The sequence below is a fragment of the Cupressus sempervirens genome, chromosome 11 (genome assembly GCF_028749045.1).
Source record: "Cupressus sempervirens isolate cs-2001-9-10 chromosome 11, ASM2874904v1, whole genome shotgun sequence".
Classification (NCBI taxonomy): Eukaryota; Viridiplantae; Streptophyta; class Pinopsida; order Cupressales; family Cupressaceae; genus Cupressus; species Cupressus sempervirens.
Window position 1 is genome coordinate 118,682,063 of NC_143128.1, and position 273,905 is coordinate 118,955,967.

The 273,905-nt window shown below is 32.8% G+C and overlaps 1 pseudogene; it reads left to right on the plus strand.

Annotated features, from left to right (window-relative positions):
* Nucleotides 1-41,999: 41,999 nt before the first annotated feature.
* Nucleotides 42,000-222,481, plus strand: LOC149528509 (nicotinamidase 1-like; annotated as a pseudogene).
* The last annotated feature ends 51,424 nt before the right edge of the window (nucleotides 222,482-273,905 follow it).

The window sequence follows — 273,905 nt, forward strand, 5'->3', positions numbered from 1 at the left end:
AGAACAAATAGGTATTGTAGATTTAGATACAACACTATGGCACAAAAGAATTGGGCACATGAGTGAGAAAAGTATGAAATTACTTCATCCAAAGAAAGAATTACCAGGTCTAAAATGTGTTAATATTGATTTCTATGAAAGTTGTGTGTATGAAAAACAAAAGAGAGCGAGTTTTGTGAAGACTGGGAAGGAAAATAAAAGTGAAAAATTAGAGCTTGTGCATACAGATGTATGGGGACTAGATCAAGTGTATTCCCTCAGTGGTTCTCATTATTATATCACATTTATTGATGATACAACTAGAAAAGCATGAGTTTATTTCCTTAGACAAAATTTGATGTATTTCAAATTTTTAAGAAATGGAAATGTTTGGTTGAAAATGAGACTAGTAAGAAATTAAAATGTCTCAAACATGATAATGGTGATGAGTATTACAGTCACGGATTTGAAGATTATTGCTCCACTAAAAATATTTGTAGATAGAAAATTGTTCCAAGGACTCCTTAGGAAAATGGAGTGGTTGAACACATGAATGAGACTATAATGGAGCATGAAAGGAGCATGAGGTTGTATGTGGGTAGAGGATATCAATATAGATGTATATTTGAATATGCCTCTCTACTCTTTTATGCGATGGTATTTCAAAGGAAGCATGGATTGGTAAGAAGGTGAGTTATTCTTTTCTCAAAACCTGTGGTTGTGAAGAATTGTCTCATATAGATTCTAAAAATAGAACCAAGCTAGAAGATAAGTAAAATAAATGTGTATTTGTTGGATATGGCATTGATGAATTTGGTTATAGGCTTTGGGTTTTTGAAAATCGTAAAATTGTAAGAAGCAGGGATGTCATATTCAATGAGAAAGTATTGTACAAAGATCTGTTGGAGCAACATGTGAATAAAGGAGATGATTATATAGTGCTTTACAATACTATAAAATATGATATTCTAGTAATTCCTCATGATGTACAACAACTGCAACAACACATACCATACACAGCAATGAATTTTAGATGGTCATCAAGGATAAGTATACCTCTAGAAATATTTTCTTCTTTTGTGTACTCTATTTTATTTATTGATACTAGTGAACTTGAATGTTATGATGAAGCTATGCAGGTGAATACTAAGATTCAATGGAAGTCTATAATGAAAGACGAAATGGACTCTTTGTTGAAAAATAAGACACACGATTTATGCAAGTTACCTATAGATAAAAGGGCTTTATAGAATAAGTGGGTTTATAGGTTAAAAGAAGAGGATGGAGGTAATAAAATATTTAAATCTAGGTTAGTTGTAAAAGAATTTTCATGGAAAAAGGGCATTGATTTTGATGAGATATTCTCTAATGTTGTTAAAATGACTTATATCCTTATTATTTTCAATATTTTGGCTACCAAAGATTTATATTTGGAGCAGCTTTATTGGTGCAGGAGTACTCCAAATATTCAAGCCAAAGTTGAAGATTATGAAGACCACAAAGACCCTCAAAGAAAATTGGAGGGATGGAATACATAGACAAAGTTTTCAAATCAATTGGCAAGTACTGAAGCCTATAATGGCTTTTGATTATACAAATTTTAGAAATGGTTAAAAGTCCTAAATAGATCAAAATTTTCTTTGTATGGAGGACCAATAGAGTCCTTCGGTTAAATTGGAGTGTTTAGAGTCTAGTAAAGGTGTAGGAAAGTTTAATAATAATAACAGATCAAAATTAGTGAGTTTAGTGGTCTTTGGTTTTAAAGAATTCAATAAATTCTAAGTTAGAATTTTGAATTTTCAAAATCCAATAGTTAGTTAACAATGGAGGGAATTTGAGTTTTAATGTCTAAAACCTTATTTAACCAATGAAGTAGGTTATGGAAGTTATAAGAGATTTATAAAATGTATGAGGGAGTCATGGTACAAAAATCCCTAGAGATGTATGGAGGATAATAAGGAAAAAGAGAGAGCAATAAAAATTCTTCATTCTCTACAACAATCTATGTTTTTACTTTGTTTTTGATGGATTATTTTATTTTATTTTATTTAAAGGACCATATAATGCATTGAAAGTCTTATTACAACAAGTTGCAGGTCAGTTTTGAATGAGTTTGTTTTTATATTGAATCACTATCGTTAATTATGAGTTTTTTGTTGCACTTTTTGGTTCTAAATTACTGTACAGTAGGGCTTCAATAAAATGATGTGAATTCCATGAATATAAAGGAATAATATTCATAGGATGTTGATATCTAATATTATATTATATATATTTAACAAGTGATGTGCAGAAACAATAAGAAGGATTGATCACTTTTATGAGAAAGGGTAAAAGTTCATAAATAAAAGTTGCAAAAAATGCACTCTGATGTTGGGAAAATATCTTTCTATTGAAGAATTGAATTTTAATGTTCTTTTAACAAAATGAAGATAACCTAATTACTCCAAAATCAATGGAGGGATTGAAAAAATTTGGTCTAGATTAAAAGTTATTAAGACTGTCCACAGATCTATCTAGACGACAACAGGGTGGTGTATTTTGGCTTATTTATTTTTTGAGATTGAATTAATGAATGAAAAGGAAATGAAAGGTTGTAGGTTGATATGATTGGGTGTTCAAAAGGTTTTCCTTGATAATTTTATTGGGATGACAAGTTTTTGTGGTTGATCTGAGTAAAGAATAAGAGTTTCAGGAAGATTGCTCAAGATTGGAGTGTTGGGTGTTCTTATAAACCCAATATCCATTTGAATCCTTTTTAGTCTAGTGTTAGTAGATATATTTTTCCATTTGTTTCCTTTGGGAAGGGTGTATTCATGAATTGAGTCTTTTGAAGCATAGTTGAAGTGTAGAAACTTTGAAGTTGAATCATTCATTTACTGAAATCTTGCCCATCACCCTTACCTCTACATCATTTATGTTAAAAAAACCTTCCTTCATGGTGATTTAGAAGAGAAGATATATATAGCATAGTCACAGATATTTAAGGTCAAAGGTAAGGAGATCCTACTGTGCATATTGAAGAAAAATTTATATGGCTTGAAGCAAGCACCTTGATAATGATATTTGAAATTTGATATTTTTATCCATGAGCATAGATATAGTAGGTGTCATTTAGATCATTATGTTTATTTTAAGATGTTTGATGATGAAAACTATATTATTTTATGTTTATATGTTGATGATATGCTTGTAGCTAGGTCTAACATGGATCACATTAAGGGGTTTAAATGCTAGTTAGCACATGCATTTTCTATGAAGGATTTGGAGGTAGAAAAAATCCTTGGTATAAAGATTTATAGAGATAGGAAGAATAGGAAATTGACATTATCTCAAGATGATAATATTGCAAAGGTGTTGCAATGTTTCTCTATGGAGAATTATAAAGCTATCAACACACCTTTACCTGGTCATTTGAAGTTGACTAAGGAGATGCAAAGGCACAAGAAGGGGAGGAAAAGATGTCTAAGGTATGTTATGCTTCAGCTATAGGAAGTTTGATTTATGTTATGGTATGTAATAGGACATATATTGTACATGTAGTCAGAGTCGTTAGTAGGTATATGAGTCATCTAGGAATTTAGCATTGGAATGCAGTCAAATGGATTCTCAATTTTTTTGAGAGGAACATCTAGTAAGTGTTTACACTTTGGGGGATCTAATACTAATTTATAGGGATATGTTGACTCCAATTTGGTAGGGGATATTGATACTAGGTGGATTACTATAGGTTATGTCTTAACTATTGGTGGGGCAACTATAAGATAGGTTTCTAAATTACAAAAGGTTAATCCTTTATCCAATACAAATGCAAAGTATGTTGCTGCTATAGAGGCAGCCAAGGAGATGATATTTCTTGGAAGAATTGGGACACCCTCATAAGGATAATTATTTGTTTATGGTTAGTTAAATTGCTATTCATCTTGAAAAGAATTTGGCTCTTGATTCAAAGAAAAAATACATTGAATTGAAATTCTTTTTCATTTAGTCAATTTTTTGATGATGGCCAGTTAAAGCTAGACAAGATACATTAAGATGAAATTCCAACAGATATGTTTGCAAAGGTAGTAACAAGGGAGAAGTTGAACTCATCTTCAACTTTGATTCATCTTCTAGACTAAACAGGAACAAAAGAATAATATACTCTAGGATGGTTTGATCTAGTGGGAGCCTAATCGAGTAGCGACATAGCTACAGGACCAATATCCAAGTGGGAGATTGTTGTTTAGTGTGGATGCCGATTAATCCCCAAGTGGGAGATTGTTAGATTGTGGTGACCAATGAGACAATTACTATACATACTCCATAATTCTTCTATAGGGTTTGGGGCCAAGTCAAGCCCCGAGTGGGGGTTTGGGAGTAGTAGCCCCCAATACAGCCAGTGTTGTTAGGCCATGGCTGATAGGGGTTAGTCAGTGGAGCCCCTAGGAAAATTTATTTTTGGGCTATTTTATCAGCATTTTATGGCCAACATGTTGTAACTAATCTTAACTCTAAAGTGACAAAAATACTTGTATAAAATGGCTTAGGGTTAGGGATTATTTCACTATGATAATGTGACAATTACTTCTTGTGGCAGTATTGAGTTGTAAAGGATTATGGATTTTAATAAGGTTGTAATCACTAGATCTTAATAATATTGGACTTGGTGTTTAGTGGATATAACCCAAGGATTTGGTGAACCATGTTAAATCTCGATGTCTTGTGTTCTCTTCTGTGTGATCTATTATTTTTTGTTATTATTTATATTTGCATGTAATTGTTATTTCTACCTAAGCTTTAATCCTTATATTTCCCTTCGAAGAAGCAAGTAATTGGAGTGAAATGGGTATAAAAGACCAAGTGTAATGCTAAAGGAAAAATATATTACATTTCCCTTCAAAGAAGCCAGTAATTGGAGTGAAATGGGTATAAAAAACCAAGTGTAATGCTAAAGTAAAAATATATAGGCATAAGACATGTTTATTGATCAAGGGGTACAAGTAGTAGTATGATAGAAATTATAATGAGACATATGATCAATTGTAAGAATGGATACCTTGTGTACCTTTATAGTAATTGCAGCCCAACATAAGTGGAAGGTATATCAAATGGATGTAAAGTCTATGTTCTTGAATGATGTATTGACAGAAGAAGTATATGTGCAGAAGCCACCTAGTTATGAAGTTGTAGGTAAAGAAAACAAGGTGTATAGATTGAAGAGGGCTCTATATGGGCTCAAGCAAGATCCATGAGCATGGTATAGAAGGATTGACTCAAATATTTGGTAAAAGTGATGGTGAGCCCACTCTTTACATAAAGAAAATAAATTAAAATATATCGATTGTTGTTTTGAATGTAGAAGACTTAATCATTACTCGAAATGATAATTTCCAAATTAGGGAGTTCAAAGAGGCCATGGGAATAAAGTTGAAATGAAAAAACTAGATCTCTTGAAGAACTTTCTAGGTATAGAGTAAAACAAATAAATGATGGTATATTAACCTCTCAAGAAAAGTATGCAAATAAAATCATGGAGAGATTCAAAATGTAGAAAAGAAAGGCATCACCAACACCAATATCAATAGGTTTAAAGTTGAGCAAGGAAGATTACAACATGAATGTGAATCCATTATTATACAAGAGTATGATTGAAATTATGATGTATTTGATAGAAACTTAGCCTGACATGATGCATGTAGAAAGTTTGATTTCATGATTTACTAGAAACAACAAATGATTCCCATTGGTAGGCGGTAAAGAGGATCTTAAGGCATACATGTGAATGGTACCAAGGGATTTGGGATTTTTTATACTATAGATAATGATTTCAAGTTGGTTGGTTACAAGGATAGTGATTGGGCTACAAGTCTAGATGATAGAAAGAGCACTTCGAGATACATGTTTCATATGGGATTAGGTGCAATTTCATGGGCACCCAAGAAGTAACCTATTGCTGCTTAATCTAAATCAGAGGCTGAATACATAGAAATGAATGCAACAACATGTCAAGCTATTTAGTTAAGGATAATCTTGACATATTTGAATGAAAGGCAAGAGGATTGACCTACAATATTTTGTGACAAAATCTCCTCAATTGCACTATCTAAGAATCCAATCTTCCATGGAAGAAGAAAACACATTGTAATCAAATATCACTTTATCAAAGAGTTAGTGGAGAATGGATATATCAAAGTGGAATTTTGCAAGTCTAAGCAGTAGCTAGTAGACATTTTTGTTAAGCCCTTTGGCATAGGACCCTTTTTGCACCTAAGAAGGAGTCTTGGTATATTAAATTTGGATCAGGAGTGATACCTATTTTTTTTGGCTTAGGATAAAGGGGGAGTGTTAAAAATTTAATGTGACTAGTCAATTTCTCCTCAAGCCAAATGCCCACTTACCCAATTGATGCTCATCAACTCAGTAGGTGTGTTTAAAATTTGAATTGAGGGGGAATTTTTTTGAAGAAAAAAATAGGAATGAAACCCTCATTCATTTATTTAGTCAATAGATCTAAATAGAGGAGAAGGAGAAGAGCAGAGAGAAGAAAAGAAAGAGGATCAATAGATCAGAGAAACTATAGAAAGTTTAGAAGATAGAAGGAAGATTTAGTTTCAATGTTTCTAGTAGCACATGTTGAATCCTTTTTTTATTATGTAAGTGTGTAGTTGTTTGTCCTATGAAGAAATGATTAATCCATGCATTATTTTATGCAGCCATTAGTGTTGTAAGTTTAAGCTTAAGGTTTATTAGTTGAATTTTTAATTTGTTTTCTACTTGAAGCCAAATGCTCTTAGTTTTTGTAATATTTTTAACCTAGTTGAATAGAAAGTAAGCAAGTAATCATAACAATATTTGTTGTCTCCTTTCTATTTTCTATTGCATTCTCAGTATATAAGAAATTGATACTTGCAAGTTTTAGCATTATCCTCTTTGCATTTTAATGGTTGAAATGTTCTGATAGAAAGTCTCTTAATAGATCACTAAGTTTGTGTAAGTTGTGTTGTCTTTACCAAGTCCATCAAGCTTCTATCTGTAATCTTTACCGAGCTCGCTCGATCCCTTTGCTAACCAATCTCACTCGACATCCTATGTGCCAAACTCCTCCTTTCTTAAGGAACTGAGCTCCTCCTTGTTAGATTGAGCTCACTTGACATCCACACTACAAAGCTCCCTCGACATACACTATGTCAAGTTGCTCTTTGTTGTCAAGTTCAATTGGCTTCTTTGTGTGCCAAGTTACTTAGCACCATCTACCCATCACCCAACACCGTTTTGTGCCAAAGAAACTATCACTTAGTACCTTTGGTTGCCGAGAAATTTTTTATAGTTGTGATTTATTTTCGCATAGATTATTCCTAGGTGTCAATTGATCATGGACATGGCTATCCTCCAGACAAAATGTATAGTTGATCAATTTTTAAAAATAAAAAACATAATGGATATTTCTAGAAATTTTAACATTCAATCTTTATGATTTGCATAGTTTGTAGTGGAAAAGAACAAAAAAATGCTGCATTTTGTGAATCTAGAAAAAAATAAGTTTGACTTTGTTTTGTCTTATGTATAGTTTGTATGGAGATTTTCTTGGTCCGTTGATCACCACTTTGACTTCACCATAATTTATGTTGTTACAGTATTTATTTTTCCTTTTTTTTCATGCAAATTTATGTTTGTCATAGCTTCATAGGCAAGCCTTGTTTGATAGTGGCAACTTTACATTGTTAGTCCATAGACAAGGAACTAATGTTACGAGTGATGTTCAAAATTAAGTTTTATGATTAAAATTTAGAGAAGTTTTAAATTCAAAATTCAGATTATTTTAAAATTATTTTTTAGTTACAAATTTCTACTTCATGATTGGCTATATTGATTTTTTTTCAGGGGCATTCCTTAATTTTTAATTCAAAAAATTATCTAAAAAGATATCTATGTATTCATTGTCCTACCACACCTAGTCAAATCCACTTCAAGGACATCTAGATAATTGAATATTTATAATTTTTAAGGGATGCAATAGGCATAGAAATGAGCTAAAGCTATTTGTACATGCTAATAAAGTAAATATTTTCAAGCATAAAATTTATCGTAAATAGTGATTATAAGAAGTGCTTATTTATTCTTCTCATTATTTTATATGATTAAATACAAATAAATAAATTATGGAATGAAAATTATTTACTATAAATTTGGAATAACAACACTTTTATTCATATTGTATATTCTACGAATTGCTTTTTAGGGAGAACAAATAGAAAAGAAAAATTAAGTAAATTCAACAATTTTAGAGTAAATTCTCATTAAATACTAATAGTTATAATATCTAAATTTTATAAAAAAACTTATAAAATTTTATAAAATTTATATATAAATTTTGAAAATAATAAATAATTATAAATGTCTAAAAAGTTTAAATTTTGATTTTTAAAAACACATATAAAATCATAATATTAATAGGTTAAAATTTGTGTGTGTATGTATATATAAAATATATATGGAAAATAATATATATTTTAAAAATCTAATTTAAACTATTTAATTAATTTGAATAGCTCATGAACTTTAATCTTATTGCTAATTGAATTATTTGTATCTTTCAAAATTAATATTTTAGGTAGTCATGATGTCTTCTAGGTAGTTGTAATGTATTTTGTATGCTATTGTGATTTTGATTCTTATGCATGAGTTCATTCTTTCTTTGATATGGTAAAATGTCTTGTCAAATTTGAAAATCTATTCTTGTAACTCTTGTAAGCCAATTTTTTATGTACAAAGGTGGTGTAAATTTATATTTTTAGTATATTTTACTTTGCACATATATCTCTTTTTTTAGATTAGACATTCTTATAATTTTATTCCTTCTCCTTGCCACAATAAAAAAAGACTTATGCTCTAATAGAGCTCTTGTATTAATAATTCATAGTTTCCTACATATTTGAATGAGAAGAATATGAAATTCTAGTTTTCATTCCAGGAATAATTATGTTTTCTATCTATCTATTAATGTGCAAGTTATACTTCTTTCTTAACTTGATCTAGTTGAAAATTTTGTAATCTCTCTCTCTTTTCTTTTTATTCATCACCAACTAATGTTATGTATGCTAAATGATGAATATTATGAAAAGAAACTAGTTAACTATAATGTCTAACTTGTTGACTTTCCTTGTTGGTTTCTTATGTGTTGATTGAGTTCATCTTGACCGGTCAACCCTTTTTGTTTTAACAATAATTAAGAATAATTAATTTAATGTTTTTAGTTTTGTAGGTCAATCAATAATTAATTAATGCATAGATGGACATATGTTATGAGATGAGACATTTAATATCTTATGTTATTTTGTTATATGATTCATGTTATGTCATTCATGAGCATATTTAATGTCTTCCATCTAATCGTATTAATGGGATTACTAAATTTTCTCTTGTTATGAGTGTCTAAGAAGATGCAATATTGACCAGAAAAGAGCGTGGATGAGCTAGAGGGGTTAGCCTCTCGATAGTGGATGAATTGGATGGTCTTGTAGCCACTCACACACACCACTTAGGATTCAAAGTTATTTATTGTCACAGTTTGTGTAACTTAATCTTGCATGCTCAAAACAAAATTTATATGATAGCTATGGATGTTTCCTTATAGAAAGATGAATTTTTAGTAGGTTTATTATATCATTAAAATGATGAGTGGTTTTATTAGAATGGAAAAAATAAATAAATCTTCACATCTTTAATATATATTATGACTATTTCTTAACACCATGCTATTTATTTTGTCTCCTTCTAACTTGTTAAAAATGATAGTGTGCTCTTAGACTTATTCACCAAACTCAGATTCATTTTTGCATGAAAAGAAGAATGATTAGGTCAATTATTTTGGTAGAATATATATAAAGAAAAAGAGAGGCTCACTAGAAAACATGATGGCTAGAATTGGGAAGAAGGGTAGTGGTGGTTGTAGAGGACATATGAGGAAGCAGAAGAGATTATATAAAATCACAAGGACAATAATTACTAGGTTTTTAAATGTTTACCACTAAAATGTTGGCATCCTTGAATTTTTTTGTGGAATATACTATGAACTAAATTTAAAATTGTTAGTCAATTCATATTATTTTGTTCTTTTCCTTGCCCCCTATATAGTATTTCATCACGCTTGTAGAAAATACTATAACCCTTGGGGATGATGAAAATGATAGAATCTACCATCTATAATGCTAGGGAATCCTTATTTACTATTAAACATAAACATTATCATGTTTTTCCAATGATGGATTCCAACATTCTTATCTTATTTTCCATTGTTACAATACAATCATGAGCCAAATATGTGTAGCGGTTGGGTAATCAAATGATAGGTTTAGAACCAACCCCCAACCCCTCATTTTCCTCCTTGTGATTGATGAAATTATGGTTAAACATATTAATTAAAAAATCAAACTCAAGATTAACAGTTGTCTAGCCTTGAAACATTGAGAACATTCATTGATTCTCGTGTCAATATTTTAAAATGTTTTGTGGGAAAAGAAAACCTAGTTCAATGTAATAAAGGTAGACTTAGAAACCCATTTGAAAATTCCATTTCATGGTGGGATGTGAGTAATATTAATTTGATTTCTCTAGAGACATATAGAATGATTGAAATCAGCACAAATGAACATCGTTCAGACCACCCAATGAGGTACACTGTTTACTTGTAGATTGTTAATTAAGACTTACCAGCATGCTTGCCTTGTTCAAACTTTCTTCACTTTCTGATCAAAATCCAAATCTCTGAATTTGCTAGGTAGCTTGTGACCAGCTTGAATTTAGTATAATAACTTATGGATTTGATGAAAGGTGCACCCTTTAATACCACAAACACATAATAGAAAGGAAAGAAACAACAATAATTTTTGAAAACAAAATGTGGGCTTTCTATTATCACCAAAAATGCAAAATTACAAAATTATGGAATACTATATGCTAACCCACATGGGCTCCTTCATTATAGAAATCTTCAAGACAACTTTGAACTATCACCCAGAGCTACCTAGATCTGCTCTAAACAATCCTATGGGCCTTTCTTAAATAGGCAATTTTATGCAGCTCGAGAATGTTCTAGAAAATAACCATTGAGGTAGAGAAACCCTAGATTACATAAATTGTACTTATTACATTAGATTCATCTCAAATAATTACAAACTTTATTTTATGACCATGAGTAAGGTAACCAAAAACTTCTCGAGACCATAACTCACAAATTGTAGCTATAATTGGCTATTATAGCCCCTTTTTGGAAAGGGTAGATCTTGAACTATAATGCTTTGGACACAAAGCTTCTCTTAGCCAAGGTTTGACCCATTTTGGAGCCTTTAAAGACCTAAAAATTGAGTTCAAAGATATTTCTACAAAATTTTGCACTAAAAATCTACAATAACTTCTCTCATATAGAAGTTGGAGCCATGAACTTTTAATGGCAGGCTATAATTCTTAAATGAACCTTCCTATAGAAAATTAGAATATTTTGATCTCGTATGAAAAAATTACTAAAAATTATAACCCCCATCTATGAGTCCTTATTAAAATAGAAAAGCATGAAACTAAAAAGATACAAACTGAATGTAAAAATATTTTTGGGTGATGCAAGATTTCCCTCACACGTCAGATGCTTCTGTATTAGACACCCAAGTTAATTTGAGAAGTGAATCTGTCATGTCTTAGATGTTCAAATGAAAACCAAGGTGACCAACCTCCTCCCTTGCTAGACATGATGAATCTTTGATTGGTCATCCTTTCCATTTCAGTACGTACTCTTCATAGGTTTTTTTCCTTGTACTTTTTTTAGTACAACTATCCAATATCTCCTCAATATCCTTTGCATATGAAGTAGTTGCTAGAATAATCCATTGTTCTTCTATAAATGCATCTCTATCACCTCTTTCATAAAACTCTATCTAATATGAATTGTTAAATATTGGAAAAATATTTAGTTCAATAGAAACTCTACTTCATAGGCATTTCTAGAATCATGCTTTTTCAGTATCTTGCACTATCCAAACTTCTTCATTTTGATCTTATTATATGTACCCACTGGAAAATGCTCCTTCCTCAAATCAGCCATGACTTCATCCCCAATTTGAAATTCCTTATATGTATTTTTCACATTAGCCTTAGCTTTGCACTATGTAGTCATCTTTATAATGCACTTCTTCACATCTTCATGGATCTTCTTCAAATAGTCAGAAAATTATTTTACTTCAGCTCTACTTATGTCTCCTTTACCCAACTATCACAATTTAGAAGCATTTCTAGGACTACTCCCATATACAATCTAAAATGGTGATTTATTGCTGCTCCTATTGACTGAATTATTATATACAAATTCTCTCCATGGTAAAATCATATCCCATTTTTTTGGCTTGTCTTCAACCAAACATCTTAGAAAATTTCCCAAACTCTAGTTGGTGTAGGTGCACCTATTAATTGAATGTTTCATGGATAAAGTGATATTTTGCATTGTATTTAATATAGTTTTAATGTTATGTAAAGAAATAAGTACCATTTGGAGTTCATTCAAATGATTTTGTAAGGCTATAAAAGCCATTAAAAGCATAGTGATCTATGATGTCCTGAAAAAGTTAAGTCTGGTAAAACCACTCAAATATATCAAAATAGAGTAGAAATAGTTTAATTGGAGTCTTAAATCCATATTTATCAAATTTCAAGGTTTTAGATTTTTTTTTAAGTCATTTGGATAATTATTGTAAAAGTTGTTCAAAAGTTGCCAAAATTGTAATGACAAGTTTTACAACTTGGTGACAACTTTTTAAAAGTTAGTTTAACTATATTATTGGGTAGTTATAGGTTAGTTGGAGAGTTTAATGTTAATTCCAAATAATATATATTTTGTCTCCAAAACACAAAACTATAATTTGGAGAAGTTGGTGGAAGGAGTTGGAATCAAAAATTCCTTATTTTGATGTTGTATATTTCAGTTTTTAAATTATTTTTTCCCATAATTTCTCTAATGTTTTGATTGGTTTTAACTCAATTTGAATGATATAGACCCAAAACTTATATTTTTGGAAATTTATATGAGTTATATTTGATTTGGTTTTGGTTTGGATTATTTTCATTATAGTTGGAAGAAGTTATGGCCATTTTGGTGAAGACTAGTCATATTCTACCATAATACAAATAGTTTTGAGGAAATTGTAATAACTTTTATCTCCGTGCTTATATTTGACTCTAACTTGGAGAAAATGTTGGTAACTCATTATTATTGACTCTCAAAAAAATTATTGGTTTAATTTTTTCATTTATGGTAGTTACTAATGATTGATTAAGGGTTTTAAATTCTGCCCTAGTTGAGAAATTGTTCTTAAAAGATGGAACATTCTTGCATTCATTTGACTAGTTGAAAAAAGATTATAAATGTAAATCCATACCTATAATTTTAGATTTTTGTGGAAGGCCCAAATAGCACACTTTTTTTGTGTTCTCTTCATCAAGTGGTATTTGATCCCAAAAGGTCTAGGCAAAAGGTATTTTGTGGTTTTTTGTTTGTCTTTTATAGGTTAGAGAGAGAATTGGATATCGAGAGACTAGGCCAAGAGAGAAAAGAGGAGAAAGGCCTAAGGAGAGGTATCAAAGACAAGAGGAAGAAGGTAAAAGAGTCTTTCTTGAAAATTTATCTATTTATGAAATTGATGAATGGTAATTTTCAGGTTATGGATTCACAAAACAAGAAGGAAGAAAAAAAACAAAAGACAAGAGAAGATAGAAAGATTTGAAAAAGAAGAAAATGAGCATACCAAGAAGTTTGAAGCACTTCTTAAAATCCTAGAGTAGAGAATTGCAAATGATGAGGGAGATGAAGAATTTATTTTTTTAGAGGTTCAATAAGTTGAAAAAGAGCTGCAAAAAGTGAATGAACCTAAGGAAGAGAAAAGAGAAACAAGTATAGAAGAAACAAAAGAGGAAGAGTTAATCGAATCTAATATGGAACTTGAACCAATCAAAGACTCTTTAAAGATGGAAATTATTGAAAATGGTTGAAGTATTTTCAGATATAAAGGATAATAATGAACAAATATTAGAGAGTGATCAGATTTATGATGAGAATGGTGGTAAAAGAGAAGATTTTCTGAGAAGATTTGAGAAGAAAGATGCAAATTTTTGGATTGATTTTGATACTAATCAATTGATTTTTTCCCATGAATTTTTTCTTATACTCATTTCAATGTAGGTAATGAAGAAATCATATTGGAGAGGACATAAATTTTTCCTTAAAAGGTTCATATTCTCAAGAAAAATAAGTGGAAGACCAAAAGTGAAGATGAAGAGATCTTTGAAACTCCATTTCCAAGAGGACTTGGAAAACTTTCAAAGTTGGGGAGTATGATGCAGGAGCATTTATTCATTGGATGTTTCATGAATGAAATAATATATTACATTGTCTTTAATATGTATTTAATATTATGTAAGGAACTAAATACCATTTGGAGTTCATTCAAATTATTTTGTAAGGCTATAAAAGCCATTAAAAGCATAGTGATCTATGAGGTCCTCAAAAATTTAAGTATGGTATAACCACTCAAATATATAAAAATAAAGTGGAAATAGTTTAATGGGATTCTTAAATCCATATTTAAAATATTTCAAAGTTTTAGGAATTTTTTTATGTCACATAGATTAATATTGTAAAAGTTGTTCAAAAGTTGCCAAAATTGTAATGACAACTTTTACAACTTGGTGACAACTTTTTAAAAGTTGGTTAAAATATGTTACTAAGTAGTTATAGGTTAGTTGGAGAGTTTAATGTGATTCCAAATTATATATATATTTGGTCTCTAAAACATGAAATTGTAATTTGGAGAAGTTGGAGGAAGGATTTGGAATGGAAGAAAACTTATTTTGATGTTGTATATTTCAGTTTTTTGATTATTTTTTCCTATAATTTCTCTCATGTTTTGATTGGTTCAAACTGAATTTGAATGATATAGGCCTGAAACTTATATTTTTGAAAATTTATATGCATTATGTTTGATTTGGATTTGGTTTAGATTATTTTCGTTATGTTTGGAAGAAGTTATGGCCATTTTGGTGAAGATTGGTCAGATTCTGTCATAATATGAATAGTTTTGATGAAATTGCAATCACTTTCATTTCCTTGCTTATATTTGGCTCTAACTTGGAGAAAATTCTGATAACTCACTATTATTGAATCTCAGAAAAAAGGATTGGTTTCATTCTTTCATTTATGGAAGTTACTAATGATTGATTAAGGGTTTTAAATTTTTCCCCAGTTGAGAAATTGTTCTTAAAAGATGGAACATTCTTGAATTCATTTGACTAGTTGAAAATAGATTATAAAGTAAATCCATATCTATAATTTTAGAGTTTTATGGAAGGTCCATATATCACACTTTTTTTGTGCTTTCTTCATCACTAATTCATAACTTCCATCTTTCCATTAGTCTGTTGATGATGGGATAAACTGAACTTCAAATCTATCTTTAATATCTTCCACAATGTATGCCACAAATACCTAATGAATTTCGTATCTCAATATGAAACTATAATCTTTGGTAGACCATGTATTTTCACCACTTCTTTATAAAAAAAATCCACCACATGAGGGTAAAAGCACAAACTTGTGTTACCCTTTTACAAAGGAAAAGGCTAACAAAAGTGTAGTTGTTCACATTCAATGACATAAAACTAGTATTATTATTTAAAATTTTAAAATGAAGTAAACTAATGAAATGTGTAGAAATGGATTAATTTTAGGATCATAATTTTTATTAATTATTTAGAATAAGAAATTATATATTTTCCTTTTTTTTAAAGATAAATTTTAGCTGGTAAAAAATGTTGGAAATTAGGGGTCTAGTTCCCATCACAAAACAATATGGAAATAAATATATTTCCTTTTGATCTTAGATTATGTTATTGATAATATATGTAGCTAGAAAAATAAAAAATAAAAATGAGCTTTAGACCTATATTTTTTCTTTTATAATGATTCAAATTCTAACTTACCCAAATCAATAATTTTCATCTCCCACCACATTTTTAAAAATAAATCTATTCCAACCAATTTTTTTATATAGATTCTAGAAGAGGAATCTCTTCTCTAGAACACCATATAATTTTTTATTTTATTTAATTTGATTTAATATTTTTTCCTTTCTTAAATTTAACATCTTCTTGAGTGTTAAAATACATAATTGTATACTTTTTTAATTACAATATACTATATCTAATTAAAACACTATGAACTCTATATAAGAATATTCTTGACTTTGAGAACTATAAAATGGTGTCTATATTTTATTAAAAAAATATCATAATAAATAGGAGTTATTGAAATGTTATCTTTTTTAAATAACTTTACTTTTTTAGTAATTGGATACTAACTAGTATAAAACATGCATTTAATAGACATTCCCAATTGGAAAAGTGTAAGACCATATATATCTTAGCTAGAATAATCTTATCAAGATCATATGTTTTAAAAAATATATATTTTTAGATAGAAATACTCAAATTTAGTCATTCTGATAAGTCAACCTGAAAGATGACACAACTTTGTACTTTTACCCATGAACAACATCACTAGGCTTCTTGCTGGGAATGAAAATTTCCATCTTTGGAAACCTATCAACCACAAAAAAAATAGAATCATGTCCTCATTGAATCCTTAGTAATGTCATAACAAAATCCATGCTAACATCATCCCATGATTTCTCTCGTATAGGTAATGGTTGATACAACCCCGCATTCTACTTAACTCCTATTAGCATCTGACATACTCTCCACAAAATTCTTCACATCTTGCTACAATTGTGGCTAGTAATAATTCATAGCAAGCATAAGTGGTTTTATCTTGACCAAAATGTCTAGCCAGTCCTCCACTATGCTTCCCCTTGATGTGATTCTCCCTCATAAAACTTCATGGAATGCACACTAACTCCCTTTGAACAACATACCATACTATATTATGAAATCTAACCATTTCATCATATAAAGTTTAAAAGGTACCACACAAGATTTCCAAGCTTCACCAAAATTAGGATCATGTAGACACAAATTCTTGATTTCCTTGAATCAAAATACCTCAATCAATATTTCTATTAGCAAAAGGCATCTTCTACTAAGAACATCTACAACTCTATTTGAACTCCTACTCCTATGTTTCAATAAAAATATATAACTTTGTAAAAACTCAACCCATTTCAAATGCCTTTGGTTTAATTTTCCTTGACTATTCAAATACTGCAAAGTTTGATGATAAGTATACAAAACAGACTTCTTAGGAAGAAGATAGTGTCTCTACTTCTTCAATTCGTGAACTATAGCATAAAATTCCTAATGATAAAAAATTATTTCCTTTTGGCATAATTCAATTTCTCATTGAAATAAATAGTAGGTCTACCTTCTTGGCTTAACATAGCTCCTATTGAAATACCATAGCCATCATAGTTTACTGGAAACATGTTCTTAAAATCTGGAAGTGCTAAAATAGGTTTCTTAGTAACTTTATGTTTCAAGAAATTAAAACTCTTATGTTCTCCTACAATCCACTTAAATTCTTTCCTATCCTCTCCCATTTTTTTTGTCAAAGGCCCACAAATGTTGCTAAAACCACTAATAAACTTTCTATAAAAACTAGCTAGTCCATAAAAATACCTTACCTCATTCACACCCTTGGATTAGGTCATTCAAGGATAGTCTTTACTTTCTCAAGGTCCATTTTCAGACCTTCTTCTGATACTACAAATCCCAAATACACCAACTCCTTCATAAAACTAAACTTCTTTAGGTTTATCAACAACTTTTCTTCTCTCAACTTTTCAAACACATTTTGAATATGAATCAAATGCTCCTCTAATGTCTTACTAAAAAAAACAATGACAAATTTACCTAGAAACCCCTCCAATATGTCATTCATAAGCCACATGAAAGTGCTTGGTGCATTGGTTAGCCTAAAAGCCATGACTAACCACTTGTATAGTCTTCCACTCTTTATATCTATCTTTGTGAAATACTCAACCCCACTCAAACAATCCATAATATCATCCATCCATGATAATGAAAATTTGTACTTGATTATGATCTTGTTGATATCACATAAATATATGCACATCCTTCATTCTCCATTCTTATTTCATGCTAATACTATTGGTATAACACATCAACTTAGACTCTCTTGAATAAACCCCTTCTATAACAACTCATGCACTTGTTTGTTGAACTCCTCACTTTCTACTAGTGTCATTCTATTTGTTTCCTTATTCGACAAATTGCTCCTAGAATCAAGTTCATTTGATGAATTATCTTCCTTACTAGTTGTAATCCATTAGGTTAATTATTGAGTAGCTCTCTAAACATATCTACAACTTCTATAGGCACCACTTCTACTTCTTCTTCACCATCTTTTGGAATTACAACAAAACACACATGCTCATGCTTTATACCTTTGAGAAACTCCTTTCCATCAACAAAACATATTTTGGTAGCACTACATAGCTTTTCTTTTATCTCCTTCAATGGCTTCAACTTATTTTTTACTCCATCCTTTGTTGGAGTATAGGTATTTGCACGTCCATCATGTGCAACGTTCCTATCAAACTACCATGACCTACCCAATAACATATGGCATATGTCCATAGGTATGATATAACACAACAGTTCATCCTAGCAGCTTCCAATCTTCAACTTTAAAAAGTGCTGCTCATTGACCATCTTTGTGACACCAGATTGTCAGTACTTCTACCATTAACAATCACATCACAATACTTATCTTCACATTTGCACCTTATGTGAAACAAGCTCTTCCTTTGATTAGGTTCATTCTCACCACTTTGTAGGACTCCTCTATTGACTAGGACTTCTCCTCTTCCAACATCTTTAGAATGTGATAATTGGACATCTTCATTGACATGCGTTACTCTAGGTTGTACTTTAGTTATTTGATCTATCCTTCCTTGAAATTGGGTAAATTCAAATGTTCTATGACCTTCTTCTTCACAATGAAAGCATTTCTCACGGAAGCCTCCTCTTCCAGATCCTTGTCCTCTACCCCTTCCTCTCTGATCCATATTGTTCTAACCATGGAAATTATTGGAATTGTTTTCCCTTTGGTTTTGAATGCTACTTCTAGCCTCATCCTTATTCTTGTCATGCCCTAATTTTACTAGGAAAAACACAACCAAATTTTTTTTTTTGAAAGGAAAAACTAAATATAATGTGTAAAGAACTATACTTCCTATGAATGTTTTGTCGATCTATGGAGTGATAGGATACCATTTATGTTTCCTTGAGGATGTCAGAAGATACTAATTTGATCATCAAACTTGGAGATGATAAAGTTAATTGGTGGGAAGGATTTTTTTTTCATTTGATATCATGTAGTTCAGGTTCTACATGGTGCCAATTTATTTCCTAACATTAATTGACCATAATAGATAGGCGAAGTTATCATATTAGATTTCCATCCTATCCTTGAGGTGGGACATTATGAATGTAATTATGAATCACAGTTTATACATTGATGTGTTAAAATGGTTACATATTTCCTTTTGTGAAGTATGTTTATAATTTCCCCATGTAAAAGACTATTTCTTGTTATATCCCATATCCCAATTGGCTCTTAAATTATCATTTTATTCTATTATTTCATCTTTTTCTTTATCATCTTCTTTTATTTAGGTATACCAAATTTGATGATTATCTTGCACATGGTCATTTCATTAACTCCTAATTTATTAACCTAATCCTATACCATTACTTGACCATGAAACTATATATATATATGTACTATTCATTTTAACTCCACTACTTCTAAAATCCTATTATTAAATAACATTTTAAAGCATTGATTAACCTCTAAGTTAGATTGTAAAATAAGATCATTAAGTTCATAACTTCTACTATACCATTAATGCAACTTTTGACCACATATTTATATACTTACTACTTTATTATTATTATTATTATTATTTCCTCTAAGGCCTGATTATTGATTGTCAAAATATTAGTGTTGATTAATACCTTGATTTTACGGAGGTCGACACATTAAGTTTATATCTTGACTAGGGATCGTACCATTTTCAAATAATTTCCATCTAACTTCATTTAAACCTCCAGCACTTTACTACTTGTTTCCTAACTTTATTCTCTAAATGAACTACCACCAAAGCTTACTTGTAACCTTGAGTAGTTACTAGGTATTTTCCATACTTATCTTTTTACTAATTATTAACTTTTAGTTCTCACTAGCAATTATATTTACTAATACCTGAATATTATACTAACTACACAATATATCTACTAGCTACTTCATCAATTTCATGCTAGAAGAGTTCATCTTGTTAACCTTACATTTCCAAAATTACACCTTCGCATCCATACCCTCTTAAGTTCACACACACACACACACACACACACACACACACACACACACACACACACACACACACACACACACACACACACACACACACACACACACATTAATCGGCTTAATTTAATTAATTAATTGATTGATTAATTTATTATTATTAAAATGATTTCTTTTACATTACCTAAGATTTAAGTTGCATGTACTTGATGAGGTAGCTTCATAAGCTATACTAAGTTGATGTAATTACTGTATCTACTAATAATACAAAATATTCATGCATATAGATAAGCAACAAATAACTACATAATAATATATTTACAAACTCATTTAATATTAAATTATTTTATTTTAATTTTATTTTCAATTATTTAAACATCAATTAATATTTATATTAAGAAACCCAAAGCTTAAATTATGTCTCATAATTTTCATTACTTCTCACTTACTAATCTAACCCATAATTGTTTATTTACTAACTATATTATTACTAACTATAATCTATCCCATACTCCTTTAACTACTAACTACCTCTTAAATAAGACAATTATTTAGCCTTAACTAGGTGCCAAAATCCATGATTTAATAGCACTACACATCTTACCTAACCCATCCTACATGTCTTTGCTCATTCCCCTAGACATCTACATTCCCTATGTTAATGTGTTCCCTTCCTCCCAAGGTGGAGGCATCCAAGAAATGGAGAGGTCTAACATTCTTGCTTAGTAATGAAGAAAAGGTCTTAAAACTTCAAAGGAAGTAGAGGCCCATTTATCCAAGGTGTCAAAAGAGAAGTCACTATCAATATTGTTACCAACACCTTGCTACTCCCCACACGATGGTGGTTGTTGGGATGGGGACCACTATCCTCTAACCAAGTTTGGAGACCTTTAACTTTCTCATTCATAAAGAAAATGGTTGTCTATAAAAGGGAAAGGGGGCTCTAACTTATGTTACAATAAAAGTCTTCAAAATACTTAGTTCACATGCCCCAAAGTGTATACAAATAAAAGGTGAGGATTCCTAGGGATGATTTCATTAATTTAGCATTTAAATTTTAAAAAAAAAATTTTGCTTGTTTGTTTTGTTCAATGTCATAGGAAGATGGAACATTAACTCTCATGGGACTATTTCAAGGTAATGTGTTTAATTTTAATTTTAGTATTATTATATATATTTTTATCCCAAGGTGATTAGACATAGTTGTTCATTAAGAAATTTACCTATTTTAAATTTGTTTCTTGCTTCATACTCAAGAATGACTATTTTATTAGTTCCCTATTGAGAACAACGTAGGTATATTCCTACTTAATACTATATTTCTCTGTAATTGGGAGTGGGATATTTTATCACTTCCCATACAAATTCTAGAGAGTGAAATACTTTCCCTCAGCCTATAATATAATTGGCATAGTATTTTCCCTTAGGTTGTTTTTTTCCTAGTATTATTTCAATTATTTTCTCTATGCAATCAAGTTGTTGTGAGTCTTGGCTTGAAATTAGTTTGATGTTATTTTGATACTTAAATGTAAAACCAAATGTTATGTATCTATTAGAAATCACTAGAAAATGACTTAGCACATGAATTTTCTATGTAACCTGGATCAAATATGAAACAAATAAGTAAATCTATTCTACTAGTAATGGAACTCGAAATCATATTACTAAGGCATCATGAGATTTCTTTATATGGGCAATATTTTTGAAATATATTCATTCATGATTCCAAAATGAGTGGGATACAACAATGTAGATTCATTACTTCAACCAATGCTATATCTTATAAAATGGATTTCTTCTACACTCCATTTATGACTATATATATTGTTAGCCTTTCCATTTCATTGCAACTAAATACATGACCTTGAATTTTCCAATAGAATTACATAGGACAATATCCAAATTTCTTCATTTCTTTCATGGATGCATCTCTCACAAAACTAAACCTAAAATGAAGACTCCACTTTTTGCAATACAATACACAAAAGAAAAAATTGAAGGTTTCATCTTTACAATGCAATATTATAAAAAATAGAGAAGAATCCATCCTTTCTAATGCATTATGATCTAACACATCCCTTCCTTGCTACTATGCAATCCATTCCTTTCAACAATATGGAAAAGATGGAGAGAGATTCTCCATAACATGCACAATGCACAAAGAGAAGTTTCCTCCTTCAAGCACGCCTAAAAATGACCATTCCAATCTTGTTTCCATTGCTCCATTGAGCTCAAAATTTTCAAATGCAAACAAAAAAAATGACAAGAACCATGGGTGCATTCCATCCAACCATAGGCCTCCAAAGAGGCCACCCCCATGCTAGGGGAATAAGGCTCAAACTAGGTTTCACATACAATTTTGTAAATGCATATACATTACATTTCAAAATTGAACCATTTCACCCCAAGAATGTTTACAATGTTTCACCAATGGAACCATAAACATAGGGTGAAGACATGCTTTCCAAATGGAGAATTTCCATATCATCCAATACCTATAATAAATAATTTTCAAGCCCTTTTGGGGCTTTTCACCAAACACCAATTGCATGCCCTTTTAGGGCTTTCACAATCATCCTCCAAATATACTACCATCAGCTATAACTATTCTTGAAGCCAATTCTCCATAAACTTCATTTATACAACATACTCCCCTTATCACCCCTAGCAAGATATGAAAGTTTATGAATACAATGGAGCCTATACTCCAAGGTTCTCAATACATTTTTTAGGCCCAACCAACCCCTTCACCTTGGACTTCTCTTCCCCTTCCAAACAGTGAGTGAATCCCTCATATCCATAACAAGAATCATGCAAAAACTCATCGAAATTCAAGCAAAAAAAAAAGAAACAATTAAAAAACCAAACTTCATACTCATCGAAACACAAAAAGGTACAAGATGATATCGCATACTACCTCTTAAAATGGTATTTTCCCTACCCACATACTCATAAATGCAATACTAAGATTCAATTTCAAAATGGAAGAAAACTAACTACATAGCAAGAACACCAACCTTGAATCCCTTTGTAAAATAAAAATGAAAAGTTGTAGAAGAGTTCCCTTCAAGCTTCCAAACCCTAAATCTCTCTAAAGTTAGAGAGTGGGTAGAAAACCCACTAATTTCATCCCCAACCCTCTAGAAAGGGATCCCCAAACACCCATTCTCTAAAAATGTTCATAACATAAGCTTCCTATTCTTACACCCTTGTCTCCTTCAAAAAAATGTAGCCTTTACCAATTCATAGAGTGTAAAGAGTCATGTGAAACTCAAATTTTTGAATTGCTTTGTAAGTGACTTGTTTGGAGGATTCCCAAGGTTATCTAGCCCTAATAAGGGTTAGAGTTAGACCCCTAACCCTTACTACTATCATGTGAGAACTTACTTTTCACCATGGTAACCCCCTAGGACCACTTTTTGATCCCTAAGAGTTAATGGAAGCTTGGAATTTGAAATTTAATGGATAGGGACTTATCCTAACACTTTTTAATTTGAATTTAACTTGAGTTATATGCTAGGGTTATGTTTAGGTTAAGCTACTTTCCCAAAACCCTCAATTCCAAGTCATTTCCACATGTACAAAACAAGTGTCAAGTGAAACAAACAGAACATATTACATTTAAAATGACCTTTCTCCAATAATACATGCATTCAACTATCACCCTCATACCATTTACATTACAAAATAAAACACACTACAAAGAGGTTTGAATCCTTCCACAAATCCAACCTCAGCCATGTCATGTTTCACATGGGCTTGAGCCTTGGTCCCTATTAAATCCCATGGTCAAATTCCTAGATGCTAAACTCAAGAATCAATAGTCCAAGAAAATCATATAAGCAATATGTAAATAAGTGCGATAAATCACTTTCACATTCAACATTAGGCTTGCATATTTCATCATTTCCAATTAATTTTCCCTCTTCCAATCATTTTCATATAAAACTTTCAAAACATTAAAATAACAATCCTTTTATATCAAAATTGATTCTCAAGTGACATGATCAAACCAACATTCTAAAAAAGATCATAATCTATTTTCTGTCATAGTGATGAAATATTGAATTCATAGCTATTAAGTTACAAGGCCTATGAGTTGGGTTTGTTTGCATATCAAAATCTATCCTTTAGTTGTAATTTTCACTTGAACCTTACAATTTGACATTTCAAAAATTTCTACAATCTAGTTTCCATTAAGGAAAATTGAAATAGTTTAGAACATGAAATGAAATCACTAAATATAGCAACTAGGTCCTAATATGCAGACATAAATGTGGATCATCAAAATGCAGATATTAAAGTGACATAATCCTATAGCCTCAAAGATGCATCAAAACATAAAATTAGAAGTATCCTAATGCAATTATGTAATCTATGCCATAATGGTTCAGGTGAGGCCTCGTAGTCCTTTTGATCATCATTTTAGCCATCATAAGATAATCTACTAGATCTTCCCCCATGACCTCTTCCATTATTCTTGTTGTCAAAATTATTGTTCTATTTCTTCTATACTCTTAGACAAAACTAATATGCCTCCTCAATACTGGTCATTTGAAATACAATCATCTCATCCTAGATACCTGGCCTTAACCCATTAATATAATGAGCTACTTTCTCCTTATTAGCTTTTGCATGGCCAGTTCTAATGAGAACTTGATAGAACTCTTAAATATACTCTTGAATTTTCTTTCATGGATCAAGCTCATAATCAATTGGAATGAACTATTGCTTCATTTTATCTATCATTCAATCCCATCTAGTGATTCTGTCTTTCCCTCTTCTATTTTTCTCCAACTAGACCTCCTACCAACAAATCTTGTCATGACCCTTCAATTTGGCCTTTGTAAACTTGAATTGATTCATATCTTCAATATTTTCATATTCTAAGTACTCTTCCAATTCATTGATCCGATTGATTAATTTATTTTGGTTAATATTTTCCAAAAATGTGGGAAATTCAAACTTAGGTCTTTTTTCCAATCTTAGAAATGACTTTCAAAAGATTTCCTCCTTCAGGTTCAAAACATTTTCTTCTACTACTTGATCAACATTTCCTTATTCTCATTCATCCTCACTTTCATCACTACCTATGAAAAGATTCATTTTCCTGTGTATTTTTTATTGTAATGCTTGTGTTTTCCTCTAAAGGGATCTAAAAACCTTAGCTGTAACACCTATAACTCTCCCTCTATGTTCTATTTGTGGAAACATTTTTGCATTTCTACTGTAACCCTAATGAAAAATACCTTACAATCGGTGATCTACCTACATATGCAAGCCAAACCATAGTCCTAGTGTGAACTTCTTCACAACTAGTGATTTGTCCACATACTTTGTAACTCTAGATTTGATACCACTTGATGAAGAGTGGCCCCTTAATACCACAAATGCATAACAAAAAGAAAAAAAACCAAAAATTTATGAGAAAAAAATATGGGCTTTCTATTATGACTGCAAATGCAAAATTATAGAATTTAGAATTTTAGTATGCTAACCCACATGGGCACCTTCATTATAGAAATCTACAACACAACTCCAAACTATCACCTAGAGCTACCCATAACTTCCCTAAATAATCCTATGGGCCTTTCTTAAATAGGTAATTTTATGCCACTTGAGAAGGTTCTAGAAATTAACCATTCAGACCAACAAACTCCAAATTTCATAAATTGCATTTATTACATTAGAGTTAGCTCAAATAATTACAAAATTTATTTTATGACCATAAGTAAGGTAACCAAACTATCAGAGACCATAACTCACAAATTGTAAATCTGATTGTCTAGTATAACCACTTTCTGGAAAGGGTAGATCTTGAACTCCAATGCCTTAGATGCAAACTACCTCTATACCAAGGTTTTACCCCATTTTAGAGCCTCTAAAGATTCAAAACTAAGTTAAAAGATATTTTTGAAAAAGTTTCCACTAAAAGTATGCAATAAGTTCGCCAATATAGATGTTGGAGCCAGGAGCTTTTTATGGCAGGCTTATAATTCTAAAGTGAGCCTTCCTATAGAAAATTAGAACATTTTGATTTCATATAACAAACTTACTAAAAATAGCAAGTTCCTAAAAATAGTAACCCCTTGTCTACTGGTCCTTATTAAAATAGAAAAACCTAAAACTAATAAGATAAAAGCTAAAAGTAAAAATATTTTTGGGTGAGGCAAGATTTCCCTCACACCAAGGATGATCCAACCTTAGGATTGGTAGTCATGCACATTTTAAACAATATGATTAAACATGGAACCTATGGGGTGTTGAATTGAAACAATAATAAAAAAAAAAAAGTCTATGAAGATATATGTGATATGTCAGTATAAATCAGTAAATATTTTTATGTAGTTACAAGCTCTATTTTTAATCTCAATGAAAACATAATCTCTAAGTTCCATACTATTATACAATTGAAGTCATTAATGCAACTTGGTCTTTAATGCATGTATATTTATATGGTTTTTGTTTCTAAAGTTTTAGATATACTGCTTAGAATTCAACAATTTTGATGAAACCTTAAAAATAATAGATCTTTGTTTATGACTAATTTTTTCCACTAAACCTTAGGAGATGAGGAAACTTCAAAACTAAAAGTTTTATTAGAATGGTTGAGCATCATTGAGGTCATTCAGTTGTAAAAGTTAAACTTTGATCTTTTATCTACTAGTTAATGCAGATCGAGTTCCTTTAGTTGTACATAAATGCAACTTGTACTTGAATTTATAATATTCGATATGTTGATTGGGCTTCTCCATTTTAGTTGAATGCAACTTGTACTCTATCTTTTGTAAAACTGATCAAATTTTACTCTAAGATAGTTGTAAATTTTTTAATCTTATTCTAATTTTTTGAGGTTTATCTCCTTTGTGGTTGGGTGTAATGTGGCAAGTGGGAGGGTGGGGATGGATGCATTACATTTTTCTTCTCTCAACCTATCAGATTTTGAAGATAGGATTCATTATGTTTTGTCTCTATCTCAGTAATATTGAAAAAATTAGTACTTGACCAAGCCATTTATTTATTTCATTTAGGTATGATATTTCTGATTTGTAGCTTATGTGTGTGTGGCTATGCTTATTTTATCATGCATATGAGTAGATATGATTTAATTAAAAGAAATGTATATGTGGTTAGACATGTTATAATTTTTCTTTTACTCTATATGAGTAGGTTTGTAGTGCTCTTTTATTTTCCCTATCACATTCATTGAGTAGGCCACTAGAAATACGGACATATGTAGTATGTTTAATAGTTGTAGCAAATCCATCTGATCTATTGTATTCTAGGTAGCTAGAATTCTAGTGCCAGGGTTAGGGTATTCTTCATGTCAAGAATAATCTTAGGGGAGTAAACACTGCATGGTAGGTAAGGAAAAATTTCTTGGGTAAGATTCCCCTCTTAGATAGCAGAGGGATGTCATTTGATGGCTTTGGAGACAGATCACACGAGAGGACTTATGCAAAGGTTTAGTAACTATCTCATGGTTTTGTACTTGAATCCTTGACATGAGATATTTTATGTAATTTTTTAAGATGGGAAATGTAATTTCAACAACTAATGTTTATGTAATATTCTTGAAAACATGCACTAGCTGGTGAAAACATAGATCAACATCTTTTTCTACTATTGTAGTTGGTGTATTCCACTAATATCTATTCTAAACCTTGAGATAGTAACTAATCATATTTTTTAATGGATAATGGATTTGTATGATGGTTCAACATTATATCATTTAAAAAGAAAAAAATTGATTGGTTGTTTAATCAAATCATTCATACTATATGATATTGTTAAGTTAACTAATAAATAGTATTGGTTCTTCAGACTTTTCCAACTAAGATGTTATTGGCTCTTTTTCTAAAATTCTTATATTGTGTAGTGTGGCTTTTATTTTATAGGACATGGTTCTTACATATGGTATCAAAGTTGTGTTTAAACCCTAGGTCTTTGGGATACTATGCTAATTTACAACCATATGTGTCAAGTGTTTGAATTATCACCATGGTCATGAGAGCTAACCATAGAGGTGGGTCGAGTAGTGGTGCTCAAGCTAAAGAACCTAATGAGAGGTTAGATCATATATTGACACTATTGACCCAACAAGGGGGATTTTTTACAAGAACAAGGCCAAAGGATGGATACCTTAGAGCATGAGGGTCAAGGTCACAAATTAAAGAAGAGACAAGGAAGCATGATGAAGATCAACACTCCGAAGCCCTGGGAGAGCAGGAGTAATTGAGAAAGAAATTTTAGGATGAGTAGTTTGTAGAGGCCCTTAGGAGATCTAAGATAGAGTAGAAGGTGGAAGTTGACCATCATATTGCTCTCATTAATACTAACAAGGTAGAGATAGAAATTGACTTGAGCAAGGATCTCAAGAAAATCACTCCACCCATGTTCCATGGTAAATATTTTGGGGAAGATTTTGAGGCATGAATTACTACCATGGAGAAGTATTTCATAGTAAGAAACTATATAGGAAAATCCAGAGTAGTTTGGGCCACATTTCAGCTGATGGGTGATACATCTACATGGTAAAAAAAGATAATGGCTGAAAAGAAATTTTAGCATTGGGAGGTAAAATTGGAAGAACTTTCATAGAATTTCCACAAGAGATGGTTAGCATAGTTGTTCTATGAGAATAAATCATCAAATTTCTACAAGCTATTTTAGGGGAACATGAAAGTTACACATTACCATGGATATTTTTGTCATTTGGTGAACTATATTCTATAGTACCAACATGATGAACTATGAAGGATTTGGGAAATAAACAATACAAATCCACAAAGCATGAAGAATACATGCATGTAAAATCATATCACAAAGAAGAAAAATACAAGAGGAGGCAAGGGATTTCTATAAAAAATATGCAAATTGTATTCTCAAAAAATGAAAAAGATGAGAGATAATTACAAAAGATAAATCCTTATAGAAGAAGATTGAAACTTGAAGAAGGGTAATCTAAATGGACAAAGCCATTTAATCATTACTAATTATTTGTTAAATGTGAATTCAAAAGTGCACAAAGGTGAAATATTAAGAATGAAGAAAAGGTAATTTAATAAATGAGGTTAAATTAGGAAATGAAAATATAGATGCAATATGACACTTTATCTAATTTTTTTTGAAAGAATGTATAGAAATGATGTCTAAATAGATGAAAATAAATATAAGACTTGTGTAATAGATAGTACAAGTCACGATGAATCATCTAAAGTAATGAAAGTGGTCCTCAGACTATAAACAACCAAGATATCCACAAGATTTCTATAATCACAAGTGAATGAATAAATTACAAAGAAGATCTCCCTTAAAAAGGAGATCAAAACCCTATCAAGTAAATATCCTAGGTTGAGTAACTAGATTTAAGTAAAGAATATCTAATTAATCTAATACCCCCCTCTTGATATATTAAAGGAGTAGCTAAAAACATAGAAACTACCATAGATTGTTGATTTGGGTCTTGACAAACAAGGCCTAATGAGGTACCCAAGCACAACCAATCTATGAAAATAGGAGAAATAGTGAAAACAACATGGGAAAAACCCTACTCCAAAAAGAGATGGAAAACATGTTGAAAGAAACTAGTGAAGGACTGAAGAAGCATCCAAACTAGAGAATGTCCCAGAAGATAGGAACAAAAGATGATAATGAAGAACAAAAATAAAGCATGTACAAGTTGCAAAGCACTATCAAAAGTAAATGTGATATGAAGAATCTCCATTGAAATAGAATTTGACCAAGCATAGAAGACTATAATCTACACCAAATCAGGAGGCACACAAAGATTAAAAAATGAACTAAAAGATATAGATCACATGTGTAATCACCTAAGAATGGTCATTTATAGTATTATCCCCCTTTTGAACATTTTTGGTTAATTTAATTAATCATTTAGCTAGAGAAAATTGCTAATAATTAATTAATTTGGTTATAACCTATACTTTGACTATGATATCCTAAGTTCATTATTTGATTAAAAGTAAATATCCCTTTTTAATTAAATAAAAGATCCTTTCTTCTAGTCATTCAATGTGAACACATGAAGTCTTATTTCTAATTTTCAAATTAAAAGAAAAGGCTTTGTGACTTTTGTCTTATATGGGAAGTTAACTTCTATTTTATTGGTTGACTTTCTTATGTATATGGACATGCCTATTTTCGAACTCCACCATTGATCTTCCATCATCTTGGCCTTGATCTCTACTATTCCTACGACTTCAAAAGAAAGATCTCTCCTCTTGTCAAAGGATCCATCAACCTTTTGAATAATATTATGCTGTAAGTTTTCTAATAGTTTCTTTGAAGCTTTGTGTAGAATTTCTCATACCTTGTCTCATTCTCTCATCCATCACATACTAGCTTAAGGTCATATGGTATTTTATTATAGTTGCATCTTAGTTTATTTTCTTTGCAATACCTTAAATCACTTAGTAATTAGCTTGTATCTTCTAAGACTCATTTTGTTTAGCATAGCTGAATTTTGCATTTCATTTTAGCTTACTTCATATTTGCATTATATCCTTGAGGAACTCCTTGTGAAATTTTGTATTCTTGCACCTTGTCTTTGCAACCTCCCATTGCATGGTTTACTAGTAAGAAGAGTGTCTCTTAGCCTAAGCTAAGATCCTTCATATTTGAATCATACTCTCTTACGCTCCATGGATAGGGAGCTCTATACTAACATCCAAGCATTCTGAACTCAAAGAATCACTTAGGTAGAAGGGTTTAGAATGTGACACAAATCAAGTGTATGTTTTTGGCACTCACTTTGGGGTAGAATGACTTGGTTTTTCTCTTTAGCTCACTACATTTTTTGCGTTTTTAGTATTTTTGTTCACATTTTTTTTTTTAACAGTCACAACTTTCAAGTGATACTTTTCTAGCATAGTGTGATATTTTTTGTACTAAAGTGCAATACTTTTTTGATAAAAATAACTCACTCTCTTAGTAACTCTATTACCTTTGTATTATAAGTTCTATCACATGATTGAAGAAGAAATATTATCTAAGAGAAAAATTTTACATGTGTATAGTGAGAAGTATCATGCAACAATCCTCCAACATAAACTATTGCATGACTTGAATTTACTTTTTTATTGAGTGATTTGATCATTTTGTTTGGTTGTTGCTTGCTATTTTTTGGACTATACAAGTCTTTAATTGTTTGACAATAGGCTATTTATAGATTTCATGTTATTTTTTAGACTAACTTGTGGGGATAACTATTGTGGTTGTAGGTTTTTTCCTTCAGATGCTTTCATAATCACCTAAAAAAATGCATGTCAAAGCTTCAAATGCACAAGGTCTACTAACAACTGTGTGCAGGGCTGCCCAAAGCATAAAAATTGAAACTTTCTTGTATTTCCTTTATTTCATGTGCAGAAATAGTACTAGTTGTTTCATTTTCATTGGCACATTAAAATTACAATTAAGGTCCTTTGGTGATAGGAGAGTATGCTCTTCAACCTTATGATGAATTAGAAATGTTGACTTGCCTTTGGATTTTGAAAGTAGGGGGATAATTAGATCTTCGTGGCATGTTTGGGGGAACCGATCAAGATAGGAAAATATGCTCTTCACCCTTGTGGTGAATCATAAATCTTGACTCTTGAAGGTGGATACAATCTGTGGTAGTAAGAATCATCTAGAGGGCCTGCTGTTTGGAAACCAAGAGGAATTACTCAAGTGGGGACAAGGGAGCTCAACTATTCCAAACCACTATAAACTCAAGGCTATCAAGGACAAAAAACCTTTGTAGACTTATTCTCTATCTTCACTCAGTGTAATTTCTTGTGGGATTGCAACCATGAGGAGATCACTAAGCAATAATGGTTAAGGTACTCTTGTGACCACAAGGTTTATTACCCACCACAAGGTGTGTGTGGCATAATTGGGTACAAGAGGAACATTACAAATAGAAGCCCTTTCTAAACACTCTAAGTTAGTAGCTACCCTATTTTGTCACTCAACTTTTTGTTACAAGGATCAATCCTAGTGAATCACCTAGATCACCCCAAGATTTTACACTCAAAATTTGTGTTCCCTTGGTTGTACATATTGGACTTCCATGATAAATCCAATATCTCTTATGAGAAACCACTTGGTGTTAGGCAAAGGAGCAGTTAGCATGGGCCATGTTGTTGAGCAATGAACCATGACTCTAAGATAGATTATTTAGTTAATATTTTCAAATGTGTTAACCTATGAAAACATTCTTACAAATCAAATATCTCGATAAAATTGGTAGGTAGGTTATTTAGATAACACAAATCCATATTGGAAAGGTTTTTTTGACCCTTGTTCAATTGTTTGAGACATGCTATAAACCCCTACTATTTGCAAACCTTATTTTTAGTTGACATGAACTAAAATATAAAAATTTCTGGTCCGAAAACTATTTGACTCTCAAACCAAAATACAACAAATTGGAGTCCAAACTTATCTTTTTAAACACAAAAATAACAATTTATCAAACACTCTTTGGATAAATATCATGTGATATTTTTCTTCACAAATTGTGTCACCCTACTATTATAAACTATACTGAAATATTTCATCTTGCCTTGTGCATACTATCGTCCACGTGAAAAGTGTCACATGTGTATTATAAACTATGTTGTACTACTGTCACTTGGGTTTTGAAAGAGTATTATCTATATATTTTTTCTGTCAAAATAGAGTTTGTGTTCCACTTTATCTGATCTAGGCTCTTGTCACTTCAGTCTTTCCTAGTCTTGGTCATGCATTCGTATGTGACATTGAAAAGATGAGTTTAGTCCATCAGATGTAAGGCTCAAAATTTCATTGATGACCACTTGTAAAAAATTTTTTAACATTGTATGCTAGCTATTCACTATTGAGCTTCTTTCTCACTTTCTTGGCTTTAGTCACTAGTGCTATATAGTCTTGAGAGCCTTTGAGAAGCCATCTATTCTACTTTGACAAGTGATTACTCTTGATTGTAAGAGCTTCAAATCTAAAATACTTCTCTCATCGTATTAAGAAAAGACATCTTCTTACATGCTAGTCCTAACTATGTTCCAAGTTGGTAATGATACACATTCCCCTTTCATTTTCACATAGTTAGAGTCTCCACCTAGGTTCTAGTCAAACACAAACAACAATTGTCTAACACAATCTAATTTACAATTATGAGAACCCATTTAGAACACCCTTTGACATACTCATGTTGACCAACATTCATACTGACAAAATCAAATGCCTCTCAGAAGAGAAAGCACATGAAAATGAAAGGCTTTTGGAAATTATCCATGCTAGGGAAAGAGAAAATCAAAGATGAAGCTAACCCCATACACATAATGAGGAAACTAGAGGAAACTATTATCACAATCCTTTTGAACACATTCCCATCGGTGGAAGCAATGACAATCATTCCCTTCTAAGGACTCCTAGGGTCCAAATGATAGCATGACCAACACCACCTAGACAATCGAAATAACATCACAAAAGTGAGGATGAGATCACTAGTAAAGATGTTGTAAGATTTCAACAAGACAAGCTCATTCAAAAATTGATGCTAAAAGAATTAGAGAAAAATGGGGATCAATACTACCAGTATATGACAATGAAAGGATAGAAATTCCCCCAAGATTTTGACGTACAAAAAATAATTAAAAAATGAGACCCTAAACAGGTTGAAATCTTGAGAGAATAAATGCAAGAACTAAGGAATCAACTTACATAGTTACAAACTTCCAAAGGGCAACCTAAAATTTCCTTTATTGAATCAATATGTGCTCTTCCATTTGATAGGATTTTATAAATGTCTCTATTTTCTAAGGATATAGAGTCTCCTAAGTATGAAAAATACAAAGGAAATGGTGATATTCCTGATCATGTGAGACATTTCTATTCTATTAGCATGGATTTCATGCTTGAAGATTCCTATCTTATACATTTATTTCATAGAAGTCTAAGAGGGCAAGCTATGCATGAAGAATTTTGATAGCTTGCACAATGCTTTATCTAACAATACTCTTATAACATTAAAAATCCCATAACTATGTTGGACTTATGCCTAATCAAACAAAAATAGGGAGAACGTTTTGCAACATACCTTCAATGATGGAGATCCCTATACTATAAGTACCCTCTGAAAGTTCCTAGATCTAAGAAAATTGACATTTTTGTCATCATGCTTGTACCTGAACTATACTTTGACATAAGAAAATATTTTTTCACATCCCTAAATGCAATGGTTTAGAGTGCATATCACATTGAGGATGTTCCTATAAAAAGGGTGACATTGTCGTGAACAAAGACAAAAATAATAATGGAAATGGAAAAGACAAGGGCAAACCTTGGAATAAAAACAAATATGTTTCCAATGATGGAGTAGTGGACACATCTAAGACCAAGGAACCTCTATTTAAACTTTCCAATTCTATCTAGGCTACAAAACAACAAGAATTTTTGAAACCAAAAAAATCAAGAGTTCTCAATTTACCAAAAAATCATCATGTTTAATATGCACCAATGGTTGAGCCTTACAAATTGGTCTTGAAGACCTTAATTATAAATAATCTGGTTACACTAGAAGATTATTCCCTTCCCTAAAACCAACTTTTTTTAACACATTGGTGGTGAGAGGATCATGTTTGTAGTTATCACAGAAGCAAAGTATGCAACATTGAAAACTATTTTAAGCTTAAAGATGTTATCCAAGATCTCATCAAGGCTAGTAAAGTTTTCATAGATAGTCTTGTTAAAATAGTTGAGGATAAAGCTTTGAAACAACCTTTTCCCAAATATGAGAAAGGTGAAACTTCCAAGGCTCCTAAGAAAAATCATGATGGTAAGATCAATTATGCCTATGCTAACACAGATAACATTGTAGGCATGCTTGAGCCCATTGAGTATCTACACATGGCAAGTTCTGATGATGAAAACTAACATGAGGATGAAAGAACAAAAGTTTTTCTAAAACTATGAAATGCTCCCCAATAAGAAATATCACTATAAAAGTCTATGATGAGGTAGAAATACCTTCCAAAAGTCAAATTGTGCTTCTAATCATATTTGGTCTAGTTGAGAAAGATATTAGTTCCAAGTCTTGGACATACCACTTGCATACAATTTTTTGTTGGGATGACCATGGATTCATGATATGCTAGTAGTACCTTTTATTTACCATCAGTGCATCAAGTTCCCTTTTAGTGGTATTGAGATAGTTATCCCTAGTGACAACTCAATGTCTATCAATACATTATCTACTGTAGAAAACTAGTTCCACATAATCACTCTTCTCATGATCTGACACCATCCTTTATAGAGTGTGAATATAAATTAATAGTGATGAGCCTTGAAATGGGAAAATACTCTCTGGAACCTATTACTTCTTTACCTATTTCCACTCGATCTTATGGGAAAATTTCTACCAAAAAGAAGCCTTCTACTTTTGCAATGCCTTTAAGTAATCATTAGTTCCCCTAGAAGAAGAAAAAAAAGAACAAGAAATCAAAGATTGGATCTTTAGGTAAGAGGAAGAAGAGGAGGAAGTCATAGTCACTACTCCCATTTCTCCTAAACATAATGGAAAAGGATATAAATTTCTTGAAAAAATGGGCTATTAGGGCCACATATCCTTAACTGGTAATAAAAATGCTCTAGTTGTATCTTTAAGTTATATTCAGGGTCATGATAATTGAGATACTGTTGGTTTATGTTTTGAGATAGAAGATCAAATACCCAAATTTGATCAAAGAGAACATATGTCTAGCAAATAAAAGGATGATGATCCTCCCTCTATTGTTGCTACTTCACAAGATGAAGAATTTTTGCCTCTCACTTCTTTCCTTTAGGGGTTAAAAAGACTAACTACTAATAATGATGCTAAAGCTTCCACTGTTTGATAGCTAAAACAAGATGAATCCAACTATGAAGACATGAATAGAGGAGAAATTAGACAAAATATTTCTCGTCTAATTACTCGAGATCAAAATACAGAATCTCATAAGTATTAATGGGAAAGCCAATCAGATGCATCTTGTGGACTAGGAGTGGATGTCAATCACACCTATGTGACCCAACTAAATGTAGTCAAAGAGTCTAGGATAGGGTTAGACAAGTTCTACTTGCAAAATGCTTTAGTTTATCAAACTAGTCCCCTTAGTCTATTCACAATTTGGATTACTTTGCAATTTTCATTGTATGATCATATTTCAATGTCACCAGAGATGACTCATTTTGTATTGACAACCTTGAAGCTTGAAAATAAAACTCATTGATTCACCTTGATCTCATAGATTGGTCAATTAAAAATCTAAGACCGAAAATAGAATCAATGGTTAGATGGTGAAAACCACATTGTGGTGGTATCTAAACCTAAAAGAATAAAAAATAAAGATGTATCTACTGGTAAAGACCTTTTTAAGGAACCTATGGATGAGGTACTTGGTAGTCTACCAAGCTATTGTTAGGATAGATCTTTGGTTCTCATCGAACCTACACAATCTATCAACTTCAAGATAGAAGAATTCCCTAAAATTATCGATGTGGCTCAATCACTGTAATGTCCCCATTTTTGGCTGACCTCGTATAGCGTGCCAAATTTTCCTATCCTCGACTCTCGTAGGCAAATGGTGTGGAGAGAGAGTCAATTCTGCGGATCAGATGGTCATATTTTGCTCTTGAAGAAGTGTTAAGAGGTTATATTTCATTATTATGTGTGATCGGGGCCTACATGTTATAAGTTTAAGTTGAGTTGCACTTTTTATTTTATAAAATTACTTTATTATAAAAAGTGCATTATAATGAGATTTTATAAAGGATGTTTCTAGAAGTTCTAGCAGCTTCTTAGAAAAAGTGAATAAATAGAGGGCTGGGCCTCTCATTTGGACATGCTTGGATTTGAGATTTCTTCTACTTCTTCCATTGTGGAGCAATTTGTAGTCTCTTGGGTTTGCAAATACTATTCAATCTTTGGGAACGAATCACTCCCCTAGATTGGCATAACTGAGGTAGTGAAATATCTACTGAAGGGTTGCATAATTGGAGTTGGTATTCAGCCATCTCATTGGAACTTCATTGAGAAATTATTTGAAGGGTTTATTTTGGTTGGAATAAGGGTTTCAGATTTACCCTAGCATTGGTGAAGCGTTTGGCAGGGGTTTGAAGACAAAATTTGTGCATTTTCAGAATTGTCAAATCAGGGTTTGGAACCACATAATTGCTCATATCTTCTCAACCCCTTGGAGTTATTTTTTATGGTTTGGTAGGGTTACTACCTAACCCTAGGCACCCATATTCCTTGCATTTGGGGGTCCCAAAACCCCAGCATTATTTTTATATAGGGGCCGTACATGCTGGCCTGGGTACGGCCTTGCCGGTAGAATCAGCAGCAGCAATTTGGGGGTTCGTTTGGGGGCAGTTTGTGGAGGATTTAGTGTCTTTGGCAGCGGTTTACATCAGACATCTCCAGCAGCAATACCAGGTGCACATATTGAGGTTTTTGATTGTCAAAGGTGTTGCATACAAATAGTTGAACAGTTAGCACTATCATTGCATTGTTGGTTATCTTCAGTTATTAGTTGCTGTTGTAAACCAATCATCTATCATATAATCTGAACTGGGTTATTGTCATGTCATAGCATTGCATTGTCAAGGGTTTGATGTATTAGAAGTGCATAGTTGTGACAGTCCCGTAAATCTGAGATTGTAAAATCAGTCATTAATGTAGATGCACAACTCAGTCCATTATAATCAGTTGTAATCAGATTTGCATGCATTGATAGGATTGAATATGAAGGTTTATATGTTGTCATCAATCTATATTCATATGCATATGTATTAGACACCACAGTCCTTATATTCTGAAAGTATCAAATTTGAGAGTTTCCATATTCTGAATATTGTTATTGGTACTGTTATTGTTCATTACATTACATTTCGATATTGGCATTGTACTTTGTGGTTTCGTTGCACAACAATTAGCCCTATTCGCAGCTCTATTCAGTTACATGCCAAGTGTTTGACAAATTGTCTTAGTTTAGTTTGAGGGTTTTAGTGGCCTTAATAGTAAGGGTCATTACAGTGGTATCAGAGCTATAAGTCTTGCCATCCTGTGGAGGTCTTATAGGGATTTTGGAACAGCCAGATAGAGAGAAAAATGTTTGACAAAATGAAGGCCGGTCCAGATCAGGGAAAGGAAAGATTCTTACAGTTATTAAACACCTTAGCATAGGGACAGTGATCAGCAGAGTAGAGGACACAGGAACAGAGTCAGAGATTGGAGCTTATGATGCAGATGATGGCTCGTCAAATGGGGTTGAACGCTAACATAGGTGGAGGAAATAATCAGAATGGTAATAATCAAAATGGTAACAATCAGAATGGGAATAATCAAGATGGGACACATAATGGAGGTGAACAAGTTGGGAACAATTTTGGTCATGCATCCCAGCAAGCTAGGACAGTGAGTTCGAGGCCCATGATTCCCACATTTCCTCCTAGAGCTCCAGAGCAGCCTGTACCTGAGCCCCACCTCACTGATATACAGGACCAGTTGAGGAGAGACTGGGAAGCCGGAGGTCCAGATTTTACTACTACAATTACCTTTAGGGAGTATATGGATGTGCGGATGAAGCATATGCCACATGGACATGATAGGAACCAGAGCTATGAGCTACGGAAGAAAGTAGGGAAACTTCAGTTACCATATTATGATGGCTCGGGGAAGTCTACAGCAAGAGCTTGGGTTCAAAAGCTTGACACATACTTTCAATTGCACCCTATGTCTGAGGAAGAAGCTATTAAGTATGCAGCAATTCATCTGGATGGGTTAGCACACAAGTGGTGGCATCATGGTATGGTTACTATGGGTCATGCACACATTACCTCATATGTGGAGTTTAAGGAGAGACTGATTGAACATTTTGATAGGCCTAAGGATCATACCTTCCCTATGATAGGCAGAAACTTGTATGAGGAGTTTAACAGACATACTGATTCGATATAGGGAGACATTAGCACATCTTCAGGTAATGGTTTATCTGCATAATCTTCACAGGTAGAAGGGGTTACAGATGTTGTGCAGGCTGAGCCAGTAGTATTAGAAGGTGATATCACAAGTACACCAGATTGTGTGATTGACACAGATAGTGATTCCAGTACAGTTGGGCTAGATGAAGTTACAGCAGTTGAGGATACTGTCATGTTTGAGGATAGTACAGTTGATCAGATAGTGAGCATTCAGGACTTTGCAGAACATGAGTATCAAGCACAGTTGGATGCTTCTTCACATGAGATAGAGGCTAGTAGCTCTTCACTTGGTTTGGCAAGCCAGCTGAAGACAAGGGACAAGGATATTGTCGCAGCTTTATCTCATTATGACAGGATGCGTGGATTGATTGAGAATCACATTTGGATGATTCAACTACAGGAGAAACAGAAAGGAGTCACAACAGGTTCTTCTTGTGATGACTTACAGCAGATCAACGAAGGCATGGAGGCAATGAAGGTAAGTTACATACACCTACTGTCAGATCGTGATCATCTCCTTAATCTTGCAGGCATCTATTTAGATGCATTGAAGAAGAAGGAGGAGGAGGTTGACCAGTTTTCTCATGAGCTGGAGGATACTCGAAATTCCTTGGTGTGTATTCAGTTGGCTCTCCAAGATTTTGAGAGACATGTGGACGAGCTTTGTCTTGAGGTGAGCTCAGTTCGGGAGTTAGCGCATATAACAGGGACTTAGATTCCTTTTACACTCAGATCACATGTTGATGATTTCTCAGAGATGATAGAGTTTACAGGAGAGTCCCAGGATCTGATTATTACAGATGATAGCTATTCTAAGGCTACTCCCTTGGACAATGTACCAGGGATAGAGTATAGGAGTTTGACCAGTCAACACAATCATGTGTCTAGTCAGCTGAGAGTTGGCAAATGAGACATTTCTATCACTTGCGAGCATTTTGATGCTGCTCGTCAGTTGTTAGCAGTTTATGGATGGGGTTCTCCTAGTAGTGATGAGCAGGGAGGTAGTTATCTTTCTTTGACAGAAATCCACTCTTTATGGGAGGCTATCCAGATTTTGAGACAGGATTATATGCAGTTGGTAGCTGAAAGAGATCATCTTATAGAGTGGGGCAGTACAGCATACGAGGCATTAGTAGTCAAGGAAGAGGAGGTGAGTGAGCTTACTCGGCAGCTCGAGGTGACTTCTGAGATCCTTGAGAGAACACAGTTGGCTTTCAAGGAGTCACAGTCTTGTTTGGTTGAGGTAACCATGGAGTTAGGGTGACTGCAGTCTTTACCAATTTCTATACAGTCCCAGACTATGGTGTCTAGTGATCCGAGGATGTCCACGGTTGAGATTGCCAGAGACAATGGAGATGGGAATGCATCCATCCTAGATACTAGTAATGGCATATCTTGTTCCCTTCCACTAGAGTCAAGCTCGGTTGAATTGGGTGTTGCAATTGAGCATTGTAGTCCGCTCGACATGATGGTGATCTCTACTACTGATGGCGTGGAGACTTGTGATATTGTACCAGAGATCATGTTTGATGCTGAGGAGTTGATAGTTGGCATGGTTCCTATCAGTAGTACTACTACTTTGGAGGTGTCTTCGGAGGTAGCGACGAGTTCGGGCGTGGTTAGTGATCAGTTGCAATTAGTTTCATCGGGATTGCAGTCTGAGCCACTGACTGAGGTTGGTGCATTTTATTGGCCTTACACTGTGAAGTATACTCATCAGTTTACCTTTGATGACCATGTTGATGAGATGATGATACATAGATCTACTTTGGTTTCTAGTGTTGGTCATCAGTTTTGGAATGGTTTGACTCCACCGGTAGAGAGTTGTGAGGCATATGACATGGTGTTGGGTTTGGCGAGTGAGAGCTGGATGGTTCATGATCAGGAGATTGGGGGTGATACTGCTGTTGTTGATGATTCAGCCGTAGTTCTTGTTTTCAATCCCTTGGCTATGCCATCTTCTCACTTAGCTAATGACCAGTCACAGTTGGTTGCATTATGTTTGCAGGATGAGTTGGTTGGTTCTTTTTACTGGCATTATATTTCAGAGTATATTCATCAGATTGCTTTTGATTCATGTATTCAGGAGTTGTTGGCAAATAGATTTGGTTTGAGTGATTGCTATCTATTGTGTGATGCCTATTGGCCGTCAACGGGGCATGTGAGTTATGGTGATGCCAGCATGGCTGGTGATCTGCAGAGACATGTTGACTCTAGTTGGTGTACAGTGTGTGGATTCTCTGCTCTTGGTGCAGTTTCATTTCAGAGTGTTCACCATTATTGCAGAGATGGATTGTGCGCTCTATGTAGGCCAGTGGGATGTGTTGATGACATTTGCTATGTTGATAGTTTCAGTTGTCCTCTCTACTTGGGTTTTGATATTTTCAGAGTTAATGTTTCATGGGTTCCTAACTGTGGCAGTTATGGAGTTAGAGTTCAATTGATCAGTGGTTCACGATTCATTCATGGATTCCTCTTGGTTATTTTGCAAAGGATTTTGTAGGAGCTTGCGTTGGTTGACTGCAGTACAGTTCATGACTTCATTTGGGATCCAGGTGGATTGTCTGGGTTGTTGTTCAGCCATTGCTTGGGGACAAGCAATTTCAGGAAGGGCGGATTGTAATGTCTCCATTTTTGGCTGACCTCGTATAGCATGCCAGATTTGCCTATCCTCGACTCTCGTAGGTAAATGGTGTGGAGAGAGAGTCAATTATGCGGATCAGATGGTCATATTTTGCTCTTGAAGAAGTGTTAAGAGGTTATATTTCATTACTATGTGTTATCGGGGCCTACATGTTATAATTTTAAGTTGAGTTGCACTTTTTATTTTATAAAATTACTTTATTATAAAAAGTGCATTATAATGAGATTTTATAAAGGATGTTTCTAGAAGTTCTAGCAGCTTCTTAGAAAAAGTGAATAAATAGAGGGCTGGGCCTCTCATTTGGACATGCTTGGATTTGAGATTTCTTCTACTTCTTCCATTGTGGAGCAATTTGTAGTCTCTTGGGTCTGCAAATACTATTCAATCTTTGGGAACAAATCACTCCCCTAGATTGGCATAACTGAGGTAGTGAAATATCTACTGAAGGGTTGCATAATTGGAGTTGGTATTCAACCATCTCATTGGAACTTCATTGAGAAATTGTTTGAAGGGTTTATTTTGGTTGGAATAAGGGTTTCAGATTTACCCTAGCATTGGTGAAGCGTTTGGCAGGGGTTTGAAGACAAAATTTGTGCATTTTCAGAATTGTCAAATCAGGGTTTGGAACCACATAATTGCTCATATCTTCTCAACCCCTTGGAGTTATTTTTTATCGTTTGGTAGGGTTACTACCTAACCCTAGGCACCCATATTCCTTGCATTTGGGGGTCCCAAAACCCCAGCATTATTTTTATATAGGGGCCGTACATGCTGGCCTGGGTACGGCCTTGCCAGTAGAATCAGTAGCAGCAATTTGGGGGTTCGTTTGGGGGTAGTTTGTGGAGGATTTAGTGTCTTTGGCAGCGGTTTACATCAGACATCTCCAGCAGCAATACCAGGTGCACATATTGAGGTTTTTGATTGTCAAAGGTGTTGCATACAAATAGTTGAACAGTCAGCACTGTCATTGCATTGTTGGTTATCTCCAGTTATTAGTTGCTGTTGTAAACCAATCATCTATCATATAATCTGAATTGGGTTATTGTCATGTCATAGCATTGCATTGTCAAGGGTTTGATGTATTAGAAGTGCATAGTTGTGACAGTCCCCTAAATATGAGATTGTAAAATCAGTCATTAATGTAGATGCACAGCTCAGTCCATTATAATCAGTTATAATCAGATTTGCATGCATTGATAGGATTGAATATGAAGGTTTATATGTTGTCATCAATCTATATTCATATGCATATGTATTAGACACCACAGTCCTTATATTCTGAAAGTATCGAATCTGAGAGTTTCCATATTCTGAATATTGTTATTGGTACTGTTATTGTTCATTACATTACATTTCGATATTGGTATTGTACTTTGTGGTTTCATTGCACAACAATTAGCCCTATTCGCAGCTCTATTCAGTTACATGCCAAGTGTTTGACAAATTGTCTCAGTTCAGTTTGAGGGTTTTAGTGGCCTTAATAGTAAGGGTCATTACAATCACTATCAACTGAGTAAAAGTAGAATTTTTCCAAATTCTTTCAAGAAAAGAAGATCAATTTATGGATGTACTTAGATATGCTAGGGCTTGATACAAATCTTATCATACATCATTTATCTTTCTCTCCTAGTATAAAACTTGTTAAACAAAAATTGAGAAAGATGGATCTGCATGTAGCCCTATTGGTCAAAGTAGAGTTGGAAAAAGTCCTAAGTGCAAAATTTAACAGAGCTATTGACTATTTAGAGTGGATTTCCAACATTATATCAGTGTCAAAACATGGTAAATCCATTTGAGTTTGTACTAATTTTAGAGATCTAAACAAGGCATACCCCAAGAATGACTTTCCAGTACTAAACATTGAAAGGATAGTGGACTTGACGACGGGTTATGAAATGTCTCCCAAATGGATGGATTTTTTGGGTATAACCAAATTAAGATCGCTCTAGCTGATCAAGAGAAGACAAATTTTATAGGTGCCTTGTGTACTTTCTATTGGAATGTTATGTCCTTTGGGCTCAAAAATGCTGGTGCTACCTATCAAAGAGAAATGACCAACATCTTCTATGATATGATGCATAAAAATATGGAAGAATATGTTGATGACACACTAGCAAAATCTAGAAAATGAGGCACAGATCTTGAAGACCTTAGTTTGATATTGGACTATATGGAACAATTTCAACATAGGCTGATCCCAAAAATGTGTGCCTTTAGTGTCACATTGGAAAAAAATTGTAGGCTATATTATATCAGCAAAAGGTACTGAGTTTGATCTTGAAAAGTTCAAAAGTATCATGGAAATGCCTACTCCAAGAAATGTCCATGAACTTAGGACTCTGCAAGGGTGTCTCCAATCCATTAGAAGATTCGTTTCTCAATTGTCTAATAAAGCTCAATTTTTAACAAGAATTTGCATAAAGCCTCTACTGATATCTAGAATGAATATTGTCAACAAAGTCTAAATGAAATCAAAGAATACTTGGCTAAATCTCCATTTTTTATGCCACCCATTCTAGGAAGACCTTTGATGTTGTACATCTTAGCTATAACTTCTTCTCTAGGAGCATTATTAAAACAAAGTGATGAGACTAGTAAATAATGGGCTATATATTACATTAGTCAAACTTTGGTAGATTATAAAATGAACTACACCAGTATTGAGAAAGCTTTCCTTGCAATGGTCTTTTCTTCTCAAAAACTCTAGCATTACATGTGGGCACATATAGTTCACCTAATTTCTGAAATTGATCTTCTAAAATATTTATTGAGAAAAGTTATGCTTACCAGTCATCTAATTAAATCAATGATGATCCTTTCTAAATTTGAAATTTAGTATGTTGAACATAAAGCCATCAAGGGGTAGGCCATAGCTAGATAAATGGTTGATTTTCCACTAGAGGATACAACACCCATGCACATTGAGTTTCCAGATGACTCAATTATATATTTCACTAAGAGAACTTAGAAAACACTCTTTGATAGTTCTTGTACATAGAGTGGGGCTGGAGTAGGTGTCTTGTTTATTTTCCCTCATGGTTATATGATCCCAAAATCTTGTAAACTCATATTCTCTTACACAAACAACATTGTAGAATATGTGGCATTAACAAATGGGATAAAAATGGCTCTCAAATGGAGAGTTACTAAATTGTACATCTATGGATATTTACAACTTCTTATAAACCAAATGAACAATGAATATCAAAAAATGGATGACAAGTTGATACCTTACAAGAAGGTGATAGACTCTTTAATGAACTATTTCAATTTTTTTAAATTCCAAAAAATTCCTAGAGTAGAAAATAAGGCTATTGATGCTATGGTCGCTCTAGCATCTATCCTCTAACTACAAGTACATGAATCATGATTTGAGTTGCTAGTGGAAGAACTACATTATCTCACTTATGATTCCTCAAATAACCATGCTATCTACATTATTGTAGGTGATGATTCCTCCTATTATGTGGCTATCTTCTCTTACATACATTATCAAGTTATTCCTAAAATCCTCATGGGCAACCAAAGCTGTGAACTCCTTCACAATGCTTCACATTACACTTTGGTCTCTGGTGATGTGTATAGGAATAGTCTAGATGGAATGTTTCTTATGTGTTTAAATCGATAAGAGTGTGATAAGGCACTCACTGAAGTTCATGATGACACTCATAGGGCACATTATAATGGGCTTGCACTTGCTCAAAAACTACTTAGGGTAGGATATTATTGGCTATCCATGCAAGCTGATGTCATTCATTATGAAAATTCATTTTAGAAATGCCAATTTCATGGAAACTTAATTCATACTTCTAGAAGTGAGTTGATTCCTTCTGTGACATATTGGCCTTTTTAGGAACGAGCCTTTGACTTGTTAGGAAAAAATCATCCAAGTTCATTTAGTGGTCACAAATTAATCATTACAACAATTGACTATTTCACCAAATGGGTTGAAGTTGTACCACTATTTTCTACTATAGGAAAATTTATTGAGCCTATCAATGTCCTACATTTGAAGAAATTCTATGCTTAGAGGCTCGTATCTTAGCTATCTTGTACATACTTATTAATCCTAAAAAAATCCTCCAAATTGAAAAAACATCCTAAAGAAATGAGCCTCTTAGTCAAAGCTTATTCCTGAATAATTTGATGTCTCACCAAAAATAATAGAAATTTTCCATTCACCTATGTCTATCAAGCTTATTGCATGTTCATTTCCTACCTACTTTACTATTCTATCTTGCCTTGTCTAGCTTGGAATTAACACTTGTCATAGTCTAGGGGGCATCATTTTTATGGCTTATCAAGGATCTTCTTGTGCAAGGTGATTTTTTTCTTTGTAAATATTTTCCAAAATTGTGTTTCTCTACACTCATCCCACCTAACATCAATTATTTCTCAACACTTTTCATATAGTTTACATTCAATCTTCAATGTCATAGTATTTTTCACTATCAGAATCAAGTCTTGGAGAAATTGGCAAGTGACTTACACACATAGTCTTAAACATTCAAATGATTGAGCTATGATGAACTGTAGCTACTTTTTTTGTTTTCTATGAAAAATTATTTTCTATATGTTCCCTCCCTAATAGTCTTTCAAGGATGTCATGGACTAGAAGACTAGGGGCACATGGCATTTTTTCTTGATTTCTTCTTGTGGGTATACTTTGTTTTTTTGTAGTGTTTAAAGAATTCACGCTTGTCCTATTTGACACTTTGAATCACAAAATTATCATCCTTGATTGTTTTCACAAGAAAAAACATGGGTGTTATCTTGGCACTTATGCCTTGATATATGTGTAATCTTGCTATATCAAACCTAGGGAATCTAATCATATAGCCATCTCGACTTACATTTCTTTGATGTTTAGATTGGATTTCCATATTCCTATCTAATATCGATGGTATTCATATCTTCATAGCTATACTAGTGATGGTTGTATGATCTCATGATGTCCCTAAAAAATTATGAATGATGAAATAAGAGTCTAAATGTTATGCTTTTCTTGTTGGTAAATCACTTTGCATATTAGTTTACATTATAGGTTCACTCTTGCATATTTTTCATATAGGGAGAGCTCTATCTTCATATTTTCATGGAACTATTAGCTAACTACTTTCATGTCTTTATTTTCTTTCTTTTGGATCATGTATTTTCATCTTTTGGATCTTTCACTTCACCTTTTTGCTATAAGTAGATCATCCAACTCTATCAACTAAGGATTGGATGCCTCTACCTCTCATACATTTATGTTGGGTCCAATCCTACACTTGTGTGTTGATCAAATGAATAGTCTTGATAATTGAGGGTCAACACACTTAGCCATTTTCACTATGTATGCCGAGTACACAATGTTTGTCGAGTCAGAATTTCAATAAGTGTCAAGCCACAGTTGGTGCCAAGTGATCCAAAATTATTCATGTGATCCAGGAACATATATATGCCAAGCAATATAGTGCTTGACAGGTAGTGAGAAAACAAAAAAAAGTAATAGGTACCGAGGAAACTACAAATGTAGTAGATGCCAAGCAATCTAGAAACAGTTTGTGCCAAAAATCAGTAATATAATATGTGATGAGTAACATAGGATCAACATAAGAGTTTGTGCCATCACAAACTAAGATGTAAAATATTTTTTTCATGACTCACAAAAGGATAAAAAGTTATTACTTTTGATTCACCCCTCCTCTTAGAAGTACTCTTCCCATTTGAACATTCCAACAATTGATATCAGAGCTAAATTCTCTCAAGGAGAAGCCTAACATCTTGGAGAAAAAGATAAGAAGATGGAAGTTTTCAAGCTTGGAAAGATTATTGACAATCAAATGATTGATGTGCACCTCACTCTACACAAGGTTGAGGAAGCTAGAGAGGAACTGAGAAAATCCTTAAAAAGAAGGAAGGACATAGCCATAGCTGAGAATGATATACACTACAAGGAGATTGACACCACACAAGTGTTTTCTAATGGATATTCTAAGGAGTTTGATGCAGCAATAGAAAAATTAATGGAGAAAAATAGGACTCAAGCAGAAGAGATAAGATCTCTTAAGATGGAACAAGAATTACAAGCCATGATGCTATGTGAGATTACTAAACAAAAGAAAAGAGAAATTGAGGATAGAGTCATGCTTGAGGATGACAAGAGAAACCTTACAAACAGACTTGAGGAGAAGTCCACAGAGTGTACAAAAATTAAGATGATGAATGCTCATCATGAGCCAAACATGAAAGAAATTAAGATCTCTACTCTAAAAATGTAGAATGAACAATTATAGAATGAGTTGAAAAGAGAAACAGAGATAGCAGAAAGCTTCAATAAGTCAAGTGAAGCCATCAAGCACTTTGAGCAGTTACTGAAATCACCAAGATCAAGTAACACTTTAGGACTAGGATTCACCAATACTAAAGAAGGTGAAAAATCAAAGAGTGCTGAGCAAAGGAGTGAAAAAGGTAAGAACTTCAAACCCACTTGTCATTTCTATAATAAAAGGGGACATAATGCTAATGTTTGCAAGAGTAGAAAGATAAATTAGTAGAGCATACCTAAAAATAAAGGTTATTCTCACAAGTGCAACATGTAAGGACACGTAATACAAGATTGGAGGAGAAAAGTCACAAGGAGACAAAGATTTGATGGTCACTACTACAATTGTGAAAAGTATGGACACAAAGATTTTGAGTGCAGATCAAAGCCTATGTGGACACCTAATCAGCCAACAAGGACAAACAATTACACACACCACTATAATTGGGATTACAATACAAGTCAAAGCTATAAATACTATGAAGAATATGGTCATGTACCTCAGAATTGTATAAGAACACACTTCAAAGTGAATTACATCAGGAGGTTGAATCAAACCAGATGTTTCAGTTGCTTGAAGACTAGACATGTTAATAGGAACTTTCCAGCAAAGGTCAAGGCACCCAAGACTTAAGTTAACAAGGGAAAAGAAAACTTTGATGTGGAACACATCAGGGCAGATATGAGGAAGACATGGAAAGAGAGAGATGGACCAGGCACATCCAATGGAGAGATCACGTCACCCAAGAGGTCAAGTGATCACACCTCATCCAATTAAGGACAAGAAAGGCACATGGAGCTGATACATATAAATATGTATCATACATCAACCAAAAATAACCAAGAAGAACTACAAAGAAGAAATTTGCATGAGATAAGATGCCAAGTTAAAAGCTAAAAGATGATGCCAAGCTACTTTTGGTTTTTGAGTAAAACCTCAGTACATGTCGAGTTGAATCGTCTAGTGGATGCTGAGTAAGACATGTTAGCGCTACTGAGCAATTGAAAAGATCAGTTGATGCTGAGTGAAATAAGATAGTAGCTGCCAAGTTGATGAAATTAGTGGAAGCTAATTTTATAAATCCTTTGGAAGCTGAGTGTATAGCTATAAGCACAAATGCAATAAATGCTAGGTTTTTAAACCTACAAAAGGTGAAAATCGTTCATTTTTTAATCATTCAAACATAGATCGAAGTAAATCAGAGTGAATAGGCACTCACACAATGACCTGGCAATGATTTGCAGTGATTCCAATCATGATTGAACTTTAGCTCATTGATTCATGGGTATTTCACTCAAGTGCCAAGCTATGCAACTTGAAAAGTTTATTTAAATAATAAACCCTAGTTCAGTAGATGATGGCATTTGGGTCCAAATTTGCAAAAGGGAAGGAAGGACTTGAAATTCAACTAGCCAGTAATGAAGTTAAATAGCCCAAATTTAAACCAATCCCTAAAGTTACCTACAAGAATGATCTCACTGGTGCCCTATCTGTAATAATTGACAAAGTTGTTATGGTTCAAGACGTTTGAAAATTCTATAACTGTAAAGTGGGAGCCATAGGAGATTTGGATATTTCTAATGCGTTTGACAAGTTATGTGATAATGAGAAGCTAAAAGATGAGTTCTCCATAGTTGAGAAGAAGGGTTTGATCAAAGCCCTAGTTTTTCCTACCATGTTTAAGACATAATGGATTAGAATAGTATCAAGAAAAATCCATGATGGAGCCTTCTGGTTCAAAATAGGACCAATGAAGTTCACCAAGAAAAAACTATCAATACAATTACTAGTTTTCAAATGCTAGATTGGCCAAAGACCTTTAGAAATGATAAAAGGGAGGCCATAGAGAAGAATACTAGTGCAAAGTGGAATAACAAGGGAATGACAATAGATACCATCAAAAAACCCCTACTAGACTTTGTTGTGAGGGTCATATCCCACAAATTCTACAAGTCTAGTAGGTTGAACATTGTGCCTTGTATAGTAGTGGATGTAACATACAAGTTGGTGAAAAAGGATCATACTTATGACCTTGTAGAGCTCATGTTACAGAAAATCAATGAAAATTTGGGAGCCATAAGGAAGTCAAAAGGGGCTGAATGTAAATTTTGTTCAGTTTTAGTATGTATGTTTTTCTATGTTATTAAAGAATTCCCTTTAGTAGGTAAAGTGAATTGGGACTAGAACAAAAAAATCATTGAACAAATAAATGATTTCATCAAGAATATGTGTGAGAACTTTGATTCACAAATAATTATTTATTTTGAATGCTTTAAGAAGTCTGTGAAACAAAGGATGAGGATACTAGTCTCACTGGTTGAGCATCATGAAAAGGATTTTTTTTTTTCTAGTGGATATAGACTACACATACATACAAGTAGTCATCCCTAGAGTTAGATGGCTTATGCCATTGGGTTATGAACTTGATGTTGATCAATCTTTAGCAGCATTAATAGACCTATTTGCAAAGGAAATTGATAAAGCTACAAAAAAAATTGGAACTTATGATGTTGTTAAATCAAGGGTAGTTACAGACCTCAAAATAGCCATAATAGTGAAGAAAAAGGATAAGCTTATAAAGAATCTTAAGAAAAGATTTGGGATAGACATTGGAGAAGTAGGAACTATAGAGGAAGAGGAAGTAGGTGAGGAAGAAGAAGATGACATTGAAAAGGAAGAAGAAGAGCGAGAGCAAGGACCACTACATCTGACTCAAGGTCAAGGTGAAGATCAAGAGGAAGGTGTAGAGGAAGAAGAAGCTGAGGAAGAACCTATCATAACCAAAGCCACAAAGAGAAAGACCAAAGCTCAACCTGCTCCTCAACCCAAGGCAAAGAAAGTGAAAAAACTTGTAGCAAAGAAGACTACTATTGGGCCACTACCAGAGCTACAACACAAAAGGATAAAGAAGAGGTGTAAAAGAAGAAGAAAGCCATCAAGAAGACTATATATGAGCCAAAAATGAGAAAAAAATATGTGGCTCAACTTGACTTAGGTGAAGAGAAGATAGAGTCAAATGACAACAGACAGTTTAAAATGGTAAGTCATCCACCTAAGTCTTCAATTGATAAATTATGTGCAAAGATTAGGAATGGAGACTTAAAATATTTGAAGAATTTAGATTTCAATAAGCTCACAAAGGAAGAGAAAAATAAAATAGAGGAATCTTTGTATGCAATGATGGTCGAGTACAAGAACACACCTCTAGAGCTAGATGGCTCAATTCCCAAGGAGTTGTACAAAATAGTAGAAGACAAATGGTATCTTTTCTTTCAAATGGAAAAGGAAATAAAGGAGTCTACTTTAGCTAGATTGTTCCATGATTTGACTACGAGTCAAATAAATAATGCAGTCAAGAGGCACAATAGTAGATTTACTCCAAAGCATGGGGCATTTTTTATTTTGAAAAATAAATTTGAGGATGTAGTCAAAAAATCCACAAAGTTGTGGAAGATAATATATAAGAAAATTGATGACATTTTTGATGAGGAATTTGATGAGGAATACAAGGAAAAATTTCAAGCCAAGAGAAAAGAAATGAAAGAATCAGGAATGAAAGGTGAAGAGAGGAAAGTGGAAGAGGAAAAGAAGAAAGAAGAGAAGAAAGGAGAAGAAGAAAAGAAAGATGAAGAGGAAAATAAGGAGGAGAAAGAGGAGGAATTGAACAAAGGAGAAGAAAAGGGTATATATGAGAAGCAAGAGAAAAGTGTGCAAGACACACAACTACCACCTCCTAGCCCTCCTCTTGCTACCATCGCACCTGTAGAGAGCATCAAGATAAATGATGTTATTGACACTGCTTGTCAAAATATCAATCCATTGACTACAAAGGATCTCACAAAAATCCTTGACCAATCAACTCAACAAGCTAGTCGATGCACGAGTCCCATACTTGTCAGTGTTGATGAGTTGTAAAAATCAGTAGTAAAATCAAAGGAAGTCAGGGTGAAAACACAAGAACCACCTTTGACCACTCAAACTACTGGACTCATATTCCTTCCACCACCATTTCCACCTAAAGCAGTAACATAAGCACTTTAGGAGCCGAGTTCAGTAGTAGGGAAAGACACTGGGAAATAAGTATGGTTAGTAGGTACACTCACAACCAGAGTGATGGGTGAAGAGAAAAAAATAGAAGAGAAAGAAGAGAGAAGAGATGATGAGGAATCTACAATAGAAACTTTGGTTGAACTACCCAAAATAGGTACTCCCACTCAAAATCTTCAGAAGCCAAGCACTGACATGCTAGCCTTACAAGTGTAAACACCAGGCTCAAGCTCAACAAGGGTAGCCAAGAAACTTCATTATGGAATTCATGAGCTAGATGAAGAAATTAAGATACCCTAATATGAATCTAGCACTCTCATAGAAGAAAAGATTAATGAAATACAAAGTGCATTGGATAGAGGAGACAAGAAGTACTGAGGAAAGAATATAAATATAGGTAAGCACTAAATGAAATAAAGGACATACTCATGGATGCCTTCAGCTTGTAGTCTCTAGATGAATCAAGACCAATAGTAGAGAGACTATTTGATATAGTTCACTAGGTGACAAATGAAGACCATGGTACAAATACAAAATTAATGGAATGGTTAGAGAGGAAGTTCCAAGAAAAAGATAATGGCACAAGTTGCTCTGGCAAAGAAACTAGATAGAGTAAAACTTGTACTTGGGAACATATTTTTCATGTACAACAAGTTGTGTGATTTTTCCAATTTCACACAAGAAACTAGCTAGAGAATAATGAGCTTGGAGAGAAATCTAAATATTCCTAGTATGCAACCCCCCACAAATCTAGCTCAAAGTGAGAAGCATTTTTCTCAGATGATGTACACTCAAAGAGAATTAGTTGTATTAATAGTAGAGGAGGCTAACACTAAAGAAAATTTGATGCAAATCTACTCCTCTATAACCCCTCACTTAGAGGTACTCCATAAGGAGAAAATGTATGCAGAAATAGTCCTCAAGAAAGACTCCAACCTTTCTACACATGATGGACTTGTACATCTAGCAGCAGAGATTACTATCCAGCATAAGTCATTGGAAATTGCACTAGCAAATTAGGATGCATCTCGGGAGATACTCCTGGAGATCAACACCACATTTTTGGCTAAGCATGGTATTACTCTATATAACCCTTTGACATCAGTGTCAAAAAGGGGGAGAAATATGTATAGGGGGAGAAATATACAATAAGGAGGAGATATATAAATTAGGGGGAGATATGTATATATGTAGATACTATGGTTAAATACCAAATTTTGATAATTTTTCTCATTTTTTATTACATTCTTTCATTCATTTTGAGAATAAAGTGGAAATATTTTAAATAGCCAAAAAGGGGGAGACAAGTAATAAAAATAAAAGGGGAGATGCAAAATTTTGAACTTCACATAGATCAAATACAACATATAGGCTCAACATGTAGAAACAAGACAAAGGACAGAGAGGATCAAGCACTTAAGCACCTAATTTCAATTTCAAGAATGGACAAGGCATAATCAACTCAAGGGGAGTCACAAGGTATATTTTTACTCACAATATTTTTGAAATTTTGCATGTATGCCAAGAAAATAAAGAATGTACTCAATAAGGTTAGATCATAAATGCTTAGTTAAGTGTTTTTGACACTCATGTCAAAGGGGGAGATTGTTGGTCAAATTAATAGTCTTGACAATTGAGTGTCAACACACTTAACCATTTTCACTATGTATGCTAAGTACACAATGTATGCTGAGTCAAAATTTCAATAGGTGCCAAGCCACAGTTGGTGCTGAGGGATCTAGAATTGTTCATGTGCCGAGTAATCTAGGAACATATATGTGCTGAGCTATATAGTGTATGACAAGTTCCAACCAAACTAGAAAGTAATAGGTGCTAAGCAAACTAGGAATGTAGTAGATGCCAAGAAATCCAAAAATAGTTTGTGCTGAACATTAGTAATACAATATGTGCCAAGTAACACAAGATAAACATAAGAGTTTGTGCCATCACAAACTAAGATGTAAATTTTTCTTTTCCATGACTTATGAAAGGGAAAAAAGTTATTACTTTTGATTAAGCCCCCCTCTCAGAAGTACTCTTCCCATTTGAACATTCCAACACTGCGAAATCTGGTCAACAATCCCAAGGTGTCTACTCTAAGGCTTCTATCTCCAAGATGGTTGTCTGGTTGTCTACATGGGCAGCCAACCTCATGCCTAATTTGAGTGGAATTGAGCATAGGTAATTATTGAGACTACCTATCATTGTGCAAACTATTACCATACCTATCTAATCACAAAATGCTATATTATCTTAGAGTGCCTGCCAACCAGTGGTCTGCTATAATTCATTCGATCTAGATCCCAAAATTTAGACCATCTATGGCACTCTTGATATGGCTACCACTCAAATGTTGTTATTTCATCAAAATTATACTGATAATATGTAAAATCCCCACTATGGGTCAGTGTTACAAATCCTTTGTATCCAAAAATGTAGGGCTAGCTATGCAATCGTGGCTAAACCCATGGTTGGATGACAATAATGTGCTCCCACACCCATATCTACACTGGCATAGATTTTCATGCCCAAGAGTGACCATCATGGTTTACTATCTCATGTAGCTCATGGTACATATCAACAAGCATATCTAGTCCCCATGCCATCCTCTAAGGCCGCTAATCAAATCTACCACCTATCTACCCCATCCTAGTAAGAAACCCTTTTAGCTCCAATTAGTTACCAAGGCCTGAGCAACTAGTGAACATAACAAACTTGGTAGTGGGTAATCAATGAGTTGCTCCCAACTTAGTTGGTAGTTTAGGATGGTAACATCTTGAAACATCTCCTCCATCACTATCATCCCCTCTGTTAGGGTATGATCATAGCATACCTCTAACATATAACCAAACCTATATCAACATACCTCACATGGATATCAAAAAAATGAAAGTGTAAAACCAAAATTCAAACTTATAACTCACCAGATCATTATGGCAAGGTACTTGAACAATGTAGTACACATCGTCCAAACTAATGGTCACCTCTCCAATAGGCAAGTGTAAGGTGTTATGCTCACTATGCCATCGCTTGGATAGTGCAGTCAACAACTTGTGATTCACCCATAAATGGGACATCTGTGTTGCATCTTAATCCCATACATGCAATGGACACCCTCTCACCATCATCAAGATTCTATACAACATGTAATCCCACAACTTTGGAGGCTCTGATGAGAAGGGCTGGAAATACTAATTGTAATTCAAAACAAGAAAACATTAGCACAAGTCAATAAACATGAAAAATCCAAATAAAAATGCAAAAAATAGTCTGGGTTACTTTTTTTCCTACAATTGGGTTCAATACAATTCGTTGATTAAATATTGTGCAACATTTCTTGAAATACCCAAGTGATACTTTATTCTCAAGCAACATTTCACACCAATTCATGTGACAATTGGGCATGTCTCATATGATAAAACCTAAACAAACTGTGCAATACAATTTTTCATATGAAGTACTGCATGATATTTTTTAACATATCTATGTGATATTTTTTAAAATATCATGTGATATTTTTTAAGATATCATGTGATGTTGTATATAAAAACCACTAAAATGTATGAAAAGAGCTCATAAATGCTCAAAAAAGTGACAAAATGTTGAAAACATATTGACGCCTCATAATGAGTTGGCCAGTTGTGCAACCAAGTGTGCCTAAAATGGTGTCTATGAGTCATCATGTTAACCAAAGCCATGATGACCTCTCCACCACTCACAAGCTCTCAAAAATCACAACAGACAAAAGATATGAAAATGACACATGGACCCCTTCTATAGCCTTCTGACCTACTTTTGACCCATTTTAAAAACTCCTTGGAATTCCACAGAAATTACACCCTTAGCTAATTTTGATGTTTTGGATCCATTTTTAGGATCAAAATTAAAATTTGAGTTCATCTTGATAGTCAAAATTGCCTTTTAAAATTATACCTTCTTCTATGTAGTAACCTAATCTTTTGAGGTCTAATCTTCAACTCATTGAACAGGCATCTCCATTTCTTCATTTCTTTATCATTTCTATAGTTCATTTCTTCATCTATTCACATTTTCATATCTAAAATCATCTTTCTAGTAGATTTTACCTAACTTTTATCCTTTATCCTTTGTGGTCAACTATGGTCAAACTAGGGCATTCTATTATTTTTGTATAGTCAATGATTGGTCCTAATCATCTATCTACTATCCTGCATACTGACATATCTTGATTTACTCATATCTAGCTCATTTTTACATTTCCCTTAAGGTCTTATTTCAATTTTGATCTTTAGGGGGCAGAAATACTCTATCATCAGTTGCTGCAACCATCTATTCACTAGGAGCATATGTCTAATCTTTTCATTTTCTCTCAATCTATCTACTTTTCTTGGTCTTAAGATTCTTCGTGAGTCTTGACATCATCCCTTTCCTAAGTGTTCAGTACTACCGCTATTAGATTGTAAATTCAAGATTTGCTATCTCTTTATGCATTTCATTCTTCAAAATTAGATATCTATATCTATTGTTGCCTACTTGGCTTCTATTTTCTTTGACATAATGTGGTCCTAGGTTGATCATGAATTAGTCAAAAAGTTGAAAATGTAATATCTAAAAATGGTCATTTAGAATATTATCCCCCTTCTAGACATTTTGGATGATTTAATTAATCATTTTTCTAGACCAAATTTCTAATAATCAATTAATTCGATTATAACCTATAGTTTAACTATGCTATCCTAAGTTCATTATTTGACTAAAAGAACATGTCCCTTTTTAATTAAATAAAATCCCCCTTTCTTCTAAGCCACTCAATGTGAACATGTAATGCTTTATTTCTAATTTGAAAATTAACAGAAAATGCATTGTGACATTTTTCTTATATGGGAAGTCAACTCCTATTTCATTGGTTGACTTTCTTATGCACTTGGATTACTCCTATTTTTAAACTCCACTATTGATCTTGATCTCTACTATTCATATGTCTTTAAAATAAATATTTCTTCCCTTGTCAAAGGATCCATTGACCTTTTGAATATTGTTATACTACAGGTTTTCTAGCTTAATATCATATGGAATTTTAGTATAGTTGCATGTTAGTTTAGTTTCTTTGCAATAGCTTAAATCACTTAGTAATTAGCTTTGATCTTGTAACACTCTCATCTTGTTTATCATAGCTTCATTTTGCATTTCATCTTAGCTTACTTCATATTTGCATTGCATCCTTGAGGAACTCCTTGTGAACATTTGCATTCTTGCATGTTGTCTTTGGAACCTGTCAATGGATGGCTTACTAGCAAGAAGAGTATCTCTAATTCTGAGCTAAGAGCCTTCATATTTGAATCTTACTCCCTTAAACTCAATGGATAGGGAGCTCTAAGCTAGCATGCAAGAATTCTAAACTCATGGAATCACTTGGATAGAAGGGTTTAGAGTGTGACACAAATCAAATGTACAACATGAAACACTAAAGCATGAAGAGTTGATCAATAAAAAATTGAAGGCTACAACTAAAGTAGAAATGAAAAGAATAGTATCTGTATGGTGAATTATCCATCTCACTGAAATGCATAGGTCCCTAGAAACTACATCCTCCTAATACATAGGAACAAAAATTAAATACATAGCTTACTCCATCGAACTAAGTATGAGAAACAACAAAAGAACTAGAAAAGTGGGCTAAAATAACTACATGTCAATGAACCATGATTAAGATGCATAAAAGAGTACATATGTGTGTACTAAGGTGATCAATCTCAGACACTTCATGAGGCTAATGTCACAAAAGGGAATCAACCACCATGCCATTTTAATTATGACTAGTGGATGTACAATAAGTTACAACATATGGTGAATTCCAAGAATACAATAATCTTTACAAGCATTCTTAGATGAAACTTCTTGAATCATAAGGAAAAATAAGGCAAAACAACCGAAATAAAAATACAGATGCAGTATGACATATTATCTTAAAGTGTTTGCAAGAATGCATAGAAATGATGACTAAGTAGACCAAAAGAGACATACAACTAATAGAATAGATAATACAAGTCATGATGAATCATTTGAAGTAATGAAATTGATCCTCAAACCTTAAATAGCTAAGATATCGACTAGAATACAAAAATACAAAAGACTTAATAGAGTGTGCCCGGAGCAGAATCAAGATTAACAACTAGCTTCACTAGAAAGAGCTCAAAAAGAACTTTCCAATGATTTATATAATTCCAAAATTTGATATTGAATGCTCAAAATATGTCTCCAAAAGTGTAAAATATAACTCTTGACTTTGATAGTAGAAAAATCCATGAAATGCATCAAAACTAAAAATTACCTACACCAATGGAACCGGCTCAGAACCATCTTTCCTATGATATGTTATTTTCATAAAATGGAGTCTATATGCCCAAGGTATGAGAAAAAATGTGAAGGTAGGTCCAAGAAAAGCCTAAGGTTGTGAAAAAAGCATTGATGCAATGCTAATGTGGCACTGACATTAGCAAGTGACAAGCCAAATTTGATAGGAAAAAGACTATCAAGGCAAAATAAAATGCCAAAAAAAAGACCCCTATTTGAAAAAGAATATATGGCTGCAAGAAACAAACTAGAAAACTAAGGGTTAGTGCTGAATTAAAAAAATGGTGTCCAAAAATCATGTGGAGAATTTTTTTTAATGAAACCTTCATAATTGTATGTGTACACTAAGAAAAAGGAAGAAACTGGTGGCTAATAAACCCACATCTAATGTTGAACCCACTTTACACAAGATGTGGCACAAAACCAAGGAAAAATAAAACTTCTAGTAGTTTTAAGGGCTCAAGGTGGAGGCTCTAAAGAAAAAATCATACCGCAATTAAAAAATTGACAAACTTCCATGAAAACCATCTATGGATGACAATAACAACTGACCAATGTTTTAAAAATAGAAACTGCTAGTGACCAGATGTAAACTATGACATAGAACTCAAAGCTTCTTTAAAAAATGCATCTTCCATAGAATCACAAAAATATTTTTTTCTATCCTAAGTCTAAACTGATTCTTGCTACCAATCCATTGTCAAAATACATAAGAACCTGAAATACAAATAGTGTACTATATGTGTAGAGGATAGGTACAAGGATGGTACTGATTCTAATTGATTGAGGCAATAATTTTACGTATGGCAAGCATTGAGAGAAAGAATCCATCATATCATTTAAAATTTATTTCCTTTAGTAACATGTTTAAAAATTTCAATTACTCCAATAAGGATGAAAAGAAAAAGCATTATGGCATTTTTTTGGGTAATTCATTAGAAAAGGATTTCATTCCCCAAATAGAACCCTAATGGTAGATTTCTTCACCAAAATGTGCTAGAATTAGATAAAGCTTCGATGATGATAGAAGGAAATCAATGACTAGCATTAATTTAACTAGCAACAAAATTTTGAGATGGTTGAAAAACTTAAATACCATCCCCTTATTCTTGTGAGTAAGAAAATAAACATGTAAAATGATAGCTTCGTAGGAGAGAAATTGCTCAAAATTAGTAGAATGCATCAGATAGAATAAGACATGGAGCACAATCATAGACCCAAAAATAAAGGAAATGAAGCATTAAATTGGGCAGAGATCCAACATGCACTTCACATAGATAAAGAGCCAAAAAATGTGCTAAGTTTAGTAAATTTTGACTTCAAAAATATCTATGTACCCTACAAATAATTTCATTGGCTTAGATGGGAGGGGCCTACTAACATCACTACAGATGCCAAGGTGGAGGTAGACTCTCCAATATCTACAAACTTCCCATCACAAAAAAATCAACAGAGGAAGATGGTATAATGTACACTAACAAGTGCAACCCAAGTTTGGAGAAGGATTTTAACATGAGCTCCAAAGACCATAAAACTCTCCAAAATATCATAAACCACTAGGAAGAGGGTGGAGAAAATTTTCCAATGTGTAGAAGATCTTTGGTGCAAGCAACATCATAAATCTCCTAAATGAGCTCTCACTGCACCAGAGAGAAGAGAATGTAAGACTAGGAATGCCATGAGCTTTTCCAAACCATGAAGCAAAAACAAAAAATAACTAAGTTGCAACTGACACCACATATTCTGCTACTCATTCTATGTAAATCCTATTTCAATCACTACATTTCCAATAGCACTACAAATAGCTTGTTGGAGGCACCACAAATAAGGTACAAGCTGGCTCATGAGGGGAGAGAGATCATAGGGGTATAACAACTAAACATACCACCCAAAAGTTCTTGCACTTCAAACTATAAATCATCAACCAACCACTAAGTAGACTGATGAATAGAGGGAGAGAGGAGCCAAAAATAAAGTAACCCTTCTACTAAAAAATCATAAATTTATCACTTAACACAAAAAAAAAATAATAATAATTGGATTGATTTATGTGCCTAGGTCAAAATGCTCTAGGTTGAATAAATTTTCCTCAAGTTTTGAGTGCTTCCAAAATCAACGTATCTTATATGAAAGTGGAGGTTTTTGATGCTTTAAGCTCAACAATGATATCTATTTTTGATCAAAATGCTTAAAAGATACATGACCCCCAGTTCTAATACAAAACACTTATGAAAATGAACCCATCTAAAAGAGAAAACTCAAATATGAAAACTAATGCCAAATCTCTCAAAAAAAAAATAGAGGCATGAAGATCTAGAGCTCTGATACCATGTTGAAGTTTATGAAAGATTAACCCCACAACTCCCAAGAATCGCCTGCATGTAAACAACTGTCATAAAAATAGAGGAGAAAATCTATGGAAGATTGAATTAATAGATACATAGAAGAGGAAACATTCTTGATGAGAAAAAAATTACAAAGATAGATCAACCTTATAAAGGAGATGAAAACCCTAATAGGTACATATTTTAGGTTTCATCATAATAATTAATTATTTAAATGGCTAGAGTTTAGCTTAAGTGAACTAGAGTTAATTAGAAAATATCTAATTACTCTAACAAACTAATTAGAACCCATAAATTTGTGATGGGTTTGTGAGATGAGATTTACAATGAAGTCAAAATGTAGGATCTTGAGTCCATGGATTTTACAATGCATAAGGCCCTCAAATAGGAATAGAGGCTAAAGGATGCTTCTTTATCTAAATCCTCCAACTAGAACTATAAAAGGAAGTTCTAGAATAAAAGGTCTTATTAGAATAGCAGGCATTATCAGGATGCCAGGAAAAATAGAAATGGAAAGAAATAATCAATCAGAACCATGAAGGATAAGAGATAAGAGAAATTTCATAGGAACAAGGAAAACTTGGACAATAGTAAGAACCAAAACAATAAGATTAACATAAGTGGGAATGGAAGAAATGGAAACAAAAGGGTTAATCATAATAGGAATGATGATAGGAGAGGTCCTAGGATAGGATGTTTTTAATGTGGTGGTAATCATTTTGCCTCTAAGTATCTAGAATGCTTCAACATTAGGGACTTTCCACCAGAATGCCACATTCACGTTGTAGTTGATCATACTTGAGCCACTCCTATACATATGACTAGTACACTTTTTAGTTACCACGTTTCTATTTTTACAAACACATATGCTACTAAATGCTTTGTAGATCCTAAGATAGTAGCTAAAATACTTGTTAGGGTTGGTTTTATGTTTGAACCTTAGACTATAGAATATGTCACATGTTTGAGCACAAGATAGAGAAATTCTTATTTTCAAATGAATTGGTACTCTCTAATTTATGAATAGAGTTAAACCTATATGTAGCACCTTTGGGCTCATACAATGTTATTTTGGGCATCAATTTGTTAAGTGAACATAAAGCCTTAATTAATTGTAAGGATAAGGCAATTGAATGCCTTGATGACATAGGTTATAAAATGAAACTAAATTGTGCCAAAAAACCACTAAAACTGAGATAAACCTCTACTATGCAATTTAAAAAAGAAAAGAGAATAAGTTGTTAGTTTTTGTTTCCCATATCAAGAATATAGAAGAGATTCCACCTCAATTAGAGGATCAATCTATTTTATAGAAATTTAGAGACATGTTTCTAGATGTTTTTCCTAAACTACCCTCTAAGAGGGATATCAATTTTTCCATAGATCTTGTTCCACAAGAAGAACCTTAATCAAAGGTTTTCTACCACATGAACTCTATAGAGGTATATGAGTTGAACACTCAGCTACAAGAACTCTTATATAAAGTAATGTAGATACGCTCTGATACCACTGACAAAGGTACGCTTTGATACCACTGACAAAGGGCCACACCACCCTTACCGACTAATGACAAAGAATGCAACAAGATCTCTCAAGATCCAATCCAAACCCAAGCTAACCCAGATCCACACTCTGGTAGAAACCTCTAAGATCTCAACTTGTGCTCGCATGCCACCAAGCAATCTCCTTATTTCTAAACTGCAGCCACTAGCTCTTCTCCAACCTAATCCAAGATCCAAGTGTAAATTGCCTCACATTTGGCACTCTGTCTACACACTCACAACTCCATCACAATCCTACTATAGATTGCCTCACATTCGGCACTCTGTCCATAGACTGAGGAAAACTCACTCTTCACTTTTTCCTTCCTTTCACACCTTGAAGCCTTCCAAGCTTTCCAAGCTTCACCTTCCACAACTTTCACCTTTCCAAGCTTTCCTTCCAAAGCTTCTACTTCCTGAGCTTCTCCTTCTCGAGCTTCTACTTCCCGAGCTTCTCCTTCTCAAGCTTCTACTTCCCGAGCTTCTCCTTCTCAAGCTTCTCCTTCTTGAGCTTCCACTTCTCACGCTTCTACTCCTCGAGCTTCCACTTCTCAAGCTTGATTAGGAATGCTCATATCCCTTGCTTAAATAGGCACTTACCACCCCATGCATGACTTATCCACAACCTTCTATAATTCCTCCACAACCTTCTACAACTTCCATAACCTTCTACAATATCCACAACTTTCTACAATATTCATAACTTTCTAGAATTCTTCCCACACAGCTCGATAAATGGAATGACAACCATTTATTTTTATTTTTTTTCAATTTTTATTTTTTTCCTTTTTTTTCCCAATAATTTTCCCATGCAAGATGCTCCTACATCAGACTCCCCTCGTAGATAGAAAAGTGTGTCCCACACTTTGATGCCAAAAGAAAGATCTACCACCATCTTCATCTTCACCAAACACTTCCACCTCAATAGGGACAAAAAAACCACCATGCAAATCCTCCACACTAGCATCTCAAGCATCCAATCAACATGCTCATTCCCAGGAACAAACTAAACATAATGCTTCAACAAAAAACTCTCATCCACATTAGCAACTAGTGAATTCACACCCATAGCAACAAACCCCACATCAACAGCCACATGTAGATTTCCATCAACACATGCCAAACTCTTAACACCAACCATCTCATTACTCACAAAAAGATGCTCTACAATACATAACTCACCTCCAACAACTAGATCATCCTCGACTAAGTGCTCCACAATCTCCATGTCAGATTCAACCAATTGATCATGAAAACCAACATCTATCCCAACATCAGCAACATTAGGAATAGCTTCAGCAACAACCCCTAGTTTCTCTGTAGGTTCTACATCAAACTCCATAATCTGATCAACAAAACTGTCCTCTTCCACCTAGACTTTCTTAGCTTGATCAGCCAATCCAGCATCCAACCGAGAAATCATCTTAGAAAAATTCTTCTCCACTATATCATGGATTTTGGCAATCATCTTAGGGTCCAATCCTCTTGGAGCCATCTCCCAAGATCTTCATAAACCCTCTGCAACAAATCCTTCCCATGCTCCTTGTGACAACCTTGAATTGTTTGCAAGTCAGATTGCAACCTCCCACCTTGCACAAACAATCAGGAACCACATCACAAGTCCAGGACAACAGATCTGCAATCCACCAACTCTCCACAATCATGCCTCAACAAGTTCAATCTTCCATCTCTACATCCATGGATTAATCTGCATGTCCTCCCAAGTTCCTAGTGCAAACTGCCTTAGCTTTGATGATCTGTTTACATGCTTAGGAACTCCCACTCTAATAAACTTCACCCAACCAAGGTCCTAGTACAAATTGCCTCACACTTTGATGATCTACTTGTACACTCAGGAACTCCTGCTCTAATAAAATTCACTCAAACAAGGTCCTGGTACAAATTACCTCACTCTTCAATGATCTGCTTGTACTCTCAGGAACTTCTACTTTAATACAACTAATGTAGATACGCTCTAATACCACTGACGAAGGTATGCTTTGATACCACTGACAAAGGGCCACACCACCCTTACCAATTCATGACAAAGAATACAACAAGATCTCTCAAGATCCAATCCAAACCCAAGCTAGCCTAGATCCACACTCTGGTAGAAACCTCTGAGATCTCAACTTGTACTCGCAAGCCACCAAGCAATCTCCTTGTTTCTAAACCGCAACCACTAGCTCTTCTCCAACCTAATCCAAGATCTAAGTGTAAACTACCTCACATTTAGTGCTTTGTCTATACACTCACAAATCCATCACAATCCTGCTATAGACTGCCTCACATTCGACGCTTTGTCCACAGACTCAGGAAAAATCACTCTTCACTTTCTCCTTCCTTTCACACCTTGAAGCCTTCCAAGCTTTCCAAGCTTCACCTTCCACAACTTTCACCTTACCAAGCTTTTCTTCCAAAGCTTCTACTTCCCGAGCTTCTCCTTCTCGAGCTTCCACCTCTCGAGCTTCTCCTTCTCCAGCTTCCACTTCTCATGCTTCTACTCCTCGAGCTTCCACTTCTCAAGCTTGATTAGAAATTCTCATATGCCTTGCTTAAATAGGCACTTACCACCCCATGCATGGCTTATCCAGAACCTTCTAGAATTCCTCCACAACTTTCTACAACTTCCATAACCTTCTACAATATCCACAACTTTCTACAATATTCATAACTTTCTAGAATTCTTCCCACATGCCTCGATAAATGGAATGACAACCATTTATTTTTTATTTTTTCAAATTTTTTCCTTTTATTTCCCAATAATTTTCCCATGCAAGATGCTCCTACATCATAAAGGTTTCATTTGACCTAGTGTATCACCATGGAGAGCTCCTGTAATATTTTTTAAGAAGGATAGTACCGTTAGGTTGTGCATTAGTTACCTCATGATAAATAAAGTGACCTTAAAGAACCAGTGTTAGGATAAACCACAGACAGAAATAAAAACTACATGCAAATATAACTAATAACAAAAAATAATAGAACACACAAAAATGAACACAAGGCACCAAGATTTAACGTGGTTCACCCAATCCCTAGGCTACGTCCACCAAACAACAAGTCTGATCTTATTACAATCCAGTGATTACAACCTGATTACAATCCGTAATCCCTTACAACTCAATACCGTCGCAAGAACCAATTTCGTATCACAACATTATGAAAAATACCCAACCCTAGGCCCTTTTTATACAAGTATTAAACCGCTTTAGGGTTATAACATGTCAGCCATATGTTGGCCATAATATGTCAGCTACCACGTTGGCTACTGCCCAAAAAATAAATTTGAACCCCACTATTTATGAAGTATGTACTATACTTTCTTAATCAGTCACCACAATCTAACAATCTCCCACTTGGGGACTGATCAGGCTCCACACTAAACAACAATGTCCTACTTGGAGACTGATCCTGTAGCAATACCACGACCACATGGGGCTCCCACTAGATCAAACCATCCTGGACTCTATTGTTCTTTTATTCATGTTCAGTCTAAAAGACCAACCAAAGCTGAAGAGGAGTTCAACTTCTCCCTTGTTACAACCTTTGTCAACATATCTGCTAGATTGTCATTGGTATGTATCTTCTCCAGCTTTAACTGTCGATCGTCCAAAACTGACCGAATGAAATGGTACCGCAACTGTATGTGTTTGGTCTTAGAATGCAGAGCTGAATTCTTAGCAAGATGAATGGCACTCTGACTATCTGTGAACAAATAATTATCCTTCTGAGGATGTCCCAATTCTTCCAAGAAGAACTGAAGCCATATCATCTCTTTGGCTGCCTCTGTAGCAGCAACATACTTTGCCTCAGTAGTGGAGAGAGCATTAATCTTCTGTAACCTAGAAACCTAGCTCACGGTTGCCCCACCACCAGTAAAGACATAACCTATAGTACTCCGCCTAGTATCAATATCCCCAGCCAAATATGAGTTAACATAGCCCTATAAATCAGTAGTAGAGACCCCAAAGTGTAAACACTTATTGGATGTTCCTCTCAAATATCTGAGAATCCACTTGACAGCATTCCAATGCTCAAATCCTGGATGACTCATATACCTTCTAATGACTCCCACTACATGTGCAATATTTGGCCTAGTGCATACCATAGCATACATTAAACTTCCTATAGCTGAAGCATCGGGTACCTTGGACATCTTATCCTCCTCTTCCTGTGTCTTGGGACACATCTCCTTAGTCAATTTCAAATGACCAAGTAAAGGTGTGCTGACAGCTTTAGCATTCTCCATAGAGAAACATTGCAACACCTTCTCAACATAATTATCTTGAGATAGCATCAATGTTCTGTTCTTCCTATCTTTGCAAATCTTCATACCAAGGATTTGTTTTGCTGCCCCCAAATCCTTCATAGAAAATGCATGTGCTAATTGGCATTTGAGCCCCTTAATATGATCCATGTTAGACCCAGCTACAAGCATATCATCAACATATAAACATAAAATAATGTAGCTATCATATATCCATGCTCATGCATAAAACTGTCAAATTTCAGATACCATTTTCGAGGTGCTTGCTTCAAGCCATATAAACTTTTCTTCAATTTACACACTAAGTTCTCCTTACCTTTGACCTCAAAACCCTGTGACTGAGCCACATATATTTCTTCATCCAAATCACCATGAAGAAAGGTTGTTTTAACATCCATCTGCTCTAAATGCAAATCTTCAGTAGCCACAAGACTTAAAACAGTACGAATAGAAGTCATTTTAACAACAGGAGAAAATATCTCATCAAAATCAATTCCCTTTTTCTGTGCAAATCCTTTTACAACTAACCTAGCCTTAAATATTTTCTTACCTCCTTCCTTTTCTTTCAACCTGTAAACCCATTTATTCTATAAAGCCTTTTTACCTGTAGGCAACTTGCACAAATCCCATGTCTTATTTTTCAGCAAAGAGTCCATTTCATCTTTCATTGCAGACTCCCACTGAATCTTAGTATCCACCTGCACAACTTCATCATAACTTTTAGGTTCACCAGCATCAGTAAGTAAAATAGAATACAAAGAGGGAGAAAACCTTTGTGGAGGTCTAATTTTCCTTGTTGACCGTCTAACATTCACTGGTGTGTATGGTATTTGTTGTTGTAGTTGTTGCACATCATGAGGAATGGCTGGAACATTAGCTTTTGGAGTATCATCCAGCACTACATAATCATCTTCTTTCTTCTCATGTTGCTACAACAAATCTTTATACAACACTTTCTCATTGAATATGACATCCTAACTTCTAATAATTTTAAGATTTTCAAAATCCCAAAGCCTACAACCAAATTCATTAATGCCATATCCAACAGACACACATTTCTTTAATTTAGCTTCTAGCTTGGTTATATTTTCAGAGTCTATATGAGCAAAATCTTCACAACCGAAGGTCTTGAGAAAATAATAACTCACCTTCTTACCAGTCCATGCTTCCTCTAGAATACCACAACCTAAAGGAGTAGAGGGACCTCTATTAATCAAATATACTGTAGTATTGATAGCCTCCGCCCACATGTGTAAGGGCAACCCAACATGCAACCTCATGCTCCTTGCGCGCTCCATTATAGTCCTGTTCATGCATTCAGCCGCTCTATTTTCTTGTGGAGTCCTTGGAATAGTTTTTTGTCTATGAATACCATTAGTGGAGCAATAATCTTCAAATTCATGACTGCAATACTCACCACCATTATCAGATATGAGACATTTTAATTTCTTAACAGTCTCATTTTCAACCAAGCATTTCCATTTCTTAAAAGTTTGAAATACATCAGATTTCTGTCTAAGGAAATAAACCCATACTTTTCTAGTTGCTTCATCAATAAATGTAACATAATAATGAGAGCCACCAAGGGAAGATACATGGGCTGGTCCCCATACATTTGTATGCACAAGCTCTAATTTCTCCTTTTTGTTTTCCTTCCCTGTCTTTACAAAACTCACTCTCTTTTGTTTTCCATACACACAACTTTCACAGAAATCCATATTCACACATTTTAGACCTGGTAAAACTTTCCTTGAATGAAGTACTTTCATACCTTTCTCACTCATGTGCCCAAGTCTATTGTGCCACATCGTTGTATCAGAATCTACAGCAGATATTTGTTCTCCCTGCTCAACTGCAGTAATTGTTCTTGAATATTCATTTTCTCTGAAATAATCAAAGTAGAAGGAACAATATGACCTGTACAAAGATATAAGGTGCCTACTTTCACACCTTTTTCTACTACAAGGGAACCTTTTGAAACCTTCCAATTTTTATCATTAAAAGTAACTACACAACCCTCATCACCAAGTTGCCCTGCTAAAATTAAATTTCTACTTAGTTTTGGAACATGTCTTACCTCATGTAGTAACCAATGATTAGCATTCTGCAACTTAATCTTAATTTTTCCCTTTCCAACTATCTGACAGGGTTCATTATCCACGAAATAAACAAGCCCAAAATCCCCTTGGACATAATCAATGAAATAACCTCTATGAGGTGTAGCATGAAATGAAGCACCAGAATCTAAAACCCATGAATCATCAACACTCTCTAAAGACAGAAGCAAAGCATCCTCTTCGGATTTGTTACTTACCACATTTTCCTCCTTGTCTCCATCTGATTTATCTCTTTCATTTTTCTTTCGATTCCAGCAATCTTTCTTTTTGTACCCTGGTTTCCCACAGTACTAGCAATCATTTGGTCCTCTCGATTGAGACCTCCTCCCCTTTGACTTTCCTCTTGATTTCCCACGATTTCTAGAGTTACTTCCTCTTTCAGTCATTCTGCCCCTGCTTTGTGCATTTAAAGCACTTCCAGATGTAGATCCACTTGAGGATTTTCTACGAGTTTCCTCACTTAAAATAACACCGATCACATCATCATATTTTAGGGTACTAGATCCAGGAACAAAATTACTCACCGCCATTACCAAGCCATTCCAGCTTTCAAGCAAAGAAAACAAAATCAAGAGAGCCCTAATTTCTTCATCAAAATTGATACCCACAGAAGATAATTTACTAGTAATAGTATTACATTCATTTAAATGATCTACAACAGATCCACCTTCTGCCATTTTCATATTAAATAAATGCTTCATGAGAAATAAATTATTTGAAGCAGAGGGCTTTTCATACAGTGTCGCTAGGGTTTTCATCAAATCTTCTGTCATCTTTGCTTTTGTAATATTAAATGCCACCGATGGTGTGAAGCATAACCAAATGCTTCCAAGTGCCTTTCTATCCAAAAGATCCCATTCAGCCTCTGACATAGTTCCCTGATTCTTGGCTTTTCCTTCCAACGGCTTCCATAAATCCTTCTGATATAAATAGTCTTCCATTTGCATCTTCCATAACTAGAAGTTCTGCCCATTAAACCTATCAACCCTCAACTTACCCTCATCTTCCATTGCTCCCACTCAACTGTGAGACTCCCACTTAACCGTGAGACTTTCCTATAGAGGATAACTGAAAGACAACCTTGCTCTGATACCACTTGTTAGGATAAACCACGGATAGAAATAAAAACTACAGGCAAATATAACTAATAACAGAAAATAATAGAACACACAAAAATGAACACAAGGCACCAAGATTTAACGTGGTTCACCCAATCCCTGGGCTATGTCCACCAAACAACAAGTTCGATCTTATTACAATCCAGTGATTAGAACCTGATTACAATCCGTAATCCCTTACAGCTCAATACCACCGCAAGAACCAATTTCCTATCACAACATTATGAAAAATACCCAACCCTAAGCCCTTTTTATACAAGTATTAAACCACTTTAGGGTTATAACATGTCAGCCATATGTCGGCTACCATGTCGGTTACTGCCCAAAAAAAAAAATTCGAACCCCACTATTTATGAAGTATGTACAATACTTTCCTGATCAGTCACCACAATCTAACAATCTCCCACTTGGGGACTGATCAGGCTCCACAAAACAACAATTTTTTGGGTGATGTGACGTGCTCCCCTTCCCATAGGTGGTTAATTATGTGGTGTTCCATGTTCACTAACAATCATGGCTTTTTGTGCAATGGCAAATGGGCCCAAAAATTGGTATCAGAGCCTGGTTTTAGCCTAGTCATGGGTTCAAATTTCCCCGGTGCCTTCTCGACCTGTGTAAGCACCTGGTATGCGCATCGAGGGGGAGATTTTTGGGTGATGCGATGCACTCCCCTACCCACAGGTGGTTAATTATGTGGTGTTCCATGTTCACTAACAGTCATGGCTTTTGGTGCAATGGCAAATGGGCCCAAAAATTAGTACCCTCTACCATGAATTGATGAAATATTTGATCAAATTAAGGGAGGGACCTTATTTTGTAAAATTTATTTGAGATCTGGTTATCACCAACTTTGGATTCAGGATGAAGACATAGCTAAGACAACATTTAGAACAAAGTACATGCATTATGAGTTTTTAGTCTTAACTTTTTGACTAAAAAATGTTTCTATCACTTTCATGAACATGATGAACAATATATTCAAAGACTCTCTTGAGAAAATCTAAGAGATATTTATAAATGTCCTATTAATATACTACAAGAATTGAGAAGAGCATGAAGATAAGTTGCACATAGTTTCATAGTGCCTCAAAGAGAGAGAGAGAGAGAGAGAGAGAGAGAGAGAGAGAGAGAGAGAGAGAGAGAGAGAGAATTAATTATATGGGAAAATTTCCAAGTGTTCATTTTATCGAAAAGAAATCCACTACTTGGGGGGCATATTTTATCAGCTGATGGCATAGTAGTGGACCTTGCAAAGATAAAAGTCATCCTTGAATGGCCAACTCCACAAAACATGAGTGAAGTTAGGAGTTTTATGGGTCTTTTTGGGTATTAAATGAAATATGTGGATTGATTTTCCATCATAAAATCAATGATCACATCCCTCTAGAAGAAGGAAAAAAAAATTTGAGTAGATAGAAGCATCTGAGAAAGCCTTTAAATTTCTTAAACAAAGGCTTACTATCACTCCAATCTTGGTTATACTAAATCCTAATGGACCCCTTTTTGTCACAATAGATGCTTCAAGAGATGCTCAAATTACATGAAGTGAATTATGCTTCGCATGATTTAGAATTGGCTACGATAACTCATGCTTTGAAGATGTGGTGACATTAGGAAGTCATTTGAGCTTAAAAATGATAATATGGGATTGAGATATATTTTCACTCAACATAATTTGAATGCTAGAAAAAGGTGTTGGCTTGAACTCCTTAGTGAATATGGCTTTCAAATTGAGTATATTAAAGGCAAAGAGAAAAGGGTGGCAGATGCACCTAGTCATAGGATGCATTTCACTATTATTACTACATCTCAAACTCATATGAGAGAGTATATTCTTTAGTACCTCTCTAGAGATGCCTGTTATGAATGAGTCAAGTTAGTTTTGGACACTGATGCCTCTAATTCCTAATTTGATGATTACTCTTTTCATGATGATGGTGTGCCTAAGTATTAGAATAGGGTATATTTTCCTGACCATGAAGGGTTGAGGAAAGTGGTTCTTGAGGGATGCATTACACTCCATTTTTTTGGCATGCATAGGTAAATAAGAGGATGGTTGATTTGAGACCTTTATAGTTTTGGTCAGGACTCAAACAAGATGTGATAGAGTATGTTTCCTAGTGTTTGTAATGTCAGTATGTCAAAGGTAAGCATGTCCATCTGGGAGGACTTTTGTACCTAACTAAGATTCCATAGTATAAATTGTAGGTTATTAGCATGGATTTTGTATAGGGTTTACCCATTAATCGAAGCACACATGATGTCATCTTGGTCATAGTTGAAAAATTAGCATAAGTTTCCCACTTTATTATAAGTAGTCTGAAGGATTGATCTCCAATTTTGCAAGGAAGTTTTTCCAAGAGATATTTTGACTACATGGTATTCTAGAAACCATCATCTTTGATGGGGATACCCGAATGACTTTGAGGTTTTGGAAAACCTTGAACTCCTCTTTGGTTACATGCTTGAACTTCATCATAGCTTACCACCCTAAGACTAATCGAAAAAATGACAGGGTGACCTATGTGCTTGAGGATATGTTGTGCATGTACTACATCGATCAAAAGTACAAATGGTAGGAGTATCATCTATTGGTGGAGCTTGCCTATAGAAATTCGTATCATTCTTCTTTGTGTATGGCTCCATTTGAGGCCCTTTACGAATGCAAGTTATAGACTCCTATTAGTTGGGATAGAGTGGAAGACAAGATTATTTTTGTCCCCAAGATGTTAAAAGAAATGGAAGAGAAGGTGATCTTAATGTGTAGTTAGTTGAACAAGGAATTAGACCATTAGAAGGGTTACACTAACAAGAAACACATTTTCTAACAATTCCAGACAACATATAAGATGTTTTTGAGGGTTAGACCATAGAAGTGTTCAAACTCAATTGGAAAGAGCTCAATTATTACAAAAAGATTTCTTGGTCTTTTTGAGGTTTTAGAAGCTATCAATTGAGTTTCTTATCTACTTGCTCTGTCATTGAACGATGTACCATCTGGGTATGAGATATGGACATGCTCCAATATAAGGTCTAGTGGGACCAATTTGGTGTGGGTAGTGCCACTTGGGAGGATGTGAGGGACTTACCAAAATATTTTCCCCATATTTTTGTATAGCTTATTTATTTTAGTTGAATATCATTTTTTGATGTGTGCATGTTATTTTGTTGTGATTTGACATCATGACAATGCCTCTTCTTAGAGAAGAGGGATATCATCTATTGCTTTTCAACATGCCTTTTTGGTTACATATGTGGCAATCGATTCAAGCTTGACAGGTCAACCCTTTTTTATTTTAACAATAATTTAGAATATTTAAGCTAATATATTTTAGTTTTGTAGCTTAATAAATTATTAATTAATGCATAGATGGACATATGTAATGAGATGATTCATTTTATTCCTTATGATAAATTTGTTATATGATTCATGTTATTTTGTTCATGAGTATCTTTAATGTCTTATATCAAATCTCTTGTTGTGAGTGTCTAAGTGGATGTAGGATCAACAAGACGAGAGTGTGGTTAAGGTAGAGGAGGTTAGCCTCTTAGAAGGGGATGAGGTTGATGGTCTTTCAGCCACTCACACACAACACTTAGGATTCAATGTTATTTATTATCATATTTTGGTTGACTTAATCTTATATGCTCAAAAAAAATTAGATGATAGGAATGGATGTTGCATTATGGAAAGATGTATTTTTAGTACATTTATTATATCATTAAAATGATGATTAATGAGAATAAAAAAAATAAATCTTTGCATCTTGAATATGTCTTATGACTATATCTTAACACCATATAAATATTTATTTTTTCTCCTTCTAACTATGCTTTTACACTTATGCAGCAAACTCGTATTTATTTTTGTGTGACAAGAAGAATGATTAGCTAAGTTATTATGGAAGAATATATTTAAAAAATAGAGGCTCATTGGAAAACATGGTGGCTAGAATTGGGAAGAATGGTAGCAATGACTAAAGGGGACAAACGAGGAAGGTGATGAGATTCTTGAAAAGCATCACTAAAATGTTCATATCCTTGAAGTTTTTGTGGAATGTAGTATGAAGTTGTTCTAAATTTATTAGTTAGTTCATGTTATGCTATCATTTTTCATGCTCCATATATAGTATTTTTTTGGGATTTTAGCACATATTATTGTTATAATTAGATAATACTGGGTGTGGGGGGGGAGGGTGGGGGGGGGGGGGGGTCAATCAACATTTTAAATCTTTTTTCCCACAAATAGATATTGTTAATTACTTTTCCACATGCATAAGAAAGTAAACAAATCATGCTAAATAGTATTAAAAACCATATAGTAAGAGATCTCATAAAAACATATTTTGTTAACTAGAGAAACCTTGGCCAAGTGAAAACCCCAGTGGGGATGAAACCCAGAAGAAGATTCACTATATAGGAAATCTGGTAAAGGAAATTAACCCTATTAGGAGTCTATGAAGAATGTATAGTGTATTGAATTCCTATTAGGAGACTAGGCCTTTTTAGAAGCCTCAATCATGTTAGGAGTTTCTTCAACCCTATTAGGAGTTTGTGGATCATATACAAATGTGTGCAAGAAGAGCCCACGGCCCTAGCATGCAACTATATTATTTAGCTCTTAAAACAATAGATATACATAGAATACTAGATCACTTGTTGTACTATGCAATTCTTCTGATTGTTGTCTCTTCATATAAACTTTTAAAAGACTGTTGAAAATCATCCTTCTAGCTCGCTCAATGTCATAATCAAGGAGTAACTTTGCATATATCAACCTTGCGTCATATCTCGCATAAATATATCATGTCACATCACATTGCATGACATAAGATTGCATTGAATTCCATCTAACATCACAAATAAATTTCTTTACTTATATCAATCATATTAATAAATCATTCCTTAGTTGGCTCACATATCATTCTTAGAGTCAGCTCATCAAGACTTAATAATCAAAATAATTCTTTAGGTCATAGAACTCAATTTGCTGAATTGCTTTGTTTTGTATTGTGAAGTATTTGTATCGATATTTCCTTTATAACTTGAACTTCACTGTCCATACAAACATGCACACTAGTATAAATCATTAGGATGATGTCATACATTTGAAGTCAATTGTGCAAGAGAATATTATTAAGGAATATTCACCTATCAATAAATCTCATCGTGTTGCTGTAACATTATCCAATACTTATACAATTTTCCATCACAAACAATCATAACTTTACTGTAAAACGTATGTTTTCATAAATGAAAACCATATATCTCATCTTACTTGACTGATTGGTCATATTTCCAACAATCTCTCCCTTTGGCATTGTTGGCAACATTTTGGGAAAATTGGAAAAGTTCCCATAAAAAATGTTGTTATACCAATCAAATTAAATAAACATACAAAACACAACATAGTATATCTTATATTATATCAAAAATATTACATCCCTTATACCTATGTTTATAAACCTTTCTTGAAGAAAAGCTTACTACTATACTTCAAAATACAAATATATAACTTATAATTACCATTTTCCTTATTTCTCCCCCTTTGACATCAATGTAAAAGGTTTCAATAAAGGAAAAACCCTAGGAAAATTTGAAAGCTACATCAAAATCTGGAGAAAAAATCACTGAACTTAGTCTTCAATTGCACAATGTGTTCCTTCCAACTATTTTTCTATGCATCTAACACACTTATTAGAACACATAGGGAATATGTAGCTAACTCTATTGAATTCAAGTTTGTAGCCATAAAATTTTCATATGAAGTTCTAGCTGCCAAGCATTCCTCCAATTGATTCTATAAAAATGTAAGCTGTGGTGATAAATGGTCTCTCAAAGTGTAAATATTTTTAAGGATTTCTCTTTTTCTACTTGTATATCCCTGATTTATCATGAATTAATTCCATTGTATGGTCAAAGTTCTCTAACTTCTAATCTTGTTTCAAAATGTTATCAGTAAGCGTTTGTAGGTTAGTTATCTTTCCTTTGATCTATTCATCAAAATTATGAAGGTGAAGGTATGCCAACTTTAACTTATCATATATTTTCTTCCCTTCCTCCATAGTCAACCTCACCACATTAATACATATATTTAATGTTTCTATATCATTCCTTATATTTGTACACATGGTATTACAAAGATTAGCATCATGCTTAATCTATGCTTTCTTTGTAGCAACATTGGTAAGCGTTGTAGACTCATTGTCAAAAGTTTTACACAAAATTGTGGCTTTCTATTGAATGTTTGCTAATGTTTATATAGAACTTACTATCTTCTCTAATCTATCCAAAACTAAAGTTAAAAACTTCTCAATTGACTTAACTAATTTCTTCCTTTAAAGGAATTTATTTAAAGAAGATATAAGGTTTTGTGCTTCATCTTCGTCATTTGATTGTAATATTATGGTGACCACTACTTCTTGTATAGGTGGTGTAGAGTTTTTAACTATTACTATAGCTATGGGTGCACTTGTAGTAGTTGCCTCAGTTCTAGTTGACACAAGTTCAATTTTCTTCTTAGAAGATATGTCTTCTTTCTCTTTCTCTTGCTCTTCTTCTTCATCAATGGAGCTATTGTAGTCAACAATATTTCCAACAATGTTAGATCCAAAATCTTTAAATGGATCTTCAATTCTATTCACTATTACATTATTGTTATCTACTTGCATGGATTCACTATCAATTGTAATATGTGGTGAATTACTTGGAATTGAAACTTTACTTGGTTGCTTAGAACTATGAGAAGGCTTGACTATTGCCACAGTAGAGCTTATTTCTCCTAACTACACACTCTTCTCAGTCTCCTTAGGCAAAATGGGCATGTATGTGACTATTGACTTTTGAGTTTCTATATTTACTTCTTCATAATTTCCTCTTGTAAGAAGAATGAATCTCTTCTTATTCCTCAACAAGGGTGCTCTACCTTCAAAATTTCCTTTAACTATTCTTCATTTTTTACTATACATATCTTTTTAACCATATTTATCCTTATTTTTTTATCTTCCTCAATTACTCTACTCTTTCTATTTCTCAGTCTATTGTACTAATCTTCAAGGATTTGATCTTTTATGCTATAAAATTAAACCTTTTATCTTTTAGAATCATATTTCTAAGTATAGCATTCTCTAGCTATCTCCTATCCATATTATTGTACAAGTCATAATACTTATTCAATTAGACAAAATTATTTTCATTAATAATTTTCATATTAAGATTTTCTACCTTTGGCTTCAATGTTTTCCTTCCTGCTAAAGTCTTTACTTCCTGCTCTGTAGCCTCTACTAGTCTATCACCAGTCTCTAATTCAGATTATGAGGAACTGATCTACAAGGTTTTCCTCCTCTTACTTGGTCCACTTTTTGTTTTCTTAACTCTCTTCCCAAGAAAGGGGATCTACATAGGTTTTGTTTTCTCAAATATTGTAGACTTCCTTGGCGCTAATGCTTCCTCTATTTTCTTTTCGTTCCATAGGGGTTTCTACTACGCAACTATTGCATATGGCACTATAGGTGTTTTTGCACTTATTTTTGAAACTATGACCTCTATAGTAGGTCTTTCTATTAAAGGGCTATCTATTTCACCCCTTCAAATTCTTTCCTTGACATTCTAGTTCCTTTAAGATAGAATCAATAACTTTATCTATCTTCTTCCTTATATCCTTATCCATTAGATTTTATTGAACCTCTTTCATCTTTTTCATATATGTACACTATCTAGGGCTTCCAAAATCTACCTTATAGTGTTCAATTATTTGTGGACAGCCTTTAATTAGTTTAGCACTCATTTCATAACCCATAGGTTCACTAAACTTTATTTGAGGAACTATTGCCTCTATATATGTGAAATCTCTTTCTATCATAAAAAAAAGTTCATCCTTATATTTTTCTATCAACACAAGTGGTATCCTATACCTCTTCTTCATTTTACCTTGGAATGATTTCATCATTCTATCAATATGATTGTCATTGACTATTTCTAATATAGATCTAGAAACTCAAGTGATAATTTGCATTGGACACTCGCTTCCATCCCAACTTGAAATACCAAGAAACTTCATTGTTATGTAGAAGAATATATAAGTCAATAGGGATTCAAACCCAGATACTATGCTCTTAGACTTCTTGATCTTTATTATGTTATCCAACAACTAAGTTTGGATAATATCACATAGATTAACTTTTTCACCCTTTACTACCATCACATAAGCTGTGTGAAGAAATCTGACAGGGACTTAACCTAACATTGATCCATGGTTGAATTTATAGCCCGAAACTTTTCTAAGGAGTCTTACTCCATCGTCTTGAATGGTGTCAATCTTCATATTTCTGTTATCAAATCTTGTGTTGAGATTTGTTTCAACTATTCTGTGCACATTCTTTATGTTCAAGAGATTGCATCCTTCATTTCTTAAACCAATGACCTTGTGAATTAGGTCATTATCAATGCATATAAGTGAATCTCCTCACCATAGAAGGTCATCACAAACTCTACTCAAAATGATTCTTGTCCACTCATGGTTTTCAAAGTCTTGATAGAACATGTACTTAACTAGGTTAAGTTGTTCTAGGTATGCATATTCCAATTTCAAAGATAAATCATTGTTGCACATTCCCTCCAATTCTTTATAGATCTCAGTATCTCCTATGGTTTTTGTATTATAGTGAATATAATTTCTCATGTCCTCACCATGAAGAACATTTTTTTGTACTTTCAAAAATGCTCCAATGGGGTAATCAAGAAGATAAATAAATGAGTGATTATTGAAGGTATATCTAGGTCAATCATTGATATCAAACACCTCTTGTGTTTCCATTACTGAAAATACGCTCAAAATTTTTTTTAAAGACCTCAATTTCACGTTTAGGACTTTCAGTGATAGTGCATATTTTCAAGCTTCTTCAACACTTCAAATAGCTATCAAATTTCTCTTCAATATTACCCTTAATATTTCACACAAGAAAATGATGCTCATAAATCAATTTTCTTCCTTTAAATCTTTTACAATTTGTACTTCACATTAAATGTGTATCTTCCACAAATTTAAAATACTATCTCTATGTAACAGAAAGATTATTTTCTACATAACCTCATACTAACCACATCAAGTAATACACACTTTTATGTAGACTTCTCTCAATGTCTAGTATACATTTCTATTTATGCAACTTGTGGTATTCTCTCTAACATCAGTTTTCATTAACTAATGCACTATCTTACTATGAATACTTAATTTAGGTAGAATGAGTCATAGACAATAATTGACTTTACTCTCTTATTAGGTGCATTAAAATGTTCTTCTTTTGAATTGTATGAGAACTGCTAGATTATTTTTCCTTTACAAATGTTTCCTTAAAATCTTCTTTCTTCTCCTTCATTTCTTCCTTCATACTATCATCATTTCTTCTATTTTTCCTTGTATAACTTTGATTCTTGTTAAGGTTTCTTCTATCCATTCTACAAAACTTTTCTATGTTTCCAAAGTTATTACATAACTAACATACAAGTACATTCCTTCTTTTTTCATTATACTAGTTGTTAGGTGTTTCATAATTCCTTGAAAGGTGTCCAAGATTATTACATATGGAACAAAAAAATTGTCTTCTTTCTCCACTTTCATTGCTGTGAGATCTTCTTGTATTACCTACACAATTAGTGTTCCAAAACATTCCACTATTTGTATTATTATTATCAAATTTAGTTTTCTTACAACCCACTACATAATGTCCATATTCATGACAATTATGATAATAAAAAATTGAAATAGGTTTAGAATACTTTCCTTTCCAATTGTCTCCAATATGTTCAAGCTCATCATATGTAAAGAGTTTAACATGAGATTCCTTTGTTTCTCTATTTTTTCCAACTTGATCAGATTCCTTAGATTTCTCAAAGTGAATAACATTCTATTTGTCTTTGGATGTATCGTCAGATTTGCTCATGTTTAGATCTTTCTTGACTTCAATAAGATCATATTCTTTTCTCTCAATAGATTTCTTGGCAAATTGTCCAAGAAAGATTCCAAGTCCAGTTTTATCATAACTAGTTCTTTATACAGACATTTGTTCTTCAATATTTTCACTAATGGTATACAATTTCTCAGTTTGTTCTTTAGTTTGCACCAGTTTACCTTTCACAATAGTATTGTATTTTTGTAATTGTACATGTTCCAAATTGATAGATTCTAATTTAGATGTTACTTTGTGTAATTGGGATCTTAGATCTACATTTTTAGATTTTATTTCAAAATATTCTTTCCTCCATTTTTCTTAGGACTTAGCTTAGGTTCTACTATTTCTAACTCATGTTTCAAGATCTCATTTTCTTTCATTAGATCTTCAATATTATCATCACTATTCTACTCACTAGGTCCTTTGTACTTCAGTTTATCTACCTTTTCCTTTAGTTGACCAATATAAGCTTTTGTGTCTTCATATCTATCCTTTAGGCCATCTCTTTCATTGACAAGGAGATCAATTTTCTCAAGAGCTTCTTCCATAATATTCTTCAACTGCTCCATATCCATAGGAATTTTATTCAAGCTACTAAGCCTCTACTAAATAACTATGCTATAATACCAATTGTTAGAAATAGACAATACTGAGAAGGGGGGTGAATCAATATTTTCAATCTTTTTGCCCACAAGTGGGTATTATTAATTTCTTTGCCACATGCATAAGAAACTGAAACAATATTTTTGAATAGTATAAATAACCATATATAAAGAGAGATCATAACAAAATATTATGTTAACTATAGAAACCCTAGACAAGGGAAAACCTCGATGGGGATGAAACCCCCAAGATGATTCATTATATAAAGAATTCAGTTAGGGATATTAACCCTATTAGGAGTCTATGAAGAATGAATAGTGTCTCAAGCCCCTGTAAGGAGACTAGGCCTTTTTGGAAGCCTCAACCCTATTAAGAGGTGTTGCAACCCTGTTAGGATTTTTTTGATCATATACAAATGTGTGCAAGAAGAGTCCACTTCCCTAACATGCAACTATACAATTCTATTCTTCAAAGAATATATATACATACAATACTAGATCACTTTCTATTCTTCCCAATTATTATAATTTTTAGCTCTTCATACAATCCTTTAGTATACTCTAGACAATCATCCCTCTAGTTAAATCAATGCCATAAACAAGGAGTAACTTTGTATATATAAATCTTGTATGATATCTCGCATTAACATATCATGTCACATCATATCACATGACATAACATTGCATTGCATTCCATCTAACTTCACAAATGAAGTTCTTTACTTATATCAATCATATTAATAAATCCTTCCTTAGTCGACTCACATATCATCCTTAGAGTGGGCTCATCAAGACTTAATAATCACAATAATTCTTTAAGTCATATAACTCACTTTGCTGATTTTCTGTATTTTGTACTATGAAGTATTTGTATTGATATTTCCTTTAGAACTTGAACTTATTTGTCCATACAAACATGCACACTATTATACATCATTAGGATGATGTCATGCATCTAAAGTCAAATGCATAAGAGAATATTCTCAAGGAATATTCTACTATCAATAAATCTCATCATGTTGTTGTAATATTGTCCAATACTTAGACAATTTTCCATTACCAATGATCATAACTATACTATAAAATATAAGTTTCCATATATGAAAACCACACATCTCATCTTATTTGATTGTTTGGTCATATTTCCAACAACTATAACCCTCAACGATGGTGTGAATGTTAGCCTCCACCTTGTGTATTCCTAGGGCATCCTTATTTTATGTTAAGCATCAATATCGTCATATTTTTCCAATGATGGATTCGAACAATCTTATCTTATTTTTCATCATTATGATAGAATCACAATCCAAATATGTGTACTAGCTATATATTACAAAAGGATAGGTTTAGAACCACACCCCTTGCCCTCCCCATCCCTCATTTTCCTCCTTATGGTTGATGAAATTATGGTTCAACATATTAACTAAAAAATCTTATTCAAGTTGAACATCCAACTAGCCTTGAAAAGTCAAGAGCTTTCATTAATCTTCCAGTTGATGTTTTAAAATATTTTGTGGGCCAAGAAAACCAAGTTTAGCATAATAGATGTAGACTCAGAAACCCATTTGACAATTCCATTTCATAGTGTGGTATGAGTAATATTCCTTTTATTTTGTCCACCCTTAATATTTGCAACACCTACCTCTTGTTGAAGGCCCCATAATGGTTGCAATGTTTCCTCTTTAATTTCTATGATTTTCCTTCTTAGAAACCTTTGATTGCTAGGTTTGAAAAAAAAATGGTTTGATTTTTACGAGTTCTCATTTTAGAGCCTTATTTTTGGTGCCCTAACATTCTATATCATACATTCCATTCTTACATATATGAATCTCTAATTTGGTCATATTTAATATTTAGGTGCTCTAGAGATCTTGTCTCCTTGGCATCCTTTCAAAAAAATTTATGGGACCTAATTTTTGGAAGAAGGCAAAAGTGAGTGATTTATGGCTTTCCATGTCAGGTATTTTTTATCCAATAGAGTCAGTTTCTTAGTTATATAAAATGAAAAAAAAATCCCCTAAATATGTAATTAACTCTACAATTATTTCATCAAATTAAAATAATTGATTGCATTCCTTCTATCAATCTTTCCAACAACCCACTACCACTTCTGGTTAAAGGAATTTGTGAGAAGGGGCTTTGTGAAACCTAAGTGTGAAGTATTTTCATATTTATTCTATCCTTTTAGGGGATCAAAATTGCTTTGGTGGCCTGATATTGAGTAGTAGTCATAAATGATTTTTTAGCCTCTTCATGAGCCTTTTTTCTCATAATATGTCATTCCTCTTCTACAAACTCTCTTTGAACATTTGTTTATAATAATATAGCTTTATCCAATTTACATTTTCCACATGATGTGAAAAGTGCATTCATTATAAATAACTATTTGTACTTTGTTATACACATTTATAATCAATAAATACTATACATTGATCAAATTTGTTAATAATAAATTAAAGAAGAAAATTCAAAAGCATTGGCAAAAATAAGAATAGTGAGTAGAGCAGATCAAAGACAAGGAGCAGAGAAGATCGAATAAAAGGAATAGAAGATCAAATATATATAAATGTGTAGTAGATGATTTAGTTGTAGTCATTGTTTATTATAGATCTATATTGGAGACCTACCGATCCATTACAATTCTACTACCCTATGGTTGGCAAGATTTGTAATCAAGTAGAAGCTCTAGAACATCAATTTTTGAATTGATCAAAGTAGCAGTTGTTGTGATAGGTTTCATAATATTTTTACTCCAAGCTCCACCCATTATTTTCAACAACATCTTCCAAACCATAAAAAAGTTTGTGCAAAATATTGAGGCAATAGAAGATTAACATATATTGAATGTAGACTGGTGAATCAATAGTAGTGTACATATTTGAAGAGTATTTCTCCTCATCTCCTATGTTCCGTGATAGAATTTGTGTGAATTGAATTTCGCACAATATTAGAAATTAGTTTGAGAAGAAGACAACTTGAGTCATTAGGATTTAGGGATTTTTGAGGGTTTTAGGGTTTCTTAAAGTCTCAATTCTTAACTATACCAAGGTTCTTGTGGTTTCTTCTGATGGGTTTTGCATGGATTTTGAGATAAAATAAAAAGAATTTTGAGAAATTTTGGAAGACCTTTTCATACAAACTAGTATTTTAAATCCTTACATTATTTGAAAGATTTATGATCTAATATCCTTGGCATTCATATGCATGTTTCACTAACAACAAAGGTATGACAATTTTTCACAGATGATCTCATTTTTCTTAAGTTTGAAATTACTATTGAGAATCCATTTTCTATGACATAAGAATCTGGATTTGTGACACAATGGTGTAGGTTATTTCTGTGTTTTTCTCTGCATATTGAAATTTAGCTTCTATCAATTTGTGACCTTGAAATTTTTGTTTTTAACTTTTTTGTGGCCACGAGGGTTTGATTATTTTGTTCTTTTTTAAGGGTTGCATGTATGCCACATACCTATTGTTATTCTTATGTTCTAAAACCCTAGATGACATTTTATTTCATACAAACACTACGGAAACAATTTTAGTAGATGATTAGATTCTATGGTTTCTATTTCTTGAGCCTTCTACCTATATTGTTGGCAACTTTTTTATGTAAAAAGCTTTATTCGTGCACCTTCACTAAAAATTAAAATCATTACATAATATTTGTAGTAATAATAAACTATTATTGTAGAGAAGTCATAAAATATTTTATTTTAGAAATGATGTCAAGTAGAGTAGATTTAAGTTTCGTGAAACCTTCAATCTTAGAAAATAATGACATACACCATGATTTTATTAAAAGTCATGAGAAGAATGTAGGGTTTTTGGGGAAATCTCAAAAACCCTAAATCTATTTCACATTGAAAGTAGCCAAAGAAACATCATTTCTCTTCATTGCGAAGAACTAGAGGAGAAACAAACAATTCTAGGAAACTTTGCATTGACAACCCTCCTAAAAGGTTGAGATATGTAGTGAAGATGTCAAATATATTTTTGGCTCTTAATGAGCTCATTGGTTTGGAATATGCTAATATCTAGCAGATGAATTTAAATCATAAGGGAAATGTTAAAAATCTATGCACAACTATTCCAAATAATCCGTAGAAATCATTAGAAAGGCTAGGGTTATAGCCAGTGGTAAAATCGAAAAGAAATATATGTGTCAGGGCAACTTTGGATTCAAACCAAGATATTCTAGCCCAAATCTCATTGGTTCAATACATGGCAAGTAAGCGTATAGCAAGCCCTCAAATCTTTAAAAATGATGATTTCCCCCATTTAGTAATTTTTTTTTCCAAGAAACAATTTCAATCTAATACCATATTTTCCACTAAAAGTCTTGACAAACAATTCCACTTTTTAATCATAATAGATTTCCATTGTATCCTTAGTAGATAGGTTCTATAATTGAACATATTGTGATTTCCTACAGTACCCATGAAGCACATTGTTCTAAGTCTAATACCTCAAGTTCCAACCCATCAAACAAACCCCCTAATAAATTTACCCCCCCACCAAAGGAATATTTTTCCCAAATCTCTTCGGAAGCCCCACTATCATAACCAAAAGTATCCTCACTCCCATATTAATATAATGAAGGAAAAGGTCTTGATTATCAACAATCAAGACAATGAATATTGTGGGAAAGATTGCCAAATTTTTGATGTATTCACAATTTGGAATGGGCCAAAACATGAATTGGTCATTCTCATTAAATGGGTAAAGGATTTGTGCCAAATCAATTAAGTATCTCTCACAACTAGGATAGATTAGTTTACATTCACTATAGTGATGAATCTGTCAAAAAAGATTTCCTATTTTTCTCTGTATGCTATTTTAAAAGCTATGCTATTAAATTCTTATAATGGACCCTAGATTTGTAAGGAAGAATAGTTAAATTTCTCCATCCCAACCTGGATCTTAATTCGATCCATCCCTCTAGAACTTATGCATGTAGAAATTCTCAAGATTATAGGTGCATCAATTGGTAATCTGATAGGAATAGATACTTCATATAAATTTTGTAATAATATTAAATTCCTTATCAACCTAGAGAATAATTATCAAAAAATCCAACTTATTAAGGTAATAATAAATAGACCTATTTATAACTTCAATTTTGATAGATTTGAAGGCAAAATTTTGGAAATAACCAGATTAGATGATGAAGGAAATATTACTTTCAAAACTTATCAACCAAATTTGAACCTTAAAGATACCTTCCCTATGATGAATGTAAGAAACAAAAGATAATTCCAATAGAAGTGCATTCATGTTACAATAGGGAAAGGAACTTCAGATTTAGAAGAGGGTGAAACAAGAAATGGAAAACCATTTGTCATATCTCCAACTTCAAAAATTAGATATAGTTCTTCTTATATCCTTAATGATTAGAAGAAAGTGTCAATCCATTGACTACAAAAGACCTGAAGAAGATTCTTGACCAATCCATACTACAAGCCATATTGCTGGTCAGTGTTGACAAATTTTTTAATCTCAACAATATTGACAAAAGAAGTGAGTTACAAAAAGAGAATAGGTAAAGGAAAAGGTTAGGCTAATAATTGGGACATAATTGTTGGAATTACAAATAAGAAACATACACTTCAATCAGGGTGAATTAGAAGTTCAAACTTCAACAATTCAAAATTTCATCATTCATTAGATGCATATATAAACTAAAATATAAAGCAAATGTATCTAAAACATATAGGTGCACATACACACTTGACACCTGATATGATTACTTAGAAACCCTCCAGATGAGAAGGTAAAACTAGGGTGGGGATGACACCCACAAATCCTTACTCCTACAACAATAAAGTGTGGCCAAGTAAGGTTACAATAAGTTGACCATGAAAAATGATCTGCCTAGTGAAAGGCCTACCCTATTAAAGGATTACAAGGACCATTAAGTCCTATCTTGTTAGAGGATTTTAACACCCAATTAGAAGTGTGCCTATTTAAGGAATTTTAGAGAATTCACTTGAAATGTCACACTGTTAAAGGATTTGATCATTATTTTTAAGTCAACCTTAGTCCAAATTATTTTACCCTAACTAATACAATTTTTAGAAATTAATAGTAAGCCTTTGATCTGATACAACTTACAACTTTATTTTTTTGATTGTATATAACAATGTTGTCCTTCTTGATCCTCTCTGATCGGATATAAAAATTTTATGTCCTTGATCCCCTATTCTATGGACTAATTCTATAATTCTTTTACACTACTAATTCACATTGAATATTCTCTCAACAATTTAGTCATTCACCCCTTGATATCTTCCTTTTATCACTACTCTCACAATCATATGAAATGTTGGGGAATTGTCTTCCTTCTAAAGGCTTTGGTGGCTTAGGTTTAGGTATGAATCTATGGCTAGGATTCATCCATTTTTTCACTTAACTCTTCCTATCTTTTATTGGCTTCATGTAATTGTATAGGGAATTCAAATAGATTCAACCTTATCTTTAAATGCTCAAGATTTATCCATAAGTCAGAGTAAATGGTTTATACAGTTTTTTGTGCCATTTGAAAAAAACTATATACAATCTATGTTACTCGATAGTTGATGTTATTGATGCACAACACATACTATAGTTCTAGTTCTGGCTCGACACCTACACTACATAGCGTCAACTATCTTGTTTAGCTCTTGAACAACTTGACATGGTCTATTTTATATTCATTTGAGTGACTTAGGACATGAGTCACTTGGCACTCATTCCAACTCAACATGGTCTTATTTTTACATATTATACTTAGTACGCATTACTAGCTTGGCATGAACTTAGTGAATGCTTTAAGTGTGTTGATTCTCAAATGTCAAAACCAATCTCAGATCAACAATCTCCTCCTTTGACATAAGTTTAAAAAAAAATTAATTTTACATAATCATCTAATCTTCTCAAGTACAACATATTTCAACTCAACTTATATAAAAAACTTCAAAAAAATTTAAAATTCTATAATAAACTATATACCTAAAAATTTTGTAACTCCCTTTGAGTTAATGTGGCTATTTTGTATCCAAAATCTTTTCTCCATTCTGAGTAGATTTATCTATTGCTCAAACTCTTTGGCTTTAATGTGCTGATACTTTTTATCTGATATGTGTTGTTTATGTTCTTTCTATCTTTATTCTATTTTCTCCTCCTTTGGTTTATCTCACCCTTTTCTTTATTTTCTTATCTCCCCCTTACTTATTTATCTCCCCCTTTTTGATACTTATGTCAAAGGGTTTATACACTTATTATGTATTTTTCCAAAAAGGTTTTGCGGAATTCCATTATTATTTTCAAAGAAACATCCCAGTTGTCACATGCAACATCTAATGAGTTTATTTGGATAGCCAACTCTACAACAAGGTGAACTAGTCAATCTAAAGTAGAAAGATTTGGATCTTTCTTCATCAAAGTTTCCAAAAATCCTAGTTCTTTATGGATTATCTCCATGTGGGGGGTAAGGGAAGCTTAGGGATTAGTTAATGTGGCTCTTTTATTAGCCTCTTATACTAATAACATAAATAGTTAACTTTGTGATTGAAGCAGTGAGATAAAATGCTTCTCACTCTTAGCTAGGTTTTGGATTAGTTTCATACCTAAGACTTTTAAATTCCTCTCCAAACTTAGAATTTTCTGGCTTTTTTCTTGAGTGAAGAGTGTGGGATCACACAGATTGGTGTACAATGAGAAATGGTTCTCAAGAACCTTGTTCACTTTCTCAATCTTTTTTGCCAATTCAACTTGTATCAATGCTATGACACTAGATATCTTCTCACTTACTTTCCCTTAAAATTTTCTTTCAGAACATTTCAAAAGTTTGGCATTAGTGTCTTGGTCTTTATTATTCACCTTTTCTAAAATTTCTGATAATTGTTCCAATATTGGCTTTGATTCTTCTGGTGTTGGCAAGCTGAAAACATCTAAGAAGATGTCTTTAATTTCTTGCAGTGCTTGCCTTTGTCTATGTTCCTTCCTAAGTATTTCCTAGTTTTTCTTCTTTTCTAAGGCTTGTTACGTAATGCCTATCTATTCTAATGTTATGGTTGCATAATCATACTTAGGTATCATTATTTTTTCATCTAGAGTTACATCTCCATAGTGAATTACCTTGGTGACCTTAGAATAACTTGAGCCTGGTGTTGAGATCTACATGAGTACAACTTTAGTGCTTAGCTACTAAAGGACTTTTGTAGGAGTTCCAGATGTTGATAAAGTTACCAATGCGTGAATGACTTATTTTTCCTTCTCCTTTGGTGTGTCCTTATTTTCTTTAGATATGTTTTGGTCAATCAAAATGATCTGGCTTGCAACTTGTATTTGTGCATCGGGTTGATCATTTGTTGCTTCTTTATCTTCTATTGTAGTCTATCTCTATTCAACTAAGTAAACTTTAATACTTGTGTCAACCTTTGTGAATGATTCTATTGATGTTTGTATTAAAGGTTGAGCACTAGTAGTTGAAAGGATGGTAGAAGGTGGTTCTTGTGTATTGACCATATCCCTTGTAATATCAATTACAACCTTCTAAATTTCATCAACACTGACCAATAATATGGCTTGTATTATAGATTGGTCAAGAATCTTCTTCACATCTTTTGCAATCAACAGATCGATATTTTGAGCTGAATTATCAGGAACATCCTTAATAGTTATTGTTTCTACAAGCATACTTGTGTCATGTAGAGGGCTCATGCTTGGCATTTGTATGTCTTACACTCTTTGGTCTTTATGCTACTCTTCAGCTATAGCCATGTAATCTATTTTATTTTGTATCTCCTCCACATCAATATTATCCTTTTATGTTTCTTCTTCCTTGTCCTCATATTCATCCTCATCGTTTCTTCCTTCAAATGGATCTTCTTCTCCTACTTTGATGGTTGTTAGTCTATAGATCAATTTCCACCTTTGAGTGGATTTCTTCACAACATCTTCAGTGTTATTTTGAAGAATTTTCAATACCCTATATTTTTGTGCAAATTGTCCACCATATTTCTTGTTTTCTTTAACAATCTATCCTTTTTTCATCTCTGGCATTACCTAGACTAATGTGGATTCTCTTATTTGTTTCTCTAGGTTCAAACAGTAATGTGACTTATTTTTAACAATAGTATACAATTCCTTTGGCATAGTATTGTCTAATTGAAGTGGAGTGTTCTTGAATTTAGACATCATTGTATATATTGATTATTCAATGAAATTTTTTTCTTCTCTTCCAATTTTTCCAAAATTAACATTTTTCAAACCAGTGAAATTTGCATTATTTATTACATTTTCACAAATAATTTCAAGATCAAATTTTGGCGTCTAACTTACAACTCTAAACTGGCTTGTATCCTTAGATTTTGTCCTGTCATCATCAGTCTCTAGCTATGCAATGTATTTTCTTCATTGTTTCTTCTGTACTAGTCTTTTTTGTTCAGTAGCCTTTGCCTTCTCTTTGGCCTATCATGTAGTTTCCCTTGTGCTTTCCCTAGTAGTTGGTGTTGTTGGATGTGTTAGATTGGACTTAGTAGTATTCTTTGCCTTTATTTTTGCCATAGGTTGTGCCTTGGCCTTTATTTTCTTTGACTCATTATGTAATGGTGCTTCTTTTTTCTCCTCTAACTGGGAGGACTTTTGTACCTACCTAATATTCCATAGTATAAATTTTAGGTTATTAGCATGGATTTTGTATAGGGTTTACCCATTAATCGAAGCACGCCTGATGTCATCTTGGTCATAGTTGACAAATTAACAAATGTTGCCCACTTTGTTATAAGTAGTCTAAAGGATTGATCTCCAATTTTGCAAGGAAGTTTGTCTAAGAGATATTTTGACTACATGGTATTCTAGAAACCATCATCTCTGATGGGGATACCCAAATTACTTTGAGGTTTTGGATAACCTTGAACTCCTCTTTGGTTACATGCTTGAACTTCATCATAGCTTACCACCCTAAGACTAATGGGAAAAATGAGAGGGTGACCTATGTGCTTGAGGATATGTTGTGCATGTATTTCATCGATCAAAAGTACAAATGGTAGGAGTATCATCTATTGGTGGAGCTTTCCTATAGAAATTCATATCATTCTTCTTTTTGTATGGCTCCATTTGAGGCCCTTTATGAATGCAAGTTATAGACTCCTATTAGTTGGGATAGAGTGGAAGATAAGATTATTTTTGTCCCCAAGATATTAAAAGAAATGGAAGAGAAGGTGATCTTAATGTGTAGTCAGTTGAACAAGGAATTAGACCAATAGAAGGGTTACACTAACAAGAAACACATTTTCTGACAATTCCAGACAACATATAAGATGTTTTTGAGGGTTAGACCATAGAAGTGTTCAAACTCAATTGGCAAGAGCTCAATGATTACAACAAGATTTCTTGGTCTTTTTGAGGTTTTAGAAGCTATCAAATGAGTTTCTTATCTACTTTCTCTGTCACTTACATTAGGAAACAATCATAATGTGTTCCATGTTTCATATGAACTTGATTGGCATGCATTGTAGGTACAAAATTTATGGGTGATGGTAATTCAACCCACCTGACTCATTGAACAATGTACCATCTGGGTATGAGATATGGACATGCTCCAATATAAGGTCTAATGGGACCAATTTGGTCTGGATAGTGCCACTTGGGAGGATGTGAGGGACTTACCAAAATATTTTCCCCATATTTTTGTATAGCTTGTTTATTTTAGTTGAATATCATTTTTTGATGTGTGCATGCTTATTTTGTTGTGATTTGACATCATGAAAATGCCTCTTCTTAGAGAAGAGGGATGTCATCTCTTGCTTTTCAACATGCCTTTTTGGTTACATATGTGGCGATCGATTCAAGCTTGACAGGTCAACCCTTTTTTATTTTAACAATAATTTAGAATATTTAAGCTAATATATTTTAGTTTTGTAGCTTAATAAATTATTAATTAATGCATAGATGGACATATGTAATGAGAATATTCATTTTATTCCTTATGATAATTTTGTTATATGATTCATGTTATTTCATTCATGAGTATCTTTAATGTCTTATATTGAATCTCTTGTTGTGAATGTCTAAGTGGATGTAGGATCAACAAGACGAGAGTGTGGTTAAGGTAGAGGAGGTTAGCCTCTTAGAAGGGGATGAGCTTGATGGTCTTTCAGCCACTCACACACACCACTTAGGATTCAATGTTATTTATTATCATATTTTGGTTGACGTAATCTTGTATGCTCAAAAGAAATTAGATGATAGGAATGGATGTTGCATTATGGAAAGATGTATTGTTAGTATATTTATTATATCATTAAAATGATGATTAATGAGAATATAAAAAATAAATCTTCACACCTTGAATATGTCTTATGACTATATCTTAACACCATATAAATATTTATTTTTTCTCCTTCTAACTATGCTTTTACACTTATGCACCAAACTTATATTTATTTTTGTGCGACAAGAAGAATGATTAGCTTAGTTATTATGGAAGAATCTATTTAAAAAATAGAGGCTCATTGGAAAACATGGTGGCTAGAATTGGGAAGAAGGGTAGCAATGACTAAAGGGGACAAATGAGGAAGGTGATGAGATTCTTGAAAAGCATCACTAAAATGTTCATATCCTTGAAGTTTTTGTGGAATGTAGTATGAACTTGTTCTAAAATTACTAGTTAGTTCATGTTATGCTATCATTTTTCATGCTCCATATATGGTATTTTTTTGGGATTGTAGTACATATTATTGTTATAATTAGATAATACTGGGTGGGCGGGAGGGGGGGGAGAAGGGGGGGGGGGGGGGGGGGGGGTTGTGGTCAATCAATATTTTCAATCTTTTTTCTCACAACTAGATATTGTTAATTACTTTCCCACATGCATAAGAAAGTAAAACAAAAAATGCTAAATAGTATTAAAAAACATATAGTAAGAGAGCTCATAAAAACATATTTTGTTAACTAGAGAAACCTTGGCCAAGTGAAAACCCCAGCGGGGATGAAACCCAGAAGAAGATTCACTATATAAGAAATCTGGTAAAGGAAATTGACCCTATTAGGAGTCTATGAAGAATGGATAGTGTCTTGAATTCCTATTAGGAGACTAGGCCTTTTTAGAAGCCTCAATCATGTTAGGAGTTTCTTCAACCCTATTAGGAGTTTGTGGATCATATACAAATGTGTGCAAGAAGAGCCCACGGCCCTAGCATGCAACTATATGATTTAACTCTTCAAACAATAGATATACATAGAATACTAGATCACTTGTTGTACTATGCAATTATTCTGATTGTTGTCTCTTCATATAAACTTTTAATAGATTGTTGAAAATCATCCTTCTAGCTCGCTCAATGTCATAATCAAGGAGTAACTTTGCATATATCAACCTTGCATCATATCTCGCATAAATATATCATGTCACATCACATTGGATGACATAAGATTGCATTGAATTCCATCTAACATCACAAATAAATTTCTTTACTCATATCAATCATATTAATAAATCATTCCTTAGTTGGCTCACATATCATCCTTAGATTCAGCTCATCAAGACTTAATAATCAAAATAATTCTTTAGGTCATACAACTCAATTTGCTGAATTGCTTTGTTTTGTATTGTGAAGTATTTGTATCGATATTTCCTTCATAACTTGAACTTCACTGTCCATACAGACATGCACACTAGTATTAATCATCAAGATGATGTCATACATCTGAAGTCAATTGTGTAAGAGAATATTATTAAGGAATATTCACCTATCAATAAATCTCATCGTGTTGCTGTAACATTATCCAATACTTATACAATTTTCCATCACAAACAATCATAACTTTACTATAAAACGTATGTTGTCATAAATGAAAACCATATATCTCATCTTACTTGACTGATTGGTCATATTGCCAACAATCTCTCCCTTTGGCATTGTTGGCAACACTTTGGGAAAATTGGCAAAGTTCCCATAAAAAATGTTGTTATACCAATCAAATTAAATAAACATACAAAACACAACATAGTATATCTTATATTATATCAAAAATATTACATCCCTTATACCTATGTTTATAAACCTTTCTTGAAGAAAAGCTTACTACTATACTTCAAAATACAAATATATAACTTATAATTACCATTTTCATTATTCCTCCCCTTTGACATCAATGTAAAAGGTGTCAACAGAGGAAAAACCCTAGGAAAATTTGAAAGCTACATCAGAATCTTGGGGAAAAATCACTGAACTTAGTCTTCAATTGCACAATGTGTTCCATCCAAATATTTTTCTATGCATCTAACACACTTATTAGAACACATAGGGAATATGTAGCTAACTCTATTGCATTCAATTTTGTAGCCATAAACTTTTCATATGAAGTTCTAGCTGCCAAGCATTCCTCCAATTGATTCTATAAAAATGTAAGCTGTGGTGATAAATAGTCTCTCAAAGTGTAAATATTTTTAGGGATTTCTCTGTTTCTACTTGTATATCCCTGATTTATCATGAATTAATTCTATTGTATGGTCAAAGTTCTCTAACTTCTAATCTTGTTTCAGAATGTTATCAGTAAGCGTTTGTAGGTTAGTTATCTTTCCTTTGATCTATTCATCAAAATTATGAAGGTGAAGTTATGCCAACTTTAACTTATCATATATTTTCTTCCCTTTCTCCATAGTCAACCTCACCACATTAATACATATATTTAATGTTTCTATATCATTCCTTATATTTGTACACATAGTATTACAAAGATTAGCATCATGCTTAATCTATGCTTTCTTTTTAGCAACATTGGTAAGCATTGTAGACTCATTGTCAAAAGTTTTACACAAAATTGTGGTTTTCTATTGAATGTTTGCTAATGTATATATAGAACTTACTATCTTCTCTAATCTATCCAAAACTAAAGTTAAAAACTTCTCAATTGACTTAACTAATTTATTCCTTTAAAGGAATTTATTTAAAGAAGATATAAGGTTTTGTGCTTCATCTTCATCATCTGATTGTACTATTATGGTGACCACTACTTCTTCTATAGGTGGTGTAGATTTGTTAACTATTACTATAGCTATGGGTGCACTTGTAGTAGCTCCCTCAGTTCTAGTTGACACAAGTTCAATTTTCTTCTTTGAAGATATGTCTTCTTTCTCTTTCTCTTGCTCTTCTTCTTCATCAATAGAGCTATTGTATTCAACAATATTGCCAACAATGTTAGATCCAAAATCTTTGAATGGATCTTCAATTCTATCCACTATTACATTATTGTTATCTACTTGCATGGATTGACTATCAATGGTAATGTGTGGTGAATTACTTGGAATTGAAACTTTACCTGGTTGCTTAGACCTATGAGAAGGCTTGACTATTGCCACAGTAGGGCTTATCACTCCTAACTACACACTCTTCTCAGTCTCCTTAGGCAAAATGGACATGTATGTGACTATTGACTTTTGAGTTTCTATATTTACTTCTTCATAATTTCCTCCTATAAGAAGAATGAATCTCTTCTTATTCCTCAACAAGAGTGCTCTACCTTCAAAATTTCCTTTAACTATTCTTCATTTTTTACTATACATATCTTTTTCACCATATTTATCCTTATTTTTTTATCTTCCTCAATTACTCTACTCTTTCTATTTCTTAGTCTATTGTACTAATCTTCAAGGATTTGATCTTTTATGCTATCAAATTAAACCTTTTATCTTTTAGAATCGTATTTCTAACTATAGCATTCTCTAGCTATCTCCTATCCATATTATTGTACAAGTCATAATACTTATTCAATTAGACAAAATTATTTTCATTAATAATTTTCATATTAAGATTTTCTACCTTTGGCTTCAATGTTTTCCTTCCTGCTAAAGTCTTTACTTCCTGCTCTGTAGGCTCTACTAGTCTATCACAAGTCTCTTTTTCAGATTATGAGGAACTGGTCTACAAGGTTTTCCTCCTCTTACTTGGTCTACTTTTTGTTTTCTTAATTCTCTTCCCAAGAGAGGGGATCTACACAGGTTTTGTTTTCTCAAATATTGTAGACTTCCTTGGCACAGATGCTTCCTTTGTTTTCTTTTGGTTCCATAGGGGTTTCTAATATGCAACTATTGCATATGGCACTATAGGTGTTTGTGCACTTATTTCGGCAACTATGACCTCTATAGTAGGTCTTTCTATTACAAGGCTATCTATTTCACCCCTTCAAATTCTTTCCTTGACATTCAAGTTCCTTTAAGATAGAATCGATAACTTTACCTACCTTCTTCTTGATATTCTTATCCATTAGATGTTATTGAACCTCTTTCACCTTTTTCATATATGTACACTATCTAGGGCTTCCAAAATCTACCTTAGAGTGTACAATTATCTGTGGATAGCCTTTAATTAGTTAGATAGCCTCTAATTAGTTTAGCACTCATTTCATAATCCATAGGTTCATTGAACTTTACTTGAGGAACTATTGCCTCTATGCATATGAAATCTCTTTCTACCATAAAAAAAAGTTCATCCTTATATTTTTCTATCAACACAAGTGGTATCCTATACCTCTTCTTCATTTTAGCTTTGAATGATTTCATCATTCTATCAATATGATTGCCATTGACTATTTCTAATATAGATCTAGAAACTCAAGTGATAATTTGCATTGGACACTCGCTTCCATCCCAACTTGAAATACCAAGAAACTTCATTGTTATGTAGAAGAATGTATAAGTCAATAGGGATTCAAACCCAAATACTATGCTCTTAGACTTCTTGATCTTTATTATTTTATCCAACAACTAAGTTTGGATAATATCACATAGATTAACTTTTTCACCCTTTACTACCATCACATAAGCTATGTGAAGAAATCTAACTGGGACTTAACCTAACATTGATCCATGGTTGAATTTATAGCCCAAAATTTTTCTAATGATTCTTACTCCATCATCTTGAATGGTGTTAATCTTCATGTTTTTGCTATCAAATCTTGTGTTGAGATTTGTTTCAACTATTCTGTGCAAATTCTTTATGTTCAAGAGATTGCATCCTTCATTGCTTAAACCAATGACCTTGTGAATTAGGTCATTATCAATGCATATAAGTGAATCTCCTCACCATAGAAGGTCATCACAAACTCTACTCAAAATTATTCTTGTCCACTCATGGTTTTCAAAGTCTCGATAGAACATGTACTTAACTAGGTTAAGTTTTTCTAGGTATGCATATTCCAATTTCAAAGATAAATCATTGTTGCACATTCTCTAAAATTATTTATAGATCTCAGTATCTCCTATGGTTTTTGTCTTATAGTGAATATAATTTCTCATGTCCTCACCATGAAGAACATTTTTTTGTACTTGCAAAAATGCTCCAATGGGGTCATCAAGAAGATAAATAAATGAGTGATTCTTGAAGGTATATCTATGTCTATCATTGATATCAAACACTTCTTGTGTTTCCATTACTGAAAATATGCTCAACAAATTTTTAAAATACCTCAATTTCACATTTAGGACTTTCATTGATAGTGCATATTTGATAGATTCTTCAACACTTCAAATAGCTATCAAATTGCTCTTCAGTATTACCCTTAAGATTTCACACAAGAAAATGATGCTCATAAATCAATTTTCTTGCTTTAAATCTTTTAGAATTTTTACTTCACATTAAATGTGTATCTTCCACAAATTTAAAATACTATCTCTATGTAACAGAAAGATTATTTTCTACATAACCTCATACTAACCACATCAAGCAATGCACACTTTTATGTACACTTCTCTCAATGTCTAGTATACATTGCTATTTATGCAACTTGTGGTATTCTCTCTAACATCAGTTTTCATTAACTAATGCACTATCTTACTATGAATATTTAATTCAGGTAGGATGAGTCATAGACAATAATTGACTTTACTCTCTTATTAGGTGCATTAAGATGTTCTTCTTTTGAATTGTATGAGAACTGCTAGATTATTTTTCCTTTACAAATGTTTCCTTAAAATCTTTTGTCTTCTCCTTCATTTCTTCCTTCATACTATCATCATTTCTTCTATTTTTCCTTGTATAACTTTGATTCTTGTTAAGGTTTCTTCTATCCATTCTACCAAACTTTTCTATGTGTCCAAAGTTATTACATAACTAACATACAATTACATTCCTTCTTTTTTCATTATACAAGTTGTTAGGTGTTTCACAATTCCTTAAAATGTGTCCAAGATTATTACATATGTAACAAAAAAATTGTCTTGTTTCTCCACTTTCATTGCTGTGAGATCTTCTTTTATTACCTACGTAATTAGTGTTCCAAAATATTCCACTATTTGTATTATCATTATCAAATTTAGTTTTCTTACAACCCACTACATAATGTCCATATTCATGACAATTATGATAAAAAAATTTTGAAATAGGTTTAGAATACTTGCCTTTCCAATCATCTCCAATATATTCAAGCTCATCATATGTAAAGAATTTAACATGAGATTCCTTTGTTTCTCTATTTTTCCCAACTTGATCAGATTCCTTAGATTTCTTAGAGTGAATAACATTCTCTTTGTCTTTGGATGTATCGTTAGATTTGCTCATGTTTAGATCTTTCTTGACTTCAATAGGATCAGATTCTTTTCTCTCAATAGATTTCTTGGCAAATTGTCCAAGAAAGATTCCAAGTCCAATTTTATCATAACTAGTTCTTTATACAGACATTTGTTCTTCAATATTTTCACTAATGGTATACAATTTCTCAGGTTGTTCTTTAGTTTGCACCAGTTCACCTTTCACAATAGTATTGTATTTTTGTAATTCTACATGTACCAACTTGATAGATTCTAATTTAGATGTTACTTTGTGTAATTGGGCTCTTAGATCTACATTTTTAGATTTTATTTCAAAATCTTCTTTCCTCCATTTTTCTTAGGACTTAGCTTAGGTTCTACTATTTCTAACTCATGTTTCAAGATCTCATTTTCTTTCACTAGATCTTCAATATTATCATCACTGTTCTACTCACTACGTCCTTTGTACTTCAGTTTATCTATCTTTTCCTTTAGTTGACCAATATAAGCTTTTGTGTCTTCATATCTATCCTTTAGGCCATCTCTTTCATTGGAAAGGAGATCAATTTGCTCAAGAGCTTCTTCAAGAATATTCTTCAACTGCTCCATATCCATAGGGATTTTATTCAAGCTACTAAGCTTGTTCTAAATAACTAAGCTCTGATACCAATTGTTAGAAATAGACAATACTAAGAAGGGGGGTGAATCAATATTTTCAATCTTTTTGCCCACAAGTGGGTATTATTAATTTCTTTGCCACATGCATAAGAAACTGAAACAATATTGTTGAATAGTATAAATAACCATATGTAAAGAGAGATCATAACAAAATATTATGTTAACAATGGAAACCCTAGCCAAGGGAAAACCTCGATGGGGATGAAACCCCCAAGATGATTCACTATATAAAGAATTCAGTTAGGTATATTAACCCTATTAGGAGTCTATGAAGAATGAATAGTGTCTCAAGCCCCTGTAAGGAAACTAGGCCTTTTTGGAAGCCTCAAACCTATTAAGAGTTGCTTCAACCCTGTTAGGAGTTTTTTGATCATATACAAATGTGTGCAAGAAGAGCCCACTTCCCTAACATGCAACTATACAATTCTATTCTTCAAAGAATATATATACATACAATACTAGATCACTTTCTATTTTTCCCAATTATTCTAATTTTCAGCTCTTCATACAATCCTTTAGTATAGTCTAGACAATCTTCCCTCTAGTTAAATCAATGCCATAAACAAAGAGTAACTTTAAATATATCAATCTTGTATGATATCTCGCATTAACATATCATGTCACATCTTATCACATGACATAACATTGCATTGCATTCCATCTGACTTCATAAATGAAGTTCTTTACTTATATCAATCATATTAATAAATCCTTCTTAATTGACTCACATATCATCCTTAGAGTGGGCTCATCAAGACTTAATAATCAAAATAATTCTTTAAGTCGTATAACTCACTTTGCTGATTTTCTCTATTTTGTACTATGAAGTATTTGTATTGATATTTACTTTAGAACTTGAACTTAGTTGTCCATACAAACATGCACACTATTATACATCATTAGGATGATGTCATGCATCTAAAGTCAAATGCATAAGAGAATATTCTCAAGGAATATTCTACTATCAATAAATCTCATCATTTTGTTGTAATATTGTCCAATACTTAGACAATTTTCCATTACCAATGATCATAACTATACTATAAAACATAAGTTTCCATATATGAAAACGACACATCTCATCTTATTTGATTGTTTGGTCATATTTCCAACAACTATAACCCTCAACGATGGTGTGAATGTTAGCCTCCACCTTGTGTATTCCTAGGGCATCCTTATTTTATGTTAAGCATCAATATCATCATATTTTTCCAATGATGGATTCGAACATTCTTATCTTATTTTTCATCATTATGATAGAATCACAATCCAAATATGTGTACTAGCTATATATTACAAAAGGATAGGTTTAGAACCACACCCCTTGCCCTCCCCATCCCTCATTTTCCTCCTTATGGTTGATGAAATTATGGTTCAACATATTAACTAAAAAATCTCATTCAAGTTGAACATCCAACTAGCCTTGGAAAGTCAAGAGCTTTCATTAATTTTCCTATTGATGTTTTAAAATATTTTGTGGGCCAAGAAAACCAAGTTTAGCATAATAGATGTAGACTCAGAAACCCATTTGACAATTCCATTTCATAGTGTGGTATGAGTAATGTTCCTTTGATTTTGTCCACCCTTAATATTTGCAACACCTACCTCTTGTTGAAGGCCCCGTAATGGTTGCAATGTTTCCTCTTTAATTTCTATGATTTTCCTTCTTAGAAACCTCCTATTGCTAGGTTTGAAAAAAAAATTGGTTTGATCTTTAGGAGTTCTCATTTTAGAGCCTTATTTTTGGTGCCCTAACATTCTATATCATACATTCCATTCTTACATATATGAATCTCTAATTTGGTCATATTTAATATTTAGGTCCTATAGAGAGCTTGTCTCCTTGGCATCCTTTCAAAAGTTTTTTTGAGACCTAATTTTTGGAAGAAGGCAAAAGTGAGTAATTTATGGCTTTCCATGTCAGGTATTTTTTATCCAATAGAGTCATTTTCTTAGTTATATAAAATGAAAAAAAAAATCCCCTAAATATGTAATTAACTCTATACATTTATTTCATCAAATTAAAATAATTGATTGCATTCCTTCTATCAATCTTTCCAACAACCCACTACCACTTCCAGTTAAAGCGATTTGTGAGAAGAGGCTTTGTGAAACGTAAGTGTGAAGTATTTGCATATTTATTCTATCCTTTTGTGGGATCAAAATTGCTTTGGCGGCCTGATATTGAGTAGTAGTCATGAATAATTTTTTAGCCTCTTCATGAGCCCTTTTTCTCATTATATGTCATTCCTCTTCTACAAAATCTCTTTGAACATTTGTCTATAATAAAATAGCTTTATCCAATTTACATTTTCCACATAATGTGAAAAGTAGATTCATTAAAAATAGCTATTTCTACTTTGTTATACACATTTATAATCAATAAGTACTATACATATGATCAAATTTGTTAATAATAAATTAAAGAAGAAAATTCAAAAGCATTGGCAAAAATAAGAATAGTGAGTAGAGCAGATCAAAGACAAGGAGCAGAGAAGATCGAATAAAAGGAAAAGAAGATCAAATATATATAAATGTGTAGTAGATGATTTAGTTGTAGTCATTATGTATTATAGATCTATATTGGAGACCTACCGATCCATTACAATTCTACTACCCTATGGTTGGCAAGATTTGTAATCAAGCAGAAGCTCTAGAACATCAATTTTTGAATTGATCAAAGTAGCAGTTGTTGTGATAGGTTTCATAATAGTTTTACTCCAAGGTCCACCCATTATTTTCAACAACATCTTCCAAACCATAAAAAGGTTTGTGCAAAATATTGAGACAATAGAAGATTAACATATATTGAATGTAGACTGGTGAATCAATAGTAGTGTCCATATTTGAAGAGTATTTCTCCTCATCTCCTATGTTCCATGACAAAATTTGTGTGAATTGAATTTCGCAAAAAATTAGAAACTATTTTGAGAAGAAGACAACTTGAGTCATTAGGGTTTAGGGATTTTTGAGCGTTTTAGGGTTTCTTAAAGTCTCGATTCTTAACTACACCAAGGTTCTTGTGGTTTCTTCTGATGGGTTTTGCATGGATTTTGAGATAAAATAAAAAGAATTTTGAGAAAGTTTGGAAGACCTTTTCATACAAACTAGTATTTTAAATCCTTACATTATTTGAAAGATTTATGATCTAATATCCTTGGCATTCATATGCATGTTTCACTAACAACAAAGGTATGACAATTTTTCACAGTTGATCTCATTTTTCTTAAGTTTGAAATTACTATTGAGAATCCATTTTCTATGACATAAGAATCTGGATTTGTGACACAATGGTGTAGGTTATTTCCGTGTTTTTCTTTGCATATTGAAATTTAGCTTCTATCAATTTGTGACCTTTAAATTTTCTTTTTTTACTTTTTTGTGGCCACGAGGGTTTGATTATTTTGTTATTTTTTAAGGGTTGCATGTATGCCACATACCTATTGTTATTCTTATGTTCTAAAACCCTAGATGACATTTGATTTCATACAAGCACTACAGAAACAATTTTAGTAGATGATTAGATTCTATGGTTTCTATTTCTTGAGCCTTCTACCTAAATTGTTGGCAACTTTTTTATGTAAAAAGTTTTGTGGAGAAGTCATAAAATATTTTATTTAAGAAATGATGTCAAGTAGAGTAGATTTAAGTTATGTGAAACCTTCAATCTTAGAAAATAATGACATACAACATGATTTTATTAAAAGTCATGAGAAGAATCTAGGATTTTTGGGGAAATCTCAAAAACCCTAAATCTATTTCACATTGCAGTAGCCAAAGAAACATCATTTCTCTTCATTTTGAAGAACTAGAGGAGAAACAAACAAGTCTAGGAAACTGTGCATTGACAACCCTCCTAAAAGGTTGAGATATGTAGTGAATATGCCAAATATATTTTTGGCTCTTAATGAGCTCATTGTTTTGGAATATGCTAATATCTAGTAGATGAATTTAAATCATACGGGAAATGTTAAAAATCTAGGCACAACTATTCCAAATAATCGATAGAAATCATTAGAAAGGCTAGGGTTATAGCCAATGGTAAAACCCAAAAGAAATATATGTGTCAGGGTAACTTTGGATTCAAACCAGGATATTTTGGCCCAAATCTCACTGGTTTGGTACATGGCAAGTAAGTGTATAGCAAGCCCTCAAATCTTTAAAAATGATGGTTTCCCCCATTTAGTAATTTTTTTTGCAAAGAAACAATTTCAATCTAATACATTATTTTCCACTAAAAGTCTTGACAAACAGTTCCACTTTTTAATCATAATAGATTTCCATTGTATCCTTAGTAGATAGGTTCTATAATTGAACATATTGTGATTTCCTACAATACCCATGAAGCACATTGTTGTAAGTCTAATACCTCAAGTTCCAACCCATCAAATAAACCCCCTAAGACATTTACCCCCCCACCAAAGGAATATTTTTCCCAAATCTCTTTAGAAGCACCCCTATCATACCCAAAAGTATCCTCACTCCTATATTAATATAATGAAGGAAAAGGTCTTGATTATCAACAATCAAGACAATGAATATTATTGGAAAGATTGCCAAACTGTTGATGTATTCACAATTTGGAATTGGCCAAAACATGAATTGGTCATTCTCATTAAATTGGTAAAGTATTTGTGCCAAATCAAGTAAGCATCTCTCACAACTAGGATAGACTAGTTTACATTCACTATAGTGATGAATCTGTCAAAAAAGATTTCCTATTTTTCTCTGTATGCTATTTTAAAAGCTATGCTATTAAATTCTTATAATGGACCCTAGATTTTTAAGGAAGAATAGTTAAATTTCTCCATCCCAACCTGGATCTTAATTCGATCCATCCCTCTAGAACTTATGCATGTAGAAATTCTCAAGAATATAGGTGCATCAATTGGTAATCTGATAGGAATAGCTACTTCATATAAATTTTGTAATAATATTAAATTCCTTATCAACCTAGAGAATAATTATCAAAAAATCCAACTTATTAAGGTAATAATAAATAGACCTATTTATAACTTCAATTTTGATAGATTTGAAGGAAAATTTTTGGAAATAATCAGATTAGATGATGAAGGAAATATTAATTTCAAAACTTATCAACCAATTTTGAACCTTAAAGATACCTTCCCTATGATGAATGTAAGAAACAAAAAATAATTCCAGTGGAAGTGCATTCATGTTACAATAGGGAAAGAAATTTCAGATTTAGAAGAGGGTCAAAAAAGAAATGGAGAACCATTTGTCATATCTCAAACTTCAAAAACTAGATATAGTTCTTCTTCTATCCTTAATGAATAGAAGAAAGTGTCAATCCATTGACTACAAAAGACCTGAAGAAGATTCTTGACCAATCCATACTACAAACCATATTACTAGTCAGTGTTGAAAAATTTTTTAATCTCAACAATATTGACAAAAGAAGTGAGTTACAAAAAGAGAATAGGTAAAGGAAAAGGCCAGGCTAATAATTGGAACATAATTATTGGGATTACAAATAAGAAACATATGATTCAATGGGGGTGAATCAGAAGTTCAAACATCAACAATTAAAAATTTCATCATTCATTAGATGCATATATAAACTAAAATATAAAGCAAATGTATCTAAAACATATAGGCGCACATACACACTTGACACCTGATATGATTACTTAGAAACCCTCCAGATGAGAAGGTAAAACTAGGGTGGGGATGAAACCCACAAATCCTTACTCCTACAACAATAAAGTGTGGCCAAGTAAGGTTACCATAAGTTGACCATGAAACATGATCTGTCTAGTGAAAGGCCTACCCTATTAAAGGATTACAAGGACCATTAAGTCCTATCTTGTTAGAGGACTTTAACACCCAATTAGAAGTGTGCTTATTTATGGAATTTTAGAGAATTCACTTGAAATGTCACCCTATTAAAGGATTTGATAATTATTTTTAAGTCAACCTTAGTCCAAATTATTTTACCCTAACTAATACAATTTTTAGAAAGTAACAATAAGGCTTTGATCTGATACAACTTGCAACTTTATTTTTCTGATTGTATATAACAATGTTGTCCTTCTTGATCCTCTTTGATTGGATATAAAAATTTTATGTCCTTGATCCTCTATTCTATAGACTAATTCTATAATTATTTTACACTACTAATTCACATTGAATATTCTCTCAACAATTCAGTCATTCACCCCTTGATATCTTCCTTCTATCACTACTCTCACAATCATATGAAATGTTGGGGAATTGTCTTCCTTATAAAGGCTTTGGTGGCTTAGGTTTAGGTATGAATCTATGGCTAGGATTCATCCATTTTTTCACTTAAGTCTTCCTATCTTTTATTGGCTGCATGTAATTGTATAGGGAATTCAAATAGATTCAACCTTATCTTTAAAAGCTCAAGATTTATCCATAAGTCAGAGTAAATGGTTTATACAGTTGTTTGTGCCATCACAAAAAAACTATGTCCAACCTATGTTACTCGATAGTTGATGTTATTGATGCTCAACACATACTATAGTTCTAGTTCTGGCTCGGCACCTACACTACATAACATCAACTATCTTGCTTTGCTCTTGAACAACTTGACATGGTCTATTTTTTTGTCATTCTAGTGACTCAAGACATGAGTCACCTAGCACTCATTCCAACTCAACATGGTCTTATTTTTACATATTACACTTAGCACACATTACTAGCTTGGCATGAACTTAGTGAATGAATTAACTGTGTTGATTCTCAAATGTCAAAACCAATCTCAGATCAACAATCTCCGCCTTTGACATAAGTTTCAAAAAAAAAAAAAAATTATATAATCATCTAATCTTCTCAAGTACAACATATTTCAACTCAACTTAAATACAAAACTTCAAAAAAAAATTAAAATTCTGTAATAAACTATATACCTAAAAATTTTGTAACTCCCCTTGAGTTAATGTGGCTATTTTGTATCCAAAATTTGTTCTCCATTCTGAGCAGATTTACCTCTTGCTGAAACTCTTTGGCTTTAATGTGCTGATACTTTTTATCTGATATGTGTTATTTATGTTCTTTCTATCTTTATTCTATTTTCTCCTCCTTTGGTTTATCTCACCCTTTTCTTTATTTTCTTATCTCCCCTTACTTATTTATCTCCCCCTTTTTGATACTTATGTCAAAGGGGTTATACACTTATTATGTATTTGTACAAAAAGGTTTTGTGTAATTCCATTATTATTTTAATAGAAACATCCCAGTTTTCACATGCAACATCTAATGACTTTGTTTGGATAGCCAACTCTACAACAAGGTGAACTAGTCAATGTAAAGTAGAAAGAATTGGATCTTTCTTCATCAAAGTTTCTACAAATCCTAGTTCTTTATGGATTATCTCCATATGGGGGGTAAGGGAATCTTGGGTATTAGTTAATGTGGCTCTTATATTAGCCACTTATACTAATAACATAAATAGTTAACTTTGTGATTGAAGCAGTGAGTGAAAATGCTTCTCACTCTTAGCTAGGTTTTCGATTAGTTGCATACCTAAGACTTTTAAATTCCTCTCCAAACCTAGAATTTTGTGGCTTGTTTCTTGAGTGAAGAGTGTGTGATCACACAATTTGGTGTACAATGAGAAATGGTTCTCAAGAACCTTCTTCACTTTCTCAATCTTTTTTGCCAATTCAATTTGCATCAATGCTATGACACTAGATATCTTCTCACTTACTTTCCCTTAAAATTTTCTTTCAGACCATTTCAAAATTTTGGCATTAGTGTCTTGGTCTTTATTGTTCACCTTTTCTAAAATTTTTGATAATTTTTCCAATATTGGCTTTGATTCTTCTAGTGTTGGGAAGCTGAAAACATCTAAGAAGATGTCTTTAATTTCTTGCAGTGCTTGCCTCTGTCTATGTTCCTTCCTGAGTATTTCCTAGTTTTTCTTCTTTTCTAAGGGTTGTTACATAATGCCTATCTATTCTAATGTTATGGTTGCATAATCATACTTAGGTATCATTATTTTTTCATCTAGAGTTACATCTCCATAGTGAATTACGTTGGTGACCTTATAATAACTTGAGCCTGGTGTTGAGATCTACATGAGTACAACTTTAGTGCTTAGCTTCTAAAGGACTTTTTTTGGAGTGCCAGATGTTGATAGAGTTACCAATGGTTGAATGACTTCTTTTTCCTTCTCCTTTGGTGTGTCCTTATTTTCTTTAGATATGCTTTGGTCAATCACAGTGATCTGACTTGCAACTTGTGTTTATGCATCAGGTTGATCATTTGTTGCTTCTTTCTCCTCTATTGTAGTCTATCTCTATTCAACTAAGTAAACTTTAATAGTTGCATCAACCTTTTTGAATGATTCTATTGATGTTTTTATTAAAGGTTGAGCACTAGTAGCTGAAAGGATGGTAGAAGGTGGTTCTTGTGTATTGACCTTATCCCTTGTAATATCAACTATGACCTTCTAAATTTCATCAACACTGACCAATAATATGGCTTGTATTATGGATTGGTCAAGAATCTTCTTCACATCTTTTGCAATCAACAGATCGATATTTTGAGTTGAATTATCAGGAACATCCTTAATAGTTATTGTTTCTACAAGCATACTTGTGTCATGTAGAGGGCTCATGCTTGGCATTTGTATGTCTTAGACACTTTGGTCTTTATGTTGCTCTTCAGCTATAGCCATGTAATCTATTTTATTTTGTATCTCCTCCACATCAGTATTATCCTTTTATGTTTCTTCTTCCTTGTCCTCATATTCATCCTCATTGTTTCTTCCTTCAAATGGATCTTCTTCTCCTACTTTGATAGCTTTTAGTCCATAGATCAATTTCCACCTTTGAGTGGATTTCTTCACAACATCTTCAATGTTATTTTGAAGAATTTTGAATACCCTATATTTTTGAGCAAATTGTCCACCATATTTCTTGTTTTCTTTGACAATCTATCTTTTTTTCATCTTTGGCATTACCTCGACTATTGTGGATTCTCTTATTTGTTTCTCTAGGTTCAAACAGTAATGCAGCTTATTTTTAACAATAGTATACAATTCCTTTGGCATAGTATTGTCTAATTGAAGTGGAGTGTTCTTGAATTTAGACATCATTGTATATATTGATTATTCAATGAATTTTTTTTCTTCTCTTCCAAGTTTTCAAAAATTAAAATTTTTCAAACCAGTAAAATTTACATTATTTATTACATTTTCACAAATAATTTCAAGATCAAATTTTTGCGTCTAACTTACAACTCTAAACTAGCTTGTATTCTTAGATTTTGTCCTATCATCATCAGTCTCTAGCTATGCAATGTATTTTCTTCATTGTTTCCTCTGTACTAGGCCCTTTTGTTCAGTAGCCTTTGCCTTCTCTTTGGCCTATCATGTAGTTTCCCTTATGCTTGCCCTAGTTGTTGGTGTTGTTGGATGTGCTAGATTGGGCTTAGTAGTATTCTTTGCCTTTATTTTTTCCATAGGTTGTGCCTTGGCCTTTGTTTTCTTTGACTCATTATGTAATGGTGCTTCTTTTTTCTTCTCTACCTTGACACCTTTTTCTTTTTTAATGTCTTCTCACATGCCTTGGGTCAATGAAAGAGGTTCTTGAGCTTGTTCTTATTCTTCCTCTTCATCCTTTTCATCATCTTCTTCTTTCTCTTCACCTACTCCACCAAATTTGCCCTTTAATTTCTTCATCAATTTTTTTTTCTTCTTCAATGTGGAATTTTTCTTTAACTCCATCTCAACTTTGGATTTCATAACATCATATTTTCCAAATATATTTGCACTTTTGTCAATTTCTTCAGCAAGAAGTGCTTTATCAACATTAATCTCATGTCCTAGAGGTCTTAACCATCTTACCCTAGGTGTTGCAACCTATATGTATGTGTAATCAATATAGAAAAGAAAGCATATATCATTATAATATTGTTCAACTAAAGAGACAAATATCTTCATCCTCTACTTCATAGATTTCTTGAAGTCTTCAAAATAGCTAGTCATAACTATTTCAATTCTTACCCATTTATTTAATGTATTCATGTATTTGTATAGCTATTGATCTGTTAGTCTTCCAACCAATTGTACCAAAGAATGGGAATGTGTTCTGAACATAGAAAAATATGCACACAAGTTTTGATCCAAACTTACATTTTGAACTCTTGGTATTTCTGATTGCTCTAATATTTTCCATTATTTGTTGCAACTGAAGCTCTGCAAGATCATAAGTGTGATCTTTCTTAATAATTTTATAGAAAACATCTTCTACAATATAAGTTACACTATTTAATCTGCTTGACTGATAAAAATTATGAGAAATAACACTTATTGCAAAGTCAAATAGTGGGTCTGTGATGGTATCAATTGTGATTTTGAGTTTGTTTTATTTTTCTAATGTATTTTATCAATAACCTCCTTGGAGTTACTTTGTAGGATCTTGGGCTGATCTAGGGTTGGATATCCTACTAACCTATGAACAATTCTTTTTGAGATTTTGATCAGTCCACCCTCCAACCATAAATGTCCATCATGTATTTTGCTTAACACCATCCTAATCAATTCTATTATGGACATGGTGGGGAATACTAGGGCACGAGTCAAACCCTTTTTCTCAACAATCATAAATTTTTCCTTCAAGATGTTATTTTCACACAACCTATCATAGGCTTTCCTTATTTCTATATCACCTATACCTACTACCTTGCAATTGTAACATTTTCTAATGTCTTGGACCATTATAACCTTGGGTAGACTCATGGATAGTGCATCTGATGGGTCTTGTTTATAAGAAATATCTAGGGTAGCTTTAAAATTTAGTTCTTTGACCTCATTATTGAATAATTGAACATCAAAAACTTATTTCTCCTTCACATTCTTTGAACTAGATGCCATTTTGTCAAACTAGGGTTTAACAAATTTTAAACTACATAACTCAGCTAATGAATAAATACATCAAAAAATGTGATGAACTGGTGTTGGGTTGTTGCTATTATCTTTACAAACTTTTTGAACTTGATTTTTGAGTTTCCTTTAGCTCTACTTTCTCTTGCTTGAATTATTTATTAGGAAAAATAGGTTAAAATTGATCATATACCTTTCAGAAATTCACATTTACTATTTAATGCTTGTATAGCTGTAAACTTGGCATTAATTTGATTTCTATTATACTCGGCATCTATAGAGATTTCTCTCACTTGTAAGCTACTACAGACCTTGCTCTAACTAACTTTGACTAGCAGCTTGGTACTAACTGATATTTTACTCAACATCTGTAGAATACTTTCTATACTTGGTACTAACATGAAAATTTGAAGATTTAAACTTGAAATTTTCTCATCATTTTGCATCTTGATTATCCTAATTTATCCTTTTCAGTGCTATTTTCTCTTGGAACTGATGTATGATATAATACCTTGAGTATTAGTCCCACATACCTATTTTTCTTAGTTTCATGAGGTGTGACCATTTGACCTATTAGGTTACGTGATCCTCGCATTTGATGTATTGCATCCATATCTCTTTCTCCATGTCTTGTTCATCTCTCCTCTAGTGTGTTCAACATCTACCTTACCTTTTTGTTTGTTGAATTCACAATTAGGTGCCTTTGACCTTGTTGGAAAATGCTTGCTAATATGACCACTCTTCAAATAACTAAAGCATGTAATTTGACTCAACCATCTGTTGTAATTGTCATTGAAGTGTGTTCTAATGTAATGTTTACGGATATGTCTATACTCTTGACAATAATGACAAATTTTTCTTGTGTTGTAATCCCAGTTGTAGAAGTGTCTATGACTTCTTTCTTTTGCTGATTTGTTTTGTGACCACATGTATTTGGATCTACATTCAAAGGCTCTATGTCCATATTTTTGACAATTGTAGGAGCAGCCTTCAAATCTTGGTGCATGCATGGTTTTGGTTCTGCATTCATGTGCCTAATGACCTTGCTTTTTGCACTTATGACATTGTCTCATGTTCTTTAGTTTTACATGCTAATTTGCATTCCTTCTCCTATACTCAATAGTAGTATGTCCTTTCTTACCACAATAATGACAAGTGGGTTTGGAGTACTAACCTTTTTCATTCCTTTATTTAGTAGTTCTAGATGATTCTCCTTCTTTAGTGCTTGTATAGCCTAATCCTAATGTATCATTGTTGGATTTAGGGGATTTTAGTATTTTATCAAACTACTTGATGGCCTCATTTGACTTGTTGAAACTTTTAGCAATCTCTTTTTCTCTTCTTAGGTCATTTTGTAGTTGTTCATTTTACAACTTTAATGTAGTTATTTCAATGTCTTTAACATTCAACTCATGCTGAGCATTCATCATCTGGTTGAGGGTATCGAATTGCATGTTAGAGAATTTGGTAAGCTCAGTTGACTTCTCTTCCAAACTATTTGTTAGAGTTCTCTTGTCTTCTTCAATCATGACCTTGTCTTGTATAGCTCTCCTCTTCTATTCAGTTACCTCACATAGCATCATGGATTGTGATTCCTATTCTATCTTGATATTTCTGATCTCCTTAGCTTGTACCTTGTTTTTTTCCATCATATCTACAATTACTACATCAAATTTATTTGATTCTCCATTTTCAAATAACTTGGTGGTGTCAATTTCTGTGTATTGTGTTTCATTCTTTGCAATGGCTATCTCTTTCCTTCTCTTTAAGGATTTCCTTAACTCTTCTCTAGCCTCATCCAGTGAATGTAGAATGAGTTGTATCTCAATTCTTATGTTCTCAATAATCTTTCCCAATTTGTAGACTTCCATTTCAAGATCTTCTCTATAAGCTATAAAGCTTCTTCTTCTTGAGAATATAGCTCTGATACCAATTGTTAGAATTGAAAATGGGAATCATACACTTTTGAGTGTGAAGTGGAAAGGGGGGGGGGGGTTTAGGGTTTAGGGTTTGAACTTCTATTGAATCAGAAGTTCAAATTGTAGTAATTAAAACTTTCACCATTCATTAGATGCATATATAAACTAAAATATAAAGCAAATGCATCTAAACCATATAAGCACACATACACACTTGAAACCTGATATGATTACCCAGAATCCCTCCAAATGAAAAGGTAAAAATAAGGTGGGGATGACACCCACAAATATTTACTCCTACAATAATAAAGTGTAGCCAAGTAAAGTTATAATAAGTTGATCATGAAACATGATCTACCCAGTGAAAGGCATGCCTTGTTAAAGGCTTACAATGATTGTTAAGTCCTACCTTGTTAGAGGATTTTAATACCCTGTTAGAAGTGTGCCTTTTTAAAGGACTTGAGAACATTTACTTGAAATGTCACCCTATTAAACAATTTGATAATGACTATTAAGTCAACCTTAGTCCAAAGGATTTTACCCTAAGTATTAGAAAGTAACAATAGAGCTTTGACCCGATAAAACTTACAAATTTTATTTTCTGATTTCATATCAAAATGTTGTCCTTCTTGGTCCTCTTTGATTTGATATAAAAATGTTGTTTCCTCGTTCCTCTATTCTCTGAACTAATTCTATAATTCATTTACACTACTATGTCACCTTGTACATTCTCTAAACTATTCAATCATTCACCCCTTGATATCTTCCTTCTAATACTTCTCTCATGATCATATGAAATGTTGGGGCATCATCTTCCTTATACTTTGGTGGCTTATGGTTAGGTATGAATCTATGGCTAACATTCATCCATTTTTCCACTTAACTCTTCCTTTTTTTGATTGGCTACATGTGATTGTATAGGGAGTTCAAATAGATTCAACTATATCTTTAAAAGCTCAATGTTTATCCACAAGTCAGTATAAAAATGGTTTACATAGTTGTTTGTGTCATCACAAAAAACTATGTCGAATATGTGCTACTCACCACTTGATGTTACTGATGCTCAACACATACTATATTTTTGTGTTTGACTTAGCACTTGAACTACTCAGCATCAATTGTCTTGTTTGACATTTGAATCACTTGGCATGGTATATCTATTTGGCACTTGAGTGACTTCGCACATGATTGAATCAACACTCATTGCAACTCGGCATGGTCTTGTATTTACATATTATACTCGACCTGCATTACTAGCTTAGCATGAACTTAGTGAGTGTCTTAAGTGTATTGACACTCAATTATCAAAACGAATCTAAGATCAACAAGAATATGGAGTATGCTAGATGCAGTAGATAATATTTACACTAATGTTCAGATAACCATTATAGATTAGATAATAAAAGAATTATTATATATATATATATATATATATATTTGAACAAAGGTCAGCAAATGGAAAGTGTTGTAAATGCATAGGAGAACATACAAAAATTGAGTATTCTACTATTAACTACTCCAAAATATGCATATGGAAAGCTAAGAGAGGAAGGAAGCCTCTTAAAAAGACAGAGAAGTAGATGGGAAGGCAAAAGAATAGCAAAAGATAAGCTAGTTAGTTAATCCTGGGAAGGGGAAGATATTTCCCAAAGTATCATGAAGATTACTAGATAGAATGCTAGGGGTTTAAATGAACCTAGCAAGAAAAATTTACTAAAGAATAATTTAAAGAAATTTTAATTTGAAGTTCTTACATAACAAAAAGTAAAATTAAAAAAGGAAGAAGGAATTAAGCTAGAAAAGAAACTAGGTAGTTGCAACATTAAATTACATGAATCTAAAGGAGCCTCAGGGGGATCAGGAATAATTTGGAATCCTAAGAAATTAAATTTAAATATGTTGATATCATAATTATTTTTATAATTGAGTGTCAACACACTTAAGCTATTTGTTAATTTCATGCCAAGCTAGCAATATATGTTGAGTATAATATATATGCAAGTGTTGAGCTGAAATAGGTGCCAAGTTAGAAAGTCAATAAGTTCTGAGTCATTTAGGTACTAATCAAATAGATAGTACCAAGAAAGTGTATGTACCGAGTAAACAATTGGTGTCGAGCATGACATAATTAAAATTAGTGTCAAGCATAAGGAGTGACACAATATTGACATAAGAGTTTGTGCCTTCACAAACTCAAATGTAAATCATTTTGCATGATAGCTAATGGATAGATCTCAAAGCTTAGAGATAAGATTGAATCTATTGTGATTTCCTATGTAATCATCATGCAATCAATCAAATAATTAGAATATAAAAAAGGCAAAAAGGATGAATCTTAGCTATAGATTCATATTTAACCCTAAGTCACAAAAACCTTTTAAGAAGGACAAAGCTCCATAATTCAGTGAGATGACAGAGCTAATTAGAGTGAAGAATAGAAGGTTGAGAGTACATTTAGGGTGACTTAGTAGAATAGAGGAGTGTGAGATCAATTAGCATAATAGAGTATCTGCACTTCAGACAGCATCACATTAAATCAAAGAGAATTAGATCTGAATGCATTGAATATAAATTTGAAATTAGCAATTAAAGATTGTAATTAATTAGGTCAACACATTTTACTATACTCTCTAACAATTGTAATAGAAGAATGAAAATACTATGCAGTTAGGTTGGTTTAATAGCCATTGTATAAATCCTTTAACAGGGTGACATTCCAAGTGAATGTTTTGTAAATCCTTTAGATAGGTACACTTCTAATAGGTGTTAGAGCCTTTAGCAAGGCAAGCCTCTCATAGGACAAACCATTTTTGATGGTCAAATATCATAACCTTAACTAGTTACACTATTGCTACAATGATAGGTTATGGGTTTCATCCCCACCCCAGTTTTACTTTCTCATTTTGGAGGGTTTCTAGGTGATCAAATATTGTGCCATCTACTTTCATGCATTTTTTTACTTTCATGTTATTTATATATATTACACACATGTTCTAATTTAAGTTCAAAAGTTTTATTGGTTAAACTTTATACTTTTGATTCAACCCCCCACCACACCACCCCCCCCCCCCCCCCCCCCCCGCCAAGAAGTATACTTCCCACTTGTAAATTTTCAACAATTGGTATCAAAGCCTAGTTCTCACTAGGAGAAGCTTTACAACTTGGAGTAAATATCTAGAGATGGAGGTCTACAAGTTTGGGAAGATCATAGAGAATCAAGAGATTGAAATACACCTCATTCTACATTCTCTGGAATAAGCTAGGGAGGAATTGAGGAAATTCCTAAAGAGAATAAAGGACATATCCATAGCTAAGAATGATACACAATACAAGGAGATTGACATAAAAAAATCATTTCAAAATGCAAACTCAAAGGAGTTTGATGTAGCAATTGTAGACCTAATGTAGAAGAGAAGAGCTCAAGTAGAAGAGATCAGAACTTTGAATATTAAGCAAGGAACACAAGCCATGATTCTATGTGAAGTGACTAAACAAAAGAAGAATAGCAGGATCAAGGGTCACTTGCCTTTACACAAGGCATGAGAGAAGACATAGAGGAAGAAGGTCTCAAGGAAGAGAAAGTTGAGGAAGAACCAACAAAACCATAGCCAAAGAAAAGAAAAGAAAACACCAAGCCAACAACAAAGCCAAAGAAAGTTGTCAAGACAAGCCCTAATAAGCCCACTACAAGAGCAAGAACAAGGGCAACCATTTAGAATGCTAGAGAATAGGTCAATGAGAAGAAGAAGGCAACTAAGAAAATGGTCCAACAAGGAAGAGACTAAGAAGGAAATATGTTGCACAACTTGACTCAAATGATGAGGAAATAGAGTCAGAAGATACTGACCAATTTAGAGTGGTAAGTCATGCACTGAAATCTACTTTGGAGAAAATTTATAATAATGTTAAAGATAAGGTTGAATTAAGTGGCTTAAAAAGTATTGCATTTAATAAACTTAGTAGAGAATATTAGAACATGGTGGAAGAATATTTCTACATTATGATGGCCAAATTCAATACAACTCTATTTGAACTTGATAATTCAATACCAAAAGATTTATATTCAAAAATTGAAAATAAATGGCATTATTGCCTTAACATGGAGTAGGAAATAATGGAATATAACTTAGTCAAAGTAATTCTTGAGTTAACAAAAGGTCAAATCACCAAGGCTAGCAAGAAGCATGGGCGAAAATTATATCCCAAATATAGAACCTTCAACATTCTTCAAAATAGCATTGAAGATGTTGTAAATAAATCAACTAACATATGGAAGTTGTTATATTGATTAACAAAAGTGAAACCTATAGAAGAGGATCCCTTTGAGGGAAATACCAGTGAAGAAGAGGAAGAAAATGAGAAATAAGAGGAAATTGAGAAAGAGATAGGGGAAAATATAGTGGAGGAGACACAAAAAATAGAGACAATGGCAACTATTGAGGAGCAACAAAGAGAATAGAGGGTTCAAGACACACAACTGCCACCCTTGAGCACTCCACATGATACCACCACATGTGTAGACACCATTACTATGCAATATTTTCCTAATAACTTTGGTCAAAACATTAATCCACTAGCTACAGAGGATCTCAAGAAGATCCTTGACCAAACTACTCTGAAGGCACAATTGTACAACAATCCAATTTTGGTCAGTATGGAAGAATTATAGAAAGTTGTAGCTGACATCACAAGAGATAAGGTGAATCCACAAGAATTACCTCTTAGCATTCCTTCAACTACAAGTGGACAACCAATAGAGAAGATAGAAGTAGATACATCCACCAAGGTTGACTCCATAGTTCAAGTCTTGATGATTGAACACAAGACTAATAGTACAAAAGAGAAGGAGCCCATAAAAGAGAAAACAAGGAAAATAGACACATCTATCTCTACAACACAAGACCAAGGTGCACCCCCAAAAATAGTGGTGATTGACAAGATCATATCATAAGAGGATGAGGAAAGTCCTAAAGAAAAGGAGCAAGAGATAATACAAACTATGGTGACTTTACCTACCATAGGTACTCCTACTATGCTTCAAAAGTTGAGCACTTATGCCATGTTATTGAAAATATCTACACTAGCTCAAGCTCCACAAGAGTATCAAGGGTACTTCTCTATGGAGACCCTACATTAGATGAAGACATAGTGATTCCCAAATACGAACATTATAATATTACTCTTGAGCAAATTAACCTAGTGCAAGAGGCATTAGAGAGGAAAAATAAGTAGGAGATGCTTAGAAATGAGTATAAGAAGAAGAAAGAACTCCATGAAATAAAGGACATCTTCTTAGATGCCTTTAGCTTGCAAACACCTGATGAAATAAATCCCATTATGGAGAAAATTTCAAATATAGTGCACTAGGTGCAAAATGAAGACCTTGATACCAATGCTAAACTCTTGGAATGGTCAGAAAGAAAGTTTTAGGAAAAGGTCAACAAGAAAATATCAAGTGAGATAGAAATTTCATAAGTTGAAATGGCTCAAAAAATTGAAAAAGTGAAGGAAGTGCTTGAGAATATCTTTTGATTGTACAAAAAACTATGTGATCCTTCCATTTTCACTCAAGAAACTAGCCAGAGAATTATGAGCTTAGAAAGGGACTTCAAGATATCTGGTATGCAACTAGAAAGAGATCCAGCACAAAGTGAGATGTATTTTCACACTATGCTTCACACTCAAAAGGAATTAGTTGTGTTGATAGCAGATGAAGCAAACACAAAGGCCAAATTAGTCTAGATCCAATCTGTTATAACCCCTCACATGAAGATTTTGCAAAATGAACAAGCCTATGTACAAAATGTGTTAAAGAAAGATAGTAATCTTTCTACATTAGATGGATTAGTTCACCTTGTAGTAGATAAAGCCATCTAGATTAAATCCCTAGAACTTGAACTATAGAACTGGGATGCTGCTCTCAGGATTGTAATGGAAGTAAACAAATCATTTTTTGAAAAATACTTAGTTAGAGTATAGACCATTTGACATATGTGTCAAAAGGGGAAGATATTGTAAAGGGGAAAAGTCAAAAGGCCAAGAGAAAGCTTAGGTCGCAAGGGAAGACACGTGAAAAGGGGAGTTAAAATAAACAGAGATGTAAAGCAGCAAAAGGAAGAATGAAAAGCTAAGGCGTAGATAAAGACTATCAAACTTAGCATGAGACAAATCCACTATGAGAAGTTTAAGATACAACAAAGGAACATCAACTCAAGGGGATTGAAATTTTTTGAGTTATATAGTTGTTCACAAAATTTTGATCAAATTTTCAAGTTTTTATCTAGTAAATTATGAATAAATTATCACAAATTTTATTTTTATAGTCAATTGCAATTATTTCATGGCTGAAATCGTAATGATCTTAGGCTCACGAGTTTAGAGTGATAAATAATGGTTGAAATCGTAATAATTTTTATGAAATCGTAATGGTTATGAATAAATTTTTAATAATTTAGTAAATAATTCTAATGTCGATAAACTACTTTCAAGTATATATTAAACTCTATAGCTATTATTTAAAGGTAAGAATTAATTTTCTGTATGTAAAAGTAGTATATATAATGTAAATACTAGAGTTAACATTAAATAATTCTTTTAAATGTGTTTTGTTTAATTAGTTTTTCCTTGAACTAATTGCCTAAGATATAATACTATGTCTCTTTTTTCACAAAATTTCAAATCATGCTCACAAATGACAATGGAAGTCTTGGTGGGGAATCAAGCTTTAGCATGGTGAAAGTGGAATAAGTTAATTAATTTTATCGAATTCCCACAATTCATTAGCTAATCCTCTATTTTCTTTCAAATTTGAATATATGTCTCTCTCTTACATCATTATTTTAATATAATGGCCAAATATGAATAGGTGATCAAGGTGGGGATAAGAGTTGTATATTTTATTACTAATATACAAATTTAAAATAGCATTAAATTAATCTGCTTAGAGTTAATGAGTTATATCTATTAAGAACTATGATTAATAGGGGAATAGTGGAAAACAATAAGAAGAAGTGGAAGTATGCCATTGGAGTCTAATGAATAAGATGACTCAAAGATGTAGAGGAGAAAAGGTCCCCTACCTAATTATACATGGTAGCCCTACAATTCTATGGCCTATGCATGCATGAATAAATTACTAAAGGTATTCTATTGGTCTTGAGTTGATTAAATTACTTGTAATCAAGGTTGACCAATATTAATATAATTTATAGATTTTTAATTAAATGTGAACAACTATAGTGAACAGTTAGATTATGGTTAACCTTGATGTTTTACACGTGTACTTGAGTTATATAGTTGTTCACAAGGCTTGTATTAGTTAATGAACAAATATTAATCAAGCCTTAGATTACTTCTTAGAGTTAAATAATATTAATCAAGCCTTGTGAACAACTATATAACTCAAGTACACATGTGTAAAACATCAAGGTTAATCTGTTTAGAGTTGATGAGTTATATTCTTTCCTTAAATTAATCTGCTTAGAGTTAATGAGTTATATCTATTAAGAACTATGATTAATAGGGGAATAGTGGAAAACAATAAGCAGAAGTGGAAGTATGCCATTGGAGTCTAATGAATAAGATGACTCAAAGATGTAGAGGAGAAAAGGTCCCCTACCTAATTATACATGGTAGCCCTACAATTCTATGGCCTATGCATGCATGAATAAATTACTAAAGGCCTTCTATTGGTCTTGAGTTGATTAAATTACTTGTAATCAAGGTTGACCAATATTAATATAATTTATAGATTTTTAATTAAATGTGAACAACTATAGTGAACAGTTAGATTATGGTTAACCTTGATGTTTTACACATGTGTACTTGAGTTATATAGTTGTTCACCAAATTTTGATCAAATTTTCAAGTTTTGTATATATGTCAAACAATTTTTGTACTATACTTGAGGGAGTCAGACACATTATGTAATGTGTTTTTGAAACTCATGTCAAAGGCGTAGATTGTTGATCTCATAATGGTTTTAACAATTGAATGTCAACACGCTTAAGCTACTTGTTAAGTTCATGTTAAGCTAGCAATATATCTTGAGTATAATATATATAGAAGTTCTGAATTCTAATAGGTGCTGAGTTGGATAGTCGACGAGTGCCAAGTCATTCAGGTGTTGAGCAAAGAGATAGTGCCAATAAAGTGTATGTGCTAAGTAAACAACAAGTGTTGAGCAAGATGAAATTAAAGTTAGTGCCAAGCATCAGTAAACAAAAGGTGTCGAGTGACACAATATTAACATAAGAGTTTGTGCCTTCATAAACTTAGATGTAAATCATGTTACATTATAGCTAATGGATAGATATCAAAGCTTAGAGATAAGATCAAATCTATTGTGATTTCCTATATAATCATCATGCAACCAATCAAATAATTAGAATGCTAAAGAGCCAAAAAGGATGAATCTCAATTGTAGATTCATACCTAACCCTAAGTCATGAAAATTTTTAAGAAGGAAAATTCCCTATAATTCAGTGAGATGACAAAGTGAATGAGAGCAAAGAATAGAAGGTTGAGAGGAAATTCAAGGTGACTTAGTAGAATAGAGGAACTACAAGATTAGTTAGTAGAATAGAGTATCATCACTTTAGACAACATCACATCAGATCAGAGATGATTAGATCATAATGGATTGAATAGCGATATGAAATCAAAAATTGAAGATTAAAAGTAATCAGGTCAACACATTCTACCATACTCTCTAACAATTGTATTAGCAATATGAAAATCCTATGAAATTAGGTTGATTTAACAATCATTGAATAAATCTTTTAGTAGGGTGACATTCCTAGTGAATGTTTTGTAAATCCTTTAGATAGGTACACTTTTAATAGCATGTTAGAGCCTTTAACAGGGCAAGCCTCTCATAGGGTAGACCAATGCTGATGGTGAAACATTGTAACCTTAACTAGTTACACTATTGTTGTAGTGATAAGTTTTGGGTGTCATCCCCACCACAGTTTTACCTTCTCATTTTGGAGGGTTTCTGGGTGACCAAATATTATGTCATCTATAGACCAACCCATAACATAAATAAAAAATTTCTGTGAGAAGAAATAAGTCATTATATTAAAAAAACACAACAATGAACTCATTTCAATAGGTGGTTATTTTAATAGTATTACTAGTATAGATTAAAAAAAAAATTAGAGGTATCAAGCAAATTTCATAAGCATCATTAGAATTTTAAAAATGGATAAACCTTAACAACCTATTTACTATTCCTTTTAATAATGGTAAGTTCACATGGAATAATAGAAGGAAGGACTTTTCATTTATTGTTGAGAAAGTGGATAGGCTCTTTCACAAGGAGAACTAAGTGGATTAGATATCTAAATCTAATTCTTCTTCATCAATTTTTTTTTCTTCGTCAATTTGGAAGTTTCCTTTAACTCCATCTCAACTTTGGATTTCATAACATCATAGTTTCCAAATATATTTGCACTTTTGTCAACTTCTTCAGCAAGAAGTGCTTCATCAACATTAATCTCATGTCCTAGAGGTCTTAACCATCTTACCCTAGGTGTTGCAACCTATATGTATGTGTAATAAATATAGAAAAGAAAGCATATATCACAATAATATTGTTCAACTAAAGAGACAAATATCCTCATCCTCTACTTCATAGATTTCTTGAAGTCTTCAAAATAGCTAGTCATAACTATTTCAATTCTCACCCATTTATTTAATGTATTCATTGATTTGTATAGCTATTGATCTATTAGTCTTCCAACCAATTGCACAAACAAAAATTCATGAAGCCATACCAAATGTGGTTTCTAGAGAAGATAATAAAGAATTAAATTCACCTTATCTCTGGAAGAAGTTAGACCTATGGTATTCAACATGATCCCTGATAGCTCTCCAGGTCCAAATAGATTCCAAGCTTTCTTCTACCAAAAAATGTTGGGATATAATTGGAATTGATCTTTTGAAAGCCATTAAAGCATCAAGAAATGGAGGGTCCATACTATCAAAAATTAATAATACCTTTCTTACTTTAATGTCCAAAAAAGATGATCCTAAAAATTTGTGACATTTTAGGCCTATAGTTCTTTACAACACCATATATAAAATCATATCCAAAATTTTAGCTAATCAATTGAAACCACTTCTTCCTAAACTTATATCAGAAGAACAAACTAGTTTTGTACCTAGAAGATCAACTCTAGATGGGATACTTATTATTAGAAAAACATTAAACTCAACCAATAAGAATAAAATGGCAAGCATGTTCATGAAATTTGACATTCATAAAGCATACAATATTGTTGACTAGAGGATTTTATGAAAAAGCTTAGAAGCATTCAAATTCTCTAACCAATGGATTAATTTTATATATCAATGCATTTCAACAACTAAAATTTTAGTTCTTATTAATGGGTCTCCTAAAGGCTTCTTTAACTCATCAAGAGGTATAAGACAAGGAGATATCCTATCTCCTTTCCAATACATTATCATGGTAGAATCCTTTGGGAGAGCAATCACCAAAGCTCACAATGACAATAAAATAAGTTAAATTAATGTAACTAAAAATGTCCCTAATATTACCACCAAATTTATGTAGATGATACCATTCTGCCAGATAAAATCACAACAAAAGAGGCCCTAAACATCAAGTCTATCATTCAAAAGTACATGCAAGCTTATGTTCAAAGTGTGAGTGCTAAAAAATCAAAAATCCTTTTCATTAACACTAAATGTGAAATTGAAAAATAGATCTATATTATTATGGGATATAAAAGAGGTACATTCCCATGTAAATACTTAGGAATAGAGTTAGAAAATGGAATTAAAAACAAGGGTTGGCATACTATTCTTGATAGAATGGGTGCTAGGATATGAGGTTGGAAAGATAAATGGCTTAAAAAACCTGGTAAAGTTACCAAGATCAAAGCAGTCTTGTAGGCTCTTCCACAATACCCTCTTTCTTTCCTACCTTTATCTAATCATATCAATAAGAATCTTGAGGAAAAAATTAGAAGCTTCCTTTGGAATAAATTTGATGATTAGAAAAACAATGGTATAATATATGCAAACCAAAGGAATTAGGAGGCCTAGGTATCAAAAACTTAAGCTGGAAAAATGAAGCTCTAGGGGCCAAATTGACATGGAATTTTTTTAAGAAAGAGAACAAAATTGGTAAGAAATTATGTATGAAAAATATCTAAATGCTTTCAACCCTTACTCCTTGTTTAGAATGCAGACCCTTCCTAAAAGATCTGAAAGCTAGAATTTTATACCTAAAACTAGGGCCTTGATAAGTAATTATCACACTTGGGACGTTGGTAATGGTGATAAATCTCTCTTCTTGGAGGATTCATGGGATGGGAAACCCTTAATTGATAACATGGATATTCCTTCTATCCTTAAGGAAAAATTAGTCAAAATTTTGGTGTATAAGGTTAGTAATTATAAATCTAAAAAATAAATTAATGGCATGAACAACTGGGAATGGAAAACCATAGACAATATTGAACTTGATCCAATAGAAAAAAAGGTTTATGAAAAAATAATTCATAAGAGGAAAATTAAGGAATTAGAGAGAAATGACAAACTCATATGGGCAACATCAAAAGATGGTAGATATACTGTTAAATCTAGATATAGAGTAATCACTGATTCCCAATGGTTAGAAGAAGAAAATATTCCCCTTGAAATTTTTTGGGACTCTACCTATATGCCAAATGTATGATTCTTTATGTGAATTGCCTCACAAAATAGGATTTTATCTAATGAAAGACTTAGAAAGTTTTCCATTGAGGGTCCTTCTAGATGCATGCTTTGTAAGCATGATAGTCAAGATGTTGGTCATCTCTTATTTAAATGCACATATTCTCAATTTTTTTTGAGAATGGCTCTATCATATGCTGGGTTGGACAACTGCTCTTCTAGAATCTCTTGATGACCTTATTAGGGGATAGCCAACTATTAATTATAGAAGTACATATGGGAAACTCTGCAGTATTTGTCCATCCATCCTTGTCTGGGAAATATGGAAATAAATCTAAATAGAAGAATATTTCATGATCAAGACATCAGTTCTCTTGACCTTACTAATAAAATTGAGGCCTGTATTGTGGAAACCTTAAACTCTCACCTTAGGAAAACTCTGAAAGAGGAAGGAACATTTACAAATGGGATGGTCTAATGAAAAAGAGATAGGAAAATCTAATTAATCCACCACGTACATATAAAAAAAAGAATAAATATGTGAGGAAAACCGTAGATGGATTACTCCCACTAATGGGTGGGCCAAATTAAATTTTTATGGGGCCTCAAGAGGTAATCCTGGTATTATAGGAATAGGATGCATCATTAATAATGACTCTGGCAAGTGGATATCTTAAAAAGCCAACTTTATTGGATCAACCACTAATAACCTTGCTGAACTAGAAAAAGGGAAACAACAAACCGGGTTTTAAATTCTAAACTAGAAGATATCCTAAAACTCATGGACCTCTTTGAAGATATTCAAATTCTACATATTTTCTAGGAAGGTAATAAAGTGGAAAATAAGTTAGAAAATTTAGGTGCTGATGGTCAAAATATCCTAATCTATAATCATTACACTAGTACATTTGGCCTTTGTTTTCGATCAAAATTTTTCGATGAGAGGCCAAATTGGATTGTGAAATTCCTTTTTTTTTTTGTTTATGCTCCCAAAAATGTCGATATAGAAAAAAAAATGGGATATTAGAAATACATCAAAATAGTGATGAACATGGGATTAACTTAGGAAAAAAATTGAAATAAAGTCTTCATTGTTTTGTTGTGCCGAAGTTCTTTTGGGCAGGAGGAGGCATGTTCACATACAGATCTTTTAGCATCACAAATCTAGGGTAATTTTTTTTTTTTACATTAATGCACTAATTACAATACATGAAATATGGGGATCTCCTTGATGTGCAATGAATTGAGGAGTGAATTTGGAAAGTGTGCCAAAGTAGTGATACAAGAAGAACAAATTAAGCTCCTATTTTCTCTATTTTTTTCAAATGCCCTTCAATACTACCTCCAATAGACTGTTGTGATACTCAGCCACTATTCAAACCATATAGGTTTGTAAAATTTGGGTAAATAGTATTTATCATGTTCCAAATATCTATAGCCTAATATAATCAAAGGGATCACACACATTTGTTAAAACTTCAAATAAAAAATTTCTAATGTCATGACCAAAATACTAGATAGACTTTGTAACAAAATATATTGGGAACATGAATGATGAATAGAAAAATTGGCCAGGCATCACAATAGTTACGTAAATTAGGAGGAAACAACATATTTAATCATTTCCTAGATAATAAACACCAAAATATTAACTTTATTACCAAATCTGATTCAATGATGTTCACATATAGATTCATTCAAGCATTTGTCCATGTGCCTATTTGGCCAACCCTTTCCTCTTACATTCTTCTATAACTCTCCATTGTTCTTGTACTTCATTCTTGACTCTACATGCTTTCTTCCCTTTTGATCACAAATGGATTTCTCTATTAGTTTTCTTGGCAATACTACATGAACTCTTCAATGATGGGATCTCTAGCTTCCATCTCTCTCTGAGACCATTTCCATTCCTTTAGCTATGTTCATCTTGTTTAACCTCTAGTCCATTGGCCTCAACACAAACTCATTGTACTTATGTTCATTCTCTCTCCTTATTGACCTACTCTCTTTATTTTAGAGATAGTCTTCCTTTCTTCCATCATTCACAAACAATTCTTTTATCCATCATGTTTCCCTCCAAAATTATTTTTCTTCAATTTCTATGCCTATTAACCATCAAAACATCAAACCCTTACTATCCTCAAATGCTCATTACTTTTCACTCATTCATCCTTTTGTCTGACTTTCTACCCATGTTTTGATAGAAATGTGTCTGCTCAAAGTTAATTCTATATGCACACAACTAACAATATGCAGACTTTCTTGTACCTAGCCACAACTCAAGAAATAGTATATAAGGCCAATATCTTTTGTATCAAATTCAAATGACAGCTCATTTTTACACCATACTATTAGCTCCTAATCACTAATAAGAATAATGTTATCCACACACAAGATTGAAATTAATAGATCAAATATATTTAAGTGATAATCATGAATACAAGTTGCATGAGTTTTGTTGAATACTAAACAAATTTTAGTTGCTTCAACTAGTATGAGATCTCTAGCTTGCATGTGAACAAAATTTAAATTACACATTCCATATTGTTGGTCCAAAGGACCTATACATGTGTTTTACATATCATATATAGATCCCACTATCAACTATGATATATAATATGTTTCTTAATTTTTTTGAGAAAATTTATGAAAAGGTCATAAATTAAGTTTTGTAGGCTACAAGTAGATTCACCCATTTGTGATCATTCTGGTAGTTTTCATTATCTTTTTTTTTTTCATTAGACTTTGTGAGAGTTTTAAACATGTTAAAAAGTGATAAATCAACCTTATAAGATGTGGTGAGAGCATTACATTGTGAGAAAGCCAATTGATTCTATTTCAAAGAAAAACTTTAAGTGAAAGTTGGAAAACCTCATGGTTTATTATACATTTTTATAGTGAATTGGTCAAGTGGTTTGATTGACCTATCTTTGCATCATATTGGTATCAATGTATGCAAGATGAATCTATGGGCTATGTCTAGGCCTTGTGTGGGAGATATCTCAAAACTGGCATACTTATACCTATGGCTCAATTATTTCTATTACGGTCCTATTATACTTATAAATTTTGCATGCTTCTTTAAACCTCCATCTTTTTTCTTTCCTATTAGCTTAATCATTTTAACTTGGATTTTATGAATTTCCATAAGTTTATCTTGAAAAAGGTTTTCCCTTCTTTTTGTCAAAATTCCTACATGATTCATACACTGGCAGGATTTGAGCTTCGATATGATTTTAATAACATAGTTTGAATGTGCATAGACAACAACTTATAAATGTTCATGAAAAATATATTTTATATATTATGTATTATTTTCAAATATAACAATAGAAAATTGAGATTCATTAAACTATTACAACTTATTAAACTTTTTTACTATCGAGAATGGACATAAATGTTATTCTAGATGTTAATATAAATGATGATCTAAGCTTAAGGGTGTCAATTTTTTATGTAAGAGCATCCTAGGTTGCACTGCTATCCTACAAATTTTTAGTTTTTACCTTGTTGATAAAACTATTTTTTCTGGTTTCTAGGTTCTTGTTGTAGATCATGTAACTAATTTTTCATAATGAATGAGAGGATACTTCTTAAACGAACTAAAGAGGGCCTAGATTTCTTCCTTTCATCAAAGGTACAAGTTCTAATTTCTCATAAGTTGGGAGATATGGAAATTTTCCCAGAGTATCAATTTCTAGTAGTTATGTGCAACAGTTTTCTATTCTTGACTTTTAGGATGGATGCACACTTATCCCTGGTGAACCAAACTCTATGACTTTAAGGGGTTGTAGATAATAAAGCCCTAGCTATGGTTTTAAGAACAAGTTATAATTCAATTAGAGCTAGGAGATATTGCAATTTTTCTTGGACATCAATTTTGAGACATTTACTTGCTGTTCCAGCTAACTTGTGGATCTTTAGGTATTTAATTTTGGTTACTAGCATTCTAGACTGACTTGTGGCTTAGTTTAGTATAAGTAGAGGTCTTGGGTAGAGTCTTAATTACAATTGAGGATAGATAATTGATGGAAATATGAGCTTGAAGCTAGATTTTGGATTTAAATGTATTTGTATTTGGTCATAACCCATAAGACCTTATAACTGGGCATGTATGATGATATTTTCATGAATCAATAAATAATATTGTTCTCTCTCTCTATGTTACTATTCTCTTTTGTGTTTTCTTCCATTATGTTAACTCTTGCATGGTGGTTTGGGAAGTTAAGTGTGCCAATTAGCCTTAGTTACTCTCGATCTACCCTATATCAGGCAATATTAGAGCTTTAGGTTCATCCTTGTCGTGATTGGATCATGTAGAACCCTGATTCAGATTTGGTTGTAGGATTCTAGATCTACATATTTGACATATAACTTGTAGAAGGTTATGATCTTGTAGGAACCTAATTTGTAAAGATGGTTCATGGCAGAGGAAATGTTGACAATGTTATATTGGATCAATTGAGACAAATTTCAGCCATATTAGATGTTGTGGAGATAGACCAAAGGAGAGGAGCATATCTTGATGATGTAAGTGATGATGAAGTAGTAGCACCAGACCATAACCTAGAACCTGAAGAAGATCAAGATAAGGAAAGATTATTCAGAGTTTTGTCTAGAAAAAATTAAAAGCCTACTATAGAAGTTGTTCCTTTTGATTGAAAACTAGATACCAATGCTATGTTATATTAGATCTCAAATATGGAGAAGTTCTTTGAGTATGAAAACACTTTTGATAATAAGAAGGTGAATATTGTAGTTACTTGGTTGACATGTCATGCTTCACTATGGTGGGAACATTTGCAAGTTGGTAGAAAAAGGAGAGGAAAGGAGAATATCAGAACTTGGTTGAAGATGGTGAAAAAGGTAAAGAAAAATATCTTTTCTACTGATTACCAAGTTATCTTTTTAAGAAAGATGCAAAATTTGAGACAAAAGGAAATAATTGTGAAAGATTATACTAAGTAATTCTATAGATTGGAAAATAGATCTAGACATGTGGATGATGAGGTTGAGAAAATTCCAAGGTACATAAATGGATTGGGATTCAAAATTCAAGATGAAATAAGTTTTGTGAAGCTAGAAAGTGTGAAAGAAGCATATCAATATGGCTTGAATGATGAGGAGATCTTGAAAAAGTAGCATGAACAAAGACAAAGAGGTAGAGGTGGTAGATTATAGAGAGGAAAAGGTAGATCTTATGGACAAGGTGATAGATCTAATAGTTTTATGTAGGATAAAGAAAAAGATGAATGGAAGAATGATGAAAAAGATAAGACCGAGTGGAAAGATGGTAGTTCATACCGAGGAGGTCCCAGATCTTACCAAGGAAGAGGTAATTCTTATTCTAGAGGTAGTTTTGTGGTAACTATTTTAGATGTGGCAGAGAAGGGCATAGATATTGTAATTGTAGATCTTTTGAAAGTGGGTAGAATAATAAAAATGTTGTGATTCAAGAAGGTGTTAAGAATTCACCAAGTGGACCTGAGGCTGTAGAAAATTTGATGGTTAGAAGGCCCTTATGTAATAAGGTAACTGATGAGGAACCTCTCCTTAGAAGAAATATTTTCAAGATGACATCTAATATGGATGAAAAATTATGCAAGTTAATCATTGACAGTGGAAATTCAGCAAAATTGACCTCAGAAGAGCTAGTTACAAAGTTGTAGTTGCGGAGGCTGAAACATCCTAAATATTGTCATGTTTCATGGATCAAATATTAGCATAAGATATTGGTAAGTGAGAAATATATTGTGAAGTTCAAAATTGGACATTACTTTAGTGAAGTCTTGTGTGATATTATGCCCATGGATTGTTATCATATTTTCTTGGGTAGACATTGACAAAATTATAGATGTATTGTGCAAGATGGAAGATTGATACTCTTTGGGTAAATGGGAAGAAATAAATATTGCTGCCTTTGATTGAAAGTCTAGATGAGGTCAATTTTATTGCAATAAAAGTTTTCATGGTTAATGGTAAGAAATTTGAAAAGGAAGTAAAGAAGAATCAAAAAAAAAAAATCTATAGTTCCTAGAGGACCTAGTGTTGGTAGTAATGATCGAGTAGTAGAAGTTGATAGCCAAGTACTAGAAGAAATTATAGAATTTTTGAATGGATATAGAGATATTATTTCTGAGGATATTCCTAATGGTTTACATCCAGTAAGAAGCATAAGTCATTGTATGGATCTAATTCCTAGAGCTAACTTGTCAAACAAAGCACCATATAGATTGATACCTAAAAAAAATAAAGAAATTAATAGACAAGTACATGAATTACTACAAAAGGGACTAATTAGAGAAGGTTTGAGTCCATGTATTGTACCTACTATATTAGCACACAAAAAGAATGGAGAATGGAGAATGTGTACTAATTCTAGAGCTATTAACAAAATTAGAGTCAAATATAGGTTTTCTATGCTAAGGATGGATGACATAATGGATTGTTTGAGTGGAGTAATCTATTTTAAAAAGATTCATTAGAAGAGTGCCTATCATTATATAAAAATCAAAGAAGGTGATGAATGGAAGACTCTGTTGGAGTTTCAAAACTACTAAGCAATAAAATATGTCAATATTAAAATGATAACACTTATGCAAACTAAGGATTAGCAAATTCCTATTTTCAATTACATATGCAAACCATTTGGATCCAACATTAACAAAACAAAAAATTGTTTCCTTCTTTTTAGGCTCTACAAAACCAAGGTGGTTATACCTAAGGGATGATTCAATTTGACTATTGTTGTATGTGAATTATCTTAGTTTCATTTTGATTCTCATCCCCAATCCTCAAACACATAGCTAATTGTGAAATTTTAAACAAAATACATCCCATATAATAGATCTAGTAATAAATTCTTCTATAGATTTGCAAGTATTCATTGTAGTAGTGGCTAACTAAGGCTAGAATATCTCATGCAAACAAGTATTGACCAACTTTGATGATCTTTAGGACATAAAATGGAAATGATTATAACATTTCATTTGATGCTCATCTATAATCTATTTCTCTTCCATCTGAATAAATTTTATCAATGCCTAATCCATTGGGGTTCAGAGTCTACTGCAATTCCATGGATCTAATCTGTTGCCTTACAACAAATATTATCAGCAATTCTTACTAGAATTCATCATTCAAACCATCCTTACCATTACTACAACAACCTTATCACATTCATCAAAGCCTTTATTTAATTCATTGAACTAACAGGAGTGATGAAAAGATATACAACCTGAACGGATTGCATTCAATTGGACAAGCTTTAGTTCACACAACATCAAGATAACTAAGTAATAAAAAGGAGACAAAATTTAGAAAGAACTAATATAGGGACAGCTCATAACTTGTATTCATTTTTCCTAAAAATCATATATATATATATATATGTAGTTAACTCAGATTGACCTTAGAATGAAGCATAAAATTCATTCTATATTAATGTATTCTTAGAAAATTTGTAGAGAAAATACATCATAAGAATTGCTCAAACTTCTCAGACCAAAAATAGACTAAGTATATGACTAAAGCATTAGAAACCAAACCCTCACAGTGCCTTCAAAACTCATTTATATAGGTATGAGTGGAAACAAGCAAAGGGAAAATGTAAGTGATAGGTGTCCTTTACAAAAAGTAATCTCCACACACCTATCATAAAAGATGAAACTAAAATAATAGAAAGACATGCAGATCAAGAATTCTTTTGCTGGACACTTTCTGTTACATCACTTTATGCAGATTTGGCTCCAAATCTGATTCTATTGTATATGTAACTGTTAAGCCCACCAATGACAAAATCTATTTTAAAGATTGCAAACTGACCTGAACTTGTGGGTTTTACCATCATTATGTTATACTGGGAGAATCACGTTTACTTGCCACTCTTCACTGATTAAAACAACACCTTAAGATAATGGCATTATCACTTAATATGAAGCACCTAAACTTGAAGGCAATGTGGCTATCAAATATAACAAAACGAGAATTCTCTGCTCTAGCCAAGTACGGATTAAAATTGAGGATTATGCCTATGCCAAAAAAGGGGATATAAATAATCATACATATGAAAATCGTGTATGAATTCTTCACCTTCTTCTTCAAAACTCTACACAGGGTCCTACATACTTCTAATGCCCTGGCACTGAAGTATGCTTTCTCAAAAATTGTACTAGAAAATGATGGTATTTCTGGGAGGATTCTAATTTTGTCAAGTTCACTCCTTGTCTTCCTTACTACCTTAGTCGATTGACTATGGCTCTTTACTAGAGTCTCAAGGAGATTATACTCCATGAAGACACTTAGGATTACTAGTTATCCTTTGTCAAAGTTCCATATACTACTATATAGGACAAACAACTTCCTCTTGACAAACCAACTCAAACCAGTTCCTGAGGCATTATCATCCTAGACCCAATTACTCTTATCCAGCAATCTTGCTACTATCTACAACCCAGGACTTAATGAATTATTTAGAGCCATCTCTTCTATACCATGCAAGACCAAAATAATACAAAAACTACATTAGATTACTTACCTAAAGTTTTTTCTCATCTATGTCTGCAAATCTGTAATCTAACTTTGAACAAACTACTCAACACTCGTACCAAAATTAATACAATATCCTCAGTAATTGCTTCTTCTTAGAAATGACCCATAACTTCACTCGCATGAGGTAGGACTGAGATAATCTTATATGTTATACTCTATTTTTTTTTTTACACATGAAGCTTTTCATGTCTCATTAATATACAAAATGTCACCTCCTTCTGTATTTAAACCAGTGCTGTCAATCTTTATGATCAAAAGATGTGGAAGGGATGACTAATCAGTCCACTTGACAAATTAGCCAATTAACCCATTAATTTGTAGCCATGTGTTCAAAAAAATTTCATGTTGGCACCTGCGTCAGGATCCACTGGCAACTGAAGACATGTGTCGATGTGTCGCTACCTCGCTACACACAAAAAATAACCATCTTGCCATTGTGAAGTAATGACAGCCATTGATCTAATCTTGATCTTGCAGTGAACACAACATTGCACCACTTCCAAGAGATATGGTGGACCCTTGACTGCTGCATCGTGACACATGTGCTTCAAGCTACTTGTTCTGATGAGACAGCAATGACTGTTGATTTGAGATTGATTTGAGGGTTAAGAAATTTTGTGGAGTTTGCGGGAGTAAGGTGAATTCCATAGTCGCTATGTCGCTCAAGGAAAAAAAACTAACCTTTTCTCATAGCGACAACATGACATTGATTGATCTGAACTAGTCTGACAGTCGAAAACTCTTACCTAAATCACAAATGGGAGGTGGGACCACATTACTGATGAGGCATTGATACTTGAATAACTGGCATTGAAGTATATTTGGGTCCTAGTTGTGCTGCCACGTACCTTGGGCTCCTCTATACTTTTGAGATTTCTCGACTGATCGCTACATTGCTAATGGCGAAGAACAAAACTTTCATGATGGTGACAACACGACTACCGGTGACTAAGCTCTTTCTGTTGCATGCCTGTAACCCACAAGGTGCCACTTGTCCTTCAACTTACATTTGACAAACCATGTGTGCGGGACCCATTTTCTATTTGTGATGCATTAAAAAATTTCTTGTGGAGTCGCAAAGTCACTGACAGGAAAGGTTACAAAATTTTCGACGGAAAGAAGGCAACTTTCAGTACTCATTTTTGTTTTAGCACTAAAAAGTACATGGATATCCCAATACGATCACACCTATTAATGAGCCTGACAAAGAAAATAAATTACCACTCATAACACCAACTGTAGCTTTCAATAATCATCACAAAGTCTAGCAGCCACCATAATATGAGTTTTTAGGTAGGTTTCTATGTCATTATAGGCTATAGACTTGAAATTTTCATTAGCGTGGTAGCGACATCTAGTGACTGAAGTATCTCCGAGGGCACTTGGTTCATTTTTTGGATCAGGTAACAAAACATGCTCGTGATTAGAACAAAATCCAATCATGAAAGCCTTTCCTATCATTGCCTTCATTTTTTTAGGGGTCGCTATGTCACAAGAAATATTCTACTTGCAGCTTACCATGACAAAGCAATAGCCATAGATCTTGCCATGATCAGGTGGTGTTGAGTAAAAGAAAAAAGTGGGGCAGGGCGTGAGAGTTTAAAGAATAATAAAGCAATATTTGAGGATTTGAAACATTCACGCCAAAAACCAAATGATCAAAGGAGACACAGGGTTTAGCTAGGGTTTTCAATATATTTTTATCTTGCACATTAGGAACTCAAAAACCCTAATTTTGACCAAGGAATAGATTTTGACTTTTTGGCACCTATATTAGAGATAATTCTATCTTTGCAAAAATTAAACCAACAGTGGCTCTGTTTGGGGATGATAGACTATTTAGATCCATGCAAGAATTCAGAACCTATGGGAAAGAAGACCACATACTTGAATTTCTTTTAAAACAACAACTCCCTCAGAGAGAATAGGAACAAACGCAAAAATAGGGAAAAAAATAGACAAATAGGGAAACTAAAAATATCTACACAATGCACAAAAAACCCAGGACAACCTAAAACTACTATTCATGGAAAAGTAGATACTTTAAGAAAAGTACCTCGTCAGGAATTGTCCATGAACTAGCAATTCAAGTGTATTATCTGATAAGTCCTTGAAGATATAGGAATCTTCTCCCCATGTATTTTCAATCAAATAAGGACCAAGCTAGATTGGGTCAAACTTACCATGTTTTCCTATATCCTCAACTCTGGCATTCCACATAAGGACTAAATATCCATCTTGAAACTTTTTTCTTATTGTTCTTCTATCATATAGTGTCTTGACTTGTAACTGCAACTTTTGGTTTCTGACTGATGCCTCCTTTCTTGTTTTTGTTAACCCTACAAGCTTATCAAGTCTTTATTGCATATCATCTATAATATCCTCATCATATAACTAGATATATTTATAAAGTCCCATCAAGTTATTCTGAGGCATCCTTGCCTAAATTCCATACACCAGATTAAAAGGAGCTACTCCAATGGCCTTCTTAACAATCACTCTGTGAACCTAGATTGCAAATTGTAACTTAGAGTCCCATGCTTTCTTCTTATCATCCAAGGTCCTCTTAATGACTTTTAACAAGCTCTTATTTGTGGATTCAGCTTCCCCATTTCCTTGTTGATGATATTGGGAGGATGTTGACCTAGTTATTCCATATTTGTCACAAAACTTTATAAATTCGCTAGACCTAAAGCACATAGCATTATCTGTGACAATTTTCTGGGGGCAACCAAATCTAGAAATAACATTACTTAGCAGGAAATTATTCACAACTTTACTTGTTGCATTCCTCATGGGGATAGCTTCTACCCATTTTGTAAAGTAGTCAGTAGCAACTAGAATCCATGAATAGCTAGTATTAGATTTGGGAGAAATCTCCGCTATGAAATCCATACCCCATTGCTGAAATGGTGCTTGTACCTCAACTAACTTTAAGGGAGTATTACCTAAAAAATTTAGTTTTCCAACAAACCTCTGACAAGAGTCAAACTTCCTGACCAAAACTTGAGCATCTTTAAAAAGGGATGGCCACCAAAATCTAGCTCTCATTACTTTGTGTGCAGTCGTCTTAGCCATGTAACGTCCCCTGCACACTCTAGTATGCATCTCATTCAAAATTTCCTAGGCTCTTTCTTGATCAACACATTTCAGTAATATCCCCTTAAAATTTCTCCACCACAAATTTCCTTTGACAATTATGTACCTGATGGCTTGTAATTTTGTTCTCCTCTTCTCATTCTCAGTTAAGTGAGATGGACCTTCTATGTGTTGCAAATAATAAATAATATTGGCATACAACTCACAATGGCTCATATCACATGAACTTGAGCCAAGGTCATTAGTTACCATATTTATCCGATTTTCATCCAAATTAGATTGAGCCATGAGTTTGGCTAAACCTTGACCTCTTACCAGCTTTGTTATCTATATTTTGATGTCAAATTCTTGGATCCTATTGATCCATCTACATCTTCTTCCTAACACTTCTTGTTGAGAAAATATGTCTTTCATAGTAGCATTAGGCACAAATGCAATAACAATAGTACCTACCAAATAGCATCTAAAAGCCTTTACAACTTTTACCAGAGCATATGCCTTCTTTTCATTAATTTCATATTTCAACTCAGTTGGTTGCAATGACTTACTGAAAAATGCAATTCGTTGTTCATATCCTTCATCATTTTTCTGCAACAAGACTATATCTATAGTATGAAAAGAAAAAAAATAGAAAAAATATGCACAACATTGTATAATCAGGAGTTCTCAGCACTGGAGAATTTTTTATTGCAGTTTTGATATCCTGGAATGCTTGTCAAGGCTCACCATTCCAATCTATCATAAATTCTTTTTTGAGCATCTTTGAGATAGGTCTACTGATCTCAGCAAAATTTGTAACAAATCTTCTTAAGAACTTAACTTGACCAAAGAAAGATTGAATCCCTTTCACACTCTTTGGTTTTGTGACCTTATCAATAGTTGCTACCTTTTTAGGGTCTATTTTTACTCCATCCTTTGCCACTATACGTCCCAATAATTTACCTTCACTTACCCCAAAGGTACACTTCTTAGGATTTAATGACACTCCAAATTCTAATGCTTTAATTTAAAAAAATTCCAAATTCCTACAATGGTCCTCTTCTTTTTCGGAGTAAGCTGTCAAATCATCTTGATATATAACCAAAAATTTATTGATATATTCATGAAAAACCACACCCATGGATCTTTGGAATGTGGAACCTGCATTTATCAATCCGAATGGCATTCTTACATAAACATAAGTTCCCCAAGGAGTTGTGAATGCTATTTTAAATTGCTCTTCTTCTTTCACTAGTACTTGGTTATATCTTGAGAACCCATCCATCATAGACATGAGTTCAGATCTAGTTACCTGTTGTAACACGGCTTCCATATTTGGAAATCCATAATTGTCTTTTAAAGAAGCAATATTCAAATTCTTGAAATCTACACATAGTCTAATATCTCCATTCTTTTTTTGAAAAGGAACTAAGTTTGAAACCCAGGTGGAATGTGTAATACGCTTGATTATTCCCCCATCTCTCGACTTCATTAATTCTCCCTACATTTTTGGGGCTAGGGTTAGATTTGCTGGCCTCTATTTTTGCCTAAAAGGTTTCACATTATCTTTCAATGGTATAACATGTTGAAAGAGATCTTCTCTATAGGCTTTCAAGTCATCATATGACCCAGCAAAAACATATCTGTATTTTCCTAACAAATCAATCAAAGGCTTCTTGATTTTGGTTGACAAATTTTGACCAATGTAAACTTTCTTTTGGGCCTAATTTGTACCCAAATTTACCTCTTCTAGCTCTTGGGGTTTACAATCTTTAGCTCCATGTTTTACACTATCCTGGTTATCAAACATATTCTCCAAAACAATAAGACCTTTAGGTACTTTGTTAGCTTTCAACTGTATAACTTTCTGACCAAAAATTGTTTCCCTCCCATCTATGGTCTCAACCAAGTCATTGCAATCCATCTCCTGAACATGATACTTATCTTCATTTAAAAGGAAATTAACAATATCCTTATCATCATCAACTACCTACCAATGTTTAATGTTATCAAGTACTAGAGGTTTTTTTTGAACTTCAATCTATTAGATTCCTGCAAATGACACTTCTTGTGGCTTAATTGCTACATTTTCTAATAGGTCAGCTATCTTATTATGAGTCCTATCTCTCCACGAGATGCTAAATGCATCAAAGGATTCTACCTGATCCAAAATAGCATTTCTATACTGCTTTAATCTTCTATTTTAAGATGCATAGGTTCCCTTTATCTAAGAGATAATTAACTCAGAATCTCCTATAACATGCAATTTATTAATTCCATGGTGAGAGGCAACCTTTAATCCTAAAAGTAGAGCCTCATATTCAGCTATATTATTTGTGCATGAAAATTTTAGGGTAAAAGAATACCTAAAAATATTTTTCTCAGGAGATACAAAAACTATCCCTGCCCCTGCACCATCCTTAGAATTAGCCCCATCAAAAAACATGGTCCATAGTACTGGTGAGTTTTGACAACATTCAACTTCATGTTCAATAATAGTAGGGAGCTTTTCAACTTCTTGAATGATTAATTCAGCTCTAAATGCATTCACACCAGTATCTAGAAAGCAAGTGGCATCTTTCTCAATTTCTTCCCCTAGAATGTGACTAACCCTTAGCTCTCTATTTACCTTAGCAACTTTATCCCCAATGTGAAAAGTAGTATAAGTTAAGTCACATTGTAGACTACTCCCCATAGCAGCACTCCATTTTCTAGATAGCAACATTCTATAGTGCAGAGGGATATCAAGTACAAGAACTGACATCGTCAATTCTACCTCAGGGTATGTAGCTAACCTAAATGGCAAAGAATATATAGTCCCTATAACTGGAACTTCTCTAGCATCCATACCCCTACATCTACCTTGCTTAGTATCTACCTTTAGACCTAGGGCCTCCATTACCTTGAATGGCATGATTGTGTTAGAAGCTCTTGAATCTATCATGCAATTTTTTAGGGTCTCTCCCTTGATAATTAGGCTGAGAAAGAATGGGTCAATGTCTTCTATATATTCTACTGATGAGTCATCTAAAAACATCTCGATAATTTGAGACATAATACCAATATCCTCTATTAGCAATGGGGTGTGTTAAACAACAACTTGTTCTATATTATTATTACTCCCTATCCCTTCCAACCAGGTCAAGGATTTAATCTTACGTTTCTCAATCCTAAATAACTTGGATAGGGGTACTTTAACATTAATCTTTGATAACATGGATAACATGTCAAGAGAATCAGTAGTAATGGGTTTAATGATCATACCTGGAAGAAGAACCTTTGGAGTAGCAAGGACTACTAATTTCTTACTAGCATCAGAACCTGATCACTTTTCTTGCACAATTTCTTTTGCTTCCTCATTTGTTTTGAATTACACTTTCTTCTTAAGTTCCCACTTCTTTGTTCTTGCTTCATTACCCTTGACTATCTCCACCTTAGCCTTCTTATCTTCATCTTTCATCTTATGGGTAATATCTTTTATGAAGATACCAGAGGGTTTCCCAACATCATTTCAGATTGTTTAGTTTCTTAGATTGTAATTACTATGTACTTGGGAAACCATCTCTGCTGTGACCCTATCAATTTCCTCTTTAGAAGGCATTCTTAAACTTACATGACCAACTTCAGAAGATGTAACACATATCTAATCTCATGTCCTTCATTATCTTAGAACACTTGTTGATTATGCAACTGATACGAAACTCTCTTGTCTTCAAGATTATTTCCTATTTCTTCTAAATATGAGTCCACATAGTTACTGCACATACTCACCATATCGCAACTAATATCATCATGGCTTTTCTTTGCTTCCTCTTCTTCATTTTGTGCACTATGGTTTGCAACAAATGACTAAGAAACAACACAATATTCTAAAGAATGGGGTGATTGACAAACAATACACCAGGGCACTTCATCATTCATATTAACAAGACTTCTTTGCAGTGGATCTAGGGTATTCTTGTCCTTAGCATTCTGAGTCAGATTAGTAATTGGCCTACCATCTTTCCACTAATTTGTATAGGGATAAATTTACATTCTAGGCTACCTATTGAAGTTTTTGTTATGCACTGGGGCTTTCTCACCAGTGTTTGGCTTATGTGTATTGAAGGTAGTTGGGTTCATGTTCTTCAACAAGTCTAACACTTGAGCTATTGTTGGTTCATCCATTTTTTTTCCAACAGGGGTTTTATCAATATGCCTCCTATTGTTGGTCTTGGAATTAAATAATTTTGGATCATCTCTCCTACCAAATTTTCTAGATGCTTTTCCATTATTTTCAATATTCACTGTGATCTTGTAAGCATTTCTTAAAGTTCTAGAAGCCTTATCCCTTAATTCATAAGCCATCTTGATGCCAAAAGAATTTAAATAAGTTTTAAGATAGAAATCCTCATTTTACGTCATAACTTGGAATAATTTGTACATACACTTTTGGAATCTTTCATTAAAATCAAAAGTAGATTCGTTAGGGTTTGTCTTGGTGTTGTTGAAATCATTAAGCATAAACCCAACACTGGTGTCATCTCCATATTGTTCCTTAAATAAACTTTCAAAATCACTCCATGGATAAATGCTATCATCAAGTAACCTCCTTAACCAATCCCTTGCATTTTCAACCAAATAATGAACAAACAATTTCATAACTACATCCTCATGTTCAACCTCATAGTCATTCAGCATATCAGTGAAAATCCTTAGATATTCTTCACCAGTAACAACATTATTCCCAGAGAACTTGACTAATTTGTCTCTTAAGTAAAAAGATATGGGATGTGGGGCACCCAAAATAGCTACAAATGACATTTGTCTATATATCTCCCTATAGATAGGTTTCTTTTGAAAACCAACAACATTTGAGCTACTTTCTACATTGGCTTGATTAAGGACAACCTTCTAAGATTGTTGGGGTTGAGTAGATGGGACTTGAGTGCTAATAGTAGTTGACAGAGTAGGAGCTATCTGGGGTGATTTTTGCATTGAAACCAATGGAACAAAAAATGACATAGGAGTTGAAACAGGGAGTGATAAATTAGGCCATGAGGCCAAGGTAGAATTGACTTTTATGATTTTTATTTTCCTCCTAGTCTCTACATCTTGGGCTTCATTTTCAACATTCTCAAGCTCTTTTGCTAGATCTTCTTTCTCCTTCATAGCTTTCTCCAATTCTAGATCCAATTTTTTCATGGGAGGGTTCATGGAATTGCATGTTAAAACTTAAGGTTTATTTATCTGAATTCCTATTGCTTTTCCCTTACCCTTATTAGTAGCTTTCACAATAGGTTCTACATGATTTTCTTGAATGGGCCTATAAGATCGAACTTGAGTAATGACTGGTTCTTGTATTTGGCTTAGAAGTTTTTCTTTTTCTATAACCTTGGATTTTAGAGAATCTAAATCTCCAAACACATCACTGTGAAGGATTGAAGTTTTCTCTGTTAACTTCTTATTTTGTTTCTTTAAAGTAGCCATCCTTCTAAGTAGACAATCTCTTTCAACAATGGCATCTAGGATGACTCGCTCCTTATTCTTTTCTAAAAGGCCATGTTTAGCTTCTTCTTCAACAACCAATTTTCTCAAAAATCTTATCTCTGATTGTAACTCTTTGGGATCTATAGAGGTAGCTTCAGAATCAATAGGGTCATACAAATTTATCAGGTTAGGTTGTGTACATGAGATAGTTTTGGAAATAAAAGGATTTTCAGATGAGTTCTTGAGGCTTAACATTTGCTTCATTTTGGTTATCGACTCTGGTCTAGGAGATCTAACCCCTACTGGTGATACATCATTATCTTGGTATGTTCTTTCATCTGGTAATGGGGTACTAAAGATCCCCCCTAGGAGTCTTGTGTTTTCTAATTCAGAGCTTAGTGAAGACTCTCTTCTTGCAATTGGCTGGTACTAAGAATTCACTAATGTACTACCTCTTGTTTTTCAAGTAGGGTTTGGGTCTATTCTTTTCTTATTTAGGTTCTTCCTACCTCCTCCAGGTAAGTCAGTATACATAGGTATGTCAAGATTGGCTCTTTTGTATTCTCTTGTGTTTTGAAGCTAGAAAGCACTAGCTTCAAAACTGTGACCGAGTCACCACCCTAAAATTAGGTAAAGAATAACAACAAAATATCTCCTGGCCTTTTGAGGAAAAGATAAAAGATGATGTATCATGTACAAATACACCTTGTAACCAATCACAAAATCATAGGACTACAACTCTAGCTTGTGAGATAAGACAGATCAAAGGTTATATACATCAATATGTATATGTAAAAAGGATTTCTCTTTTGTAAAATTTGGTAAAATGGGCCAATAAGAAAAGTTCACTTTTCCCCAACACAATACTGAATTTTTTTGACAAACACGTATACAACATAACCAAAGACACTGCAGTATTCTTCATTGATTAGTTGGATAACTCCCCAACAGATGTGCCATTTTGTTGGAGTTTCAAAACTACTGAGCAATAGAATATCTCAATATCAAAATGATAACACTTATACAACCTAAAGATTAGCCAATTCCTATTTTTATTTACATATGCAAACCATTTGGATCCAACATTAACAAAACCAGAAATGGTTTCATTCTCTTTAGGCTCTGCAAAACCAAGGTGGGTACACCTAAGGGATGATTCAATTTGACTATTGTTGTATGATAATTATCTTAGTTTCATTTTGATTCTCATCCTCAATCCTCAAACACATAGCTAATTGTGACATTTTAAACAAAATGCATCCCATATAATAGATCTGGTCATAAATTCTTCTATAGATCTGCAAGTATTCTCTACAATAGTGGTTAACTAAGGCTAGAATATCTTATGCAAATAAGTATTGGCCAACTTTGATGATCTTCATGACATAAAATGGAAATGATAATAACTTTACATTTGATTCTCATCTATAATCTATTTCTCTTCTATCTGAATAAATTTGATTAATGCCTAATCCATTGGGGTTCAGAGTCTACTGTAATTCCATGGATCTAATCTGTTGCCTTACAACAAATATTATCAGCAATTCTTACTAGAATTAATCATTCAAAACATCCTTCCCATTACTATAGCAACATTATCACATTCATCAAATCCTTTATTTAATTCATTCAACTAACATTAGTGATGAAAAGATATACAACCTGAATGGATTGCATTCAATTGCACAAGCTTTTTCTCACACAACATCAAGATAACTAAGTAATCAAAAGCAGACAAATTTTAGAAACAACTAATATAAGGATAGCTCATAACTTGTATTTATTTTCCTTGAAATAGGAGCCTCACATTTCCTTCAAAACTCATTTATATAGGTATGAGTGAGAGGTGTCCTTTACAAAAAGTAATCTCCACACACCTATCAAGAAAGATAAAACTAAAATAACAGAAAGAGATGCATATCAAGAATTCTTTTGCAGGACCCTTTCTATTACATCATTTTCTGTGTATTTGGTCCTACATACTTTTGATGCCTTGGCACTGAAGTATGCTTTCTTGAAAATTGTACTAGAGAATGATGGTATTTCTGGGAGGATTCTAATTTTGTCAAGTTCACTCCATGTCTTGCTTAGTACCTTAGTTGACTGACTATGGATCTTTACTATAGTCTCAAGGAGATTATACTCCATGAAAACACTTAGGATTACTAGTTTTCCTCTATCAAAATTCCATATACTACTATAAAGGACAAACAAATTCCTCCAAGAAAACTAACTCAAACTAGTTTGCAAGCCATTATCATCCCAGACCCAATTACTCTTATCTAGCAATCTCGCTGCTATCCACAACCTAGGACTTAATGAATTCTTTGGAGCCATCTCTTCTATACCATGTAGGACCAAAATACTATAGAAATTATAGTAAATTACTTACCTAAAGTTTTTTCTCATCTATCTCTGCAAATCTGCAATTTATCTTTGAACAAACCACACAACACTCATACCAAAATTAATACAATATCCTCAGTAATTGCTTTTTCTTAGAAATGACTCAGAATCTTCACTCTTATGTGGTAGGACTGAGAAAATCTTATATGTTATACTCTGTTATTTTTTTCACACGCGAAGCTTTTCACATCTCATTAATATACAAAATGTCACCACCTTCTATATTTAAATCAGCACTGTCGATCTTTATGATCAAAAGACATGGAAGAGATGACTAATCAGTCCACTTGACAAATTGGCCAATTGACCTAGTAATCTGTAGCCATTTGCTCAAAACATTTTCATGTTGGCACCTCTGTCAGGATCCACTGGCAACTAAATACACGTGTCGACATATCGCTACTTCACTACACAAAAAAACAAGGATCTCGCCATTGCAAAGTAATGACAGCTGTTGATCTAATCTTGATCTTGTAGTGAACACAACACCACACTACTTCAAAGAGATATGGTGGTCCCTTGATCGCTGCATCGTGACACATGTTCTTCAAGCTATTTTTTCTGACGATAGAGTGACGACTGTTGATTTGAGATTGATCTGAGGGTTGAGAAGTTTCATAGAGTTTACGTGAGGTAAGGTAAGGTAAGGTGGTTTTATAGTCCATGACACTATGCCATAGTTTTTGGGTTTACATATGGTGACAGTGATATGGGACTACCTCGTACTCTTTTTCAAAAGACGCTTGGCACTACAAATGAGGCGTACATCCCCTACTCCCTAGTGGGACTTGAACTTGTGACCTCTTTTTTAAGAGTACAAGTTCTCCACCACTAGGCTAACTCAGGCTGAACTTGTGACCTCTTCTTCAAGAGTGAGTAAGGTGGGTTCCATAGTCACTATGTCACTCAAGGAAAATAGACTAGCCTTTTCTCATAGCGACAATGTGACATCCATTGATCTAAACTGATCTAACAGTTAAAAAATTTAACTTGAATCACAAATGGGAGCTGGGATCGCATTATTGATGAGGCACTGATACTTGAATAGCTAGCATTGAAGTATATTCGGATCCTAGTTGTGCTTCCACATAGCTTGGGCTCCTCTATTCTTTTGAGATTTCTTGGCTGATCGCTACATTGCTAATGACAAGTAACAAAACTTTCTCAATGGCAGCAACATGACTGCCGATGACTAAGTTGTTTTTGTTGCATGCCTGCAACCCATGAGATGTCACTTATCCTTCAACTTGCATTTGATGAAGCATGTGTGCGACACCCATTTTCCATTTGTGATGCATTTAAAAATTTCTTGTGGAGTCACAAAGTTGCTGATGGGGAAGGTTACAAATTTTCTGATGGTGAGAAGGAAAATTTTGGTACTTGTTTCTTTTTTGGCTCCAAAAAGTACATGCATATCTCAATATGATAACACCTATTAATGATCTTGACAAAGAAAATAAATTACCACTGATAACACCAACTAGAGATTTGAATAATCATCGTAAAGTCTAGCGGCTATCGTAATATGAGTTTTCAAGTTGGTCGTTATTTCATTATAGGGTATAGACTTGAAATTTTGGTCAGCATGGTAGCGACATCCGGTGACTAAAGTATCTTCAAGGGCCCTTGATTTGTTTTTCGGCTTGGGTAACAAAACATGCCCATGATTAGAACAAAATCTGATCCCCAAACCCTTTCCTATCACCGCCTTCATCATTCCAGGGGTCGCTATGTCATAAGAAATATTTTACTTGCATCTTCTTACCGTGACAAAGTGATAGCCATAGATCTTGCCATGATTAGGTGGTGTTGATTAAAAGGAAAAAGTGGAGCAAGGTGTGGAAATTTAAACAATAACAAAGGAATATTCAAAGATTTTAAACATTTACACCAAAAACCAAATGATCAAAGGAGACATAGGGTTTAGCTAGGGTTTTCAATATATTATTATCTTGCACATCAGGAACTCAAAAACCCTAATTTTGACCAAGGAATAAATTTTGACTTTTTGGCACCTATATCAGAGATAATTCTATCTTTGCAAAAATTAGACCAATAAGATCCTTTCAAGACAATAGATGGTTTGTATGAATGGGTGGTTATGTCTTTTAGTTTGATTAATGTAATTAGTACTTTCATGAGGTTTATGAATGAAGTTCTAAAAATATTATTTGGTAAGTTTTTGATTATTTATTTGGATGAAATTCTAATTTTCAGTAAGACTAAGGAAGAACATCTTGAGCATATTAGACAAGTATTGCAAAGGTTGAAAGAGGAAAAGTTGTTGATTAATCTAGAAAGCGTTTTTTATGCAAGAAGAGATTATGTGTTTGAGATTTTTTAATTTAGCTAATGGATTGAAGATGGATCTTGAGAAGGTTAAACAAATTTTGGAATGGCCTACACCTAGGAATGTGGGTGAGGTAAGATCATTTCATGGTTTGGCTAGTTTTTATAGAAATTTAATAAAGAAATTTACTTCTATTTGTAATAATATGATTGAGACAATGAAGTAAGATAAAAATGAATTCAAGTGGACACATGGAGATAATAAGAGTTTTTAGACTTTGAAACAAATGGTTGTTGAATTACCTATATTGGCTTTACTTGATCTCAATAAAGTATTTCAAGTTGAATGTGATGCAAGTGGTAATGCTATAGGAGTTGTATTAAGTCAAGAAGGTAAACCTATTGCTTTCTTTAGTGAACATTTGAATGATGCTCAAAGGAAGTATTTTTTGTATGATCAAGAATTTTATTGCTATTGTTTAAGCATTGAAGAAGTGGAGAGATTATTTGATTCCTAAGGAGTTCATGCTATATACTAATCATAAATATTTACACTACTTGGGAAGTCAACATGTAATGTCCCTTTTCTGATTTTACATGATATTTCCAACCTTTAATCAGATCTTTAAGATCAAACAACTAATATCACAAAGATCCTCCAAATTTCTCAAGAAACCCCAAATCGGGTATGCCAGAAATTGTGCCAAAAGCTTCACCGCTTCACCAATTATTAATAAATCTGAAAATGGAAATTTTTACAGAACTTTCAGCAGCATAACAGCCTACAAATTGACATTTCCAGATCCGTATAGCCTTTACACAACAGCTCAAAAATGTAGGACCAAAACTATGCTCATCGGGCTCCCGAAATAGCACAAAATATGCCCGGAAACACCACAAGAACACTAATAATCTATCTCAGAAGTTTAATCACGTCCCAATATATATATTCAGATCTATTTTAACAGCTTAAAGTATAAAATACAGCAGCAACCAAAACTGATATGAAATACTCAACCGGAAACACCAAACTCTCACAAAAAATACACCCGGAAACTCACAAATCTGCACTGTTCAACACAAAGGCAAACTCTGTATGAGCATGCACATGGAATGGCTTCAAACTCCCGTCCTTAGCCTTCCTGGAAACCTGCAAACTCCCGTTCTTGGGTCTCCCTGGAACCCTGCAAACTCCCGTTCTTGGGTCTCCTTCTCCACAGGTTTGGCAGCCTCTGAAGAATAACAAAGAATGAGCCAAAAATCAAGTTCTGGAATCGGCCCAAAATGCCTCCAAAACCCTTTAAAAGAGGGCATAACTGTAACTCACATCCAAGAGAGGTTAATGAAACATATTTTAATAATAATTTTCATTTATTAATCCAACGGTTTCCAAAGATTAACCCCCTTTTTCCGAAACTTCACTTTCTTGGGCCTGCCTGCCTTAGCAAAGATTATTATATTTTAATTATTTGAAAAGGGGACATGACAAGTCCTCCCCTCCCAAACATTGCTTGTCCTCAAGCAATGGCTGAACAATAAACCAATCAATCCACCTGGATCCCAAATGTAGTCATGAACTATACTACTACCAATTAACACAGGCTCCTGCAATATCCTTTGCAATATGACCAAGAGGAAACCATAATCAAACTGACAATTATAGCTCAACCAAACTCCAAAATCACCACTACCATAGTCAAAAACCCATGAGACACAAACTCTTAGAACATCAGAATCCAAGTAAAGTGGACAAATCAAACTACCAACACAGTAAATACCATCAACGCATCCCACTGGCCTATACGGAATGTACAATCCAACTTTGCAACAATGGTGAATGCTCTCGAATGAAACCGTACCAAGTATGGAGAATCCACACACTGTACAACTCCTGCAGTCAACACAACTCTGCAAATCACCGGCCACTATCTCATAACCATAACTCCCATGCACTGCTGATGGTGAAAAGACATTACAAGATAAAGAGTAAGAAATGGAATCCAAACCAAATTTTCCTGCCATCAACTCCTCAAAACAAGGATCAAATGCTAACTGTTGTTCATACCCTGCAATATAATGTTGATTAAAAAAACCAACCTTAGTCAACAGCTCACCATGAACAGGTGATACAACCCACTGTGACTGATCACTAGCTAAGTCAGGAGATGTCATAGCCAAAGGAGTAGAATCAATAACAACACCCATTGAAGCATCACTCCCAAACTCCTGCTCTAAGTCACATATCATCAAGCTGTCAATTGCAGAACCTATCACCATGTCATGCACATCACAACTCTCATCTTGAGGCATCAAATTGCCCCATGTACCATTATCTCATCAACATGGTCATCAAAGGTAGATTGATGAGCGTACCTCATAGTATAATGCCGATAGAATGTGCCAATCTCAGTCAGTGGCTCAGACTGTAATCCAGATGAAACTAACTGTAATTGATCATTAACCATGTTGGAACTGACTACTACCTCCAAAGATATCACCAAGGAAGTAGTATTACTAGCAAGAACCATGCCAACTGTCGACTCACCAACATTACACATGATCTTTGATACATCTCTAGTCTCTGTGCCATCAATACTAGAGGCCACCACCATGTCAGGCATACAACAATCTGCTACAACACCCAACTCAACTGAACCTGACTCTAGTGGGAATGAACCTGATATGCCAATGTTAGTATCAAGAATGGATGCATCCCCATCTCCACTGTCTCTGACAATCTCGGCCATGGACATCCTCGGATCACCAAACACCATAGCTTGTGACTGTATAGAATCAGGTAAAGACTGTAGTTGCTCTAACTCCATGGTCACCTTAGCCAAATGAAACTGTGACTCCTTGAAAGCCAACTGTGTACTCTCAAGAATCTCAGAAGTCACCTCAAGCTGCTCAGTAAGCTCACTCACCTCATCTTCCTTGGCCAACAATGCATCATATGCTGTACTGCCCCACTCCATAAGATAATCTCTGTCGGCTACCAACTGCATATAATTTTGTCTCAAAATCCAAATAGCCTCCCATAAAGAGTGGATCTCTGTCAAGGAAAGATAACTTCCTCCCTGCTCATCACTAGTAGGAGAACCCCATCCATAAACTGCTAACAACTGACGAGCAGCATCGAAATGTTGGCAAGTGATAGCAATGTCTTGGTCACTAACTCTCAACTAATTAGACACATGATGGCACTGGCTTGACTGTCTCCTACAAACCTCCTCTGATGCACTGTCTGAAGGAGTGTCCTCAAAGTTACTAGTCTCTAGAGTATTACCATCCATATCCTGTGAATCAAATCTAAAGCTCATATCAACATACGGAGTATCAAAAACATTAGCATTGCTGTCCAACTCCTCTATACCCAAGGAAACTAAGTCTTCAAAACTGCCCACTGCATCCTCCTGGATGTCATCAATGCCAATATGATCTTGGGACTCATCTATACACACTGCCAAATATGAAATATCATCAACACATTCCAGCAAGTATGGTCGACTAGATATATGAACAAAGCCCAACACCGATGTATAAAAACTAATACAAACATCAGATAAGCTCCTGGCACAAGAAAATACAACACCGTGCAATCTGCTAATCAAATCCATGGTAGCACCCAAACAATCACTGCTACCAAAAAGTGTTAATGATTTACAGTCAACTGAACCCCAAATGCCAATATAAGAATCTCGAGTCCATATCTATAAACTAGAATTAGCTGGTAACTCAAGCAAAATCCTGACTTGAGTAATATGACCAATACCAACTAACTCCACATACCTGTCATGATGAGATAATGAAGTCACAATACTATCTGTGTTCACCTTCAGCTGGTTGGAAAAATCATGTGAAGTACTACCAGCCTCAACCTCATGTGATGAAGCATCTAACTGTGCCTGGTACTCTTTCTCAGCAAAGTTATGAATGCTCAATGTCTTCTCATCTCTACCAGGTATCTCACCATCCTGCACAACAACATCCTCATAATCATCATCTGAACCCACTACACTGTAGTCACTGCCTGTTTTAACTATACCATCCTGAATACCTGTGGCATCACCCTTTGACAACCTGTAAACAATTGTCTCAATTTGAGTATCAAGTTGACCGTTACTATCAATCTGTGTAATATCCTTTCCCACCACCTCCTGTGGCAGAGTAGAATCTGAGACCTCTACCTGGCTATCAACTAGTTTCTCAAACTCCTCATGCAAGTTCTTGGAAATTGTGTCATCTGTCCTGTGAGAAAATCTGCCAAATAGAAATCTAGTCAACTTATCCACCTTAGCTGGGTCAGATAACATGTCATTTATACGGTGGTGCTCAACCAACTGTTTAGACATGTCATGGCTTATTTTCATAAGTTTATCTCGAATGTCTAAATAACCATCCTTTCTACTATTTTGACCCTGGCTATCAATTGTCCAAGATCGTTCCCTCTGAGACTCTGTACTATACCTGTCCATTCTGGATAAAATAGAGTGTAACCACAATAGGATATAACTTCTTCAAACACCAAGAACTAACATGCAAATGATTAGAAGTAGCATGCAACCATAGATTTGGACATGCAACTGATTAGAAGCAACATGCAACCACCAAATTATGACATGCAAGATCTAGGTAGTTGTCAAAACTGACATGCAAGATCTGGGTAGTTGTCAAAACTGACATGCAAACTTCTACAACCACCAAATTCATCAAGAACTAACATGAAAATGATTAGAAGTAGCATGAAACCATATATTTTGACATGAAACTAATTAGAAGCAACATGCAACCACCAAATTATGACATGCAAGATTTGGGTAGTTGTCAAAACTGACATGCAAGATCTGGGTACTTGTCAAAACTGAAATGCAAACTTCTACAACCACCAAATTCACCAAGAACTGACATGAAAATGATTTGAAGTAGCATGCAACCATAAATTTTGACATGAATCTGATTAGAAGCAACATGCAACCATAAATTACGGCATGCAAGATTTGGGTAGTTCTAAAAACTGAAATGCAAGATCTGGGTAGTTGTCAAAACTGACTTGCAACTTCTACAAACCCTCAGGCTGGCAAGATCATGGCTCTGATACCACTGTAATGTCCCTTTTCTGATTTTACATGATATTTCCAACCTTTAATCAGATCTTTAAGATCAAACAACTAATATCACAAAGATCCTCCAAATTTCTCAAGAAACCCCAAATCGGGTATGCCAGAAATTGTGCCAAAAGCTTCACCGCTTCACCAATTATTAATAAATCTGAAAATGGAAATTTTTACAGAACTTTCAGCAGCATAACAGCCTACAAATTGACATTTCCAGATCCGTATAGCCTTTACACAACAGCTCAAAAATGTAGGACCAAAACTATGCTCATCGGGCTCCCGAAATAGCACAAAATATGCCCGGAAACACCACAAGAACACTAATAATCTATCTCAGAAGTTTAATCACGTCCCAATATATATATTCAGATCTATTTTAACAGCTTAAAGTATAAAATACAGCAGCAACCAAAACTGATATGAAATACTCAACCGGAAACACCAAACTCTCACAAAAAATACACCCGGAAACTCACAAATCTGCACTGTTCAACACAAAGGCAAACTCTGTATGAGCATGCACATGGAATGGCTTCAAACTCCCGTCCTTAGCCTTCCTGGAAACCTGCAAACTCCCGTTCTTGGGTCTCCCTGGAAACCTGCAAACTCCCGTTCTTGGGTCTCCTTCTCCACAGGTTTGGCAGCCTCTGAAGAATAACAAAGAATGAGCCAAAAATTAAGTTCTGGAATCGGCCCAAAATGCCTCCAAAACCCTTTAAAAGAGGGCATAACTGTAACTCACATCCAAGAGAGGTTAATGAAACATATTTTAATAATAATTTTCATTTATTAATCCAACGGTTTCCAAAGATTAACCCCCTTTTTCCGAAACTTCACTTTCTTGGGCCTGCCTGCCTTAGCAAAGATTATTATATTTTAATTATTTGAAAAGGGGACATGACACAACATAAATTGAATCAAAGACATATGAAGTGGGTTGAGTACTTGTAGAATTTTAAATTTGTTACTAAGCACAAGAGTGGAGTTATTAACAGATTTGTTGATGCATTGAGTATAGGACATTCATTGTTGACTTAAATGAAGGTTCAAGTTATTGGTTTTGATGAATGAAAGAGTTTTATGATGGTCCTAATTTTTCTAAGGCATGGAGAGAGTGTAGAGCACCAAGTCTGATGGATCACATAACTAAGTATGATAAGTATTTCATTCAAGAAGGTATGTTTTTCAAAGGTATTTAGTTATGTATTCGTAGAAGTTTTATAAGGCTGAATCTGATTATGGAAAAGCATAGTGGTGGATTAGTTGGACATTTTTGAATTGATAAGACATTGAGTTTTTTGAAAGAGAAGTATTATTGGCTACACCATGTATAAGGATGTTTAAAAAAATCTAAAGAGTTGTGGAGATTGTGAAGTTACAAAAGGAGTGAGTCAAAATACTAGTTTGTATACACCTAATATTGTTCTTGAGAAGCCTTAGAGTCACATTAGTATGGATTTTGTTCTTAGATTACCTAAGATAGTGAAGGGATATGATTCCATATTTTTTGTAGTGGAGAAATTTTCTAAGATGGCTCATTTAATACCATGTAAGAAGACATCAAATGTTGAGCATGTTGCTAAACTTTTCTTTAAAGAGATTGTGAGATTGCATGGATTAGCAAGAAGTATTATTTTTGAAAAATAGAATAATTTTTTTGATTGTTTTTGAAAGAATTTTTGGAAGAATATGTGTACTAAGTTGAAGTTTAGTTCTAAATTCCACCTATAGAAAGATGGATAGACAAAGTTTAAGAATAAAAGCTTGGGTAATTTGCTCAAATGTTTAGTTGAGAATAAGGCAAGTAATTTGGAGATGGTATTGGAACAATCTAAATTTGCATTAAATAATTTTGTTAATAGGAGTATAGGGAAGACACATTTTTAGATTTTTACTAGAATGAAGCCTAGAGGAGTGTTAGATTTAAGAGATATTGCTAGTGAAGGAAAGAGAAGTGTTGCAGTAGAAGAATTTTTTGATTTTATGAAATCTTTACATAAGGAGGTGAAGTTGAGGTTAGAACAAAGTAATCAAAAGTATAAGGAGAATGTTGATTAGTCTAGGAGAAATCATGATTTCCAAGTTGTTGATGAGGTGATGGTTCATCTAAAGAAAGGAAGATTTCCTATTAGAACATATAGTAAGATGAAGATGAAAAAGTTTGGACCTTGTAAGATCTTGAAGAAGTTTGATAGTGGAAACACTTATGAAATTGAGTTACGTGATGACATGGATATATCTCCTATATTCAATGTTGCTAATTTATAAAAGTATTATGAATTAGATTATGAAGTTATTGTATCAAAGGATTATCCTAAGAAGTAGATTGAAGAAGTTGAATAGGTATTGGATCAAAGAGTTAGTACAAGCACAAGGGGAAAAGATTATTATGAATACTTGGTGAAGTGGAAGAATATACCTATGGAAGATGCTTCATGGATTTCTCAATCTGAGTTGGAATCAACTTAGCTTGTGACATCTCAATGATTTAGGAGAATCATTTCTTCCAACCCTAGATGTTTGATTCAAGAACATCTTGGGTTTAACTGGTATCCAACATATTTTCAATTTTTACCTTGTTGCTGAAACTGTGTTTTTTGGTTTCTGGGTGCCTATTGCAAACCATGTAACTATTTTTTTATAATGAATGAGAGGATTTCATTTTTAGGGATTGAAGAGGGAATATATTAATTCCTTTTTTTAAAGGTACTACTTCTATTTCCTCATAATTTTAGAGGCATGGCAATTCTCCTAGCGTATAAATTTTTGGTAGTTTTATACCACTAGTTTTATGCGCTTGACTTTTAGGATGCATGCACACTTATCCTTGTTGAATCAGCCTTTGTACCCTTAAGGGGTTGTAGAGGATCTAAAGGACCTAGAGTAATACCTATGGTTTGAAGAATAAATTCTAATTCAATCAGAGCTAGAAGATATCACAAATTTTCTTAGACATCAATTTTAGGACATTTAATTGTTGTTGCAGGCCAACTTGTGGCTGGTCAAATATTTAATTTTGGTTTTTAGAATTATGGGTTGACTTGTGGCTTATATTAGTATAATTAGGGGTCTTGAGTAGCATCTTAATTAAAATTAAGGGTATATAATTGATGGAAATTCAAACATGAAGTTGGATCTTAGATTTGAATGTATTTGTATCTAGCCATAACCCAAAAGGCCTTACAACAGGACATGTATGATGATATTTTCATGAATCAATAAAGAATATTGTTCTCTCTACCTCTATGTGCTATTCTCTTTTGTTTTTTCTTCCATTGTGTTAACTGTTGCATGGTATCTTGGATAGCTAAGTGTGCCAATTGGCCTTAGTTAGTTCCAACTTACCCTGCGTCACTTTTCAAAAAACTTGAAATCTATGTAGAGAGGGATAATGTTCAGACAATGAAAAAAATATTTTTTGCTTTTTAGATTTCAATTGAATGCCTTGTCTTCCTAGAATATTATATAATTCAAGCTCTCCTTTCCTAAAACATCTCAATCAGGGAAGATAGCCCTCAAATGTTGACAATAACTAGGCAACTTAATTGAAAAGTACATGTGTAACTTCTCAAATTGTTCTATGAATTGAGAAATCAATACTTTAAAATTAAGGAAGATCCAAAATTATTCTTATTCTAGTTTAATTAACTATAAGAAACAAAGACAATAAAATGGAAACTTGATGGCCTCCTATCATGCTCATAAAATATGTCAATATCCAAACTCAAACACCATACTTCCAAACATTCTATATGAATTATAAGGATTTTAATTTTTTTTTTTTGTTGTTAAGAAGAAATTTAGGGAACTCCAATTGTTTCTCAACTTCTCCATTTTGGCTAAGTGTAATGTCCCCTTGTCCAATATTGTGCATATAGAGACTCCCATGCTTCCATTGCTATGATAATGAAGGTGGAGAATGCATCTTCAAGATTCTTAATATCCTTGACATAATACATATGCTTTCCTTCACCTATTTTTATTTTCTTTGACCTTTTGATATGGTGTTGGCATATGTTTGATTATGTCTATTGTAATTTCTTAGATTATGGTTTCCAATTTTATTATATAAGAATTTAATATATTGAGAAAATATAAAAGGGGTCTTGCAAAGTGTATTAATATCCATTGAGCTCAATGTATAATATAGAGGTTATTATAACTTAACTACCCCTTTGATTAACCTTTATGTCTATTTATGCCATCACCAAAAATGATATTTGGCACCTTAGAATAATCAATTTGAAGTACTGGGTTGTATCTATATATGTGCAATTAAAGGGTGGGCTACCATCACATCAAAATTATAATAGCTAGTGATGAATTCAATTTCATATTCCTCGTGTGTTATTAACAAGAGTATTGGATTACATGTTGACCTAGATTATTCAATAAACTTATTAATGATATTTCTTCTACATTGTAGAAATTTTGTTGCATACTATGATAGCCATGTATGATGACCGCTCCATTGTATAACTGATTTGATGTTATATATATGCAATTGTCTCTGTTATAAGAATCATCTTTGATTTGTATATGATGTTATATGCTCTTCAATGGATGTTGTCTCTAATATACAATTTTATTTCTTGCACTAGTAGTTGCTACTGCAACCTTCAATTCTCTATAGTTGAGAGATTCCACAAAGGGAATATATAATTTATAAAATCAATTCTTCTCATCTGCCTTTAGAGAGTAAATTAGCTTGTATAAATATTTTCTTTGGGATACGAAGAGAGAGGGTGGAAAGTTGTCACCTTTCATAAGTAGTATATTTGTTCTTCATGATTATTATGAATAAATCATTGATGATTATCCAAACATTATGAGTCATTAAGGACAATTGATAATGTAAACCCCATAATGTTGGCTAGTATAATAACACAATAACAATTTATAATCTAGCACATGAATCAAAAGTGAGGCCCAATCATGTTGATTCTTGGAAATACTAGTAGTGATCGAATATACACTCATTACCTTAATATATGATAGAGGTGTTTATGAATGCGGTGCTCAATGCAATATGACATGGGTGCCTCTACTCAATTTATATGCTAATAGCCAATATTCTTGCTTTATAGATGTGCGCCTATCCTTCTCTTTTAGTAGCCTCTATATAATCTTCCACCTTTTTGGGTACAAATGATTTTTATGTGAATTTAGATGCCTATGCATTGGAGTATTTGCTCGTAAAAATATTCATTTTAATCATCAATATTGCTATTTATTAATATTTTTCCTATTCCCATTATAGATCTATTTTTTTCATGTATTTTTTATTGATATTGGTCCCTACCATAATCAATGATTATATTATTGCTAGTGATGTAAAGATATTCCTGACTAGTCTTGTAAAATAACAAAGGAGAAATAATGCAAGGTTAGATAATATATGATTAATTTATAATGTGAATGTTAATGAGTGTTAGATATTAATGTACTTATATATTGTTTTCAATCCAACTATCACCCTACCAAAAGATATCTTGATTATTAATGTTGGATGTTCTTTTAATACAATTGATATATAATCTATAGGTTGCAAAAAAATTATCCTTCTTCCACCAACGAGTCATTTCATTCAAGAAGACCATGTCTAACAATATTAATGCACAAAACAATAGGGAGACAATTTCTAGACTGTAGTCCAATTTTTTTTAAAAAAGTGATGGAAAATGACATTGTCCTTGCAAAAATTTTAAGGGCTTAAAGACTCGAAGATAGCTAATCAAAATAGTCGAGGAACATTGTAAGCAATATGGTCACATTGAAGGGGAAATGGATTTCATCGATTAGTATGTATTTTAATAATTTATAAAATACATAAGACATGATTTGATGATGAAATTGTGGTCATGGTTATCGGCCAACTACCCTGGGTTTCATGTTATGGACCATGACAATTTGAAGAATGTGGATTTCAAAATGAGGGAACATGGAGGTGTGAATATAGAAGTAGAAGGAAATGATCCGATTGAAGAAGATCATGATGATGATGATATTGATGCAAACCTTGATGTACCTATACTTGAGAAGGCACACGAGCCCTTATATGAAGGCTCCCAAATAACTCTTCTTGTCCCTATATTGTTGTCGATGAACTTGATGGTTATGAATTGTTTATCTAATGCATCAATGACACATATGTTAAGGTATGCCATTTTTTTAATTTTTTAGTTATAATTCCCTTACAATTAACATTGGGTTAATTATGTAGCAATTAATATTCTTTATATTAACAAATTATATTTTTAATCATAGGTTGATAAGTTAGTGTTTGTTACCATCATCAAACATTCTACCTCGCCCGTACTGAAAATTAATTTCCATTATGAAAGATATTGGAATGGATTATGAAATAATACATGCATGTCAATGATCATATTATATATCATAAACAACATGAATTTTCAACATAATGCCCTATCTATCATATTAGTAGATATAGATCATATCAAATAGAAAACAAAGGCGTCTCACAAGGTTCTTTGGGTTATTCACATTATTCCACATATGTAAAAATTATTCAGATGCAATAGATTGGCACATTTTATGGATTACCATGCACGAAATAGAAGTTGAGATGACATTATGTGAATGCCTACAAATGGTTCATCATTTAAGGAAATAGAGGAAAAATTGCCACACTTAAAGGAAGAAGCTAATAATCTCAAGCTTTCATTGGTGGTGGACAGTGTCAATCCATTTGGAGAGATGGGATCTACTTACTTGGTGTGGCCTATTTTTGTTATCACCAATAACATTCCTCCTTAGATGACCATAGAGAGGGAGCACATAATCTTGGCATTGATTGTTCAAGGTATTTTTTCATTTAATAGTCATCTAAATTAATTTATTATAAAAAAATATTAAAATGTTCATAATAATTATGTAATGTGTTTGTTCATTCAACTTGGTAAGTACCAAGGGTAGAAGCACAAATTTGTGTCACACTTTTGTAAAGGAAAAAGCTAACAAAAGTATAACTATTCATCTTCAATGACATAAAACTAGTATAATTATTTAGAATTTGAAAATGAAGTAAACTAATTAAATATGTAGAAATGGTTGAAGTCTAATATTATAAAATTTAATGATTATTTGGAATAAGAAATGACATAGTTTTCCTAATTTTTGTAGATAATTTTTCAGTTTCTAAAGAATGCTAAAAATTAGGGATTTTGTTCCCAACACAAAACAATATGGAAATAAACCTATTTCCATTTGAACTTAGACAATGTTATCAATAACACATTTAGCTAGAGCAATAAAAAATAAAAATTAACATTAGACCTATATTTTGTCTTTTATAGTCATTCAAATTTCAACTCACCCAAAACAGATAGTTTTCATCTCCCACCACATTTTTCAAAACAAATCTATTCTAACTAGAAGAAAAATTATACATTCTGAAGGAGGACTCTCTCCTCTAGAACTTTATATAATTTAAAATTTTTTTTGATATGATTTGATATTTTTTGTTTCTCAAAATTGACATCATTTTGAGTGGTAAAATACGTGCTTGTATAATTTTTTAATTACAATATAATATATCTAATTAAAACACTATAAACTCTATATGAAAATATTTTTGACTTTGAAAAAAATTTCATAAAAAATATTAAGAGTTATTGAAACAAAAATTTTATAAAATAATTTTATTTCTTGAGTAATTGGATATGAACTAGTATAGAACATGTATTTAATGGAAATTTCTAGTTGGAAAAGTGTGAGGCAATATATAACTTAGCTAGAAAGAATTTATTTAGATCATATGTTTGAGAAAATTTGATTTTTTGATAGAAATTCTCAAATTCAGTCATTCTGATAATCAGTCTAAAAGGTGACACAACGTTGTACTTTTACCCCCAAGTTAAATATATCAATGCATATATTGAGCCCATTGTTGATGAGTTGATGGTGTTATGAAATAGGATCACTATGTATGACATCTCTAGACCAATAGTATAGGGAAAATTTCAATTCCATGGAATGCTTGTATGGATAATACATGATGCCCTTGGGCTAACATATTTTTGTGGTATCTGCCTTTCTTAGCTCCTCTCTTTTGGTATGTTAAAGTGCTAAGACAAAGTTAACATATTTATCCAATTATACACGATCTTGTAGGTCTTTAGACAGAGGGAAAATTTTCATGTCCAAATTGAGATCCAAAGATGAAATTCGATCATTCAAAAAATTTAGGAAAGTAGCTATTCAAAGCGAATAGAAAAATTATCCATAGAAATCATAAGTATCGAACTACTAAAAAATATATTTTCAATGTGAAAGAAGACATTGCATCAAAGACATGGAGAATGACACCCAACCTATGGAAATTGGAATACAATAAAATAAATCAGAGAAGTAATATCATTGCATTTTGAAATTCATATTTTCATTTTGTTTACTAATGATGTAATTGATGCTCGTGAAGATTGTCAAGGCATTGGTGACCAACTTCCAAAAGGAGTAAAAAATTTTCCTATGCAATTTAGTAGGTTGTCATACTATGAGTAATTTCGAATCATGCATTTGTTTGATCCTATGCATATTGGAAAGAATGTAATAGACGAATTATGGAGAATCTTGGATGGAAGGAATGACAAAGACAAAATTTTCAAAAATTTTAGTGACATTGAAGAATCCAACCATGCAATAAAAAATTTCATTCGATCAAATACCAATCGAGATCAAATTGATACAAGTGCTCTTAGTTGGTTATTGTTGGAGCCGCAGAGAAATCCTATAAAAGAAGTCATAAAAAAATACAATTTCCTATAGGATTTGTTGTGAACATAAACAATCTCATATCAAAGAAAAGCGAATTTGGGTTAGGGATGAAAATGCATGATTGGCATATATTTTTTAGGGTAAAATTCATGTTGTTTTGTATTCACTAAATATTTGTATACATTACATAGTTTTTATTACATTCTTTTATAAAATATTGATAATCTCATTTTATAAATATTGCAATACGTTGTACCTGTATCTCTTCCACACTACTTTGAGAATAGCTTTAAACAAGTTATATATGATCTTGGAAAATAGATGAGGTGGTTGTCATCAAAAGAAATCAAAAAAGAAGATATAAAATATTGGAAGAAAATAATTCCTCATCTTATGTGTGAAATGCAATAGTGTCTACCTCCAACTTTATTTAATGCACTATTGTGTGTATATATTATCATTTAACACATTTATTAAACTAGGTTTTACTTCGATGTTCAGATTGTCATGCCACCAGTAAGAGTTTAACAGGATTTTATGTAGTTCAAATTACCATGCCATAGTAGGATTTTCTACTCTATTGAATATGTATATGGACAAACGGCCAAATGGGCATTTTGGATCCTTGTAGTTTGATATCTAATAAGGCAGATTCTCTTTTGTAGTTGTGCTCTTGGGAAAAGATGATAGATTGCTTAAGAGAAGGAGATGATTAGAAGGGAAAATATGAGAGAGATGGTCATGTTCTCATATCTAATGTTCCTTTCATATTGGTTATGAAAATTACATTAAATCGGTAATGATAGAACTAGTATGACAATAGGTTTAAAAGCTAGGGTTTTATAACAAAGCATATCTGTTGTATTTTTATAAACCTTTTCATTTCCAATTCACTGAAAAAATAATAACCTATCTCTCTTTTCTAAAATAGAGTTGGCTGATCCAAATTCTAAGAAGGGAAAATTTCGATGTTCTTTAATTTGATTTTGTTAAATTTCCTTATTGTGTAAATAATGCTCTTTTTGTACGTAAATCATTTGATTTTCTTTTTAGTGTAAGTTAGGCTCAATTTTATTGTTTCCTATTTTGTAGAATGTGTTACTGTTAATTTTCTTTCTCAAGCATACATTTTTCTTGTTGTTTAAACTTGAAAATAATGTGTTACTATTAATTTTCTTTTTCAAACATACTTTTTTTTTTGTTTAAAATAAAGAAGGCCAATATTTTTTGTATTCAATTATTATTTGTGAATTAGTTTCTAGTGATGTAGCCTACTATGTTATGAATTTTCTTAGTGTTAGCTGATTATCAAAATTGTCTCACTTTTGATCTTGTTAATCTTATAATTATTTTTGATATATGCCTTGTTTTAATTATTGAAATGGTTATTTCATCTCTAATTTTTTGAGAAGTTTTTCCCTTCAATAGCTTCGGCTCATTCCCAGCTCTACCTAGCACTTTGAATTTTCAAAATCTAGCTTCTAAGCCCAAAGTTATCGCAAGTTAATGGAGAGATCCAAAAATATGTATTTTCAATTTATCATTAAGAATTAACCTCTCAAAGAGGTTAATGATAAGTTTGAGATTACATATTTTGGAGGAGGTTAATTAACCTCTTCAAAACCACATATTCTCTCTCACCATTAAACTCTTAAAAAGGTTAATGGCAAGTTTCAAATTACATATTTTGAAGGAGGTTAATTAACCATTCAAAAATCACTTATTCTCTCTCTCTCACCATTAACCTCTTAAAGAGAGGTTAATGTTTCGGTCCCAAATACAATGTTTGGCATAATCACTAACTAGCTGGTTATTAAAGGAAGCCAAACCCATCTTGAGGGAGAGGAAGCCTGTAATGGTAAAAGGAAAGAAGAAGAGTATGTTGCTGGAGCCATATTATGGACTGAAGTTTTTTCTTAGAGATTGCTCATGTTTTGAAGAGAAGGAAATCATTTTCAAACCTTTGAATGCTCTTTGTCATTAAAACACATGATGTGAATAAAGACAACAACCAGAAAAGGAATGATGATTATCAGTTATAGAGCTTGCTCAGGTTTTTGAAAAAGAAGAAAGGTTGTGAGTATAATAGCTCGAGTTTTATGGAAATATGACACTATCCAAGAGAGGAAATATTTTATTTTCCAACCTTTCATGACTCATGGAAATAGAAATAAAGATAATCTAGAGAAACTTCTGACTCGAGCAAAGAAAAAGAAAAGATAAAAACAATGAGAGCTTCTTAGCTGGTTGCAATAATCGATCAATGCGCGATGGGAGATAGCTTAAAAAAATTGTATAAGAAATGTGAGGCTGTGGCACCTATAATTACAAAATAAGGTGTCTCTAACAATTTTTTAAAATAGCTTTTCTTTGTCATTCCCTACAACTCAATAGATATAGTTGCAAGTTAGAAATCTACACACACATGGTTAAATAGCATGTTGTGAAACAAGGTAGTTCTCAGTATTTTGGAATCCCACTATGCATTGGTTGTTGTCCACAAAAACCATAGAATGCATGGTCATTGAATTTTTTGCAAAATTGACAATCTTCTGAAGAAGGATATGTTGTCATGGTTTACTATTGTTACACTACTCACAAAGCCAGTACTAGTTGATATTAGAAGATTCACATAGAAATATTCAATTCATTAAATTTTTTTGGTATGAGTAAATGATCCTCAACAATATCCTTGTGAATGCTTGATATGATCTCCAAAACATGGTCATCCTCAACCAAATGCATAGTGGAAAGCCGCATACATCCAAAATCTGTAATCATAGAGAATGTGATCAAATTGTTTGATCAAATAATAGTCAAGGATTGATCAAGATATTATAGAATAATGTTGATAGATCTATTTGATATAATGTCTGGTCTATCACTTTGAAGCTAGAAATAAAGAGGAAGTGTGGGGTTGAAGACACTTTTGGTGTAATTGAGAAAAGGATCAAGAATCAAACCATGAAATGCAAATATCAAAGGACAAATTATGCTCTCATTTTAAAAAGTACACTTCCAAACATTGGTGATACCATTTTAGGAAGTGTGTGCCTTCAAGATTTTTGGTCATCTCTTGAGAATGAGAAGAGGACTCCTTTAGCTATAAAGATATTAGAAAGAAGCCTAGCTCAAGTAGGAGGACATCCCATTTTGGCACAGTGCCCTGATTTAGTATTGGAATGCATGAGAGCCCATCATCTAAATACCAGGGAAGTCATTTGAACAAATAATAAAGTGATTATTCATCTAAATCCTATTTCTGTTGTCATTTCCTTCCAACTACCTATCAAAGTGCAATATGCCAATGTCAATCTAAGAAATACTAAAGAGTACTATATGGTGAATCAAACCAAGTGTTTAAACACTATTTCTAGGTCATGGCTCTTGTAACCAAGGAAAGGGAAATCTCAACTAGCCAAATCAATCCACAGATCATTGTTAAAGGAAAATGTGGTGAACATGGTAACTCTATTATTCAGGATAGTTAGACTTTAGGATTCACTTGAGTTTGAAGGTTGGATGTTCCTATTCAATAACATAGTCTGTGAAGGTAAGAAATAGATTGATTGGGCTGAAATTATCAGTGACTTACTACATAGACAACTCATGGGGCTTCAAGAAAATTATTACTTCTACATGACTTCATAAATTTTCTATGCTATTGCAAGTACTAAAAGTTGGATAGGGCTTAACCAGAAAGGTATATACAATGATACAACTATCATTTACAATCCTCTTTCTAAGATATTGTATGAAAATAGTCTACACCATTTTAGAAGAGTGAATGATGCATTAACAATGCTGACTATAAGAGAAATTCAAGGAAACATTAGACTTGGAATCTCACTAGAAGTAGCAATGCAAGTAAAAAAATATGGAAGTGTTTTAATATACTTACTAAAGTTCACTTATATCAGGTTAGCTAGCTATGATGGGTGTCCCCTAATGCTACCTAGATTTTTTGATGATAAATTGGTCTTGACTGAAATGTATAGGTAGATTAGTCAAATTAATAAACTTTGAAGGAATAGGAGGATAGATAGATGAAATACCATTTCCTATTAGCACCAAATATTATAGTTGTGATACTGCATTAGATGCAAGGAATATACAGAGATCTATTGCCACAATAAATTTGCATCCTTATAATATGCATTTCCCTCATGATATTAAAGGCTATGTAGTTAATGAGTTAAATCTAAACCCCACCCTCGGCCAATTTCTGGCTCTAGAGGACTTTTGGGAGGATTGTGAAAATGATTTTGAAGTCAGAAAGAGAGATTAGATGTGGCTTACAGTAAGGTAGGTAATAGACTTCAAGCTGGATATTGATGTGATAGGTGTAGATGATGATGAATTTTCCTTGGTTGATCCTATCTACTATGAGAAAATAAAATTACTAGATCTTCCTCCTATTGATTGGTTAGTTTAGGAGTTAAAAAGCTTGAAAGAAAGGACAACATATATATATAATTAGAGTAGAAAAAGTGACTGGTGAATTTCAAAGTAAAGGGAGAAGAGATAATCAAGGAGAATCATCTCGAATGATATTATAGGAAACTTTTGGTGAGAAAATGCAACAACTAAATATGAGTTCTGTAGATCGAGATGAAGATCTAAATTAGCCAGCTAAGTTTACAGTCAAAAGAAGAAGGACAAAAATGAAAGGTAAACTTACTAGAATGAATTTGGAAGGAAATGAATCTAATGAGAAAGATCAAAGAACTCCTCAAAATGTTTAACCACACATCCCTGTTACATCCTCTCATGATGTAGTAATTCATCATTCAAGTCTCTCTCCTTCTGAGATATCATTAATAGACATCACACAGTTGGACAATCAATTATCTAATTTAGATGATTTAATGGTGATTTCTAAAAATATAATAGGTAATGTGAAAGTTTCAAATACTACACATTTGTGGTTCCAAAATAGTATCCAAAAGAAGAAGAAAGTTGTTCAAATGATCCTACCTCCATTTGATGTGATCTCTAATTTCCTTAAAAAGCCTCCTAATGTGGAAAAGACTAAAGTGATGCCCAGGTTAGCTATTGATAAAACTTTGGGAAATCTATGAATAGAAATAGCCAAGCCCATAGTTGAAAAGAATGTTGATGAAGCATTTGAATCAGACTTCATTCTTGATAAGGTTGGCATTGGTCCATCTACTATAGAAAGAGACTTTCAAAATTTTGAAGTGACTATTGCCCAAATGTTACAAAGAGAAAAGAAAGAGAAAAGAACCAAGGAGCAACTCAAGGAGCAAGTTTAGATGTTGGTATCTTATATCAATTCAATTAGTGGTTCCTCTAAAGTGAAAGCAGTAGTTACTTCACCAGTTTTAGCAGGCCCTAATGGTATTCTTGATCATGTTGTTGTTGAAAGAATAAACAAACACAACTCACATGGTATGATGATCGAAGCTTGGATTAAAAAAATGATAGAAGATGCTTCAAAACTTATAACTAGAGTGAAGGAAATATATGGGAAAGCCATCGAGCAGATATAGGAAATTTCTAAAGAGCTAGAAAGAAAAAAGTCACTGGAAAAAAGTAGTTGATGAATTATAAGAAATGGCCAAGTTAGATACAAGCACCCTAGTTTTGGAAAAGATTATTGCTGATCCAAGTGAGAATCAAACATGTATTTGGAGTAAAAGTGTTAATTGGAAAATGATAGATATCAAAAAAGGAATCACTAAGTTTGAAAAACTAATAGCTTCTTGGGAGCAGCTGAAAATGAAAGTTACAGCTGAATTAGTCTCTACTATCACAGGTGGGGCCGCAGTAAGTGATCTTCAAAATATTGATTTCTAATTTCTTCTTGATTCTTTTAGTATTCATTCAGAAATACACAATCGAGTATCAAATGCAAAAACTATGATGAAGCTCAGTCTAGTTGCAGTCACTCTAGAAGATTGTAACATTTCAACCTATTGACAAGAGTCAGAAGAGATTCAGGATAAATACTTCACAACCAAGCTTAGGATGGAGAATGTGTTCATTTTGAATTATGAATCAATGATGATCATCCTCAATGCTTATAGGGCTTTCTGGGATAAGTCAATTATGTCCAGATAGATAGAGTTTATAGCTAGAAGACCAGTGATTGGATATGTATACATTTTAGAAATTATAGCTAAAAGTTTTATTGTTGAAAGTTTTCCTTGTATAGGTTAATTTTAGTGAGGTTAATTAATCTATCCAAAATTACATATTTTGGAGGTGGTTATTAACCATGAAGAGGTAGTTATTAACCTCTATGTCTATATAAGTGCTCTTTCTGGCTTTGTAGATGGACTTTTTGTGCTTTAGAATAAGGGAACACTATGCTGAAATTTTGATTAGGGGAAAATTTTTGAAAAGTATGTACAACTTTTGTCTCTAAAATTGAAAATCTCTATTATGTTCTTGGTGCAAGGAAATGAAATGAGATACACTTTTGGTTTCTTGTTCTAAAATCAAGATTGTTGTAGTATAAACTACTGATTATTTTGTAGTGAGCATTCTCACAGTATTGTGTAAATGTTTATGAATCATGAATCTACATGGTAATACTAGTCATTTTTAAGAATAGTTCTTGATTACCTTTGTTATCTTTCTTGTTGACTCATGAAAGTTGTGAGGTCACGGTGCATTCATCCTGAATGTCTTTCTCTCAATATTGGAAGTTTTAGATTCTTTATTTGAAAATCTTTAAAAATTATATCATATGAGGGAGTTGCCCCTCTAAATGCAGAGGAAGGAAAGATACCAAGGGCCTATCGAACTATTGTGAACACTTTGCCACATACACACCATTGGGAGATTTTTACAGTGAAAAATCTATTTACCAACAAACGTTTGGTGACTCTACTTGGTAGACTGAATGAGAAAGGATTGATAGTCACCTGTAATGAAGCACGATGGTGCTACCACATGAGAATATTTTTCCAGTTCTCCAAACAAACCTTGGCTTCCAAGACACCTAGGAGGATATCATTTTAGACTTGAATACTGTAGCCTAGAGGTGTAGATGAAGTGCACAACAATATCATCAAGTAAATCAAGTTCTTGAAGAGGAAGAAGAGTTTGGGGAAATCTTGCGAAGAGCTTCTATTGGTCACAACGTTGTAATTGTTGAAAGAATAGTAGTTATCCCAAGAAGAAATAGGAATAACCTTGGTCACATTCAAGGGAAAATTAATAATAACCACTAAGCTGGCTGACAAACCATACACCCAGATCGATAGAGAAAAGGGTGTACTAGATCATCTTCACCACCCAAGGCTACCATTTCTCCCATGACCTTTCAAGCTTTGATTTTACCATGTACTCTTGTACCTCTAGCTATAAATTTGAAGCCTTTGAACATTATTCTTCTAGCTATGGCACATCAAGCAATGCAACCACTAGTCCCATGGGGAGCTACTATTGGCCCTTTAGTTTTAGGGAAACAACTACATGACATGCACATAAGTGCATTTTTATGGCAAGTGGCGTTCTTGCAATTCAATATAAAGATGTTTCTATTTGTCTTTTTGTTGAAACACTCATAGAAGTCATAGTTCAATCTTTCAAGAGGATATTTAAAATTGCCAAAGATGAACATTTTCTCCTTTCCCAATTGACTCAAATGAAGAAAGAAATTCATGAGCCCATGCAAGAATTCATTGTTCATTTTAACTAGCTAGTCAAACAAATTCTCGCTAACAAAAGACCCACTAAAGAAAATCAAATGACTTTCTTCATCAACATTCAAACCTCTAATGTAAGCTTTCAGATATGAAGGGTGAGACCTCCTAATCTGACAGATGCACAAACTTTGGCTATTGAAGTGGAGAATGACTTGCTTAGTTTAGGAAAATGGAGTCATCATCTACAAAAGGGGAAAGGTCAGTCAGCTCCTATCACTACCACTGACCCTTTATATCAAAAATTGGATAAAAATGTGTTACAAATCAAAAAGTAGTTGCCCTATAATCCTCCACCTTTGTATCAAGATATTCCAATGAGGAATTATATGCCATATCAGCAAAATAGACAACCTAAATGGCTACCCTAGGCAATGCCAAGATTAGCCATTGAACATCCCACATCATCCAGTAAACAAACTTCTATGTGTGATTTTTACCTAACAACAGATCATGATGGTTCAAACTATCCCGAGATGGTCAGATTCATGCAAATGCATTTGATGGCAGAGAAAATAGAAGAATATGTGACTCCTGAAGATGTACTGAAACCTAAAGTTGGGACCTCTTCCATAAATTTTCTAAAATATGAATATGGTGATGAAAAAGCTGAAGATATTAACATTCATTCTTGTAATATGACTACACCAAATTGAAGATAGAGATATGAACAGAAGTGGAGTAAAGAAGCAAAGGAGAAAGCTTCTAATGAAACTGCTAAGAAAATTCAATCTCATAAGCATACTCTGGAGGAGCCTTCACAAGTGAAGGAGATAGATAAGGGTAAAACCTCTCCCATTGTTGAAGAATCTTTTGATTTTATTGATCATTGTAAGAAGACAAAAGTACAAATTTCTTAGTTGGACCACCCAAAAGCAAACCCTCTTCAATTAGAAAGGTTGATTCAATGTGTTGGTAAAGGAAAAGGTTCACCTAAGATCACTATCAACCATGAATCAGAAGTCTCTCTAGAAGGGGAAGATAATTTGGAAGGGCCCATGGATAAGAAAGAATCATCTATTGCATCTTCTTTGTTAGATAAACCTGGCCCATTCTATGTATCACTCTATATAACTGGATACAAGTTAAGTAATTGTATTATCGATTCTAGTGCATCTAATAATGCTATGCCTTCAATGGTGACCCATGCCATAATACTCTCTCTAAATAAACCATCTAGAAAAGTGTACTATATGTAGGTGAAACAAGTCTCGCTAGTTAGCTAGTTAAAAGATGGTCAAGTAGCACTTCTAGCACATCTTGAGAAGAAGTTAAAATTGAATATCTTGGTTGTTGATATTCCCACTAGTTATGGGATGCTATTGAGCATAAGTTTTTGCAAAGATTTCGATGGTGAAATCAAGATGGACATGTCTCATGCCCTTATCCTAATTGGAGATTAAAAAAAGGTTAAACTTAATCCTGAAACTAAAGCTAAATATACAGTCTTGAAATTAGATGATCCAAGAGCTGAAATATTGTATGTTGATACGAGACATGGGACATATACAATGACATACACTAAAGAGAATGTGATTGAGCCTCTTATTCCTAATATAACTAATGAATTATGGTCAATGGAATTTGATGGAAGTTCTCCTTCCTCTAGTTTAGGTGCTAAGATAGTGTTGATATCATAGAAAGTAGAGAAATTCCCAAAAGCTTAGAAGCTGGCTTTTGAAACCACTAATAATACCATACAATATGAAGCTCTACTACTTAGTCTCAAGTATGCAAAAGAAAAAGGAATCAAACAACAAAAGGTATCAGGAGATGCAGAATTAGTTGTCAATCAGGTGTGGAGGCAATATCAAACAAAGAATGTAAAACTGAAGGCATATAGAAATAGAGTTTGGGATGAGATTGAGCATCTCAATGCATTTTCTTTATCTTCTATCCTTTATGAACAAAATTCCAAAGTAGATTGTCTTACAATCTCTATCTCTCTCCTTATTCCTCACCCTAAGTTCAATAGAAATGTTTACACAGTAGAGATGATTCATAGACCAAGTGTGCTTGATAATGATTGACATTGGCAAGTTTTTGATGATGATGGAAAAATCGTTGCATTTCTTGATGGAAGGTCTCCATTTTAAGACCTAAATTTTGAGGGATCCCATAATCATAATGGAACACCAAGATATGACCCTGAGGTTATTCAATTGTAAGGTAATGTTATCCTGAGAGGATTAGTCACTCTGGAGAGTCTTTTTGATAAACAAGATAAAAGGAAAGAGAAATTCAAAGATACTAAATATTCTAATTCTTTGGGATATGATAAAGTAAATATTGGTTCTAAATAAATTCCAAATATGGTCCTAATAGGAAAAGATTTTTCCTCAAATGGGAAAGAAGAATTAATGAATTTACTAAAGGCTTACCAAGATTTTTTTGCATGGGGTTTTGAAGATTTGAAGGAATTCACGAATGGAAAATTTAAACATCAGATTTCTTTGAAACATGGTTCAACTCCCTTCCAGAAAAAAAAAATGTAATTAAATCCCAAGGTAGCTAATGCTATATTCGATGAAGTTGATAAAATGCTTAAAGAAAGGATTATTTATCCTATCCACCATTCAACATGGGTAGCCAATATCGTACTAGTCAGGAAGAAGAATGGTGAGATTAAAATATGTGTCGACTTCCAAAATTTGAATAAGGCATCACTTAAAGATAATTATGGGCTCCCTATCATGGATCATATTCTATAGTTGGTATCTAGTTCAGAGCTCATGTTGATGTTAGATGTTTATTTATTTATAATCATATCAGTGTTGCACTGGAAGATCAACATAAAATAGCTTTTACCACTCCATCGGGTACGTTTTCCTACAATTGTATACCTTTTGGTTTCATAAATTCTAGAGCCACCTTTCAACGAGAAACGGATCATTCATTTTCAAATCTCAAGAATAAAATTATTGTCATGTACCTTGATGATCTTACAACATTTTTAAAACATAGAAGAGATCATGTGCACCATCTGGAATCTATCTTGCATTGATTTTGAACCCATGGCATCTCATTGAATCCTAAGAATTCTATATTTGGAGTGATAGAAGGGAAATTTTTGGGGCATATTGTCTCTAAAGAGGGTATCCGAATAGACCCTAAAAGAGTGAAAGCTATCCAACAATTATCACTTCTTATGACTAAACTAGGGGTCAGGTCTTTCTTTTGGAAGTTAAACTTCATAAGGAGGTTCGTACTAGAATTCTCTAAGATTATGAAGCCAATTGTGGATATGATGAAAGGGAATAAAAAATTTTAATGGAAAGAGGAAGGTAAGGCTTCTTTTTAACAAATCAAAACTGTGACTACTAATGCTCCTACCTTTTCTTATCCAAATTTTTATAAAAAAATTCATCTATATTGCTATGCATCTGAGAACACTTTATCTGCTATACTTATCGAGCTTGAAAAAGAAAATGTTGAGGCCCTAATAGCATTCATGAGTATTCCTCTTAAGAAACATGAGTTGAAATATTCTTTGATCAAGAAGAATGCATATGCTCTAGTTAGAGTAGTGAAACAATTTAGGTTTTACATCCTAGAATCTCACTCCAAAGAATTTGTTCCTGACTCAGTGGTGAAAACTCTTCTAACACAATGGGAGATTGGTGTGAAAAAAAGGGCCTCCTTGATAGCTAAAGTACAAGAATATGATCTCAATATCAAACCTACAAAGCTTTTTAGAGGAAAAGGTTTTTGTACAGCTATTGTAGAAGGATCTTACTCAAATGAAGAAGAGACAGAAAAAGAAATTTCATTAGTCTTATTCGTTAGTAATATTGACGATTGGTTTTCCAATATCACCTATTTTCTGACTTATGGAGAACACTAGAGAAGAGGACCTTAAAATTGAAATTTGCAATGTATGTTATCTAGGGTGACACATTGTACAAAAAGGGAATAGGTGGTACCTTCCTGAGATGTGTAGATTCTAAACAAAGAAAGGAGTTGTTTCAATTGTTTCATAATGAAGCCTATGGAGGTCATTACTTATCAGTAATGGGTAAAAGCATAAACCTGTGTCAACCTTTATAAAGAAAAGTGATATTAGAATGTGATAGTTCAACATTAATGACAAAAAAAATAGTATTTGTGTTTAAAATATGAAAATGATGCAAACTAATGAAATGTGTAGAATTCTATGAATTTTATGCCTATAATTTTTATTATTTTTTTGACTAAGAATTTATTAATTTTATTTTATTTTGAAGTCCCTTTTTAAAGTTTAAAAAATATAGGATGTAGTTCCCATCAAACAAGTATGTGCAAATCATCTTTTTCTGTTCTGATTTGAAAATATTTTATAGATAACATGTATAGCTAGTGCACAAAAAAAGAAATAATTATTTTTGATGTATATTTTCTTTGTTATAAGTACTCAAGTTTGACCTTGTCAGAATCCAATAGTTTTTTCCTCCTGTCAAAACTTCCCTATCAAATCTATACCTTCTTGAAAAGAGGATTCTATCCTCTAGTGATAAATATATATTTTTTATTTTTTTGATATGATTTACTATTTTTTTTCATTTTGTGAGAGAGCATCTTCTGAAATGTTGAAATATCGACTTATAATATTTTGAGATTATAACATATTATAACTAATCAAAACACTCAAAAATTTATATAATGATGATATTGAATCTGAAATCTATAAAAGAGTATTTTTAGTTTTTTTTTTTAAATTGAGCTTTGATAGAGAAATGAGATTTGACCAAAACAGATTTTTGTATCACAAACGGTGACACAGATCTATGCTTTTACCCTAATAGCTTATAAAATTCTAAGAAACTAGTCTTATTAGACTATGATGTTCAAAGATGTAGAAAAATGGGTCAAGAAGTTTAACTATTGTCAATATTTCAAAGGAAGATTTCAATTAGCAGCACTGCCCTTGAAGCCAGTAGTGATTGAAGAACCCTTTCAATAATGGGGTTTGGTCCTATCCATCCTTCATCCACTACCAAATATAATCACATTTTAATGACAACTAATTTTTTTACTAAGTAGGTAGAGGTCATCCCAGTCAAGCAAACAACTTCAAAAGTGGTGTGCAGTTTTATCAAGAAAAATATTTTGGTTAGGTTTGGTGTTCCTAAAAAAAATGTTATCAACAATGCTACAAAATTCTCCTCCCAGGAAATATTAGCCTTTTGCTATCAATATGGGATCATTATCTCTCATTCCTTAGATTATTTTGCACTAGGAAATGGTCAAGCAGAATTAAACAATAAAAATATTATGACCAATATGCAAAAATTGATAGATGTTAATAAGAGGTCTTGACACAAGCACTTGTATGATGCACTTTGGGAAAATCATACTAATAAAAAGAAAGCAAGAGGATTATCTTTCTTTGAGATCCTATATGGCACTAAACTAGTTCTCCCTCTTCCTCTGGAATTATCAGCTTTGAAGTTACAGAGTGCTATTGAAAACTATGAATTCAAAGATGCTCTTCAAAAGAAAATATTATATTTGACCAAACTAGAAGAGGAAAGAGAAATGGTTGTAGACAGGATATGGGAATATCAATCCCAAGTTAAAAATTTGTTTTATAAGAAAGCTAAATAGAGGGTCTTCTAGGAAGGTGATCTTGTCTTACTTTGTGTTAGATTGTGGTGACTAATCAGGAAAGTAATGTACATACTCCATAATTAGTGGGGTTCGGGGCCAATCATTTTGGTACTATTTGCCATTCATAGATTCGCCACTAAAGTTATGGCTAATTATGGCCGACATGTTATAACCCTAAAGTGGTTTAATACTTGTATAAAAGGGTTGAGGGTTGGGTATTTTTCATTATGTTGTGATGCAAAATTGGTTCTTGCAACAGTATTGAGCTATAAGGGATTATAGATTGTAATCAGGTTATAATCACTGTATTTTAATAAGATTGGACTTGTTTTTTGGTGGACATAGCCCAGGGATTGGGTGAACCACATTAAATCTTGGTGCCTTCTGTTCATTTCTATGTGATCTATTTTTTTTGTTATTGGTTATATTTGCATGTAGTTTTTATTTCTATCTGTGGTTTATCCTAACAAGTGGTATTTGAGTGACATTGTCTTTCAGTTATCCTCTACAGGAAAGTGTCACGGTTAAGTGGGAGTGTCACGGTTGAGTGGGGGTGATGGCAGAGGAGGGTAAGCTGAGGGTTGACAAGTTTAATGGGTAGAACTTCCAGTTATGGAAGATGCCAATGGAAGACTTTATATATCAGAGGGATTTATGGAAGCCATTGGAAGGCAAAGCCAAGAATTAGGTAACTATGTTAGAGGATGAATGGGATCTTTTGGACAGAAAGACACTCGAAAGCATTTGGTTATGCTTGGCACCATCGGTGGCATTTAATATTACAAAAGAAAAGATGCCAAAAGATTTGATGAAAACCCTAGTGACACTGTATGAAAAGCCCTCTGCTTCAAACAAGGTATTTCTCATGAAATGTTTATTTAATATGAAAGTGGCAGAAGGTGGATCTGTTGCAGATCATTTAAATGAGTTTAATACTATTACTAGTTAGTTATCTTCTCTAGGTATCAATTTTGATGAAAAAATTAGGACTTTCTTGATTTTGTGTTCTTTGCCTGAAAGTTGGAATGGCTTGGTAATGGTGGTGAGTAATTCTATTCTTGGATCTAGTATCCTAAAATATGATTATGTGATCGATGTTATTTTGAATGAGGAAACTCGTAGGAAATCCTTAGGTGGATCTACATCAAGAGGTGCTTTGAATGCACAAAGTAGGGGCAGAATGACTGAAAGAGGAAGTAACTCTGGAAATCATAGGAAATCAAGAGGAAAGTCAAAGGGGAGGAGGTCTCAATCAAGAGGACCAAATGATTGTTGGTACTATGGTAAACCAGGGCACAAAAAGAAAGATTGCTAGAATTAAAAGAAAAATGAAGGAGATAAATCAGATGGAGACAAGGAGGAAAATGTGGTAAGTGAAAAATTCGAAGAGGATGCTTTGCTTCTATCTTTAGAGAGTGTTGATGATTCATGGGTTTTAGATTTTGGTGCTTCATTCCATGCTACACCTCATAGAGGTTATTTCATTGATTATGTCCAAGGGGATTTTGGGCTTGTTTATTTGGGGAATAATGAACCCTATCAAATTGTTGGAAAGGGAAAAATTGGAATGGGAAAAATTAAGATTAAGTTGCATAATGGAAATCATTGGCTACTACATGAGGTAAGACATGTTCCAAGGCTGAGTAGAAATTTAATTTCAGCCGGGAAACTTAGTGATGAGGGTTGTGTAGTTACTTTTAATGATAAAAATTGGAAGGTTTCAAAAGGTTCCCTTGTAGTAGCAAAAGGTGTGAAAGTAGGCACCTTATATCTTTGTATAGGTCATATTGTTCCTACTACTTTGATTGTTTCAGAGAAAAATGAATGTTCAGGAACAATTGCTATAGTTGAGCAGGGAGAACAAATAGTTGTTTTAGATTCTAATATAGCGCAGTGGCACAACAAACTTGGGCACATGAGTGAGAAAGGTATGAAAGTACTTCATTCAAAGAAAGTTTTACCAGGTCTGAAATGTGTTAATATGGATTTCTATGAAAGTTGTGTGTATGGAAAACAAAAGAGATTGAGTTTTGTAAAGACTAGGAAGGAAAACAAAAAGGAGAAATTAGAGCTTTTGCTTACAGATGTATGGGGACTAGCTCAGGTATCTTCCCTTGGTGGCTCTCATTATTATGTTACATTTATTGATGATGCAACTAGAAAAGCATGGGTTTATTTCCTTAGATAGAAATTTGATGTATTTCAAACTTTTAAGAAATAGAAATTCTTGGTTGAAAATGAGAATGGTAAGAAATTAAAATGTCTCAGATCTGATAATGGTGGTGAGTATTGCAGTCATGAATTTGAAGATTATTTCTCCACTAATCATATTTGTAGATAGAAAATTGTTCCAAGGACACCACAGGAAAATGGAGTGGCTGAACACATGAACAGGACTATAATGGAGCATGCAAGGAGCATGAGGTTGCATGCTAGGTTGCCCTTACACATGTGGGCAGAGGCTATCAATACTATAGTATATTTGATTAATAGAGGTCCCTCTATGCCGTTAGACTATGGTATTCCAGAGGAAGCATGGACTGGTAAGAAGGTGAGTTATTCTTTTCTCAAGATCTTCGGTTGTGAATCTTTTGCTCATATAGACTCTAAAAATAGAACCAAGCTAGAAGCTAAATAAAAGAAATGTGTCTTTGTTGGATATGGAATTAATAAATTTGGTTATAGGCTTTTTAATTTTGAAAATCTTAAAATTGTTAGAAGTCAGGATGTCATATTCAATGAGAAAGTGTTGTACAAAGATCTATTGCAGCAACATGAGAAGAAAGAAGATGATTATGTAGTGCTAGATGATACTCCAAAAGTTGATGTTCCAACCATTCCCCATGATGTGCAACAACTGCAACAACAAATACCACATGCACCAGTGAATGTTACATGGTCAATGAGGAAAACTAGACTTCCACAAAGATTTTCTCCCTCTTTGTATTCTATTTTACTTACTGATGCTGGTGAACCTGAAAGTTATGATGAAGCTGTGTAGGTGGATACTAAGATTCAGTAGGAGTCTGCAATGAAAGATGAAATGGACTCTTTGCTATAGAATAAGACATGGGATCTATGCAAGTTGCCTGCAGGTAAAAAGGCTTTACAAAATAAGTGGGTTTACAAGTTGAAAGAAGAGGAAGGAGGTAAGAAAAGATTTAAGGTCAGGTTAGTTGTAAAAGGATTTTCACAGAAAAAGGGAATTGATTTTGATGAGATATTTTCTCCTGTTGTTAAAATGACTTCTATCTATACTATTTTAAGTCTTGTGGCTACTGAAGATTTGCATTTAGAGCAGTTGGATGTTAAAACAACCTTTCTTCATAGTGATTTGGATGAAGAAATATATATGGCCCAGCCATGGGGATTTGAGGACAAAGGTAAGGAGAACTTAGTGTGCAAATTGAAGAAAAGTTTATATGGCTTGAAGAAAGCACCTCGGCAATGGTATCTAAAATTTGACAGGTTTATGCATGAGCATGGCTATAACAAAAGTCATTCAGATTATTGTATTTATTTTAAGAGGTTGGATGATGATAGATACATTATTTTATGTCTATATGTTGATGATATGCTTGTAGCTGGGTCTAACATGGATCATATTAAAGGGCTGAAACGCCAATTAGAACATGCATTTGCTATGAAGGATTTGGGGGCAGAAAAAAAAATCCTTGGTATGAAGATTTGCAGAGATAGGAAGAACAAAACATTGATGCTATCTCAAGCTAATTATGTTGAGAAGGTGTTGCAACGTTTCTCTATGGAGAATGCCAAAGCTGTCAGCACACCTTTACCTGGTCATTTGAAATTGACTAAGCAGATGTGTCCCAAGACATAGGAAGAGGAGGATAAGATGTCCAAGGTACCCTATGCTTCAGCTGTAGGATGCTTGATGTATGCTATGGTATGCACTAGGCTAGATATTGCACATGTAATGGGAGTCGTTAGCAGGTATATGAGTCATCCAGGATTTGAGCATTGGAATGCTATGAAGTGGATTCTCCAATATTTGAGAGGAACATCCAATAAGTGTTTACACTTTGGGGGCTCTACTTCTGATTTACAGGGCTATGTTGACTCAAATTTGGCAGGGGATATTGATACTAGGTGGAGTACTACAGGTTATGCCTTTACTATTGGTGGAGCAGCTGTGAGTTGGGTTTCTAGGTTACAAACGATTAATGCACTATCCACTGCAGAGGCAAAGTATGTTGCTGCTATAGAGGTATCCAAGGAGATGATATGGCTTCAGTTGTTCTTGGAAGAATAGGGACATCCTCAGAAGGATAATTATTTGTTCATAGATAGTCAGAGTGCCATTCATCTTGGTAAGAATTTAGCTCTATATTCTAAGACCAAACACATATAGTTGCGGTACCATTTCATTCGATCAGTTTTGGAGGATGGACAGTTAAAGCTGGAGAAGATACATACCAATGACAATCCAATAGATATTTTGACAAAGGTTGTAACAAGGGAGAAGCTAAACTCCTCTTCAGCTTTGGTTGGTCTTTTAGACTGAACATGAATAAAAGAACAACAAAGTCTAGGGTGGTTTGATCCAGTGGGAGCCCCATGTGGTAGTGGTATTGCTACAGGATCAGTCTCTAAGTGGGAGATTGTTGTTTAGTGTGGAGCCTGATCAGTCTCCAAGTGGGAGATTGTTAGATTGTGGTGACTGATTAGGAAAGTACTGTACATACTATTTGCCAATCATTTTGGTATTTTTCGCCATTTGTAGATTCACCACTAAAGTTATGGCTAATTATGGCTTACATGTTATAACCCTAAAGCAGTTTAATACTTGTATAAAAGGGTTTAGGGTTCGGTGTTTTTCATTATGTTGTGATGCAAAATTGGTTCTTGCGGCAGTATTGAGCCGTAAGGGATTACAGATTGTAATCAGGTTGTAATCACTAGATTGTAATAAGATCGGACTTGCTATTTGGTGGACATAGCCCAGGGATTGGGTGAACCATGTTAAATCTTGGTGCCTTATGTTCATTTCTATGTGATCTATTATTTTCTGTTATTGGTTATATTTGCATGTAGTTTTTATTTCTGTTGCTGGTTTATCCTAACACTTTGGGATAAGCACAAAGAGCCAAAGGGGTAAGCAAAGAAAAAGAAAAGATTAAAAAAAAATGAGAGCTTTTCAGCTGGTTGCGATAATCTATCAATGTGCAGTGGGAGATAGCTTGAAAAATTGTATAAGCAATGTGGGGCTATGGTAGTTGTAACTACCAAATAAGGAGTATTAACCATTCTATAAAATAGCTTTGCTTTGTTATTCCCTACAAATCAATAGATATAGCCACAAGTTAGAAATTTGCACATGCATGGTGAAATAACATGTTGTTAAACAAGGTAATTCTTTGTATTTTGGAATCTCGCTATGCATTGGTTGGTGTGCACAAAAACCATAGAATGCATGGTCATTGAATTGTTTGCAAAAATGACAATCCTCTAAAGAAGGATAAGCTATCATGGTTTACTACTCCTACACTACTCACAAAGCCAGTGTTGGTTGATATTAGAAGATTTGCATAGAAATATTCAATTCATTAGAATTTTTCAGTATGAGTAAATGATGATCAACAATATCCTTGTGAATGCCTTATACAAACTCCAAAACATGGTCACCCTCAATCAAATGGATAGTGGTCATAGAGAATGTGATCAAATTGTTTGATCAACTAATACTCAAGGATTGATCAAGATATTATAGAACAATGTTGACTGATCTACTTGATATAATGTCTATTCTATCACTTTGGAGCTAGAAATAAAGAGGTAGTTTGGGTTTGAAGACACTTTTGGTGTAAATGAGAAAAAGATTAAGAATTGAACCATGAAATACAAATATCAAATGCCAAATTATGCTCCCATTTAAAAAAGTACACTTCTAAACATTGGTGATACCATTTTAGGAAGTGTATGGCTTCAAGATTTTTGGTCATTTCTTGAGAGCAAGGAGATGACTTCTTTAGCTAGAAAGATAATGGAAAGTAGCCTAGCTTGAATAGGAGGACATCCAATTTTTGCACAACCCCGATCTAGTATGAAAATGCATTAAAGCCTATCATCTGAATACTAGGGAAGTCATTTCAACAAATAAAAAAGTGATTATCGATTTGGATCCTTTTTCTATTGCCATTTCCTTTCGACTACATACCAGAGTGCAATATGCCAACGTAAATCTAAGAACTGCTCAAGAGTACTATATGGTGAATCAAACTTAGTGTTTAATAACTATTTCCAAGTCATGGCTCTTGCAACCAAGGAAAGGGAAATCCCAACTAGCCAAATCCATCTATAGATCATTGTTAAAGGAAGATGTGGAAAACATGATAACTCTATTAAGTAGGATAGCTAGAATCAGGATTCATATGAGTTTGAAGGTTGGATGTTCCTATTAATTAACATGGTCTATAAAGGTAAGCAACACATTGATTGGGCTGAGATTATCAGTGACTTACTACATAGACAACTCATGGGACTTCAAGAAAATGATTACTTCTACATGACTTCATATCTTTTCTATGCTATTTCAAGTACCAAAAGTTGGCCAGGGTTTAACCGGCAAGGTATATATGATGATACAGCTATCATTTACAATCATCTTCCTCAGATACATCATGACAATAGCATGCACCATTATAGAAAAGTGAATGATGAATTCATAATATTGACTATAAGAGAAATTCAAGGGAGCATCAGACTCAAAATATCACTAGAAGTAGTGATGAAAGTACAAAAATATGGAAGCATTTTCATATAGTTCTTGAAGTTTACTTATACTAGCTTAGCATCCTATGATGGGTGTCCACTAATGCTACCTAGATTTTTTGATGATAAATTGTTCTACATTGAAATTTGAAGGAAGATTAGTCAAATCAATAAACTTTGCAGGAAGAAGAGGATAGATTAAATACCTTTTACTATTAGCATCAAATATTATAGTTGTGATACTGCATCAGATGGGAGGAATATAGAGAGATCTATTGCCACAATAAATTTGCATCCTTATACTATGTGTTTCCATTATGATAGTTAATGAATTAAAGTTAAATGCCAACCTTGGTCACTTTCTTACTCTAGAGGATTTTGGGAGGATTATGAAAATGATTTTGAAGATAGGAAGAGAGATTGGATGTGGCTTATACTAAGGAAGGTAATAGACTTCAAGCTGGATATTGATGTGACAGGTGTAGATGATGATGAAGTTTCCTTGGTTGATCCTTTCTACTATGAGAAAATTGAATTACTAGATCTCCCTCCTATTAATTGGTTAGTTTTGGAGTTAAAAAGCCTAAAAGAACGGATTTCCTATGTTCTTAAAAGAACAAGAGATTGGGTCAGTAAAATCATAGAAGAAAAACTGATTGGTGAATTTCAAAGTAAAGGGAGAAGAGATAATCAAGTAGAATCATCTTGAATGGAATTAGAGGCAACTTCTGGTGAGAAAATACAACAACTAGATATGAGTTCTCTAGATCGAGATGAAGATCTAAATCAGTTGTCTATGTTTACAATCAAAAGAAGAAGGAAGAAAATAAAAGGTAAACCTACTAGAATGAATTAGAAAGGAAATGAATCTAATGATAAAGATCAAAGAATGCCTGAAACTATTGAACCACACACCCCTGTTACATCCTCTCATGATGTAGTAATTCCTCATTTGAGTCTCCCTCCTCTTGAGATATCATTAATAAACATCACACATTTGGATAAACAATTACCTAATTCAGAAGATTTAATGATGATTGCTAAAAATATAATAGGCGATGTGCAAGTTTCAAATATTATGCATTCTTGGTTCCAAAATAGTCTCCAAAAGAAGAAGAAAGTTGTTTAAATGATCTCACTTCCATTTGACGTGATCTCTATTTTCCTACAAAAGCCTCCTAAAGTGGAAAAGACTAAAGTGATGTCCATGTTAGCCATTGATAAAACTTTAGGCAATCTATGCATAGAAATAACAAAGCCCATAATTGAAAAGAATGTTAATGAAGCATCTGAGTCAGATTTCATTCTCGATAGGGTTGATCTTGGTCCATCTACTACAGAAAGAGACTTTCAAAAATTTGAAGTGATTGCTGCCCAAATGTTACAAAGAGCAAAGAAAGACAATAGAACCAAGGAGCAACTCAAGGAGAAATTTTAGATGCTAGTGTCTTATATGAATTCAATTAGTGATTCCTTTAATGGGAAGGTAGTAGTTACTTTACCAATTTTAGCATGCCCTGATGGTATTCTTGATCATGTTGTTGTTGAAAGAATAAACAAATACATGTCAAATAGCATGATGATCAAAGCTTTGATAAATAGAATGATAGAAGATGCTTCAAAAATTAAAACTAGATTGAAGGAAATATATGGAAAATCCATCGAATAGATCTAGGAAATTTCTAAAGAGCTAGAAAGAAACAAGGAACAAAAAGTTAGGCAGAAAAAAGTAGCTAATGAATTACAAGAAATGGCCAAGTTAGATACAAGCACCCTAGTTCTGGAAAATATTATTGCTGATCCAAGTGAGAATCAGATATGTATTTGGAGTAAAATTTTTAACTAGAAAATGATAAATATCAACAAACAAATCATTGAGTTCGAAAAATTAATAGCTTCTTGGGAGTAGTTGAAAACAAAAGTTATGGATGAATTTTTCTCTACTATCACAGGTGGGGAAGAAGTAAGCAATCCTGAGCATATTGATTGCCAATTTCTCCTTGATTCTTTCTGTATCCAATTTCATTCATAAATAGAGAATCGAGTGTCAAATGTTGAAACTATGATGAAGCTTAGTCTAGTTGTAGTCACTCTGCAAGATTGCAACATTTCAGCCAATCAACAAGAGTCATAAGAGATTTAGGATAAATAATTTGTATCCAAGCTCATGATGGAGAATGTGTTCATTCCAAATTATGAATTAATAATGATCATCATTGATGCTTACAAGGATTTTCGGGATAAGTCAATTATGTCCAGATAGATAGAGTTCTTAGCTAGAAGACCAATGATTGGTTATGTATACATTCTTAGAAATTTTAACTAAAACTTTTGTTCTTGAAAGTTTTCCTTTTATAGATTAATTTTATTGAGGTTAATTAACCTATACAAAAAACATATTTTGGATGTGGTTATCAACCACAAAGAGGCAGTTAATAACCTCTATGTTTATCTAAGGGCTCTTTTTGGCTTTGTAAAGGGACTTTTTGTGGTTTAGAATAAGAGAACACTATGCTGAAATTTTTATTAGGAGACAAATTTTGTCTCTAAAATTGAATATCTCTATTATGTTCTTGGTGCAAGGAAATGAAATGAGATACACTTTTGGTTTCTTGTTCTAAAATCAAGATTGTTGCAGTATAAACTATTGATTCTTTTGTAGGGAGCATTCTCATGGTATTGTGTGAATATTTATGAATCATGAGTCTACATGGTAATTCTAGTCATTTTCAAGTGTAGTTCTTGATTACCCTTTTTATCATTCTTGTTGACTTAAGAAACTTGTGAGGTCGTGTGGTGCATTCATCCTGAATAGTTTTCTCTCAATCTTTAAAGTTTTAGATTCTTTATTTGAAAATCTTTAAAAAATATATCATATGAGGGAGTTTCCCCTCTAAATGTAGAGGAAGGCCGAATACCAATGGCATATCCAACTATTCTGAATGGTTTTCCACATACACTCCATTGGGAAATTTTTATAGTGACAAATCTATTTACCAACACTTAGACATCGAAATGGGCTTCCTACTCAGTATATACATGGCTTCAATATTTTCAATTATGTGTTTATCTAGCTCTCCAATTGTTCTTACAAAAAAAAGGTTGGAAATCAGCTCATGCTACCTTCTCTAGTGGCAACGATGCTTCATGCATTATGGGTAACTTTTTTACCTATTGTACCTATATTATTGTTGTGATATATTGTTTGGATCTATCAGCCTATGTCACTAGTAGATTTGCACCTATTTTTCTACCAATTTTTTTGACCAAAGCTATAAATCCTTCTTATTATTTATTTTCATTCCCACCTTGGTCAAAATTTTGACAAACTTCAGTTTTCCCAAGTTGAAAATATCCAAAGTTTTCACAAGTTGGTCAAAATTTTTACCAACTCGAGCTTTAATAGAATTGTTCGTAAGAAAATATGTTTGGATAAAGATGCTCGAGTGCTTATTTAATTTTAATAAATTTTCTACACTCTAGTGATTTTGTGGGATTAGCTCTCATAATTTTCATTACTGAACTCTGGTGATTTTGCGAGATTACCTCTTAAGAGTTTGGTTCATTTCACTCTCTATCAAATAGTAGACTCCCTAACCATTTTTCTCATGCTAGTGGATTTTCTGAACCCCACAATTCTTTAATCTTTTGTAATGTGAGATTTCATGCCATAACTATTCACTCTTTATTTGTGTTGTTGGAAAATCTACATAGGAACTCATTGTCTGCTATGTCTCCAACGATAAAGACTAAGGCTACATGATCATCTAAATTATGACAATGATAGAAAGGGTCATCATATAAGGCCTAGGATCCCATTTTTATATTATATTCCCTAGTTTTATTCTTCCATGGTCTATGCTTGATTTATGAAGAGGTAGAGGGGGCACAGGGGTAACTAGACCTTCCTTTTATGTAATATAGTGAACTAGAAAGGTAAAATATTTCATTACCAACCTATAAATTTCATGTGTTTTTATTTTTTAATGTTAAATTTGTACATTTATTAAATTTTTTATTAGGGTGAAACCCTTTTTTCATTTTACAGTAGGTAAGTTAGAACAATGGAGCTATTCATTATAGGGAATTGTGATATTGTGGAAAGAAACAGTGTCAAGCAATATACTCTATAGGAAATAACAATGGTCTATCTAAAGGTAAAACACTAGTGATCACCTATTCAAGAAGCTACATCTTTTCCTTGGCATAGAAATTTGGAAATCAATGGGATAGTAACCCTAGATAGGAAAAAGGAAAATAAACATCTATATCTATTATAGGTCAGAACCATAACTGTTAAAATCTCTTTCAGACTTGATATCAATTTTTCCATTTGCAAGATGTTGGTAGATGTTTGACAGAGACTTTCCTTAGATTGAATGAATATTTGGATGTTGGGTTTCTTGAAATAGTACCTTAACTATTTTCTTCATTTTGTATTCGGAGAACTGTGATTTATTAAATCTATAGAAAGTTCTTTAAATTTTTTTGTACCCAACATGATGACATATAATCATATAGCGAACTCATATTACTTAGTGCGGAATAGGGAAGCCCATTATAGAGTTCCAATTATTTCTTTGCTTTGCCTTTGATTTGTATACATTTATATGTGTTATGAGAGTAGAACACTAATGTTGGTGACCTAGATTTGTCTCAAATTGCTCCACTTTAGTTATGCCTCTTACAAATAGGAATATATCTACATCAAGAAGTTTTCCCTCCTTTATCAAAGCATTAGTGTTTTGCATTTTTACTCTTGTTTTGGTCTCTTGAATAAATTTTCTTTCTCCATTTATTGTCCTAATATGGCTGAGTGGTAGAACAATTTATAAAAACCAAAAATACTATAGTGTAAAGTTGTTAACATAAGTCTGTAAGAATATCTTCAACTTAATTTATGGTTATATAAGAATTAATTACCTCATTTTCAAGGGAGATCCTATTTATATGATTAGCTTTGACATTTTTTTTTATCAAGTTTGGTATATTCTTTGCACTATCATTAATTTTTGGAAAAGGGCAAACAAAGATATAAGACCATGATTGTCAGCCTTATTAGGTCAATGTTTGTTTTAAGATTGTTTATCATTATACCTTCATATATCATATTCTTAACTCATGTCAACTAGGTTTGTCAAATATCTTCATTTTATTGTATAATGCTTTGACCTATAACTAAATCACTCTTTATAGTTTGTAATATGTTCTTCATGGTGATTATCTAGAGGTTCTATAATGTCTACTATTACTAGGACTTTCATCACATTGTTTTTTCCAGAGTCTTGATATTTGCACCCTAAAAATTTCCTTTGAAGATTTCGCTCAACTTCATTATATAACAAACCTAACTTGTAGGTAGTAAAAATTAACTCTTTCTTATATTAGCATTTAATCATATACTATGCACTCTCAATGGAACCACTACTTGTACGTCTACCACATCCTTTAAATTTGATCTGTCACTATCACAAATCCTCTTTTTGAGGGATGTTAGTTGATTATTCAATTTTACCTCATTAAATCTCATACAAAACCTTAGTACGTTGTTATCTACCTATTGAATGATCTCCTTCACTGACACTCAATCATAGTGCTTTCCACTATTGTACATCAATGTGTCATATTAAAAAAGTTAGTCACTTATTTTTCTATATTGTTTCATGGTATTAAGAACATAATGACTACTCCTTATAGATTTCATGCACTAGTACTGATTAGATAGTCACCATTATCATTAGTTGATAACATGTTCCACCTTTATGACTATTTGGCCCTATAGGTAAATCTTGTGTTGAGATGATTGTCATGTAATGATACTCTCTACCTCTAATTATTTGGCATGTAGGTGATCCTCGTTTTGAGATAGGAATGTCATAAACATTGTTTTTGTGCTGCCCTCAAAATTGTTGCTCCTCTAGCATTCAGAAATTAGTGTTTTGGCATGTGTTTCACTTGATCCATCTTGTTCTCAAGAATTTTTTTTTCTTAGTTGTGACCTTGATTGAAAAAAATGATGGGGATCTTAAATTTTTTTTATAGCTTTTAATCTCTATTACTTTCACCTCCATTGCTCCTCACTTGCATGGTGCTTTCTATTTGTATTGTGTTGTAGCAATCCTTCACAACTTCTTACTGACTACTCCCTTATAGTGGTTTTACCTTTTATATTCTTCCTAATGAACCAATTCAATACTACATATGGTTATTAAGAATGATATTGTCATTTTTGGTCATTCATGTTTACCACTTAAAATAACTACCTTGATGCTTCACTGACCATTGTCCTTTACATGCCACTACATCATTGATTTGGATTAAAGTTAATTCATACTATTAACATAACTTCAACACTATCATAATAGTGTAGTTATCATTTTTTAATCATTTTTATTTATACATCCTTTTTACAACCTTTTCATACTCACCATACTAATCTTCAATACTATTGGAATGATCTCATAGGTTTGTCACATCATGAAAATTCCCTTTCAACTCATGAAAGGATTTGAGACCTCATTCTTCTTAGTGCATATTTTTCTATTACATAATAAACCTCTATTTTTTCATGTCCTCATAATGGTTTCCTCCATGTCTACTCTGATGGATACCTCTACTTTTTCTTGCATATCACAGTTTGCTTCTGCTACTCTTAATTTCAATAGAAATGTCTTTCTTTTAGGATTATTGATTAATGTTCGATCATTTTAAAAAACTATTCTTGTCTCAACTAAGTATCATTTTGTAAAAAATCACCATGTTAATAATCTTTAATTGATAATAGAAATTGACCATTTCTTTGGTGACAGTTTATCCACTTTGTGAATTCTAAAATGCTCCCTTGGCTGTTATACTAATTGGTTTGCATCAAGTGTCTCATTGTCCTCTATCATTATTTTGATCTAAATGATCTTCACACTTATTCTTAGGAAGAAAAATACCCTTAAGTTGCTATTATTATGGATAAATCCTATTTCTTATTTAAGTCCTCAAAATGATAATATGAACAAGGAGAAAATCCAAGATTTTGGTTCCTAGTTTTGCACCAAATATACCTCAATGAAATAAAATTTCACCCCAAACACTATTCTTTGGTACCTTTAAAGTGGGTCTTAGTACATTAAGCAATTAAAAACTTCATGAAACATATGTGACAACATTCATAGTTTATTTATATTTTTCCCATTAGCGGGAAAATTCATGTTGTTATTAGTGCTATAAAATTCTATAACATTAGGAATAACATAACCAAATAGACTAGCACAATATTTGTTGAGGTCAAACTTTGCACTTCTGAACCTTCCCTAACAGGGTTCATTCCATGAATACCATATTCTAACAAATGTTCAAAAATGTTCATAGCTATGGCTAGTTTTTATCAAAATGAATGATCCCATCCAATTGTGTTTTATACTAAAATGTTTTGATACCTTATAGAATTTGCAAGACCATTGTTCAAATTCTTGATCATTTTTGTTATGCATCTAGCCATAGAGAAATTTTAAAATGAATTCCTCTAATTCCATGCATTCATATAGAAATTGTATGTAAACAACTCTTAATTAGACTCTCAAAATCTGAAAATACTTAATACAATTGTTTCCCATATTTCTCCACAAATGAGAACAGTTGAACAAATTGTTAAATTTAGTAATGTGCAAACCCTAAATTGACTTAAATAGAAAAAAATTAGTGGTAGTGAAATTTCTATCAATGAGGATGCAAGTCCACATCATAACCAAACATTATCACTGGATAGAAACTCCCCTTAGGAGGAGCCATCTACTATCTGAACTAAAGAAGGAGGTGTCATTTTCTCCATTGTCCAACTTGACCAGTCAACCCAATGTTATAGGAATTTGATGGCCTTAGTGGCTTTTGCTAGCTTGTCACCTAAATCTTTAACGAAGTTCTCTATATTCACCATCTTTCTAGTCGATGCCTTTAATGTTGCCTTGATGTCCCCATATTGTCTCTATGAGTGCTAACCATCTAAACTCTGACTTGGTGAATGGAAAATAATTCAATGAGATTAACATTGCATGTTTTCATTAGTACATTGAGAATATTTCAGCAGGTTTAGGAGTCATAGAATATATATTTCCTTAAACAATTCTTTACGAGATTCTAAATCAATATTTAATTTTTTGAAAAGTGAAAACCAATGATGATAAGTTTTTCCATCATTATTCTAATCACCCACATTCCTTTTTTTTTAATATGTATTGCTTCCATGGTCATTCATACCAATAGTATTGTAATCTATGATTTTGTTCTCACAGAGGTCACTAAATCAATCTCTTCGATTTGATCATAGTGACACTTGATTACTATTAAAACCTACAGTATTAACTAATCTTTCATGGTACTATTCATCTTTTGTTATATTAAATTCCAAACTACAATATTCAATCTCTAAGAGGAGTCTTCATTGTTTCAATTTTATGGTTATATACAATGAAAAAAAAAAGTTCTATAGTTTGCATGTGGCCTGATCATGGTAAGAAGAAAAAAAGTAGTTCCTTAAACTTGGCCTGCTATTATAATAATCTTAAATTACATCAATAATTCAAAAGCTTTATCCTAATTTATTTGAGAGGCTTTTATTGGCACCATTTTTAGCCCTATAAATTCAATTTTATATTTTAGCTTTAGAATTCATTACTTATTCACCTTTTAAGTAATTAACAATGACAGTAATAAGTTAAAAAAATAATAATGTTGATAAATACAATAGAGATGAAATCGTTATGAAGCTTTATATAATAGAAGCTAGCATTAACCATTGACCATAAGATTGTTAGTGACAAGTAACACTATTAAGCCAAGACTAAAAAAGTCTCAATAAGAACAAAACAACAAAAGTGACAAAGATCGACAAAGATAGTGAAGGATTCATTTTCAAATAATAGAGGAAGTTAATTTCTTCTATGAAAATGCAAGAAATATATCCATCTTAAGGATTTGGACCAGCACAAGAAGGAATGGGCCAATAAATTGTTGTGATATTTCCTTATTGAACAAGAGATGCAGCAATGTAAGATTCTAAAATTCTAGCTTCTATAAGTGTCTTCTCTCTTCAATGCTAATAAATTGAGGGTTAAATTGCTATTGTATTTCTTAATATAACAAGATCTAAAGTGGTGTAAGATTCCTAGAATCAATTTTTTGGCTTCTACTAAGGTTCTTTCTCTCTCCAAAGCTAACCTAAAGGCTCAATAGTATGAAATCTTCTCTCTTCTTCCAAGGATTTGATGGGTAAAGATCTATCCTAAGATTTAGGTAATAGAGTGGAAGCCATGTTTTGGGATGATACTTGAATGAATTGTCCACCACATAGATTTTTCCATTATAAGAGGAAACCATGTCATTGTTATCTTCTTTGTGTGGTTTTTCTATTAAATATTACTAGAGGATGAGTTGCAGTGATGGATTTAGAAGCAAGTTTCTCATAAAAAAGTGTATCAACAATTGGCTTATGCCTATAAAGATAATGTATTTGATCAAGATAACTCTTTGATTTGGTCTATAAATTGTGTAAGTTCTTATTTGGCTATATTAGGCTACACTATTCTTAGAAATTGTGCCCTTCCCTCTCTTCAAAAGGATCATATCAAACATATTTGGAAGACTAAAGCTCCTCCATAGTACAGTGACTTTCTTTGGTTGATTGGTTCTAGTAGAATTTCATCTTATGATAATTGAAAAGGATAATATTTAATAGTAAGGCCAATCCCCTTCCAATTTTTTATCTGCCATCTCCCTTCATTTTTATTAAATTCACTCTTCTCAATAATGTAACACATTATTTGAAGAAGTCATCAACTACTTGACTCAAACATTCAAACCTTGAATCACCCCTATTTTTGTTTACCAACAAGCATTTAGGCTTATAACATTTTCAACATATTTGTAACTTTGATATTCTAGATTTGTCAATCCAACCACAGTTAATTTTTTGGATTTTCTATTCCTCTCTCTATTCCAACATGTTTTTTCACAAATTCTGTAAAGATCAAGATCCATATTTATTTATTTTTCCTCTATGACAATGTTATTATTGCACTCTTTGAGATGATTGACATGAACTTGTATCACTGGTAACATTTGATCAATCTTTCTTACCATATTTGAGACCTTCATTTCGTAACCTCATAAAAGGCTAAATGGGCTTTCTTATTCTTTTCCCACACTTTTTTAGTCCTCTTCCTTTATATCCCATTTTGTGCATGATCTTCAAACAATATTATTTTCAAAATATTCGTTACTTTAAAAATTACAACTTGCACTTCCAAGGCCTGGCGATTCATACACATCCTTAACTTCAACTTCTTCTTCACTTGATGAAACTTTAGGTACATCATCCATATCAACCAAAGGACATAAATTACTTATATCACATGTGACATAACACACTAGAGGGTGACCTTAGATTCACATTTTCTTTTTCAATAGCTTGTCTCTTGCTTCTAGATCTTCATTCTTCTTGTTAACTTGATCAAATAACTTTAAATTTTCTTTTAATTCTCCATTTTCCTTTTTAAATTTCTCTCATTTTTTGAAGAATATTATTTTCACATGAACTTTGATGCATATTTTTTCTCAACTTTACTATAGTTTCTACCAATTTTGAATTAGCCTTTTTAAGTTTCACCAATCTATGTTTTAAAAAATACACTAAACTTTTTTTTTCTTTCCTCACCCATTTACATAAATTTTCCATCAAAAAAGTAATTTATTTGTAAAAATAAGAATAAATTACCTGATAATGCACTAATTCTCAATCTTCTTCAAATCTCAAACCTGGTATAATCTCCTTTGATGATTAGACTAGTGGATGTTGATCTCCTTTAACTGTTGTTAGACTTAGACTTTTGCAATGTCCAATTTGAATAAAATATTGTTCTCCTCAAACAACATCAGACTTAAAAAATTATTTCACCATGAAGCCACCTTTTCCTCTTGACCATTTGATTAAGCTTTGCAGACTATAATCAATAATAAAATTTTTAAAGCCATATCAACCTCAATATATGGTGAACATTTCCTCTAATCTTCTCTCATCCATTCTTTAACAATATAATGCCCACGATCATTTTTTTAATTAAGAATTTACTCCTAGTAACAACATGTAGTGGTTTGTGGGTATCTGCAAGATCATGGTCAACCAACCTATGCTCTTAAGTGGCAATAAAAATTTAGAAAATTAGGGTTATGTCAACTTGACATGAAATTTTCTACATGTTATTATATTTATATCAAAAAGTTGAGAGAAAAGAATCTCTAGAAAATTTAATCTATTTTCTAAACTATTAGGACTTATCTCAACAAAATAAAAATTGATCAGACAAAATTTTGAATTTTAATGCAATATTACAAAAAATTTTAGAACAAAAATAAGAATTAGATGTATGTCTGACCACCTCAATCAAAATCAAATGATAATATTTTTTTAACAATGTTTAAGATATAAGTAGTAGACTCATGTGTGGACGTGACACATATTTTTGAGTATTTTTATTCTAAATAAGTAATTAACAATTAATTTTTGACTTTAGTATTTTTGGAATAAAAAAAACTCTTGTGTCTGACCACTTCAACTAATTCAAAACTTTGCAAAATTCAATTTTTTATTTCTTTCCTTATAGTAGAAGAAACATAGAATGTGATGCATCTTTTGGATTTAGAAAATGTTGTACAATTTGAAAGTTATAGTTGTTTTTCAAGTAGTGTTTCAGTCAACACTTTATACGTAACTCCATTAGAAAATGAGTAATAATTGCTTACTAAACTCTTAATTTGATAAAACTTACATTTATGCAAAGATAAGAACATTCTTAAGAAATCCTTTTCATTTCATCAAATTTTGGTGAAAAAAAATTTGTCAACTACATGTTTTTAAAGTTGACCATGTAGGTTTGGTATCAACAGATATAGTAGACCTGAAAAAGATATTAATTGTTTTCATTTAGTAATAGTGTGGGTGGGAAAAAATTTGGAATAGATTTTGAAATGGTTTGAGATATTTGAGAACTATAGATTTTTTAGATCACCGCTTTTTGGCACACCATGATCCTGCACATACCCTTGTAGTAACATGCAAAGTTTGTTCACATTCAAACCATGTTGATTCTATACTTTTGTGGTGAGTCATTTTTGTTAGTTAATATGTTGAATATATAGAAACCTTTCCTTATTCTCCATATGTCGTGGTCCCTCTTCAAAAGGAGGAAGCTTCACATATATTTCCCTTTGCATGGCCATTGTGGTTATTTTTACACCAACTAAATGCTAGCCTTATTTCTTCTTTCTATTATTATTTAGCAATGGCTACAATTAAAATTACAACGTAGTAGCACTCTTTTGAAAACCTTTGAGCACTTCTTGGCATAATCTTTGTAAAAAAAGATCATTGGTTTGTGCTCAAAACATTTGTATCCATATGTTTACTATCTTTTTATGTTCTAGATCATTGAAGACCCAGTGAATTTCACTCAAAATTGCAAAAAAATCATTGTATTATAATGAAAAAGTGTTGTTATTAGAGAACACATTAGTTACACCAAATTTCTCTTTCAAAACCATATGTGCAAATATGAACATTAAGTTCAACATGTTCAATTTTTTTTAAGATAATATACACATTAGTTAGATCAAATTTTTATTTCAAAACCATATGTATAGATATAAATATTAAGTATAACATGTCCAATTCATTTGTAGATATATTTTCCTATGAAGAAAGACCACGCCTAACAACATGAACCCAGAAAAAAATAACTAGACAATGGCTATACTGTGGTCTTAGTTCAAAAGAAAAGCTAATAAATTTAATTGTCCTTGCCAAAAGTGTAAGGGCTTAAAGAATCAAATAATTCTAATTACAATAGTCCAGAGTCATTGTAAGAAACATGGTTACATTGAAGGTGCCCATGATTTTAATCCATTTTCGATTGTAGATTCCTACTAGAGGAACATAGAGGTTTGAATATCCAAGATTAGGATAAAAATCCCATGGAAGAAGATGATAATGTGCTAGAGGACATGGTTGAAGAAGATGATATTGGAGTAGGTGATGAAGAGGGTCATGATGATGGTAATAGTGCATCTGTTAATGATGATGAAGATGGTCTTTATATACGTTTACTTGAAAAGGAATAGGAACCCCTATACAAAGGTTCTCAAACAAATATTCTCTTAGTTATAGTGTTGTTGGTGAACTTAAAGGTTATGAATGCTTTATCCAATGTAGCATTGTCACATATGCTGAGGTATGTCATTTTTGTCATCTTCAATGTTAGCATACAATTACTATTCATTATATTAACACTACATATTTTTTTGTTGTAGGTTGATAGGTAAATTTTTCTTACCACCATCAAATATTTTTCCTCATTCATACTAAGAATTATCTACCATTATGATCAGATTGGAATAAAGTATCAGACAATATATGCATGTCCCAATGATTCAATTCTATATCATAAACAACAGGAATTTTTAGAAAAATGCCTTGATTGTCATATTAATAGATATCATTTATATCAAATAATAAAAAAGGTGCCTTATAAGGTTTTTTGGTACATTCCCATTATTCCACATCTTTAATGATTATTTACGTGCACTAGCTTGGCACAATTTGTGGATTACCATGCATGCAACAGAAGTCAAGATGGCATTATGTGAATGCCTATGGATGGTTCTATATTTAAAGATATAGAAGAAACATGGTCACACTTTGATGCAGGAGCATCCAGAGGTATAAGGGCAATCCTATGTCACCAAAAAAAAAATGTACTTAGACTTAGTTTCTATTTCATGTGTTTTCATTTCTGGATACCCATTTGGGTCAAATAAAGGTTCCAACTCTCACAGTTCCACTATAAGTGTTCTAGGATAGAGTATTTGAACACCTTGGGATACGTGTCAATGCCAAAAAAAAGGAGTATGTAATTGACCCATCATTTTGGTGAACTAGGAGGTGTAAATTGGCCAGATGAATATAATTGCAATTTAGAGCATTCTAGAGAAAGAATCAGGTCAAAAGGTCCCCACGGTTTGAAAGTTATCGTAGTTTTTTGATTTTTGGAGACCTCCTAAGAATGCTTCAAAGTCAGGTTAGGGGCATTAAATGACCTCAAAAAAAGTCAAAAAATGGGGGATGAGTGAAGCTGGTCAATAAGGCTATAGAGCACTTCGAGAGATTTTCGAAAATATAAACAGTTCATCAATCAGAGCTACGGTTCAAAAGTTATGCCTCTCGAAAGTTCAGTTACCATTTTTGGATTCTTCTAGATTTGTACCAACTTCTAATGTAGCTTTTGGAGCCTTCTACTTGGTTAGTGGATGCCTACTAGCACTTTCTAGAATGTACTCCTAGTCCTTAACTCTCTGTGGTCTATTTAAGGATATTTTTGGCATTGTAAAAGACAGTTCAGAGTGGAAATTGAGAGGAGGTACCAAAAGGAGAAATTATCTCCAGGTTTGTGCTATTGTAAGTCGTTAGGGCATGTTTTGAAGTCTATTTTTTCTATACTGAATGTACTAGCTTATTTTCACAGTTAATACAATTTCCCTTTTCCTTTTGTGTCCATTCTATGCTTGGTTTGTGTCCCCATCAAGTGGTATCAGAGCTGGTTTTCTTGAGTGTGTAGACAGAGCGCCGACTGTGAGGTAGTTTGCACTAGGACTGTGTGGTTGTGGGTTTGACTTAAGAAGATGCCTCCACGAAGAAAGCATGGTGGAAGGGCAAAAGATATTAATCCTAAGGAGGTTAGAGCCCTCCAAAGGCAGGTACAAGCATTGCAGGAGGAGCTTCGTAGAGGAACAAATGTTGCCGCAGGTGACGATAGTGAGGATGACAATGAAGAAGAAGAAATTGGACCAAAAGGGGAATTTGATGGGGAAGTTTTGAATCAAGCAGAGGAAAGGATTTTTAGGGTCATTACTAAATTTGGAAAAAGACCTACAATTGATGTGGGTGTGTTTTCAGAAAATCTAAAACGAGATGAGTTGATCGACTGAATCAATGAACTGGAAGAATACTTTGAGTACGAGGATATTAGGGACCCAGATAGGGTTAAGTTTGCAAAGGCCAAACTGAAAGGCCATGCCAAAATTTGGTGGCAAGAGGTTCAATTGGAAAGAAATAGAAGAAGAAAGGAGAAGATCACAAGGTGGGATTGCATGGTGGACAAATTAAAGAAGCAGTTCATTCTTGTGGACTATGAGCTTGATTTGTTTAAGAAGATGCATGGGCTAAAGCAAGCAGGAAGATCAGTCCAAGAATATACAGAGGAGTTTTATTAAATTTGATTAAAGCAGGGCATGCAGAAGTAAATAAGGACAAGGTTACTCGTTATATCAGTGGGTTGCGAACTAGCATCCAAGAGGAATTAAGTCTGGTAAGAATGACCAGCGTTGAAGAGGCATACCAATTTGCCCTACGAGTTGAAGAGAAGTTGAATAAGAGGTTTGAATGGAGAAAAAGAGGGCGTGTTCAAGTACGAAGGGGAAGCAGAAGGTCATATGGAGGTCAAAACGAAACCCAAAAGAAAAATGAAGATGTGGGTACTAGCAGGAACTAGAGGAATGAGGGTTTCAACCGCTCCCGTGATCAAGACTTTGGAAATCAGAGAGGAAGAGGTAGAGGATGTGGATAAGGAAGAGGAGGCTTCTGTGGTACCTATTTCCATTGCAATGAAGAAGGTCATCGTGCCTTTGAATGCCCTCAATGACAAGGACAGATAGGAGAGCTGAGGGTCAAGCTAGGATTGCTCATGTGGATGAAGATGCATAGTCATCACATTCAGAGGATGTAGAAAGAGGAAAGACCTTGGTAAATGAAAAGGTCTTACTAAGTGGTGAGATTGAACCAGGACAAAGGAGGAGTTTATTTCATACCAGGTGCAAATGTGAGGAAACATGTTGTAATGTGATCATTGATGGTGGTAGCACTGACAACTTGGTGTTAGAGGAGATGGTCTCTAAGCTGAAGCTCAAGAGGGAGAAACACCCCCAGACCTATCAGATTGCTTGGGTGAAAGATGATCATAAGGTCTTAGTAAGTGAAAAATGTCTCGTGAAATTCAAAATTGGGAGTTACCATGATGAAATTCTTTGTGATGTTATTCCAATGGATGTTTGCCATCTATTACTGGGTAGACCATGGCAGTTTGATAGACATGCAGTACATGATGGTCATGCAAACACATACTCTCTAACAAAGGATGGAGTTCGCCACAAACTGAAGCCCATGAAAAAGGAAGGTGAAAAGGTATGTAGCAGTGCTAGGATTTGTCTTGTTGATGGAAGAAAGATTTTAGATGGAATGAAACATCAGCATATGTGCTATGCTTTAATTCTTAGGAAAGATAAAGAAGGTAGTAGTGAAATACCACATGAAGTTTCAGATTTACTAGGTGAGTTTGGAGATATTATCTTTGATAATGTTCTAGAAGGATTGCCACCAGTAAGGCAAATTAGTCATCGGATAGATTTCCAAGAGCTAGTTTTCCTAACAAGGCTGCTCATAGGATGACTCCTACTGAAACAGAGGAGCTAAATAGATAGGTTTAGGAGCTATTGAGGAATGGCTTCATTCGGGAGAGCCTAAGTCTATGTGCAGTACCTGCAGTATTGGCACCAAAGAAGGATGAAGAGTGGAAGATGCGTATAGACTCTCAAGCTAATAATAGGATAACCATCAAATATCGGTTTCCTTTGTCAGGAATGGATGATCTTATGGACTGCTTGAGTGGAGCTCAGTACTTCACAAAGATAGATCTCAAGAGTGGTTATCACCATATATGGATTCGAGAAGGAGATGAGTGGAAAACAACCTTCAAGACCAAGGAGGGTCTTTATGAGTGGTTAGACATGCCCTTTGGATTGACGAATGCCCCAAGCACCTTCATGCGGCTTATGAATGACGTACTTAAGAAGTTCTTGGGAAAATTTGTTATTTTCTATTTTGATGATATTTTAATTTTTAGCAAGACTGTGGAAGAACATTTATTGCATATTCATAGTGTCCTTGAAACGTTAAGGGAAGAGAAACTGTTAATTAATTTGAAGAAGTGTATCTTTTCAAAAAGGGAGTTAGTCTATTTGGGGTTTGTTATATCACCTGAAGGTCTCAAAATAGATCCAGAGAAGGTAAAAGCCATCTTGGAATGGCCTACTCCAAGGTCTGCTACTGAGGTAAAATCATTTCATGGTCTGGTTAGTTTTTACAGGAAGTTTATTAAGAATTTTAGTGGCATATGTGCACCCCTAATTGACACAATAAGAGGGGATAGAAAAGAGTTCAAATGGACTGCAACAACTGCGAGAAGTTTTGAATTGTTGAAGAAGAAGGTGACAAAAAAACCTATGTTGGCACTTCCAAATTTTAGAAAGGTGTTCTACGTGGATTTTGATGCTAGTGGTAGTGCTATTGGGGTTGTATTGAGCCAAGAAGGTAAGCCTATTGCATATTTTAGTGAAAAATTGAATGATGCAAAGAAGAAATATTATGTTTATGATCAAGACTTCTATGCAATAGTTCAAGCCTTAAAGAAATGGAGGCATTATTTATTTCTAAAGGAATTTGTTTTGTATACTGATCACCAGGCATTGCAATACCTAAATAGCCAAGGTAAATTGAATCAGAGGCATAGGAAGTGGGTAGAGTTCTTGCAGAGCTATACATTTGTGTTGAAACATAGAAGTGGAAAATCTAATAGGGTTGCAGATGCACTAAGCAGGAGACAGTTGTTGCTTATAGTAATGCAGGTTGAAGTAGTTGGGTTTGATGAACTCAAGAATGTGTACTCTAAAGATCCTAATTTTACTAAAGCGTGGAAAGCTTGTAAAGAGCTTGTTGTTGTAGATAGAACTAGGTGGTTAGACTATCTGATTTAGGATGGTATGTTATTCAAGGGCAGCCAATTGTGCATTCCAAGGAGTTCAATGAGGGAAAATCTAATTAAAGAGAAACACAGTGGAGGGATGGTAGGACATTTTGGTCAAGATAAGACAATTTCCATTATTACAAAACATTATTTTTGGCCTCAGATTTCACAAGATGTGAAGAAGTTTGTATAGATTTGCCAAGTTTGTCATGTTGCCAAGGGATTTAGCCACAATACTAGACTATATCAGCCATTTTCTATTGCATCAAAGCCATGGGAGGACATAAGTATGGATTTTGTTCTTGGATTGCCGAGGAAACCAAGGGGTAATGACTCAGTATTTTTGGTTGTTGATAGGTTCTCCAAAATGGCACATTTCATTCCATGCCACAAAACTCATGATGATGTCCATATTGCAGACTTGTTTTTCAGAGAAGTGGTAAGACTACATGGTCTTCCAAGGAGAATAGTTTCTAAAAGAGACACTAAATTTGTGGGGTATTTCTAGAGAACATTATGGAAAATGTTGAGAATAGACTTGAAATTCAATTCCACACATCACCCACAAACTGACGGCCAAATAGAAGTGGTAAACAGAAGTCTAGGCAATTTGCTGAGATGTTTAGTTGGGGATAAGCCCAAGGGGTGGGAATTGATTCTACCACAAGCCGAGTTTTCTTACAATAACTCTATAAATAGGAGTACTAGTAGATCACCATTCCACATTTTATATGGAAGTAGCCCAAGGACTGCACTAGAATTGAGGAAGATAGAGCATGGGGAGAGGACAAGTGCTGAAGCTGAAGAATTTGTTGAACATATCAAGCGTCTACATGAGGAGGTTCAAGCACACATTACCAAGATGAATCAAGAGTATAAAGCTAGGGCTGATCAAAGGAGAAGACATAAGGAATTCCAAGTAGGGGATCTAGTCATGGTATACTTACAAAAAGAAAGATTTCTAGCCGGTACTTACAACAAGCTGAAAATGAAGAAATTTGGCCCCTACAAAATTCTAAAGAAACATGACTCAAGAAATGCATATGAGGTGGAGTTGTTAGATGGTATTCACATTTCTCCTATTTTCAACATTGCAGACTTAACAGAGTATCATGATGATGGTGCAGATGAGGAACCGATGTTAGAGCCATGTCCAATTCCTGCTTCTAAGAAGGAGGAGATAGAAGACATTCTAGATCATCGTGTGGGTAAGAGCACCAAAAATAGGCAGTATGAAGAGTATTTGGTCAAGTGGAAAGGAGAGTCAATAGGACTAAACTTGGATTTTAGTAGCTGAGGTTTTCCATTTGGGATTTCCTCTACTATTCATAAAGTGACAAGGTCACTTTTCAATCTACCCTCGGTGTCTGATGCAGGAGCATCTAGAGGTATAAGGGTAATCCTGTGTCACCAAAAAAAAAAGTACTTAGACTTAGTTTCTGTTTCATGTGTTTTCCTTTCTGGATAGCCATTTGGGTCAAATAAAGGTTCCAACTCTCATAGTTCCACTATCAATGTTCTAGGATAGAGTATTTGAACACCGTGGGATATGTGTAAATGTCAAAAAAATAGGAGTATGTAATTGAGCCATCATTTTGGTGAACTAGGAGGTGTAAATTGGCTAGATGAATGTAATTGCAATTTAGAGCATTCCAGAAAAAGAATCAGGTCAAAAGGCCCCACGGTTTGAAAGTTATCACAGTTTTTCAGTTTTTGGAGACCTCCTAAGAATGCTTCAAAGTCAGGTTAGGGGCATTAAATTACCTCAAATAGGGTCAAAAAATGGAGGATGAGTGAATCTGGTCAATAGGGCTATAGAGTGCTTTGAGATCTTTACGAAAATGTAAACGGTTTGTCAATCGGAGCTACGGTTCAAAAGTTATGCCTCCCAGAAGTTCGGTTGCCATTTTTGGATTCTTCTAGATTTGCACCAACTTCTAACGCGGCTTCTAGAGCCTTCTACTTGGTTGGTGGATGCCTACTTGCACTTTCTAGAATGTACTCCTAGTCCTTAACCCTCCCAGGTCTATTTAAGGACATTTTTGGCATTGTAAAAGGCAGTTCGGAGTGAAAATTGAGAGGAGGTACCAAAAGGAGAAATTATCTCCATTTTTGTACTATTGTAAGCCCTTAGGGCATGTTTTGAAGTCTATTTTCTCTGTACTGAATGTACTAGCTTATTTTCACAGTTAATACAATTTCTCTTTTCCTATTGTGTCCATTCTGTGCTTGGGTTGTGTCACCATCACACTTAAAAGAAGAACCTCATAATCTAAAGCTTACATTGGCAGTAGACAATGTCAATCCATTTGGAGATATGAGATCTATTTACTCAGTGTGGCCTATTTTTTTTATTAGCAATAATATTCCTCCTTGGATGTCCATAAAGAAGGAGCACATAATGTTGTCAATGATTGTCCCAGGTATTTTTTCATTTAATAGTTATCTAAATTAATTTATGAACAGTGCATGAAAATGGTCATAATAATTATGTAATATTTATGTTCATTCAATTACTAGGTAAGTACCAAGTTAAATATATGAATGTGTATATTGAGCCCCTAATCGACAAGTTGTTGAAGTTATAGAATTTCATCACTATGTATAGTATCTCTAGATCAAAAGGACATTGACAATTTCAATTACATGCAGTGCTTTTATGCACAATATATGATGCCCCTAGGCTAAGTCATTTTTGTAGTATTTTATATTGTTAAGATCACATATTTTTTGTCTATTATAGTGCTTACACATTACTATTGTATGCTTGAGTTGCACATGATAACTGTAGATGATCTAATTATACATAATCTTCTAGGTCTTTGGACAAAGTGAAAATATGCATATCCATTTTGTGGTCCAAAGATGAAATCTTTTTAGTCAAGAAGTTTACGAAAGCAGGTGATTGATGATTTTAAGCACTTTCTCCACAATAATTGTAAGTATCAAATTACCAAAGAACATCTTTTAATGGGAAAGAAGAGACATCATTAACACCATGAAGAATGACACCTCAAGGTAATGTACAATTTATTGTTTGAAGTTTAAAATTTGTATTTTGATATTGTCTGATTTTTATGAATGATGTAATTGATGGCCATGAAGGTCATCAAGGCATCAATTGCCAACTTCTTAGAGGAATTAAAAGTTATCCTACTCAATTCAGTAGGTTACCGTACTATAGGGATCTCTCAATCATGCATTTGTTTGATGCTATGCATATTGAAAGAATGTAACAGAGACACTATGGAAAATATTGGATGGAAGGCAAGATAGAGAAAAATTTGCCAAAATTTGTACTAGCATTCATGAATCCAATCATGCACTAAAAAATTTCATTGAATCAAATACCAATGGAGGCCACATAAATACAAGTGCCCTTCCTTTTTTATTAAGGAAGCAAAAAAATGATATATTAAAAGAAGTCATAAAAAAATAAAATTTCCAACTAGATTTGCTGAAAATATAAGTACTCTTCTATCCAAGAAAGGTGATTTTGGGCTAGGGTTAAAAACATGTGATTAGCATACCTTTTTCAAGTTAAGTCATGTTCTCTATTTACAGTATATTTGTAAAATTGAATGTACTACCTATTGCATTATTTAATAATATATTGAAATGATCATTTTTTAATGATTGTAGTACATCCTACATCTGTCCCTTCCACACTAGTTTTACAATAGTATTAAAAAGGTTCTATATGATCTTGGAAAATACAAGAGGCTAAAAGTATTTTTTCTTAGATTTGTATAATTTTATCTGAAATTTATTGTATAATTTTATTTGAAATCTCATTTATATGTTCTTGCATGTTGAATCTCTTTTATGTGGTTATCATCTAAAGAAATTGATAAAAAAAATATCTAAAATATTGAAAGAGAAAAATTCCATAGCTTATGTGTGAAATGCAAAAGTTTCTACCTTCAACCTTTTTCAATGCTCAAGAACACTATCTCTTACATCAAGTTGAGGAGATTGGATTGTGTGGACCTATACAAACTATGTTAATGGGGATGGTTGAGAGGCACTTAAAATTTATGAAGGGCTTGGTTCGATAGAGAACACATCTTCAGGGTTCTATGCTAGAGAGATATATGCTATACAAGACCATGGTGTATATTAGTGAATATCTTCCAAATTTTATAGCAAATATCCATGTAACTCACATTTGGGATCCCAAATCTAATGACAAATTCGAAGGGGAGTACCTGATGGGCAAAGGTAGGTTGAGGAGAGTGAGAGGTAATTAAAGGTCTTTTTTGTAGTTTATTAATTCTTATCCATCATCAATATAAGTTGTTTCTAACTGGTCTAATTGTTTTCTTTATAGTTTCTCTTGAATGGGATGCACTACATTTGTATATTAAAAACAATCTTTGATTGGATGGTGGTATGGATTGAACAGTCTCAAGAAAATGGTTGCTCATTAACATAGGATAGTGTTGTATCATTGGTTAAAGAAGCTCATCGTAATAGAGATCGCAATGTTACACCGATGGTACTTGATCTAGTATATGGCTTAATAGATACAAAGGTACACATAATATTACTAATCATGATTCATAAGTTTAATATCAACTCATAGATCAATGCAAATAATCTTGACACATTTCAATAATTATAGGTATGTAATGACCCATACCAATAGGCCACTAAAAAAAACCCTAAACTTAATACACATGCTAAAGTATATTGCTGAAATAAAAGAAATAATAGTGCCAATGTATTCATTCAATTAAAACCAAAATTTTTTACAAATGATATGGAAAATTTCAGCACCAAAAAATTATGACATAGTACGTTACAGAGAAACCCTAACTGGCTATATACAATTGAGAACTTGTTGCAACTACAGATTGAAATGAAGAACTTGGATTGATCAAATGTTGGAGACTGGATGCCGGAGATGATATGGTAAAAGTGCAACTCCACTGGAAACTCCAAATCAGCAATTAAGCACAAATGAAAGGACTGAAATATCCTTCCCACAGCTGCAATAATTCAGGTGATCTTTCACACCCTCAAAATTGCATACCAATTGAGAGTTTTTGTTCTCAATGGCCAATTGTGAGTATTTGTAGAAACCCTAGGCTCCACAACACACATAAGAAAAAATCAATAATAAATCTCTATAATAGGCAATGAGCCCTCAATGCCTATTTATTCTTTTTTCCTTGATAGGTCGGCCTCCCTTTTTAATTGTTCTCTAGTTCTTCCAGCAACCTCTAGAAGCTTTTTTTTATTTAATTTATAAAGTTACCTTGTAATATATATATATTTTAATTGATAACTTTATAATTAATTCCTCTAAAACAATGGGACATTACAAGTCCGCCCCTCCTAAAATTGCTTGGCCTCAAGAAATCTTAATGTTGGATGCTGGAAAATCACTTCTCCCTCCCAAGTAGCATCTTCAACAGGTAAATCTTTCCACTTAACTAGATACTCTCTGATTACTCTCTTGCGAAGCTACTTCTCTCTACTATCCAGAATGAATTCTGGCACTAAGATCAATTTCCCCTCATCATCCAAGGGAGGTAATACTACAGAAGGCATCACATTCTTACCCAACTCATTTTCGAGGCATGATACATGAAAGACATTATGCACTTGGCTATCTATGGGAGGCTCCAACTCATAAGCCACCTCACCAACTCGTTTGATGATCTTGAATGGTCCATAATAGCGTGGCTTGAGTTTCTCTGTACCACTCTTCTTGAGAGTGGACTGCTTATATGGCTGCAACATGAGGTAAACCATATCATTTACCTCAAAACTAAGCTCAGTCCTCTTCTTCTCTGTATACTATTTTTTCTTGTTCTGAGTTCTATCAATGTTGTTTTTGAGAGTAGCCACTATATCCTTACTTTCCTATAATAGTTCACATGCACGAGGTACTCAACTATCTCACAACAACAAATCTAAGAAACTAGGTGCCTCATAACCGTAAAGTACCATGAAGGGTATCATTTGTATAGTCATATGATATGTAGTATTGTAACAATACTCATAGAGATATATCCATCTGACCCAAGCTCGCTATTGATCTGCCACATAATTCCTCAAATACCCTTCCACCCCATTTTTACAATCTTTGTTTGACAATCATTCTATGGGTGATAACTAGTACTAGGTGTAAGCTCAGTGTCACACAACAAAAATATCTCCTGCCAAAAGTGACTCATGAAGTGGTTGTCCCTATCACTCATAATGCTCCAAGGAAAATCGTGTAACCTAAAAATCTCCTTGAAGAAAACCTCTGCCACCTAAGTTGCTGAGTATGTAGTAGCGATAGGGAAGAAGTGAGCATATTTTGTCAACCTATCCACCACCACATAGACACAATCATGCCCCTGGGCCCTAGGAAAGTCCGTAATAAAATCCATAGAGATGCACTCCCACTTCCTATCAAGAATAGGAAGTGGCTATAGGAGACCTGCTGGATAAGTGTGCTCTTGTTTGTTCTGCTGGCAAACATGACACTCACACACATACTGAAAAACATCAGCCTTAAGTCCCTTCCAAGTGAATTATTCCTGTACTAACCTGTAAGTCTTGAAATACCTAGGATGGCCTATTGTAGGTGAATTATGGAATGCTCTAAAAATGAACTGCTTCACTTTTGATCCTAGGACTAAGTAAATCGTATTCTTGTAAATGATCAAATCATCTATGAGAGTGTAACTGGTGTCAATTTTTGTCCCCTCCACTATAGAAGAGGCCCACATGTCTTTGGCATATTCTGCTACAATGATGTGTCACCAATCCTCTGATATCTGAATCATAGAAGTGAGGTGTGGCCTACGGGATAAATAATCTACAACAATATTCTGTGTCCCCTTAACATATGTGATATCAAAATCATATGCCTGTAACTTACTCACCCACTTTTGTTGATGATCATTCAGGTCCCACTATCTAAAAAAGTGCCTCAAACTATTATGATCAGTTGTAATACAAAAGTTGCTACCCACAAGATACTGTCTGAATTTGGGCAAGGCATGCATGATGGCCAGCATCTCCTTATTATATATGCTGAATGATCTCTTAGCCCCTCTGAGTTTCCTACTCTCATAAGCTATAGGATGCTTTTTCTGCATGAGTACAGCACCAACTCCCTCTCCAAAAGCATCACATTGAAGCTCAAATGGCTTCATGAAATCAGGCAATGCAAATACTGGGCATGTAGTCATTATTTCCTTGAACTGCATAAAACACTCTTGTGCCTCCTGAGTCTACATAAATGCCCCTTTCTTCAGAAAATCTATCATGGGTGCTGCATGTCATGAGTAGCCACTAACAAACCTGCGATAGAATCCACATAGACCAAGGAACCCTCTTAACTGTGTAAGGTTCTCTAGTGGTGGCCAATCAACAATAGCACAGATCTTTTCATGATACATTTGCACTCCTTTCGCACTAATGATGTGTCTAAGATACAACAATTCTGTCATCCCCAAATCACATTTGGACTCCTTGGCATACAAGGACTTGCTCTATTAAAATCTTAATATTGTCTCCAAGTGCTCTAAATGTTCCTGCCATGTCCTGCTATAGATCAAAATATCATCAAAGAACACTAGCACAAATTTCCTCAATTGATGGTGAAAGACCTTGTTCATAGTGGACTGAAAAGTGGTAGGTGCATTAGTCAAACCAAAAGGCATGAATACAGACACAAAATGAGCGTAATGACATCTAAAAGCAATTTTTTCAATATCCTACTCTCGAACTCTGATCTGTTGATAGCCTGATCTCAAATCAATTTTTGTGAAATAAAAAGCCCCATGCAATTCATCTATCAGCTCATCGATGCATGGGATGGGATACTTGTTCTTTATAGTTCTCTTATTTAGTACGCTATAATCAACACACATTCGTAGAGTTCCATCCTTCTTTTTTACCAAAACAACAAAAGATGCAAAAAGTGACTTACTTGGTCTGATGTGTCCCATTGCTAGCAACTTGTTGATGGTCCTCTTGATCTCATCTTTGAGTCATTTTGGGTGCTTCTATGGTGTGATCATGACAGGATTAGCACCTTCCTCCAACTCAATGATGTGCTCAATAACTCTATCTGGTGGCCTATCTAGTGGAATCTCACTGAATACCTTCCCATACTTGATTCTCAATTTTTCAATATCTAGATGATATTTAGTCTTATGTTGCTCCCCCTGGGTAGGCATCAAGGCACATATTGCTGCCCACTCTATATTATTATGCCTGGCTAATCTCTCCAACTGCCTAAATGAGATAGTCCTAACATCACCATTATGGATAGCCTTCAGCACATGAGTCCTACCATCCACCACGAATCGTATCTCCATATCCACCAATCTCAAGGTAACCTCCTTCAAAGAATGTATCCATTACATCCCAAGTACTATGTCCATGTCACCCATGTTGACCACATGATAGTCTACCTTAAAGTCATAGTTGTTTAGGCACAAAGGTAGATCTCGCACCATCCTATCATAACGAAGAGTATATCCATCAGCTACCTTAACTCTCAGTCCCTCAAACTCCTTAGTAATGAGTCCACACCTCTCCACAAATCATGCATCAATGAAATTATGCGTGGCACCTGTATCCAACAGAGTAATAATATTTTGTCTTGCCAAGACTCCTCAAAATTTGAAAGATCCCTCTCTTTGAATACAAGACAAATGTGCCTCCTATAAATGTATCTCTGGAGCCTATTTTTTCTCATCACTATCTATCTTATTCATGCTCTACCTCATCAGTATTCTCATCATTCTGCTCTAAGATGTCTGAATCTAAACCTTCACAATAAGCCTACATCACCTGGTTAGCCTTCCCCTTAGGCTTCATAGGACAATCATGACCAAACTCATAGGGACCTTTGCAAAAGAAGCATAGCTTCTTCCTATGCAAGTCATTAAGTGTTTCCTTATCGGAAGGTGCAGCTAGCTTGTCTTTTGAGTCACTAACCTTCTCTTTACCCTTGCTAAATTCCCCTTTGTTATCTCTAAATGATGAAGAACCCTTTGAACTAAACCAATTTGCTGGAGTTGCTCTATAGTTTAGTTACCTATCAAATGTTCATCCATCTTGTACATATTCTGGTAATGAATCCCAATCATTCCTTGTTTGTCAGAGTTCATCTACAATATCTATTACCATAGCATTAGGTGTGCTTGCTAGAGTTTCTTCTGTAAATGTAGGATGTGTGGGTCTATCAGCTATTCTAGATTGTGTTCTATGTTGTGATCCTACTATGCTCCTATCATCCTGGTCATTATTATGATTATTCCTCCTATTTTCTCCAATCAAATGTTGCATCATAACCATCATTACTTGTGTACTTGCCTCTATTGACTGTAGAAGCCTCTCTTGTTGTTGTAATGTCTCATCATTTCGTACACTTTTGGATGGACTTTGAGAATGTCTCTTAGCCATATTCTTGGTTATGTTGGTTCCTTTGTAAACTAAATTAAATGGTGGCTGGGTAACCCTATCAGGCTGGCAGGAAACCACTCTGATACCACTATAATGACCCGTAACAATAGGCCACTAAAAAAAACCCTAAACTTAATACAGTGCTAAAATATATTGCTAAAATAAAAGAAATAATAGTGCCAATGTATTCATTCAATGAAAATACAATGTTTTTACAAATGATATGGAAAATTTCAGCACCAAAACATTATGACATAGCACATTATAGAGAAACCCTAAATGGCTGTATACAATTGAGAACTTGTTACAACTACAGATTGAAATGAAGAACCTGGATTGATCAAATGGTGGAGACTAGATGCCGGAGATGATATGGTGAAAGTGCAACTCCACTGGAAACTCCAAATCAGCAATTAAGCACAAATGAAGGGACTAAAATATCCTTCCCACAGCTGCAATAATTCAAGTGATCTTTCACACCCTCAAAATTGCGTACCAATTGAGAGTTTTCATTCTCAGTGGCCAATTGTGACTATCTGTAGAAACCCTAGGCTCCACAATGCACATAAGCAAAAATCAATAATAAATCTCGATAATAGACAATGAGCCCTCAATGCCTATTGATTCTTTTTTCCTTGATAGGTTGGTCTCCCTTTTTTATTTTTCTCCGCTTCTTCTAGCAACCTCTAGAAGCTTTTTTTAATTTAATTTATAAAGTTACCTTGTAATATATATATTTTAATTGATAACTTTATAATTAATTCCTCCAAAAAAATGGTACATTACAAGGTAAAACACAACAAAGCTATGTTCAGATGAAATGAAGAAAATGTGTGATTTTGGGATAAGTGCAGTCTTTCTAGTCACCAATACTTTGTCTAGAACTAACATACATCTTCAACAATCTAAAATTTGAAACTATGGCATTTTGGATGATATAGTTGATTGTAACTTTAATTCATTCAAAATAGTTCTATTTATCATCAAATGGTACATACTATGGATGAATCGAAATAATCCTGATAAGGCAGTTATTGAACATGATAGTTGATTTATAGTGATTAATACAAGGTCATTTGATCTAGTCAGAGATGAGCCCTATATTCTTCCAAACCAATGTGAGGAATTGTTTTAAGTTGGCATTCCACACAAATTAGGTTGGTCATTTGTTGTTAGACATGATCTAAGAAGAAGGTCAGTAAAGTATAATGTGATGGAAGAAGAAGATACTAAAGAAGAACAATATGAAGTAAATGATTATTACCCAATGATGAAGAAGATAAAGACAATGACGATTTTGGTCATGCTGATGATAATGGTGATGATGATGATGATGATCATCATCATGCTGATGAAGATGGTGTTGATCATGGTGATGATGGTCATGATGATGGGAGTGATGAAGATGATGATGATGGTGATGAAGATGGTGGTGGTGATGATGATGATCAAAGTGACCAGTATGATGATGGTGGTGATGATGATGACATAGATAAAGATAATGATCAATGAAATGCCTATCTAGGTATGATCAATGTTAAATATGATGTGGTCATGTATGACTAAATTTTCATTTCAAAACCATATACGCAAATATAAACATTAAGTAGAACATGTCAAATATTTTTCTAGATATACACATTTGTTACACCAAATTTTTGGCGAACTTAAGACAATTTATTTACATATACAATCTACTTTCTTATGTTGAGATAATGGGTGTTGCACACATTGCATAATATTTTTATTTTATTATTTTATTTTTTATTATGTAATGTTGTACCTAGATGGATGTGCAACATGTAAAGATTCCCATGGAATATTCTTGATGAGTTGTATTGTAACATTGTGAAAATATTTTATGTAATTATTTAATATTGGGGAAAAGAATTAAATGCCCAATATTAAATGTGGGGTCAGTGGGTTAGGTAGCACATGGTTTTAGCACATGGTTTATGTAATACCACTTGGTGGTTTTGTGGGACTTGCTACTATATAAGCAGCCACAAGGGTAGTTGTTGTAAAAAAAAAAAAGAGAAGAAAGAGAGTGACAAGGAGAAGACAAAAGGGAAGAGTCGAGCGGGACAAGGCTTGACAGGTTAGCCAAGGGAGCATTTGTGAAGGTTGGAAGCATGGCATGAGATGTGTGGATTCATGCTTGTTCACATAGTTTTCTCGGTTGTGGCTATGGCCATAAAGGCTTCCATGGTTGTATGGCAATGGTAATTTTGCTGAATAATACATGGTGATGGATGCTTTTGGAGGCTGGGTTTTTCCCTCAATGAGGGTTTCCCAGGGTATATCTTGTGTCACAATTTTGTGGGTATGTTGTCTATTCTCTTGCATGTGGATTTTAATTTCGTGTTTATTTTAGATTTATTATGGGTTATGTGGAAACGGTTATATTCTTTATTGCCAAGTTTCCTTACAAGTGGTATCAGAGCTATAGTTTTATTATTGTAACCCTAGATTGAATCCATGGGAATGCATGAGAGGATAAAAGAAAAGGCAAGATATATGAATGATTTATTGCAGATCTGAGGGTTTTGGATTTGCTGTTATGATGGGATGTTAAAAAAAATTTGGGCATGTGAAATTGTTGGACAAAAAGGTTTTTCGGATGTTTCATTTAAATGAGGGTTTTGGGGGTTAGCTTGCATAAATGACCTCCTGGGTAAAAACACACCTCACCATTGGATCCGGGTCGACATTTCCATAAATTTTGATATATAATATGCCCTAGTTTGGCCATGTTCAGAGGAAATGAAAGAGTTTTTTGGTTTTTGCCCATGATGGCCGTCAAATTTAATCCCGTCGGAATTTTCGTCACTGAAAAAATAAAAAATAAAAAATCGTACTGAAAAAGGTAAAAAGACTGTCTTAGTAAAATAGCCATAACTTTCTCTCAGAATATCGGATTTCAGAGTTCTTATAAGCGTTGGAAAGCTAATTCAGAGCACTATAAGATGGTGTAGGTTTGGTTCTATGATTTTGAAATTTTGTTAAATTTTAAAAGCCCTAAAGTCAGATGTTCTTTATTTTGAGCACGGATTAGGGCATAACTTGGGCATACGGTGTCGGATTTTGAACTTCGAGTAGTCAACGAAAAGCTCTTGGAGAGCTCTACAAATTGGTTCAGATTTGGTGCAGGTTTAGCATGATTTATTTGTTGATATATTGATCTGAATAGTTTATAGGTATATTTTGACTATGGTAACATTGTGAGTTTATGGCATTGGAGATTTAAAATTTGATGTCATTGTATACTCAGTTCATATTTTAGATTGGTCTCATCATGATATGGTTATCAGTGTTTGGTTTGGATATGCATGATGACTTGTTGGGTCTACAAGTTGTGCAGTGTTGTAAGCGGTCTATACTTACAGGTTGCATTTATAGCTTGGTTATGGGTTGTCTTTGCCCATTGATCTTTCATTATTGATGCATATTCAGATTGGTGGCTTGGATTTGGGTTGTCTATGCCCTAAGTCACATGATCTACTATTTTCTTCATGTAGAAGGGATGAGATGTTGTTACCAGGTACAATCATGGTGGAGGATTGTGGTTGACTATGCTGATAGGTTGGACATATTAAGAGCCAGATGCTTAGTTCATGGATGTGATCATGGTGTCATAGATTTTGGCAAGACATGAATGGTTATACAGGTACATCCTTGATGTTCATTAGCTTGGATTTTATGATTTAGTTATGGTGGTATATCTTCTTGGTAGAGGATCATGGTTATTTGGTTTCTTTTGAGGAGCTCATGATGTGCACTTTGAGTTCTTTGATGGTTTGATGCCTTGGTTGATTCTCATGGTTAGAGGATGGATTTTTTCATCATTATGTCATGGATAGCTTGAATACACGGTTTAGTGGTAGCTTGTGACAGTGATGGGGTGACAGTGTAGGATTAGTTCCTAGTTTGGTTTATATCTTCTTGGTTTGGAGAGGATGGATTTTATGATGCCATAGGTGACTTGGTACCACGGTTGAGTGGGAGTTGTTGGCATTGATATATTTATTGAGTGTTTGTAGATGTTGGAGGTTTGTCTTAGATCTTGTTGCTGCAGAAGCGTCTTTGACATTTGCATGGTGCACTTGTTATCTTCATGGTGTTTGAAGATGGTTAGATCTTGAGGACTCATGGAGTTCTTGGTTATCTTCATGGTATGTGGAGATGGTTCTTCCTGGTATGTGGAGATGATTTTCTTCATGGTGTATGGAGATGGTTGCATCTTGAGGACTCACAGGGTTCTTGGCAAAGGTGTGGTTTATGCTTTTATTTGGCATGTTATCCTTGGTGTGAGGATGGTTTCATTATTATGTCATGGTATACTCTTGATACGCGTTTAGAGTTGTGACATGTTATGATATGTTCATGTGGAGCATATTATCTCTTTAGTTGAGATGGTAAGATCATGTTGTCATGTTTATGTTCTTGAGGCCATGCTTGGAACTTTGACATTGATCTTGGTTTAGTTTCTTGGTATTGAGTACACTGATCATAAGCTGGATACTTCATGATATTGGTATGTTGGATTTGGAGTTGGCATGGATTGATTGGTTACAGGTGCTCATGGATACTTAGAGATGGTGGTGATGCTGATTTCTCTTGGATTAGAGAAGTATTTGTTGGGACGGTTGATGGTTTCAACAGGAAGTCCGAGGGGCAGTCACCTGATATGGACTTGAGAGGAGATTGTTCTTAGATGAGTCTTGGTTGGAGACTTGGGTATCTTGATGAGCATTCTCATTCCCCACTCTTGGTCTACTCAACGGTTTGCTACTTGAGAGGCATAGCCCACTTTTTTCTCTCAGTTGCATTATATTTATGCTTGTCTTTCATGGATATGGATCTTGAGCTATGGTACATGAGTTAGTTCTAGAGGGTTCATTTGAGAGATGGTTTAGCATTGGTTATCTCCATGTGCATATGTTGTTATGCTGGTTGAGTTTGGGAGATGGTTTTATATTGGGCATTTTCCTTGGATTAGGAATGGTTATTCCTTGGTTTAGGAATGGGTTTATTGAGTTTGATCTTCTTGTGAGAGACTTACATCCATGATTAGTTATATGGTATGGTTTGGGTGTTGTTGAGGCTTCTTGTTGGGGTTTTATGGAGGAGATCATACTTGCACAGTTTACATCTAGAGGTGTGTGTAGAAGGACATGATACAGGTTATGATTTGCATGGTTTCTCTGGTCTTGGTTATCTTCATGGATGTTCAGTTTTGCCTACATTGGATTTGAGATTGGTTAGAGATCGTGATCATTGGCTTGTGCTCATGCATGTCATGTGAGAGATGACATGGTTATTCCTTTATCTCTTTCCTCTGTTGGTTGTGGAGAACTTGGGAGAGCATTGGAGACTTGTTATGAGAGTTATTCTTGCTAGATATTGGATTATGTATTGTGGATGTCCTTGATACTACATGGATTCAATTCTTTGAGATGTTGTGAGTGGATTGGTTATAGATTTGACATTATCTTTTGCAGTGGGAGCTTCTTGGTATATATGTGGCAGGTATTGCTCTTGAGGCTTGTGATTGCAGGTTATAGATTGGATATGTTGGTGATATAAGATTCACTTGTTATACCTTTGAGGTATGGATAGTTGGATGGGTTTGGCACATTGTTGTGGGTGCTATTTAAACTATGGATATTTTGACAACTACGGATACATGTGATTACCTTTGGATCAGGTTTTTTGTGCTTGGAATTTCAATTGGTATAGGATTTTATGATCTTCTAATGTGACAAGTTGGGTGGTTTTCTCTTTGGATGGCTTCTATGTATGTCCAGTGGGAGTGGCATAATAGGAGGTGAGATCATTCATGTTTGAGATGCTGGATACTTTGATTTTGTTGCGGGTACCATGATGGAGCACTTGGTGTATTTTGATCCATGATGGTGGATGTGCTGGGAGGGATTGTTCCCTTGTTCATTTATGTAGCTACGGATTGACCCTATGCAATGTATACAACAAGTGGGAGATTGTTGAGATAATGGGTGTTGCACACATTGCATAATATTGTTATTTTATTATTTTATTTTTTATTATGTAATGTTGTACCTAGATGGACGTGCAACATGTAAAGATTCCCATGGAATATTCTTGATGAGTTGTATTGTAACATTGTGAAAATATTTTATGTAATTATTTAATATTGGGGAAAAGAATTAAATGCCCAATATTAAATGTGGGGTCAGTGGGTTAGGTAGCACATGGTTTTAGCACATGGTTTATGTAATACCACTTGGTGGTTTTGTGGGACTTGCTACTATATAAGTAGCCACAAGGGTAGTTGTTGTTAAAAAAAAAGAGAGAAGAAAGAGAGTGACAAGGAGAAGACAAAAGGCAAGAGTCGAGCGGGACAAGGCTTGACAGGTTAGCCAAGGGAGCATTTGTGAAGGTTGGAAGCATGGCATGTGATGTGTGGATTCATGCTTGTTCACATAGTTTTCTCGGTTGTGGCTATGGCCATGAAGGCTTCCATGGTTGTATGGCAATGGTAATTTTGCTGAATAATACATGGTGATGGATGCTTTTGGAGGCTGGGTTTTTCCCTCAATGAGGGTTTCCCAGGGTATATCTTGTGTCACAATTTTGTGGGTATGTTGTCTGTTCTCTTGCATGTGGATTTTAATTTCGTGTTTATTTTAGATTTATTATGGGTTATGTGGAAACGGTTATATTCTTTATTGCCAAGTTTCCTTACATCTTATTAATATTTTTTTTAGTAAGTCTATTACTTTCATTTTGCTACTGATTGCTAAGAATTACTAATCTTTTTCATAGGGCGACATGGATAGACCGCCACATTGCACTAGTAGGGATGCATCATCTCACACACTTTCTTCAATCGAGGTAAACCTTAATTATTGTAATTGTTCAAAATATATAGAAACTAATGTGATATTATTATGTTCTTTTTGTTATGGGTTTGGAGTTATTTTGATGGAATTTTACTAATATTAAATTGTGTAGATATACACATTAGTTACACAAAAAATTTCTTTCAAAACCATACATGCAAACACAAACATTAAGTAGAACATGTCAAATACTATCATTTTGCTACTGATTTCTAAGAATTAATAATCTTTTTTCACACAGCAACATGGGTAGACTACCATGCATAGGCAGGGATGCACCATATCACACACCTTCAATAGAGGTATACATTAATTATTTCAACTTTTATTGCTATATAGAAACAAATATCATATTATTATGGTCTTTTAGTTATGGATTTGGAGTTATTTTGATGAAATTTTAGTGATTTTGAGTTTGGAAGATATACACATTAGTTACAACAAATTTTTCTTTCAAAACCATATGTGTAGATACAAAATTTAAGTACAACATGTCAAATACTTTCATTTCATTGTTGTTTCTAAGAATTAGTAATCTTTTTCATAGGGCAACATGGGTAGACCACTATGCATAGGCAGAGATGCACCACCTCACACACCTTCAACATAGGTAATTATTAATTATTGTAATTTATATTTTTATATAGAAATAAATTTTGCATTATTATGTTATTTTCTTTATGGTTTTGAAGTTATTTTGATGAAATTTTACTCATATTAATGTCACAAATGATAGGAAAAAGACAAAATGATAATAGATCAAATGTGATCTAAAATACAGTTGTCATTTCTACATGACATCACCCCTAGTGTTGACCCTATGTTCATGGTCCAAAAATTCAAAAAAAGATACACTAATAAAAATTTTAACATTATCATCAAGTGTGACACAAGCAAGGAGAAAGAGGAACTGAAAAAAGATTTAGAGCATAGGGTCAAATCTTTAATTGTAAGCAGTAATAAATCTAAAGCAATAATATAAGATCAGTAGATGTTAATATTTTATAGTATCTTATGGATCATGAACTAAAATATTATGTCATCTTGTACATAAATATGTCACAGTTGTGATATTGTGTGGTGAGCAAGGTGAGGGTTGCAACACACAACCATTGTGTGAGTAAAAATTTCTTTGTTTGTTTTCATCAACATTATAACACTTAACTTTTTTTTTTTAATGCTGCTAGCTAATGTCCCATTTGATATTTATCTATTGCAAATTTCTTTGCTAAGAATATTGTATTCTTTAGCTTATGATGAAGTGTGGATGCCTCCTTCAATTGGTAGTCCAATATTGCCTTGTGCATTGTAATCAACAAGGAGCATGCAAATATCCTGGTCTATGCCCACTACAACTACGAAAATCTTATTTTTCTATATTTTCTAATGTGCTAATCATGCATTATTGTTTTTGTTGGGTGGATTTTGTACTCATGTACCTATTTTGTGCACTAATAGATAGGTCTTCAATTTATAGAACAAAAGAGACCAGTCTTACTAAAGTTGATTCATTTCCTGGAGTAGTTCGTGTGACTAGTACTGATACATTTGCAAGGACATTGTTTTTGAACAAGAAAACTATAATTCTGTTAAAATTATGAAAGCTTCGAGGTGCTTTAAATTTTTATTATTTACAATGTAAATTTAATTTACTTATACATAACTCATTTTGGACTAATAATCCCTTTATATTTTTGTAGGTAATAATATTTTCTTTGATCATCTTTTTTATATGACATTGAGGCTATTTGGACCCAAGGTATGTAGTTTCATGTTATTGCTACATATTTTTTCTTTTCTTCCCTTTATTGTACTATATTAAAGTTATTAGTCTAACAATTTAATTTTTTTTAAAGGTGGAATTTACAGGCTTCTAAATTTAAAAATCAGCTGATTACATCTTTTGAAGACCTATTTGGAAAAAATATTTTTGACACTGCCCTACTTCTGAAAAGAGCATCAAGGAATATAAATACTATGACAGATCAATATAGAATGGATCTTGAGGAGAACCCAAAGTATGATTGTCATCCTATTATTCTACCGATGGAGTGGAATGAAGTAATAAAAGATGCAAAGCACTAAAGGTTATGTGAAAATAGAGTAAATAAACTAGCACAAGGGAAAATAAGGTATTTCATGATAGGATCAAGTACATTGTAATCATGCACTAATTAGTGGTCTTTGTAAATATATAATCTAACATGTTTGAAACTATTGATAGACTGTAGGACACATCCATGGCTATAACGACAAGACTAGAAAAGGTTGGCGAACACAAACTTGGCTCTTGTTACTATATGTATCTTTAGTCTTGACTTGTAAGAAGCAACAATTAAATTTCCTAAATATTTTTGTATATAATGTTGCAAACAATTTTGTTTAATGAAACCATACATGGAAAACTAACGATATTAAGAAAAAAATATAGGATGCAAAATTTGATGTGGAGCTCATGGATTAAGATAGAAAAATAGCCTTGAAGGAAGGCTATAAAGTTGTGGTTGTGCACCTATGTGAAGAATCTAAAATCGTTGCCCAAGAATTTGGTGCACCAAATGAGTCACTAGTAAATTGGTCAGATGAAAAGTAAATAAAATTGAATAGTTGAGAAAAAATAATTTTTGTGTTAGTTTTGAACATAAATTGACTACATAAAAATGCACATAACATTTTACTATAGCCTTCATATCCTAGCATAGAACCTTCTTGTGATTAAGTCCATGATGTGCATTATAGTGGTGGAGGTATTATTTTTCCATTGGAAATTAATTATGCAATTAAAATTATAATTTAACATCTTGAATTGCACTTTGATGTGTATCCTTTTTTTGAATATTTTAGAGCATGTTGAACATTATGGTGAAGGAGTGGAACATGTTTCAAGTGTTCAACATGTTGACATGGCAGTGGATCAAAATGTTAATGTACATGATGTGGCTTTGTTAGGTAAGAAAAATGGATATTATGTTGTACTAGTACTTAAGTATATCCTTGTAACAGTTAAAAAAAGAAAAAGAGTATGCAAATTTCACCTATTTACTTGTTCTTACAATAGAGCCGCCTTTAAGGTAGTAGCCTCCTACTCCTCCAAAGAGGAGGAGAACAAGGAAGATATTGATGCTCCTATCAGCCTTTTTCTCAATAGATCTAACAAAAATAAAAAGAAGAAAGGATGTTTTAAAAATGATTTTTGATAAACCTTGTTCAATATTGAAATACATTTGTTGTAGGTAATTATCTATGAATGTTGCATAGTAGTATTGATTTTTATTTTATTTGAATGAATATTATTATTTATTAATGAAGTCTTGATTAGTATTCTATATTAATGAATTTTATATCATATTAATGAATGTTATGTGATTGTATTGATTGAGTGTTATAGTTCATAAATGGATGAATGAATGAATGAAGTATGTAATTAGATGATAATGAGTAATTTAGATTGATGGTAGGGGGAGGGGGGTGAGGCCCGATGAGCTTCCACCTTTACATGGTTGGCCTTGTTAAGTAGAGAATATTATAGTATTCTCAAAACCAAGTGAAGCTCAAACTAACATACCAAGGATTCATGAAACCCAAATCCATCTACCTCTCATCTACTCGTACCAATAAGTCATCTTTTTTGCCACTTTTGGCATTTTCAATATTCTATCATTCATAATCTTGATAATGGAAGCCTCCATCTTTTCGATAAGTTGTTCCTATCCTATCCTTTTATTTAAAAAAATGCATCTATTTCTCTCCTACCATAACTCCCATATGATAATAGATGGTGTCGCAATCCACAAGCCACCATACAAGTCGTCCTTATTTTGAACATATGTTTTTCTTTGGTCTTAGCTATTTTTTAATTAGGTAATTATAGCCCTCCTTAGTGTTCTAGTTTGTAGTATTCATTTGATAGTTGTTGTGAATAACCTTGACCATATAAGAAATCCACAAACCATAGTGAATGAGGATTAATAGAGAAACCTTCATTACTACATCCAAACCAAGGTAACCCATTTACTTTGTTTTTGTATACCATGGAAAGACTTGTAAACTTATCTACATATTCCAACTTTATTAAAAAAATTTCTCCTCTATCTCTTTTGGTGCTCAGAAGTGGTATTTCTATTCAAAGACAATAGTAAAGAAAATAGCATGTGAGTATGCGATGTTTAAAGGTAGCTTTCATTTGATAAAATTTTTGGGGTATGTTTACTTTTATTTTTTATTTTTGTATTTAATTTTAAATACCTTTCTAGGTCTACATATATGTTTATAGATTCTAGTAGAATGGTCTTACTCGAATAGAATTCATGTTCATTTTGTCTGGTTTCTAATTTCATAGTACCCTTATAACTATGCTCAATGTGACAGATGTTGTAATAATTGCATTCAACTAGACTCTTTCAAATGTTGGATGTAAGTCATGTCAAGCACTTAAGTGATCAGCATCTCCATCTTTTCATGCTTTCTCTAAAAAAATTCAAGTGCTTTACTTTGATCCTTAATAGCATTTAATTGTGGGAAATCAAGTTAACATCTTTCTTAGGTTATCCTAGTTGGTCAATTGAACCATGTACCATTGCATGACTTAAACATCACACACTAAAACTTGATTCCTAGGCTATAAGTGTTAAATAATCAATATTGACTTAATTTTACCAAGCTTAATTTCTTCCTCATAGTGTGATGTTTCATAGGTAATTTTGTTTTTTATACAACCCTTTAGATTCTATTGACTGATTTGCAAGTTGAATCAGTTGAATAATAGTTCAATAAATATTTAACTTTTTCATATAAAACATGGCTTGCTAGCATGGCCTCATTTTTTCCTTTAGCCCCCCTCTAAGCAATCTAAGTATGGATAATTAATAGTCATAAAACTTCAGGGCTGCTGAGCATATCTATTATTTAGAAGTGTAGAAATCATCATAACATGACTTCAAGAACAATTTGGTAATAGAACATGTAGAAAGCCATCATTTTCAAGTAATCAATTTGATGACAATTGTAACAGTTTCGTATTACTTTGTTACTAAACATGCCTTCAAATAATCCTGTTGGATTAGAGAAATATTATGATGCTTAGAAGTTCATATTATGTTAGTCTCAAATGGACTTTCTACATTTTACCTAATGAAAAATTTATTAGATCTTTTGGAAGAACTAAAATAAGAAATATCTCCTTCTTGTAGGCTCCCCAACACCCCAATCAACAGATAAATGTTATGGTGCAAGAGAGTGTGAAGCTCCGTAGAGAGTTTAGTGCTAAAAATGGCTAATGCTGGTATTTCTTGACACACATTATCCAGATAAGCCAAAGCCTCCTTATCATCCTCATTGTCTAGTAGGAATTGATGAAGCAAATCTTGTTCCAGGTTTGATTTAGTTTTTTAGTTTTAATATTGTGGAATTTCTTTTCTTGTTGAAAAAAGGGGTTTTACTACTATTTGAATTGTTCTTTGCTAGTATTTGACCATTTTGAACTTTTGATAACATTGCTAGGGTATGTTTATTTTTATTTTTTACTTTTGTATCTAAATTTAAATACCTTTCTTGGTTTTCATATATGTTTATAGAATTCAATAGAATGGTTTTACTCAAACATAATTTATGTTCATTTTCTGTGGTTTTTGATTTCATAGTGCCCTTATAAATATGTTCAATGTGACATATGTTTTAATAAGAGGTGCGGATGTATTTTCTATAACATGATCTTAAATTCTAAATGATGAAATCTTATCTTTATTGATGCTTAATTTACCCTCTTTCTTAGAATGAGTAGTCAACTATCAAAATGTGCTACTATTAGATGTTTGTGCAGGCCATCAGTTGATTTTTTTTATATGCATTTGGTTAGTTTATTATACTTCTACTATTTGTCTTTGCATATTCATTTTCACAGGTCACAATGGTACTATTGATGGGCAGGGATCTATTTGGTGGGATTGGTACCATAATAGTACTCTAGGTTACACCAACTTTCACCTTGTTGAGGTAGTAGACTCAATTGATGTCCTCATCTTGAATCTAACATTCATGAATTCACCATTTTGGAATATACATCCAATGTACTATAGGTTTGTGTTTAAGTTAGTTTGTCTATACTATGGATGGTTTCTGTATGCTTGTCACACCCTTTCATTACTAGCATATGCTATTCACCAATCTCTCTATAGAATCTTGTTGTCTATTTGATAATTTGTTTCATCAACTATTAGTATAATATTGTAATTTCAATGGTATTTGTGGTGAATGCATCAATATGAACATTAAACATGTAACCATCCTTGCTCCATTACACTCACCAAATACTGATCAAATCAATCCAAGTGACTTGATTCTTTTTCTTATATTAGCAAAGATCAAATGTCTCAATACTTGTGGGAATTCAATTCCTTATTTTTTTAGTATATATTTTCAATTTGAATTTTAGATAGCTCATTGCGTATTGAATTTCAAAATGTCATCAATGAGACTAATACTTTTAAAACTAATAAATCTTCAGTAAGCTTCTGTGTTTATAGATGTTGAATATTTATTTAAACTTACTTACAATAAATATGTATTTAGTGCATAAATTTTTGCTTGTTCTTGCAAGTTCTAAAAGTAGTTCCTTTATGTTTTTTAAGCTACATAAACTCTTAAAGTATAGTTGCATTATCAATTTAAACAAGGAAAATAAAAATCCTTAGTTGTACAATTACTGCAACAAAATATGGCATGGCATGGCTATTTGTACACTTATTTGCATCTTTTCTCACTATTGGTTGTGTTCTATAACAAAGGGAGACATCGATATGGTCCCAAATACATTTAACTTTGCTTAGTAGATATAGAGTGAAAATATTTATGAATAGAGAACTCCATGCTAAAGGATGTAAAACTTTTAAAACTATATGGTTGATGCTCATTGTAAAATTGGTGAAATAGGTAGGGGCTTGACATATGTTCTAAACATGAAAGTGGCTAGTATTACTCCAACTATTCTAACCTATTACTCAAACTATTCTAACCTATACCCATGTGGGGACATCATTTGACCATCCCCTCTATTTCAGATACATGTACTCAACTTACTTTCCAACTTGAGAAGCCTTCTTTTTCTACTTTAATCTTGAAAAGCTATTCCAAGTTAATTCAACTAGATTATCTCAGATGTTGGATGTAAGTCATCTCATGCACTAAAGTTATCAACAACTCCATCTCTACATGCTTTCTCTAGGTTTTTTTATTCAGTTAACTTTGTTCTTTAATAGCATTTAACTATGGGAAATCAAGTTAACATCTTTCTTAAGTTATCCCAGTTGGTTAATTGAACCTTGTATCATTGCATGGCTTAAACATCTCACACTAAAGATAGATTCCTAGGCTATAAGTGTTAAATAATCAATATTGAATTACTTTTTCCAAGCTTAATTTTTTCCTTATAGTGTGATGTTTCATAGATAATTTTTTTTTGTATATGTCCCTTTAGATTCCATTGATTGATTTTCATGTTAAATCAGTTGAATAATAGTTTAGTAAATATTTAACTTTGTCATACAAAACGTGGCTTGCCAACATGGCCTGCTTTGTGCCGTTGGCCACCCTCTGAGAAATCTAGGTATGGACAATGAACAATAATAAAACTTCATTACTACTAATCATTTATGTTATTTAGAAGTGTAGAAATCATGATATCATGACTTCAAGAATGATTCAATAATGAAACTTGTAGAAAGCCAGCATTTTCAAGTTATCAATTTGTAGACAATTGTAATGGTTTTACATTACTTTGTTGCCAAACATGCCCTAAAATAATCCTATTGGATTAGAGAAAGATTATGATGCTTAGAAGTTCATTTTATTTTAGTCTCAAATTTACTTATTACTTTTTCCCTAATGAAAATTTTATTAGATCTTTTGGAAGAATGAAAATCAGCATGATCTCCTTCTTGTAGGCTTCCCAACACCCCAATAAATAGATAAATGTTATGGTGGAAAAGAGTGTGAAGCTGGAAAAAAAATTTAGTGCTTGAAAATGGCCAATGCTGGCATTTCTTGACATAGATTATCCAGATAAGCTAGAGCCTCCTTATCGTCCTCATTGCATATTAGGAACTAATGAAGAAAATCTTGTTCTAGGTTTGATTTAGCTTTTTAGTATTATTATTGTGGAATTTCTTTTCTTGTTGAAAAAAAATGTTTTACTACTATTTGAATTGTTCTCTGCTAGTACTTGACCATTTTGAACTTTTGATTGGTTTCAAAATCTCTGGTTTGGTTTATTTGCATATTCTAACTTGATTTTCTTTAAGTTTGTGAATAAAGCATCTTATGGAAACATTTGAAGTATTGTTTAAGCATCTGGGTAATGACTAATGCTAACAAGATGGATCTTTCAACATTTTATATATTTTAGACTTGTATGACATCATTATTCCTTTTTTTTGTGTGGAGATCTCTGTATCTTATATATTCAACTAGCCCTTCAAGACACAATGAATCTATTTCTTTAGAATCATGGATACATTTTTCTATTTTTTCTTAAGCTAATTCGCATTTGTTATTTAATTCTCAATAGCCCTTGAATGTTTGGAGAAGGACCCAAATGTTGTCATAAGGTGCAATGAATGCATAAATGGATTTATTGGTTACATTCAAAAAGATGGCTCAAATTCATTTGTTGGTTGGGTGAAAGCCAATGATATTCAAGTAGTAGGTTTTTAAGTTTTCCATTTTGATTCTTGCATTGAATTCTTACTCTCTGATTATTATAGTTTTTTAATGTATGGAAGGTTCATTTTGTACTTTCCTTCTAGCATTTGTTTCACCTCATGCAAAATAGGTCAACTATTCAAATTTGTGAACCAGTGTTCTCAAATGCTTTTTTAATAAGTTTGTTCCTAATCATGGCAGTCTATGAGAGATAGCTAGAATGAATTTAAACAAGCATAGGTAAAATTTAATATCATCCAAAGTGTTGAATATAATTGCTTTGATATCCCAATAGTAATGTGGAGTAGTCCAAAGGTTTTTTCAAATTCTTTTGTTGATATGAAAATTTTAAAAGAAATTAATCTAGCTTATTCTTCCTTTCCTTTCTTGATTCTTATTTTAGACATATTTGAAGTTTTGCATAGACATTGTTCCTTTGATTTCTATTGTTATTCTAGTGGCATTCATCAATCCAAGTATTAGTTGTAGGCATATGTACAGACATATGCATTCTAGACTTTGTATCAACTATTCTATCTGCAAGAAACTATGGCTTTATTTCACCTTTGGAGGCAGTTGTGATATACTATCAAGGATGTGCAACTTATGATCTTCTTGTTGAAACTGCAGAAAAAATTAAATGTGCATTTGCTCATCCAAAGGTATGAAAAGGCCATTTTTTGTTCTTTCGGTAGGAATATTGAGATAGTAATGAGATGTTTCCTAAAATTTTCTAGAATCAAATATGTTTTATGTGTTCATTTCTTTCTTTGCAATTTCCACAATTCTTGTTGCATCAAGTGGTGCAAATACAAATCATACATCAGAGGTTTCTTTTTCCAGTCTATTAGTTGTTAATGATAATTATTGTGGAAAAATAGCTTTCAACCATTGTATTCAACAAGAGCTCTAATTTGATCATTTCTAGTTCTTAGATAATTTGTCTTTTCTACATGGAGGCTTGCTAGCTATCCCTATACACTATTGTTTGTGGTAGGTAAAATAAGAGGCGTCATCATGCAAATATGTTTTACATAAAAACATAGCTATGGGCAGTGACTTGTATGATATTAATGTTTAGTGTTCCAAGTTAATTCAACTAGACTCTCTTAGATCCAAATTAATTCAAGTTATCATATATTTAAATGCTTCCTTGATTTCTTCAATGAATTATGATGATTCATTCATTCCAAAAACATCACTTTAGAAGCATTACTAGGCTTTTTTTGGGGGGTTCACTTGCTTTATTTATTGTTTTAAACAATGTTTGGTCAAAATTTCTACCAATTCTTGAATTTTTTTACCAACAATTGGTGGAAATTTTGAACAATTATTGATAGTTTTCTACCAAGAATTGGTGGAAATTTCCACCAATTCTTGAAAGCTTTCAACAAAGAATTGGTTGAAATTTCCACCAATTCTTGAAAGTTTTTTACCAAAAATTGGTCAAAATTTCCACCAATTCTTGAAACTTTTTGAAAATGAATTGGTGGCAATTTCCACCAATTCTTGAAAATTTTCTACCAAGAATTGGTCAAAATTTCCACCAATTCTTCAAATGAAACTTTTCAAGGAAGAATTGGTCAAAATTTTGACCAAAAATGATGAATCAGAGTTGGCAGAGGCAAAAAAATTTCGACGAATGTATTTGTCAAAATTTTGACCACCTAGAAGCTGGTCAAAATTTTGACGAGAAAAATTGCCACCAACTACTTGGTCAAAATTTTGACCAAACTAGGTCAAAATTTCAACCAACATTCATCAAAGATTGAGTCCAAATTTACTAGTTTGTCACTAATAAATCCAAAAAATATATTGACATAGGCTGATAGATCCATATAGTATATCACAACAAAAATCAAAGTAATCAATGTGATTTTTCTTGTGTTTTTATAATTGTATTTTCCATTGGCTCTCTAAACGGCATATGCTTACTCAAAAACAATAGGATAGGTACTATTATTTTCTAATCATTGTGTATATTGACATAGAACTTCATAGAACAAGCTACATCTTGTATCTAATTAATGCAGGGAGCCATCATACGATTTTTTGGATTAACAAAAAGCTATCTTGCAAGCCTTGTAAAGAAATTTGCAATGCTTAGTCTTGTTGCTTAACTACATAATGTTACCTCTCCTTTATCAAGAACTGCAACATCAATAAACCTTGATCTAGTACTTTATGCAATTGTTTCTTAATAACTACATTTCTATACTTTTATTCACATATCTATTGTTTTCTCACCATTTATGTTGATAGGTATACTTGGCTCTAAGAATATATGAATACAATACATCAACATAAGTTGAATAATTATATATTTATTTTTAAAAATTTAATTAGATGATTCTCGTAAATGAAATTTCACTTTAAATGCTTCATTTTCAATAATACACGCAAATTTTCACTTATTTAAACTAGTTACTAGTAATTGTAGTAATTATTTAATTAATTTTTTTATCAAACTATTAAAATATGTAGTGTGAACTATGGACTCTTTGACTCAGTGACATTATCCATTTGTGTATTTACAGTTAATGTTCACTGTTAAACATTACCGTGCTTCTTGTTTTGAAAGTTCAATATTTTGATATATCATATTATCTATAAATATTAGATTGTTTGAAAAAAAAGACATCTCCAAGCATCATTATCTCCTATTTCCAAAATAGGTGATCTAGTCTTGGTACCAGTTTCCTATAAAAGTACAAGTACAAGTCTTTTGGCAACCTAAGGGTAAATTGGTAATATAAAAAGATACTTTTCAGTAAGATACTTCACTACACAGTATTGGAAGTTGCAACCTTTTGATTAATTATTTAATTTTGTATTTGGGAAGGATATGAACCTTATACCTATTGAGACACATGCCTATGTTCTCTTATCCTTTGCCTTTATACAAAGATGTTTAATTTTTTCTAGTTGACATAATGGTTAGGTAATGTGAATCATCTTATTTGGAGTAATCTAAGGTGCATTCTTTTTTAAAAATATCATTACAAAGTGTAAAAGTGATTTATACATATTGCAAAAAAATATATGTTCTACATATTTTTTACAAAAAAGAAGATAGTTCACATGAATTTATAGACTTCCATTCCAATTGTAATCAAAATTATTTTTCTCTCTAAAGTGCATAGAGTACATGAGTTTGCACATTTCATTAAGTAGTGATATAAAAAATGATAAGGGGTTTTTAGAGAATGGGAGATTACACATTCAAAGTGATATAACCATACAAATCTAACAAAATGAATGATAATGCATAAAGGCTTTTTTAGAGGAAAGCATGATGGCTTTTCAGGGAGCTTGGACATATTTCAATAAGAAAGATTAAGGGTAGTCCTCTAACAGATAATATAGTCTCTAGTTGCACTATCATTTATACATATTTTAATCAATAATATATTATTATTTTAAGAAAATTTGAATTGGACATCACAATTTCTGTGCAAAGGAGCATAGCATTTCAACGAGGATGTTATACATGTGACATGACTTTTGAGAAGTATTCACTGCAATTTTGATGCATAGACGCATAACATTTTGATGGGGATGCTATAAGTGTGATGCGTGTGTAACTAGTGTTCATCATAATTTTGACAACCATTGGTCGCATAGGTGGAAAGTATAGTACACAATGCTTATGGGTTGAGGTAGATATCTTGAGAATAGTTCCTTTGATATATCTACCATAGTAACATCACAATTTTGATGCAAGTTTAGGGTGGCATAAAATTGACAAAAAAAGACCAATGATAGTATGGGTCATTTTGTTAAGAGGCTGAAGCCAAAATTAATTATTATGTATTATTATTAATTATTAATATCTTAAGCATGGGTAGATTTGAACCCAGGACCTCTTTGATAAAAGACTCACAATTTATTGTTGTGTTGTAGGCTCTTGCCTACTTGTGTGTGTGTGTGTGTGTGTGTGTGTCTATATATATATATATTTATATTTATAGTTTTATACATATGTTCTCAATTGGAATTGTTTTTATTTTTATTTCCTTTTTCTTTTTTTTTTGTTTATCACTGCAAATTTGTATGTGTCAAATGGGTGTTTTAGTAATTATCTCTAATCTATACTATATGGTTGCATGTCCTGTCTATATTCCTATGTGTACCAATTTATTTACATATTTTTCTTGTTCTTTTTATTATGGTTAGATAGGTAAATTTGGTTTACTGGATTGGCACACATGCCTCTTTCGGTGATAAGAATTTGAATTTCTTAATGATCTCAGTTCGATGTCTAAGGGTCCTTTCAGTGAGGAATAATCTAATTTACACAAGATAGACAAATTTTGAATTAATCGAGTGCTTAAATGCTTAAACATTGGATTATATTCTTAGTATTTCATAACCTATGTCAGTCTTGTATTTTTATTTATTCTTTTTACATTTTACAAATTTTTTTATAAAAAAAAATTATGTTTTATTTTTTACTATTTATTTATTTATTATTACTGTGCATTATATATTAATAGTCTTAATTGTTGATTGGGTGGCCTAATCAAGATATGTTTTGATGGAAGTCTATGATGCTTTTTTGATTGATAATTATTATAATTCTAATTCCTATGGTTTTACTCTTATGTTACTAACCCTACTAGAATCAAAAGATTTGTTCTAGTTCTATTTGGCAACCTAGTGTTGTACAGGGTAGGGATTTTTCAATGGAACAAAGTGGAGGCTAGGATCTTCTCTCCCCTTTCTCAGCTTCTATTGGCCTCAATACTATATTTTTGTTACTTGTGGAAATGCATAATGTAATCAATGTAAAAAAATTAACATATTGATGAGCCCAAGCTCATAGAGATATTCTAACTAGTAAATAGTAAATTAGGGATTGCCCATTTAAATTTTGTAAAATAAAGGACTATGTCCCGGGCAAGACTGCAGGTTTTCTTTTGTCATTCTTTCCTACAAGTGTTTGTTTGAACAGAGGACTTGTAATTTATTTATTTAGTGAATAATATAATGAACCGATCAAAAAATAAAATATAAAGGAGAAATTTCAAGTGACAGAGATAGATTTTTAAAACTTATAGAAACTAATGTTAATATTAAATGAGTATGAATATTTTAAATAAACTTAATAAAAAATGAATAGTTATAGTATTGAGTTTTTTATTTTTTATCATTGAATTTACTCTAAATTTTTCATTTTGAAGTTACTCTAAAATTTTCATCTTGAAAATTAAACAATGACAATTGTATAAATTAAAACACAGAAAACAACTGAGAAAATAAATATGGCATCCACACTAGCACTATCAGGCTAGTTGTTGACATACCTTGGAATATTGTGAGAGTTCTCCATTTTCTCACCTTCAACTACCATGTCACCAAGGGTGTTCTTCTTCAGTACCAAGCCTTATGCTTTTGTTCCTCCACCTAGCAGGGACCTTTCCAAGGGTCTCCTTAGAACGCCCATGCTCGAGAGCAAATTTTACACAGAAGGTTACTACATCAGCATATATGGATTACAAAACATAATTAAAAAACAACTGAAACAATCTCACCAGGATTCTGAGAGGGGGCCCTTCCTCTATTCGTCATGATGAGAGAAAAAATCAATAAGTCAAACTATGTCAATGCATAAACATGAATGAATATAACACAAATACAATTTTTAAGTAGAGCTTAATCACATCTATGTATCATATTTTTTAATATATTTTTCAAATTAATACACATATATATGTGTATTTTGATTTTTTTTTTTAAACTGCAAGAATTTGGTACAGCACGTGCCCCCCCCCCCCCCCCCCCACCACAAATTTTTTTTTGTAGTGTGCCATGTAAACCTTTTTATGTGACCAGTAGCATTGGCGCGAGATGGGCATAGGGGGCAACTAGAACATGTGACCAACCCCCTGCAAAAAAGAATATCTAGCAACTGGGCTACCCGCCCCCTGGGTGTTTTGAATGTTCCTTGTCCACAAAATATAGATAAAAAATGAAGAATCGATTCCAACCAATCATTTGCTTTAGAAAATTAAGATTATAGCTTTGACCATAGGCTAGAAGCCATAGACAAACTAAATACTATCTTTAAAATGTAAACTGACTTATAAAAACTATGATAAAAATGAGGATATGCATGAATCCATATTTTTTATTTGCTTCACCCATTTTGTCTTGTAGAATTATTAGAGTTGATCTCCTACAATGATTAAACATGTGTCACATAAGAACTAAAAACACAAAGAAGCATACATTTTCTAATTAGAGACACATTAAGCACATATCCTTGTATTTCTACTAGCTAAAAAGCATCCCAGGAACTAAAAGTGTATAACAAATAGAAGGAATCCAATCACAAGTTAAGACATATTTAGCCCTTATCAATCCACTCATAAATTATTTAGGTAGCCCTGTTAAGTTAATAAAATGAGGTGAATGTATTGTTGAAGTAAGATGTTTAAAATTTACAAATGAGTCACACATTTATGTTGTGATGATTAGGTCCTATCATCATTTTGATTATTTATAGTAAAAATCTACTTTGATGTTATTGTTCATAGTATTTAAAGGAAGAAGAAACCCCCAGTTGTATTATCATAGCACATAAATTAAAATATGTATATAATTTTAGGAATCTTTACTAACTAATCTATTATATTCAATATATTTTTCTCAAATATTCATGGTTTAATAAATAGTTATGCATAGTAATGTTAGCACTATATTTCATGAGTAGGTAGCTATGCATTTAGTCCATATGATATGAATAAGTTTTTTCCAAGATTTATCAGGCTTATCTAGAATACACTTTGGTCCATTACACACAACTCTCCACCTTAATATATAACTCTCTTGTCAATATATTCAATGATGTGGGACACAAAATGAACATCACCCAAGCCCATAGTAGCGTGGAGTTTGACATGTGCTTCAACATTGCTAGTGTGGCATCCACCCTAGTGTGACTTATTATACCAAATGTTGATTTTTTCATACTAAATAATTTCATGTGGAAGATCTCCTTTGCCAACTTGATGGTCCATGTCAACGAGAAAGTGATTTTTTTGGGGTTTGTTGACGTAGGTGAAGCTCCCATCACCACTATAGTAATTGGGACACATTAGATGGACAACAATTTTCTCCACTTTGATCTTGCGACATCATTATTAGGAATCTCCTCCTCCTTTCTTTTGCAACAAACCACTTGTTCAAAGTTTAATTTCACTACCACTAAATGAAATATCTTATCCACTCATAAATTAGTTAGGTAGCCATATTAAGTTAATAAAATGAGGTGAATGTGTTGTAGAAATAAGATGTTTAATATATAAATAATTCACACTTTTATGTTGTGATGGCTAAGTTGTACCATCATTTTGATCATTAAGAGTTAAAGTCTACTTTGATGATATTAGTACATGTCATAGGCATGGTACTATTGTGACAAATTTTAGATTACTTTGTTAATTAGTAATAAAAAAACAACCATTTCAACCAGTTAAAATTAAGTTTTTTTTTATTTTTCAAATTTGTTTTATTATTCTAAATTTTACATGCATCTTATTTAAGTTTCAAATTTTAAAATATATTTTTCTATGCTATGATTGGTTTGTAGACCTGAGGTGTTGTAGATGGATTTTAGGAATTGGGAAATGTAATATTATTTTCAAAAATTGACCATAGTTATTAAACAAAAGATGAAAGAGTATGTCCTTGTTTTATAACTTTTTTAATAAATTAATTATAATCTTTATAATATAAATATTATAATTATATTAATTTACTTATCTCAATCTTTATTACTATAAATAAGTTTGCATAGAAATTAAAATTAGAAATTCTATTTCTGATTGAATTGTAACCTACACATTCAACCTAGTCTAACCGAACACTAAATTTAAACATAATTCTAATTTACATATAATCTTATCTAAATTAAATTTCATAACTAATTATAAAAATATTTTAAATAAGTTCTCAAATTTATTTACTTTACATTTTAAAAATATATATACTATTTCAATTAAAACAAAACATAATTGACTATCTAAATGAAAGTACTTGGCCACTATGTGGCATATCTGGTTCATGACATAAAAATTAGAAGGAAACCCCCATTGGTACTATCATCACACACACACACACACACACACACACACCCAAACTTTATTAATCTAATTAATACTGGTCATATTCTTCTACTTATTTAATTAAATTATTTTAATTAAATAGGTTCATTTTCACCTAAGTATTTAAATTTAATTTAAATACTTCCTAGCTCTAATGTGTTAATTTTAAATTAGCACATGATTCTCCATATATTCCTTTTTTTAAAAATAAATTTTATATATTTAAAATCCTCCATATTCCCATTGATTCTTCTAGACCTTGATTAAATTAAATTTTATTTAATTTAATCTTTATTCAAACTGCCTAGAAGTATGTGCATTCACATGAGTTTGCATTTCTTTTTAAGCACATGTTGTCTATACCTTAGGAATCTTCTACACACATGTCAGTCTTATCCATCTATCTAGAATGTGAGATAAGGTGCTTAGTTGTCGATTCTTATCCTTATCTCCTGTGCTTAGTTGTCAATCCCTATTCTTATCTCTTAGTGATTTCTAAGCACATTCTAGATGCTTCCTCCATCCACTTTAAATAGACATCTTGTCTCAAGCATTTGACACAACCATGAGAGACACTACGAGAAGAATGGCCTGGTACTGGTTGGGTTAGGAATCATTCAAGGTCCATTAGAATTTCTTATTATTACATCATCATTCTATCATTTTGATTTCTCACATCATCTAGTCTAGGTATATATTCCATTTCCATTCATACATCCAAGAGATTCATCCATTTGTTGTGTTCCTAAGAGCATACCAAACATTCACTCCATTGCTATGTTCATAGTTTGAGGTTTGCATAATCTTGGCCCTAGTCAAGCTCATCATGCATTCTTAATTTGATCTTTCAAATCAGCATTCTTCTAATCCAATCCCTTGTCAAATTTAGTCATCCAAGTTATAATCAATCTTTCAAAAACTTCATTCACGTCTTCTTCTATTGCAATCTGACATCACATATTCTGCTTCAGACATAGGAGCATTGTCTTATCATTGGATTTTCCTTCAAATCAAACATTCACTTTGTTTTCACTATCATAGGGTCTTATCAAATCAAATCGAACCCTCATCCAATCCAAATCCAAACTAAATCAATACCAAATCAATTCAAATTCAATCAAATCAAATTATATCAAGTGCAATCAAATTCAAATCAAATCAAATTAAAGTCCAATCAGCACAAAGCTCCTAATTCCAAGTTCACATTCCCTCTTCAAATCTATTCATCACTTTTCATCTTGCATCCATGGATCTAAATCTGCTTATTTCAATGATTTCCAATATTGCACGACAACATGGTCTCGTACTTCCTCCATATCAAATTCCTTCTCAACACTTCAATTCTAATTTGTCTCATATTCATCATTCTCCTACCTTTGACAAGGGAAATCTATCTCCTTATCCTTCATCTGTAGACCATTCCATCCATAGCCAATACAATTCCTCCATCATAAATGACCTCTCCACAAAAGTTGAGGAACCAAAGAATACACTCTTGGACAAACTAAGTTCGCAGGAAAAGGTCAAATACGCGTCTTCTTCTATTTCAATTTGACATCACATATTCTACTTCGGACATAGGAGCATTGTCTTATCATTGGATTTTCCTTCAAATCAAACATTCACTTTGTTTGCACTATCATAGGGTTCTAATCAAATCAAATTGAACCCTCATCCAATCCAAATTCAAACCAAATCAATATCAAATCAATTCAAATTCAATTAAATCGAATCATATCAAGTGCAATCAATTTGAAATCAAATCAAATCAAAGTCCAATCATCACAAAGCTCCTAAGTTTCAAGTTCGTATTCCCTCTTCAAATCTATTCATCACTTTTCATCTTGCATCCATGGATTCAAATCTGCTCCTTTCAATGATTGACAATATTGCACGACAACATGGTCTCGTACTTCCTCCATATCAAATTCCTTCTCAAAACTTCAATTCTAATCTATCTCATGTTCATCATTCTCCTACCTTTGACAAGGGAAATCCATCTCCTTATCCTTCATCTATAGACAATTCCATCCATAGCCAATACAATTCCTCCATCATAAATGACCTCGCCACAGAAGTTGAGGAACTAAAGAACACACTCTTGAACAAACTAAGTCCGCAGGAAAAGGTCATTTTCTTTGCTATATGTCCTTCATTTTCTAGCTCTCATATCCCTCCATACAATTCCATTCCTGGCCCACACAATGCCTCAGACGTAAAAACCCTTATCAAGCAAATGGAAGAAATGAAAATTTTTCTCTCATATATCAAAGGTAGTAGTTCTCATGTCCCATTCAATCTTAATCCTCCATGTAATTCCCCTTATTATGAACCTAATCCAAATCCTTTATCCATAATTCCACCTCCACAAAATCTTAGTCCTCCAACTACATCATCCCCTAATACTCCAAAAAAATCATCTCCTAAGCCTACAACAATGTCATCTCCACCTCGTCAGGGGTATTTTACATCACTTTTGGCTAGATTAAATATTCAGCATAATGTGAGCCAATCACCTAAAGCCACACCTCCAGTTCCGTCTCAAGATCTTCCTTCAAAGCATGATTTTTTTCCTCTAGATCTGAGCACTTCTCCATCCCTTCATTCCACTATCCCTCAACATTCATCCATCCCTCCTAGTCCATCTTATGATTCCCCTCCTAATCAAGATCAAGACATTACACCTACCACAAACATTACCGATTCCATTCCATCTCCACCATTAGCATCCATAGATATTCCTCTTTATGAAAAAGTTTCTTCCACTCCATTCACTAATACTCCTCCATGTCAAGATCAAACTACTCCATCTCATGATTCCATTTCCTCCACGCTCACATGTGATGATCCACTTACCATGCTGTATGATCTTCTTTCACCACAAAATTCCATTCCTTCCACGTCCTCATATGATTCTAGTCCATTTCATGATCCACTCCTTGAGCTATATGATATTCTTTCATGTCAAGATCAAAGTACTCTATCTCATAGCTCCACTCCCTCCATTCCATCTCATGAACTTATTCCATCTCACAATCCACTCGTTCCACTCAATGATCCTCTTCCAAGTCAAGATCAATGCACCCCTTCATCCAAATTTCATAATCCTACTCCTTCACATGATCCTATCACACCTATCCAATCTCCTCATGAACCCTATACACCTAGACTCGCATCTTGCGTTCAGAATATTAAGTGTCCCCTTGAAAAAATAATTCCTCAAGATGTTGGTACACCTTCCACTTTTTCCAATTCCAAAACTCTTCCTTCCACACATAAAACTCTTCCTCCTTCATCTTCCAAGTCCATTTTAGGTCCTTATAGTACATCCATTCTAGGTTCTTATAGTCCATCCATTCTAGGTCCTTATATTCCATCATCAAACTTTTCTTCCCTCCCTTCCATATTAGGTCCTTATATACATCCTTCTACCATATCCACGTTTTCCAATTTATCCCCTCATAGTCCTAATAAAGATCAACAAAGGCGCACATCCTTGAATTCCTTCCAACGTTCACCTTCCATAAACTCTTCATCATATTTACCTTCATGCACCCATACCATGGCCAATGGAAGTAAATTGGGTGCCAAAGAAAAAGAAAACAAAGTCATGAATCCACAAGAGCGCAAGGATCAACATGTCCCATTTAAGCGACATGTCCAAGAAAAGAAAAATCAGATCCAAAATGCAATCAAAATACCACAAAGGCTAAAAATCAAAAGTGCAAAAGTTATGTGGATACCAAAGCTGCTTAATGTAGCAATGAATCTCAAAGAAAGATTCCAAATGACATCCAATGCTAATCCAAAGGTCTCCCTCCTTCATAAATTCTCTCAACCTCCATCTTCCAAATCCATTTTAGGTCCTTATACACCTAAATCCACCATCCCAACTCTATCATTTCCTTCATCCATTTTGGGTCCCTATATCCCAAAATTCCAACTTTCTCCCACACATCCTTAATAATTTACTCCTTTCCACCACCTTTCAAGGAGTGTGCCAATGAAGATCTTTCCACTTCCTTCACAAGTCTTCCAACCTAGTATCCATCACATAGAGAGGATTATTGGATTGCATCGATACACCATCACGTTGAGTCTAGAGTCACCACATTGAAAACTTGCATTATAGGTACGTTTCATATGGAGTTCATAGGCTGAATTTTAGTGATTTGATAGTTGATAAGATTTACATTTTGTATTGCATTTTAGCTTTTTTGGTGCATGCATATTTAGTTTACATTCTAGTTTAGCTTTCATTCTATTTATAGCTTACATCTTGCATATTCAGTTTACATTCTAGCTTTAGTTTTCATTTTAGCTTGCATCTCTAGATAGTTTTCATAATTTCATAGAATACCTTTGAGTGAGACTTCCTCCATAGTCATATCTTGAAAGTATTCTCCTTTTCATATAGTCTAGGATCATATTGCACATTCATCTTTGCACTCACACTCACATTTGCATTTCCACACAAGGGATTTACTTATTTGTTGTGTTTGTGAGAGCATACCAAACATACCCTCGATCAAGGATACACCAACAATGGTTACACATAGCTGCCCTTGTTGAGTATTAGACGTGGTTGGAATTTTGGTTTGTTGGTTGCTTTTGTGAATTTCTTTTAGATTAGTTTGATTCCTTAAGCTTCCAGCAATTTGCACATTTTTCCAGCACACATTCCCTTAACGTTGAATTACTTCTAATCATAACTTACTCATCTAACATTACATCCTTAACAATGAAATAACAAGGATACATCCAATGTTCTTAAACCATATACAAGTGTACATTTTAGATTGCTCAATCATCCACTATACATGTTACGGAACTAGAATGGACGGACTATAAGAACCTAGAATGGATGGACTATAAGGACCTAAAATGGACTTGGAAGATGAAGGAGGAAGAGTTTTAGGTGTGGAAGGAAGAGTTTTGAAATTGGAAAAAGTGGAAGGTGTACCAACATCTTGAGGAATTTTTTTTTTAAGGGGATACTTAGTATTCTCAATGTAAGATGCGAGTCTAGGTGTATAGGGTTCATGAGGAGAATGAATAGGTGTGATAGGATCATGTGAAGGAGTAGGATTATGAGAGGGATCATGAGGAATAATAGGATCACGAGATGGAGAAGGATCATGAAATTTGGATGAAGGGGTGCATTGATCTTGACTTGGAAGAGGTTTAGCAAACAAAATGATATTGAGAGTTAATAGTATCCTTTTCTTACCAAAGATAGTCAAATATGATCTTGTAGGCAAGATAAGACACCAAATGGATCATGTACTATTTGGAGACTGACTTGTGGTCCCAAATAAGTAAGACTTCAGTATCCTTCTCTCACCAAAGATAGTCAAATATGATCTTATAGGCAAGATAGGACATTAATAGGTTGTTTGGTATTTGGAGACTGACTTGTGGTCCCAAATAAAAGAATGTGATTAGAATAAGGTGTTTGCTTATGGATGTAAGGTCTAATGTCACGAGAAAAAGATGTTTTTAGGTTTTTAACTCTCTTAGAAGGAAGTTCGAAAATGGGAGAAATGGAAATAAATAAGAAAGACGAAGTATGATGGCCACCTGTATGGACAAAAGCAACCAACAAACCAAAATTCCAACCACCTCTAATACTCGACAAGGGCAACTATGTGTAACCATTGTTGGTGTATCCTTGATGGAGGGTATGTTTGGTATGCTCTCACAAACACAACAAATAAGTAAATCCCTTGTGTGGAAGTGCAAATGTGAGTGTGAGTGCAAAGATGAATGTGCAATATGATCCTAGACTATATGAAAAGGAGAATACTTTCAAGATATGACTATGGAGGAAGTCACACTCAAAGGTATTCTATGAAATTATGAAAACTATCTAGAGATGCAAGCTAAAATGAAAACTAAAGCTAGAATGTAAGCTGAATATGCAAGATGTAAGCTATAACTAGAATGAAAGCTAAACTAGAATGTAAACTAAATATGCATGCACCACAAAAACTAAAATGCAATACGAAATGTAAATCTTATCAACTATCAAATCACTAAAATGCAGCCTATGAACTCCATATGAAACGTACCTATAATGCAAGTTTTCAATGTGGTGACTCTATACTCAACGTGACGGCGTATCGATGCAATCCAATAATCCTCTCTATGTGTACCATGCTTGAGACAAGGCTTCTATTTAAAGACTCTCAGGAAACATCTAGAGGGTGTCTAGAAGATAAGGATAAGGATAAGGGTAAGGGTAAGGATAAGGATAAGGATTAAACACCCTATCTCCTTATCTCATACCCCTGGTTGGGAGGATAAAATGATGAGGTGGCACATGTGTGTAGAAAGTTCTCAAGTTGTAGACACCATGTGCTTAAAAAGAAATGCAAACTCATGTGAATGCACATACTTCTAGGTGGTTTGAATAAAAATTAGGATAAAAATTAAATTAAATTAAATTTAATTTAATTTAATTTAGGTCTAGAAGAAATTAATAAGAAATGAAAGATTTAAATAAATAAAATTTATTTAAAACAAGAAATAAATGGAGAATCATGTGTTAATTAAATTTAACACATTAAGGCTAAGAAATGCCCCGCCAAGAGATCCAAAGAATTTCACTAAGTTTGCCAAACAATTTTTTTTTTTTAAACATGAAAGATAAAACCATTCATAACATTTACATGATAGCGGAAGCAATAGCAACATCCAATTGAAAATAACATAACAGATTACATTCTTTAAAGATCCCTTAACGTTGAATTACTTCTAATCATAACTATCCATCTAACATCACATCCTTATGGAAATAGAAATGATGCATCCAATGTACTTAAACAATGTACAAGTGTACTTTTTAGATTGCTCACTCATCCACTATACATGTTACAAGGTATGAAAAACTTAAAAGAATAAACATCCATGTAAATAAAGTACATCATCATCCAATATTAATCCATGATGCAATAATATAAATGAAACCACATATCATACATGATACATCATCATCACAAAGATATATACATCCATCATAAAAGATAACCATATATTACAAACATATCTAACTAAGTGCACGGTTCCTCCCAACCGTAAATAGCATCATTAGACCATCATGGATCCTAGCCATCCCTCCGTGCGTAACATTCCAAAGCACCGAAGAGATCATCGGTTATAAACATAGTAGGAATGTCACTCCTAAAAAACATCCTACTAACATGAAAAGTAAAGCATAAGATATCATCATCTAGCATATGCAAACCATCAACACAAGAACATACCAGTAAATACATCCATCATAAGGTATATCATCTATCATAATGATCCAAGAACATAATGAAGATAAATACCAACCAAGAATGCTCCAGCCACGGTGTCTCAGACGGATCTCAAATGATAAGAGTGATAAAACACTACCACCCGATCGCGTGGAACCTGAATGGTCCACTCCCACCATGCTGAGGAGATAATCTCAAGTCCCAAACAGGATATCAAAATCACATAACACAAATCTCTATAAGTCTAAGAATCCTAAAAGTATGCTAACTCAAAGGTTCCATCCGACACAAAATTGACATCTAATTCCCAGAGGCACACAATGACATGTAGGAAACCTACTCTGCAAGCAAAAAAGTGTCATTGCATTTATCTCGTACAAGTTACCCTGGAAGTTAGCTAAACTCCACGGGTCCATACAAATCTCATGCGGCCACTAGTATCTTCTCATACTAACGAGGCATACTATGGAATGCAATGGTTGCAACCATGCATCTCACTACTCCCATCCTAGCCTATACAAGTGCTCAAGGCATGGGCGAGAACATCCAAAACAATTATCTTCTTAGGTTCATTTAATCCCCATTTAGTGTGTAAATGTTATCACTTATTATCCAAACTTACAATGAGTTACCCTGGCAGCCTCTTAGGGCCCCGGCCCCCATTGCAAGCCACTTCCCGACACTACAAATAGATTACCTACCCTAATGCTCATGGAATCATAAATCACCACAGTCCTGTACAAGCGACTGTAAAGAAAATCCAAAAGATAATCCATAAAAAGAATCATCAAATATCCACAATAAGAATCATCAAATATCCATGATAAAATCATCAAATATGCATAAAAGCATCAAATCTCCATAAGCAACATCCATAGAAAATCATGACCACAACAGTTCTCTATTAGCAACTGAAGGCATCACTGATAATCATAAATAATCCATTGGTTCTCAATAACCAAAATATATCATCACATCCATTGGTTCTCAACAAGCAACCAAGAATATCTCAAATTCATACTGATCGAAGACTCCAAAATGGTTGAGTCAAACATGTCACAACATGACATCATCAAAAATAAATCCACATGATAGTCCCATCATGGTGACTAGAAAATAATCCAAGGATAACTGATCGATGACTCAAAAATGATTAGCTCAGGTATCTCATACACATACATCTCAGCTTCACACATGAAGACTGATGAACAAATACAAACATTTCATAGATCATACGATCACATAACCATGCTTGTGCTTATAAAGATCGAGACCAAAAAGATCAACATGCCAACACATCTCATAACCCCCGAGCCTCTGGTAACAACCTAGGATTGGTCATCACTAGATAACCCAAAAACCCAAAACAAGAAGCATATAGAATACACGATGCAAACACATGTTTTGGTTTTGCTACTATCTCATAGTTGAGTTTCCATTTTCAAGTATACTTCAAATGTCTAAGTTTCATCATTTGACCTACAACTCAACCCAATTGTTCCCTGATAGCAATATCCTAAGAATAACTTGAGGATAATCATTTTCTCATTGAACTGATCATCATTGACCTTTAATTAAATTGTCCTCTATTTTAACCATGATCCATATTCTAATTGAATAACTCTTCCTAAATGTTATTTCAACTTTTCACATAAAACAAGGATTTATTATTCGTTGAATTATAAGAAAACCAAATTATCATTCTTTGAATAAGATATCTTAACTTAATCAGAATGATCAATTAAATCCATCAATTAACATAGGCACACCATCCATGACCTATTATCATTCTAATAATTCTTAATTAAGACTAAATTAAATATTATTAAAATTTAAGCCTTTTAATTCAATCGTTATCACTGTTGACAACCATATAATATCTAAGGTCTTAATTCGAGTCATAAAACTTATCAACTTCAATGTAAATGCTTCACAACTTTGCTAGAGGAATAGATATTAGCAACATTATCACATAACTTGATTATTAATTAAATCTAATTAATTCTAATTAATTTAATTAATAATTACATATCCAAGGCAACGTTCCAATTAATATCAGTTGACTAATAACTAACTAGAATTCTGTAAGTTTAAAGTCAACTATAATTCAATACTCAAATGATCATATTAATAATTCAATAATAATAATTGAAAATCTTAATAATAATTCTATATGACCACATTCGTCATCTTTCAAAGAATACCAACATTCCCTTGACAAATTCGTATTATCATTAATCTTTTCAAATAAAACTTTATTGCACAATTTTAATTGTTAATATCATAGTTATAATATCAACTCAATGAACATCAATTGATTAAATAATCTCCAAACATTAATAAATAATAACTCATCAAAACTATAGATAACCGGTCTTAAAGAAACCTTTCAAAGCTTCATTGGTTAATATTTAACTAACTCTTAACACCATTAAGGTATATCAATAGGTTATTTAATAATTCAAACGTATTAACCAATAACATAATAATTCAATCTTAATCCAATACCTTTTAGAGTCTTTAAATCAACCTAAAAATTATCATCTCACAATTAATTAATATATATTAAATAATATTAATCAATATTAAAAGTCAACTATATTATCAGCTCAATTATTTCAAGCGAGAAGACTCTATTCTGAGGCATTAATATTCCAAATGATCACTCAATATCATTATCCAATATCCAAGGTTGATTGATCCAATTAAAATTATTACATTAAATAATTTGATATATCAACCCGTAATCTTTATCTTATTAATGAACTTTGATTTTAAATAAACTAATTATTAGATTCTGATAACGTCTCTTAATTTAAAATCAACTCCATTAAACAACTATATTCCAACTCATTTGAATTAATAATTTAATTACAAATTCTCCATAACCCAAATTCCCCAATAAGTTCAAGCAACTCAGTTTTCCATTTAATTTAATGGCAAATGAACTATTATTAAATTGATGTTCCTTATTCACCATTTAAAATAAAAATAATAACAAATATTAATATATATATATATATATATATAAAATAACATATCAAACAATTTTTATACTTTAATAAATGATATAACTTTATATATATATAAAATTTAAAACAAATTAAATGCGATTTATAATCGCGCCGGCCGATGAAAGATACGGACCGCAGGTACTCTGCGGATCGCAGGAACCCTACGATGACGCAGGTACCCTGCGATCACGTAGAGCCTGCGTTTCATACGGTCTAAAGTAAAAGGGAATGGGGGGTGCGGTGGTTAAAACCCCGCCCGCCCAAAAGATATATGTATATATTTTGTTGTTATAACATTTTGCGATTCACATTTTAAATGCGATTCGGATTTGATAAATAAAGTTTTCCATTTCGACTTTACACAAATATATATACATATATGTATATATGTATATACGTACATGTATGTTTATATATATATATACAAAAAAATCTATCAATCAACACCATATTTAAAATACAGATATATGTATTTATTTATATGCAGATTTACAAGAGAAAGTGCATACTTAGATTTAAAGAACTTTTCTAAATAAGTATTTTTTCTTTTTAAATAATTGTTTTCCATTAATTCCATCCAATAGGTCTAATTATAAATTTGAAATCATCATTCTCAATTTAATTCTAATTCGAACCCACCCCGTTTAGATCTATTGTCTCTTTAATTGGATCTAGGGTTTCCTAATATTTTCTAATCAACCAACATAATATCTAGATACCAATTCTATTGTAGATTCTAACACAAGAGTATTCAGACACATAAAATAGACATGATGAAGACAAGAAGGGAAATAGTGCAAAGAGAATATGAGACTATCACGAGTGCACCTGGACACTGATGCTAATTCCTCATGCCTCAGAAGTCCATAGAAAATCCTTTCCTTCTTCATCATTCGCATTCCTTCCAAGATCCAAGCTAACCGAGATTTCCCCAAGTGACTAGAAGTGCTAGAAGAAGCATATAAGCATATAGAAAATATATGAGTATGAAGAAGAATATGAGCTTGTAACTTGCAGCTTCCATTCAGCTTCTACTTCAGCTTGTGGCTTCCATTCCGCTTCCAAACACACTAGAGGAGCCTCTATTTAAAGGCCTCTAAGATGTATCTAGAGTGTCTCTAGAGACAACTAGAAGATAAGCATGACAACCAAGCATGAGCCTTCTCCAACCTTCTAGATAAGTCTTAAGGTTGTAGACACCATGTGCTCAAATAAAAATGCTAACTCCTAAGTGTAGACAACTAGTGCATTCTTAGAGTGCAAACTCCAGTGTTGTCTACATGACAACTCTTGAGAATTTGCAAACTCCTATGTGAGCAAATAATACACATTAATTAATATAATATTTAATTTACTCTTTCCAATTTAATTAATTTATTTATTAAATCTCATGCACTAACTTTTATAATTCCACTTTGTAATCTTAATATATTTATATTTTAATCACATGAAATCTAGAATCTTTTATAAATTTAAATATATCTTCCACTTTTAAATTTCATTTCCAAAACTTAATTGCTAAAATATTCATTAGCTTTAATAATAATATTATTTAGTCATTTATTTAAAAATGAACTCCAAATATATTATTTATTAAAATAAATATTGTCACATTCCAAATTTAAACTTTTAACTTTTATCTTCAAATTTAATTATTTTATTTAATTAATTTCTCAATTAATTAAATAAAATAAATATTAAAATACCATATTAATTTTCCATTAAATTAAACCATTAATTAAATCTTTTAATTAGGCTTAATTAATAGAAAATACATCAAAGACTCATAAGGTAGAAATACGAAAATCCATCATAGCCAAAATACATACAAAATCAAACCAGGGGTTAATATCACGAATTACGTTATCTAACGTATTTGAAGGGTACTCAACTCAGATACTTGTCCTAATTTTCCAATTAGAACAAATGGCTTAAAAGGGTTGGGATTTGGACTTGAGAATTTATCTCCCCTCTCTTATCATTGAGATAGTGTGATAGGGTATGCTCATCCTGGCAATTCAGGGAAGTTGATACTCGGTACCTACAACCTACATAAAAACCATGCATGTACAAGCACAATATATACTAAACTAAACACGCAATGGAAGGAAGTGGTGCATCGTGTAGATCCCGACTAGCAGGTGACTATGACTCCCTTCCTTAACCACATCACACACGCCATACAAAAATAAACACACAAAAAAACACGCACACCATACACATGCAAGTATGGGGTAAGTATCCATAATAAAACACATATGATAATAAATCATCTTACTAATCATCATTAATAACTGAAAGCAATGTAATAATCACCATCAATAATTGTGAACACTAAAAATAATCATCATACATACATTAAATGTAGAGTTTAAGCAATCTCATCACATAATAAACTGAATCCATAGCACAATATCTATTAATCTCAAAACAATGCTGCTAACCAACAACATGAAACTAGCTCTAAAAGAGTTCAACAACGATAACAAAATGCGAACTAGGGGCAGGCACTACAGTTAGCACTATATTTCATTGGCAAGTATTTATGCATATTTTATATGCTACAAATAAGTTTTGTTCAAGTTTTATTAGGCTCATTCAATACAATGTGTGGTGAAGTAGGTCTTTTTCCTTTATGAATAGTCTCGACTAGATTGTCTTGTGTAAGTAGGTTTGGTTATTATTTTGAATGAATGTTTTAGATCGTGGTTTTATTTTTATGGGAAAATGACCTCAGCTAGTTTTGGTAGAAATGGTTTCTATATCATGACCATTTCAAAATCTATTCTTACTTTTTTCCCACCCACCCTACCACTCTAATACTAAATGAAAACAATTAATATATTTATAAGGCCTACTATGCCTTTTGATACCAAACCTATATGGTTAACTTTAAAAACATAATAAAAATGTGTTTTGGCCTATTTTTATGTGATTTTTACATCAAACATGTACCTGATGACTTTTCTTTTTACCAAAATTTGATGAAATGAAAAGAGTTTCTTAAGAATGTTCTTATCTTTCCATAAATGTAAAGTTTGTCAAATTATGAGTTTAGTAAGTAATTATTACTTATTTTCTAATGGAGTTACACATAAAGTGCTAACTAACACACTACTTGAAAAACAACTATAACTTTCAAATGGTACAACATTTTTTAGATCTAAAAGATGCATCACATTATATGTTTCTTCTACTATAACAAAAAAAAAATGAAAATCTGAAATTTGTAGAGTTTTCAATTAGTTAAGGTGGTCAGACACGAGAGTTTTATTCAAAAAAATACTAAAGGAAAAAATTAATTAATTAATATTTATTTAAAATAAAAATACACAAAAATATGTGTCACATCCAGGAATGAGTCTACTACTTATATGTAGAATATTATTTAAAAAAATTATCATTTGATTTTGATTAAGGTGGTCAGACATACATGTACTTCTTATTTTTGTTCTGAAATTTTTGTAACATTGCACTAAAATTCAAAATTTTGACCAATCAATTTTTTTTTTTTTTTGAGATAACTCCTAGTAGTTTAGAAACTAGATTCAATTTTCTAGAGATTATTTTCTCTCAAATTTTTGATATAAGGTTAATAACAAGTAGAAAATTGCATGTCAAGTTGACATAACCCTGATTTTCTAATTTCTTATTGCCACTTAAGAGCATAGTTTGGTTAACCATGATCCTGCACATACCTGATTATAGAATAATTCTTTAAGGTTTTCAATCAATTAAGGTTTTCTATGTGATAAGTAGTATACACAATAGTTAAGACATGGTGATTACATTATATATTTGTGACAAGTCATATTCTTTATGCGAAGCTATTTGTAAAAATAACATCATTTATTTATCTTTCCAATTGAACCCAACATAAAATCAAAGACCATTTATTAATTTAAAATGGCTATAGAAAATATTTTTATTATTTTACACCATGCTTTCATATTTTCTTTCTCATTGTCATCCCATTTATTTTCCTTCCTAATCATTTTAGTTATTTAACTCTAATAGGAGAGTTCCCATTTCTTTTATTTTTAAATTTTACTATTATTTTTTTTCTTATTTCTTACATTTTTAGGTTTGATTTACACATAGTGTTTTTCTTTCTTTCTTTAGTTCAATGACTGATGTATGCTTATCAAGTACTTTTCTTTACTTGCAATTCAAAAAATGATGGCCTTATTCTCCATGGTAGTTACAATACCCTCATTGATTATTGATTATTTTGACTTTTCTATAACTGGAGCTTTATCTATTTGCACTAAACTTTTTTTGGTACTAAAATTTTTTCAGTTCCCAAAAATCTAATACTTCATTTCATGAAATTTCTTTTCGAGACCATTTCATGTCTTCCTCTCTAATGTCATAATTCTTAATTTCCTTAGATCTTATCAAACCCTCATGCTAGTTCTCCTATTATTTTTGTTCTTACATTAAGTTAGTTTCTCCACTCTTTTGAATCTTTTTTAATTATATATATTTAATATTATTTTTCTTTGACTTCTATGGTTGGTGTGCATTGGTTAGCTATTTGTATTTTCTTATCTGATTATTAATAGCAATTTTAAATACTTTTCGTTTTTAATTTAGTTAGATGTTGCTAAACTTGGATTTGGATCTTCTTATACAAAGTTTCTTTCTTGCTAGATAACTTAACATACCATCTAAAGGAAGATTTTTTCTTTACCATTAGGCTTGTTAATATTTCCATTAATACCCAAATAAAAGACCATGGTTGGAAAGTTCAGTCAAGTCTACATGAACCAAGCATCCTGTAATAGTTTTAACTTTCAAACATCATACTTTCGTTCCTAATTTCAATATAATAACATTTTAAATGCACTTTTACTTTCTAGTTTGTTACTTGGATATTTTAGTGGGAGAGTTAGTTAAATTAATTCTAGAGGGAGAGAGAGGTTAATTCCCACCCATAATAAAAATCCTCTGACTACCATACTTTTATCTCTCCCCGTACTACCTCTCTCCATGTACTAAAAATCCTCTCTCTCCCCATTCTTTTATCTCTCTCCATGCACTAAAACTTCTAGAAAGAAGTTCATGTTTGGATTACTCTTTCTACAAAAAGTTTCCAAAACTATCTCCCTCTACATACTAAAATCGTCTCTCACTAGGTAAAAGCACAAACTTGTGTCACCCTTTTGTAAAGGAAAATGATAACAAAAGTATACCTATTCACCTTCAATGAGAAAAATGAAGAAAACTAAAGAAAATTGTAGGAACATATAAATATTAGTATTAGAATTTTTAAAAAATATTTGGAAGAATCAATATATTTTCTTAATTTTTATAGATTATTTTTTAGCTATTGAAAAATGCTAAAAGTTAGGGTTCTAGTTCCCACCACAAAACTATATGAAATTAAAATTATTTCTATTGGATCTTAGACTATGTTATAGATAACATATATAGCTAGAACAACCAAAAACAAAAAAAAATCAGCTTTAGACCTATATTTTCTCTTTTATAATGATTCAAACTTCAACTTACCTAAAATTGATAGTTTTCATCTTCCACCACATTTTTCAAAAAAATCTATTCTAACCAGAAGAAAAATTATACATTCTAGAAGAGGACTCTCTCCTCTAGAATGCCATTAAAATTTTAAATTTTTTTGATATTATTTAATATTTTTTCTTTCTCAAAATTGATATCCTTTTGAGTGTTAAAATACATACTTGTAGAATTGTTTAATTACAATATACTATATCTAATTAAAACACTATAAAATCTATATGAGAATATTGTTGACTCTAAGCTCTAAAAAATGGTATTTATATGCTATTACAAAAATATCATAAAAATTAGTAAGAGTTATTGAAACACTACTTTTGTAAAATAATTTTAATTTTTAGTAATTGGATAGAAACTAGTATAAAAAGTATGCATTTAATAGACATTTCCAATTGAAACAGTGTGAGACAATATATAACACAGCTAAAATGAAGTTATATAGATCATATGTTTGAAAAAAAAAAGATTTTTAGATATAAATACTCAAATTTAGTCATTCTAATAAGTCAGTTTGAAAGGTGACACAACTTTGTACTTTTACCCCACTATGCACTCAAACTTTTTTCCCTAATCTTAATCTAGAGGTTTCAAGAACCCAACCTACACTCTTATTTTCGAGAGAATTGAATTCCATTCACAATGTAGGAGAAGAAAATGGTTAATGAGAACATTCATAACACATGTAGACTGCATCATTTTGACAAGATTTCTCAAATCAACAAGCTTCCCTAAGTAATATTTTCAAGACATTCATGAAGAAAATTTGTTGATAATACTATTATCACAACATATTTGTCTCAATTGGAAAGCCAAATAAATTCTATTGTTGGATGATCATGTAGTTGGAATTCCCGTAATGGAGATGATCAACAGGTTGCACTCAAGGATGGATAGAATACCAATGAAGAAGTTTCAAGTATATTAGTGATGCATAAAAGAGAAAATCTAGAATAGTGATGGTTTGAGATAGAAAATTGGGCACAAAGATATCTCCTTGGACTACTTTGCATACCAACCTGCCACCTTGATTGATATATTCACAACCTTCAAATTCCCTCACAAACACACATGTTTCAAATATGCCAAAGAGCCAAAGTGTGAACTATTTTTTTTTTAAAAAAACACCCAAACCTTTTGATATAATGTTTCAATATTTCACCCACATAATGTAAGAGATGTCTCACACTATAGGCATAGTGGGATACTCAAATTTTAATATGTATCTCATCATACATTGAAATCCTCCAACCCGCAACATTCAAAAGATTAGTAGATTGTGTTGGGATAAGGTGACTTAGCCTTACCACAATTTATTTCTTTATTTGTGCTTTCTTGGAAAGTTGCCAAATGAAGCTAGATTCTTCCACAAGAAAAGACTTGGAGTAGAAAAACATAAAGCTTCTATTTTTTGCTGATTTATTCTCTTATGCTTTGTTTTTATGCAAGGATTGTGCATAAGGAAGTTTCTAAAATAATTCATAGATCTGTTGAATGTAGATGCTTTAGAAACTATTTCCTCTTGTATGAAAACTCTATAAGTACAAGCATTTTTGTAGAGAATAAAAGAGAGATGAGAAGTTATTTGAATAGGTTTATGCTGCTAGATTTTCTCTAGAATGCAGCAAGATGTAAATCTCCATGTGAAGGCTGAAAATGTATTGCAACTTGTTACCAAATAATACATTAGCTTAATGGTTTGGAGGGTGGGCTTTTTTACCTACAAAGGTTTCCCCACGTATATCTGTGTTCTCTATTTTGTCACATTCTTCTAGTTCTATGATTGTAAAATAATAATTTGTATGTCATAATGCTAGTGAATTTTTTTTTTAGATCAGAAAATAGAAATGAGTTTCCTTTAAGGTGTTAATTGTGAGAAATCAACTATGTCTATTTCTGTCTTTATGGCATAGTAGTATGCAGTTGTATTTTCTTATTTGAAGTTCTACAAGGAAATATTGTATATAGGATGTGCATACTGATATTAGATGACTTTTTGTGGTGCTCTCTTTTCTCTTCAATTGGTATCAGAGCTCAGTTTTGTGAATTGCATGTTGCTTGCATGTGAGGATTCACTGATTTTATGGTTTTGGGTATTTCTTCTATTATGATTTCTTAGCTTGTAGAGCTTGAAGAAGATTGTTCTGAAGAAATTGATTGATAATTAATCCTTTGATGAGTGAAAATATTGCACTTGATTTATTCTTTCAAGAGATAGCAAACATTTCTTGAAGGATGGTGAAGAAAGAGAAAATAGAGTTGGTCATGTTGAAATGACATTGATCTGGAGCTCTTGGTTGACAGGAGAATAAATCTTGATGCATGGGTATTTGAAGGTGTCTCTTTTTTTACATGGAACTCATAGAGGCTATGGAGTTGATCATTGGATGTTTTGGAAGCTTTTGGATAGCCTATCTCTCTTAGATGCATGTACTAGTAGTGGTTGTGGGATTGGTCTACAAGTGGGCTTGGAGTTCCAATACTATGTACTCCTCTTGGATGTTTATACATGCATGGCTTGGATTCTTATTCATTCGATCTAAGGGTTTTATAGATTTTCCTAAAAAACTCTATGGTGATGTTCATCCGTGATAATCCATTATTCTGGGTTTAGTTGTTTGGTATTTTTTTCATACTTTGAGTCTTCTAGATGTGAAGTGGATGTGGATGTGAATGGGTGTTCTAAAACACAATTTTTTTGTAGGTTTTTCATGTTGAAATGAAAAAAACTTGTGGTTTTTTGTGGATCTACAGAATAGCTATTTTCTTGACTCTTGTTCCTTTAGAGTGTTACCAGATGAGATAGTTGTAGTTCTACATGCATGGTGAGAGGAGGTGTTTTTCTTTCTCTGCATGGAGATTTTGGTACATGACTAGTCACTCAACATTTCTATGGTGATGCTTTATTGGATTCCTGGAGTATGGTGCTTGATGTGGACATAATTGGCAAATCAAATTTTTGCTTGAGTTGGTGTTTGAGTCATGTTTTCTACATGATTATTCGATTTGATCTCATTTACATATATCATTAATGCGATAGTAGGTTTTCATGTTGCAATGATTGGATCTACAAATTATGCAGTCTAGTGGGTAGGCCACCCTTTTAATTGTAGTGGGATAACTTGGATGTAGAGTGTCTATATCCACCAAATTTGATTCAGTGTTGGTGCAGACTTGTTAGCTAGCCTTGTTTGTGGTCACTTGTACATTTGTGTGGTTGCTTTGAGATGAGAGGATGGATGATATTTGAGTACTTGGATAGTCAGTTATGGAGTCCTAAAGCATGGTGAATTTTCTTAGTTTAGAGATCTTGGTTTCACCCAATGCGACAAGTGGGCCTAGATGATTTTCAAATTTGGAGGATGGTGTGTCATAAGCTTGGAGAGCTTGGTATCACACTTCAGTGGGATCTTTAACAGTAGCTATATTTTTCCATAATGTGGTGATGGATGACTTGATTTAGTGTTGGAGATGTTGAAGGATACCTTAGATCCTGTTGCTACAAAAGGGTCTTTCACATTTGTTGGTTCACTAGTTGGAGATGGTATCTCCATGTGATTGGAGATGTTAACATCTTTAGGATTCAAGGGGTCCTTGGTAGATTTTTTTTTATGCTTTTATTTGATATGTTATTATTGTGGCTTTTATGTCATGGTTTTCTCTTTATTACTAGTTTAGAGTTGTAACATGATATAGTTATTTCATATAATCACATGAAGAATGTTATCTCTTTAGAGGAGATTGTTTAGATGATGATGTCATATTTATGTTCTTGATTCCATGGTTGGAGCTTTTACATTGATCTTGTTTTAGTTTCTTGCTATTGAGTACTTTGATCATTTGCTTGATACTTCATGATAGTGCTATGTTGTGCTGGAGTTTTGCATGGAGTGATTGATTATAGGTGCTTGTGGATACTTGGAGATTAATGTGAGGCTAGAGTTCTCTTGAGATGAGAGATATATTGTTGAGATGTATACTCTTGATGAGATTTCAACAAAAATTATGAGGATCCTACACCTTTGTTGGACGTGAGTTCAATAGAGACCTATGAGGAGATTGTTCTTGGATAACTCACAGGGTGACTTGCATATCTTGGAGGAGCATTCTCATTCCCCGCTCTTGGTCTACTCTGTAGTTTATGACTTGAGATGTATTGCCCAATGTTACTTTTAAATGCTTTATCTTTTCTTTCATATTCATGGATCTTGAGATGTAGTTAGATGGTTCTGGAGGATTCATTATGAGAGATGGGTAATATGATTAGACAAATGCAATTGATAGTTGTAACAAGAGAAAATAATGGTGTACAAAGGATGATATGGTTTACTTTTATTTCAAACCAAACCCATTTAAATTTTTAGGATAACATTTGTCACCCAATGCAGTCATGGGAAAATGTACGCAAACTATTTGGTTAAATTCTCTTCTCACAAAGCCACAACTTTGAGGGCCAAGATAAGACACGTGAGCTCTTTGGTAGCTATTTGGGGGCCAATCCATCAAATGAAATTAATATATTGAAGAGCCAAATATGATAATGATTCTATGAACACAAGACAAAGCACATGAACTATTTGAATGAGTACCTTCATTCTTACAATCTGTGAGCATCTAGAAGTATGGAACTTTTTGCCCTAAACTATTTGACTCAATACGTTGTTGGGAGTGATGCCTCATATTCTAAACACTAACAAGATTCACAATGGAATCTATGACAAACAATCTGGGAGGAAAGTAGAATTGGAGGGCATGCACAAAAAAAATGTTGAGGACATGATATGCATCTTCAATGAATCATAATGAAGAAATGAAGGAACAAGCCAATTGTTTGACATAATACATGTGATAGAACATCAAAATTGTCAATAAATACTATGGAAGCATTAGAAAATGATAACACATATTGTGTATTCAAGAAAGGTTAATACACCAATCATCACCCTTATTCCATATCATGGTATACCATCCTGTTAAAATTTTTGGGAAGCTTATCAGTTCACCGACGATAAGATCTTGATACATAATGCTTATCTCTACATACCTACGCATAGATAGAGAATGAATTAACATACATGACACAAGGAGACTTGTAGAATAATTAAATGTCCAGAGTGGTATGAAATTTAGAAGAAATTATGGGCGAGACATTATGAGTTAGAATTCACTTGCCATTCCTAATGTAGGCTGCAAGACATTGGCATAGCAGATATTGTTAGACTTATTAAATTAATTAGGTTAGTTTGGGAATCTTATATTTGTTGGATTAATGTAATAAGTGGGAGTGTTAGATTTATTACATTAATCCAGCTAGTTTCTAAGTTTAGTTTAAATAAATAAATAAGTTAAATCTATAGTTGCAGGAAGTTATTCTCGTAAGAAGTTTTTGTAATGGAAAGTAAGGCTATATAAAGATGGTTCAACATCAATGTACTTAATATTAAATATCAATTAAGTATCAATTTTGTATGTATTTGAATGTATCTAGAAAATACAAATCAATAAAATTAGGATTTTATATTTTAGCTCTTTCATTTGGAATCAAAGTCGGTTGATCAATGGAGAGAAGAGTATTTTTAATAGATTTTGGATGACCAGACCCTATCTTTTGTGAGCAAAATAGGAGGTTGGAGGTAATGGAGGTTGGAGGGTTTTTATCATCTCGAGCTAGCTTCTTACTTAGAGATGATTATCATATGGGAAGCATCTATTTGTGTCCTTGTAATGCTGGGGCTTGGTAGATTCATCCCTGAAGAAAAGACTGGACTTGATAGATTTGTATCCTTGAAGAAAAGAGGGGGCTCGGCTATGTGATTGCCCATCTAGTAGGATTTGAAGAATGACATTAGAGACACCTCGAGGATATGTCAACTTTTAGAGGAAAGGTGTCAATGACATATTAGATGTGATTGTTTCTACGACACTTGAGGAGGCATTAGACACACTCAGAGGAGATGTGGAATTTTAGAGGAAAGGCATCTCTTGTGTAGCACTAGAGGAGGCATCAGGAACACTCCATCTAGATGTGAAATTTTTGAGGAACTATGTCTCATTATGTAAGTGAAATGGAAACAATGTGATTATGAGGAAAACTTTAGGATCTGTAGTCTTAAGTTGGGATATGAGGGAAGCTTCAGGATTAGGGTTTGTGATTTGAACTTGCAGAGAGAGATCTACTTTTAAATATTAGTGAATGAGGTTCATTAAAATTTGCAGAGGAATAATATTGGTGAAGGCTTTCACTTTTATTGGATTAATGTAATAAGGGGGAATGTTGGACTTATTACTTTAATTAGGTTAGTTTCTAATAAGAAAGAATGTTAGATGAATTGGATTAATGTAATAAGGAGGGAATGTTAGACTTATTGCATTAATTAGGTTAGTTTGGGAATGCTAGATTTTATGGATTAATGTAATAAGGGGGAATATTATATTTATTACATTAATCAGGCTAGTTTCTAAGTTTAGTTTAAATAAATAAATTAGTTAAAGGTATAGTTGCTGGTAATTATTCTTGTATGCAATTTTTGTAAGGGAAAATAACGCTATATAAGGATGCTGAAACATTAATGTATATAATATTCAATATCAATTAAGTATCAGTATTGTAAGTATCAGAATGTATCTAGAAAATCTGAATCAATAAAATCAGCATTTTATATTTTAGTTCTTTCAAATATCACCGCATGATAGTTCATAGCACTAGAAGAACATGGAGACAACAATTGTGGTTATTTCTCTTTTCCTTTATGTCTCCTGAATGTGAGAAGCAATGAAATGAGAAGTGGTGTGTCTAGATTGGTGCCAAAGGAAGCATTATGACTATTTATGAAAGTGTCCCTTGACATATGCTTGACACATGGCTAAGGTTATGGTTAGTCAAAGCTAGCATAATAATTGTTTGATAAAATTAATTATCTTCCACAATACAATTACATTAGGAAAAGGAGGTTGGAAATACTATTTTTTGATGATTTTTTTCATTCTACACCAATTCAAAGATAGCATATCAGAGATACCATTGAAGATGCTAGTTTTGAAGAAAAGTTAATTGAAATTGATGGTGGTTTTCTATAACCATATCAGGTGTCTATCAATAGAGTATAAGAGGAATGATAGAGCATGTGATTGAATATCTTAGTCGGGTGTAGCAATTTTGGTGTGAGGTGTTTCAAAAACATAAAATTGACATGTGTCCATTATTCATCTAATGATTGTAGGGTACAAATATAATTTTAACAAGATACACTTGAAATGGAGAAATGGAGGTCACAACCAGCTCAAAGAAAATATGAGAAGAAAAGTTAGGATTACTTTACTTTGTAAAGTGACATGCGTCACTTATTGTAAACAAAGTTAGGGTGTTGTGTTTTTCTTTGTAAAAGGTTGGAATTGGTTGTGAAATGCATTCCTAATGTCCAAATCTAAACTTTTTAGGTAGTTATGAACCAGAAAGTATGGTTATCCTATAATATCTATAAATTCATGAATATCAATGTAATGGGGGACTTTTTGGACTAGGAGATAGAGAACACTTATGTTTTGATAAAAAGACACGTTTTGAAAAGTGTGTAGAATTGTTGTTCTTGTAATCAGTCATTTCTTATGTTCTTGGTGCTAAGAAATAAAAGAAAGTACATTTTGCATTCTCTTTTCTACTAAATTTATTTTCATTATATGATGTAAATATTCATGAATCATTGAATCAGCATTGTGTTCATGATAGCACTCAAGCATAGTTCTTGTTTGTTTTCATTAGAAGTGTACATCAATTTTATGGAAACATTGAAGTCATGTGGTTCATTCATCATCAATAGTTTCCTTTTATATTCTAAGTTGTAATCATCTTTATTTGAATAATCAAAAAAATATCTTATGAGGGAATTGCCACTTTCAAACGTAGTTGAAGATAGTAATCTTGTAGTGATCAGTTTCAATCTCTCCAACTGTTGGCACAGTTGTCACTGTTCATATGGTGAACATGGTCAGTTTCAAAAGTAACTATCACAATGAAAAATCAATTTAGCAACACAATTAAATTTTTTTTTTTCTCAAAAAAATTTCTATGATGAATAGAGTAACCATTATACTAAACTACTCCATTATAAGTCTTATGCTTAGGTGAATTGAAGTTGTACTTTTCTTAAGGCATAGTAAGACAACTAGAACAAGTGTAATAATAAGTAAATTACTTGAATTTAAATGATAATACTTTTTTTCAATTAGCAAGAAACTTTGTAGCCTCCAAGACTAACTTTTCATACCTAGAACTTCCAATCCATATGTCACATTACATTCACCCCCTTCTCAATATCCACTCATTCAAAAAAATAGTACTTTTGGCATAAATGGACAAATAAACAACCCAAAAAGCTAAAAAATTGATCAACTATCTATATATGTGTTATCATTTTTTGAAGCTTTTTAAATGTAATAAATTTGGGGTTTCTATAGTGATTCTGTATCGGTCATTGAACCCCCCCAATGAATACTAGGTCTCCTCCCATATATAATAAGTTTTTTAATGCCTGATAAGACAATTTTACTTAAGTATGAAAAAAAATTGATTAACATATTTAATCCATTTTAAACAATAGGTATTACATATATAAACTTGAACTGAATTTATTAAGCTTTAACTTTATTGTCAAGCACTCTTATAGGTAGAGTCTATAGATTATGGATATGATTTGCAACTAAAGCATACCGCCCTCTATGGAATGGGTTGTTAGGCATAGAAAATGGATGGACAATTATATTATGCTTCTATTAGGCATACATTCATAAGACTTTTCTTATTTTAAACTATAAACATATCCATGGGTATGATTTGTGCGATGATCATTGCTAATGCTTGTGTTTAGAAAAATTTAATTTCATATCTCCAAAATGTACTAGCTGTGTCAGTCTCACCATCAATTAATTTGATATGGTTGGCTCATTTAAAATGCATCAAATAATCAATTTTTAGACCTACTAAGATCCCAAAGGATTCCAAATGAACCATCTTAGATTACAACTGAAGATGCTCGGTGAGAGGTGTGATAAAATCTATATGGAGGTATTTGTTGCATTATTGCATCAATATTTTTCTAAGTGAACTTTAGTCTTGTACTATTTGCTAAGATATTTCTTAAGATACATAGTTTGGATGGTGCAATTGTATTCTTAGAAGTGAACCAATTTCTTACAGTACAGTTTTTGTCTACTTATTCTCTCTAATCCTATCATAATGTTTTCCCCCAAATTCAATAGTCAAAATTTACAATGTTTTCTTGTTCTAGTATGAGCTTACTAAATCAAAAACTTAATAAAACAAAGTATGAAGAAGGATTTTGTTGTGCAATGTGTTATAGTACAACCAACTTGTAAAAAAATTGAAGTTCTTTCTAGAATTATTATGAGTATCATATTTTAAAGTGATGACAATTATACAAGTTGATTGTGCTGTGTTTTTTTTGGTTTACAGTTAAGAAAAGTAACTAAGTATTTACCCCTGACTAGCCAGTTTATTGTAGAAACACACAAAATTTCTAATACCACTTTGATGAAACCTAGGACAACTCTGATACCAATTGCAGAAACAAAGAATATCTCTGATACCAATTTGATGAAACATAGGACACAATGTGCTGCCGCACAATAAAATATATTAGATTTTCTTCACTGTTTTGTCCATGTCAATTGCATTACATGATGCCTCTATTTATAGAGGTCTTAGATTAGTTCTACATTAGCCAAAATAGGACAAATAGACTTTTCTAGAACTATCTAAACATAAACATCTTCTAGAACCTTACCTAGCCCTATTCGGTAATCCTCTTAGCATTTCTAGAATCCTCTCTATTATTCTTTTACAATTCATTTGAGGTGAAAATTACATATTCCAACACTGCCCCTTAATTTTAACCTCAAATCTTATTCCATACAAATTCCAAATCCCTTTTTACTTGCCTAATGCCAAAATGTCATTTTTTCGATAATCTTCATATCTATTAATGCCTTTGTTAATACATCCTATCTTGCCTCATCTGCCACAAATGCTGAAAACTTTTTTCCTCTTTGATGCCTTGCTCTAATCTACTTCCCAGGGTTGTACTATTTCTTCTTACTCTTGAACATTTATACCTAAATAGACATTTGATCATTGCTGCAATTCTTTGCCATTTTGATCCATAGCTCCATCCACAATCCATTTTGATACAACTTGTCATAAAATCCTTCTTGCACTTGTCCATACAAATATTTTTACTCTTCCTATTCCAACACATCTTTTCACTATGACTCATTAAGCCACAAATATTACATGGATGGAGATCCAAACATTTGTCTTTTGTGTGTCCTTTCCTATTACAATGTGAACATAGCATACATTTTTTACTTTGAACAAATTTGTTTGAACTCATATAATCATTTCTTCATCTATCATATATCCTAGTCCTTCATACTTTGGTCTTATGATTCGCTCAACAGGCCCTATGATTCCTTGTTGATGTTTTCCCAATCCTTTCCCTTTGTAACCCATTTTCTTTATTATATTCCATGCAACATTCCTATTATCACAACTAATAGTATTTGATGCCACATTTTCATACTCTTTCTTATATTCTTTATCACAAAAAACTTCAATAGAATCATACTTTTCTAGTCGTGAATTCAAATCATCTATACTACATGAAACATCACATATTGATTTATCTTTAACACATGCATTTATTTCAATGATGGATTGATTTAGTTCATCCTTTAACAAGTCATTTTCTTCTTTTACTTTCTTCATTTTCTCCTCTAATTTATCATTTCTTTTCTTAACATCATCAAACATCTTTAATTTTTCTTCTAATTTTTTCATCTTTTCTTCTAAAGCTTTGTTCTTTTTCTCAGCATCATCAAACACTTTTACTTTTCTTCTAACTCTTTATTTCTCTTTTTATCATCATCATATAGTTTTAAAATTTCTTCTAATTTCTCATTTTTCTCTTTAGCTTTGATCAATTCCTTTTCTAAATCTTCAATTTCACACAAATACTCATAATTTTGTTTTCCAACTTCTTTGAACCCTTTTATCAAAATTGAATTTGACTCTTTAACATTCACTAATTCTTCTTCCAAACTATCTTTTTCCTTCTTTACTCTTTTTCTAGCTTTCCCCATTGAAACACAAGAATTTAACACACTTTGTTCACATGAACACATGCAAGCTTGACAAGATAGCTATATACTTACTATGTTGAGAAATTGAATTTGGCATCAATTTTTTTTACTTTTATTCATTTGGAGATTTGTAATTTATAAATCTTCTATGATTTCATATTTTTAATAATTATGAAGATTCTTGTTTGAAAGGAGTTGTGTGAAAATCTTGAGATTGATGGAATGGTTGTGCCAAATTAGTAGTTTGTGCAAAACTCTCTTGCTTGAACTTTGTCCTTGAAAAGGAATTAGAAGCATTGTGCATAAAGAAAAATAAATATGCTTTGCGTTAGGTTATTTTGATGGAGCATTTGGATAGATTGAGAGATGTCATTTATCTACTCCTTATAAACACTTCAAATTAATAAAATGAAAGGCATGGTTTGCAAATTAATAATATGTTGGTATTGTTAACCTGCAACTTGGTATCTTAGCTCATGGTCATAAAAAGTTATATGACATTGGGAAACCTTATTTCACAATTGTTCAAAACATCCACTCATTTCATAGAAATAAGCTACTTGTATATTTTATGTTCATACCTCTTAAACTTATGCCAAGAGTGTATATTTATTATTGAATTCTTGTGAAAGAAAAAGATTTAGAATAACAATTTAAATGAAACACAAACAATAATTATTTGTATATCTATAAAAGCATAAAACAAATGATTGTTCTTATTATTTTTTTCTTCTTCAGATTACATCTTCAAATATAATAAAAGACTTTATAAATTGTCTCAGCAATTAAATGCATGGAGGAAAAATGCTTTATTTTCAACCACAGTTGCGGGTCAATTCTAATGAAACAATAATCGCAAGAAAGCCCTCAAAATTTGCTATTATGCAGGAAAGGAAAGAGAAACTTCAGAATATAATCAACCTTCTTGAAATACTTATTTCTCCACCGCTCTCTAATTGAAAACAATAATACTACAACACTAAGGAAACCTGCTCCATATGAAAATCCTGTTCCAAGTTGATACCATGGTATTTGCTCGCTTTCCTCTTCATCTTTATGTTCAGTATCACTTGCTGGAGGTGAACGTCTATATTTGGGCCAGTTGCAATTTTTTGGAAGTAGGCATCCTTGCAAATATGAATTTCCAGAGTATGATGTATTCTCGAATGTAATCATCTGTCCTCGCGGTATTCTGCCTGAGAGATTGTTGTTAGATAAATTTAAATAGGCCAAGTAGCTCAGAGATTGAAGCTCTGAAGGAATCTGTCAAAAAATTCTGTTTGAAGAAAGGTCCAACGATTCAAGCTGAGTCCTATCCCCTAAACTATGCGGAATAATTCCAGTAAGATTGTCGAAGGATGGTTTTAGAAACCGCAACCCCTTCAACTTTCCAAAGTCAAGAGGAATATCTCCATTCAATTGATAGTTGGAGAGATCTATGCCAGAAAGTGTGGAAAGAATATACGCGTAGTATAGCTCTGCACCTTTGATATTCATATTCAAATCATTTTCTCATCCAGGATGTTTCCATCCTCTGTTGGGACAGAAATTGCTTTAAAAGACACAATCCTTGATGGAATAAATCCCAATAAATTGTTGGAAGAGAGGTCTGAAATCTGGAGCTTCTTCAGTTGCCCAATTTCTGGATGAATGCTTCCACTGAAAAGATTTTCCTTCGTGACCAACGCTCGTAACTCTGAAAGATTTCCGATAATCTTTGGAATCTGGCCTTCAAATGAATTATTTCCAATATCAAGAACCTTTATTCATGAAAATTTTAGCACTGATGTAGGAAATAATCCACTTAGCTCAATTTTAGCACTGAACTAGGAAATAATCCACTTAGGTTATTATTCTTAATGACCAAGGAGAAGAGTCTTAGGTTACCAAACTCTTGGGGTATCGTTCCTTCCAAACTATTGCTTCCCAAATTCAACACTCGCACAAAATGACAATTAGCCAAACTGAGAAGGATTGTTCCATTCAATTGGTTATTCTCCAAATTTAACAATGAAAGAGAAGACAGACTTCCCAAGCTTGAAGGTATATTGCCATTGAGGCTATTAACAGATAACGAAGACAAGAATGTTTCCCTAAGCAGGGAGGAAGAGTACCCATCAATTCATTGCCACGCAGGTCCAGGATTGTGAGGGAATGGAGGTTGCACAAATTATCACATATGTGTTGGAAATTCACAGAGACTGCAGGTTTTCCTCAAGCCCCATGCCCAGCTAGCATGTCAGGTTGTTTCTTGCAGGCACCCATGGACGGCAGACATTTATGCTTGGTAGGTGAATTTGAATTTTGAACGTTGAGAGGGAAAATGGCATATAGCCATAAGGAATTATGTTTCATTCGAGTAGTTGGAATAGTTGGATTAGTTGCAAATGATCGATAGAACAGAAGAAGGAAGAAAAGTTTCAGTGTTCAGTAGAACAAAAGGAAGAAACACAAAGTGTGTAGATCATTTTGCAGGTAGACAAAAGGAAATTTTGTAAGTTCATAGTTTTTGGATTTGTCCTATTGAAGTAGTGATTGCTCTATGCATTGTAGTATGCAGCCATTAGAGCTACAAGTTTGAAGTTTGAAGTTTTAGGTTTTCCAAGTTTACAAGATTCTAGGGTTTTCTGGTTGAAGTGGAATGCTCCCAGATTATTTTTTGTAATAGTTTATAATATTTGAATAACAAGCAAGTAGGCATAAATATTATTGTTGTTCTTCTCGTATCCATCATTGCATAGTTTGCAGTTGAAAAGTTCTTTGTTGAATGCTTGCCTTCCTAGTTTTAATGGTGAAGAAATTTGTATTGTAAGTTCAGCTTATAGGTTCACTCGACACTTCCTTTGATTTTTGAGCCTACTCGGCTTCCACTTCCTACTAAGCATTGCAGTTGGTGCCCATCTCACTCGACTTTGCTTGTGTCGACCTTCCCTTTGAGAGCCGAGCTCACTCAGCTTCCTCTTGTGCCGAGTTACTCGGCACCCTCCTGTCACTCATCTTCTATTGGTGCCGAGAAAATTTTCACTCGACACCTTCATGAGCCAAACAAATTTTTAGGGTTGAGCTTTTAATTTTATTTTATTTCTCTCACATGGTATTAGAGCTTTGAGGCCTCACATCCACAGTGAGTTAGGGAAATTTTTCTAAGATATTTAACATGGCAAGAGATGCAAGAAAGATATGGCAAGAACCACCACCCTTCAATGGACAAAATTATGATACATGGCCAAAGAAGATGAAGACCATAATAGTCACAAATGATTTATGAGAGTTTTTTGTTAATGGGTTGAATGATTTGATAGACCCAACTTAGCATGTTACTCTCACAAATGCACAGAAGACTCAGTTGAAAGAGTCAAGGAGGAAGGATGCCAAGGCATTAAGTATGATTGAGAGAGCAATGACAGAAACCATATTTTCCAAGATTGTAATAGAAAATTATGCAAAAGATGCATGGGATATTCTTGAGATGTATTTCAAGAGAATTGATAAAGTCCATAAATAAAGCTATAGAATATAAGGAGGGAGTTTGAGAACTTTCAAATAAAGAAAAATGAATTAGTTCCAAATTTTAGTTCAAGGACCTCCAATGTGATTAACCAACTAAAGTCAAATGGAGAAGACTATCAAGAGTAGAGGATAGTGAAAAAGATATTGACGAGTTTACTTTGTAAATATGACAATTTGGTCATGACCATAGAAGAGGCAAAAGACCTCACTATTTTGACAATGGATGAGTTGATGGGTATTCTTCAAACCCATGAGCATATGATAACAAATCTACATCTTCTTCTTCCCAAGAGCAAGCATTAAAGGTTTAGTCAAATCCAAGAGGAAGGGGGAGGAAGAAATGGCTCAAGCAAAAAATTCAGAGGCACGGGCCAAGGTAATGGAGGACAAAGAAATACTATAGCAGAAAGCTAGGAAGAGTAGATGGAACAAGTAGCTCACAAAATACTTCAAGAGGAGGTAAGAAAAATTACAACTCAAATATGTGTAATTTAGAATGCTACTACTATCATAAATATGGGCATTATGAAAGAGAATACTAGAAGAAAAAAAAGATCAGTCAGGATAAGAAAATATGGCTGATGTGAACATGGGAAATGGAAACAATGCCACTGCCTTCATCATGTGTAATGTTGGTGAAGAAGGAAGCCCTAAAGTTTGGTACCTTGAAAGTGGATGTAACAACCACATGAGTGGTAATGAAACATTATTTTCATTCATTGACAAGAGCTTCAAATCTGATATTAAAATGGGTAACAATGGAACCCTACCAATAGTGGGCAAAGGATCTATTATTGTTTGCACCAAGCAAGGTGAAAAGAAGGAAATACAAAATGTGTATTTTGTCCCTGGTATGAAGCACAATTTGATGAGCATTGGTCAGCTCATTCAAAATGGATACAAAATGCTGATGGAGAATGACAAGAGTGTCATTCATGAAAAAGATGAGAGCAAGAACTTACTTGCAGTAGTTCAAATGACAAATAATAGAATGTTTTCTTTGAAGATAGAGGCATGTTTCTCATCTCAAGTTGGTGCTACACCTCCCACACAACTAGCTCTAAAGAGTGTGATTGAAGACCCTTCATGACTATGGCACCTCAGGTAAGGTCATCTTGGCTATGCTAGTTCAAGTTTTTTGTCAAATAAAAGAATGGTAGAGGGTTTGCCACATATAGGAAATTCATGTGACAAGTGTGAGACTTTTATTTTGGGTAAGCAACACAGGCTTTGCTTTAATTTTGAAAATTCTAGGAGGGCTTTATATCTATTAGAGTTAGTGCATACTAACCTAGTCGGTCCTATGCAAGTTGCTTCCATTGGGGGGAGTACTTATTTCATGACAATTATTGATGATTTCAGTCATAAGACATGGGTTTATTTTTTGAAATCTAAATCTAAAGAATTTGATAAATTTCTTGAGTTCAAAGCCTAGGCTAAAAGAGAATGTGGAGACTATATCAAGGTCCAAAGATCAAATAGAGGAGGGGAGTCTACCTCCAATTCTTTTATAAATTTTTATAGGAAACATGGCATAAAGAAAGAGCTCACAGCTAGCTATACACCACAATAGAATGGAGTGGCTGAAAGAAAGAACAAGACCATTGTTGAAATGACAAGGAGCATGATGAAAGAGAAAGGTCTCCCAAATAAATTGTGTGGAGAGGCTATGGAAACAATAGTTTACCTAATTAATAGGTGTCTAAAGAGAAAAGGCAAAAATTGGATGACAAAGGTATGAAGTGCATCTTCAGAGTGTACAACTCAGAATCATAGACATAAAAATTGTATAACCCATTGAACAACAAGATGATTTTCTCAAGAGTGAGAACCATGTGTGTTGTCGTAGCAATTACAGCTTAGCACAAATGGAAGGTATTTCAAATGGATGTGAAGTTCACTTTCTTGAATGGTGTATATAAGGAAGAAGTTTATGAGGAGTAGCCACCTGGTTATGAAGTTGTAGGTGAATAACACAAAGTATATAAATTGAAGAGATATCTTTATGAGCTCAAGAAAGCTCTAAGGGTATGGTATAGTAGGATTGACTCATATTTGATGAGCAATGGTTTTAGTAAAAGCAATGGTGAGCCTACTCTCTACATCAAGGAAACAAATGAAAATTTGTTGATTATTTTCTTGTGTGTAGATGATTTGATTTTTACTGGTAATAAAATAGTTTTAATTGGTGAGTTCAAAGAGGCCATGAAAAATAAATTTGAGATGACAGACCTTGGTCTCTTGAAGTACTTTCTAAGCATAGAATTAAAAAAAATGCATGATGGCATCTTCATCTCTCAAGAAAAATATGACGGACATATTTTGGAAAGATTCAAAATGCAGAACAATAAGCTATCCCCCACACCAATAGCAATAGGTCTGAAGTTGAGTAAGGAAGACTCTAGCAAGAGAGTGGATCCAACACTATACAAGAGTATGGTTGGAAGTTTAATGTATTTTACTGCAACTCAACTGGACTTGATGCATGCAGTAAGTTTGATTTTCAGATTTATGGAAACACTAAAGGATTCCTATTGGAAAGTGGGAAAGAGGATCCTAAGGTATGTGAAAGGTACCAAGGGATTTGAAATTTTGTATACTATAGCAAATGAATTCAAGTTGGTAGGTTATATAGATAGTGATTGGGCTGAAAATATAGATGATAAGAAGAACACTTCCGGATATGTATTTCATATGGGATCCGGTGCAATTTCATGAGCATCAAAGAAGCAACTTGTTGTTTTTCAATCTATAACAGAGGCTAAATACATATCAGCAAATGTAGCAGCATGTCAAGCTATTTAGTTAAGAAGGATCTTGACAAATTTGAATGAAAGGCAAGAGGATGGAACCACAATTTATTGTGACAACATTTTCTCAATTGCATGGTCCAAGAATCTAGTTTTCTATGGGAGAAGCAATCATATAGAGATCAAATATCACTTCATCAGAGAGTTGGTGGAGAATGGAGATATCAAAATAGAATTTTGTAAGTCTAAGTAGCAGCTAGCAGACATCTTCACAAAGCCATTAGGCATTGGATCTTTTGTAAATCTAAGAGAGAGTCTTGGTGTGGTTGATTTGGATCAAGTGTGATCTTAGTTTGTGTGTCTTGACACAAAGGGGGAGTGTTGAATATTCACATAGACTGCAAGTTGTCCTCAAGCCCCATGCTCAACTACCCTGTCCATTTGTTTCCCGCAGGCATCCATGGACAGAAAACATTTATGTTTGGTAGTTGAATTTGAATTTTAAATGTTGAGAGAGAAAATGAAATATAGCCATAAGGAATGATTCATTCCAGTAGTTGTATCAGTTGCAATAGATCAACAAAGTAGAAGAAGGAAGAAAAGTTTTAGTGTTCAGTAGAACAAATGGAAGAAGCACAAATTATGCAAATAGTTTTATAGGAAGAGAAAAGGAAGTTATGTAAGTTCATATTTTTTGGATTTTTCCTATTGTACTAGTGATTTCTCTAGGCATTATAGTATGTAGCCATTAGAGCTGCAAGTTTGAAGTTTGAAGTTTTATTTTTCCAAGTTTACAAAATTTTAGAGTTTTCTGGTTGAAGTGGAATGCTCCCAAATTTCTTTTGTAATAGTTTATAATATTTAAATAGCAAGTAAGCAAGTAGGCATAAATATTATTGTTGTTCTTCTCCTATCCATCATTGCATATTTTGCAGTTGAAAAGTTCTTTGTTGAATGCTTCTCTTCCTAGTTTTAACGGTGAAGAAATTTGTATTGTAAGTTTAGCTTATAGGTTCACTCAGCACTACCCTTGATTGCTGAGCTTACTCAGCTTCCCCTTCCTGTTGAGATTGTAGTTGGTGCCAAGCTCACTCGGCTTTGCTTGTGCTAAGCTTCCCTTTGAGAGCCTAGTTCACTCGGCTTCCTCTTGTGCGAGTTACTCAACACCCTCCTATCACTCGGTTTCTATTGGTGCCATGCAAAATTTTACTCGTCACCTTCATGAGCCAAGCTATTTTTTAGAGTTGAATTTTTAATTTAATTTTTTTCCTCTCACAATATGGTGCCTACTTGGATGAAAAGATAAGTATGAGTGGTACCAACATCTCATAGTTGCAGGCTATGCCATCCCACATGCAACAATCAGCTCCATTCACCCTTGATTTGAATCTCCCAAAAGACTCATTTGAGGAATATTTGAATCGAAGAAGAGTTTCGGATTCATAATCACGGCATCTGCCAGGATCGTGAATCTTAAAATGAAAATAGTGGACTTGAGTACTAGAGCGCTTTGAGGAGCTCGTGCCATTTCAATAACTTCAAAGTTTACCATGGTTGGTTTCAAGAAAGAGTGTTGTGTTGTCAACCATTTTATAGAGATTGAGGAGGAAATGAAAGCAATCTATGCTAGAAAATGCACTGCATCTACAAATCTTCTTTTCAGTAATAGAGGAAAGGACCTACTAATTGCACGTCTACTTCAGTCATCTATACACTTCAAATCTCATGTTTAATTTTAATGATCATTTTGGTAAATGGATCTCTTTGTAGAAACTGTGTTCTTGTACTAATAGCCATTTACAAATGAATCATTTATCAGCTTAAAAAGTTAAAAATGGAAGAGCTATTGTTACATGTATTATCATTTTGGAGCTTCTTTTATTTTTTACATTAGTCATAATTGGGGTCAATATGAGAAAATGTAGCTCAAAAAGCTAATAACAATGAGCTATTGGTACATATATTATCATTTTGAAGGCTTCTTTCTATGTTCATATTTGGATGATCAACATGAAAAATGGTAGTATCTCCTTTCACTTATTACAAATTAATAATATTTCCACACAAAAAACAACATAATTTATATTTAATATTTAAAAACAATTAAAAAATTGTGTCCTCAACCTTAAAAGTATTTACAAAAGGAAGTCTTGATAAAGAATTGAATTAAAATAATATTACTAATATTATTTTAATACATAATTTAATAAAGAACAATTCATAAAAGAAGAAAAATTCAATCTAAATAAACCAAATATATGACCTAACTTTATTGCTATGTGAACATTATTAAGTCTGCAGATAATTCCTAAAGAAAATGTAACCAATTAGCCAAATTATTATGCTTTAACAAAGTCAAGTCATATACCCTGCACTCCAATGGGATTTGAACTTGTGACCTCTCTTTCAAAAATACAAGTTCTCCACCACTAGGCCAACTCAGGTTGTATAGGCCAACTCATACTGTGAAGGAAATGAGCGTTGGAAGGTTCTTTTCAGAAATAACATCCAAGATGGTGTTCCTAAATCTGTCAAATCATTGAAAGCCCTACCATTCTATGATGTGGTTGCTAGTTGATAACTGTACAAGGCACTTGGGTTATTAGGTCCATTTGGAAAGCTTAGGAACATGTGCATGATTTCAGAGACAACTATATTTTTTATTATAACCACATCATGCATCAGGAACCATCTATTTGCTAGAATCATTTTCATATTAAAAAGCCTCTTTCCCTAACTAAAGGTTGCTCCACTAGGTTTTTGTCTAGTAAAGGCATTAATTGTATCATGGACATCTTGGAGCATAATAGGCTTACTAGTTGGGAGATCCTCTCTAGGGAGTTTGGTCTTCCAGATTCTCACATAAGAACTTACAACTTGATTAAGACTATCTGTGATCCCCTTATTCTTCCTAGAATCAATGATGTTGATTCTCATCGCTACCTCACCTTTAGATGGAAAGATGGTTCACTCCTTATCAAAATTAAAGCTAAAGATATCTATAAGTTTCTTAGTCATGATATCTCTGTGACTAATCATATTAACTCCATCTAGTATGCTAATATTAGCTCAACTAACTGGAAAAAAATCTTTGATAAGTTTTGAAGATCTGCCATCCCACCTAAAATTAAATGCTTCAAGTGACAATTCTGACTTGATAGGTTTCCGACTAGGAATCATCAAGCTGCCCTTGATATTTGCCCTATTTAAATGATGCCTGAGACTATGAGGCACATTTTGTTTGATTGTAGCTTTGCTAGAGAAATTTGGATGATGTTTGGAAATTCTATTACTAAACATGTTTATACTCTTGTATTATTGCAAGTTATATTCATGGGCTTAAAAAGAAGCTATTCTATTTTTGAAAATTCTGTCATCTTTCATCCTTTGGTTTATTTGAAAATTAAGAAATGAGGCTAAGTTTCAAGGCACTAATAGGGCTCTTATTTGTTTTCTCAGAAAACTCACTTGTTTCCAAATTGCTTCATAGGTTTATTGTGTGATGAATTTGGATCAGGAGAGGTTGCTGAGGTTTCTTAGAGATGGACATGCCTCTATGTTTGTTTATAAGATGAAGGATGGTTTTGAATGGACGTTAGAGATAACAAAGTCTCTAGCTTTGATAAACTTGAGATGTTTACCCATAGAATGGAGTGGAAGAAGGTGGTTTGGATGGAGGGCTCTCTAGACTGGACCGCTTGGATTGAGAATCTTGACGACGTTCTTCATTAAGAGACTACCTCTATTCCTTTTGGAGGTTTTTATCATGTGTTCTGTTATATGCTCTTTCTCTTTGTTTAAAGTTTGTACTTATTAAAACTTTGATGACTTGTAGTTTTCTAGCTATTTCTAGTGGTTAGTGGGTTGAGACATAGCCTCCCTTGTATTGTTCTAATGACTCTTTGTACTCTCGATATTTTATATATATGTATGTATATATGTATGTATGTATGTATGTGTGTAGAAGTAGTTTTCATTATCAATGCAATTTGTGTTTGTGATACATTATTCACAATGCCTCTAGTAAGTTGAATGTTTTTAGGGATTTACTAATTGATTTTTGAGTGAAAGAGAAAAACATTACAGCTCAGCCTATATATAAATTGTATTTTCTGATTCTATTTATCCATCTTTTATGTAAAAAATAAATTAATAAAATTTATGTGATTGTGTTGTATTTGTTCTTTTAATTTGTTTTTGTAGGGAAGAATGATGTGGTGGTTTAACAACTCTAACTGGACAGCTTTTATTTGCAATCAATTTGTACTCTAATATAGTTTGATTATATTAAATGTGAAGATGTCTTTTTAGTGGAGTTGCCAACAAATTTGTTTCATTTTGGATATAATGATTTTATTTTATTTAATATATAATTTATCTATAAGAAACACTTGTCTCATAAGTGAGGTTATATATTATGATTTAAGTTTTTAGGCTAATTAAGTTAATAAATATGATATATTTAACTAGGACTTAAATGTAGAGAACTTTCAATATTTTTTCTGTTAAATAATAGATTCTGGTTTTGAGAACTTCATTTTAGTTATACAAAAATGTCTTATTTTAGTGCAATAATTGGGTGGAAAAATTGGAAATAAAATTTTCGGTATAGAAAATGCATGGGAATTTGAGCATATCGTAGATCAAAAATAAGAAGAAAAACTTTTTTCTCTCTCTCTCATTTATATATCTTATTTACAAAATGCAATTTTACTATTTACAAAATAATGATCTCATTAGATAAGATAACAAGTGCCATGTAGTGACCTGTACTTCTATTTTAGTGAATTGCAATACAAATAGAAATGTATAAATATAGTAATGCTTCATTATTATTAGATTAAATATATTTGTATTTTTTAGTAGCTAAAATTAAAATTAAAATGTTATTTGAAGTATAATATTTGCTCATGTAATTTAAAATAGTTTTGTTAAGGTATGATATAATTAATTGAGTTTAGATTTTAAACTTTATATATATATATATATATATATATATGATGTTCATGATAGGAAAATTATATAATGATAATCCTTGTGAAAAAGGGCTCCTATAATGCAAAAAAAAATCAACGAATCATATAATTTGTTTACTATAAAAAAAAATTAAATACAAATAATATAACTTTAAACATATTTGAATTATTAAAAAATAGTTGTGTTTTATTTGGTTGAAATGATAGAATTTAATTAAGTTTTTTGAAAATCAAATTCAATAGTATTTGCCTATGGAAAGTACAATAAGAATCAATGATTTTTAGTTTTACATATTGTTTTGAGTTTTTTCATAAGAGAGAATGTTGAATTTCCTTTCTTAGTGCCCCTTGATTGTATCTCCCATGATTTATTCCATGTGCCTTTGTTGGTTGGTAGCTTGTAGGCTTTGTGCCTCACTGGGTTGCCTCGCAGGTCTGAACCCTCCATCAAAAAAATAAAATAAAATACATGTTCAAAAACAAGAAAACTTTCTACTCCATGCTAAGATTCATTGTTACTATAAATTGGATCATAATATTCCAAATTAAATGAAAAAAAAATTCATAATATATTTCTCTATCCTAACCATCATTAATGTGAGTTTCATAAGTCATCTCTAATGAATGTTGAACTAAGCTCATCATTTAATCTAGTCTAATTACATCTTATAAAATAATTTCTTTCAAAATGTATAATTATCAAATAGACACTACATTAAGTTATTTCTTGCATTGGAATCAAATATGAATTATTTGTGATTGTGTGTGTTGATTGCAAGATAAAAGGTTTTTGAGGCTACACTAATAAAAGGGTAGGGTATATATTTTTTTACCATTTATTAGATAGTAGCCAAAAGAAAGAGGCTAACCCCATAGTATAGAAGAAGTTGGAGAATAGCTACTAGTTATATAACTAGCAGTTGCATGTTTTTGTACATGGAATGATAAGTCTATAGGAATGATATATTTGACACAAAGAAAATTAATCAAAAGAATCCTTTCAAAAATTAATTGTATGAGTTTTGAGATAACTTATCCTTATACTATTGCCTTGAAAATATTTAAATTGAAAACTTGACGACCTCAACTATTACATTTTTGAAGTACATATTTTATAAAATGTGATCTTATGTGTTAATATTTATGACATTTAGTTTACTTTTATGTAGAGACAAATCAAATTTATAATATATAAATAATTATAATTTTAAATTATAAAAAAAATTCAATTTCATTCTTTAACATTTCATTTTACAATATATTCATATAAAAATGATTATTTTTAAAATAATTTATATTTACTAGTATATCCACTATAACAAGGTGCAATAAATATGTTGATAACAAAAATATACTTTCACACATTTTTAATATTATATCAACTAACATCTTCTAAACATGGTTGATAATGTCAAGTTCTTGTTTTTATTTGTTATTTTTTAGGTCTTCTCTTATATGATTTTTCAATCATCAGCTGATTTCATTTCAATTATTTTTAAGTTTAATTGTTAAATTCGTGTGCACTAGTTTTTTAAAAATATCATTTATATAAAATATTAATTTTATTCTTTATAACTTCAAAATGATTCATTTTGATTTTTGTTTCTTTTTCTTTTATTTTCTACTTGCTATTTTAAATGGTTTTATATTTATCAATAAATTAAAAGTTTAATAATAAATTTAATATCAAATAATAAAAATAATGAAATATTTAATACTTAAACATTATTATTATTATAAATTTACTAATTAACATATTTTTATATAATAATAAATATAAAATACTATAAGATTGTAGGTTGAATTAATCTCTTAAAAAAACCAAAATAAATTGATAAACTTAATTAGAACAATCCTAAATTTCTCAAAATACATATTTAACTATGTAGTAAGTGTGAGGATGGGCTAAAATATGTAAATACATACATACATACATACATACATACATACATACATACATACATACATACATACATACATACATACATACATACATACATACATACATACATACATACATACATACATACATACATACATACATATATATATATATATATATAAAAAATCGTACATACACAATAAGTGGAAAATGAAAAATTGTAGTTACTAGTTGCTACCATATAAGTACAATTTAGAATCAATACATCTATAGAAATGTACACATATAACTAATAAAGTAGACTATTATGTAGAAATGAAACAAAATCAATCTATTAATATAGATTATAAACTTTCCTTACGTATTTTGAATATAATAAGGTAACATTCAAAAATATTTCAAAAATTCTCCAATGTAAAACTAAACCCAATTCATCAACCATTGAGCTCTTCTCCATCAAAGAAATTTAGAAATTAATATCCAAATTTACGTCACTAAATATTTTAGGATTATCATAATAATGTGTTCACAAATTTCATGATTTAAAGAAAATATATAAAAATTTGATTAAAAATATTCAATATTGATGAGCTTTACCTGATTTTGTGTTCATATTATTGCAAAGAATCTATTATTGAAATCTTTTAAAAACAAAAGATATAGTTTAAATTAGAAATATAAAGGATATAGGATTTTAAAATGTAGATTATTATTTATTGATTTATTTAGTTTCCTTGAATATTTCTTTTTAAAAATTAGATTCTAATATATACTTTCTATTTTTAACACAAATGTTTCTATTTAAATATTATTATTATTATTATTATTATATTTTTTTTTGATAATTGATATCTAACATCAAAATAAATATTTTTAAATTAGTTTTCATTATTTCTAGTTTTTAATTTAATAACAAATGTTTCTCTTATAAAGTCTTAAATTTTTTAAGTATATAGAACAATATATAAAAAATTGTTTCTATTGTAGTATATATAACAATGAAGATTGCTAGCATACATTGAATAGATATTTATTTATTCATTTCATTTTCAATTTTCTAGTTAAGACTATTTATGTTAAGTTTTCTACAAGGATATGTCATTGTCCTTACAATTAAAAGTTTCAAACGATTATATGATTAATTAGATGATAAATTGTATGTGACATTCAAATATTTATCATTTTAGAATAATTTTATTTTTATTTGGTTTTAATTAATAAAAATAGTGAAAATAAAATTTATAAAACAGATTTTATATTTTCCACCTTATTCAAATATTATTCACATCCTCTTTAACATATCAAGTTCTTCTCAATTTCTCAAAATTTATAACGGCTAAAACCATTCCCTATAGTTCCAAAAAGTCTAGACCATAAACTAATGAAAATAAAAAAACAAATAAAAAGTTTTTATTTGGTTCTTTAATATTTCATTTTTCATAAAAGGATTTAAATTTATATTAGGAAGATATGTTTTTAATATATAAATATTTTTAATTAAAAAGAATCTAGTTTATGAAAAAATGGTATAAATCTATAGAAAACTATTATATTTTATTTTTTTAATATTTTGAATAATCTTTTCAATCATACCAATCAAAACAATTCAATCATCAAATCATAAGAAGTGAAATAGATTTTATCATTAAAAAATACTTAATTTTTGATTTTATATATATATATATATATATATATATATATATATATATATATATATTATAAATCTATTTTTTAAAACATATATCTTTTAAAAATCTTTCAAACTTTTGAAGTTTCCTTTTTATTTTTAGATTTCCTATTTTTTTAGATTTTGCTTCTATTATTGAAATATACAAAACATTAAGTTATATTAAAGATCTTTCAAAATATGAAGTTTCCTTTTCATTAGATTTTCAACATTTATAAAATTTATTTCTTTTATTGAAATATGAAAATATATAAACATACAGTTATTTTTCATAATCTTCTATTTTATAAATTTTATAATATTTTTTCTATATTCAAAATTATTTTCCAAGCCTAAAAATTTAAAGAAATGCTAATTAGAAACATATTAATATTATATACTTAGGTTTGAATCTATTGCATTTACTCCATTAAAGTCACTGCATATATTTTTTAGTTTTTATGTAGCAATTTGAACTAATTACATTTGTTCATGTAATACATTTTGATTGACAAAGGAAAATTTGTGAAAGAATATATACAATAAAGTAAGGAAGATACAACCACTTGGTATGAAGACTTAATAAAATATACAACTCATTAGATATCACATTTGACATCAATAGGCCTACATACCCAAAATATATAACTTATTAGATGCCAAAGATGTAATGAAGACCCTACTTTAAATTTTGAGTAGCATTTGAAGCTAAAAAGATATAGACATTATATATTTCACCAATACCTATGTGTAATATTAGAAATAACAACCCTTCAAATTTTTATTATGCTCTGATAAGAAAACACAAAATATTCAGATTTCATAAATTTGACGAAAAAAATATCAATCCTATAAAAGTGCGAAAATATTTAGATTTCATAAATTTGACGACAAAAATATCAATCCTATAAAAGTGCACAAAATATCAACATTACAAAAAATGATTCAAAAATTTCATAAACAAACTCACAAAAATTATAACAAGAGATTTTCTTTGCATTTTTGCATGAATTGTCTAGTGTTGCCAACAATGTTGATCAAGGAAATGGATAGGTAAACCCTACCCATTGCACAAACAATTTTAAATAAATATGAAGAAAATATATTTGCACAAACAATTTTAAATTAACATGAAGAAAAAAAAACATTGGGCAAACCTTCCTGCAACAAACTCCACCATTCCATTTTGAGTAAACTGAGTTTGATTTTATACACAAATATTAAACCAAATCCTTTAAATGAGGAGTAGAAACATATAGATTGAATTAGAAACAATAATGTTTTTTTTTTATTATAAATAAAGGCTAAACAAAATCTATTAATTGAGTAGAAAATAGCAATTGACAAAAAGAAAAATTCATTATCAGAAAATATAAAAACCGGCAAGGGCTGACAATTTCCTGACAAAAAATTGCAAAAACTGGGAGCAAAGCTCCCACATATAAGCCTATCGGCTTAAAAATAAATAAATTAAATTTGCATAGTTATGTATCTATTTAGTTATAGTTATATATTTAAATAACAAATGAAATTACTATTGGAGCTCTAAATTATCTATAAAGATATGATCATATATATCTATCCATTTTTTTCATATGATTGTATGAATTCTTATGACTATCTATATGAGCCATATGAATTGATCAAATAAAAACATGTGTGAATTCATCAAATTTTCATATGTTTATAGATATTTACCCTCATATTTTACAATTTACTACGAGAAAATTGTTAGCACCTTTCTAATACAATTTTTAAAAAAAAATTCTAGAAACCAATCTTTAAACTTGTCAAAGAAACTTTCAAATTTTTCATTTCATATGTTTTAGTTGATTTGCATAAATGATTAACGATGGCTTTTAATGTTGTTTGTTGATTACCTAAGTCCAATTAAAAAAACTGTTAAACAATTTTCATTTTTTCTTTAATGTCTTTTGGTTTTTTGGATAAGAGAAAGAAGGGAAGGGTTGCTTGTTGAAATTCCATTGCTCAAAAGGTGAAATTGGATTAAAATATTTGCATTCATCTAGATTATGCATTTTGATTTATATACATTATTTTAGTTGTTTTCGTGAGTATAATAGTTATGTAATCCATAGTGAATGCTGCTGAGGAGGTGATAACAACTTGTAGTCGATCTTTGGTTGTAAGCTTATGTTCAATGGCATTGCTTCCCTCTGTAGCATCTATTCTATTCAGGTCTCCCCCTTCTTTTTGGCCTCATATTTTGATTGG